Below are 214,475 nucleotides of genomic sequence, written 5' to 3' on the forward strand. Positions count from 1 at the left end.
TGGGCTAAGCACTGGAGTACATACAATACAATCAAATCAGACACTGTCACCGTTCCTCATGGAGCCAACAGTCTAAAGGGAAAAGAAAATAAGTAATTTCCATTTTTAAAGATGAGGAAACCGAGGTACAGAAAGCTATGCAACTTGCCCAAGGACACAAAATAGACAAGAGGAGGGAGCTGGGATTGAAACCCAAGACTCTCAATTCCTGCCAATTCCACTGCTCTTTCCAAGAGGCCATGCTGTTTCTCTTCTTATTACAATTTTTGTTTGGTACTTGTTAAGCACTTACTATGTGCCAGGCACTGGGGTAGGTACCTCAGATAATCATGTTGAACACACTCCCTGTCCCACAAAGTGCTCACAGTCTTAATCCCCATTTTACAGATGAGATAACTGAGGCACAGAGAAGTGAAGTGACTTGCTCCAGGTCACACAGCAGACAAGTGGTGGAGCCAGGATTAGAAGAGACTTCCCTCTGGTCAAGTGGGATTGCAATAGCGCCTCTGGGTGTGAGCTCAGAATAGTTTCTGACTTCTCTTGGGGTCGATTCCCTCGCAGATTCCAGATTTCCCAATCCTGCAGCTACACTCAAGTGGGCCAGGCAGAGGCTGGGAACAGGGAGAGTCGGGTTGGGTTAGGCTGGAAAACTGTAGCCTGAGTAGAATACTAATCCCTCCAGAAACTGGAATCTTCATGGTATTGGTTGAAATCCCTGGATTTGGGGCAGAGTAAACATTTGGTTATCATTCTCTGCCCTTACTTGAAGGTTAACTATGGAAACAACTGGGCATTGTTCTTTCTCTGGAATAAATTATCTTCTCGGAGGTGACATCGTTCATCTCCTGCCGTGTTGGGTAATAGAGAGAAGTAGGTAGATTTTCAGTATAATAAAACTGTAAACAAACCGTCTCTTGCTGTAACTTGCTTCCCCTCTTACTATTCCATCTCCCTCTCCAGATGTAGCATTATCAATTAGACTTTTTTTTCTCTCAATTGAGTCTGATTTTTGTGCCCTACTATCCAGGCTTCATCTGTAATGCATTTCCAAATGTCTCGAAGAGTAAATTTATTTCACAAGTGGTCACGCCAACTTCGAATGGCTCGTGATCTTAATGAACTTCTCCACATAGCCGAAGCTACTCAATAGCTGTCAGTTTCCAAATCTAATGATGGTGTGAAGTGTTTAGTAAGACTGACTTTGCCACCGGCCTCCTCACTGCCCCTGCTGCCTCTTGTTTCTCCCCACCCCAGCCCTTTCTTCACTCTGTAGCCTGGATCGTTTTTCTGAAAGAGATTCAGTCCATGTCTCCCTGCTCCTCAAGAGACCCCAGTGGTTGCCCATCCACCTCTGTGTCAAACAAACTCCTTATCCCTTTACTCCTTAAAGCACCCCATCGGCTTGCCCACTCCTATCTTGCCTTGCTGATTTTCTACTACAACCCAATCCCCGTGCTTCACTCCTCTAATGCCAACCGACTCTCATCTATCTCACCGCTGACTCCATGCCCACATCCTACCCTGAAACTCCCTCTCCCTTCATGTATGACGGATCACCGTTCTCCCCACCTTCAAAGCCTTATTAAAAGCACATCTCTTTCAAGGGCCATTCCCAAATAAAACCCTCATTTGCCCTACCTCCTCTCCTTTTTGAGTCGACCATGCACCTGGATCTGTACCCTTTAAGCACTGGATATTTGCCCCACCCTCAACCCCACAGCACTTACATATACAACTTTAATTTATTTTTAATGTCTGTCTCCCCTCTAGACTGCAAACTCCTTGTGGGCAGGGAATTTGCCTAACAATTGTTATACTGTACTTTCCCAAGCACTTAGTACAGTGCTCTGCACATAGTAAGCACTCATTAAATACCACTGATTGACTGATAAATATAAGGTCCCAGCCTTGATATTCAGATTCTGTTTCAGTGCTCTGCACACCGTAAGCACTCAGTAAATACCACTGATTGATTGATGAATATAAGTTCCCAGCCTTGATATTCAGATTCTGTTTCGACCACACCACAGAGATCAGATCTGCTGTCCCATCTCGTGACCTACAGCGAATCGATATTCTAAGCATCCACAATATAGTTCAGAATTGAGTCTATTGAGCACAGTCTTTTCAGAAAGACTTCAGTCGGGCTGTTGCCAGAAGTGAGAACGATGAGAAGCTCGTTGTGGGCTAGGGACGTGTCTACTAACTCTGTTATATTGTACTCTCACAAGTGTTTAGTACAGTGCCCTGCACACAATAAGCACTCAATAAATACCATTGATCGATGGCACCGAGCTGCTGCAGCTATCGTTCTTTACTAGCTAGTAATAGTGGCTGTGAGTTTGAAACAATAGTATTTTGTCAGCGTGTCTCCTGTCAAGCAAAAACTCGTGCAGAGGACTAACCGGTTCCTCTTTTCCTTGTATGAAAACGTCAGGCTTAGAGCCTTTACCATTCTTTATGGCTCCTTTAAGAGCTATGGTAAAGTCCAAACTTTTACTTCCTGAGAGTTTTTCTATGTGTACCTGATGCAAGATAGTGTTGTGAGTGAGGAGGAAATTGCTAAAATTTTGTTGTTCCTATCCCAAGATTTCTTCTCTGAATCTAAGAAGTGTGGAACCATTTTCATCCTTCAAAAGTACCATGGAAAGTTGCTAGGTCTGTCTAGATTATTAAATGCTTCCCAAATCAGTAAGAATCACACCCTTGTTATGCTACTATATGAAAGACATTTTATCGATTGCCCTGCTTGCAACTGCTGACAGAAGATCAAAAATTTCTTCCTCAAAAAACCACTTTCCTCTCTCTCTAAGCTATTCCATCTTAAGCCTTCCCTTCCCCCCAACACACACGCACTTTAAAATGACCACCTTTAATCCTTTTTACAAATAAAAAAATGTAGCTTCAGTCAGCACAAAGGTCACTCCTTGAAACTCTACCAACAATTCTGACAACTCTGAACTCACATCTCATAAAAATCACTGACACTGCATGCTAGTTCCCAAGGTAACCAAGACATAGTTTCAGAAATGGACTGAAGAGAGTCAAAAGGAAGGAAAACAATAAGTAGAATCAATTTTACTTCATTTTTGCTTAAAATGGTTGCAACGAAATATTTTTTTCCATTTCCAGATGGCCGTTGAGTAATGCTTCCATTTCTGTTGGGGCGTGATGAGGCAGGTAAAGGAGACAGAGGAGCTGTAGAGAAGTCTGTTCAGTGCAAGTAAAATAGAGTGACAGTCAGGGGGATTCGTTCATAGGGGTTTCCAGGATGGGAAATTCGTGTTCAACCTGATCATATTGTCTGCTTAATTAACGTACTCTCCCCCGGTCCCCTCAAGGAAGTGTGGTCTCCTGGAGCCTTTGTTAAAATTTCCCCCGCCTCCAATACAAGCTTCCCTTAAGTCAGATGTTGATTTTCTTCGAAACGTCCTTCATATTACTGCCATTGTGCTTTCTGAATGCAAATCAGCCACTTGGGGAATTGTGCTCACAAAAGCACCACCCCAGGGAGATTGAGAACAATCCACCGATTTTAGTATTTCAAGCGGACTCTCCCCTCATACGTCTTGTTCAGAGAGAGAGGAATTTGCCATAGCCTAGAGAGACTTCTCCTCATCAGCTCTCTGTAGCTTTCCTCAGGGAAGTCAGGGAAGGGGACAGGCCAACAAGCACAAATCACAAGCACCACCTTGGCCTTGAAATAGGGAGAGGCATCCGTGAAGACACCTTCCCAGCACACTTGCAAGATATAGACAATCTAACATGTGCCTTTCTCAGCACTCCCTTTTGTCTTTCCCTGACAGTGGAGAGGAGATACGTACTGCTGATTGCTACTTTAAGCCCTCGAGGAGCTTACGTTCTAGCAGGAGAGACAAGGTTCTTTAGAATAAATATTTAACCACTATTCCTCACGTCAACCTGGTGAGAAAGGTTAGAAGCACTTTTTTTCTCATGTGTGGAAGAACATATTGAGATTTAAATTACTTAAGTAATTTTCCTAAGGTTGCACAGGACATTAGTGGCAGTCCTCAAATTATCACCTAAACAATGCATTTCCACAGCTTTGATCTATACCGCGCCTTATGTCAAGAAGAATAAAAAAAGACAAGGCATAGGATTGTTTAAAGTTCTGTTTTCCAGCATGGCAAATTGATAGGTTCATTTTTATTCCACCCCACTGAACTTTTAATTGTCTTCTGTCAATTGAGATAACATACATGAAAAAAATATTAATTTGGAGACCAACTGGATTCCTCTTGTTCCTTGTCTTTCCTAAACAATGAAGAGTTTTAAGATCATATTTGTCAAATTCGCTGAATATTTGAGAAGGAGAGGCTCAACCTTGTCATGAGGAGAGACAGAACGAAATAGAGAGAAACAAATGGATAGAAAAAGTAGTGACATGTTTGTTTCACATGTTTTCTAACAATACTTCATAGCATTTAATTTATAAAAGCTTTCCTGCTGGAGTTTAGTATGTGAGTATTGAAAACCCAGTTTATTTTTGGAGATTCTTGTATTTTCACATAGGAAAATCTATGACAATATTTCAAGGAGAAGCAAGGTAAAAAGTGTAATGTTATTTACTTTTTATTAAGCTAAAGGTATTGACTGATTGTATCATTTTGTACATTACACAGTCTTTTATGGAAGATGGAGATACACATCAATCCTGATATTTCAGGGACTGTCTCTATCTGTTACCGATTTGTACATTCTAAGTGCTTAGTACAGTGCTCTGCACATAGTAAGCGCTCAATAAATACTATTGAATGAATGTTTAAAATATGAAACACAGTGGTGTTCGTTGAAATGGACAAATATTTTATCATTGGTAATAAACAGGATTTAAAAAGAACCGTTCATGTCGAATGCTGTACTTCTTCACTCACTGGAATTATAAAGCTCGAAAGGTCAGCTATATATATCTTTTCCTAATACCTTAGTGGCTGGGGAAATAGAATGGCTTCCTAACGAGCCGAATACTTGCCAACCCTATTTTCCCTTCTGCAGACATAAGTGATTGAGCGAGTGGAACCAAAATTTCCCAGGAATTTCTTAGTAGCAAGAATCCAATCCTAACCTACCTGATAGCATAGAAGGCAGAGTTGGGCATAGGAAGTGGCAGAAAAAGGAGTTTCCCAGTGATGTAACTAAAGCGTAAGAAATCTTTCAGTGACAGGGAAGCCACAAGAGGCAGGTTCCAGATTTGAGAACTGAGGATCCATTTTCTCCCTCTTCCGTTTGCACAGACACACATCTTCGCTTCCACACCATTCCTCATTTGGGCTCTAAGTTGCATCAGAGCATGGGGAGGGATAGGTGCTGGTGATGTCATCAACTTTTGCTTCTCTCTCTTTTCCTTCATTTCCTCTCCCACCTCCCATTGTCTCTTTCTGCTTCCTTCTGTCCACACCCACTACTCTGAGTCTTATTTGAGGGGCAGGAGGACAGTGGAAAGGGATGGGAGAAGGGAAGCAGGAAGAACTTCTTGATGCTGGGTGGAGGCCTTGATTTGGAAGTTAACCTACTAAAGCTCTTTAAGGCTGCTCCAAATGATCAGCAAATGGAATTGACCCTTAGATTATCCATTCATTCATTCAATTGTATTTATTGAGCGCTTACTGGGTGCAGACCACTGTACTCAGCACTTGGGGGAGTACAGAGAAGCAGCGTGGCTCATTGGAAAGAGCACGGGCTTTGGAGTCAGGGCTCATGAGTTCGAATCCCAGCTCTGCCACTTGTCGGCTGTGTGACTGTGGGCAAGTCACTTAACTTCTCTGTGCCTCAGTTCCCTCATCTGTAAAATGGGGATTAAGACTGTGAGCCCCATGTAGGACAACCTGATTCCCCTGTGTCTACCCCAGCGCTTAGAACAGTGCTCGGCACATAGTAAGCGCTTAACAAATACCAACATTATTACAGTGCAGACTATCTACCGCAACTCCTTCCACAGTCACTGTACTACCTAGGCCACATACCTTGGTCACTTTCCAAGTTCGGAAAACAGAAATTTTGCTATCAAAGCTAAATCCCCAAACAGATAAAGTGATAATATTAAGTTCATGGCTTTCCCAGTGGAAACCAAGCCCAAAACGGTTGTATAAAGACTGCAGAATAGGAAACTGAGGCAATAATCCAGATAATTTGGGCAGAAACAAGTTAACCCAGCTGCTAATTCTGTTTTTAGGATGTAAAATGCCTCCTCTGTCCACTTTTTTTGTCTGTAGATACCTGGGCTCAATGTGCCTAGCAATATACAGAGCCTCTTCGTCTAAGGGTGAGTAAAACAGTAAGATGCCTCTCAACTTCACAGAGATGCATTGTCAGTTTCCCAGAAAAAAGAAACTAGATTTTCCAGAGTATATGAGGGAGAAGTAAATACTTGAAATATATCAATGAGGCAGTTATTTTGTAAAAAAAAGAATTAATCTACCTTAGCTGGCTTCACTGTTAAAGTAACATTATCAGTGGAATAAGGTGGAGCAGAAAGAAGCAGAGATGAGGGGAAAGGGGATAGATAGAGAAGGAGAAAGAGATAACTGGCAAAAATAAGGGAGAGAAGTAGAGGGCTATAGAAGAGAGAATAAGAGAAGGGAGAACATGACAAGAAGTAAACCTGGAATTTGAAAAAAACCTAGAAGAGGTAGGTAGAGACATGGAAAATTTCATTAATCAATTGGGAATTTGAGCACAGGAAGAGGTAAAATGGAAGAGCAGAATGGGAAAAAAGGTTAGGAGGATGAATAAATTTCTGAATGCAAATAGACCAAAATGATTAGCCCACAACACTAGGACGGGGGGCATCTATTGAAGCTTGAAAGTGGTAGGGTCATAGCAATTAAAAAGAAACATTTCTTCACACCTTGGGTAGTAAACATATGGCACTCGTTACCAGAGGAAGTTGTGCTGGCAGAAAATAGATTATTCAAGAGGGGTTTGGATAAATTCATGGATGAGAGCTCCATAATGTGGATTACTACAGGGAATATTAGGGGCGTTAGATGGTCCATCCATAACCATTTAAATGGAAGTCAAGGAGCGTAACTTCCAAGCTGCCATTAGAGATGGAGTTCTCCACCACTGAGATAGAGGATCCTCTGGTTTCGCCAGTAATGGCCTAATTTACATACAAAAAAAAAGTTGAAGGAGCCTGGCAGGGAGAAATAGAGAGCCTGGTTAGGAGAACCGGTTAACATGAAGGAGCCATTTGCAAAGTCTCAGAACAGATCAGCAGAAGAGGAATGAATCACACAGGGAAAAACAAGAGATATGGAGAAGCAGAGCGAGAGACATATACGCAACACATCCAACCTGAAAATTAGTACCGACTAGTTTTTCAGTATTTACAATAACAATGCAAAGGTTGGAGTGGGTGAAACTTTTCTGGGTAATGTAAAATTCATGAAGTACCAGTCGTTCTCTTACCTCAGGAACATGAAATGGAGAGCAGAGGAAGGAAGGAAACTCCCTTTCAGAGTAGATGACTTGGGTAGAGCTCTGACCCCTGTTGGCCCAGAAAGTGACAATCATGGAGTTGACTCTGGTTGATAAAGGATCCAGGAAGATGGGGGATCTTGCCTGGAAACACAAATCCTTTGTTTCAGTGGTGTTGAGGTATTTTGGCTCCCTCCTTCTAGGACTGAAATACCCTAGTAACATACAGGACTTCCCCCCTTATAATGTCCTTCATTTATCACTCCAGTACAAAGGCACTATTAAATTTAATGTCGGTGTTTATTTCTTGAAACTTTTCTGATTTTGTAACAGCGCACTGGTTTGCAGCACGTAATAAGTAAACCTGGGTTCAGACACCATTTTTTATGGCATTTGTTAAGAGCTTACTATGTGCCAGGCCTTTTTTTTTAATGCCATTTGTTAAGTGTGTACTGTGTGCCAGATACTATACTAAGCACTGGGGTACACAAGCTAATCAGGTTGGATATAGTCCAATGGCCCTTAGTCTTAATCCTCATTTTACAGATGAGGTGACCGAGGCCCAGAGAAGTGAAGTGACTTGCCCTCACACAACAGACAAGTGGCGGAGACAGGATTTGAACTCAGGTTTTTTGGACTCCCAGGCTCATGTTCTATCCTCTAGGCCACACTACTCTCTCTTTTCACACTCTGTAATCAACCAATCAATAGTTTCTGAGTGTCTATTGTGTGTAGTGCATTATACTAAGCACTTCCGGGAGTCTGGTAAAATTAGTAGACAACCCTGACCTCAGGGAGTTGACGGTCTGAGAGAGGAGACAGACACTAAAATAAATTACAGATTAGAGGGCGTAACAGTGTATGCAAGTATAGTACTAAGGGAGCTTTTGAGTACTTAAGTGCCTATGTGGTAATTCAGTTGCATTTATTGAGTCCTTACTGTGTGCAGAGCGCTGTAGTAAGCGCTTGGGAGAGTACAATAACGAAGTGTTAGTTGGGGACTATAAACTGCAGAGATTAAAAGTGAACTGAGGAAGGCCTCCTGGAAGAGATGTTATTTCAGCAGGAATTTGAAGATGGAGGAGAGCTGTGACAATGCCAAGGTGGGAGATTTGAGAGACTCTTCATAGCGTCAACCACGATGGGGAAGTTAGGTGGAGGAAGAGCTTCCTTCTGAACACATTGAGTTTAAGGTGCCAGGGGGACAACTCTGTAGAGATTTCCTTGATGAGGGATAAAATATTATCGTTAACAAGTTAGAATTGAGAGCCATCACAAAGAAGTGGTAGCCAAAGACACGTGAGTGACTGTAAAATGAGAAAAGGACCAAAAACAGGACTCTGAGGGACTCCCACAGGTGTGTGGGTGTGTTTGTGTTTGGCCGGGGTGGGGGAGGAGGCAGAAAATGGCTGTGGCAAAGAAGACCGAAATGGATCAGTCAGAGGAGTAAGAGGTAACCAGAATTATGACAGAAAAACCAAGGTCCGTTAGGGCGTAAAGGAAAAGGGGATACTGTCAAAGGGGACCAACAGGGCAAGGAGGATTAGTGGGGATTAGCCTCCCTTAGATTTAGCAAGAAGATCTGTAACCTTTCCTGCCTTCTCAACCTTTGAAGTACTTTAACTGACTTGAATAGAGAGATTAAAAGCCCATTTCAGCAGCTGTTTTGTTCTCTCTTGGCCTTAGATTAATGATAAGTCTGTAGTTTGTTAGCACAAGGTGCTCTTTCCTAATAGGTTGTGAAAGATAGCACTTTGAAAACTAAATATTTGCAAACGACACATAAAAATCCAACTTAAACTGTTTTATTGTTGTACTCCTACTACTATCTGACCGCATAGCTATTGTTTCTCACACCATTTTTTATCATATTTATATTATCTTTGCCAATTTTTTTTGGATCTTGGGAATGCATCAGTGGACTCTACAGTGTTTCCTGGGGAAACCACATTTCATTTAGTATCTCTTTACTTAACACTATTTCATGGAACCAATTAAGATTGTCCATCTGGGTCGCTCTGGGAGCATCAGACTCCAAACCGCTCCTTACTTGCCACTGAGAGCCAGTTAGGAAAATGGCAGGTGGAAACGAAACTGAGGAGCTTCCCCTCTTCAAGCCCCTCTCAAACTCTAACCCCTCTCTCTTACCACTTCCCCTCCCCCGGCAGGGTGTTCCTGCTGGGATTTCCCAGTAAAGATTTCTGAACCAGTCCAGCCCTGCTTTCCTCTGCCCTCAGATAGGGGCATGGCCACGCGATTGAATCCCACAATTGCCGCACAGAAGAAGGCAGGAGTATCTGAGCATCCCAGGTTTGAAAGACTCCCAGTTACATGCTGGCTCTAACCCCGGCTCCGCCACTTGTCTGCTGTATGACCTTGGACAAGTCACTTCACTTCTCTGGGCCTCAGTTCCCTCATCTGTAAAATGGGGATTAAGACTGTGAGCCCCAGGTGGAACATGGACGGTGTCCAACCCGATTAGCTTGAATCTACCCCAGCGCTTAATACAGTGCCTGGCATACAGGAGTGCTTAATAAATACCTTAATTATTATTATTATTAATATGCCTTCAGAAAACAGCTAGGCAGTGGGCACCCAGGCAGCTAAATCAGCAGTCGGTCAGGCAGTCGGTCGATCGTATCTATCGAGTGTTTACTGTTTGCTTGGGAGAGTTCAGTATCTTATACTTATATCTCAATTCCTTGAAAAGCAGCGTGGCTCAGTGGAAAGAGCCCAGGCTGGGGAGTCAGAGATCTTGGGTTCAAATCCCAACTCCGCCGCTTGTCAGCTGTGTGACTTTGGGCAAATCACTTAACTTCTCTGTGCCTCAGTTACCTCATCTGTAAAATGGGGATTAAGACTGTGAGCCCCACCTGGGACAACCTGATCACCTTGTAGACTCTCCAGCACTTGGAACAGTGCTTTGCTAATAGCAAGCGCTTAACAAATGCCATTATCATTGTTATTATTACTACAATATAACAGACACATTCCCTGCCCACAGCGAACTTCCAGTCTAGAGAGGCAGGCAGATGTTAATATAGATAAATGAATTACAGATATGCACATTAGCATTTGGGACAGGGGGGCAAGAGAGGGATGACTAAAGAGAATAAGTCGGGGCAACGCAGAAGGGAATTGAAGAAGGAGCCCTCCCGTTTCTGCTCTCCCATGACCCTGCTCGACAGCATGAGAAGGCAGAGCCACAGTAAGCGCTCAACAAATACGACTGAACGAATGAACGGCATGCATCTTTCCACCGCCCCGCTCCTGCCAAAATCTGCAGAGAGAAGACACTGCGAGTTTAAGCGACCCTACTCTTCCACCCACACAGGGGACCAGAGGGCTCATTGAGCTCTCAAACATCAACCATTTTAAAACTCATCGCTCGTCCCACTTCTCCGCCCCCTCGCTTTATGGCCGACTACAGCCTTCCCACTGGCGCTAATGCCGCATATGCTCAGTGCTCAGTTTCCTACTTGAGGGATTAAGAAAATCCTATTTATTACTGGTCTGCAGCATTACATATTTTCACATTATTAATCCATTTGGATGGGGAAAAGTACATTCTAGGAAATCATTAAACTGCATCGAGTTTAAGATGGTAAGAACAGATCAATTAAAGCTGCCAACAGAAGATATAATTAACTCAAATCATTGTGTATAGGTATTGCAGCACATATGGTACGAAATGTAAAACCAAACAATGTTTTTACAGCCTGTGAACACAGATATTTTAAAACGAAAAATCAAACGACAGCTTTCCCGGAAAAATATTCCTTCAATTTTAGTTTTGAGGCTGACCCCATTTGTAGTCAATGTCAATTTCATATAAGATATTAATTATATATTGAAATCTAAGGTTATCATCTGTATTTTCTCCTTTATATGTCAGGCTTTTAATAGTTTCCTAAATAACAAGGAACACTCTTAGTCAGTTGGCATTTTCCAGTGTTTTAATTGCCTGCTGTGATATAATTATTGTGACATTTTGGGATGTTTTTAACATCCTGAATTAAATATTCTGACATCCCACAGAGCACTTCATGAAAACAGTCAAACTGTATTCAAGTCATTAGCAGTCTACAGCTGTCCTTTAATATTAAAATTATTTTCTGACACAAAACACAGATGAAAATTAAAGTATTTAACAACTTTGAACTTAGGTCAGATCTGATCATTAAATTATCCTCAACAGCCAGGTAGGAAAACATCATGTTTACTTGAAGATTCTTTGCTTGAACTGACCCAGACAAACCAAGTAAATGAAGACGACCTCACCGCCATAGGTCCATTTCGGGGCCCATTTTTGAGGACGTTTGCTCCATCCTCCAATGCCTGACATTCCTCCCATTTTATTTCTCCTCCGGCTGATCCGAATCAAGGATATCTTGAATGTTTCACTTCACTGAATATGTCTGGAGTTAGAGATTGAGTCGGCACAGACGAATAAGATCCTCCATGAGTTCGTAACCCTCTGCAGGAGGCTATGGGATTCTCGGTGGTCAATAATCGGTGGTCAATAATCGGCTTGTAGGAAGTGGTGTTGATGGCTGAGTGTGGATCATTCTTTACTGTGAGCTCGTTGTGGGTAGGGATTCATTCATTCAGTAGTATTTATTGAGCACTTACTATGTGCAGAGCACTGTACTAAGCGCTTGGAATGTACAAATCGGTAACAGATAGAGACAGTCCTTGACCTGTGACGGGCTTACAGTCTAATCGGGGGAGACGGACAGACAAGAACAATAGCAGTAAATAGAATCAAGGGGATGAACATCTCATTAAAACAATAACAAATAAATAGAATCAAGGCGATGTATATTTCATTAACAAAATAAATAGGGTAATAAGTAGGGATTGTCACTCTTGTTGTATTGCACTCTCCCAAGCGCTTAGTACAGTGCTCTGCACACAGAGAGCGCTTAATGAATATGATTGAATGATTTCCTCATCTACAGTCAGTACTGAATTAAAGATCCCACAGAGTTTTAAGAGATGTGAAACTGCAGAGATTCTAACCACCGATGGTCACTAAAGACCCCAATGGTTAAAAAGCACACATCTCCCTTCTCCTTCTCTCAGTTCTGACTTGGGAAAGTATACTGCTTCCCTGCATTTCTGGGCAGTGAACTCAATTCGTAATTCTTCCCCAGTTCTCTCTCAACTGCTATGATACTCCATTTTGGTGTCTGATTTTAGAGATTTACTTTTTAAAGAAGTTATAAAGTACCTCTAATATGGCTGCATTTAAGAGGCTGTTGATATTGTTCTGTGTTGCTGTGTTAAAAGTGCTTTGGAATCCCAGAACAGTTGAAGAAAACATCCTGAAGTTTATCACCAGACTAGTCAAATATAAGGAGATGGATTGGGATAAAATATGCTTTCACATAAAAAATAGAATTTACTATTACCACATTACGTGTTTTTTCATTCTATCTTTCATTCATTCAGTCGTATTTATTGAGTGCTCACTGTGTGCAGACCATTGCACTAAGCGCTTGGAAAGTACAGTTCAGCAACAAAGAGAGAGAATCCACAGCAAGAAGCCTCAAATGGCTTTGCAAACCTAAGAATTAGGTTGGCGAACCCATTTTCTGATTTGTACCGTTTCCACCTCTCACCCCTACTGAGTCAGTGCCTTCCTCAGAGGAAGATTTCTGTTTTTTTGACCAGTTTTCTGGTGCATAAAGCAGCTGGTCAGAAAATAGAAACCTTGCTCAGGAGAGTTATTGTAAACTGTAAGCCCCTCATGGGCAGGGAACATGTCTACCAACTCTGCTGTACTCTACTCTCCTAAGTGTTTAGTATAGTGCTCTGCCCACAGTAAACAAGATAAATACCATGGATAGACTTATCGATAGAAGGAATTTGTCCAAAGGAACTACACCCTCCACAAAATGAAGCCCTCTGAGGAGAATCACCGGGGTAACTTGGATTAGGTAAGTGGCTCTCCTGTTTGTCATGACCGCTTTCAACCACCTCATCAACTCTGTCCCCCCGTTAGATTTAAAACTCAGTACTTTTCTAGGAAAAAATCCAAATCGTGTTATATGTGTTATTTATATTTGCTCTATCAAGAATACAAATGATTACTGGAATTACAGTATTGGTATAAAGTTTAGTAGTATAGTTTTTCTGTTTCCACATGTTGCTGAGTACTATCTAGTATATAGTCTTGACATCTCATTAAATAATTTAGCTTCAGAGTTTTCTAATGGACATAGAAGAACTGCCCATCTTTAGGTTCTTTAACTACAAATCATGTCTTTATTTAGTATCTGAGTGACTACGGTATCCTAGGTGCTATGCATTTTTGCATGACCCTCACTCTATGCCTCCTGTTTATTTAGTTCATGTTGTTCTTTTTTGTATTTGGTTTAATTTAATGAATTCAAATAATATTAATAATATGTGTCAAAACCTCGGTATCAACAAGGAATCTTTAGGCTGATACTTTATCTTCTATTTGAGCTGGGGAGGGTTGCTGGGGAAGTATGAAAGTTATTTAAGGCAAGGGAGAGATTATAAAAATTGAATTTACCACTGTGAGTAGTTTTTCTCGGACTCTAGAGGCGAAAGGAAAACCCTTTCTAAAATTCACTCATTTTTGGTGCTTATCACCTACCATCTCGGTACTGGCATTTGGAAACTTGAACCTTTCAATTCTCACAGCAGTGCTATGGGGCAGGGCAGTTAATGAGCTATTATCCCCACTTTACAGAACAAATATACCGAGTCCGAGAAGATGGAATGGGATTTCCAACAAGTCTTGAGGGAGCCATGGAAATAATTCAAAATAGCAACTCTAAATTGCAGGCTCCAACTCACCAGCCACTGGAATTTCGAGAGCCTCTAAATAACATTTCCCACATCGGCCCCTTTGCTCTCCCCAAAGTGCTACCATCCTGGTACCAGTCTCTTATCATGACACAGTTGGATTCCTGAATCACCTTCCTCACTAGACTTTCTGCCTCCAGGTTCACCCCACTTCAGGGAGATTCTTTTGGAAATGTCAGTAGACTATTTTTTGGTCTTGACACGAATCTTGCAGAAGTGAGTACTCAAAACGGTTGCTCTGGCTGTACACAATGTGACTACTAGAAGCAGTGTGACGTAGTGGATAGAGCACAGGCCTGGGAGTCAGAGGAACTGGGCTCTAGTTTCGGCTCTGCCGCTTGTCTGCTGTGTGACCTTGGACAAGTCACTTAACTTCTCTGTGCCTTGGTTACCTCATCTGTAAAATGAGGATTGTGACTGTGAGTCCCATGTGGGACATGGACTATGTCCAACCTGATTAGCTTGTAACTACCTCAGTGCTCAGAACAGTGCCTGGCACATAGTAAGCACGTAATAAATACCGTAAAAAGCAAAACAAAACAGGGTGGCTGTGCCCCTGAATGGGGTAAGATAAAGGCTCCAAACTGTCACCTAAATCTAGGAATCTCCATTACCAATACCACTTGTTCAAATAATACTCTGTCTGAACCAAAGGAGTGAAATTATTTTCCCAGTAGCAAAGGCAACTAAATTGACCTTGGTCTCATTAACCACGAGGAGGACATTGGCTTACTCAGAGACAGAGGTTTATCGCTTCATAGATACTCAAGACACCAGAGTCATCAATTGCATACAAATCTCTAAACAATCCAAAAGACTCTAAAGAATAGTCTCAATTTCCCTCCAGTTCCTGCTCAAATAGCCAAGTTTTAATCCAATTTTCTTGGAAGGCTCTTGGAAACATTTTAGCTTTGTGTTGGGATCCACCCTTCAATCTCAGGCATAAAGTTTTGCAGCTGGTGAGAAGTGATGACTAGGGGGATTGTTGCAGCAAATGGGAATTTTGCAACAAATGTTTTCGTAGTGGGTGGATGTATAGCGGAGAGCCATCAGTGCTTATAAGAAGCACGGTTTTGGGAAAGGATAAGCCGGTGTTCTCCTTCTGAAAATTCCCGAGTCAATTTTTTGCCATAAATCAAGAAAGAATCCCTCCGCCCACCTCCCTCTTGTGCCTGTATCTCCAGATAGGTCATTTTCAGGAATAAATTGTCAGGAATAAAAGTCCAGGAGAAATCTAAAGGATCCATCTTCAAGTTCAAAAGTCACCAAATGGATTTTTTTTCCTTCTCTTTTACATTATAAAAATGTCCAAATCTCCAAACCACATTTTGGTGCCCAGACAGTCCCAGAGAAAATGAGTTGAAGCAGACACTTGTGTGGAATAAGGAAAAAGTTTTTGCATGGCATATTTAATTTTCAAAAGTGGCAGACTAAACATCAAAGTTAAACTGCAAGTAAAGAATTAAATGGTTATATATGACCTAATAAATTTTCATCTTTAAATTTCCACATGAAAACTAAGCACAAATCATAAAATCACATCAGAGCAGAGCTGCTGCTGACGCTATTGGATGAAAGAAGCCAAAACTGCATCCTCAGCAAGATTCTCCTTCCCACTAAAATCTTGTATAAGAACCTCTGGCTTTTCTAACAGAGATACATCGTAGAGATTTCTGTAATACAGATAGAAGCACTGCTGATCTGACAAAAATATTTAGGAGAGATTTTTACATTTCCTGAAATCTTTACAGATTCTGAAGTTAAATAAAAACATTAGTGATACGATTCAGATCTGCCCATCCTTTCAAACCTGAACTGTTCATTCATTCATTCAATAGTATTTATTGAGCGCTTACTATGTGCACAGCACTGTACTAAGCGCTTGGAATGAACAAGTCGGCAACAGATAGAGACAGTCCCTGCCGTTTGACGGGCTTACGGTCTAATCGGGGGAGACGGACAGACAAGAACAATGGCAATAACTGTGTATCCAGCAGTGGTCCCAAAAGGATGCTTTAAAGTAAAAATGTGACATTGCTATTCTGGCAGCCAATCTCATCTATCATCTATTGTTTCCCTCTTGTAACCCATTACAGATCAACTCTTTGGGAATTTTTCTTGGCCTTTTTTTTAATGGTATTTATTAAGCGCTTACTCTGTATCAAACACTGTTCTAAGCACTGGGGAAGGTTCAAGTTAATTAGGTCAGACACAGTCCCCGTCCTACATGGGGCTCACGTCTAAGTCCTGTGTATATCGGGCTTCCTACCGTTGGCATTACTGCTATAACACAGATCTTCTCAGAAGTCCAGAGCATCGGCCCTGTGGCTCTCAATCAGTTCTCTCCCTCTTACTCATTCACTCTCATTTCCCAGGCTTCGTTCCTCTCGAGCTAAGACATTCACTGCGCTTTGCTCTTGTCTCTTCTGTCACCGTTCTCTTGCTCACGCCCTTACCCCAACCTGAAACTCCCTCCCTTTTACATCTGACAGACCACTGCTCTCCACATCTCTGAAAACGCATCTCCTAGACGAGGCTTCCCCGATTCATTTCTAATCTCACCACTTTACACTCCCCCAAACTGACCCCAAATATAGCCGCATCATAGTGGGATCGGGGCCAGGGTCATAATAATAATTGTGACACTTGTTAATTTTTCTTGTGTGCCAAGCATTGTTTTAAGTGCTGGGGTAGCCCACATGGGAATCAGTTCTTGAACTTGTGTGTTCTGCTCGCATAATCTCCTGTAATCAAAAATAGCAAAGGCCATCATATGCTTTGTGATGAGTTTTCTATAGTTTGTCTTGATTCTAACATTTCCAAACTAAATGGATGTCTCTGTTCCTTGTGGTGTGGGATTTGGTGAGTGACAATTCTGAGTTTTCCCACCGTTGGTGATTTGGGAGCTTCCCCTTCCAGAATGAACAGCCCTACAATTTTATTCCATCCTAGTATGAAAGTGCTTCTTCTGCTGATTTAGTTGATATAAAAACCGTGTCATGTTTTACTTAATGCTGCTGCAGTGACTGAGGCGAAATGAGAAATAAGAATGGTTCCTATTTTCACAAGAATCATATAAATAAAATTTGGCCATGCTTTTGCCATCGAGTGATTTAAAATGAGTAATCTCCATTCAATCAATAGAATATTTGGAACACACTGTAGTGAACACTGTCGGGAGGCAGAAAGACCAAAACCCATTCCTTTCAGGCACTTACAACCTAATGGAAGAGGCAGGACCAACAGAAGAGTAGATTTGAAATCCAGTGACACAGGCATTCAAATATAAAAAAATACAAAAGAGTAAAAAGGAAACATATAAAAGAGTTTTCCAGCAATTGGAGTGAGTTAGAGTCAAGCATTAATCTAGGACGGAAGAGGATCATCGTTTCCTTGCCACCAAGGAGGCTGTGAAAGGATGCCCAAACATCCTTCAATGCTTTGCCAACTCTCAGAACCATGTAATGCGTGACATCTTGGCCTGACTCCAGAATGGCATTGCTTATGTTCGTCACTGTGAACTCTCCATTAGCTCACTCCCTCTTACTTATCCGACCTCTTCTGTTACACCCTACTTCACGTTCTTCCCTTCTCCCAAGTAAACCTTGGAACTGCGTCTCATAAATTTCCCATCTCTAATTTATCGATCACATCTTTATCTCTCCTGCTTAGACTGTGAGTCTCATGTGTGACCTGATTATCTCTATCTACCCCAGCACTTTAGTACAGTATTTGGCACACGATAATCACTTAACAAATATTATTATTAATTATTATTATTAATCCTACTGTTTCTCCCTTCCTGAACCACTCTACCTCTCAGTTTCTCCAGTGCCCCTCCCCTTCTTCAAAATCCCACTGACAAATCACTTCTTCTAGGAGATATGCACTGATGAAACCCTCTATCTTCTTGACTTGCCATCCCATCAGTCATCCTCGTATTTCATGAAGAGATTTGTCCATTTGCTATTTATTTGTTGGAGTTAATCATTGGTATCAGTTATCTTGCTCTTTTCCCCATTCTATTTTCAGCAATTTGTGCCTACTTTTCTTTTCCATCAGACTTAAGATTGTGAGGACAGGGATTGCATGTTTTTTTCTCTTTCTGCACATTTCCAAAGTAACTAGAGGTATCAAAAGAAGCAACGTGGCCTAGTGGATAGAGCACAGACCTGGGAGGCCGAAGGGCCCGGATTCTCATTCTGGCTCCATCACTTCTCTTCTGTGTGACCTTGGGCAAATCCGTGTCTGATCTGTAAAATGAGGATTAAGGCTGTGAGCCCTATACGCGACACTGACTGTGTCGAACCTGATTAGGTTGTATCTATTCCAGAATTTAATACAACACTCGGCACATCGTAAGTGCCAAACAAATACTAGAAAAAAAAGGACTAGAAATTTTAGCTAATCTGCATTGAGCCATAAAATGGTTATATGACTGAAGCCAATCTTTTGACTTCAGTGTTGTTGGTTTTTTCAGTCCATCTTCACTTGGGATCTCTGTAGAACATCTCTGAGATCAAATGTCCCCTCGAAACAAAGATTCCCTGGATCCATTTCTCAGGGAGGCCAGCCCCGCAGATTACTCTGAAAGGAGCTATAATTAGATGCAAATGGCAGTGCTCAGACTTAACTCACTTATTAGATGTCCTGATAATAATTAAAATCAGATGGTAGATCATCTAATGGGTGGCTCTGGACAGCACACACTTCTAAATATGCTATGCGGTAAAGGCCACTTTATTGCAAGTTATTCTTATTGTTGTAGTCATTTTTTTAATATCTCATTCCAGCATTTAGATAGTTTGACTACACACTATATAGGAGAAAAAGTCCTCGGTAACCTAGGAAAATGATATCTAGAAGTCTGCACTTTTGTACTGGATTAGAAGCTAGGTTTCTGCCCTTCCCACCGAGCCCAGGGTCAGCAACAGGTTCCAAGTAAGTAAGGTTGGGGGTCAACAATAAGGAAAGACTAAGATCTCTGGCTAGAGACTCAATTATATCCCCCTCTAGAAGTAAGGCCCGCCCACACAGCAGCTCGGACCTCCATTCCCTTCCATGTCCAAGCTCACCCATGCTGGAGGCGTCTGATGTTATATAATAAATATTGAGCTCCTACAACATTCTCCCCCTCTGAGGGTCGCACCTGGAGAGTTTCCAGTACTCTACCAGTCTTGACTATGGGAGGGAGAGTCAAGCAGAGACATACGCTTGGCACATAGTTAGAGCTTAACAAATACCATCATTATTATATCCGTTCCATTCCTAGTTTGGGCACTGGCTAGCAAGTGGATGGCAGTCGGCTACAAACTCACCTGTGCTGGGCAGTAGCGGCATGGGAGAGAGTCAAGGGCAGAGACTCTAGTTTATCGGGCGGAAGAAGGCAGTGGTAAACCACTTCTGTATTTTCACCAAGAAAACTCCATGGATCCACTACTAGAATGATTGCAGATGGAGAGCTGGGCGTTCTGGGAAAGATGTGTTCATGGTGTCACTATGGGTTGGAGATGACTCGACGGCATAAGACAAGACAAGATCCTAGGTCCTGGTCAGTTCATTCAAAAAACTTTGTGCCTGTCTTTTAGAAGTTGCTTTGCTTGAAGAAAAGCAGGCTTTTATGTTTTGGTTCCTAGAGATGAGTTAAAACTTGTTTCTATTGAGAGAAAGCAGCAGCTATAATGATAGTTTTGAAGAAGTGACACTGGAGTAAACCAGTCTAGTAAGTGCAAAGAGGAAAGAGGGAGCAGCATGTTGGTTTAGAAATAAAGGGACAGTGAAGGAATAAGTGAGTCTGGATGCCAGGAAACCGACAGTAGTTTGAAATCCCTACCACTGTCAAGGACAGGATTCCAGTTCTGCTTCTGGCCACGAGACAGAGACACGTTAAACTGATACAAGCGGTATTTATATTGACTTGTCTTCTAGCCAGCCAAAGCAAATGCATGCTTCCCTGAGGAAACAGTCCCTGCCAGAAGTTTCAGTAATCTGTGCAAAGTAGAGAAATGGAGATTACCCGTACCATATACAAGCGAACCATAGCACCAAACTGAAGCCTTCGCTGTTGAGCGTCAGTAACAGAAGAATTTGGAAGAAGCTTCCTCATCCTAATTTGAAGGAAACGCTACACTTAAGTGTCTACATTACTACTGTCAGGAGAGCCAGGAAGACTACCTCATTTTGGCAGCCACGGGAAAGGTAGAAAAAACACAAAACAAAATAAAAGCTATGGATCTGCAAAACATAAAACCAGGTTTATCCACACCTGGAATCCTATTTGGCTCATTTTAAGGAAGGGCGTAACAGAGCTGAAGAAAGAGTACAGTAGGATGACTAAAATGGTAATGCAGTGGAGTAGTGTCCAAAGTCAGTAAGGCCTCCTCCTTCAATCTGGAAAAACTGAGGCTGAGAATAAACCTAATTGAAATTGACAACCATGAAGACTGAGAGCAAAATGAACTTGGAAATTCTGTTCATTAAAGATCACGGCACCAGAGCACAACAGGATAGGTACCTTATTTCCTTTAAAATCTTCCTTAAAGTTACCATCTCCAGGAAAATTCCCTGATTAATCCAACCAAAATGTCTCCCTCTTTAGACTGTAAATCTCTACTATAAGACTGTAGAAACTCTTTAGACGGAATCTTGACTGAAAGCTTGGAATTTTGTTGAATTGTACTCCCCCGAGAGCTTAGTACATTGTTCCGCACATAGTAAGTGCTCAATAAATACCTCAACTGATTTGTCTTTAAGTGCGCCCTATCTTGTTTGGTAGTCTGTAAACGTGGAGAACAGCATTTCAATATTCTCCCACAAAAACTTTTCATATGTATTTTTTTCTGCCATAATGTTTGTTTTTATTACACATTTTGGCTAGAATGCTGATAGAGAGTTAGGGGACTGAAGACGTAAGACTGTCTGGATTGCCTGTGCAACCGAAGAGTTGGAAGAAACATTTTATGCACTCTGTGTATGGTTAGGTGTGTGACATGGGACATGGTGAGTTTTCTCTAGGAAGGGGCTTTGTAGGAACACAATACCTGAATTATAGGAGAACTGGATGTACTTAGATAGCTATTAAATCATCCCTATTTTAATGAGGGTATTTATTAAGGGCCTACCATGTACTAAGCACTAGGATAGATACAAGGTAACCAGACTGGATGAGTCTAAGAAGGAAGGAGAACAGGTATTTATCCCCATTTTACAGATGAAGAAACTGAGGCCCAAAGAAGTTGAGCGATTTGCCCAGGGCCCCACAGCACTTAGGTATGTATCTATAATTTATCCATCATTTATTTATTTATTCAGTTAATGTCTGTCTCCCTCTTTAGTCTGAAAGCTTGTTGAGGGCAGGCAATGTGTCTGCTTTATTGTTATGTGGAACTCTCCCAAGTGCAAAACACAGTGCTTTGCCCACAGTAAGTGCTCAATAAATATGATTGATTGAATGTCTGAATGAATGAATGGAGCCCAGATCGCCTCACTCACGGTCCCATGTTTTTTTCCACTAGATTCATTCATTCAATCGTATTTATTGAGCGCTTACTGTGTGCAGAACACTGTACTAAGCACTTACTAGATCACTCTGCCTATCTTCTCTTCTCTAGCTTAACAACATCATAGGACCTACTTTCCATCTTATGAAACATGTTTGTCACTCTTCTTCAACCCTCTAGTTTTTCGGCATCCTTTTTAAAGAGCAGCAACTAAAAACCAGTCATAGAGCTATCAGACGTGCCGGCCTAGTGGAGAATATAGGAACATAGCTGAAGGATGACTTTTCAATTCCTATATGCCACACTCCTGTTGATACTAAAGTCTTATTTATTTTTAATTTTTAATAAAATTTACATCATTAATTTATTTCAGATTCTGGTTAACTATGCTCTTTGGATCTTCTTCGGCTATACGTGCGCCTAATCAGTATTTGCATTCGATTTCCTCCTCAGCTCCACTACCATGGCACCCGCCTCACTCTCCTGCATTTTGTAAGATAAAATATTTGTTGGCCTGGATTGAAAACAAAAAAGAGTCCTCTGGTTTAAGCACAAACAAATAGATGCATATTTTTTCACCATCATTCAGTGGTATTTACTGAGGGCTTGCGGAGTGCAGAGCACAGAATTAAGCACTTTGGAGAGTACAATACACGGGAGTTGGTAGACAGTTTCTGTCCTCAAAGAGCTTACGATCTCGTCAGGGAGGCAGATATTAAAATATGTTACAGATGAGGCAAGAGGCAGAATATAAGGCTATGTGGGGAATATAAGTATTGTGGGGCTGGAGATGGGGTTAATTTCAAAGTGCTTAAGAGACACAGATCCAAGGGCTTAAGCTACAAAGAGGGATGGGAGACTAGAATGGGGAAATGAGGGGTTAATCATAATAATAATAATAATAATGTGGGTATTTGCTAAGCACTTACTATGTGCCAAGCACTATTCTAAGTGCTGAGGTAGGTACAAGGTAATCAGGTGTCCCACGTAGGGCTCACAGTCTTCATCCCCATTTTACAGATGAGGTAACTGAGGCACAGAGAAGTGAAGCGACTTGCCCAAGGTCATACAGCTGACAAGCGGCGGAGCCGGGTTTAGAACCCATGACCTCCGACCCAGAGAAGGTCTGTTGGAGGAGATATGATTTTAGTATGGCCTTGAAGATGGGAAGAGTGGTAGCCTAACGGATACAAATCTACAATCTATTGGATTTTGATGCCTGTCTCCCCTCTTCTGGACTGTGAGGCCATTATGGGCAGGGATTTTCTCTATTGTTGCTGAATTGCACTTTCCAAATTCGCAGTACAGTGCTCTGCACACAGTAAGCACTCAGTAAATACGATTGAATGAATGAATACAAAAAAGGATAGAATTACAGGCCAGAGGGAGGAAGTAGACAAGGGGTTGGCAGTGAGACAGACAAGATCATGGTAGAGTGAGAAATTCAACATTAGAGAAGGAAGTTAAATCAGTCATTCTAGAAGTTCATAAAAATTCTGCTGCTTTGAATAGTCCCGTATAGCAACTGAAAATTTTCCTTTCAACGAAACCATCAGATTTCCCTCTCATTTTAACTCATGCGGATTTTCTGGGCAAGCTTCGCCTTACCTCGCCCCCTTAATAGAGCCGGCAGCAGTTGCCGTCCTAAATCAGCCATTTTGCAAGAGTACAGTGAGGGTTGTTATTGTAGCTACTGTGATTTTTCTATGAGAGTTTATGTTGAAAAGTCTCCCTGCCAATCCCCTCCCGGGCGCCTTCTATCTCATTCCTCTTTCATTTACTTAAAGAGTCATCGTATACTTTTTTTTCTAGCAGGGTTTAAGGTTTTAATCGCAGATTTAACATCACACCATTTTTATAACATAAAACTTCCCTTTTCAAATATTTATCGAAGCCAGTTACTCTGTGTTGACGGTTACTATGTTTACAATTGCCGAATAAACGAGTTATCCATTTTAGCTAGTACGGAGAGGACACCCCACTAAGCTCTGTGCCCTGTAACTTAAACAGTGGAAAAAGGATTTCAGATCGAGGGATTGTTGGCTTGAGAGAGAAAATTTGAAATAACGACTTTGCCTTCGTACGTACTCTCGCGTGACAGTCTCTGGTAATCCAATGTCATTCTCTATTTCTTCGGCTGATATTGCACGTTCATTCAGTTATCCTCCATTGTGGGGATCACATTCTTTATAGACACATTAGAGTAAATTGGGTTATAGTAACCACTGACTCGATGAGAATGCATGGGTTAGAGGGCCAATGGTTCGAAGAAACCATCAGGTCTAACTTAACGTGGCCTAGTGGAAAGAGTAGGAGCCTGGCCGTCAGAGGACCTGGGTTCTAAACCCAGATGCGCTACTTGCCTTCTGTGTGACCCTGGGAAAGGCACTTCACTTCTCTATTCCTCTGTTTCTTCATCTGCAAAATGGGGATTCAATATCTCTTCTCTTTCCTAGCCTGGAAGCCCCAGGTGGGACCTGATCCCCCAGCGCTTAGAACAGTGCCTGACACAGGGTAAGCACTTAACACAAACCACAATTATTATTATCATAGTACACAAGTTCTTTTACTATTGTTATGTCCACCAATAGCATAATGCTTTACACCTTTGCTGTTCACTGTTATTTTGCTGCATTAAATACTTTAAAGCTGCAGAAACATGAAAAATCATGATGTACCATATGGTATAGTGGAATCGGGCTGATCCAGAAGCTAGATATCATGGCAGCATTACACCTCGATCGACGTTTCGCACTTAACCACAATCATTTCCTCCTATTCCCAATCTACTCGTCGGTCAGTCCATCACATTTAGTGAGCAGTTACTATGTGCAGAGCACTGTATTAAGAGCCTGGGAGAACACAACATAACAAAGTTGGTAGGCACGTTCCCTACCGTCAGTGACTGAGCGCTTGGGAGAGTACAGTACAACAGAGTTGGAAGACACATTCCCTGCCCCCAAGGAGCTTATGGTCTAGATGCAACATGGCCTACTGGCCAGAGCACGGGCTTAGGAGTCCGAGGACGTGAGTTCTGATCCCGACTCCACCATTTTTTGCTGTGTGATCTTGGGCAAATACTTCACTTCTCTGTGCCGGTTACCTCATGTGTAAAATAGGGATTGACTGTGAGCCTCACGTGGAACAATCTGATTACTCTGTATCCACCCCAGCTTTTAGAACAGTGCTTGGCACATAGTAAGCACTTAACAAATGTCATAATTATTATTATTAGAGGGGGAGACAGAGGTTAATATGAATTAACAAATAAATAAATAAATAAATAATGGGTATACTCGTACCAGCTTGTGGATCATGTCATGTCAGAACAGGCATCTTGTCTAGAATTTAAGCTCCTGTGAGAAGAAAAAATGTCTACCAACTCCATTTTATTGTACTTTTCTTTTCCCAAGCACTTACTACGGTGAACTGCATTCAGTAAGCACTCAGTAAGTATCATGGATTGTTCGGTTTTGATTGAAACATTCCTTAATCCCTCCATTGTGTAATAGCCAAATCATGCAGTTGGAAACACTGCTATTTAGCAGAAGTGACTATTCTTGCTTTTAATGAAAAAAAGATTGAAATTATTTCTCTTGGGTTTGTATCCTCCACGTGGTGTGTTTCTGTCAATACCGATGCAAACGAAAGAAGTGAACTAAAGGACTTATTGAAGTTACCCTCCTAATCGTTTTGACAAGTTTTTTACATTTTGAGTCCTTTCATCATCACTTTTTTACAAACTCCTAGAAATTCATCTGGCCTTCATTTATGTGAGAAAAAAAGAAACCAAAGTATGAAATCAAGTGAACAATGCTATTCAAAAAGTTTCAAAAGGGAAAAGAAGCTGTTTTCTAATGGTGTAGACAAGTGAGTCTTAATTAGCTAAACTGTGAGAGTGAAGAGAAAATTGTACTGATATTTCCAGTCCACCTCTCTGGATACTCTACCTCATTTAGCAAGCCCCCTTTGTGTCGTGGAGGAAAATTTCCCTCTGGTCTAAAATGTTTTCCTGGCAGAATTCAAGAGCAGCTTGTTTTAACCCCACTTTAAAGGTCACATCCTTCCTTCAAAAGGTTCCCTGAAATTTCTCCATTCTTTTCAGTAACAATGGCAGAGCAATATTTCTGTAAAGAGTTGCTGGACAATAAAACATGTTTTTCGGTATCGTCTTTCACCCAGAAAACAGTGCTTGAAAGATTTAGTAGTAAGAGGTTGAATAAATATAGAAAAATAAATTATAGAACAGTTCTTCTCCAAGAAAATTCAGTTGTAACCACATATGGGGCCATCACCACATTTTGTTAGCTGGGCCTTCTTCAAACTAGGCTAATAATGAAAAATGAACAGAAAGTGGTGCAATTTCACAGGATTTGGATACCCTTGCTTTCTGCTCTTTTTGCCTCTCAGACTTTCGTAGTCTCATTCTATCTCTCTGTCTCTTCCCCTCTTTATTTCTGCCTGCCTCCATTTGACCAGATGCTATCATTTTCTATAACACAGAAAATTCATCACTTTCCGCCGTTGGAAATGACTAAACTCTAAGGACTCCAAACATAATGATTGTCTATTTTTAAAAGTGTTCATTCAAGTGTAAGAATTCAATTATATATGACTAACATTTTGTCGGGGCATCGGCCAAGAGCACGATACTACGAAGTGGTGGATTCTGAACTTGAATCAACAACAGAAGGACTAGAACAATGTTGTGGAATATGAAAACATTGGTGATGCCAGTGGTGAGGTATTCTACACAAATGCACTATGCACTAGAATGAACTTTCTATAGGCCTGTTGACGGAGGGGCCGTCCTTCATTGAAAACAGCAATAGTCAACAGCAAGAGGTTGTTTCGTAGGCTAGGAAGAGATAAATGAGAAAAGGAGGGTTTGAAAAATCCAGCCTGGCCCTGCCCCCGTGAAACTGCTGTTCAAAGACTGCGGGACCGGTCCTCAAGGCTACCGTCCTCTCCCCACCTTTTTGTTTGTCAGCGGTGTAACCCAATAAGGAAAAGTGGAACTTTGCTCCGAATGCTTTTAACTTGGGAGTGGTAGATACGCCATGGGTCTAGACATAGGAACATTCTACAGAAATCCATTTCTAGACTATTAATAGGCTGTAATAAATTGTCTAGACTATAAACTTCTGTCTAGATTGGAATCCAATACAGAATCTAAAGGAGAGGAGGGATTTTTTTCTAAATGCTTTTAATTTAAGGGTGGAAGATATATCTTAGGTCTAGGTATAGGAATATCCCACGGAAATCCATTTCTAGACTATGAATAGACTGTCAGGGGCTGTCTAGACTGTAAGGTTTTGTCTAAATCATAAAATCCTTGTGGGCAGGGAATGTGCCTACCAACTCAGTGTATTATACTCTCTCCAAGTGCTTAGTACAGTGCTCTGTATGTAGTAGGGCTTGATAAATACCACGGATTGATTGATTAATAAAGCTGGGACATACCTTATGAAAGAAAATGATGGAATGATTGAGAATATGTACGTAGAGCTTTCTGAAATATAGTGCTAAGTTGTTGTCAACCCAGTCATAGGCTACCTCTGCTGACCTCATAATTCATTCACGATTGTAAACTCCTGAAGGGCAGGGTCAGGTCTGCCAACTCTAATAATAATAATAATTGTGGTATTTGTTAAGCGCTTACTCTGCACCAGGCACTGTACTAAATGCTGGTATAGATGTAAGATAATCGGATTGGACACAATCTCTGTTTCACATGGGGCTCACAGTCTTAATTCCCATTTTACAGATAAGGAAACTGAGGCACAGAAAAGTGAAGTGACTCACCCAAGGCCACACAGTAGACGAGTGGCCGAGCCAAGATTAGAACCCAAGTTCTCTGACTCCCAGGCCTGTGCTTTTTCCACTAAGTCAGGTTGCTTCTTGCTCTATTGAATTCCACTCTCCCAAGAGCTTACTACAGTGCTGTCCACATTGTACACTCTCAATAAATACCATTGATTCAGTTACTGTTGTTATGAATTAGTCATCGCATATCAGAAAGTGAATTTCCTCTGTTTGTCTATATCTAGGCACTGGTTAAAATAGTTACCGAAAATATTTGACGTAAAACTTTCTTTAAGAGCCAAGTTTATATAAAGAATAGCATTTTGGAGCAGAGAACAGAGACTCCATCTAAAAACTGAAAACTAACCAGAGAAAATCAACTTAAAATTCCATTCAGTCTAAAACCGGAGAAAGTCGCTAATAAAAGTTGGGTCTCGAGCTGCTTCGGGAACCACGATTCCTCTCAGTTCACTTCAATTTGATGGTATTTATTGAGTGCTTACTATATGCGCAGCACTGTACTAAGCTCTTGGGAGAGTACAATATAACAACAGATGCATTCTTGCCCACAGTGAGTTCACAGTCTAGAGGGAACCAAGTTTTTATTTTTTCACCAGCTCAGTGGAGAACAGCAACAAGAAAGGATACCACTCTCAGGAAAAACAAAATTACTGGACTACAAACCTGCATATGTCATAGCTACCGTAGATGGAAGGCAACTGATATAACCTATCCAGGGCTTATTTTCAAAATTCCTTAAAACATAGGGCACTGGTTGGCCTTGCCCCTCCTCCTGTCAGAAGCTTCTGGATATTGGGATACAGTATATTGGGAACTTCTGATTCAGTCATTCAAACATATTTATTGGGCACTTACTGTGTGCAGAGCACTGTACTAAGTACTTGGAGAGTACCGTATAACAATAAACAAGCACATTCCCTGTCCACAATGAGCTTTCAGTCTAGAGGGGAATGTGGGATGGTTTGAAAGTGTCCAGGACCGACAGAGAGATTGGATTTGGGCTAGGTCAGTCTTAGAGGAGCTTCTCCAGCTCTTTCAGGAGGAGCAAAGTGAGCAGCGTGGTCACATACGTGTGTGAGTGTTTTTGCGTAGGCATGCAATTGTCCCTGGCCTTTAGATTCCAAGGTTATATGACTTGATGGGGAGATGGTATCTGTGTGTGCCTGTGTTATTGATAAGGCTCATGAATGACCAACATCCTTGTCTATATTGTATTAAGATAACGACCTTCCCCTAGTGCATTTATGACATTGATTGCCGAAAGCATCCGGCCCCATTTTTGTTTCTCTCTCTTCAGACTACTTGAAGGCCAGGGTCCTATCACATGGAAATGATTTAAAAAAAAAAAACATTAAGAAGACCCAAGCGAAAGGGGAAAAAAAATCTCTTGTGCTCCATCATGTAGCACTGTATCTGTGAAAAACAGTTGTAATAGTGGGCCCTAATAGATGGGCCTCAGCAAACAATGAATAAAGAAGAGTCTGACAGAATTACAGCACATTAAGAATACTGAGTACTGGTGAAATACTCCATGACAAAGAAAAAGCACTTCCCCAGTTAAAGGAGGATTTTCTAGTCCCTTGGATTTGTACCTTTTACTCACTCCACCCTCAGCCCCTCTGCAAAAAAGGACATATTCATAATTTATTTTAATGTCTGTCTCTCCTTCTAGACTGTAAGATCCTTGTGGGCAGGGATGACGTCTAACAACTCCGTTACATCATACTCTCCAAAGCACTTAGTACAGTGCTTGGCGCACAGTAAGCGCTCAGTAAATATCTTGATGCATAGATCGGTCCTAACTCTGTGTCGAATGTTGCTGCCAAAAATAGTCTCTTTGGAATTCAGTTGGTTGAGGAGATGATTTATAATGTGGTAATAAAGTTAATCCCCCTCTGAGGATTGCACCTGGAGAGTTTCCAGTACTCTACCAGTCTCGGCCATGGGAGGGAGAGTCAAGCAGAGGCATATCCATTCCATTCCTAGCTACGGCAGTGGCTGGCGAGTGGAAGACAATCTGCTATAAGTCAAAACACACTCAGCAGTGGTACGGGAGAGAGTCGAGGGAAGAGACTCAAGTTTCCTGCAAGAAAGAAAGCAGTGGAAAACCTCTTCCATATTATTACCAAGAAAACTCCGTGGATCCACTGCCAGAATGATTGCAGAGGAAGGTGGGGCGTTCTGGGACGGATATGTCCGTGGAGTCGCTGACTCACCAGCATAAGACAAGACATGACAATAAAGTTAATGGATATCTTATCAGTCTTCTGCCTAAAACTGAAGTGAGATCCAGGTGTTTTATATAAAGTAAGCACTGAGATGGAGCCAGGCTGTTGATTATAGCATAAACTTAACATTCCATTCGCTGCTTTCCACTTCTGCCATTATGCCAAATTCATCAGTGTAGAATAAGAAACCTTTTTCGGAGTCAAAGCTATAAAAGCAGCCTTTCCTCCATCCCCATCAAAAGCCTGCTCCTCTAAGCTCCTCTAGACTGTGAACTTGTTGTGGGCAGGGATCGTCACTCTTTATTGTTGTATTGTACTTCCCCAAGCGCTTAGTACAGTGCTGTGCACACAGTAAGCACTTAATAAATACGATTGAATGAACGAATGAACTGTTAGTTCGTTGTGGGCAGGGATCGTGTCTACCAACTCGAACGTATTGTACTCTCCCAAGGGCTCAGCACGGTGCTCTACACACAGTAAGTGCTCAAAAAGTACCACTGATGATGACGATGGCTAGAATTCATTCTATTGATCAAAGTGAGACTTTTTTGGTTGTTCAAAGTTTAAGCAAATAATAACTTAAAATCAACATGTTACTGTTGTTTGTAGTTTTAGGAACTCTCCCACCTATTTTTGAGAAATTGAAAAAAAAATTACCTTAACTCCAGAGCCTGCAAAATTGATGTTAAGTCTGCAAAATTCACCTTCGGCGCTAAAATTTTCAATTTTTCAGAAGTATATGTGAGCAACAAGATTCAAGTACTCCATTCATTCATCCGTTCATTCAATCGTATTTATTGAGTGCTTACTGTGTGCAGAGCACTGTACTAAGCGCTTGGAAATTACAATTCAGCAACAGATAGACACAGTCCCTACCCAAAAATGGGCTCAAGGTCTAGAAAGGGGAGACAGATAACAAAAGAAAACCAGTAGACAGGCATCAGTAGCATCAAAATAGATAAATAGAATTATAGCTATATACAGAGCATTAATAAAATAATAAATATGTACAAATATACACAAGTGCTGTGGGGCGGGGAAGGGGGTAGAGCAGAGGGAAGGAGTAGGGGCACTGGGGAGGGGAGGAGGAGCAGAGGAAAAGAAGGGTTCAGTCTGGGAAGGCCTCCTGGAGGAGGTGAGCTCTCAGTAGAGCTTTGAAGGGGGGAAGAGATCTAGTTTGGCCGATGTGAGGAGGGAGGGCATTCCAGGCCAGAAGTAGGACTTGGCCAGAGGTCGACGGCAGGACAGGCGAGAACTAGGCACAGCGAGGAGGTTAGCGGCAGAGGAGCGGAGTCCATCAATCAGTCAATCAATCAATTTATTGAGCACTTACTATATGCAGGGCACCACACTAAGTGCTTGGGAGAGAACAATATAACAGAGTCAGTAAGACATGCTTCCTGCCCACGATGAGCTTACAGTCTAGAGGGGAAGAATCATCCATGCGGAGATGGTAGTTGAAGTCATGGGAGTGAATGAGTTCTCTAAGGGAGTGAGTGTAGATGGAGAATAAGAAAGGGACCCAGAACTGAACCTTGAAGGACTCCCACAGTTAGAGGGTGGGAGGCAGAGGAGGAGCCCACAAAAGAGACTGAGAATGGGTGGCCAGAGAGATAGGAGGAGAACCAGGAGACGACAGTGTCAGTGAAGCCAAGATTAATGTTTCCAGGAGAAGGGAGGGGCCCACGGAATCAAAGGCAACTTTTAACAAAGAACCTTCCAAAATTTGCTCTGTCTTGTCTTATGCTGTCGGTCGCTTCCGACCCATAGCGACGCCATGGACACATCTCTCCAGAACACCCCACCTCCATCTGCAATCTTTCTGGCAGTGGATCCATAGAGTTTTCTTGGTCGAAACATGGAAGCGGTTTACCACTGACTCCTTCTGGGCAGTAAACTCGAATATCCACCCTTGACTCTCCCCCATGATGCCGCTGCCCAGTACAGGTGGGTTTTGACTTGTAGCAGATCGTCTTCCACTCGCTAGCCACTGCCCAAGCTAGGAACGGAATGGGTAGGTCTCTGCGTGACTCTCCTTCCCATAGTCGAGACTGGTCGAGTACTGGAAACTCTCCAGGTGCCAGCCTGAGTGGGGAAATACGTTCTACACTATGTTATATCAAAAGAGAGGCAGAAGTTGTTAGATTTTCCCAACATCATCATCAAACTGAATTATGAGACTCTAAATGTGCTATTCAAGTTTTACCTAGTAAAGGTTATGTTTAAGAGCAAAAGAAATAATGAACAATTAGTAAAGTATATCTGAAAATTGAACACTGGACATATGCATTAGAGAATAAAATTGACTTGTAGCTTAGTACACTGCACAGTTATCCAGTAGAGTACTAAACCCCTCAATTACCCTATCCAGCCTCCCCTCTGTGTCAACTATGAACGCAGAGCACTTTGACATTCATCCCGGCCCACAGCACTTAACGTAAATATTCTTACTATTTCCCTTATCCCTAAATTAAGCACTAAGCGCTAAGCACTAATGCCTGTCTCCCCCTGTAGTCTGAAGGCTCCTTCTAGATATTGCAGTTTCCCATACGCTCAGTAAAGTGCTCTGTATACAGTCAGCGCTCAAAAAATACCACTGATTGATTGATTCTAAAACTTAAGCTGTCAGCTCTTTCCAACCGCTTCCTCTTTCCTGTTGTTTTACCTGCTCAAGTTGAATTTTCTGATCGTGGGCTCTTTATCAAAGCTATTTTTCACATTTTTCCCACTCAGACATTCTCTCCGGCAAAATTTCCTTAAGTTGCCATGGGCCGAAAAACTCAAGCTGGTGGCAAGCTCTGGAGTGTGTCTTTTGCCCACTGCCAAGTCTAGCTAGTCCCCTCCCTTGGAGAGAGTCCCATACTTGGCTCTGAGGCTCCCTCGATCCTCAGAATCTGCCGAGGCTGCCAAGAAGGATTCCAATTAGCCCCAGTCCTTATGGTAGATACCGACTTACACACAAAAACCAGAGGAAAATTGTTTTTCCTTCGTTTGAATATGTGCCGATTGGTAGCCAATTTGAGTAGATTTTGTATTCTGCGTAACTAGAGGCCCTTGGCACAACTGTGACTGGCCACGGCCTATCTGTACTCAACTCTCCCTTGAGGCTCTGTTTTATGCATTCCTACCCAATGGTCTGGTGACGGTCAAATCCTGAACAACGGCGAAGCCCCGTACGTGCTCAGAATGAATTTCAGCTCCCCAAACCACTCTAGACTTGAAGGTGCATTCAAATGATACAATCTGATTTAACATTTATCTCCAACTCTTTATCAAATACCTCCTTTGTCCTCACGACAGCCCTGAGGGGTAGGGAGGAATGGGTAGTAATATTTTGAGTTCTGCTGTTGGTCCAGGGCAAGGAACACTATTCTGGGAATCAGGAGACAGGGGTTCTGATCCCGTTTTCCCTGTCCCTGATTAACGTGGGTGAAATCCACATCTCCCCCTGTCTACTCCCCCCAACCCTACTGTTCAACTCCACAACCCAGTGGGATTTTGACTGGATGGGATGAAAGAGTGCAGTCGATGCTGCACAAACCAATACCGCTAAAATCTACTCCTTCCTATAGGTTCTTGTTCTTGACTGAAGCGAACAACTCTGTTATATCGTACTCTTCCAAGAGCTCAGTAGAGTCGCTCTGCACACAGTAAGTACTCAATAAATACCCCCGATTGACCGAGGCTCATCTGTCATCATTCTCAGGAAATTCTATCTTTATTCTCTCCCTTTGGCAGGGGGGAAACTGAGGCAGAGAGCGTTTAAGTGATTGCATTAGGTCACCATTAGTGGCAGAAGGCATAACAGAGTTGAATAGCGCTGGTTTCCAAATGAGTGCTTTCTCTATTAAACTAAATCGCCTCTGTTTGCCATTTTGAGTGTTCAGTACTGTATTAGTACTGCAGCCTAAAGGGCACTTTAGATGACAAGGAATATAAGATGCTAAATGTTGGCATTTTAAATGTAAATGAACCAGGCTAGGCAAGAGCACGACACATAAAATTCTGCCGTGTAAGTTACCTTTTTAAACGTCCTAAACACTTCATTGTCAAATGAAATTCTGTCACATTTCATACACTTCAAAATCATCTCTGATCAGAGAAAATGCATGAAAAATTCAGCCCAAAGGTGTTGATCATTTTTTTTCGGGCCTCAGAGCTTGAAAACAAGCACTTTAAATGAAAATGCTGCTTGAGCCCTAAGATACTCTGCCTGTGGTATCAAAATAAACTCCTGAAAATTGAGACTTTTAATACAAAAAACAGAACTCTCTGCCTGCTTTTCTTCCTTAAAGAAGAACATTTGAAGATTCGCCAATGAAAATGAGCAGAAGCAAAGTGAATCTCTTTGAAGGTACAGGTGCACCAGCAAGCATCTGGTTTTAGCAAATTAAATCGCACAACAACATGATGCAACTGTTTCATTAGCCGTATTTTAAAGGTAACCTGATTCTTATCACTTCCCTACTCCTTTGAGTGGTTATCGTGAATACCATAAGTAAATAATATTAGGCCACGCACTTTTTCTTCATTTCCCTCTGCCAAGCAGTAATTGCAATAAAGATTTCAGTCTGTTTCATTTTGCTTTCTTTAACTCTTGGTGTATCAAAGCTGCAGCGGGCTGTGGTTTACCACTTAATCTCAGCCCTTGTTCTTGGATTTAGTGCTGTACAAGTAAAATATTCTTAACTGTAAATTGGCTGCTACTTTACTCTCTCTTTCTAATTCCTTTTTTTATTCTGAGGCTTGTATTTTACCCTGCCAGAGAGAATTGTGCTCCCAGTAATATTCTGTTTAAGAGCCCTTACAAATGATACCAAATAGTGCTGTAAGTATAATTTTTTTTTGTCAAATGGTTTATAAATTTTATATATATCTACGTGTACGTGTATTAGTGGAAAGAGCACAGGCTTGGGAGTCGGAGGTCGTGGGTTCTAATCCCGGCCCCGCCACTTATCAGCTGTGTGACTTTGGGCAAGTCGCTTCACTTCTCTGGGCTTCAGCTACCTCATCTGTAAAATGGGGATGAAGACTGTGAGCCCCACGTGGGACAACCTGTTACCTTGTATCTACCCCAGTGCTTAGAACAGTGCTTGGCACATAGCGCTTAACAAATGCCATCATTATTATATGTATACAAACATTATATATATTGTTTTCAATTCAGGGTCTATTTGGGTCAGGAAGGGTCTTTGCAAGTAGAACAGGGGAGCTGTCTAGGACAGCTCTAGCCCAGAAGATACCTGAGATCCTGTATTGGACCTGAATCCTCTGATGTTGAATCAACCTGGCTTCCAGGGCTCTTCTGGACCACCATCAACCATGGACCAGACTAAGATCTTTCAGGGGCCTGCCTTGAACCGGAACCTCTGAAGGTTCTCCTGATCACCATCTGCTCCTGAATCAACCCATTCTCCAGTTCTGCCTGGAGAAGCCACCTCTAATCCATTTTGTCTGAATGATGGGGGCAGATTATTAATAATAATAATAATAATAATGGCACTTACTTTGTGCCAAGTGCAGCTGTAAGCACTGGGGTAGATACAGGTAAGCAGGTTGGACTCAGTCCCTGTCCCATGTGGGGCTCGGTCTCAATCCCCATTTACAGATGAGGTAACTGAAGCACAGAGAAGTGAAGTGGCTTGCCCAAGGTAATAATAATGTTGGTATTTGTTAAGCCCTTACTATGTGCAGAGCACTGTTCTAAGCGCTGGGGTAGATACATCGGAATCAGGTTGTCCCACATGAGGCGCACAGTCTTAATCCCCATTTTACAGGTGAGGTCACTGAGGCACAGAGAAGTTACGTGACTTGCCCACAGTCACACAGCTGACAAGTGGCAGAGCCAGGAGTCAAACCCACAGCAGAAAAGTGGCAGAGGCAGGACTAGAACCCATGACTTTCTGACTTTCAGGCCTGTGCTCTATCCACTGCACCATGCTGCTGCTAGATTAGTACATCACCTTGTTCTGGTGTCTTTTTGACAATTCCCTGGTTGCTTCCCACCTTGACAGTGGATTACAGGAAGCCAGATTTCAACACTGGCCTGGCTGTTTTCACTAATTCAACGAGTTGATCGACTCCTGGGCTCTTCCAAGATTTCCTTTTGGGTTGTGAACTTCTCCATCCTTTCATCCTTGTGGGCTTTGAAATACTAAGCTTGTGATTTTCGATTGCTAGTCTTTCTCCCTGTATTTTTAAATTATGAATGCTGTCTCTATAGGGTTTGGCTTTTTAGAGTTTAACTTGATTTAATCTGTTAAGTAATACCCTCCCTAGTATCTTTGTTTCCTTTCACCTTACTGTTTTGCATTATCTCCTTCGTATTTTAGGTTCAAGCTGGGAGGAACCTTGTGATTTTGAAAGGAGTCAGACTCTGAAATTTCCCAAAGAGTTTGTGGAATTCCCTTCTCTGGAAGCTTTTAAAAAAAGAAGAGGCAGCTACCTTCTTCTAGTCTGCCCTTCTAGGGGAGGCCTGTTGGAAAGCAGGGAGGGATGAGCTCCTGAGGCCAGACCACCCCTGCTAATGTTTGATTGCTGCTTTGATTGCTCTAGAACTCCTCTATCCTCTCTCATCTACCCCTTGAAGTTCTTGGCTTTTTCATCAAAGCTCACATTCTTGTCATTCCTTCAGCTCTGTTTACTTTTTCACTCCACTTATGATATTTGCCTGTAGGTTTCCTGCTGTTCTGCAGTAAGATAAAGCTGTCTGGTAGCCACTCTTTATTTTCCTTTGCCCGACGATGGTCCTTTATTCATTCGATCGTATTTATTGAACACTTACCGTGTGCAGAGCACTGTACTGAGTGCTTGGGAAAGTATAATCAGCAATAAAGACAGAAAATCCCTGCCTACAACAAGCTCACAGTCTGGAGGGGGAGAGGCAGACATCAATACAAAGAAACAGGCATCAGGACGTCGATACAAGTAAACAGGCATCAATATAAATAAATAAAATTACAGACATATACATAAGTGCTGTGGGGCGGGGAGCGGGGGAAGAGCAAAGGGAGAGAGTCAAGGTGATGCGGAAGGGAGTGGGAGATGAGGAAAAGTGGGGCTTTATTCATCAACTAATTCACCTCTCCAAACCGTGACCACCTTAATCGAATGCTATTCCTTCTCCATTTGAAAATTACAGAGAAGGCACAGTTTTAAATCTTTCTGTGACACTAGACTGGACAGAATAAAATCCTCAGGCTGGATCCAGGGTGCCGATTCATTTTTTCTGCCCCGAAGAATGTCTCCCATCTTACGATTGGGTTGTTCCGGCGCAGAGGATGGGTCTGGCCTGCCAGCTGACTGGCAGATGTAGCTGACCTTTCCCTTGTAGAGGCCTGTATGTGGCTCTGAGCTTCTCTCGGATAAGCTCGGTCATCCTCACTCGCTGTTGCTTGCGGCGTGGGTTACGTTGTCCAAGATTGTCCCCGGCGGGTGCTAGCTGGGACCTACTGAAGCCTTAAATCAACCTACATCCAGCCTTGAACCCTCTTCCGGCTCGTTCCTCTCCCGCTCGATCGCCTGGGAACCAAAAGAATTGTCCCTCTTGTTTTTTATGGTATTTGTTAAGCACTTATTATGTACCAAGACCTGAACCAAGCACTGGGGTAAATACAAGCTAATTAATTTGGAAACAGTCTACATCCCTCATGGGGCTCACAGTCTTAATCCCCATTTGACAGATGAGGTAAATGAAGTCCAGAGAAATTAAGCAACTCGCCTAGGGTCACATAGCAGACAAGTGGCTGTGCGGGGATTTGAACCCAGATCCTTCTGATTCCCAGTCCCATACTTTATCCACTAGGCCAAACTCCCCTGATGAAGACCCTAATGGGAGACACTGATGAACAGCAGTCTGAGAAACAGGTTGATTTTTCCAGTAACTGGATGGGTTCTAATAGGATGTGATGTCCAGGACCTCTCCTACTATGTTTCTTTTTTTTATGTTATTTGTGAAGTGCTTACTGTGCCAGGCACCGCACTGAACACTGGTGAAGAGACAAGCTAATCAGTGGACAGAGTCCCTGTCCTACATGGAGCTCCCAATCTTAATCCCACTTGACAGATGAGGTAACTGAGGCCCAGAGAAGTTAAGTGCCTTGCCCAAGGTCACAGAGCAGACAAGTGACGGAGCCACTTGCAGGGGTGGGACGAGGCAGTTGGAAGTCTGCTGATCTGCAGCTGTGGGTCTGGGAGGAGACCTGGTATTTTGGTTTAGCTTGTTTTGAACCATTACCTCCGTGAAAGGGCTGGCCAGGAGATTGGTTCTGAAAGAGCTATAATGAAAAAAATACTTACCCTACTTCTGGTCCCCTTTGTGAGCTCTCTTTTCTTTTTTTCCATTGGACATTTCTCTCTTAATTCTTAGGATTTCTAAAATCCTGGAAAAATAAAAACAAAAACAAGGTTAAAAAAAGGCATTATTACTTTGCATTAATGCATGTCTTTGCACGTTTTAATCCTAGGAACTCCAAGGAAGAGCGAGAGTCGAGGTAGGTTTGAGAGAAACGAAGAGTGCGTGAGTAATAATTCTGGTATTTTTGAAGTGCTTTCTATGTGCCAGGCACTGTACTAAGCGCTGGGGTGGATACAAGCAAATAGGATTGGACATAGTCCCCGTCCCATGTGGGGCTCGGTCTCAATCCCCATTTTACAGATGAGATAACTGAGGCACAGAGAATTTAAGTGATTTGCCCGAGATCACACAGCAGACAAGTGGCGGTCAGAGATTAGAACCCGTGACCTCCTGACTCCCAGGCCCATGCTCTATCTACTGCACCATGCTGGTTCGACGAATGGGTCTATTCGGGTGATTGAATGGTTTGCATCACCTGAATCTTCCTCAGATTTCAAATCTCGAGTGAAAGCAAGTCTAAAGTGACAGAAAAATGGCCGACTCCATCAAACCTACATCCATATGTCCACCATCTGTCCTGCCAGGACAAATTACTGATTACTGTGTATTTTTTGTCAGAGCCCATTGAAAGCATCTCAGTGATGTCGGTAATAATGATTGTATCTGTTAAGTACTTACTATTAGCCAAGCACTAGGGTAGATAGAAGATAATCAGGCCAGACGCGGTGAACACGGGGTTCACAGTCTAAGGGGGTGGGAGAACGGGTATTTCATCCCCATTTAACTGAAGAGGAAACTGAGGCACGGAGTTAAGTAACTTGCCCAGAGTCATACAGCAGGCAAGAGGTGGAGGCGGGATTAGAACCCAGGTCCCCTACACCCAGGCCTGTGGTCTTTCCACTGGGCCACAAGGCTCTTTCCACCAGACCAGATATCCCACCTAGCTATAAGCAACAGCTCTAATTTTCCTCCTCATTTTGTTATGCGCATTTCTTGCGGCAAGATGAAAGAATAGGCTTTGCAAAAGTTTTTCCACCCCTGGGGTCCCTTCTGCGGTTTTTATAACCAGATACCGTTCTTACTTGGGTTTTTCGAACAGATGCTGCTTTTATGTTTACTTCAACACTTGGAGGCAGGCAACAATACAGCCAGAATGTGAAGGCGGGAGGGTGGGAGAGAAGGAGGGAGAACTCCTGCTTCCCTTCCTCTTGCCCACCCAGGTTAAAAAAAGGGGGAGGGGGAATCCCTACACCAGGGGTAACCTTAGGTTCACAAAGTTTTAGACCTCTAGAAACTTCTGCTGATTAAATAACAGAAAAAAAGTCTGTAAAATGAAGGTGACGGTAGTATTATAGGATAGAGTAAGGGGAGCAGACAGAAAAACTAGGTAACCTTAGTTTGATAAAATCAGCTAAAAACATGTTGTTTCAGACAACTCGTTAACGGAAAATTAAAAGCAAAATGTGATTAAACTGCCACAGTTAAAAATGTGATAAATGGAAAAGGGACTAAACGATTAAAAAAAACACCTCTGGGAAGAGAAGCAGCACGGCCAAGTGAAAAGGACACCCAACTGGGAGTCAGAAAACCTGGGTTCTAATCCCACCTCTGCTACTTACCTGCTGTGTGAACATGGGCAAATCACTTAATTTCTCTGTGCCTCAGTTTTCTCATCTATCAGATGAAAATTAAATACCTTTTCTCCCTCCCTTTTAGACTGTGAGCACCATATGCGACAGAGATTGTTTCCTATCTGATGATTTCACATCTATCCCAGTGCTTGGCACAGAGTAAGCACTTAACACATACCACAGTCATTATGTTCAGGATATGATTTTGGTGATGGAAACTTGAGGACTCACAGAAAGTACCAGCAAGTAACATTCTATTTCAACTTTTCTCTCAGTGCTCTACAAGAGGAAATAAAAGGAACGGTGATGAAATTTGCAAATGTTACTAGGCTGGTGTGAGTTCAAATAAATGTGTTTTGGCTTTTTTTGAGCAATTCAGTTCTAGAAAATGTTCTTGTCTGGAATGGGGAGGTAATGGACTGTTTTTTGTTACATAACACAGAAAGGTGTGTTTCTTTTTTCCTTTGGAACCATTCTTATTAAGCAGTTTGAAATTGTAAAGGGTCATTTTGGTGATTGAGGACCAATGGTGATTTTAAAAAGAGGTTTCAGGGTTTTAAATGATATGTGTGTCTCGTGCTCTGAAGGCAGAAGAAAAAATATATTCCACTACCGGCAGCTGACAAATTCGGACTAATCTGAAAGGTGTATTTCGGGCAATATAGAACACTGAGAAGTAGTCCTACGGTACATGGGGGAACTTAACCATAAGCAAAAGCCAGCCCCCCAGATTCCATATCTTCTTGTTGCTCAGCTGTATTTTGGAGGCATAAATACGTCAGGCTCTGTGGCTGATGTGATAGAGTCCTTGGAGTCTTAAACTCTGTGGAGAAAATGCTGAGAAACCTTTGGCTTTTGAATTTGTACCGATCGAATATAGCTGTGCAGGGAATTTCTATAATATGATTATGAGGCTGATTAGAAATTTTCTGGAAAGAGGCTGTGTTCCGCAGCCAAACAATTGGTTAATCACATTTGCCTCTCTTATTTTAGATTTCTCTGATTAGTGAAGAACAATTAGAGTTCAGCCTAAAGGAAATAGAGTAAAGTGTGATGAAAAAGGTAATTATGTTTATAGGAGAAAAGATATTTTTAGCATTACACAGCCTTTTATGATAAATTGAGGCTTCTCATCCTAACACTTTTATAGTTACAATTCTCTACTGCGAACAAAGACGAGCTTTTATTTTATTAAAATAGAAAATGTGTATCAATGGCAGGAGACATTCTGATAATTTACACTCTGACTCCTACGGTAATTATTACACATTCTAGTGAAACGTTGGACCGTGCGCTTTCACAGAAAGTCAAAGTGATGGCTCTCATTTTAGAAATACTGGAAAGTCTTTGGCAAGTCAAAGCGTATTATTTTTTTGCCATCAGAACCATCATCAGCATTTATTAAGTGCCGTCTATGAAAATACAACAAAGCCAAACCTCAAACGATGTGCATAGCTGTGGACATGGGGAAATACAGCAGACCAACCTGGTGTTCGGCAATTAGAAACGGATGCTTAATTAAGACGAAAGTCTTCGGGAAGCTCATGGCATAGAGAGAGGGAGAGAGAGAGAGAGAGAGAAATGAAACCAGCCTCAGGCACTGAACATAGCAGGTGCAACCATGCAGATGGGGCAATCTTTATGTGCACACAGTGTGAAACAGATTGTTGATCCTACCTTGGATTTACCAGTCACAATATACACACTCACCATTAGTAGCATCCTTTTTGAACCCAAAGGGCTGATACTAATGTTTTGATGGTGTCACTGTACTAGTAAGATCCTGAGGGAAATTACAAAGTTATTAACAATAATAATAATAATGTTGGTATTTGTTAAGCACTTACTATGTGCCAGCGCTGGGGTAGACACAAGGTAATCAGGTTGTCCCACGTAGGGCTCACAGTCTTCATCCCCATTTTACAGATGAGGTCACTGAGGCCCAGAGAAGTGAAGTGACTTGCCCAAGCTCACACAGCTGACGAGCGGCAGAGCCGGGATTAGAACCCATAAGCTCTGACTCCCAAGCCCAGGCTCTTTCCACTGAGCCACGCTGTTTCTCTTAAGAAAAGACAAGGCCCCCGACCCCACAGAGCTTATATACTAAGGAGCTCCCCCTCTAGATTGTAAGCTCACTGTGGGCAGGGAATGTGTCTGTTTATTGTTGTGTTGTACTCTCCCAAGCGCTTAGTACAGTGCTCTGCTCCCAGTAAGCGCTCAATAAATATGACTAACTGACTGTCCATTATAGAACCCTAAATGTAACAAACTTTAGGAGTTCCTTTTAATGCTTTCCATTCCTCTTGCCTACATATTCCACTTACCTTCCCATCTCCCAATTGGAATAATAATAATAATAATAATAATAATGGAATTTGTTAACAGTTTGTCCCTGACCCACATAAGGCTCACAGTCTTAATCCCCATTTTACAGATGAGGGAAGTGAGACAAAGAGAAGTGAAGTGACTTGCCCCAGGTCACACAGCAGACAAGAAGCGGAACGGGGATTAGAACCCATGACCTTCTTACTCCCAGGCCCGCGGTCTATCCTCTAGGCTATGCTGCTTCTCAGTTTATCCCTGGAAACTCAGGGAGAGGTGTTCAAATATGAATTTTAGACTATCAATTAGGTTCTAATTTCTGAGTTAAACTGGAAAGTAGAGTTCGCTTTTCTGAGTTCTTCACTTGTACGCCCGACAAACTTTTGGATGGTGGGGATCGTGTCTACCAACTCTACTGTATTCCCCCCCATCCCTATCCCTATCTCTAGCCCTAAGTGTTATTTAGCAATTGATTGATTATCAATCTGAGAGTGGCAACCCTTCCTAGGTCATCTTTTGGGAACCACATACTCGGTACCTGACATGGGGGAGAGGAGCCCCAGAGCTGCAACTTCTTCCATGTGGGAGTTTTTGTTTTTTAAAGTGAATGCCGCCTCCTCCCCCGCCCTCCAAACTTACCTTCTCCTCAGTCACCTCGCCGTACTTATCTACTTAGATATTTATTTACTCCTTATATTATTTAAATAAATTCTCACACCTTCTTAAGTATTATTTGCTCACGCAGGTCATCCCCATTAGGCAGCGAGCTTCTCCAGGGTAGGGATGGCACAGTGCTCTGCACACAGTAAGTGCTCAATAAAAACGATTGAACGAGTGAATCGCATGCTCCCAAGCACATAAGTGCAAAAAAATACACACTCAACCACACAATCTCCCTTCCCCCAACCGTGCCGTTCCCCGATCCTACAGAGTTTGCTACAGCTTGTTTGTGGAAGACAAACTAGGGCAGCTCCTTTAACTCTCTGAAGCAGAACTGTATTCCAGAGTGCAAATCTGGGTTTGTAATCTATCCAGTTGGCCCTCAGATTTCACCTTCCCTCAGCCTTTCTGGAAAGGACTCAAAAGGCTTAGCCTCTGCCTTCGGGCCACTGCTACCTCTCAATTACTCCATCCGTAATCTCTCGTAGAACCGCCAAACCTTCATTTTACTGAGTAGTTTCAACCTCCTTCCACTTTTCCTCCAATTATGAGCAAATGAGAATATCATCTAATTTGCCTTTCAGTTTTGATTTCCTTTTCCCCTTTTTGGAGCTTATGAGGGCAATTGACAAACTGAAATAGCGTGTGTTCAAGCGCTGCGAGTTTCAGAAATCAAATACTACCCTTAATCCTCGAGTCCAAAATGGTAGAGAAGGAAAAAAAATCTGTATTTCTCTCTAACCCCAACTCCAGTGTGGTAGGACTGCCGTTATCCTGTTCACGCAGTCAGTGGTATTTATTGAGTGCTTACGGTGTGCAGAGCACTGTACTAAACACTTGGGAATCTCACCCCGAGTAACTGCAAGAGAGCTCATTCAATAGAATTTATTGAGCGCTTACTATGTGCAGAGCACTGTACTAAGCGCTTGTACTAGGAGCTGATATGAGAGGAGCAGCCTGAGGGGAAAGGGTCCTACCCCTTTTTCTATCCCTATTCCTCCTTACCTTTGCCAAACGGTGTTGATTTTCTGCTGATGGATTTTTGACTGTCTGGTTTTTGGTTGGTCGTGCATCTGACTTGCGGGGTTTTGTCTCTGAAGTGGCAGACTGCAGGAGGGAGAAGAAGAATCCATCAGCCATAATACGGAGCACTGTACTAAGCGATGGGGAGAGTACAGTACAGCAGAGATGGTAGATACTCTCCCTGCTCGCAACAAATTTACAGCCCAGAGGAGCAGAGCAAACTGGATCATCAGTATTTGCAAGCTAACGATATTACAATTTCCCGGGATTTTAGAAGGAATGAAAAGAATGTCCCATTTCAGAAGGCTGAGGTGTTTTTTCTACACTGGTTGCACACTCTGGTGCAATCCTGAAATTTGGGGGTCACAAAAATCCCTAGCAACAAAAATGAAATGAGTTTTAGTTTCAGCATAAATGTATCCTGCTAATTAGCATTTTACCTTCTGTTTCCATACACCTTCTCATTATTTTTTTCAAATTTCTTCCTTTAAGAAGCTAAGAACACAGGCAGTGGTCATTATTGGGTCAGAACAGTGATCTGTTCTGATCATTTCAATAAAAATGAAATGAGTTTTAATTTAAGCATAAATGTATCTTGCCAATTAATATTTTACCTTATGTTTCAATACACCACCTCATTTTTTTTTTCAAATTTCTTCCTTTAAGAACCTAAGAACACAGGCAATGGTCATTATTGGGTCAGGATAGAGATCTGTTCTGATCTGATCTGTTCTGATCATTTCAACAAAAATGAAATTAGTTTTAATTTAAGCATAAATGTAGCCTGCTAAGTAGTATTTTACCTTATGTTTCAATACACCTTCTCATTCTTTTTTCAAATTTCTTCCTTTAAGAACCTAAGAACACAGACAATGGTCATTATTGGGTCAGAATAGAGATCTGTTCTGATCTGATCTGCTCTGATCATTTCAACAAAAATGAAATTAGTTTCAATTTAAGCATAAAGGTATCCTGCTAATTAGTATTTTACCTTATGTTTCAATACACCACCTCATTTTTTTTTTCAAATTTCTTCCTTTAAGAACCTAAGAACACAGGCAATGGTCATTATTGCATCAGAACAGTGATCTGTTCTAATCTGATCTGTTCTGATCATTGCAATAAAAATGAAATGAGTTTTAATTTAAGCATAAATGTAGCCTGCTAATTAGTATTTTACCTTATGCTTCAGTACACCTTCTCATTTTTTTTCTCAAATTTCTTCCTTAAAAAACCTAAGAACACAGGCAATGGTCATTATTGCGTCAGAATAGTGATCTGTTCTGATCATTTCAACAAAAATGAAATTAGTTTTTAATTTAAGCATAAATGTATGCTGCTAATTAATATTTACCTTATGCTTCAATACACCTTCTCATTCTTTTTTCAAATGTCTTTCTTTAAGAACCTAAGAGCATAGGCAGTGGTTATTACTGGGTGAGAACAGTGATAATAATAATAATAATTATGGTATTTGTTAAGCACTTACTATGTGCCAAGCACTGTTTAGTGCTGGGTGCTCCCTCCAGCCCATTGTTCTTTCTCTAAACTGGCAGCAAGATGTGTGAAAGATCATTCATTGGTTATCCTCTTTGACAAACATTCTGCTCTCTAGTTCTGGTACTGTGGGATTTGGTGAACAAAAATTCTATGCTTGTCCTTGATGCATCTTGACTGTATAGACTTCATTTGTGACCATTGGGTTTTAAATTTTCCCACCTTTTACGAAAGGATTTTCATAATGTTCTAGTGCTCTCCGAGAAACTTCCAATGGTCTGCCGATCTGAATCCTGGCTACAATAAATCCCAGCGGTTCTGAAACCTCTTATGGGGCAGCAGAATTTAAAAGTGATCTGTCAGGGGAAAGTTAAAGTGACATGATACCAAAATAATCCCTAGTAAGTAGCCCTCATTAAGACACAGAGAATGAAAAAAAAACCAAAACAAACCAAAAAAAAACCAAACCCCAAGCTCTTGGAAGCAACGTGGGCTCATGGAGAGAGCATGGGAGGGAGGGAGACAGAAAGACCTGGATTCTAATGCTGGCTCCTCCACTTGTCTGCTTATGACCTTGGGCAAATCGCTTAACTTCTCTGTGCCTCAGTTATCACAACTGTAAAATGGGGGTTAAGACTGTGAACCCCACGTGGGAAATGGACTGTGTCCAAACTAACTAGCTCATATCTACCTCAACGCTTTGAACAGTGTCTGGCACATATTAACGGCTTAACATTTACCATTAAAAAAAAAATTTCCAAAACCCTGCTAAGAGGCATCTCATACCTGAATCTGTGAGACAAAAAAAAAGTGGTATAATAATGATAAAAATTGTGGTACTTGTTAAGTTCTTACTGTGCTCCAGACACTGTACTAAGCGCAGGGATGGATTCAAGTAGATGGGGTCTGACACGGTTCCTGTCCCACATGGGGCTCCTAGTATCCCATTCTAGCCCTGAAGTGAGGAAGTAAGGTTGAAACAACCACCGGCTCTGAGAAAACTCTGAATTTAATAAGTAGCCAGGGAGGAGGAGGAGGAGGAAGAAGAGAAGGAAAAAGAAGAGGAGGAGGAGGAGGAAGAAGAGGAGGAGGAAGAGGAGGAGAAAGAAGAAGAGGAGGAGGAAGAGGAAGAGGAGGAAGAGGAGAACAAGGAGGAAGAAAAGGAGGAGGAGAATGAGGAGGAAGAAAAGGAGGAGAAGGAGGAGAAAGAAGAGAAGGAAGAGGAGGAGGAGGAAGAAGAGGAAGAGAAGGAGGAGGAAGAAGAGGAGGAGGAGGAAGGGAAAGAGGAAGAAGAGAGGAGAAGGAGGAGGAAGAGGAAGAGAAGGAAGAGGAGAATGAGGAGGAAGAAAAGGAGGAGGATGCGGAGAAAGAAAAGGAGAAGGAGGAGGAGGAAGAAGAGAAGGAAGAGGAGGAGGAGGAGGAAGAAGAGGAGGAGGAGGAGGAGGAAGAAGAGAAGGAAGAGGAGGAGGAAGAAGAGGAAGAGAAGGAGGAGGAATAAGAGGAAGAGAGGGAGGAGGAAGGGAAGGAGGAAGAAGAGAAGGAGGAGGAGGAAGAGGAAGAAGAGGAGGAGAAGAAGGAGGAGGAAGAAAAGGAGGAGGATGAGGAGAAAGAAAAGGGCGAGAAGGAGGAGGAAGAAGAGAAAGAAGAGGAGGAGAAGGAAGAGGAGGAGGAGGAAGAAGAGGAAGAGAAGGAGGAGGAAGAAGAGGAGGAGGAAGAAGAAGAGGAGGAGGAGGAGGAAGAGGAAGAAGAGAAGGAGGAGGAGAACGAGGAGGAAGAAAAGAAGGAAGAGGAGGAAGAATAGGAGGAGAAGGAGGAAGAGGAAGAAGAGAAGGAGGAGGAGGAGGAGGAGGATGGGAACTCTGCATGGCACAATAGATAGAGCATGGGCCTGGGAGTCAGAAGGTCGTGAGTTCTAATCACCCCTCTTTCACTTGTTTTCTGTGTGATCTTGGGCAAGTCACTTGGGGAAGCATCGTGGTTTAGTGGAAAGAGCCCGGGCTTGGGAGTCAGAGGACGTGGGTCCTGATCCCGGCTCCTCCACTTGTCTGCTATGTGACCTTGGGCAACCCCCTTAACTTCTTTGTGCCTCAGTTCCCTCATCTCTAAAATGGGGATGAAGACTGAGCCCCACGTGGGACAACCTCATTACCTCGTATAGACCCCAGCGCTCTGAACGGGGCTCGGCACGTAGTAAGCGCTTAACAAACGGCGTCATTATTATGAGAAGCAGCGAGGTTCAGTGGAAAGAGCCCGGGCTCGGGGGTCAGAGGTCATGGGTTCTAATCCCGACGCTGCCACTTGTCAGCTGTGTGACCTTGGGCAAGTCATTTCACTTTTCTGTGTCTCAGTGACCTCATCTGTAAAATGGGGATGAAGTCTGTGAGCCCCACGTGGGTACCTTGCATCTACCCCAGCACATAGAACAGTCACTTCACTCCTCTGTGACTCTGTTAGCTCATCTGTAAAATGGGGATGAAGACTGTGAGCCCCATGTGGGTCCCTTGCATCTACCCCAGCGCTTAGAACAGTGCTCGGCACATAGGAAGCGCTTAACAAAAACCAACATTATGATCATTACTACTAGTTTACTGTGCCTCAGTGGCCTCATCTGTAAAATGGGGATTGAGACCGTGTGGGCCCCATATGGGATGGGGATTATGTGCAACCCGCTTGGCTTCTGTCCCCCTCCCCCCCCCCAGCGCTTAGTAGAGTGCTTGGCAAGTAGTAAGTGCGGAACACACAGTGAGTTTTATTATGATTATGATTATGGTTATGATCAGACTACTAGTATTATTGTGCTTTGTTCTGTGGTCTCTCTCCCCCGTTTAGACTGTGAGCCCGTTGTCGGGCAGGGATGGTCTCTATCTGTTGCCAAATTGTCCATTCCAAGCGCTGAGTCCAGTGCCGTGCACATAGTAAGCGCTCAGTCAATACGATTGACTGACTGACTGAAATGAGACGTCCATCCCCTTGATTCTCTTTATTGCTATTGTTTTTGTCTGTCTGTCTCCCCCGATTAAACTGTAAACCCGTCAATGGGCAGGGATTGTCTCTATCTGTTGCCGAATTGTCCATTCCAAGCGCTTAGTACGGTGCTCTGCACGGAGTAAGAGCTCTATAAATACTATTTAGAGAAGCAGGGTGGCTCAGTGGAAAGAGCCCGGGCTTGGGAGTCAGAGGTCATGGGTTCGAATCCCGGCTCTGCCACTTGTCAGCTGTGTGACTGTGGGCAAGTCACTTCACTTCTCTGGGCCTCAGTTCCCTCATCTGGAAAACGGGGATGAAGCCTGGGAGCCTCCCGTGGGACAACCTGATGACCCTGTATCTCCCCCAGCGCTTAGAACAGTGCTCTGCACGTAGTAAGCGCTTAACAAATACCACCATTATGATTTATTTGCGATTGTTTTAATGAGATGTTCTTCCCCTCGATTCTATTTATTTGCGATTGTTTTAATGAGATGTTCTTCCCCTCGATTCCATTTCTTTGCTATTGTTTTAATGAGATGTGCATCCCCTCGGTTCAATGGATTGCCATTGTTTTTGTCTGTCCGTCTCCCCCGATTAGACCGTAAGCCCGGCAAAGGGCAGGGACTGTATCTGTTACCGATTTGTACTCTCCAAGCGCTTAGTCCAGTGCTCTGCACAGAGTAAGCGCTCAATAAATACTATTGAATGAATGAATGAATATTACTATTGAATAAGTGAATGAGTGAATGACTGAGTGAGTGAATGAATTGAGTGAATGAGTAAATGACTGAGTGAGTGAGTGAATGAGTGAATGAGTAAATGACTGAGTGAGTGAATGAATGAGTGAATGAGTAAATGACTGAGTGAATGAATGACTGAGTGAGTGAATGAATGAATGAGTGAATGAGTAAATGACTGAGTGAGTGAGTGAATGAATGAGTGAATGAGTAAATGACTGAGTGAGTGAATGAATGAGTGAATGAGTAAATGACTGAGTGAGTGAATGACTGAGTGAGTGAATGACTGAATGACTGAATGAATGAGTGAATGAATGCATGAATGAATGAATGTGACCAGGGCGCGCCCCCCCCCCCGGGGCGGACTACAAGACCCAGCATGCCACGGGCCAGCGGGCCGCGCGCCGCTTGGCGCCTCCGGCCCGTGGCATGCTGGGAGTTGTAGTCTTTCCGGGCGGCGGGGCCGAGGGGGGCGCCCTCCCCGGCCCGTCAGCGGGGGCAGTTTGGACCGGCCGACCGGGCCCCGCGCTCCCTTCCTCCCGGCCGGAGGTCGGGGTCGGCGTGGGGCCGGGCCTTCCTCCCTCCCTCCCCGGCGGTCAGGAGGGGATGGTCCGCCCTCCCCGTCCGCTCCGGTCCCGCGGGGACGGCGCCGGGGGGAGGGAGGGAGGGAGGGAGGGAGCGGGGGGGGGGGGGGCCGTGACACGTGTCAATCAACGCCCCCGCGCGCGCCCCTCCTCTCCGGGGGGCCCGGCGCGCGCCCGAGCGGCCCGCGCGCCTCCCGTATGTAAATGAGGGCGCGTGACGCGGGACGCAGATGGACAAGGGGAGAGGGAGAATGGCCGCCGCCGCCGCCGCCACAGTCACAGCCGCCACAGCCACAGCCCCGGCCCCGGCCGCCGCCGCCGCCGCTCAGTGCCGCAGCCCGCGCTGCGCCGCCGAGAGGAGGGGATTCCGGCGGGAACTGGACTCCTGGCGGCACCGCCTCATGCACTGTGTAGGTAAGCGAAGGGAGCGAGCCGGCGAGCCGGCGCGGGGGGCGGGGGCCCCCCTCCTTCCCTCCTCCCCTCCTCCCTCCCGTCCGTCCATCCGTCCGTCCGTCCTCCCCGAGGGCTTCGCCGTCCGGGGCCCCCGCCGGGGCTGGCGCCTCCCCGCCTTTTGTGTGGGCCCCGGCCCGCCGACCGGCCGAGAGGGACGAGGCGGCGGCGGTGGCGGGGGGGTGGGTGTGTGTGGGGGGGGGGGGGTGGGTGTGTGTGTGTACCGCTTTAAGAAGGAGCCGCTCGAGCGCCGACGGTTGGGATTTGAAGTTGTGCCTCCCTCTTTGGAAGTCTGGACGGATGGGGGGGGGGTTGCCATGGCAACGGCGCCCCCTGCTCCCTGCGGACGCCCCTACCGCTCTGCCCCCCCCTTCACTCCCATCCCAGACCCACCACAAACCTCCCATTAGAGCTCCCCCCCCCCCAACCCTACTCCCATCCCAGCCTTCTCCCTCCCCCCAAAACCCCCTTCTCATCCCAGCCCTCCCCCCCCAAACGCACTCCCATTAGAGCCCCCCCAACCCATTTCCATCTCAGCCTCCCCCCCCCCCAAAAGCCCACTCCCGTCGCAGCCTCCCCCCATAAACTCCAGTCCCATCCCAACCCCCTGCAAAATACTCCTTCCCATTCTAGTCCCCCCAAACCCCTTCCCCTCACAGCCTCCCTCCCCCCAAAACTCACTCCCGTTACAGCCTCCCCCCCCATTAACTCCACTCCCATCCCAGCCCTCTCTAAAAAACTCGCCCCCGTCACAGCCTTCCCCCCATTAACTCCACTCCCATCCCAATCCCCTGGAAAAAACTCATTCCCATTAAAGCCCCCCCAAACCCCCTCCCATCACAGCCTCCCTCCCCATAAACTTCACTCCCATCCGGATCCCCTGCAAAAAAAAACTCACTCCTGTTCTGGCTTCCCCAAACCTCCTCCCATCACAGCCTCCCTCCCCAGAAAACTCGCTCCCGTCACAGCCTCCCCCCCCATTAACTCCACTCCCATCCCGACCCGCTTCAATAAAACTCATTCCCATTATAGCCCCCCAAAACCCCCTCCCGTCACAGCCTCCCCCCCCCATAAACTTCACTCCCATCCCGGCCCCCTGCAAAAAAAACTCACTCCTGTTCTGGCTTCCCAAAACCTCCTCCCATCACAGCCTCCCTCCCCAAAAGACTCACTCCCGTCACAGCCTCCCCCCCATAAACTCCACTTCCGTCCCGGCCCCCTGCAAAAAAGCTCACTCCCATTATAGCCCCCCAAAACCCCCTCCTATCACAGCTTCCCCCCATAAAGTCCACTCCCATCCCAGTCCCCTGCAAAAGAACTCAGTCCCATTATAGTCGCCCAAACCCCCCCTCCCAGCCCAGTCTCCCTCCCCCAAAAAACCACTCCGGTCACAGCCTCCCTCCCATAAACTCCACTCCCATCTCAACCCCCTTCAAAAAAACTCAGTCCCAGTATAACCCCCCCAAAACTCATTCCCATCACATCCTGCCCCCAAAAAAGTACACTCCCGTCCCAGCCTCCCCGCAAAAAACCCACTCCCGTCCCAGCCTCCCCCTCCTTAAGCTCCACTCTCATCCCAGCCCCCTTCAAAAAAAACTCACTCTCATTATAACCCCCCCAAACCCATTCCCATCACAGCTTCCCCCCCCCAAAAAAACCCCACTCCTATCACAGCTCCCCCCTCCAAAAAAAACACCCACCCACAGAGCCGGGGAGGCTTCGCCTAGGTTCCTTCCAAACCCTCGCCAGCATCTGGGCGGGCGGTGGTGCCCGGTCAAGGGGCCGCGCTGGCACCTTGCTCCCCAAGCCGGACACCGGCCGGGCGTTTGATTGGGCAGGTAGTCTGGTCTGGATGCGGGGAGAAGCCCCAGATATCGGGCCGGGGGAAGGGAGGGGGCATTGTCCGGGGAGCGGAGCCCAACAGCTTGCTTTACTCCCGTGGAAGTTCCTTGGCACGGAGTTAGGTAAACATAACCTTAAAGTGTGGCGGAAAACAAGTCTCTCCGTCTTCTCTCCATCTGTTCTTCTTGCCCCCCAACTCCCTCCCTCCCTCCCTCCCCGTTATGTCTTTAGATGCTCGCTCGCTCGCCGAAGTTGCCGCCGAGGAGGATGCGCCGAATTTTGTTTCCTTGAGGGAGCCGCAGTAAGCGGTTCACGTTTTACAACCGCCTGCTTGGGGACCGTGTCCCGCGGGAACTTAGCGAGGTCAGAAGAGCTCCCCAAGAAATAGTTCGGTTAAAGGCCCGCGTGCCGGGGCCACCGTGGAGAAAGTCCGTACCGGACTCACTTGCACGGAGGTCTGCCGGTCGGCCGGACGTGCCCGGAGGAGGACCGGTCTCCGCTGATGAAGCGAGCTGTCAGACGTGTAAATATCTGGACCTTTGCAGGGGGCTTTTTAGTATCGGCGGGTTAATTATCAAAGAAAGGCCCGAGTAAAAGTTACACCTGACGTTGCGTCCGCTTTGGAAAGGGGTCTTTCTGAGTAAGTTTGGCGGCATATCATGAGAAAATGATACTTGTAAGAACCCCAGCCCGCCTCTGGCACTTCTGGTCGCAGTTATTCTGACTCTCAATAGTCGTGGAACCGAGTTCAGCCAGAACTCAGCTTGATGACAGCCTCGCAACATGGCTGTTGCCAGAATCCGCGGAGTTCCGTTGTGCGGGAGCATATTGAATTAGGTAGGGCGAAAAAGGGTGGGGGGAGGTGGTTATGGTTTTTCCTGAGTGTTTTTTATTATGTTTTAGTGCTGGAATGTACTTTGTCTTCCCTTTCCTAACTTCATTACACCCATAAACGTGGAGATGTATGTCTTGAGAAATCTAACTTCGTGGGGTGGCTTTTTCAGACGTTGAGAAGATGTCGAAGGATCGATTAGGCCGGGAGACAGAGGTTTGGAAAATCAGCCGTGTTGTCATCCTTACAGAATATTCAGATTGTTTTGGCTCATTCTTGTCATCGGTGACTTTTTTTTCCCCAAATAACTGATTTTTATCAGACTGTAGATAGGCCCCGTGTGTGAGTGTAAACTTTTTTTAGTCCTTAACCGTACATGGAAAAACTCTATTTTTTTTCAAACACACACTCTGAAGGAGGACTCAGTCTGGGTGCAGATCTTTTTTTAAGCTTTTAAAGAATCACCTGTTTAGCATGGTTCCGTGTTTGACACAGGTACTGGATGTAGTGGGGGGGGGGGGGGCAGTGGTTAACTCAATATGTATATATCCCTTTTCCATCTGAGTATTTATATTCTAAAATCAGTTAGCAGATATAAATAGATCAACATGTACTCAAGCTTTGATCTTTTTCACTCCATAATGTCTTTCATTTTCACTCTGGTCATTTATTAGCCTCTTCACCCATAGAAAAGATCTCTACTTCTCGTGTAGAGATGCCGAGAAGCCTAACAACTTGTCCGTGTAACACAGTGGAGTTAGAACTAGATTACTGGCCTTTTGAATCCGTCTTAAAATTAGCTCACTGATTCATTTTTGCTTCAGAGGTGTTGTAATGTTCTCTCTTAAATTTCAAGAAAAGAGAAAGTTGGGGATTGGGGGGCGGGCGGGTTACCATCACACATCTGGTTCAACTAAGGATTCAAAAATCTGCCCGGAGGAACATTAGATTTGGCAAAGAGGCTTGAAGCTGTGGTGGTTTTGACTTCTCCTGTCCATTTGTGATGTCTTTTGTAGATGCCTTTTTTTTTTAAACCCCCCCCCCCTTGGACTTGAGTCACTGGGGATTGTACCTTTATGCCCTTGTGCACTTGAATCTGGGGGCTTATTTGATGTTGACTCAGCTGCTTTTATAGCCATCTTTTGGGGGAAGTATTTTGGATAAGGAGTCTGGAGTCCTTATCTAATCAGTTGATTTTTATAGCACTTTTATCTTGCCTTAGAAAGTCACGTGTAAATTACGCAGAGGTCCCTAAAATATTGGCAGGCCTTTAAGAATCAGTGGGCAGATGAAAATGCTAATCTTGATTTCCCTGATCAGGCTGTTGGCTCTCAAATACATAGTAAAAGCAGAACAGAAAAGTGTGCATAGAATGCGTTTTGTTGTTTTTGAATAAAAAAGAAAGAGGGCCAGTAAAAATGAAATTCCTAAGGCTGAATTCTAGCCATATGAAAATTTGTGTATAGCGTACTCTGGAGGGGAAGATAAAGATAAAAGAGAAATGGGCAAAGCAGGATATTTAAATTGGGAGTGAAGCTGTAAGGGTTTTGAAGTAATCTGTCCCCGCGTGGGAACAAAACCATCATTCCCCTTCCCCTCGGCCCCTACCGCCCGGAGCCCACCGTACCATCTCAGTCCCTTGCCCAGGTGTAATTTTCAGGCTTTCTAACCCTGCGGACATTTGCATTCTTGGCCGGCGTGTATAGCCGAGTTGAAAATTATTTGCAGAAGTTCTGGTTCATATTTAAGATCCCTCTTCTGAGGACTGATTCGAAGATGTTTTCTCCTGTCCTGGATAGTCTCCCTTATTGTTTTGCTTGTATTCCGCTGAATTGTTTTTATATGTTTTCTCCTCAATTTTGTAACTCTGTTTACTCTCTCTAATGGCTCTTCTTGGTTCAAAACAGTTCCACAAATGGTCTTTCTGATTAAGCCATATGAAACCGAAAACAGGGGAAAGGTCTAGGAAAAGTGGCATCTAAGTCAGGGTAGTTAACTTAAATAGTTTAAGTCTCTTGAGCATCCATAGAGAACAAAATAATTAAAATACTCCGTTAATCCCCAAACCTCATTTTACCTAACGGTCACAACCTCCTTTCCAAAGAGACCCTTTTCCAGAACAGCAGACATAAAGGAAAATGGGTTAGAGGGTCATCTCTGTATTTCCTTTTGAGCAGAGCCTGTGGAGGTTCTAACGAACAATGCCACGTCTAAAACCAGGAGAATCAAAAGAGGCGGTCTGCTTAGCATGGCTCTGAAAAAAATCCCTGTTTTCCTGTCATTTGAAAGTTGCCTGCCCTATTCCTCCCCAATTGCCTTCCTCCCCCCACCACCCCAAATCTGGATTTTGCCGTAAAAAAAGATCAGCAGGCACTATTTTTAAGGCAGTTCCAGGGATTCCGTAGAGCAGAATTGAACCCCAGTAACCACTAGCCCACTGCCCCTACCTCTCTGGGGTCACTGCTAGTCATCTCTTATCCTCTTCTCAAACCAGGCCTTAATTTAATCGTATCATATCATCGAGGTAGAGGCACGAGGGCAGACACGCAGATCTCTGTTGATGACATCTGGCCACGAGTAGCTGTTTTTATACCTTTTTTGCAAACCTGGGCCTCTCGGCTTCCTTCACCTATCAATTAAGCCATATGGAAAATTAGTGATAGCGTTAGAATAATCTTCTCATGGTTTGGGCATGAGCAGCTTCCTCTGTCACTCTCGGCTCCTTTTCCTATGCAATTTGTAGAATTGGTCTGGAAGTTCCTTGGAAGACAGGTATTGTGAGCGGATGTGGAGAAGACCTCCTCTCTGCTTTCCTTCTCGACACCTCTCTTGCATTTGCAATGGTGAACAATCGGTCGTATTTATGAGCACTTACTATGTGCAGCGCCCTGTACTAAGCACTTGGGAGAGTACATTATAGAAGTGTCGTGGCCCAGTGGAATGAGCCCAGGCCTGGGAGTCAGAGGACCTGAGTTCTAATCCTGGCTCCACCACCTGTCTGCTCTGTGACCCTGGGCAAGTCACTTCACTGTGCCTCCGTTACCTCACCTGTAAAATAGGGATTAAGACCACGAGCCGTGTCATAACCGTGGTATTGTGAAGCGCTTACTAGGTGTCAGATGCTGGAGGAGATGCAGGATGATTAGGTCCCACCTGGGGCTCACATTCTAAGTAGGAGGGAGTACGGGTATTGAATCCCTGTTTTGCCGACGAGGGAACTGAGGCACAGAGAAGTTAATCGAATTGCCCAAGGTCACACGAGAGGTAAGTGGCGATGCCGGGATCAGAACCCAAGTATTCTCACTCCCCGGCCCACTCTATTTCCACTAGGCCACGCTGCTTCTACTTAATATCTAATATTTTAGAAGTATTAGGCGGCTAGCTGGGTGATTCGGGACAAATGGTGGCTAAGTAAGAGACGATACCTCCACTCTCATCAGAGGATTGGCAGTCCGGCGATCGTGCCAGGCAGTAGCCTGGCCAGGCTGTCTTGCTTGGCTCTTCAGTCTCTGGTTTTGTTTTAGCCACCGCTCCAGATCCTGCACTGCTTTCCTCCCCGTGCTCGTTGCTTACGTTTGCGGCGGTAGGTCTGGAGAGTATGTGATTCCAGAGGAGCGATTCAGATATCAGGGTAAGTGGCACGAGACCCTGAGGAGCCGGGGGTACCCCCGGGAGCTCCAGAACTGCAGCCTGGGCAGCAGGAGACAAGGGGACGGGCGGCCCTGGGCACCGATGTGCGATGACAGCTCAGCGGCCCCATCAATGGAGAACGGTGCACACCTCTAGAGCAGTAGCCTAGATTGCCGCTCCACCCACCCTCCATTCGGTCAGAATAGTGTGGCACCCGAAACACTTCGGCCTGTGCCCGTTCACCGTTTTGACACCGCTCGTTCGGAAGAATCACTAACAGACGAGCAAGCGTCGAGGTAGAGCTATAGGCCACTGGATTGTGCTGTTGTGCAAGCAGAGTGGTAAGTGCACGGAGTGGGTGGAGAGACTAATTTGGTGGTGGAATTTGCCACCACCTTTTTACTTGTTGGATGAGGTTTTGGTTTTGTGTGGATGGTATTGGTTAAACGCTTACTGTGTGCCAGGCACGGTACTTAGCTCTAGGGAAGATACAGGCTAATCAGGTTGGACACAGTCCCGGCGTAGCGGATAGAACACGGTCCTGAGAGTCAGAAGACCATGGGTTCTAGTCCCGGCTCCGCCACTCGTCTGCTGTATGACCTTGGGCAAGTCGCTTCACTTCTCTGGGCCTCGTTTTACCTCATCTGTCAAATGGGGATCGAGACTGCGAGCCCCACGAGGGGCAGGGACCGTGTCCAACCCGATTTGCTTGTATCCACCCCAGCGCTTGGTACAGTGCCTGGCACGTCGTAAGTGCTTAACAAACACCACAGTTATTATTATTTCCCACATGGGGTTCACAGTCCACCCCTAGGTTACAGATGAGGTAACTGAGGCACAGAGCAGTGAAGTCACAGAGCAGACTAGTGGCGGAGCTGGAATTAGAACCCAGGACCTTCTGATTGCCAGGCCTGTGCTCTCTCCACTGGACCGTGCCGCTTCTCAGCATAAGTTGGAAATTCAGAAGCTGTTAGAATGGGAAAGGGGGCACTGGGAGAGAAGGGAGGCTGTTTCAAGTTCAGTGGGATGGGTGGATTAAAAGGCTGACTCTTGTCTGAGAAAGAACAAAGTTGGCAGAGAATAGGGGGAAACTTGAAATAGTGGAGATGTTAGTTCTCATGTAATCTAGGAGGGAATTCACTGAAAAGACCCTGAGGAGAGAGGTAGGAATAGCATGATCTGGGGAAGATGAGTGTGACAGTATCATGCAGAATTGACGAGAGCGGAACTTGAGACTTGGGTCTAATGAAGAGAGGTTACACTAATCTAGGGGAATATAACTAGCCTGGCAAAGGCTGAAAAGGAAACGGTGTGTTTTCACTCTCCGAATCGGATGCGGCACTCTCCAACGGTTAAGGAACATTCTTTCCACAGTGGATATCTAGATAGAGCGTACCTCCATGTGACGATCAAGTCCAGTGTCAGTAGCTTCCAACCTGGAAGAATAGATCTCTCCCTAAACTGACATGATCACTACCGATCCTAATTCTGACATTAACTTGTGTTTAGTATTATGGACCGGGAGGGCTGTGTGAGAGTTAGAAGTTCCCCCTGTTCTGACCTGGGTTGGGATCTCGTGATGAAATGAGAAATGATACGGTGGACCACTCCCTTCTCCTGGAAACATCTAACTTAGCTGCTTTTTAACAAAAGAAACTAGTACTTGTGAAGTTCTTACTATGTGCCAGGCACTGTGACAAGAATAATAATAATGTTGGTATTTAAGTGCTTACTATGTGCCGGGCACTGTTCTACATGCTGGAGTAGATACAAGATATTCAGGTTGGACACAGTCTCAATTCCCAATTTACAGATGAGAAAGTTGAGGCACAGAGAAGTTAAGTGACTGGCTCAAGGTCACACAACAGACAAGTGGTGGGGCCGCGATTAGAACCCATGACCTTCCGACTCCCAGGCCCTTGCTCCAAAAACACTGGGGTAGATACAAGATAATCAGGTTAGCTTCAGTGACACTGTCCTCTCCTGATTCTCTATCTCTCTGCACGCTTTCTCTCTCTCACACATGATATTTGTTTAGCACTTACTGTGTGTCAAACACCGTTCTAAGCGCAGGGGTAGATGCAAGTGAATTAGGTTGGACCCAATCCCTGTCCTACATGGGACTCACAGTCTAAGTAGGAGGGAGAACTGAGGCACAGAGAGGTGAAATGACTCGCCCGAGGCCACACAGCAGGCATTTGGCAGAGCTGGGATTAGAACCCAGGTCCTCTGAATCTCAACCCCTTTTTCTCTCTCTAGGCCAAGCTGCTTCTCAGTCCCCGTCCCCGGTTCCTCCTCTCACCCCCGCCCACCCAGCCCATACTAACCTCTCTCCTCTGCAGTCTCGTATTTCCTCCCGCCTTCAGGACATAGCTACTTGGCCAGCTTGCTGACACCTCAAACTTAATATGGACTAAACGGAACTCCTCATCTTCCATCCCCTGTCTTTCCCATCACTGTAGACGACACCATTCTCCCGCCTTTCTCTCAAGCCCGTAACTTTGGCATTATCCTCGGCTCATCTCTCTCATTCATCCCTCGTAATCAGTCTGTTACCGAATCATACTGGTTCTGCCTTCACATCATCGCTTAAAATTCGCCCGTTCCTCTCCGTCCAAACTGCTGCTACCCTGATCCAAGCACTTCTCCTCTTCCACCTTGACTGTTGCATCGGTAATTTATGTTAATGCCTGCCTCCCCCTCTGTACTGTAAACTCGTCGTGGGCAGGAAATGTGTCTGTTATATTGTTATAGTGTATTCTCCCAAGAGCTTAGTACAGTGCTGAGCACACAGTAAGTATTCGGTCAATACGGCCGTCTGACTGACTTTCCCGCCTCCTGTCTCTCCCCACTCCGGTCCATACTTCACTCTAATGCCCGGATCGTTTTTCTAAAAAAATAAGTTTAGTACTAGCCTCAAAAACCTCCAGTGGTTGCCCATCCACCTCCACGTCAAACCTAATCCCCATACCATCTGCTTTGAAGCACTCAATCCTCTCGCCCCCTCCTATCTCTCCTTGCTGTTTTCCTACTATAACCCGGCCCACACGCTCTACTCTTCCAACACCAACCTACTCTCTGGACCTGGATCTCGTCTATCTCTCCGCCAACCCCTTGCCCATATTCCTTCCTCTGGCCCGGAACTCTCTCTCCCTTCGTATCCAACTCTCCTCACCTTCAAAGCTTTATTAAAATCCCATCTCCTTCAAGAGACCTTGGCGGACTAAGCCTTCATATTCCCTACTCCCGTCTGCATTGCCTAGCCGCTTGGATCTTCACCCTCTAAGCACTTGATATTCCCCACGACCCTAATGTACTATCCATAATTCTTTTTAATGCGCATCTTCCCCTCTAGATTGTAAACTCCTGGTGGACCGGGACTGTACCTACTAATTCTGTTGTGTTGTAGTCTCCCAGGTGCTTAGTACACTACTCTGAACACAGTGAGCTCTAAATATCACTAATTGATTTGATTCAAAAGAGTCCCTTTTCCCCCCCATTTTGCCTCTGATTCTTGTGGTTATTTTTAACCCTCTCCCTGGAATAGCATCTCATCTCAAATCAGAGATATGCTAAATGATCTTGGAGAGAGACCAGGTATAGACTAAATGATCTTGGCTGAAAATCTTTGGAGATACCTGACAGATTGGCAGCCGAATAGTCGATCATGTAATAGTACACTGTAGATGTAACGTATATATATACACCCCATTTTTGTCATCTGAAGGTTATTCCTTTTCCTCCCCTTTCCTATATTTTTTTCCTTTCCTCTCAGTCTATCATTCCTAACTCCTCTGTCTCCCAATTATATTACTATATCTATGTGCCTTCCCCTCTTTCCATTCCAGGCATCTGTTGGATTCACTCACAGTTTTTCTATTCCTTGACCCTCTTATCTCCTCTTAATGCCTCTCTTTCTCATTCCCAATTTTCTTCACTCCTGTATGTCCCTCTCCCTCCCCATGGTATTCTCTTGCCTATTTTTTTTTTTTGCCCCCTTCTCTGTTTTTAACTTTTTTCCTGTTTCCACCCTCTGCTTGTCATTGTTCTCTCTTCCCCAGCCACCTTTCCGCTCTCTCGCTCCCCCCCCCGGCCCCGTCCGAGATCTCATATGTTCGGAGGTGGTCTGGTTGGAGAGAAGGATGTGGGTTCTGATCCCGGCGCTGCCACTTGTCTGCTCTGTGACCTTGGGCAAGTCACTTCACTCCTCTGTGCCTCAGTTCCCTCATCTGTAAAGTGGGGATTGAGACTGTGACCCCCACGTGGGACAAAGACTGTGTCCAACCCGATTTGTTTGTATCTACCCCAGCACTTAGTACAGCGCCTGGCACTTAGAAAGCACTTAACAGATACCATAATTATTATCATTATTATGATTAGGAAGTGTTGCCCCCACATGGAGCCGGAAGCCCCAGTGGAGAGGGGTTCCCTGACTTGTGCATGCAGAGTTTCAGCTTGCCTTCCTGCTCCCTTGAGGGGTGGAGTTTCCTCATTGGGAGACAGCCCAACTGGGGCTGGGGCAGAGGCCACAACCAAGGCAACACTAACAGGTATCTTAGGGTGTCATGTTGTATCCCTGAGAAGTAGCGTGGCTCAGTGGAAAGAGCCTGGGCTTGGGAGTCCGAGGTCATGAGTTCGAATCCCAGCTCTGCCACTTGTCAGCTGTGTGACTGTGGGCAAGTCACTTAACTTCTCTGTGCCTCAGTTCCCTCATCTGTAAAATGGGGGTGAAGACTGTGAGCCCCACGTGGGACAACCCGCTTACCCTGTATCTACCCCAGCGCTTAGAACAGTGCGCTGCACCTAGTAAGCGCTTAACAAATGACAACATTATTATCCCTCAGAGAGAAACTGCTCATCCGCCACTCGCCGTAGAAAAAGGCAGAAAGAAAAGATGGCACACTTTGGGACCTGGAGGTTAGCCCCAAGTTCCCAAAGATGCTTCTCTGAAACTATTCCGCCTTGAGTTTCTTGAGCCTTGACTGGGGGGGTGGCAATTTTGAAGGGTATTGAGGCTCCTCTGAGAAAGGTAGGGTGAAGAGTAGAGAGGGCAGTAAGAGGATGAGGTAAGGGGGTGGCGGCTGTCCAAAACGAATCGATCAATCAGAGGTGTTTATGGAGCGCTTCCTGTGTGCGGAGGAATATGCTTAAGGAGTGCTAAATGTGGGAGGGGAATGCTGACCTTTGGAGATCCTGTCCATGTCCTCTCCCCAGGTAGCAGTGAGTACAGAGTGGGGCCACCTAGCTTTTAGAGCAACAGAGAGAAGCAAAATTATATTAATGGCTGCCCGTAGCACGGGACTGTGATTCTACCTCAATGTAGCACCTCTGAATTTCTACAGAATAGCGCCCGTTTTAGAATTTAGGCATATGGGAGTGGAACAGAAGCGCCAAACCACTGCTCCGGACCTGGAGGGCTTTTTCTTCAGCTCTGTAACAGTAGCTAGGTTCCCTCTGGGTCTCTCATCCACTGGGGGAATCCCCAAGAGCCATCGGTTTTGTCGAAGGCTGGGGTGAAGGCACACATTGGTCGGGGGGTGGGGAGTGTGTGTCTGTGTGTGTTTGGGGGGTGGGGGGATGAGACAATCAATGGTATTTATTGAGTGGTTACTGTGTGCGGACTACTGTACTAAGCGCTTGGGAGAAGACAGTACATCAGAGTTGGTAGACACATTTCCTTCCCACATAGTGGAAGTTAATTCATATTAGCCATCGCCCATACCATCAATGTTTTGGGACGTTTCTCTGCAAATTTTGCGAGGAGGGCAACGATATTTAACGAGTACGAAAAAGGAAAGTTAAAGATATCCATGGAAAGGGTCTTTAAAGGTGAGAATTTACATAATCTCACGTTACCTGCTGTTGCCCCAGTGACAGACTCTCGCTTTAAGAGACTGTGAGGAGACTGGTTTCACTTCCCTCCTTCCCCACTGCTCTTTTCTGAGAGTAACTTGGGAGTTTGAGTTTGGTAACAGTAGCAAAATTAGGGACACATCTCAAGTCCTGCCATCTACTGACTTGGAATGAGACGAAAGTGATTATTTGAATAAAGTACTCTACTGTAAACTACGGAAAGACCAATTAAGACCTCTGCGGCAGCAGGTGTCATCAAGGAAAATTCCACAGTAATATCTCATTCATTCATTTCTGTAAGATTTTGGCTGACGTTTCCAGAATGGCGGGTGTAGTTGTCCTTCGTGCTCCCAGAAGATATCACTGATGTTGAAATTCCTCTGTGAGTGCATGTGTGACAGAAAAGGTTCATTTCAAGACCAGCTGTCTCGGCCAAACTGTGCACACCCACAAAGATTGTCCCTTTTCCCTTTATGTTTGTTGTTAGCAACCCCTGAGCCTGGGTTTCCTTTAACCTCCTCGTCTGTCCGATGGCTACACCCGAAGATTACACCTCTGTCTTAACCTCTGTTTACGTAAAGTATAAATGACACGCTTTGTGATGTTTGTTTCTCTTGCGGTCCCATCTTTGAGCAGTAATTTGACGGTAAGAGACGGTACTTGTAAATGGACGTCGGATATTACTCTCATCCGGTAAAGAAGATGCCGATCAGGAATTGGCTCAGGGCATTTACCAAACGGTGTTAATCCACAGCTACTCCATCTATAGTCCTGTATTTTGAGCATCCCTGCTGCTCGAGTGGAAAGAGGTCAGCTCTGGGAATCAGAAGCCCGAATCCTCGGTCCGGCTGTACAAGTTGCGGAATGCCTGTTGGGATTCGGCCATTAGTAGTGAAGGTTTCTAGCCGAAGAACTGATTAGGACATTCTGCAAGGTGGACAGTCCTGAAAAATAGCAGGGTTACAGGGGCAGCGAAAATCTCAATGGCTATTTGAGCTACCACACGTTTGCTTTGCGTGTTCATCACAGTATACAGCTCCTCAGCCCACGTACCCAGTTCTTGCACTCTGTACTCTAATGGGAACGTGACTGACAGGGACTGTTCTAAGCCCTGCGGTAGATACATGTCAGTGCACCATAATAACAATAATTATAACGGTATTGGGTGCTTCCTATCTGCCAGGTCCTGTACTGAACGCCAGGGAAGATACAAGTAAATCGAGTTGGACGCAGTCCCTGTCCCACATGGGGCTCACAGTCTCAGACCCCATTTTACAGATGAGGTAACTGAGGCACAGAGAAGAAGTGACTTGCTCAAGGCCACACAGCAGACAAGTGGCGGAGCCGAGATGAGATTAGAACCCTTAACCTTGTGACTCACAAGCTTGTGCTCTAACTGCTATCCCAAGCTGCTTCCCTGTTCCCTAATCAATTCTTTGCACGGGTTTTTGGAGACTCCACCGTCATATTTATCATCACAGAAGCTGTTTTGCTTTGAAATTCCCCAGATAAAGGAGATTATTTGGTGTGTTCTTTTTTTAAAAAAAGATTTTGGTGTCAAATATTTTCATCAGTGTTTGTCGTGATACTTTTTTTCCTCTCTGTTGGTGGCCCTTCTTCTTTCAGAGGTGAATTGCAGGATCCAAACCAAAAGGGGAGGGTCTGACACTTCATTCAAGAAAATATTTCCGTGATGTTATGCTGGGAATCCATTTTGATTAGGCCGAGCGTATAATTTATTTGATGTGAAAGTCGGACACCATCCAAGAATGTGTCTTCCTCCGGCAGGCATGAGGCTAGTGGACTGGAATGAGTAGGACAAGGAGCAGGACATCAAATCCCATGGTGTTCTGGGCTGACTTTTAATCATTCCCTCACACGCTGTTGGCCTTTGCTCAATTAATGAGCATGCACCATTTTCCAATCAGCTCCATTCTGAACGAAGAATCTGCCCGGAAAAGTGTGTTGGATGCTTCCCTAGCCCAGACTGGGGAGTGGCCCCCAGGTGAGGTGTGGGAGGACGATTAGCTGGCAGGACGGAAAGCAGCAGAGAAGGCTGCCAAATGATTTGGGCCTGTCCCAGCTGTGTTTTTAGGTGGTCAGAATCCCGGTTGAAAGTCCCAAACTCTCCTCGCAAAACTAAGACTTTATTGAGAAATCCAATCACAATCAGTCAGTCGTATTTACTGAGTGCTCACTGTGTGCAGAGCACTGTATTAGCGCCTGGGAGAGTACAGTAGAACGGAGTTGGTAGACACATTCTCTGCTCGCGACGAGCTTCCGGTCTAGGGGGATAAAGATCTTTACATAGTGTGGTATACTCAAGAAACGAAAACCGGCTTCTGTTTTCATTTTGCAGCGCCGGAGAGTGCAGCCAGGACAAGGAATCTGTCCTCATTCCCCTGGGTACCTCCCTTCTTCCACCCCCCCACTCCTCCAGAATTGCAGACTAGTGAAGCCATCTTCATTCTTTTCATGTTTTCTTCTCCTTTACATAATTAGAGTCTTAAAGTGACCACTGATCACTTGGAATGCACGCTTACCTTTTTTTAAATGGTATTTAAGCGCTTACTATGTGCCAGGCACTCTACTTAGCTCCACGATAGGTACGAGGTAATCTGGTTGGACACAGTCTCTGCCCCACAGAGGGCTCACAGGCTTGATCCCCGTTTTACAGATGAAGTAACTGAGGCAGTTGAGAAGTGAAGTGACTTGTCCCAGGTCCCACGGCAGACAAGTGGCAGTGCCAGGATTAGAACCCAGGTCCTCCAACTCCCAGGACCGTGCTCTTTCCTCGAGGCCACATTGCTTCTCAGCCGTTCCCTCGGGTGTTTACAAAAGCACCATAATAGAATAGGGATGCGGTTGGAAGAAAACGTTTTCATCCTGGATTTAGGACAACCTGTTCTGCACTCCCTTCCTCCCCCACCCTCCCCCCACCCTCCGGGAAGAAAAAAACAAAGCCTCGAACTCTTTGGTGTAATGTAATGAAAAGCATAATCATTTTTATTATGGTACTTGTTAAGCGCTGATTATGTGCCCGACACTGTACTAAGCACTGATCATTTGGGGACCCTAGAGTGCTATTCTTTTGGTTCATTTGTATTGCGACTTTTTTAATGTATTTAAACCTTGAGAGGCCCACAATTAGCGGAGAAACTAAGCTGGCCCCCAGCTGGCTTGTTGCTGTACTCACTCCCCCCCCGTCCAGCCTTTCATTTGTCATTCATCGAATACCTACGGAGTGTGTGGTACTCTTTCTGTCTGGTTGTTAGCCAGCTTTCGTTTGCAGGACGCCCAGAGTGTGGGGATGTTAGATTTCATCTCTTCAAATGTTACAGCCTATAGGATGAGGCATGATATCCATTTCCCTCCTTTGAGTTCCACTGTAGTCGCATTCAGTGCGTTTCAGTAAGGCTACTGAAACTGCACCCAGACATTTGGTTTTGAGATGATTAAAGTCCAGCTGAAATTTTCCATTTCTTTTGCAGGGCTAAGTTGCCTTCTCTGTAGTTGGGGGCTTGAAAAACTATGGTTCTATGGTCTGAATATCTTCAGCCGGTGTTTTAAAACTGCATATTTTAACTCCTGGGTAAATTCCGCGGGCCTGGCCATGGAGCGGGGCATTGATAACTTCAAAAATGGAAAGCCACCAGATCCAGCGATGGGAAGGGCCCTGGTCCCTAATCATTTTCAGCCTCATCGCTGACTGGAGCCAGTGAGCTGTAATTTGCCTCTTTGGTCGTGTGGCCCTTCTCCTTCAATTGGTTTTGTTTTCACCTGCCAGACCCTACGTCACCCCGTCCACCGCAGAATGATCTCCAGCTCTCTCGGCCGATCGTTCAGTCGTATTCATCGAGCGCCTTCGTGGGCAGAGCGCTGCACGAGCCCCTTGGGAGAATACAGCAGAGGTGGGAGGCATCGTCCCTGCCCACGGGGGGCTTTCGGACCAGAGCGGGACGCAGGCAGTAGATGGAATTTCAGATCAGGGAAATGGCAGAGTGTAAGGCTCTGTATAAGTGCTGTTGGGCCGGGGATGGACCCTAAGTCCGGATCCAGAGGTACATCTTGCACTTCCATCCGTGACCTTTGGATACTTATATTTGCCCCACCCCCAATTCCACGGCACTTATGTACATATCTTTAAATTATATATCATAAATTACTCATTCATATCAATGCCCATCTTCCTCTCCAGACTAGAAGCTCGTTATATAACGTTTCTGCTAATTCTGTTGTTCTGTACTCTCCCAAGCGCTTGGTAATAATAATGCTGGTATTTGGTAAGCGCTTACTATTTGCCAAGCACTGTTCTGAGCGCCGGGGTAGATGCGGGATAATCAGGTTGTCCCATGTGGGGCTCACAGTCTCAATTCCCTTTTGACAGATGAGGTAACTGAAGCACGGAGAAGTCAAGTGACTTGCCCAAAGTCAAACAGCTGATAGGTGGCAGAGCCGGGATTAGAACCCATGACCCCTGACTCCTAAATCCGTGATCTTTCCACTGAGTCACGCTGCTTCAGCTTGGCACGGTGCTCTGCACATAGTAAGTGCTCAGTAAATAGGACTGACTGATTTGAAGTGCATAGGCAATGCAGGAGAGAGAGACGGTAAGGGAAATGAGGGGGATTTTTTTTAACGATATTTATTAAGTGCTTACTACATGCCAGGCGCTCTACCAAGCTTCTATCTAATCAGGTGAGGCACAATCCATGTCTGTCTTAGGGCTTGCAGTATTAATCTCCATTTTACAGATGAGGTATCTGAGACACAGAGAAGGGGAAGCGACTTGCCCAAGGGGACACAGAAATCAAGTGGCAGAATCCAGGCTTTTCTGACTCCCAGGCCTGTGCTCTGTCTACCTTCTATCCTGCTTCTCTAGGAAGGGCCTTTTTTAAGGAGATCTGTTTTTTTTTTTTTTATTATTATTATTATTATTATTATTATTATTTTAACCCTCCCCCCACTTGAGACCTCTTTTCCAGGGAGGGAAGGGACAGCGCGAACTTCTCCACCCATCTTCCACATGAGGCTGAAATAAACTATGAGAAAAGGGAGGTGAGGGGATGCCCTTGGGTGAGGAGATGCTATGGAGATTCAAATTCTGTGAAAAGAGTAAAATTTCTTGCTTTCTTTGATTGTGGTGTAGTCTCATGCAGGTTTACTGTGTTTATTGTGCTCAGAAGAGATTTCTGTATTTAGTCCTGCCTTTGTTTTTTTTTGATTTGAGGAAGTACGGTTAAATGTATCTTGTTGGCCTTTAATATGATTATCATGGAAAATGATGGAGCCCGGTAAATATATGTGTATTTCTCTAAGAAACTCCAAATGTTTTAGTTTGCTTTTCTGTAAGAAAGGTAAAGCATTTTGTTAAGCTCACAGAAATTAGTGAGCGTGGAACAGTGCTATTGTTTATTTTTTTTCTCAGACCAGGAATTCAGGTAATGGGCAGTTTTATAGACTGAAAAGTATAATTCATTTTTCTTGATTCAAACACACAAAAGAACTTGGGGGACTTGGGGACGATGAGACTAGCAACCTAAATGGTTCTATATTTTGAACCTGTGTCTGCAGAAGAATATCTGCTTACCTTCCCCCAACTCGCAACTTTAATATGGGTCCCCGGGAATTGGGGAAGTTGCGGAGAAGCAAGGCTCTAAATGGGATCATGGCGTAGTGGATAGAGCACGGGCCTGGGAGTCAGAAGGTCATGGGTTCTAATCCTGGCTCCACCCCTTGTCTGCTCTGTGACTTTGGGCAAGTCACTTCACTTCTCTGTGCCTCAGTTACCTCATCGGTAAAATGGGGATCGAGACTGCGAGCCCCACGTGGGACAGGGACTGTGTCCAACCCGATTTGTTTGTGTCCACCCCAGCGCTTAATACCGTGCCGCTTAACACATACCATAATTATTATATGGTTTCACTAAGCAGAAGTCCCTTGCTCTGTCGATTTTGCATTTTTAGAGATTCAGAAAATTGTTCCCCTTTCCCCCGCTCCTGTCCTCTTTTTTTATTATTTAAGACTGGGTTTATTTTACTTGGGTTGTGTCATCCTCAGAAAGCATTTCCATTATGAAACAAGGAATCTTGTAATCTTCTTTTTGAGAAGACTCAGGTGCTGTTGAGCCCATGAGCCTTCTCAAAAAAGATATGGAGACATATTTAAGAGCCATGGACTTCTCTTCAGGTCCCTGTTCTAAGGATGAAGTCAAACCGTAAGAGGAGAAGGAAAGTAGGAGAGGAGTAAGAGAAAGATAAATGAATAGTTGAAACGGGTCATATTTCTCCTGGTGTCTCCTGAGTGCTGCATGCAGTAGGCACTCAGTCCCTTCTCCTCTTTCTTAAGCTTTGAAGACAATCAGGTGAGTAAATATAGTAGGTAGTATTCAAATTAGTGAATGATTTTAATGATTTTCCCTGTGCTGAATTTCTTGTCCAGCGAATCTTTTGTGGTACCAAATCCATACAGCTGTTTTAGCGAATCGCTTCCCCAAAGTGTAAATTAAAAGGATATTTGCCTCCCTAAACCGGTTCCCTTTTCTCAGCGTAACCACACCCATACAATTTTGACTTTGGTAGTAATCGGCAGGAGACGGCAACAGACTGCCAGAGCCGTGTTCTTCAGTTAATCAATGGAATTTATTGAGCACTTGCTGTATGCAGAGCACTGTACTAAGCACTTGGGAGAGTACAATGCAATAGAGGTGGTAATTAGTCGTATTTGTTGAGCGCTTACTGTGTGCGGAGCACTGTACTGAGTGCTTGGGTGAGTACAATATAGCCATAAACAGACCTATTCCTTGCCTACAATGAGCTTACAGTCTAGAGGGGGCAGACATTTAGGAAAATAGGAATAAATATAAATATTCTAAATAAATATTAATGTAAGCAGACAGGGAGACCTGATGTTAAAACTAACTACAGATGGGTCTGTACATCTGTGTTTGGGAAGGATTGAATATCCAAGTGCTTATGCGGCGCGATGCAGAGGGAAAGCTTAGGCAGGGAAGTGAGAGCCTAATCAGGAAAGGTCTCTTGGAGGAGATGTGATTTTAGTAGGGCTGAAAGGTGGGGAGAATGGTGGTTTGTCCGAAGGTAATTGGGAGGGAGTTCCAGGCCAGAGGGAGGATATGGGCAAAGGGTCAGAGGCAAGAAAGATGAGTTGGTATACATTGAGTGGGTTGGTTTTTAGAGGAGCAGAGTGAGTGGATCAGTAAGGTAAGTGGGGAGAGCTGAATGAGTGCCTTAAAACCGACGGAGACCGTAAACTCGCTGTGGGCAGGGAATGCGTCTGTTATATTGTACTATCCCAAGACCGTAGTACAGTACTCTGTCCAGAGTAAGCACTCAATAAATACGAATGACTGACTGACTGACTGACTGAAGCAGAGACGGATGGAAACCGTTGGAGATTTTTGAGGAGAGAGAAGTGGACTGAGCGGTTCTTTAGAAAACGATCTGGGCAACAGAGTGAAAACTGGATGAAAGAGGGGAGAGACAGGAGGCAAGAGTCAGTGAGGAGACTGATGCAGTAGTCAAGGCGGGATAAGGTAAAGGCTTGGATCAGCATGGTAGCATTTTGAGTGGAGAGGAAGGAGAAGATTATTTAATATGATCTCTGAATAGGATATGTTCTTGAATAGGTTCTTAATAGGCTATCCTTTTTTGCTCTTGAAAAAATGTAAATTGGAATTGTAACTGTGGAAGAAAATGTCATCAATATATACATAAATTTAATTTTCTTCAGAGTTCATCCACAGCGAATTAGTAGATTCGTTTTTGCCCGGGCCCGTCGGCCAGATAATGGATTATACCAAGTGGGTTTGTTTGTTAAACTCTTGTTTTGACAAAACTCTTGATTGAGTAGTAGGGGGGTAAAAAACATGCTGGACTTGTCGTGAATGCTTATAGGGCACCACTGTGGGCAAAATCCCAGCCTTTGAGCATCTTACAATTAAAATGAAAGGAAAGGACAAACATATAAACAGGTAAAGCGAACAGAAAGTTCAGGTGAGAAGCTGGGAATATAGTGAATGACTTAAGAAACATCTAGAGATTTTTAGTAAAGTATTAGAAGTTGGAATGATCCAAGTGCTTGGAGTTAATCGAGGCTAATCTGGGAGATAGCTTTTAGTTAATTTAGTTAATAGACTGGGAAATATAATTCCAGACTGGAGAAGGTACATCACCGTGTGTTGGAGGAGGAGTCGTGTGTATGGAAATAGGGTACGGGGGTTTCTAGACCCAAGGATTAGAAATGGATCTAAGCATCCCCTTTCCCTTTGTCGCCTGTAGCCCTTAAGCTCGTAGCTGACTCAGTCATTCGCATTTATTGAGTGCCTTCTGCACTAAGCTCTTGGGAGAGTGCCAGTTGCTTGCCGTGTTACCTCGGACAAGTCACTTCACTTCTCTGTGCCTCAGTTACCTTTATCTGTAAAATGGGGATGAAGACTGTGAACCCCACGTGGGACAAGGACTGTGTCCAACCCGATTTGCTTGTATCCACCTTAGCGCTTAATACAGTGCCTGGCACACAGTAAGTGCTTAACAAATACCAAAATTATTATTATTATTACAGTATAACAATAACCAATCACATCGCCTACCCACAGCGAGTCCAGGTCTAGGACAGATAAGTAGGAGTGCTTGGGTCTGTCTCCTGGTCAGAAAGCAGCCGGCATTTATTGCAGGTATTAAGACACAGAAGCACTATTAACCCAGCCCACTAGAGAGAGAAGTGACGCGGGCTGCACTTTTGTCCAGCGTGAGCTCCGATGAACTCTCTGGGACAGGTTCTAGATGTGTAGTGGACTTTCCTTCACAGAAATCTCCACCGTCTCAAGGCATTTGGTACTGCTGATGATTACTGCCGTGCCTCATTTACAGCCGACAGCCATACTCTGAAGCCTACGCTAGGGCATCAAACCTGCTCTGGAGTGGAGCTGTCAGTTTTAAATTAGTCCCAACAATTGACAGCAGGGTTAACAGTCTGAGGCCACGCTAGTTCCCTGCCACAGAGGGGAGGTCTGTGTCGCTGCCGCTGTTCACCGATATCGGAAGGAAATGCCGCTTTGATTTTGGGCGAACACGGTGTTGGCGGCAGCAGAGCCGAAACTGGTAGTATGGTGGTTAGAGTGGAAGAATTTGGTGAATTCCCTTTGGAAATTTTTCCCCCCTTTGCTTTTATTTTCTATATCACAGAATCCCCCGTTGGATTGTAAAGCTCTTTGCCTTCACCTGCTACAGCGGGTCCTTAGTAAATACTTCTGCGGTGGATCAAAAGCTCTCACACTGCTGTGAGTTGTATTGAAGCAGACCGTTTTCCTTATTCCAAACTCCCTTATTCCCCAACCGTCATGGAAACAAAGCCCTAAACCACCACGCAAAACTTCCTGATGAAGAGAAATTGCCGAAGGAGCAACCTGCTCTCTATACCTCGATCTCGCTTATCCCCTACTGACTCCTAGCCCGGGTCCTCCCTCCAGCCTAGAACTCCCTTCTCCTCCTTATGGGACAGCCCACCACGCTTTCACCTTCAAAGCCCACCTAAAATCACATCTCCTCCAAGAAACCTTACCGGATAAAGTCGTCCCGCCTCCCTACTGAGCTTGGTTGGACACAGTCCCTGTGCCTCATGGGGCTCACATTGTGAAGGAGAGGGAGAACGGGTATTTAATTCCCACTTTACAGATGAGGAAACTGAGGTGCAGAGAGATTAAATGGCTTGCCCAAGGTCACACATCAGGCAATAGACATTTTTAACATAGTTGGTAACGGGCACCACTGTGCCATCACGACAAAAAACAAACCAAAAAAAGCTTGTAAGGCTACTGGAAGTTGTAGTCCCCTTAGCCCGCAGGTACTAAAACAATATTTGTGTGGAAACATCACACGTGCACTTCAGTAAGGTCTGGGCACATCTCTCTAGTAGTCACTAAACGCTCATTCCCCTACCCAAAACGAGGTAGCGGAAAACAGAAAAATCCAAACCCGTCTGCATTTGGCTCTGTGCTAGCCCAAGTTGGCTTCGATGGCTTGGTACCCTTGGATCAGCCAGTTTGTTGGGGTCTATCTTCCTTCTTACTTAGTTGAGGAGCACGAGTTACATATAGCTAGGTAGAGTTCATCCATATATATTTTTTTTTCCGTAAAAACGGTGTGCTCCGGTAGCTCAGGGAAATGGGTAAGGGCCAGCATGATTGAAAGCAGATTAGCTACTCATCAAGCTAGTGATCACCTTGTTTCTAAAACATTACAACCCCAGAAATTCTCTGTTTGTAAATTCATCCTTCCCATTTGCCCATTCCTGTTTGCTTTAATTTGGTTGGGTTGTTTTTTTTCCACGGCTGGACATGTAATTCAATATGGTACCGATTCGTCATTTGAGAAATCGAATCATTCCAAACCACCAGTATTAATTTTAATTAATAATTTCTGATTTTAGTAGGATTAGACTGACTGCAGGAGAAGGCTGAGAAGCCTGGTGGCCTAGTGGATCGAGCACGGGCCTGGGAGTCAGAAGGACCCGGGTTCTAATAACAATAATAATAATAATAATAAAGATGGTGTTCGTTAAGCGCTTACTGTGTCCAGGCTCCCCCTCACGTCTGCTCCGCGACCGTGGGCAAGTCAGTTAATTTCAATGAGGATTACTACTGTGAGCCCCATATGGCACATGGACTGTGTCCAACCTGATTAGTTTGTATCTATGGCAGCGCTTAGTGCAGTGCCTAGCACTTAATAAACACTTAACAAGTGCCATAAAAAAGTATGTGGTGGTGCTTTCATTTAACAAGTTTCTGTGTATGATGTGGAAAAATAGTAAGTACACACCTTAATTTTGTTGTTGTACATCAAAGCTTTCTCAAATTCCCAAGAATAGTTTTTATTTCAGTTCAAATTATTACATTTTTAGTAAGTTCTACTTTCTAATGGTAGCATTCCTTGACTTGACTTTGAAAAAAATCTTCTATATCCTTTAGGCTTCTCCCCCCTTTTCTCTTGACTTCTCACTTGCTTCTCATTTCTTTCAGTCCTTGCCTACATCTTGAAGGCAGCTGCTTTATGGTTCATTTGTTCTTAAAATACTGAGTTTGGGTAATTTGCAAAGTACAGTGATTGGAATACATTCAGTAATATTCTAGGGTTTTTAATATTCTAATATTTAATATTTTAATATTCAGTTTTCACTGTCTAATTTACTTTTGGGCCATCTGCTTTAGAAATATTTCATAACCCAGCTATTTAGGGACCTTTAACATTTTCAAAAATTGTATTGCTAAAGGCACCTTTGAAGTAGTTATTCATTCATTCAATAGTATTTATTGAGCGCTTACTATGTGCAGAGCACTGTACTAAGCGCTTGGGATGAACAAGTCGGCAAACAGATAGAGACAGTCCCTGCCGTTTGACGGGCTTACAGTCTAATCGTATAAAGTTATAAAGTATGTATAGAAGGAACTTATGGTATTTAAATTAATACAAGCTCACAAACTTATGGCCCTTAAAGACATTTAACTTTCAGTACATTGCTGATTTTCCTTGCTATCTTCTGGTGTTGATTTTTATGTAAAACACCGTTACCCTGTAACGTGAGGATTGTATTCTTCCAGGACCCCGTGTAAAGGAAAATTTTCACTGTAGTACTCACCCTGGGACTGATGCTCTGCTCCTGTGCACAACCATTCTGTCGTCACCTTATGCCGTGCCAGTGGATGTGCCTTGTTCTAGCCAAAGCGGGTAACGAAAAGCTTACTTTATGGTACAGCTGGGTATATACGTTTTCTGGACGTTCTTAGAGTATGAAGACTTTTAAATTTTTTTCTAGTTAGACTTGAGCTACATTTTATATGTTTGTTTAGCTACTAATAGACCCTCGATATCTGTAAATATCCCTGAGTTTTGTCGGATTCTTTCAGCTACTTCAAATAGAACATTGTGTTCTGCATTTATGGATATGTAGGTCATCGTACAGAATGTAGGTAATACGCAGCACACTTTGCAAAAAAGCAGGAGCCCTCACCCTCTTTTTTTATTAATGACTCTACTTAAAAATCAGCACATCTCAAATTTCTGTGAATGGTGCACCGGGGAGGAAAGAGAAGGGAGGATGGGATTTTCCATTCCCATCTTCCTGGAGAGACCGATACGAGTTTTTGGCACCTTATTCACTCTCATCAGTGGGCGTAGAACAGAAATTTTACAGAGCGGAGAAGGGAGTAGAGACTTTTTTTTTTTTTTAAATCAGTGACGCTGTTCAGTAGTCTTACGGCCATTTAAATAAGTGGCAAAGGGTCGGGACACCCAAAGCAGCGCTGGTTTTATTGAGCAGCTAGCTGTCCCGATTCTCCGATCCCTTAAAGACTCTTCCTCCTCCCCACTTTTCCCCCATTTCCACTCCAGCCAACGGATGGTATTTATTGAGTGCGAATTGTATGCTGAGCACTGTACTGAGCGCTTGAGAGTACAACACAACAGGGTTGGTACACACATTCCCTGCCCACAGGGATCTCACATTCTACAGGGGGGTGCAGACATTAAAATAAATTACAGCTATGTGAATAAATCCTGTGGAGCTGACGGTGGGGTGAATAGCAAGTGCTCCAAGGGTAAAATGAATCTAAACTAAGACGTGTGAATAATTCCGTGAATATTTGGACACTTGGTTTTCTAACATTTTCATTTTCCTTTGTGGTCTCTGTTCTCTTGGGCCGTAAACTTCACAGCAAGATTTGAGGTCCATCCAACTGAGGTGCTAGGGCTTGTTCTCCATCTTGGTGGTATGTTGATCCACTTACAGTTACCTCCGCTATAAGATCCTTGTGGGTCAGGGAGCTCGTCCTTTCGATCGGCGATTGTTATTGAGTAGAGCACTTCTCCTTTTTCCGTGTGGAGCCCTTCTGCCTTTTTCTGTTCCCTAAAGGCCCGATGATTAAGTGTTCTGCACAGAGCAGGTGCTCACCGATGCTGACGATCACTTTATGGCTTCTCCCTCCCAAATGTTTCTCCACTTGTGCGGGCAGAAAATAGTTGCCGAATCAAGAAGGGTGGGGATAAATTAATGAGTTAAAGGTACATAATTGAGTCTGGGAGGAAAAGTTAGGGGTGTTAGGGAGTGTATGCAGAACGCATCCAGGATGAGCATCCAGGAGGATACGCCGGATACCTGGAGGAATCGGTCATTCGTATATACCGAGTGCTTACCTTGTGCGGAGCACTGTACTTTTTATTCATTCAGTCGTATTTCATGGGAGAGTACGATACAACAGACATCCCCGGCCCACAGGGAGCTTACAGTCTAAAGGGCGGGACAGACATTAATGCATTACAGATATGAACGTAAGTGCTGTGGGGCTGGGATCGGGGATGAATAAAGGGAGCGAATCAGGGCGACGCAGAAAAGAGTCGAAGAAAAGGAAAAAGGGGACTTAATTGCTACTGTTGGAAGCGACTACTCCTGGGTTAAAATTACTCTGTGCCGGTTCTTAGAGTAAGTTCACACCTACCCTGGATATGTGCAGAAAAGTTCCAGGTCTTTATTCTCTTTGCCAATACTTGTGTCTGCCCTCTCTGTTAGATTGTTAGTTCCCTGTGTGGAGAGAACATGTCACTTCTCTGTTTCATGCAGTGCATTGCGTCCAATTAAGTACTAATTGCTCCACCAAGTTAGGTGATGTTTCTCTGCATATATGTCAGAGATGAGGAAAACATCTGCAGATGCAGGTAACAGGTAATCCCTGCAGATAGTGGGTTTTATTGGGCATTTAGTGCATGCAGAGCACTGCGTTGGGAGAGCACCATACAACAAAGTTGGGAGACAATATTGATAGTAGGGGCATATAACTTCTCACTATGTGCCAGGCACTGTGTAAAATCAGATCAGGTGCGGCCTCCATTTTACAGTTGAGAGACCTGAGGCGTGGAGAGGTGTGACTTTTTTTATGGTGTTTAAGGGCCTGACACACGGTAAGCGCTCGACAAATACCACGTACCTGGCACTGTACTAAGCACTGAGGTAGGTACAAGCTAATCAGATTGGACGCAGCCCAGGTTCCCTATGGGGCTCACGGTCTTAATCCCCATTTTAGAGCTGAGGCCCAGAGAAGTGGAGGGACTTGCCCAAGGTCACACAGCAGACAAGGGGCAGAGCCAGGATTAGCAGCCAGGCCGTCCTGACTCCCAGGCCCCGTGTTCTAGGCCGCTAGGCCATGCTGCTCGTCTGTCAGACTTGATTACTGCTTTCGTTCACCCTGGATGATCCTTTAGACCTGCCCGCACTCCGATTATCTGCAATATGATTGTTGGGAGGGTCGGGACTTCCCACTGAACTTCTGAGAGGGTGCTGATGTGCTTCCGGGCTGGGTCTCTAGCAGGGAAGGTCCCCGTCCGCCTGTGGATTTCTGGGTGTCGTCGCCCGACGGTTCACGGATTCAAGGCAGGTAAATCGACCTTCTTTGTAGATACGGGTCAGGGATGGATAAACCGTCAGTGAGTACAGTGTGATTGGAAAGCGGAGAACCTCTAGACTGTGAGCTCGTTGTGGGCGGCAATGTGTCTGTTGTTATATACTCTCCCAAGCGCCAAGTACGGTGTAAACAGTAAGCACTCGGTATCATTGGATGCATGAGTTCCGTGCCTGGCTCTCTAAACGTCCAGCGGAGGCGTTCAGAATTTCTTCCAGGTGAATTATCATGCCTGTGGGCTAAACGGTGGAATACGTTAATACTTCTCCCTGCCGGTGATCTCGGGATTGTTTTCTTCCCCCTTACCCCGATGGCTAGCCCCAGTGCACCCTTCTGGAGGCCTTCCCGTTCGGTTTCCACGCGGCGGGTTGGAGACATTTCTTCCCGTCCGTATCTTCTCCGGCTCCTTGATCTCTTCCCGTCTGATCCGAACCCCTCGTGGCCCCTCTCCTCGTCACGCTTCTCCGGAGTTCCGCTTGCAGCCGGGTCTCCAATGCCACCGAGCCCCTCGTTCGGCCCTTGGACGTGCTGATTTATTTTTTTTTCCTCCGCCCATTCCCGACAGCTCCCCTCTCCAGTGAGTTCTGGGTGCCTGTTGCCATTTATTCATGATGATGATAGTAGTAGTAATGATAATTGTGGAATTAGTAAACGCTTTACAATGTGCCAGACACTGAACTAGGCGCTGGGGTAGATACAAGATAAATTGGACGACCACGGGAGGACGGACCCATCACTTTCAGTCAGGGTATTGAGTACTTCTTCCAGCTTCTAGACTGTGAACCCGTTGTTGGGTGGGGATTGTCTCTATCTGTTGCCGAATGGTACTTTCCCAGCGCTTAGTACAGTTCTTTGCACACAGTAAGCACTCAATAAGCACGATTGAATGAATTTTATATTGCTTGTTAAAAATAGTGCCATTAGTAATGACTCTAATGCCACCGAAATTATTTAGCAAAGAGAATTGAAAATAGAATGACTCAAAGGAATTTCTTTCCCTATTGACGTATGTGGGTTTACATCCAGCTCCTAATTTAAACTACAACTTGGTAAAATAATGATTTAAGCAAAATCTGGCTTTTAGAGTAGCGATGAGTGCCACAGAGCTTAAATATTGAACTTGCTCTTTTGCAGATTTTGCAGAAGTTACGTGGGAAGAAGTGCATGGTTTTATTGTAAACGACTGGAGTTACATTCTTGGAAAATGTCATGTTTTGAGAAACCTTGCTTATGAGTCACTGAATCGATGGGAATTAAGGGGTTAGGTTCTCAGCCTTTTTTTTTTTTTTTTTTGCCTATGATGTTCAGTGTTTTACAAGGCACCCTTAAAATGGATAATACTTATCAATCCAACTATCTTGTAACACAAGCGTTGCTTTCCCGAAAGTTATTTTTTAAAAAAACACAAACAAACCTCAAACTGTAGTACTCACCTATTCCAGTGCCACACAGAGCTGGAACTGGCTTGTGTTGTCAGAAGAATGTTCCCTGATTCCCTAATAATAATTATGGTATTTGTTAAGCGCTTACTATTTGCCAAGCACCGTACTAGTCGCTGGGGTAGATACAAGGTAATGAGGTTGTCCCACTTGGGGCTCACAGTCTTCATCCCCATTTTTACAGATGAGGTAACTGAGGCACAGTCATTCATTCATTCAGTAGTATTTATTGAGAGCTTAATGTGTACAGAGCACCGTACTAAGTGCTTGGAATGTACAGATCGGCAACAGATAGACAATCCCTGCCCAATGACCGGCTTACGGTCTCAGCTGACGAGTGGCAGAGCTGGGATTCGAACCCACGACCTCTGGCTCCCAGGCCCGGGCTCTTTCCACTAAGCCACGCCGCTTCTCAGCCAAAACACAGCCTGAAAGCATGTGTTTTGGCAGAATTGAGGGTGTTCATTAGGGTGCCTCGATAGTTTTCTTGTTGTTTGGTTTTTAGTCTTTTGGTTTTGTGGGGGTTTTTCCTGTGGATTTGTTTCCTGAATGAAAGTGAACGTGGATCTCAGCGGGTGCCTGGCCCTCCTTGTGGAACAGGGACCACGTCTTAATCGTATCATACATTTATTCCAGTGCACAGAAAAGGCAATTGTTACTTACGGTATTAATAATAGTGTGTGCAGATATTTAGTTTATCCTGACTTGTTTTTGTTGTTTTTTGTTTTTCTTTTCTGTCTTTAACCCCACCTCTAAACTGAACCAAATTACACTGAAACAGGAGGTGCTCTTTCCCCCTTACCTGCCAGTATAAAGGATTAAGTCTTCCTCTGAGCCAGTGCTTCCTCCAGACCCAATTTCCTTTGACAGAAAGGGGGAAGTTTGGAAGCAGGGCTCTACCTCTGTAGCCTGTCTAATGCTTTTAATCGTGATAACGTGAAAATAATCTTAAGCAGAAGAGTCTAAATTTCCGATAGTAATGTAGACTGCATGGTATTTCCAAGCTTCCGGAAGTTGATTAAAATGGTTTTAAACACGTTTTATGCAGTGACGACATTAAACGGTTCCGTAATTAAGAAGCAGTGTATTTACCAATAACGAAATATTTTAGATTATTTTATATGCATGCATTGAAGTGTAATTGTTCACATCCTCTTTAACAGAAAGCACTTTTTTCTAACATATTGGGTATCTGTCATTATGCTAAGCAGATCTGCCTTTAGCAGTCACCTCATCTGTAAAGTGGGGATTGAGACTGTTAGCCCCATATGGGACAGGGACCGTGTCCAACACGATTTGCTTGTTTCCACCCCGGCGCTCAGTATAGTGCTTGGCCCCCAGAAAATGCTTAACTGCCATTATTATTATTATTATTATTATGAAAGCTCAAGTGAAATGGATTTTAATCACTGTGTTCAAATCAGTCAAAATACTTCAGTGGTTGAGGAGATGAAGGGAGTTTTTTCAAACCAAATTAAGTTTTCCAGGTTTTCCCAAAGAAAGCTGGTGAGAAATACCCAGCATTAACCTTAAACGGTGCTGATTTCTCTAATCAGGGTGACCCTTTAGATGAGCAGGAATCTGCTTTTCCAAGGGAGTGTTGTTTTTAATAACCTTGGTATTTGTTAAGCGCTTACTATGTGCCGAGCACTGTTCTAAGCGCTGGGGTAGACACGGGAATCAGGTTGTCCCGTGTGGGGCTCACAGTCTTAATCCCCATTTTACAGATGAGGTAACTGAGGCACCGAGAAGTTAAGTGACTTGCCCAAAGTCACACGGCTATGTGGCCGAGCGGGGATTCGAACCCATGACCTCTGACTCCAAAGCCCGTGCTCTTTCCACTGAGCCACGCTGCTTCTCTGAGCCACGCTGCTTGGAGTTACGACATACGTATATTCCCTTGCTTAAGATTTCATAAAATGTTCATTTTGTACTAAATTTTATCGGTGATCAGTGGTATTTATTGAGCACTTTCTATTTGCCAAGCACTGTACTGAGTGCTTGGGAGAGTACAGTTCAACAGAATTAGCAGACACTGCCCTGCCCACAGTGACCTTACACCATTTATTGCCCTTTGAGAGCTCACCTGCATGCCGAGCACTGTACCCTACTGAGCACTGTCCATTTCCCTCATGGGGCTCACAGTCTCAATCCCCATTTTACAAATGAAAGCAACCGATGCGCATAGTCACATAACAAGCACATAAGAGGCGGGGCCGGGAGCAGAACCCAGGTCCCTCTGAATCCGAGGTCCCCGCTCCACCCACCAGGCCACGCCGCTTCGGAAGCCGTCGGAAGCGCCGTCGCACTCACTCCCCTAGGAACTGAACGCGCAAGAGGACCGGTAGCCGAGGAGACATCTTTCGGTGCAACTTAGCTATTGTGGGGGGAGGGAGGAAATGCTGTCAGTAATGGAGAGGTGTTCCCCCATTTTCACCACTTTCTCGAAGGATAATATGAAACATTGGGCTTAAGTTAAAATAAGTAAAAATGAAATAAATGGTGGTATTTAAGCGCTCACTATGTGCAAAGCACTGTTCGGATACGAGGTGATCAGGTTGTCCCACGTGGGGCTCACAGTTTGAATCCCCATTTTACAGATGAGGTAACTGAGGCTCAGAGAATTGAAGTGACTTGCCCAAAGTCACACAGCTGGCAAGCGGCGGGGCCGGGATTCGAACCCCCGACCTCCGACTCCCAAGCCCGGGCTCTTTCCACTGAGCCATGCTGATTAAGAAGTGAGACCTGAGGTTGACCATCTAGGCCGCCTACGGTCTAGACTCTATGCTCTTTGTGGACAGGGGACATAGTAATAATAATAATAATAATAATAATAACTATGGTCTTTAAGTGCTTAACTATGTGCCAATCATTGTACTAAGCGCTGGGGTGGATCTAAGCAGATGGGGTTGGTCACAGTCCCTGTCCCACAAGGGGCTCACGGTCTTTAATCCCTCTTTTACAGATGAGGGAACTGAGGCCCAGATAAGTGAAGTGACTCACCCAAGGTCACACAGCAGACAAGCGGCAGAGCCGGGATAAGAACCCACGACCTTCTGACTCCCAGGCGCGTGCTCTACCCGCTGCTCCGTGCTGCTTCTCAACGTGTCGGTAGACATGTCTACCGACTCTGTTACGACTGTACTCTCCCGAGCGCTCCGCGCACAGTAAGCGCTCGAGTCCGGTCGGTCCGTCGTATTTCAGACGGCAGGGACTGTCTCTATCTGTTGCCGACCTGTCCATTCCAAGCGCTTAGTACAGTGCTCTGCACGTAGTAAGCGCTCAATAAATACTATTGAATGAGTATTTATTGTGTGCGCAGAGGACGAGCCCAGCAGCGACCGGTCGCAGCTACGTCAGCTCGCTGGCTTTTGGCTGTTCCTGCTGGGGGGGGGGGGAGGGCCATTGCCTAATTCGAGCTCAGAGGCAGAAGAGGGTGAGGGGCGTAGGGCGCCGCAGCCCCGGCCCCATTTCTCCTCCCTGCTGCTTTTTTTTTGCCCTCCCTCACTTACGCTGCAGCGGTCAGAGCCCTGCGAAGGATCCAGGATGTCAGCCCGCATCTCCTTGCTCTGCGCTCCTGCAGCCGTGGCTCCGAAAGCAGGAGCGGCTCATAACGAGAGCCGCGTAGACGCTCTTCTCACTTCCGTCGGGCTCCCCCGCGGACGTGGCAGGCTCAGGACTTTCAGCGGCCGATGGCTCGGTTAAAAATTAAAGGCTGACCAGTAAAGCGGGGTAAATATCCTATGATGTATGATAAAATAACGTGATCATGTCATTCATTCAATAGCATTCATTGAGCGCTTACTATGTGCGGAGCACTGTACTAATAATAATAATGTTGGTATTTGTTAAGCGCTTACTATGTGCAGAGCACCGTTCTAAGCGCTGGGGTAGATACAGGGTGATCAGGTTGTCCCACGTGAGGCTTACGGTTAATCCCCATTTTACAGATGAGGGAACTGAGGCACAGAGAAGTGAAGTGACTCGCCCACAGTCGCACAGCCGACAAGCGACGGAGCCGGGAGTGGAACCCGTGACCTCGAACTCCGAAGCTCAGGCTCTTTCCACTGAGCCGCGCTGCTTCCCCTACTAAGCGCTTGGAATGTACGCATCGGTAACAGGTAGAGACCGTCCCTGCCCTCTGACGGGCTTACGGTCTAATCGGGGGAGACGGACGGACGAGAACAATAGAATCAGTGTCAGTGTAATCGTAGGATATTTTTCCACGTGAACTTGTAGACGTTCTTAATGCTGGGAGAGTTTGAGGCGGAAGAGGGATTTAGGCCTGAATGCCACTTTAAGATTTCCCCTAACCGTACCGGTCTAGTCGGAGATGGGCCTCTCGGAAAAATCGTTGACGGGAAACTGATAGAAACCTGGCCGTTTGCCGAGTGGGGTATTTGAAAACTTTACAAAGAAGCACCCCTTCCTCTCCGTCTGATCCGTCTACAACTCGGTATCGTTACGTGCGGTACGATGGCGGTTTGTTTCCACGTTACAGCTGGGTGGCTGCAGAATCGCATCCTCGAAGCGGGTGGGGTTAATCTAGCCGGGATGGTTCCGAGCCAGTTTCCTCCATCCCTCTTCCGACGCCGACGCGGAGTACGCTGATTCCGGCCCTGGCACGTGAACTGTGCATCCGAATGGCCCAGTGTGAAATGGGGCAACCGTGTGTATTAATGCACAGTGGCTGTGCAGCGTATCCACGTGTGCCCAAGGTAAAACCAAGATAAAGCACTGTTGCAAAGTAAGGTGGCACGATTTGAACTAGCAGCATTAAATTCAACTGGAAAAGCATTACGGTAAGAGTGTTGTGACCGGAGATCGTCGTTTTGTCAACTCACGCTCAGCTCATTGACCGTTTTGACCTCCTCCCCCATAAGGATCCTTTACCGCTGTACTTGTACTTCAACAGTCTTTTCTCAATTCCTATATCCTAGTAGTTTGTTTTGTCGTCTTCGGTTATCTGAGTGTCTGCTCTGTGTAAATCACCGAACTAGGCGCTTGGAAGCATCCAGTAAAAATGCAGAGGAAACTCTTCCTTCTCTTCCGCTGAAGGAGTGTTTACCTTGGGCTTGTTTTTTGCGAGAATATTTCAACTTACCAGATAAGTCCCACCCAGCGAAGTGCTCAACAGGTAGCATCATTATTATTATTATTGGGCTTTTTTTAATGGTATTTGTTAAGCGCTCTGTGTCCAGCACTGTATCCTACATGGGACAGGGACTGTGTCCAACCCAATTTGCTTTTATCTACCCCAGCGCTTAGTACAGTGCCTATAGTAAGCACTTAACAGATACCGTAATTATTATTAGTTAGCATTGGGGTAGATACAAGACCATCAGGTTTTAGCTCACATTCTAGCGTTGCTTCTGAACAATGCAGATGAATATGCTTTTCCAGGATTGGGGTGGCTTTAAGGGAAAGAAGGCTTAGAGAAGCAGCGTGGCCTAGTTGGAAAGAGCATAGGCCTGCGAGTCAGAGGGCCTGTGTTCTAATTCTGGTTCTGCCCCTTGTCTGCTGTGTGACCGTAATAATAATAGTAATAATAACAATGTTGGTATTTGTTAAGGTGTACTATGTGCACAGCACCGTTCTAAGCACGGGGGTAGATTCAGGGTCATCAGGTTGTCCCTCGTGAGGCTCACAGTCTTAATCCCCATTTTACAGATGAGGGCACTGAGGCACTGAAGTCAAGTGACTTGCCCACTCACCCAGCTGACAAGTGGCAGATCTGGGATTCGAACCCATGACCTCTGGCTCCCAAGCCCGGGCTCTTTCCACTGAGCCACGCTGCTTCCGTGGGCAAGCCACTTCACTTTTCTGTGCCTCAGTTCCCTCGACTGTAAAATGAGAATTAAGACCGTGAGCCCCATGTGGGACACGGACTGCAACTGGCCCGATTAGCTCATATCTGCCCCAGCGTTTAGTAGTGACTGTGGTATTCGTCAAGCACTCACTGTGTGCCAAGCACCGTACTGAGCTCTGTTGGGAGAGATACAAGATAATCAGGTTCCACTCGGGGGTCGCAGTCTAAGTAGGAAGGAGAACAGAGATAGAATCCCCATTTTGCAGATGAGGGAACTGAGGCACAGTGAAGTGAAGTGACTTACCCAAGAGCACACAACGGGAAGAGGCAGAGCTGGGATTAGAACTGACTCCCAGACCCGTGCTCTTTCTGTTAGGCCACGAGTAATAATAATAATAATGGTGGCATTAGTTAAGCGCTTACTATGTGCAGAGCACTGTTCTGAGCGCTGGGGGAGATACAGGCTCATCAGGTTGGCCCACATGAGGCTCACAGTTAATCCCCATTTTACAGATGAGGTCTCTGAGGCACAGAGAAGTGAAGTGACTTGCCTACAGTCACGCAGCTGACTACACTGCCTGGCACATAATAAGCGCTTAACAAATGCCCAATAATAATTCTCTTTTTTTAATAAAGAGTCTGCCTGGAGGAATTGTGTATATCGACAGCGGTTCGTACAGCACCCCCTGTTCCCTCTCGGTCTCAGCCAGTTGCGTTCCTCTCAGAGTCCAGAGGACAGTTAGGTACTCACTACACCTAAGTGTATGCACTTATTTTTTTCTAGGTACAGCACCGATTTCCATTTGACATGACTTCAGCAGGGTTCTCGCCATACCATAGCACCCCAAACCAGCAGGCAGCGGCTCTGGCTGACACTGATCAATTAAACGATTGTATTTATTCAGCGCTTCCCGTGTGCCTCCCACTGCACTAAGTGCTCGGGTGAGCCCAGTATAACAGAGTTGGTAGACGCATTCCCTGCCCACAATGGGCTTACAGTCCGGGGGGGGGGGGGGGGGGGCGGGTACAGACGTGCATATAAATAAAGAGATTACAGACCTGGACGTAAGCGCTGAATAAAAGGCGCTAATCCAAGTGCAGAGACGATCCAGAAGGGAGAGGGAGAAAAGGGAATCCTCGGGACTTCGTCGGGGAGGGCCTGTTGGAGGAGATGTGCTCTGCAAAAGTCTTTGAAGCTGAGGAGATCTTCAACGCCCACCTTAGCCAGCTGTTTCGGAGGCTTCCCTCTGGGCCCGTCCACCTTCCCAGAACCTCTTGGTTATCAACCTTTACCACCGACGACGGGCTCAGGCTCAAGGACCGGGCCCCGTGACTCCCGATTTCCAGAGCCGTGCTCTTTCCACCGGACCGACGATTCCACCCGGAATTCTCCACCGTAGCACCCGTGGATGACCCGTGTCCTTCAGCGTCGAGAAGTTTCCACCCTTCGCGGCACGAGCCGTGCGGTGGGGATTGTCAGCCTCGCTCGGTGCCAAGACCTGTTCCGCAGAAGCGGGCACTTTTGAGTCCAGATGGCTGGCGGATGGCACATGCCTGCCCAATCTGAAAATCCGTCAGTTGAAGACACAAGAGATCTCTTCTGCACTTTATCATTTCTTTTTTTGGTGGGGTGGGGGTGAGTTTGCTGGAATTTTGACTCCAGAACACTGACAGTGTACTAAAGAATGTGGAAACCGACGCTTATTTCAGTGCCTGATACATAGCAAGGGCGTGACGTGCTTCTTGAGAAGCAGCGTGGCGTAGCGGATCGAGCACGGGCCTGGGAGTCAGAAGGTCATGGATTCTGATTTTGGCTCTGCCGTTTGACCTCGGGCAAGTCACTTCACATCTCTGGGCCTCGGTTACCTCATCTGTAAAACGGGGACCGAGAGTGTAGGCCCAACGTGGGACAGGGAATGTGCCCAACCCCATTTGCCTCTATCCACCCCAGCACTTAGTACAGGGCCTAGCATATAGCGAATGCTTAACAAATGCCATTATTATTATCATTATTATCATCATTAGCAAATACCATTAAACAGCCTCCGTCGGACACCGTTAAGATTATCCCGTGTGATTGATTGTAGAGCCATTATATATTCCTTGCCTCCAGCTCATCGTGTAACTTCCCAGCAGTAGAACAGTCCCGACCCCATCTCTCTCACTGGTTAGTAAAATTGCCATTCGAGACGGAATCGAAAGCTTTAGTAAAATTGAGGTAAATTGAATTTTCCGTTTCCCTCATGTGCTTTTCCACCCCCACTGCCCCTCTCCCCCCCCGACTGATCCTTGCCCCTCTTGAAATTGGGTGGATTACTCTTGTGCCCGTGTTCTTCGGAACCTTTGCGGTTTCCAGAATCAACCTTTCCCTTTCTTTGAAAAGATGGATCTAATTTTGCGCCTTTTCGATCTTTGGGGATTTACTGTGAATTCTCAAAAACAGTAGCTAGCCAATACAAAAACATCTGCCAGTTCTTGAGAATGGACACCGTAAGATCCGATTATTTTAAATGCATTTTAAATCATTCCTTTCCCCGTTCTAGTTTGAGGATATAACCCGGTTTCGAAGGTGGAAAGCTCGGTTGACGTTTACATGGAACATTAGGTTAAAAATGAAAAGCCTCTGTCTTTTGGTTTGATTCTTACCGGCTTTCCTTCCTATTATAAAAGGACGGCCGTTTCCTTGGTTTAAACTCCTATCTGCTGTGTTAAAAAAGATACTGCTAAATTTTCAGAATATTTTTAACTAGCCGTAAAGTAAACTCTGTTATCTGGTTAAGTCAAACCAGGTGATCCCAAAACACAGCTGCGGGACTGTATTTCAGAAAATATTCGTTTTGCCATCCACCAAGTTTCCAGACCTTCTCATTCCACGAAAAGAAGTAATCCTCGAAAGAGAAAGCAACCACGATCATCACATTCCAGAAAATTTAAATCAGAAGTAAACACTGCTCGTCCGTAGTTGTTGAGCAAGTCTTGGGATGTCCAGTTCGTGTTTGCACGTGACTCGTGGTGACGGTTGGAAATTTTTCAGGTCGGCAGATGAAATGCTACCCCGAAGCCAAACAATGTCCAACTATCACATGTGAAAACCAATTGGAAAATTGTGTCCAGCTGGATGTCCACTATCGTACAAGGAGCAGGGTTCTGAAAATCCAGCCAGTTCCCGCTTGTCTCATCTCTTAACGTCCCCCACTCTTCAGCCCAGGCATTCCTTCGTGTCCTGTTGTGCAACCAGGCACTCTGAGCACCACCTTCCCGACCATAGCAGCGGAAAGGGCTCCGACCATCACTGTGGCCAGGCGACTGCGGAAGAGATATCCCAACAGCTGCGTTTCCGCATCCCTCTCATTCTCCCCAAATCGATGACTTGGAATCGTCATCCGGCCTTGAAAATTCTTTCATCCTGCAGTAGCTAGTCATCCAAAAACTCAGAAACCACTGAACAAATCTTAGGGAAATTGGTACTGGGAATCAGCCACGTGCAATGGTCATAGGCTTCTTTTCTTTGCCTTTTTAACAACAATAATAATAATGGCATCTGAATGCTTATTGTGGTGCCAGACACTCTCCTAAGCACTGGGGTAGATAAAATACAATCAGATCAGTTACAGTACCTGCCCTCACAGGGCTTAGTCTTAAGGGGAAGGAAGAGCAGGTATTAAATCCCCATTTTACAGATGAGGAAACTGAGACCCTGGAAATTAGCAATTTGCCCAAGGGCAGAGAGCAGGCAAGTGGTGGAACTGGGATTAAATTTCAGGTCTCCTGAGTCCCAGTCTTGTGCTCCCTAATTTCATTTTCTCTTCAAGATTGTGTTTCTTTATTCTCCTCCAAATTACCTTTTTATAGCCCACTAAAGTCTAGGTTGAGTTCTGAATTTGTCCAATTGACCACTCTACCTACTTTCCCGGAGGATCATCTCTTTCTTTGAATTATAGCCCTGAATTGTATTTTAATATTTCTTAGCTCGTCATTTTGTTTCTTTTTTGTTTGAAATCCTCGATTCTGTGACCTCATGGTCACATCAAGATTTTCATCCCTTTAAAATCACCACCTAATTCCATCTTTCTTGTACAAGTAGAACTCTATTAGAGCCTTCTCTTTAAATACTGAAAAATAGTCTCTAATTATCTCCTAAAACCCATTTGGGCCTCATTATATTTATTCTAGAAATGAACTAGACAAAGTTCAGTTCTGTTAATGAGGGAGCTGCGTTTTTGAAGCACCTCAGATTAAGAAGACATTATATTGTAGTACTGTCGTCTCAACTTAGGGCAACGTGGATAAAACGATTTATTGTGACACTACATCACATTCTCTTCAGACACACAGTGGGTCACTGTCAGAACATTCCCTAATTCCTCAGCGTTCGATCCACAAACACGTAATGAAAATACGCCTTGTGACAGGATAGACTGTCTTCCGGATCCAACATAAAATTACAGTTGCCTTACTCTGAAGAGTCCGAAGGTCATGGTTAATTAAATGTTTTCATTTGTCAGGAATCTAAATCCCAGAATCTGGGTAGATGAAAGTTTTATAGAAAAGTGGAGCAGTTAGGGACCGTGAAAGATATTCCGGGTCTGTTCCCCACCCTTCTCCACAAATGCCTAATAGTAATGATGGTGGCATTTGTTAAGCGCTTACTATGTGCCGAGCATTGTAAATCATCTAGAAGTTGGCTACCCCTCTTGTTTTCTTAAAGATCTCTGGGAGTGGAGACTCCGCTCCTCCCTTGAAAACCTAATCCAATTATGTTGGAAGTTAAGAAGCTCTTTATGTTCACAAAAATCCTTCCTGCTTTAATTTAAGAACACTTCTCATCGTTTCCTCTGGACATCAACTGGTCGGCATTTTTGTGAAATATCTTAAAAAGCTGTAGTCGCCCTTCCCCTTTCCTCCCCCACCCTGCATCCTCAAGTCCTAAAACTTTTCTCCAAGTACCTGTTTTTCATACTGGAATAATTTTTGTTGCTTCTTTGAATTGCTGCAGTTTCACCATAACTCATTTTTTCTTTTAAGTGCGTCACTTTATCTCCAGCTCTCCCTGTATTTATGTCAATGCCTGTCTCCATCTAGACTATCAGCTTCTTGTGGGCAGGGATCGTGTCTACCGATTCTGCTGCATTGTACTCTCCCAAGCGCTTAGCGTAGTGCTTTGCATACAGTAAGCACTCAAATACCATCTACTGATGATGATGATAATTATGGTATCTTTTAAGCGCTTACTACGTGCCGAGCACTGTTCTAAGCGAGGGGGTAGATACAAGGTAATGGGTTTGTCCCACGTGGGGCTCACAGTCTTAATCCTCATTTTACAGATGAGGTCACTGAGGCCCAGAGAAGTCAAGTGACTGTCCCAAGGTCACACAGAGCAGACAGGTGGATTAGAACCTGGGTCCTCTGACTCCTGGGGCCCTGGGCTTTCCCCTAGACCACGCTTGCTTCCCAACTGATTGATTGTAGCCATTAAAACTGGGTGCGATATTCTTAATGCAGAATGGAAGTAGACGTAGAATTTGTTCAGTGCCCACTTGGTCTGATGTACGGTACTAAGCACTTGGGGAGTACAAAAGAAAGAATTAATACATTCCCTTCCCACAGGGAGCTTATATTATTATGGTGTTTGTTAAGCGCTTACTGTGTGCCAAGCACTGTTGTAAGCGCTGGGGTAAATACAAGGTAATTAGGTTGTCCCACGTGGGGCTCACAGTTTCGATCCCCATTTTACAGATAAGGTAACTGAGGCACAGAGAAGTTAAGTGACTTGCCCGAGGTCACACAGCAGACAAGTGGCAGAGACGGGATTAGAACCTACGCCCTCTGACTTCCAAGACCGAGCTCTTTCCACTGAGCCACTCTAATAGGGGAAACAGATAAAAATATATGCAAATAGAATAAACAATTATGTATGTACAGGGAATTATAGGGAATACGTCGTTATGTATCTCTGAAGTACAGGATCATGTCTATCAACTCTGCTTTATTGTGCTCTCTCAAGCGTTTAGTACAGTGCTCTGTACACAGTGAGTGCTCAATAAATTTGATGGATTGATACAGCTGTGCTGTGAGGGAAAATTCACGTGTGCTAAAGATCTCTTTCTGGTCATTGCAGTCATTTCTGGTATAAGCGGTGGTTATATTCTTGAACCTCATTGCGGGGAATTCATGTGTATATATCTATAATTCTATTTATCTATTTTGTTGCTATTGATGCTGTCTACTCATTTTGTCTTGTTGTCTGTCTCCCCTTTCTAGACTGCGAGCCCATTGTTGGGTAGCGATTGTCTCTATCTGATGCCGAATTGTACTTTCCGAGCGCTTAGCACGGTGTTCCGCACACAGTAAGCACCCAGTAAATACGATCGAATGAATGAATGGGGAAATGGCTTAATAGTATCCATCGACTCAGTCACCGTGACTGTCATTCTCCGAATCAGATTTTTGATATGTCCACCAGTAGCAGATTGCTTTACATCCCTGCCACCCTTTACTGTTTTACGGTAGTGAATACTGTAAAGTTGCAAAAAACACACTGCATTTTATGATACAGTAAGGTAGAGGCTGGGAAGCATCATGCCGTGACCGACACCACACACGATGCACAACTCTTTCTTCCTGAACGCAATCCACAAGCTGAGGCAGAGAGATTTTGGTCAGCCCCCAGTAGCCTCAGGTTTTTGGAAGACAATTCCATAGTAACACAGTGGATGTGTTATTATTTTGTGTTTAATGAAGCCATGTGGAAATAACTGAATTTATGCTAATATGTCTCAGTTCCATTGATGAATTTCTAATGGCCCGACCAATGAGTCAAAGCAACACGGGCTTGACTCTGGCTCACGGATTTTGTGGTTACACTTGTTAATCTTGCTAAGTTTTCCCTCTCTTTATTTGTGGTGTGGTTGGGAGTTTTTTTTGAGTCACGGGCCCAAGATGTACTCCTTAAAATCAACTTTGTTTAATTCTTAGTACGGGGCTCGGCACAGAGTAAGTGCTTAACAAATTCGACGATTATTATTATTTTTATTATTATTCTATCGACTTAATTGGGGAGAACAATTTAAATTTTATTCCTGCCTTCCAAAGTGTTTGCAAGCCTTGCCCAATTTAGTCACATCTCTAAATCTGCCGAGCATATTTTCAGTTTCTTTCGTCCACGTCGTCAATTACCTGGAGCTGTGAAAGGTGTCACGGACCCAATCCCCGTGCGAACACCATGCGATACCACTCTTAGGTTGAGGCCGAGTCTTTGATCATTCCACTTCGGATGCGACCCTCGAGTCAGTCTTTCATCCACTGAGCACGTCGTCTTTTTCCAGACTTATTCAGAATATTAGATGAGATGGAATCAAAAGCGTTCTGAAGTCTCAGTAGATTTCATCACATCTCTATGCTTTCTTAGCTCTATCAGAGAAGGAAATGGCACTGGTCCGATAGGATGTACCTTTCAAAAGGCCAAATTAATGGCTTCCTGGTATATTCCGGGTGATTGCAAATTGATTTATTTGGTTTGTTTTGCCGTTCTTGCTCTAGTGTTTTCCCAAATAGATATACGTTAAGCTTACTAGCTTGTAATTTCCAGACTCATCCTTTTACCCCTTCTTGCAGATGGCCACAGCAATTGCCATTTTTAAGTGCTCAGGGACTTCTCTTGTCCTCCATAAATTCTCAAAAATAATGGCTCGTGGCTCTGCAACTAATCCACCAGTTGCTAAAGAAGCCGAGGATGAATATCCTTGGGCCCTGCTGCTGAATTAAATCAGCCGTGTCAAACAGGAGCACTGCATTTATACATACCCGGTTGTTCCCGTGGGTTGCTAGAAATGCAAGTCCCGGTGATCCATGAGACGTATTGCACCTGCATAAATTCTCTTTTCTCTGATGTGTGTATGTATATATATACACACGTATATATACATATTATAAATATATGTTATATTTTAGAGCAAAAGCTCTCTCTTAACCCTGATCAATTGATATTTTCATACAACAGTGACATGATAAAATTAATAAAAGATAATACGAAATGGGAGAGGGGGCTTGGGCCTAATCTCATTGATTCAGGGCCGACATTGCACCAAGGAAATTGGAGAGCATCATTGTCGTGGATTCTAGGTCCTGCAGGTTAAGAGAATCGGAGGTGGCAGATTTATTGCCAGGAGGAATGTAGAAATGTGCCATGCTGGATCCTCAGAGCGGATAATCTCCACTCTAAAAATTGCAAGTTGTTTGCCATCAAAAAATAAAAGCAAGGAAAGACCGTGAGGGAAATCACGAATGATATTCATCAGAAAGCCAATCGCTCTTGATATCCATCTCTGTAGATGGCACGATGGAAGAAATTCCCATTTAAGCCACATAAATCTCTTACCCCTTTTCCTCACACCAAGTTTCAGCCGACAGGGCATGCAGCAAGGGTGCAGAATGGCTCTGAGGTGGGATTTGCAAACTGACACTCGGAAATTTCCAGAATTGGGTATAGTGACTGTTAAAATCAGTAATTATGATCGTTGAGGAAATGCTTTGGGAATGTGGAGAAGCCGATCTGCTCGGGCTCCTGCTCTTGAGTGTGTCCCGTCCTGAGTGACTTGGTATGATTTCAAATGTCTGACTTCAGTTTCCACTTGAGGGATAGAGGCGAGCAATTAAAATTCTCAGAGGATATTTTTTCACCAACTCTTGATGGCCAGTGGAGTTAAAAATTGAGAAGGCAGTATTTTATACAATACTTGGGAAATAGACTACAATGCAGAAAGTAAGTTTTAGTCAATACTCTAACAGAAGTCAGCCAAAGCTCATTAACCTTAATCCTATTTTATGGATTTCCTTAATTATGTTTTAAAGACTACATATTAAACCTGGCAATTTTCTAGGAATTAGCCTGAGAATTACAGTTTTATCTTGATTCACTGCAGTAATTTTGGAGAGTAGTCTTAGGTAAGTCTTGAGGATTTTTATCATGTTTTTGCTCTTACTCAAACTTTATTTGATCATTTGGTTTCTAAGTAGCGTAAGGAAAAACCTGAACAAGCGTAAAAATCGATATAAATATCTTAACCAGGCCTCCAAAAAAAAAAAAATCACACTTCCCAGACAAATTTCTTATTAAGTAGTCATTTGAATAGTGTTCCTATTTTGTCAAGTAGCCTTTCCAGAGAGGAGGTTGGTGGAGGTTTTTGGTTTGGATTTCTATAAAACCATTCTTTTGACTACAAGCTAAAGAGGCTTATGGATGTTACAGATCCAAGGGAGCAACTTTACCAGTGGATGCAATTCTGATACAATAAACGGTCCTGTGGAAAAAGGCCACTCGGGCTGGAGGAAGAGCAGGTGAGGAGGGTAGAGAAGCAGCGTGGCTCAGTGGAAAGAGCCCGGGCTTGAGAGTCAGAGGTCACGGGTTCTAATCCCGACTCTGCCGCTTGTCAGCTGTGTGACTGAAGGCAAGTCACTTCACTTCTCTGTGCCTCAGTTACCTCATCTGTAAAATGGGGATTAAGACTGTGAGCCTCACGTGGGACAACCTGATGACCCTGTCTCTACCCCAGCGCTTGGAACAATGCTCTGCACACAGTAAGCGCTTAACAAATACCGACATCATTATTATTATTATTATTATTATTATTAAACTTGTAAGTGTAGATTTTTAGAATTATACCTCTCCCTCCACATCCACCCCTGCTGCACCCTGAATACATAGGTATTCTACTGCTTCTCCTTGCTTTAAGGTCCCTCTCCCCCACCGGGTCGTAGGTTCTTTCGATGTCAGGGATGATGTCTGCTTCCTTGATCGTACTTTCCCGAGTGCTTCGTACAGGGCCGGGCACACAGAAAGTACTCAGTAAATGAACTATTGACTGATAGTGGTTACAGGAGAAAGACCACGAAAGGAAAGCGCTCATAGTGGCTTTTTGTTGCCTCAGATCCCGTATCTTCTGAAGCCTTACCGGTTCGATCATGTCTGCTTGTCTTAGTACTAGTGAACATCCCTGAAGACAACACTGAGAGCTCACCTCCTCCGAGAGGCCTTCCCAGACTGAGCTTTCCCTCTGCCCCCTCTCTGCTCCCCCTCGGCCCTCTGCTCCCTCCCCTCTCCCCCCTTCGTCTCCCCTCGGCTAAGCCCCCTTTCCCCCTGCTCCTCCCCCTCTCCCTTCCCCTCCCCTCAGCACTGTGCTCATTTGGATAGATTTTTATTCCCCTATTTATTTTGTTAATGAGGTGGCCATCCCCTTGATTCTATTTATCGTGCTTATGTTGTCTTGTTTTTGTCCGTCCGTCTCCCCCGATTAGACCGTGAGCCCGTCACTGGGCAGGCATTGTCTCTGTCTGTTGCCGAATTGGACATTCGAAGCGCTGAGTACAGTGCTCTGCACATAGTAAGCGCTCAATAAATACTATTGAATGAATGACCACTGTTTTTTCTTGTTTGACTTTCTTATCCTTTCTATGTTATGTCATTTGTCTATTTGCATTTCTCTCGTCTCCCCCTTATAAATGGTCAGTTTCCTGTTAGCAGAAACCCTGCCCCGTACTTCCTCTCGTCTCCTCGCCGTGCCACGGGCAGAGCGAGCTCTCAGATTCTTCACTGATTTTGGTTCGGGTTATAGGTTTTCAGCAGCTTCTTTTGTTTTTCTCTTTTAGGTTTCGAAAGTATTTTAGAAGGGCTTTATGGACCAAGGCTACGAAGAGACCTCAGTTTATTTGAAGGTAACCTTCTTTCCCGCATTTGATTCGAGTCACAAAATGTTGGGCAAATCCTATGAGAGAAGCTTCTTAGTTGAAGAGTGAATGGATTAACTAGACATCCGTTAAGCAACTGGCTTAAGGGAGGTTTTTCTGGGCCCAATATTTCCCTGTTAGTAAGGTGTGCTTTTTTGTTTTGTTTGTTTTTTTTTTTGTGAAGAATTCTTGGCAGGCAAGGAAAACATGTATGTTTTTAAATTTCCATGGATATAATTATCAGAATTTTTAAAACATACATGTTTTCCTTGCCTGCCAAGAAATGTTCACAAGGAAACAAAACAAACCCTTTTTAGGTAACCTAAAATTAATTTAAGGATCAGTAGTTCTGAAGTTCAAGCCGTGGGTATTGGGTCCTCTTTTTTTTTTTTTTAAACAAGATGCTGTTTTCCAACATCTGAAAATCCAAAAATCTCTCATAAACCTTCCTAAAGGGAGAGAGTGTCATCTAGTGGAAAGAGCATTGGAGTAGAAGTTGAGATGAGGTTTCTAGTGTTGGCTCTCCTCGCCGTCTGACCTTATACAGATCACTTACTTTGGATGTTTCTGTTTTCCCATCTATAAAGTGCTGCCTACTTCACAAGCGTATTTTGAGACAGACCTAGAACACTGAGTTCCTTTGGAGAAAGGTGATATAACTGAATTTCCAAAAATAACTCAGGACCTGCCCTATCATATTGTAACAACCAGATAACTGATTAAGACATAAAAATTGATCATTAGAAGTACATTCTCGCTTTTCTAAGATGAGATGGAATCATTTTACTCAATGAGGAGAATACACTTTACAAGAGATAAGCTACAAAGGGACGGGTACAGAGAAGCAGCGTGGCACAATGGAAAGAGCCCAGGCTTGGGAGTCAGAGGTCATGGGTCATGGGTTCGAATTCCGGCTCTGCCACTTGTCAGCTGTGTGACTGTGGGCGTCACTTCACTTCTCTTCTCTGTGCCTCAGTTACCTCATCTGTAAAATGGGGATTAACTTTGAGCCTCACGTGGGTCAACCTGATTGCCCTGTATCTACCCCAGCGCTTAGAACAGTGCTCTGCACATAGTGCTTAACAAATACCAACATTATTATTAAAGCTGATCGTGATTGTTATTGGCTCTTCAAAGAGTTTTTTTCCAATGAAATAATCCCTTTTAATTCCAATTCCTTGGATTTTAAATGATTTGTGATCTTTGATGGAAAATTATTACTTTCCCATATACTGAGTGAGAATCTCTTATAGCCAAAGCTAGTGCCTAATTCTGCCTCTTCCACTTGTCTGCTCTATGACTCTGGGCAAGTCACTTGGCTTCTCTGTGCCTCAGTTACCTCATAGGAAATGGGGATTAAGATAGTGAGCCCCTTGTGGGACGTGACCTGTGTCCAACCCGATTAACTTCTATCTACCCCAGAGGTTAGTACCAAGCTTGGCACATAGTAAGCGCTTGACAAACACGAATTGGGGGGCGCGGGGGAGACCGTGCTGGATATTCCAGCTAACCTGGCCTTGATTCAGGCCCGGTCCGCGGTGGACTGCAGCGAGTAAGCCTAGTCCGGGCCCAGCCGAAACACCTTGTCTAGGGTCGGCCTGTTCGATGAGCCCCGCTTGCGTGGAGCTCGGAATCACACAGAGGGAACAGAGTATGCACTGGGGGAAGCTTCGTTAATCTCTAAGGCTAGTAGTTTGTCCTGTAGGTCGAACCATCAATAATTTCACAGGAATAATTTGCTAACTGAACCCTAGAGGCCAGAAAGTGCTATGCCAATAATTAGTCGATTGTTACTCGAGGAGTTTAATTGAATGCAACTCTAGTGGCTTGAAAGAATAAATGCATCTAGCGCATTATGTATTGAAATCTGGACCAGGTAGTGCCTAGATTGCTCTTTCTTAACACTCTGTCTCGGAGATGTCTGAGCCAGCATAATTGGTTAGAAGAAACGAGAAGGAGTATGACCTACCCAGGTCGGAGAACATGGGCCTGGGAGTCAGAGGTCCTGGGTTCTAATCCTAGCTCTCCCGCTTGCCTGCTTGAGACCTTGGGCAAGTCATTCAACCTGCCCTTGCCTCCATCTGCTCATCTGTATAATGAGAACAAAATACCTGTATTTCCTCCTCACTAAGCCACATAGAGGACAGGGGCTGGGTCTGATCTGATTATCCTGCATCTACCCCAGGGCTTAGTATAGTGTTTGGCATATAGTAAGCTCTTAAATAAAGACCACACAATTACTCCAATTATTATTATTAATTAAGAGTGATTCCAAACCATCCCAGTCTTCTCACATGCCATAGCCCTGCCTTCTACGGCAATCGGATTGTAGCCAGAGGTGGAGAGGAAGGCCATCCCTGGGAACTTCTTAAGTCAACTTCCTTAGGAGCAAGGACTCGCCTCCTTTAGGAGAAGGGCCATTCACGGGCCTTCCCCTTCATGCCGTCCACTAAAAGCTGTTAGTCACCAGGGACACTAGGCAGCCAAAGGGAGTGATGGTTGGGAGCCCAGTGGTGGGACAGAGTAGTAAGAGAAACTGAGGTAGAGTGCAGCGCTAGCTAGCGCCTTTATGCTCCGAGTTAGACGCGTAGAGCGGGAACTGTAAACAGCTGCTGGCATCTACACTAGATCATAGTTTTACTTTTTATTTTCTCCCGTTTCTTATGTTGCACATCGAGGATATCTGTTTCTGAGTGTCCATGTGTTCGGAGGAGGTAGAATTTCCTTCTCACTCGGTGGCTTGAGGGAAGAAAATTGTGCTTGTGTACGGCCCTACCCTCCTTCGTCCTTTCTCCTGCCACACAAGAAGCACATGCAAAAAGCCCTGAGCTGTTCCCACTCCAGAATCCACAAACATACTCATAACTCCTTTCTCCCGCCCCCAAACATATCAGTACTCGGTTCTTCTATAATGCAGGAGTTGCATTTTGCAGAAATCTGCATTAAGCCAGATTTACCCTATATCCAACTATGCTCACGACTATTTCTCCCAACACTCCATTGCGCCATCTCCATAAAGATGTAAATTTTTGGAAGAACGATCCCTGATTATGCCACCATGTAGTGAAAGCTCGTGTTATGGTGTTCTTGTAGATGTGAGTACCCATTAATTTGCAAATTTCTCCTTGCTCCCTCCCCACAAAACACTCTCCCCTTCTCCCTCCCCACCCTCCCTCCTCCACCGCCCCGGCCCACAGTAGGCACACACCGCCGTGCTTACATAGAGACTGAAGCCTCCTTCCTGACCTCCCTGTCTGTCCTCACTCTAGTCCTTACTTCTCTCTGTTGTCCAGATCGGTTTTCTTAAAAAAAGCTTTCATATCTTCCCCCCTCCACAAGAACCACCAGTGGTTGCCCACCCATCAGTGCATCAGACAGAAACTTACTAGCATCTGTCTCCCCCTCTAGACTGGAAGTTCGCTGTGGGCAGGGAACGCTTTATCGTTGAATTGTACTCTCCCAAGTGGGTAGCACAGTGCTCTGTACACAGTAAAGTTCAACAGATACGATTGACTGACTTGTTAACTTTGAAGCACTCAATCCACTCATTCCTTCCTACCTTACCCGGCTGTTTTCCTACTCCAACCTAGCCCGCACACTTTGCGCCTCTATCTCTAGCACCGCTTAGCACCACTGAGCCAGCCCTCGGCTTTCCTACTTCCTCTCCCTTCTGCATCACCTATGCCCTTGGATCTGTTCTCTTTAAGCATTTGGTATTCACCCCACCGTCAACCCCGCAGCACTCCCGTACATGTCCATGATTTATTTTAACGTCTGTCTCTTCCTCTAGACCGTTCCGACCCCAGACTAGACCGATAGCTCCCGGTGGGCAGGGAATGTGCCTGCCAATCCTGTTCCTTTGATTGCTCCCGAGCATTTAGTACAGTGTTCTGCACACAGTAAGCACTTGTTAAATTCCGTTGATTGATTACCAGTTAGATCTTTCTAGGAGATCTCCTCTTGGAAGGGCATGCACTAAAACCAAAATCGTCTCAGGCTTTAGAATTTTAGAACTACTGAGAACTGTATTGAATGAAGGCGACTTTGCCAAAGGTCATTTGTGTTTAGAGGTGCTGTGCTTGCACTTGCAGGATTGACAGGATGATACTTGCATAAAGTAGTGAATTCTTGAAAGATCATTTTTATAATTTTCTACTGCTCTTGTCATTTCAAGCATTTTTTCTACTTAGCTGTGTTCTCATAACCACTCTTGTTTTACAGTAGACAGAATTTGGGGTGAGTTTTGCTATCATTAACCTAAAGTGTAATTATGATCCAATTAACCAGCTCATCAAAAAAGAAAGAACTCTGCTAGCTGAAGTAATTGCTGCTTAGTACGCCACTCTTCTCCACCCCAGACCCCAAAGCCTTTCTTATTAAGGTCACATCTCCTCCAAGAAGCCATCCCCCCATTAAGCTGTCCTTTTCTGGACTCCTTCTCCCTTCTGGGTCATCTAAGCACTTAGATCCTGTCTTGAGGATATTTACCCCGCAATCAAACTACATATCTGTAGTTTATGTTGTCTGTCTCCCCCTGTAGACCGTCGGCTTCTTGTGGTCAGGAAGTATGTCTGTCAACTCCGTTGTAACTCTTCCAAGCAGTTAGTACAGTGCTCTGCACGCAGTAAGCACTCAGTGCCATTGATTGATTGATTGATGTCTTTACGTTCGCTCTCAGACCCCCAGACGGCCGTTTCTTCCCCTCCAGAGAGGAGCAAAATCATCACACTGTGGCTCCAAACAAACGTTTCTCCTCACCCCATTCCAAATTCCCTTCACTCCAATTTCTAGAGTGAAAGAATCCAATCGAGCAAGTTAGAAAGGTTGATAATTTGTTCTTTGGGGAGGGGAGTTTGAGGTGGGGTTTGGTTTGCGAGGGGTTCTTTTGAAGGGGAGGGTTTTATAAAGCTGTCTGCTAATTATACAAAGGCTACACTGCTCTAGATAGTGTTTTCAAACATCTTACCATTGTGAGTTTAACAAATTTTTCCACCTTTTAAAGACTGTGAACCAGAAGAGCTGACTGATTGGTCTATGGATGAAAAATGTTCGTTTTGTAACCTACAAAAAGAAACAGGCAGTGTAAGTTTGAATATCATTTATAAATATATGCATGTAATAGTAATATAGTGACCCGTGTATACGTATTATAGTCTTATCTTAATAGAAATGTTGGTTTGGCAAGTATCTGCATTTGTTTTACCGGAGAAAAATGTTCTTTTCTCCAATTTTAAGTCTGATGTTGGGCCTTTATGGCACCATCCCTTCATCCTCAGAAGCCGGTCGTTTAGAACTCATTCTCAGGGTTGACAGTTCAGCTCAAGAACTGACCCAAAGTTCTGAGGTGGTCTTTGAATTGGCCTAGTCTCTGCCAGGACCTGATTAGCCTTGCTGCTGTGTCAAGGAAACAGTCCCGTTTACTCCAGATTTGACCCAACGTCCAAATTTTGATCTTAGAGGTCAAAATGCCTCTCTTCCCCTGACCATTTAGGGAAGATATTTCCTTTTTAAAGTTTTCAGTTTTCCCCTCGCTATGTAAACGTAGGGAATTGACCACATGAAATTGGGGGCTTTGTTAAAACGGGACTGGTAGAAGACAGATCTTCCAGAACACGGGGAGATTCTCCCCACCCCTGCCGTTTCCCAAGAGAGGGCTTGTGGTCCTTTGGTGGAGAGTAAACGAGACCAGTGAACTCCAATCTGGTGTGGGTAGCGCATCAGGGTACCGGCTCTGCCTTGCCCGCTTTTCCCATGCAGGAGCGTCCCTGCCTCCTCCTGAAGAAAAGGCAGTAATGGCCTGTAGACCGTAAGCTCCCTGTGGGCAGGGATTGCGTTTACCAACTCTCGTGTGTTGTACTCGCCTAAGCGCTTAGTACGGTGCTGCGCGCACAGTAAGCGATCAGTAAATACCATCGATGGGCCCAGTTGGCCAGATGTGGAATCCAGGCAGCAGGCTAGATGAAATACGCCTCCTCCTTCAGGTGATCTGCCCCCCATCTCTTCTCATGTCTTCCATTTTCCAGTCTTGCTAAAGGTTAGGCTTATTTGACCATCTCCAACCTAATCCTTCCATCCTAATGTGATGCCCCTCAGTTCCCTTTATTAATTAGAACGTTTAACCACCAAAGAGCAGAATTCCCTTTCCCATCCTCACAAACTGTTGTTTATCACTACTCTTCAGAGTTGAAAAAATTTTAAGCAATAGTTTTTACCGTGTTGTGTTACTCTTATGTTTTCTAGGATCATTCAACAACCGTTGGTTCTTCACAGTCAACACCTACAGACGAACTGTCATCTCAGGGCCAGTCCAACACTGATAAGATTGAATGCCAAGCAGAAAATTACCTAAATGCACTCTTTCGAAAGAAAGGTAATAGAAGCGTGTTTTTCACTCTTAAAATACAGCATAGAGCTCTAGCACAGTCTTTTTTTGATTTCATAGTATGGTTTCGTGTGTATCCACATTTAATTTTGGATTTCCATTTTCATGGCCGCGTTCCTCCTTCTGGCTTATATTTTCGGGATGACAAACAACCCGGAATCAACTCTGTCCTCTGGTGGCAAGATCCTTCCTCATTGCGTGATCACACCCGCAAACCGCACCTTGACTTTTCTTTAACATACAGCCTCCTTCCCCGCTGCAGTCATCTTCCTTTCCGTTCTTGATGCTTCTTGCCGGGTTATGTTCATGCTTCAGAGACATACTGTTTGTATGTGCTTTGGGGATCGGCCTCTCGGACACCCATCAGGCAGGTTCGAACGTAAATTTACTGGCTCTCTCATTGCTAATGAAATTGACAATAAGGTGATTTCGACCAACCTTAAGTTTCAGTACGGTCAGTTCTCCTAGAACGCATATTATTTCGCTCTGTATTTTGCATAGAACGCAATGGGAGAATTAGGGAATGTTCTTCCAGTAACTTGCCAGTAGCTGGATGATATGCGGTCTGGTGTTTAAGGAAACGTGTGTGAAACATTGGACAGTCAAGGCACAAGTACTATAATGCAAGAAAGTCTGGCTTATAACATCGGTCTCTCCGAGATTGCAGTCACCACATTCTAAGAGAACCCTTGGTACTTTTTCCCCAGTTCAGTCTGAAACGTATAAGCAGAATAGGTTTGTCCCCATCTGACACTTAATACAGATCCGTCTGAGCCAAAAAAAAAAAAAAATGATCAGCAGTTTTGCTTCAGGTAAAAATATTGTAGAATCTCCTTTTCGGTCTTTCCCATTCGACCACTTAGTGGAGAGAGGGATTTTAGATTTTACTAGGTGGGACCTCATACTTCTCCATTCTACTTCCCACCTTGCAGAAGCTGGAAAGGGGGGCTAACAGAAGATTTACCCCAATTGACTCCTCTTTGATATTAACCGACGTATAATAAGTTATCCTTTGGCTCCTAAGCTATGAAACTTTCAAATCCTTGATCATGACTATTGCGGTGTTGGTCTGCTTTACTTCCTTCTCTCGTCAACCCGGCGATTCAGAGGTGGAACACGTCGCCCTGGAAGACGAGTCTCTTTTGTATCCCGCAGTTATTATTGCCGTTTGAATTGTTTGTCACGATACGAGTCCTGCCTGTGATTTCCCCATAGGAGACTCGACAAGCTAGCGATTAGGATGAGGAGGAGGAAAATCCTCTCACCTACATTCTGGGAACTGAAAGCAAATAATGTCACTGAAATTCTCGGCCTAGAAATCCTGCAGTACCACTAAAGTCAGATTCCTTTGGTTTTAAAATACAGCTGCCAGACACAACCACTGTTAAGAAAAATACCGGGTACCCTTCACCTGAGTATTTTTAAATGCTTACTTTCACCCATCAGTGCTCATCTGATTAATATCAGAGGGGTATGTAACTACTTCAGTTCAAAAAAAGTTCTCAGGGTGATTGACAGAGGCCCGTTATAGCGTCTCTGCCGACTTGAGCCCAAGATAGAGCACTGAGGCTAAAAACAGGCCACCTCAGGAAACTTTGTGAGCTTTGCAGATTTTAGGGTAGGCATCGTACTCCTCCCTTCTCCCCTCTCCCCTCCGCAACCATCTGTAAGAGTATTAATAGCGGTACGTAAGATAATCAACCGCAGCCACTGCCATTCATTTTATATTAGAGTAGGGAGTTATCCTAGATGCCAGTGCCTTTTAAAAAGTAATGGATAAATACTTGCTGCTGTTTCAGCTGCTTCAAGCATCTGGCTCTTCAGGAGATCTCCTACCACTGGTTGGGTGAGTCTTCACAGCTATTTAGCAACCTCTCCGTTTGGACACTTCCTGGTTTTCTTAAGAACCTTTAACGCGCAAGAAAGTTTTCGGAACAGATGCTACGTGTTGTCCTCGATATTGTTTCTACCGGAATTTATACGAGAATTCCAGGTTTCGCCAAATACTGATATTGCTTTCTGGAGGCCGGGACACACCGACCAGATTTCCTCAGTCTCGTCCTTCTGACTTCTGTAGGACGTATCTTCAGTCGATCTCGGCTTCCCCTGTTAGCTTGTAATTTAATGGAGTCAGAGAAAATGAGGGGGGTTTCCTATAATCAGATGGACGGATCAGGCTGTTTAATTGGGGAAGCACTGATGTGTCGGGAAGGGTCCTCAAAATAAAATCAATTGTACTGCACCTTCAGGACGTGGGAATCGTTGAAGCTTCAGGCTTCCCTGGTTATTCCGTAGCAGAAGTTCTCCCCCATCAGAATTTAGGAAGTTGTGCTACACAGAGCCCTTTCCCTCTTGTTTTCCCAGCCCCACCCCTCCTCCCAAGACATGTTGCATTACTCATCTATCTTGCCACCAACCCATTTCCCACGTCCTCTCTCTGGCCTGGAACTCCCTCTCTTTCCAATGTCTCCAGACCACCACTCTCGTGCCCACCTTTAAAGCCTCGTTAAGGTCACTTTTTTTTTTTAAAGTGTTTACTCTGTGCCAGGCATTGTACTAAGAACTGGGTAGATACATGCTACTCAGGTAGGACCAAGTCCCTGTCCCACACGGGGCTCACAGTCTTGTAGTAGATCAGTCAGGTGAATTAGAAGGAGGCGAGCTTCCCCCCTTCTAGACTCTAAGCTCGTGTGGGCAGGGAATGGATCTGTTCTTTGTTGTACTCTCCCAAGCGCTTAGTACAGTGCTCTGCACACTGTAAGCGCTCAGTAAATACGCTCGAATGAATGAAGTTGTAATCCTCCTGCCCAGACATCTTGGTCTCTCCTTTGTTCCTTGTGGTGCCTCATATTCATTAACTAAATGTATCTGTGACTAGTTTTCGTAATTTAGGCCTGGTAATGGATCCTACTGTAGGAAGCTGGATAGACTTCTAATTCCTGAAGGATGAAGGACCGTTGGCATCTCCGGAGATAACGCCACAAGAGATGAAAAGATTATGCATTGAGGATCGCTTGTAGATGAGCGATTTCTGGCGCTGTTTAGCCTACGCGGATTTTTTTTGCCGAGACTAAACAAAAATACTCCATTTGTTTCACATTTGTCAAGTCTCAGACTGGGGCTTTTGATTTTGTGTTGGATAACTTCAGGCTTACAAACCCTAAGAGCCTTAAAAATCGTCTGAAGAAGTTCTGAAGGTGCAAGAAGTTGGCTTGTATGAGAGCTCTGTCTTGTATTGTTCCCTTTTTCCCAGAAAAGACGTGGAACTTTAGGCTAAGTGTCGGCAGCCGGAAAGAAGCAGACTGGGGTGGGGGGTTGCTTTAATTTGACGGGGAGGGGTTCTTTTTAAGGCTGACTCACTTTGCATTTGAGAGACCCAGCAAATTGTAGAATTGGGGGAAGATTGTGAATCAGATTGGAAAGGCTGCTTGTGGACCAGAAGGGTGCAGAGCGGCTACCTGTCAGCCGTAACTAAGTGGAGACCTGCAAAATATACGTTATCTGAGAGCTGTACGGTCACTCGAAGGGCTACAGATATCTCTCAAGGCACCTTTTAGTCATCCCACAGAAAAGAGATTACCTTTGAGAAGCATTCTGGGTGTCGTTTATTTCTAGAAGAAGCCCCGATGACTAGGATTAAGAGGGACGCAGATGGTTCCTGTATAGATTTTCTACGAAAGAATGCCCCTGGCTTCCTTTCCTCTCCCAGAAGGAGGGAACTTGAATGATTATATGGAAGACACATCCACTCTAATCAAAAACTAGTTCAAATACACCTGATCATCTTTAAGTGAAACGACTCTACTTGTCTGTCTTTATAAGAAGGAAAGGGACCTCTTAATTTCCATTGTAAAATGGGAGAAAGATCGCTGGTCTTCATTACCTGTTGACTTGTAGTTAATTTTGTTGCGAGTAGGTGTTGGTTCTGAAGTATCATCCTGAGACCATTTCAGAGAAAATGTTAATTCGGTTTTTTCCTGGTGCCTTGATAGGTAAGAGGACTCATGTTCCTAAGGGCTTCCCATATCTTTCGTGAGAGTATAATTCTTTTTCATTTATAACTAACTCATCCAGGTGTCTGGCAGTCCATTTTATTACCTGTTCACCTGTATCAGTTTGGTTCAGAAAATTTAGATCAGTGTTGTCATTTTAAAATAAAACTGCAACTGAGAACCACAAACGATGCATTGCTGACTAAACTTAATTCAGCTCTACATTTGTCAAATTTGTCCATTTGTCTATGATTTGAGGCAAAATAGTTTTAGTGGATTAATTTTTTAATGCTTTTGCTAACGGAAGGTGACTTGGTAAATTGATATTGGTAAAATTATAACTTAGATGCTTACTTGAAAATTGATATTATCCAGGACCCGAAATGAGTATAAGCATTTAGCAGTATACCTTAAAGATGGAGTAATAATTTCTACTTGTCAGGTTTTGGGGGGGGGGGGTTTTAGATGGCATTTAAGTGCTTACTATTTGCCAGGTACTGTACTAAGCACTGGGGTAGATACAAGATAATCAGGTTGGACACAGTCCCTGCCCCACGTAGGGCTCACGGCCTTAATCTCCACTTAACAGATGAGGTAACTGAGGCACAGAGAAGTTAAGTGAGTTGCCCAAGATCACACAGCAGGCGAATTGCAGAGTCAGGATTAGAACCCAGGTCCATGTTCTTTCCAACAGGCCTTGCTGCTTCTCAGTGATTTCATGTATCCTATAAACATATATGCGTATCTTTTTTTTATCCTCTCCGATGTGGGCATTTTAGTGCCCTCGGACACTCTTTCATTAGTTTTCAGTGTCTTTGGTTCATTTCTAAATTTTTTGAAGGGGGCGATGCAATTGAATCCTTCTGTTTAAAATAGCAATCTTCCAAGATTCGTTGGTATTCGTTTGCATCTATGTGTCCCCCCGCACCAGACTGTAAACCGGTTTATCCAAGTGCTCAGTAGAGAGCTCTGCAATAGTAAGCGCTCAGTAAATACCACTGATTGAGACATCTGAGGGAAATGGGTGGAGGGCAAGCTAGGCTCCAAGGGACTGTGCGCAGGAAGCGCTCACTAATTAGGATTGAATTGATGAACCACTTAGCAGCCGCCCCCATTTCCGGGTCAGAGCAAGCTTTGAAATTGTTGCTGCTTCATTCTCCCCCATAATGAAACTACTGCTTCGGCTGAGGTAATAGGCCAGCAGGAGAGAGATCTGGGAGGGGGGTGGAGGCTGTGGGCCATCGCTCAAGTGGGGATGTTCATTCATTCAATCGTATTAGTTGAGCGTTCAACGTTTGCGGAGCACTGTACTCGTTGCAATATGTGGAAATCAGACACAGTCCCTAGCCCGCTTTTCCGGCTCACGGTCGAAGAAGTTTGAAGTGGACGTCAGTGCTTTAACTGGGGCTAAATGCCAAGATCGTGAGCCCCGTGCAGGCAGCTCTCGCATCTAATCCCTACCTGTGCCCTCTTCTTCCAGTGCTTAACACGATGCTCTGCTCGGTCGTAGTAACGGAATTTACAAAGCGCTTACCGTGTGCAGGGAGTTTGGCTCGCCTTGTCGCTGTCAGACCTGCTTACTTGTGTGGTCGAGTAGACGAGCCTCCCTTTCAGTTGATTTTATAGTTCTAAACAGGGGCCCCACCTCCGTAGATCAGAGAGTCGATCGGAGGGATTGGCAGTGACTCCCCCGTGGATTTTCCGGAGCCACCGATTCCCGGTTCCATCAGAGTCTGTCTCTGGAAGGGCGAGGCCCAAACCTGCCCCCGACGGGAACCTCATCGATCCCAAGCCCCGTTCCTTTCCCCGTCGCCGCTTGCCCTAATGAAGCCCTGGAGAATCAGTGACCCCTCTGAAATGCCCAAAATAATAAGTGGGATTACAGAAAAATGATCTGTTTACATCGTAATCAGAAGGAAAGCATCTGGAGGAAAGGGGAGCCAAATCACTCTTCGGGGAGAGTGATAAAGTAGCAGATAAAGAACTTCAGAGAAGATGCAATTAGCGTGTTTGCATATTAGAAATAAGAGCTGAGAAGGAGCCAGAGGGAACAACTTGGCAAATTTTCACCTCCGAGGAGACAATCAAGAACTAAAAGCTGCTTTAGTCTTTTCACAGAGAGTTCAGTTTATAGCTAGAAGTATGACAAAAGAACCAGTTGCAGATCCCCCTCATTTGGTCCATCAATAGTCTTTATTGACCGCTTCCTCTTTGCAGAGCACTGTGCTAAGTATTTAATAATTGTGGCATTTAAGTGCTTATTGTGTGCCCGGCACTGTTGTAAGCACTGGGGTGGTTACAAGCAAATCAGGTTAGACATAGTCCCCGACCCACATGGGATAAACAGTCTTAATCCCCATTTTTCAGATGAGGTAACAGGCCCAGAGAAGTTAAGTAATTTGCCCAAAGTCACACAGCTGACGAGTGGCAGAGCCAGGATTAGATCCCGGGTTCTTCTGACTCCCAGGCCTACGCTCTATCCATTAAACCGCGCTGCTTCCATGGAAGTACTTGGGAGCGTCCAGTAGAGTTAACGTACATGATCCCTGCCCTCAGGGAGCTTACAGTGTAGCCGGGGAGACGGACAAATAAATTGCCTGTAAAGAGAAGCCCGGAGTTTGTGCCGCAGGGTCGGGAGTGAGTTCCCCAACTGCTCAAATGATGTCGAGGTACTCGAGTGGCAGTGGAAAGTACAGATCGGGTGAGGAGGTGAGAGAGAAACTGGAGAAAGTCTCTTGGAGGAAATAAGCTTTTTAGAAGGGCTTTGAAAATCTGGTCTTTGGGGTCCAAGGGGGAAGGCCGAAGTTATGACTGCCCCACCTACAATTTAGATTTCCAGCATTCTTCCTAAAAACAGCCTATTATTCATTCATTCAATAGTATTTATTGAGCGCTTACTATGTGCAGAGCACTGTACTACGTGCTTGGAATAAACAATTCAGCAACAGATAGAGACAATACCTGCCCAGTGACGGGCTCACGGTCTAATCGGGGGAGACGGACGCACAAAAGCAAGACAACGTAAGCACGATAAATAGAATCAAGGGGATGGACACCTCAGGAACAAATTAAATAGGGGAATAAAAATCTATCCAAATGAGCACAGTGCTGAGGGGAGGGGAAGGGAGAGGGGGAGGAGCAGAGGGAAAGGGGGTTTAGCGGAGGGGAGACGGAGGGGGAAGGGGGAGGGAGCAGAGGGCGGAGGGGGAGCAGAGAGGGAGCAGAGGGAGAAGGGGAAGCTCAGTCTGGGAAGGCCTCTTGGAGGAGGTGAGCTCTCAGTAGGGCTTTGAAGTGGGGAAGAGAGTTTGGCGGAGGTGAGGAGGGAGGGTAAATAATACTGATAGCATTTGTTAAGCACTTGCTACGTGCAAAGCGCTCTCCTAAGCGCTGGGGAGGATACAGGGCGATTAGGTTGTCCCACGTGGGGCTCACAGTCTTAATGCCCATTTTCAGATGAGGGAACTGAGGTGCAGAGGAATTGTGTCTCACCCAAAGTCACGCACCTGACGAGCGGCAGGGCCGGGATTTGAACCCACGATCTCTGACTCCCCAGCCCGTGCTCTCGCCGCTGAGCCACGCTGCTTCTCTATTACTCGTTGAACTATCCTACCGTTATTTCTCTTTGAGCAAGATACCCATTCCAGCAGGCCCTTATTTTAAAAATTAAGTCAAAATGCTTCTCTGAGTTTTCCGGCTGCATTCCAGCCTTTTCTCATCCCACTGTCAGTTGAGAAAAGAATATTCTAGTCTGTGGAAGAGTTTACAGAGCACTGATGTGCAACTCAAAAGTGGGATAATAAATCGGCCTCGGATTTTACTATCCACTGTTGTCTACATTATTCTTCCAGCCTCATTTTCCCCCATCTCTAGGATGGAGACAAATTTTCTTACACCTTGTGGGAACGGGGAGGGGAGGATTTTTTATACTGACATCAAGTTCGTGACAGGGTTGAATAAGAAAACCCCGTATTGCTAAAGCCATTATAACTCCACTCCGCTCTGCGAATTTTGGCTAGAGTCCCACGGCAGAATTAGGGAACGTTCTTCCGGCTACCTGAGCCCATCTGAAGTGCAACGGGGAAGACACAGTGGCTGCAGTGTTGGACAAGGTGAGGACTGTGATGCTTGTTCTCTGTAACGTGGAGTTTGGCGAGAAAATCACCTCCTCTGTTATGGGAGAGCCTTTCGAGGAAGATTGCTTATTTCCTGATTAAGCTCACGATAGCTGAGACTTCCGTCTGAAGCCTCGCAGTTGGTTTGCGTCGTCTTTCCCTGTCCAAGAGAGATTCACCGCAGCCATAAGATTTTTCTCTTTACCCATCTAACACCACATTACTACGAAGCTCTCTTCTCAGCCCCGGCCAGTAAGGTTTTGCCTCTCGGTATTAGAAAAACCCGGTCCTGGGCTGGGTAGCTACAACTCCAACCTGTCCAAAATCTTATTCCACATTTAACGACAAAGACGTCTTCTGTTTCCTTCTTTTGTTGGCTACTTCCGATCTCGTCTTGTCGTGCCTCAGGAATGCGAAGGCATGTGAGGCCCACTTTGTGAATCCAGGTTAAATATCAGTCGGAGTATTTAATATCAGTCGGTAATTTTATTGTGTACCGGCTGTGTGCTTAATACTGTGCTGGGTGCTTGGCTTAGTATAAAACAGACGGTAAACATGATCCCAGTAATAATAACTGTGATGTTTAAGTGCTTACTCTGTGCCACGCACTGTACTAAGCGCTGGGGTGGATACAAGCGTGGCTCAGTGGAAAGAGCACGGGCTGTGGAGTCAGGGCTCATGAGTTCGAATCCCAGCTCTGCCACTTGTCAGCTGTGTGACTGTGGGCGAGTCACTTCACTTCTCTGCGCCTCAGTTCCCTCATCTGTAAAATGGGGATTAAGACTGTGAGCCCCACGTGGGACAACCTGACTCCCCTATGTCTACCCCAGCGCTTAGAACAGTGCTCGGCACATAGTAAGCGCTTAACAAATACCGACATTATTACAAGCAAATCAGATTGGACATAGTCTCTGACCCACATGGAGCTCACAGTCTTCATTCCCATTTTACTGATGTAGGAACTGAGGCACAGAAAATTTAAGTGACTTGCCCAGGGTCACCCAGCAGACAAGTGGCAGAGCTGGGATTAGAACCCATGACCTTCTGACTCCCAGGCCTGTGCGCGCTCCACTCTGCCATGCTGCCTAGCCCTCAAGGACTTTGCAGTCTAGCCCGGGGAATGAGCCACTGGTCCCCCATTCGAAAGGTTTTATCAAGGAACTCTTAATCATTCTCAGTATATTTGTACTGAGAAAGAGATAACTTAGAGAATAAGAAGCAGTGTGGCCTAATGAAAGAACCCGGGAGTTAGAAGACCGGGGTTCTAATCCTGGCTCCGCCACTTGCCTACTGTGTATCCTTGGACAAGTCACTCCGCTTCTCTGAGCCTCAAGTTTCTCATCGCTAAAATGGGGATAAAATGCCTATTCTCTCTCCCGGTTGGACTGTAGCCCCCTGTGTGACAGGGATTCCATCTGACTTGAAGAACTTGTCTACCGCAGTGCTTAGATCAGTGCTTGACACATAATAAGCGCTTAACAAACATAATTAACTGTGTAAAAAATGCTCCCCACCATCGGTAGCAAGTGCATACAAAATTCAAAATAGACTAAATCTTTGAAATGAAGTGTCTTTTTAAAGCCGGCTTTGATGCGACCTGAACATTGAAGAGGGTCTGAAGGGGAGGATTAAAGCAAATACCCCAGAAAAATAGGAGCTTCAGACAAGAGAAGGGTAAAGGGCACCGGGTCCTAATTTATTTTTTCCCTCCAGCTACCAAAATCTCTTAGCTACGGAAGATTTTAGAGGAGTTCCTGAAGTCGCAAGTTTGGCTCCGTGGCCTCTCAGTTCATTCTTTCCTGTGGTTAATCTCAGAAGGCTCCTGTGCCGCTCATCTCCTAAGTGTTTCTTAAACCTTTGGTTTAATAGATTATCAGATGTAGCCGGAGCTGCAAATATGCCCACCTAGCCTTTATTCCAGAAGTTGATCTGTTGGGTTTATTTTTTTTTCTTTTGTCAGGTTACTGCCCACCACCATCTTTTGCATTTTGCCTTTTAATAATAGCAGGTGGCCTAGTGGATGGAGAACAGGCCTGGTAGTCAGAAGGAGCTGGGTTCCAATCCCGGCTTGGCCATCTGTCTGCTTTTGGGCAAGTCACTTACCTTCTCTGTGCATCAGTTCCCTCATCTGTAAGCGAAGATTAATACTGTGAGCCCCACTTGCTTGGCACATAGCAAGCAAGTGCTTAACAAATACCATATATTAAAAAAAAAAAGGCTTGCAAAGGGCAGGGATTGTGTCCCCAATTCTTTTGGACTCTCTCAAGCATTTGATACAGTCTTCCGCACACAGTAAAAACCTAGTGAATACAGTTGATAGTTCTTCTAATATTAGGTGAGTTACATCTTCCTGTGTTTTTTCTTCTGTCCTTTGAAAATCAGTGTCATAGTTGCCTGGTACTGATGGAAGCTTTCGATTTATTTCTCCTCAGTTATCCTTCAAGAATAAGAACTTTAAATGGATCTTTTGAGGTGACATTCCTCGTGTGGGATATCTGAAATTTCTCAGAGCATAAGTCCTGAGGTAGTGTTTTGTTTCTAAGGAGCATCAAGCTCCGTGTCTAGGTTTCCTCTCAGAAAGATACGTTTGCATACTAGAAAGATGCAAAAGGACTACAACTCATCTTTTCATGTAAAATGCAGGACATAAGGATTGAAGTTTGGCTTTTATGGTTATCCTAGTGGAAGAGAATAGGCCTGGAAGTCAGAAGGCCTGGGTTTCTAATCCCGGCTCTGCCACGGGCCTGCTGCGTGATCTTGGGCACTTAACCACTTCGTAACTCACGATCTTTTCTGTAAATTGGGGAGACGGTGAGCCTAATGTGGAGCAGGGTCTCTATCTGATCCAGTTATCTGTATCCAACTCGGCGCTTGGCCCAGAAGTGCTTAATACTGTGATTATGGAGGCTTCTGTCTTTAGCTGCCTGGCTCGCACAACTCAGAGTGCTGGCTTTTATCTTTTGTAGTTTCAATTTTTTTTATAGCCTACTCCTTCACAATCTACAAGTTCCCCTCCTCTACCGTTCCCCTTATTACTTGTGTTCCTTAGCGACATGAAAATTCATTGCTCATAAAGGATGTCATTATTTACAGCCCATTATTTGACGCTCACTCTGCGTCAAACACTGTTACTAAGCACTGAGGAAGATACAAGATAATCGGGTCCCACATGGGGCTCACAGTCTAAGTAGGAAGGAGCGCAGGTGTTGAACCCCCATTTTGCAGGTGACGGAACTGAGGCACAAAGAGGTGAAGTGACTTGACCAGGCAAGCAACGGGCGGAGCCAGAATTAGAACCCAGGTTCTCTGACGTCCAGGCCTGGACAGCTAGGACAGCTACTGGGACAGAAAGTGGGTACAGCTTTTTCAAAGAGGTCTTTCCTCATCGGTGTCGTAGCAGCTGTTGGGGGGTTGGGGTTGAGAGGGAAGAAAGTGGGTGATTTCACAGGCAGTTGCTGTCCAGAGATAGAAGTGAGTGACTCCTTGCCTGCCTGGTAACTTTCTGCTTTTCTCTGTTTTCAAAAGAAAGCGGACAAGGTTTCCCTAGACCCTTACTAAATTACTCTGATTGTATTGAACGATGGCTTGCAAATGGATTCATTCATTCAATCATATTTATTGAGCGCTTACTGTGTGCAGAGCACCGTACTAAGCCCTTATGGATGAGTGCACCACTGTGCTTGCTGCCGTTTAGGTCTCAGAGAAACTCTGATTCATGACCACAGATTGCACGTGTTCATCTTGCCTTCTTTTACGATAAGCCATGGAGTAGAGCGGGATTGGGTGAGAGAGTGTCTGGCTCAGTATAAACCGTAGCTACTGCAAAAAACAATTTTAAGCACTTGTGCCATCGTTTTTCCCTTTTAATCATTGTGACTGAGCACATGGCCAGGAGCCAGAAGGATACACTACTGCATTTTCATTGGCACAGTGTGGAAGCGGATTCTCAGTGTGACGCTCGCACCACTGGATGCAATATTACTCTTGGCAGAAGAGTCTTTTGAGCCGAAGGACTGCTTACTCCACCAGAGCAATTTCGTCAAACCGTCCACAGGGACTGCGGTTCTGCAGTCTTCTCTTTTAGGTCCCTTGGATCCGTTTTCTCGATTAGGTCTTCGTGGCCAGGACTCTGACTTTGCAATCCCACCCACTGGTCTTCCTGTCGAGATAAATCTGTATTACATCTGTGGCAGTGGGTATGTTGCATCTTCGCATACACTGTACTTACATTGGTTTACTTTGCGTGTAGCAAATTCAGGCCTAGGTGCCTCGGAATACCTGCTTTCTTACCTTTTACAAGATGAAAAACCGAAGCCCAGAAACAATGAGTGATTTCTCTAGGGTCACCCGACAAATAGATGATAAAGCTAGGATTAGAGATCCCGGTCCAGAGCGGACACCTTTTCACCGTCGGACATTTAAATGTTGTTGACGGACCGTAAACGATGAAGCTTGAAAAAAATTCAATGTCATTTTAGGTCTAGTGGATGAAAGAAACTTCCAAGACAGTTCCCTACGGATTGATCTGCACTTGGAATGTGTAAGAGTAAACACTGATCAGTTAGTCAGTGGGAGGTATAGAGCACTTCCTCTGTGCAGAGTACTGTAGTAAGTTCATGGGATATCACAGTACCACCAAGTTGGGAGACGTGATCCCTGCCTACAAGAAGTTTACAATCTACAGGAGGAAACGGGCATTAAAGTAGATTAGCGCTAGGAGGAACTGTAGGGCATAAGAATACGTGCCGAAGTATTTCTCAGAAATATCATTGAAGACTGACTTGAAAGAAAACGTTCTTTTCCAGAAACAGGAAATCATTTAGGGCTGTTCATCCCTAAATGAGACTCTCCCCGATGCGACTGAGATTTGGTAGAACCCGGAAAGTACTTTCTTGAAAACTCGCAACACCTCCACTCAGCCATTTTCATTGTTCACAATTCACCGAATCCGATAGGAAGTAAAAAAACTGTGAATCGACGGCAAGTTAGAGTCCGGCTGTGAAAACGATCATTGACCCGGCTACCCGAATCCTAACTAGGAACTTGCTAAACTCTTCTTGTCACCCAGTCAGGTTTTCATGGACTCTGTAGTGGGGGGAGAGACTCCCAGGGTATATTTGCTACAGGAAAGTGTTTGTGGCATAAATATTGATATTTATTGAGTGCTTACTGTGTGCAGAGCAATATATGCTGGTATTTGTTAAGCACTTACTATGTGCAAAGCACTGTTCTAAGCACTGGGGGATACAAGGTGATCAGGTTGTCCCACGTGGGGCTCACAGTTTTAATCCTCATTTTACAGATGAAGTAACTGAGGCACAGAGAAGTTAAGTGACTGGCCCAAAGTCACGCAGCTGGCAAGCGGCAGAGCTGGGATTAGAACCCACAACCTCTGCCTCCCAAGCCCCTGCTCTTTATACTGAGCCACGCATGTATTAAGCACTTGGGAAAGTACAATGCAGTAGATGTGGAGGACTCTAAAGGGAGGAAGCTGGATAATAATAATATTAATTGTGGTTTTTGTTAAGCACTCACTTTGTACCAAGCACTGTACTAAGCGCTGGGCTGGATACAAGCAAATCAAGTTGGACACAGTCCCTGTCCCACTTGCAGCTCACACCCGTGACCCCATTTTACAGATGAGGTACCCGAAGCCCAGAGAAGGTAAGTGACTTACCCGAGGTCACACGGTAGACAGGTGGCTGGGTCGGGATTAGAACCCAGATCCTTCGGACTCCCAGGCCTGTGCTCTGCCCACTAGATGGTTGGGCACATATACGTGCGTGGGGCCAATGCCAAAACTCAGCAAGGCAAATAACACTTCGCTGGGTCAGACAGTTTTGGAAGTTTTGCAAGACTACCGAATCAATTGGTTTAAAGATAATTTGGAGAGGGATGATGGTGCAAATCATTCTTCCTCTGTGGCTTAAGCAAAAACACGAATAACTGCAGGCAGGAAAACCCTGTACCTTCCGTCGGTTAACCCATTAGTGAGAGAGAGCAAGTAGGGGAGGTCTGGGAACCTTCGGAAGCCCAGCCGGTTCTTCCCAAGACCAAAGACCTTCCTGAAGTGTACTTGTATCTGGTCCATCTTGCAGGTCCTTCGCCTTCCCGCCCTGTCAGAGCTGTTTTGGGTAGAGGCAGTGGACCCTGGCCGGTTATCCGGTTTGCTCCGTGAGAAACAGCATGGCCTAGTGGATAGAGCACGGCCCCGGAAGTCTGTCCCCTGTCTGCTCTGTGACCCTGGGCAAGTCACTTAACTCGAGCGCTCACTGTGCCTCAGTTACCGCATCTTTAGAATGGGGACTGATACCGCGACCCCACGTGGAACAGGGACAGTGTCCAACCTGTTTCGCTTGCAGTACAGTACCTGGCACGTAGTAAGCGCTTAACAGAAACCATATTAAAAAATAATTAAGTTGCCTGGAGTGAAAAACCAAGAGAACCGAATTCATTTCAAGGAAGTCACGCACTTGATCCCTGACAACTTATAACTTCTGCGCCTCGGTTTTCTTGTCCGAAAAATGGGCATAGGACTAGCCCTACGTCTCTCGGGATCACTACAGATACTGGGACGGTATCGGCTGTGTGCGTCATCGTGCGTTTGGAACCGAACCCTTCGGGCATTTGGGATTCACCCCCCTCTCGGCCCCACGGCACTTGCGTACGTACCTATGAGTCGTTCATTTATATTATCGTCCGTCTCCCTCTCCAGACCGTAAGCTCACTGTGGGCACGGAGAGTGTCTGCCGACTCTCTTGTATTGTGCTCTCCCATGTGCTGAGTGTAGTGCTCTGCGTCACAGTAAGTGCTCGGTGAATACCGTTGATCGACTGTCTCGAGTGACGGTGGCCGAGTGGGGATGGTGGATTTTGATTTGGGTTATTAGAAGCGGCTGTTGTTTGGTGGTGGCTCCCAACTAGATCCGTGGATACAGTCGACAGTGGCCAGAGTTGCCGGATGTTGCCGGGGGCGGGAGGCGGGGATGGGTAGCTGCTTGGAGCTTGACGGGAGCTGCTCTCCGCCACTTCATTCAGTCAGCCGGTAGTATCTGAGTAGCTGATGTAAGCAGAACGCTGTTAAAAAAATAATAATAATAATATTTGCGGAAGTGCAGTAGAAGCAAAAAAATTTGATCTCTGCCTACAAGGAGTCTGTAATCCCATCTGATCTCGTAAACCCTTTATGCCTAGCTTCCTCTCCTCTTCACTGATATAGTTGGAGATGTTTATGGGTGGTCTGAACGCAGTTTATATATTGATGGTGATGATAATTACGGTATTTAAGTGCGTAATATGTGTCAAACGCTGTACCCCAAGCCCTGGGGTGCATACGGTATAAACAGATTGGACACGGTCCCTGACCCACATGGGGCTCACCGTCTAAGGGAGAGGAGGAAGGGCTATTTAATCCCCATTTTGCCGACGAGGTAACCGAGGTAAACGGTCACGCGGTAGGCAAGTGGCGGAAACAGGATTAGAACATAGGTCCTCGGGCTCCCGGGCCCGTGCCCCTTCAACTAGCCCACGCTGCTTTTCCGAGTTTGGAAAAACTCAGCGAGTGGCCCACCAGCCCAAAGAACTGGCCACCGTACTCTAACGGACGATGTAATAACGGTGATGCCTTTGGGCCTGGGCCAGGTGGACTAAGGCCTCTTGCTCCATTCTATAATTTTATGATCAGCCCAGGGGGAGCATGACAAAGGCTACCGTGGGTGGTCGGGAGCCCCACGCGGGACAGAGATTGTGTCTCATCTCCTTAGCTTAGTAGTAAGCGCTTAGCGAATTATTAGTTATTATTAGTCCGGTTGCAGAATGAGCTGAAGAGTCTTGACGCCCTCTGGTAGTCAGTCCAAGATGTCTAAGTCTGAACCGGTGTAGAAAGAAAAGGGAAGTGATATGTCTGTTACCGTCGTATCGCGCTCTTCCAAGCGCTTAGCACGGTGTCCTGCCCACTGTAAGTGTTCGGTAGATACAACTGACCGATGAGATTTTAGGCTCTATCTACTTTTGTGCAGAATGGAAAGAACGGTGCAGGTTGGTTTCTCTCTCTCACTCTCACCTTAGCCACCCGTCACGTCACTTTACGTAACTGTCGGTGAGCTTTTGAGGCTCGGGAGGTCGGGGCCAGAAACCCGAGTCCCGTGGGAGTGACCCCGGCCAGAGTTTCTCGGTCCCGAAGAGATCGTGTCCCGTGCCCTCTCGGGTTCTGGTCGGAGCTTCCCGTCCATAGGAATATCTGCTTTGCAACATTGTTGCTTTCTTTTGCAGGCTGCTCCCACGAATGTCCCAGCGGCAGCAGCAGCAACAGCAGCAGCAGCAGCAGGTCTAAGAGTCTGTCCGGGGATGCTGGCAACCCTCAGCACACCACCACGGCCAGACCGGGTGTACCCCAAAAGGCGGACTCCCGTGCCGTCTCAACCACTCCCTCTCTTACCGTGGTCCCCACACAGCAGCTCCTAGCCCCCGCTAACGGGGGCTGGCACAGTGGAAGGGCATTACCCAGACAGCCACCTCCCCGACGGGCCAGGCCCAGGCACCGCTCGGTAGCAGGTACCATCGCCGCCGAGGGGGCGGAGACCCGTAAGCTGGCACGGGAACTGGCCGAGCGTTCAGAGCGACACCTAGACAGACTGATCGCCGCCAGAGAAAAGGCCTTGGCCCAGCGGAAGGTGGCCAATGAGCTCCGCAGGGATGCCTTGGCTGCGGTCGATTGGCTGTCCGCGGCGTTTGAAGGGGCCGCCGGGGTCCTGCAGCAGTTCAGTACCCTCTTAGACCATTCCTTTCACCCAGAGAGGTACGGGGAGGCTGCCGAGAGACCCGCCGGCCCACCGGGGTTCCCCCGTGCCACGTCCGATCTGCGGGACGGGGCCGCCCGTCGGGAGCGGGAGGGAGAGGCTCCCGTGCAGACAGGCCGCAGAGAGGGACCCTGGGTGCACTCCGCCCCGGAGTAGGGACGCCGGCGTTAAATCCACGGGCGTGGCGGTGGGCAGGACGTGTGAGCTCAGCGTGGGCGAATAAAAAGTTTTGCTGACATCCAGTTGTGGTCTGTCATCTACTTCCTGAAGACAGTCTTCGTCCCGTGTTGGTTTTCCTTCTCGGTCCCACTTCCGTGACATCTCATTCCGGGGCATCCTCCCCCTTTGTCCCGCGCAGCAAGATGAATGGCGAGACCGCTACCGTTTAATACTGCGAGGGTGCGGCTCCTGAGCCCTTCCGCCCTCTCCCTGTACGTGTTGACGCAGTACGTCGCCGTAGAAGTACGTACGGCAGACGGATTCTCCAACTTCAGCACCGGCTGAAGACCCTCCCCAGACTTTTGCCAGCTGACTTCTTTCTCCAGCAAAAGGCTTCCTGAGCCCGAGGGGGTTTTTTGTTTGGGTGTTTGTTTTTTAATGAATCTCTCCCAGACTGTCAGGCATAATTTCTGCACCACAGATCAGGTGCTTGGGTTTGTGGGGTGCAGGGAAGTTGTGTCCGCTAGATCTGAGGTAGCTCAGGGAGATATTGTGGAACTGGAGAGGGTGACGGCCAGTCGTGCCTTGCGTTGAAGTGGGAGCCGGTTGAGTTCTAGAAGCCCGTGGATTTCGGAGAAAGCAAGGTGTCTGTTCCATGGATGGATGTCAGTAGTGCCGTTCACCCTGACCACAGACCTGTGGGTAAGCGGGGATCATCTCTCGACATGGCCCCACAGAGACCTCCCCTCCCCTCGCCCTCCCCGCCCCAGCCTTTCTTACGGTGGGAGCGGAGAAGCTTTGTTTCACTCCAGCCACACAATCGCAGGGATTGGCATGGACCTGGAGATCAGTTAGTCCATTCTGAATCCAGTAGACCGGCACCCACCGGCGGTTCTCTTGCTTTTGGAAACATCCAAGTGACCCCTGTTCCAGTGACCTTCTTTAAACCCAGTCTCCCCTTCTGCCTGTTTTCATTTCCTTCAAGGAGCTCATCACCTTCCTCCTTCCTAATAATCCATTTTAGAACCAGAAGCAGTTCTTCCTCAATTTTCAGAGCACTGAAGAGTAATCCTTGAGAGGTCGACTGTGCGGTTTTTGGATCACTTCTACCCATCGCTACCCACCAGAACTACCTCGCTCATTCAGTTTATGGAATTCTATTACTCGTTCAGTTTTTAAGCCCTTTGCCCCCAACTTTTCTGCTGTTCTGGTACAACAGCCTTGCCACGTGTGTGTCTTTTTCTCCCCTCCCTCGGACTCTTCCGTCCTAAGCTTTCACTTCAGCGATTAGCTACGTTCTGAGGTTACTCTTTATTCTAAGGTTTTAGCCATCCTTCCCACTTTATATCCCCCCACCATAAACTATGTGAAATTCTTTTCGTACTCTGACAGCAGAATTGGCGATGAAGTTAAAGAGTAAAAGACTCAGGACAAAACCTTCGAGGAACCCTCAAAATGTCTCCTGCCTCGAAAGAATGCTGGCTCATTTATAGCTAGTGATTACTACCCTCCTCTCATGTCTGTAGTCATCTAAGAGTATTCTGTTCTGCCCTATTTTTCTTAGCTTGATGAGTAGCGCGTAAAAACACGAGAAAGTGATGTATCTGTTGATTCCTGGTTGCCTCATTATCCTGTAATGCAAATAAAATAGTTTAGTCTGTAAAAAGAAAATAGCTACTTGGGAACATTAGTGTTTACTCGTTAAAATGATGCAGCCGTTCTCCCTGTTGCCATTCTTTCTTAGAATACTCTGAAGCCGATGATAAGTCATTTCCTTTTCTTTTTCCCTCTCTCTGCCATCTAACGATTAAGAGGAGTACTTGTTAGTATCTGCATCAGGAAAGGTGCGGAGACAAGAGAAGGACCACTTCAAGTCATTCATTTTAGCTAAAAAGTCTGGTCATGGGTGCGAGTGTGAAGATTGGGGGTGGAAGTAAAGAGTTTCAGTTGCCCCCGCCCACCATTACCCCCATTAAAATGAGAGTGGGCTGTTTGGTCTTCAGCGAAGAAGCTACCTAATGTAGGTGGCCAGTAAATTTGTACAGCAGAGCAACGGAAGAAACCTTGCAGATCCTCCCGCTGCACTGTTCTCACAAAGAACAAGAAGAGCGTTGATGCTAAGGTGTTGGCCAACAGGTCCTTGGCCCCAGCACCTCATCAAGTCGTAATTCTCTGCTCTCAAATCTCCCGTTAGTTGAGAATTGTCACTAGCCGTACTATTTGCCGAAGCCACGGTAACATCTGCCCAACACTACGGAAGCTGGGCACCCTGTTTTTGCCACATGACTCGATTTGTGAGCTTGGGAATGTTTGGCGCCATGTCTCTGTGGCACGACTCAATTTGCGAGCTTGGGAGTGTTTGCAGAACTGCTGAGAGAGGTGTTTCCGGGGCCCGGCCAGGTAGATCGTCAACTGGGAGCGATGCCCTGCATTAATTCTTCCCTGGGTGGCCCGGAGGGATGGGGATGATAAATCCGTGGATTTATTGAGCACTACTAAGCTCTTGGGAAAGCCCAGTACAACTGTTGGCCGACGTGATTCCCGCCCATCAGGAGTTTACGGTCTAGAGGATTAGTGGGCAGAGAACCTACAGCTTACTGCAGTTTGTTTCTGAATTTTAACTTGATCCAAGGTATGTTAGTAGAGAGAAAAACAACCATTAGCTGAATTTAGAACAAGCTGTAGGAAGCTGTGGTTCCTCTACCCTCTCACCTCCTAACTGTGGCATTATCTGGGGGTGACAGAGTTCTTAGTTGGCTACACGCTGGCTACCAATTTGCCAAGGATGTGTGCCCTTCTGAAATGTTTTGAGAAATAAAGACATTTATTACTCGAGACAGACCAGATGTTCAAAGAAGTGATAGTTGCCCTAGGATTGTCTTGTGAATTCTATTTATTTATAATAATGATGTGTATATATATATATATATATCTGCAATTCTATTTATATTGATGCTATTGATGCCTCATTACTTGTTTTGATGTCTGTCTCCTCCCTTCCAGACTGTGAGCCCGTTGTGGGCAGGGATTGTCTCTCTTGCTGAATTGTACTTTCCAAACGCTTAGTAAAATGATCCGCACACAGTAAGTGCTCAATAAATGCGAGTGAATGAATGCATGATGAAAGGAGTCTCTTCACCCACTTATGGTACTGTGGGAAAACATCTTTCAGGCCGGCAGAGTTGTCTGATAGCAAATGAACAGAGTATTCATAGAGCACTTAGATCATCACGCAAATGAATGACTTTTAAAGAGAGAGGGAAAGCCAGATAAGCATACAGTTAAATGAAAAAAAAAAATCGAGTTGTAGATGAGAGGATGAGATTCGGGAGCTGCTAAGGGGGAAGTCTTCCTGGTGGAAGAGAGCCTTTAAACGGCAGATAGAGGGGAAAATGGCACGTTACGGTGGACCACAGGAGAGAGGCGAGGTTTTGGATGGGATGAGGAGATGAAGGACTTCAAGAAGGCAGATTGGACTGGACTAGAAAGTGATCCGTAATGAATGCCCTCCCCACCCCGTGTGGGTAGACGTCGAAGAGCTGGGTGCCAGGAAACTGAAATGATGATTTAGCTGTCTCGACCTTTAGATTGTCCTAGGTCAGTCATGTAAGTGAACACTTATTGGATGCCAGAGTGCTTGTCATCAAGTGAACTGTTTGGTCTTGTCTGCTTGGATGTCATTCTCCTTGGAGGTGATTGAGTCTAGTTTCCATGTCCCAGTGCCTGGCCCACACTGAGAAATGGCTTTGGAAGGAGAGAACGTGATTATACATTTTTAAGAGTACTTTACCACTAAGTGTCTTTTTGAGTGTACTTGAGGGTATAGAGTAGGAAGGTGGATTATATGACTTTTCCCCAAGGTTACTTCCAGCCTTGGGATTCGATGATTGAATTGGATATCGACCCCGGATGCTAGTTTTAGGATCTTGAAATCTAAGACAGAGTCTGGTATCTTCAGCATTAATAGGGCAGACGACTGGACCTGTGTCAACCCCGTTAAATAGTTACGTTCAGGTAATGCGGTAAGTGGTTTATATGTGGGGGAGCGGGTTGTAGGCCCAGACCTCTTACTGTCGGAAGTCGTAGGAACGCCCAGTCAGGGTGCTGCTGCGGGTCACTAACATCTCCTTTGTATTTGCAGTAGGTGTGGGAAGCACTACACTTCAGTAATAAGATGGTAGGTCTTTTATGTCCATTTGAAAGCCTCTTTCTACACCCCACCATGCCTCACTCATCTGTCCATAATGTGATTTAATAATAATAATAATAATGTTGGTATTTGTTAAGCGCTTACTATGTGCCGAGCACCGTCCTAAGCGCTGGGGTAGACACAGGGGAATCAGGTGGTCCCACGTGGGGCTCACAGTCCTAATCCCCATTTTACAGATGAGGTAACTGAGGCACCGAGAAGTTAAGTGACTTGCCCGAAGTCACACAGCTGACAAGTGGCCGATTTGGTGGCCTGGGAGGGGTGGGGGCCGGTCGGGGGTTTTGCAGTTAACAGGAGTTATTTTAATCGATCGATGGTATCTATTGAGTACTTACTGTATGCAGAGCACTCTATTAAGCATCTGGGAGAGTACAGTACAACAGAGCTAGCGGGCACGTTCTCTGCCCACAGTGAGCTTCCAGTCTAGAGGGGGAATGTGGAAAATATCTGATCTGAATATCTGATACCTTATGGGGTTATTCATCCAGTCAGTCATGTTTATTGAGCGCATACTGTGTGCGGAGCACTGTACTAAGTGCTTGGAGAGTGCAATTCGGCAACAGACAGACAATCCCTACGCAACAAAAGGGCTTGCAGTCTAGAAGGTACGCATTTCAGTTTAAAAAAGTTTTCCCAGCTATCCCCCATATCTGAAAATAGCACTATTGACTATTTCAGTTCCTCATATAGCAGTTTCTTGGGAATCCCGCTGTCTTCCACTCTCATTTCCCTCCTTTGAGCCTAGGTCGCTAAGAGCATCGTGACTCAGTGCTGGTCCGCGGATTATGTTGCAGGACCTCACTGAAAATGATCCTGACTTTGCACGTGTTTTTGAATCTAATCCAGAGGGGAGTTGACAGTTGCCAAATTAGAGATTTATACTGTCACTACAAGGTGAGTTAAAACTCGCTTCCAAGTGACTGCGTAAAATACCCTTTATTGGTCCATTTGTCATATTATTTCTGCATTTGCCTAGTCCATTAACCTTTGGCATTTCTTCCTATCAGCTGTGTATTCCTAGGATTTTAGAATCACGTATCTAGACTGCCGCCTAGTCCGATGTTTACGGTAGCTCGCGTTGTGAAACGGAAAGAAGTGTGGGAATTTGCACGGTCTACCGAACACTCCCAAGTCACCACCGGGTCATCCTTTTGTTCTTTGATAATATCCCTTCCTTGTAAAATAAGTGCTCCAAATTTGATTCCGTGTCAAAGAATCTCTGGTGCCACCTATGGAAAAGTGTTTGTAAAGAGGAAAACGCTTTAGACGTTCCACAGGTTTTCATGTAATTGGAACCAGGTTTTGGCAGTACATTTTTTTTCAAAAAAAGGGTACATTTGCCACTTTTGTGCAAGAAATCAAGTATAAAAGAGTAATGGATTATTTGTCTAATGCCTGAATGTTCTCTTTGAAAATATGGGATCTTTCTGGTTTCTTCCCCTTAAAAAACTACATAAACCCCCACCTTTTATCCTTCCAGCTCGTCTTTCTCCCCATTTTACCGCATGTGGGTTGGGGGTGAGCCATGAAGTCCCCGGGAGCCAGTGAGAATCAGCAAAGACTAGCACTGGCCTAGAGCTGGGAAACCTAAGGCATTTGTGATAATATTGAGAGGGTGCTGTTCTCCCGGGACCCTTTTCCCTCAAGGTCACTGATAGCATCCCTGGACATTCTAGGAGTAGGTCAAGCTATGAGATGAGAAGAGCGTGGCTCAGTGGAAAGAGCCCGGGCTTGGGAGTCCCGAGGTCATGAGTTTGAATCCCGGCTCTGCCACTTGTCAGCTGTGTGACTGTGGGCGAGTCACTTAACTTCTCTGTGCCTCAGTTACCTCATCTGTAAAGTGGGGATTAACTCTGAGCCTCACTGGGAAAACCTGATTGCCCTGTATCTATCCCAGAGCTTAGAACAGTGCTCGGCACATAGTAAGCGCTTACCAAATACCAACATTATTATTATTATTATTTGGTCGAGCCCCACAGAACTCCAGTTTGTCTCCCAGAATCTTTAGCTTCATCAAAATACAGTGGCATGCCACAGAGCCACTAAAAGATTTACATTCGTTTGCTGTCTTAAATGGCAGAAGAATTTCTTAACCCACGCTGTTGAGTCGAAATACTTATTTTCAGTTTTCATACGGAGTGTGGCTAGCGGGAAGTTAAGCGGTCTGTTTGGGAAAGTTGGCGCCACTGCAGAGATTTCTTGGTAGCCATCTTTGCGACTTGTATCCTTAGATATAAGAGAAATAGAGTCATTATTATTTCAAGTGAAAGCAGAAGCAAATTACTAAATTTGTTAACCAGTAAACTGGAAGATTGTCAAGAAGTAATAGATAAGGTCCTGTGATCCCTTTTTCCATTTAAACCTAATTGTCTCAGCCTGAATAGATTGATCTTGCAGGGCCTTGGAAATTTTCCCTGGGATTGCTTTGTCTCTCTCCCCTCTCTCACTCTTCCCCTCCCCTATAGTTTTCCTCAATCAGTAGTATTTATTGATCACTTACTGTGTACAGAGCACCGTACTAAGAGTTTGGGAAAGTACAGTACCTTAGAATTTGTAGATGAAATCCTTGCCCACACCGGGCTTACAGTCTATGCAGGGAGACTGTCAGTAAGTATAAAAGTGCTGTGGTCTGGGGTCAGTTTCAAAGTACGTAATAGTCTATTCTCATTGGAGAATTCCTTCTCCTGTTACTTAGCTCTGGATCCGATATAAATCTTACCCACTCGCTTCTTGAGGGCATTGCTGTTTATAGGCTGTTGTCCTCCAGAAGCAGATGCATCCAATTTTCTAAAAAGGTTTATTTAGTGTTAACGCAAATTTAGCTTCATGCACTTTGGTGGTTGGCCCAAAGAAGGTTTTTTCCCTTAATGAGAGATATCGTCAAACAATTCCACTGAAAGATCCTTGAGGGCAGGGATTCCTGCCTTCCAAATCTATTGTATTCTCCCAACCACTTAGAACCACACTCCGCGCAAAGTCAGTGCTCACTAAATACCACCGATTGATTGGTTGATCGACTTGCCGATGCGTATTTTCACCCCCTTAATCCGATTGCCCAGCTGTCTTGGTTAACTGGTGTTAACAGAAGAAATAGGAACATTTGGATGGGTGACAACTTGGTCAGATTACCAAGTCATTTGGCCAAACTCGCCACGAAGGCACCGACATTTCGGTCCTTAAACCCTGAGAGACAGAAGAGTCAAGTGTTGCCCCACTTCCCGGAAGGGACGGGACCTTTCCCGTCTCTTCAGGCTCAGGGGACATCTTTGCCAGTAACCTCTACCACTTTCATCCTACCGTTTGGATCCTCCACCGTGTTTCCCCCTGCTCCCACGCTTCCGCCGGTGGGGAATGTGACTCTAGAACAATGAGACAAGATATCGTGCGGGCAGAATGGCAGAAACAGCAAAACCCTCTGCACGTACCCCCTCCCCTGTGGTCTTTTCTGAAATAGCACAGCGAGGAAGGGAATCTGTCGATGCCCGTCCTAAGATGATTCACGAAAGCCACCACAGACATCAGTAGGTCACATGTGACCAGGAGAGATTAGTGCCATTCTGCTTCTGCCAGAACTGTACTAGGGGAGCTGGGGTTATGCTTCTCCTCCTGGCCTTTCAAGGCTACTTAAAGCCGGAGAAGATCAGCAACTCAGCTGGGCGCTGCTGGAGCTGAAGGGGAATCACAGGGTTGTTCCCCCAAAGGGTATGGAGACATCCCAGATCCACCCACCAAACTTCCAGGGAGACTGATCGCAGAGTATGGAGAGGGCAAGATGAGGTGGGTCAGAGACTTCTACTTCCCTTTGCCCCATGGCTATTTTTTATGTTCCTATTTTTTTTTTTTTGGTATGGTCAGTCAGTTGTATTTATTGAGTGCTTACTGTGTGCAGAACACTGTACTAAGCGCTTGGCAGAGTACAGTATAACAGTAACAGACACATTCCCTGCCCACAACGAGTTTACAGTCTAGAGGGGGAGACGGACATTATTCGTGAAGCGCTTACTACGTGACAGGCCATGTACTAAGTACTGGTAGATACAAGCTAATCAGGTTGGGCGCGGTCCATGCCCCCCGGGGGGGCTCACATGTTATAGATGAGGCAACGGAGGCACCGGGAAGTGACTTGCCCAAGATCGCCCAGCAGACATGTGGCGGAGCCGGGATTAGAACCCGGGTCCTTGCGACTCCCAAGCCTGTGCCGTCTCCACTAGGCCGGGCCGCTTCCATCACGCTGCCTTTCAGTCGGGTACCTGGATTGGTTATTCGGGTCTACCAACTTACTCCATCGTACTCGCCCAAGTGCTTAGAACCAGTGCTCTGCACACGGTAAGCACCCGCTGAATACCGTGATTGAGTTGATTGTTAATTTGCTTCTTGTCAGGCTGACAGTTTGAAAGGAATGCTTCCCCATTTGAAGTCTGGGAAGCTTCTCTGATTCCTCATTGTAGTTCGGCTCCCCAGCTGCCCCGCTTGTACTGAAACTCCGGGGCAAAAGGGGAGCCGGGGAGGAAAACGGTAGGCACCCCAGAACTCATAACTGGTGCTCCTCCAGGTGGAGGCCAAGGCCATGACTGCCAACTTCAGCTAAGAAAGTTGAGTTGCTCCTTGACCGCATCTGATCGGTCCAGCTGCTGCTTCCTTCAGCGTAAAGCAGATCAGGTACGGTTCCTGTTTCCCACCTGGTCACAGTCTAGAAGCGAGGAGAGACGTCTCATCCCCATTTCACAGATGAGGAAACTGAGGCCCACAGACGTTAAATGGCCTACCCAAGGTGGCGGAGGCAGGATTAGACCGTAAGTTGTTTGCGTGCAGGGAGTGTGTTTATTGTTCTTTGGTACGGTGCTTTGCACACAGTAAGCGCTCAAAAAATACGATCGAATGAACGAACGACTGACTAGAACCCGATTCCCATCCTGAGCTCTTTTCACACTCCCCCTCCTGATCCTCTGTAGCTATTTTCTTCCTCGGAGGGACATTTAGGACAAGAGAAGCATCAAGCGCCGGGCAGCCACAGTAAGAAACGGTTGCCCTGGGAGAGGAGAGGTCGTGTCAGCCTTTCCTAATCGATCCATGGCGTTTATTGAGCACTTACTGTGTGCGGAGCACCGAAGGACTTGGAAGGGTACGATATAACCAGGGGTCTTCTCTGACAGCCGCCGTGGGTTTTGTGGAACCTGAGGCAGGGCAAAGAAAGGGGGAATCCCATCTGACGGCGAGGTTAGAGAGATTTAGCGGCGTGTGAATGAGCAAGCGGTGTGTTTGGGCAATCTTTTGGAGTAGGACATTCACTTAGCAGTTCATTCGAAGCTTCCGCGCTACCGCCCGTACGCTACATAAGCGCTACTCGGTCAGTTCCAACAGTCTTCTGGCCTTTTGACAGTAAAACCGTATCCGTGTTTTTGCTGTCCAATTTTAGATTCTAGAGAGCAGGGGCCGTCCTGATTAACTTGCCTTGAACGGTGCCAGTTTAGGTTCCATTTTACGGGTAGTTTTCCGTGCGAAAGACGACGGAAGCGGGGGTGAGGAAAATGAGAAATTTGGAAATACTGCTACGTCTTCAGGCCGGTTCAGTTTTCATGACCTTTTGCTAAAGGTCATGGACTGGGGCAAGTGACAAGTCTGTACTGATTTTAGGTAGCGATTATGGTCGAGTAGATTGGATGACAGAATAACGGTATAAAAGCCTTTTATTAAGTGGCATTCAGGGTGAAATGAGTTGCAGAATCGGGTTTGAATGAGAATCCTTCACACGTTTCCTCATTCAGTACTGGTTAAATAATATTTGTAATTTTAAATATGTTCAGGTGTTTTTTCTGGATATAGTGCTCATTTTTAAACACCATTACTTTCAGTTTCTTATAACATTAATAAATGATGCCACCCGGTATATTTTCGATGTATTATTTTGAAGGGCCTTCTAGAAGTAGAGATGGAGGAACTGGAAAAGAGAAAATTTTCTGAGAAACCGGTAGTTGAATTTTAGGGAGAGCTAGACTGTGAGCCCTACGAGGGACAACCTGATTACCTTCTATCTACCCCAGCGCCTAGAACAGTGCTTGGCACATAGTAAGCGCTTAATAAATACCAACATTATTATTAAGCTCATTGTGGGCAGGGAACATGTCTACCAGTTCTGTTGTACTCTCCCAAGCGCTTAGTACAAGCTCTTCTAGACTGTGAGCCCGTTGTTGGGTAGGGATTGTCTCTATCTGTTGCCCGAATTGTTCTTTCCAAGCGCATAGTACAATGCTCTGCACACAGTAAGCGCTCAATGAATACCATTGATTGATTGAATTCTTAAACCCTGAAGCCTAATTTGCACAATTACAGTTTCAGTCTACTTTTCAAATGAGGTTTGCCCTTTTCAGATCTTCTTCAGAGAATTTGGAATAGAATGAGAATAGAAATTGCTTTTAAGGCTGTGTTTGTACAGTGGTGTTGAGCAGTTGAAAAGATGAGTTTCTTAGTGGTGACTGGGTAAAGTAAAAGAGAGCAAACATCATCTTTTCAGTGAGATTATTAATACCAGGAAAGGAAATTTTTCACTCTTTGCATGGAAAATTTGAATGAAAGCAAATAGGTAGATTTGCAAAGTGGAAATTGCTTATTTTTCTAATCACAGCCTTGTAACTCTCTGTTTCTTGGTTGATGAACTAACAGTTAGTCTCCCTGCAATGAATAGGTTTCATTTTAGCTTTGTAAGATGGAGTGGGGCGAACATTTCCACTGACACTGTACCAATTCTTGACTTGGCGGTACGGAATCAAAATCGTGATGTATGACATACAAAAACTATAATCACAGAGTTTTCAAAATCTTATTTCTTCAAAATAGCAAAATGTGAGTCCATGCAGTAAACAGACTGCTCGTAAAAGCATCTATATGGTCACAGAAGAAGCTGTTCCTATAAAGTGGATAATAACCAGCAGATAAGTTTCTACCGACTATCTGAAAATTCTTTAACTAGTCTCTTTCTATGGTCTATTCCATTCCTATATCTTGCCTTTTTATATTCGAGAGAAATAAAGTGTTCCTTCCCTAGTGATAATCTTCGTATTCCAAGTCGGGGCTTGACTCATTATCCTCCAAACTACATGACAGTGCAGGTGACCTTTATATTCATTGGGGACTCGGATTGTTCAGTGGAGTAAATTGGTGCCAGAAAAATATTCTGATTACTTAAAATGAATAGGTGTTTGTTATCCCGGTCTCTTATCTAATGCATTTACATGTATGTTTTTTTCTAGATCTTCCTCAGAACTGTGATCCTAACATTCCCCTAGTTGCTCAGGAATTAATGAAAAAGATGATACGTCAGTTTGCAATTGAGTACATTTCCAAAAGTGGTAAAATTCAAGAGAATAGAAACGGTTCACTTGAACCAAGCCTAATATGTAAAGGTATCCAAATGAATCCACCGGAAAACTCCCTTCAGGAAGAACAGGATGGCCCCCTAGACCTCACTGTGAATCGAATGCAAGAACAAAATACTCAGCAAGGTAAGCCTTTCGGAATATGAACTGATGCGATTGTCTCGGTAGCGTGAACCCCAAGTAATTTTCAGTCCTCTACTTATGTGGGGCAGTCAAAAGGACAGGTCTGTCTTGCTTCTCATGAGCAAGTTTTGGTTTTTCCCCTCGTGAACACTAGCCAGAATCACAACCTGCCCACTGGCTAACCCCCAAACCAGGTCAGGGGCCGTAGGGATCTCTGGGCACATTTCAGGGAGCTGGGAATTGCCTTGAGGTTTGGGGTTGGACCCCTAATGGCCTTGGAGACAAGCATTGGCAGCCTGCTGAGGTATTTGTATTTTAGTGGTATTTGCTAAATGCCTACTATGCTTAGAGCAACGCTCTAAGCGTTGGGGTAAGTACCTATTAATCAGCTAATATAGCCCACGTGGGACTCAGTCTTAAGTAAGAGAGAGAACAGATATTGAATCTCCATTTTGAGTTGAGAAAGCTGAGGCACAGAGAAGGGCACACAGCAGGCAAGTGGTGGAAACAGGATTAGAACCCAGGTCCTCTGGCGCAAACGCTTTATCCACTTGGCCACACTGCTTGTCCAGGGGGGCTTGGAGAGAGCGGGGTGCTCCAAGTCGGACAGGTTCTGTTTGAAGGAACCTCTGTGAAGATTGGGAAGGTCTGAAGGCCCCTTGGATTTTCAAAGTACAAGGGGTTGGAGGGTGAGGTCAAGGTAGTTCGGGGTTGTCATCATCATCCGGGCTCTTGTGACCTCCCTGAGGGACAGAGACTGTGTCTAATTTCTAGTACGGTCCTCGGCACACAGGAAGCGCTTAGTTAATACTATACTCCTATTACTATCACACAGTGAGCTGACTTCCAACTACTGCGGAACGTCGAGTATTCTGGGCCCACGTGGCTAGATCTCGAGGTCCGTGCAATCCACCTGCAGAACCAATGATCTGTGACCCATTTTGTCTTAATAACCCCGAAGTCCATTATAGTTATGCAGCTAACAAAATTTGGAGAAACATACCCGATTCCAGTCATCTCTACTTAAATGAGGAGCTTTTTCTCTGCCCTCCTATGGTTTTGATTCACTTTAGGTAGTGAGAGACAAATTCCCCATCACGGTAGAAAGCAGGTAAATAGGGAATGTAATCCTTTTTTCCTAGCTGTGTGTTTCCTCTCTCTCCAAAATCAGGAAGGCTAAGGTTTTGAATGGTCCAACTTCTTTCAACGGTCTCCTAACAGTGAGCCCTGCCCTGCCCAGCTTCCCCAGCGATGCCTGAGGGTCTCTGAGCTCACCTGAGGGCTGAATCCCAGCCTCTGCAGTACAAGTGCCAGGAGACTGTACGCTCCTCCTCTAGACTATAAACTCCTTTTTGGCAAGGAATGTGTCCACCAACTCTAGCGTCTTGTACTCTCCCAAGCGCTTAGTATAGTGCTCTGCACACAGTAAGTGCTCAATGAAGACCACTGATTGACAGAATGCCAGTGAGAAGATTTCTTCATGATTCCCTGCCCGTTCGAGGCCCCAGATGTAAAGGGGATATGAAGAACGTGGAATCAAATGCCAAGACAGTGAAAGAATTGGAGGAAAAGACCTTTAAGGATTAGCAAAGGAGCGATTTGCCTCTCGGTAGAAACTGCTGAGGTGACTTGGTGTGGTTCGATATATGGCAGGTGCCCCAGAAATAGATGTAAGGCTATTCTGGGACTAGCCATTCTCTCTCCACTGACAGAACCCGCAGGTATGGGCTTTATCTGAAGCCTGCGGGACTATCAGAAGAGCGTTTCTTGTTGCCCCGTTGTTTGATAGAGCCTCTAGGGATCTTTCTGGGTTGAGAGACGGCCGAGGGCCCCAGAGTGGTTCAGTTTCACACGTCCACTCCGTCTTGCTCCACCAGAGTCCCTCCGCTGCCAGGAAATGGAAGGCCTGTGTCGCTGGAGAACCTAGAACGGTCCAGCCTCCAGAAGGTCTCCCACCCAGGAGCCAAGTTCAGTTTCCCCCGTCCCCTCCCACCAGCCTGAAGGCCTTCTGCCTCTGTCCCTGTCTGGCTGAGGAGTGTGTGCGAGGGAAGCAGGAGGTAGCTTCCCGTCTTAGCGGAGGAGGGGAGGCTCCGATATTAGCGGTCCCTCGTGGCCCTGACTTTGGCGCATGGGGATCCAAACCCACGTTTTTTCACAGTGAGATATGCAGAGCGGGGTTCGGAGTCTCATACTCTTCCTGGCTGCGGCAGCGAGACCGCACTCTGGCCGTAGGTCCCGGGAGGAAGAGCGAGAGAGACCCAGTGGCAATCTCGATGTCTGCCCCATCCCCCAGCAGCGGGTTGGATAACCTTTGCGCTTAGAACATGATACTGATTATATTAAATTGGTGGTATCTGTTAGGTGCTTACTGGGTGGCAGACGCTGGACTGAGCATTGGGGGTAGATAAAAAATAATCAGGTTGGACACAGTCCCTGTCCCACAAGGGATTCCTAATCTAAGGGGGAGAGAGGACAGGTATCGAACCCCCGTTTTTCAGATGAGTTAAGTGAGGCAGGGAAGGTGTCTGCTAATTCCATTTTATTGTATTCTCCCGAGCGCTTAGTACAGTGCTCTGCACAAGATAAGCGCTTAATAAATACCATTGGTGGTGATGATAAATCCAACCCTTCTTTATCTCTGTGAAAGCAAAGCAAATGGTCAGTAGGTAAATATCCAAAAGAGAATCCATGTTGTTAATTCACTGATGTGCAGTGTCAAGCCATTTTTTGATGCATTTTATTGACTGTTGAAGACTTTGGTGTTATTGAAGATCTTCAAAATTATAGTCTAATAACTTCCCTCACAGTTTTCCTACACTGTTAGGTATTGTCCTTACCATTTTTCATGAAGCCTAAGCGTGTTGGTTCAGGATAGTAGGTGTTGAACTACTGCTATCGCCTTGATTAGATGTTGCCACTTGATAATGACGTGTTCTTGCATTTTAGATTTTGAATGATATATTTCGCTTCTCCTTAATTAATTTGCAGAACTGGTAATAGGGTTTGCTCCCAACTAGTGCAACTTTTATAATCGACTAGATATTATTAGGGAATTTTTGTACATATTTTGTGCATTTTGTTTCCACATTGTTGGTCTCTCCATCTCAAAGTGCCCCTGGGCTAATCTAGTAAAACTCTTAATTGGTTTCAATTCACCCTTCAAATCTCTTGCAACTCTCAGCGTTCCTAAACTCTTTTTAGTCTCTTTTTTTTAACATCTTCTCAAACTTCTGAAAGCCTTCGCTTTCCCTGTCATTTTGTCTTTGGTTTTTATGCGTGCCTTTATCTTTATTATTTTCCTCACCACTGTTTTCACTATTTGTTTAATCCTAATTGTGGCCTTGCTTCCCTAGCCGACTCGTAGTCGAGGCTCAGAGCCCAGATTTCCCCCTTGTATAATACGTCACCATACTGACACTTCTAGTTTGGCTTCTGAGTTATTTTAATTCAATCCTCGTGGCCAGTGGTCATTTTTCATTTTGATCGCCACAGCTGGTGATCCAAGCCGGCACAGAAGATGCTTTTGCCTGTTCAGATACTGGGGAAGATTCTTTTCTTGCTTGTTTACACTTCCTCGGTCTGTTTCTGACTCATATTTATTGAGCGATACCTGTGTGCAGATGAGTCTACTAAGTACAGTAGAACAGACACATTCCCTGCCCACAAGAAGCTTACAGTTTAGAGGATCCTCCAGGGTTAAGGGAGGGACAGAGGATAAGAGCCCTGGCTCCCGGGAAGCCCTATTTCCTCCAGGAGCCACTCCTGCTACTTAAAAGGCTATAACACTTGCTCCGTCACCCCTGGCGTGGGGTGCCAGGGCAAGAAGTGGTGTGAGCACACTGACTCCCCCCGACCACCACAGAGCTCACACCACCTCAGGGGTTCCAGAGCTGACCTTTGGAGTGTGTGCCCTGCGGCCCCAACAGAAAAACTTTCCCCTGAACCATAACCTTCAGGCAGAGAGCAAAAGATGGAGCCACCCATTTTCAGTTCCGTGGAGCAGGTAGCAAGTACAGCTGTCCTCCCTCTCAGGGGGATTTGCACCTATAGGGTTGGCGTTTGTTAAGCGCTTACTATGTGCAGAGCACTATTTTAAGCGCTGGGGTAGATACAGGTTAATCAGCTTGTCCCACGTGAGGCTCACAGTTAATCCCCATTTTACAGATCCCTCATCTGAAGCATAAAACTGAGGCACAGAGAAGTGAAGTGACTTGCCCGAAGGTCTGAGTGAACTGTGGGCATCTCCTTTTGAAAGGGAGTGATGATGATGGTATCTGTTAAGTACTTACTGTGTGCCAAGCACTGTTCTGAGCACCGAGGAAAGGACAGATTCAGGGTATGCATATGTTGCCCCCCTGTTACAGCCCTTTTTTGATGTTCTTCCTCTATCACTGTCAGCTCATGGGCAGGGAACGTGTCCGTTATATTGTTGTATTGTTTCTCCCAGGCACTTGATAGAGTGGTCTGCACGGTAAGTGCTCAATGAATACGACCGACTGGCTCACGTGCAGAAATCATTCAAAATAGTCACTGCAGGAAGGTGATGAATTGGCATAGTTTGGGGACTTTGCTCTATTCTAAGCCCTTCTTTCCTCTTCTCCCATTCCCTTCTGTGTCGCCCTGACTTGCTTCCTTTTATTCATCCCCCCTCCCGCCCCACTGCACGGATGTACATATCCGTAATTTATTTATTTCTATTAATGTCTGTCTCCCCCTCTAGACCGTAAGCTCGTCGTGGGCAGGGAATCTGTCTAGTTATTGTTATAGTGTACACAGTAAACGCTCAGTAAATAGAAGTGAATGAGTGAATAAGTGGAAGTTGTTTGTATCCAATTAAATTCTGTTGCTCAGAAAAATAATCCAGCAAGGACTAAATCCTTGAGCATTCTGGATTTTGGAGGTTGCCCTAACCAAGGGTTATGGATAGATTAAGTAGATAAAACCTTGAGAACCAGAACAGGGATTAGAAAGCCCTATTATTGGCTTTGAGAAAATCTAGGAGGAAGAGAAGCAAACGTCCAGCCCCCTGCCTGTACCTTATACAGTCGTCTGCTTTAAAGACTAGCGTGATGTTTTGTCATGAGTAAGGGATTCGGTTTGGGGATTCGCACAACTTAAAAATATTCCGATGAGTATTTGCCAACAATATATGCTAGAGTGCATTAATGATATGTGCCTCTCGCTAGCTCTCTATGTGTAGAAGCAAGTTTTTGGAGGAGGTGGTATTAATAAAAAAAACTCTGAATGCTGATACAGATCTCCCAAAAACAGGAAGTACCCTTCTCTGCCTCTCCCCAGATGGCTGCTTTATCCAGATTCTAAATAACCATTCATTCAGTCGTATTTTTTGTGCGCTAACTGTGTACAGAGCAGTGTACTAAGTGCTTGAGAGAGTACAGTACAGTGTTAGTAGAGAGTACAGAGTACAGAGGTAGTAGAGTCTTTGGAGATTGGGTTATGTAACTTCACTTCTCATCCCGCTCCCGCTCTAAACGTTTCCTGTCAGCAGCACAGTTTCAGTCCTCGCTAAGTGTGGAAACTAAGTAAGGACCGATGTAAACCTACTATTTAAATGTGTTGTAAAATACTTTTCTTTTTAAAAATGATAGGAGATGGAGTGCTAGATCTCTCTACCAAGAAAACCAGCACAAGATCTGAAGAGTCATCACGTGACCCATCTTCTGAGAATTCAATGACTGGGTAAGCTGCCTCTAGGAAACAATTATTAGTTAATCTGTGAAACATCGCTAAAGACAAAGATTTTTCTGTGGTTCCTATGCTCGTGTGATGTTGTATCTTTCTAGCGTTTTTGCCACTCATAAATGTGTCTGCATATTATCACACCTTTCATTTGTCCTTTTCTTTCTTTCTTTTTTTACTCTTTCTGTTAAAGAAAAGTTGAAAAGTTTTCAGAACAATCACCAAACTTTAGTTCATGTTGTTAAAAATGAACTACCAACGTAAAATACCACTTTCAAACAGAGGAGACTGGAAAATTTCCATTAATTCTTCCATACTTAATTTAGGGAACATCTCGAACAGAAACATTTAGCCTCCAGCTTTCAAGTCGTAAAATAGCACGACCGAGTTCGAAACGTACTGTTCCGTATCGAGTAGTCCTTAACGGAAGACAGCTCGCAGTGGTTATATACGGTTCTGTCTGGGGTGTGCGGTGGTGACAGCAAGCTGCTCAATGTGGACTCCATACAGCAGTTAACCATAAACTGTCCATCCATGTCCCGAAAGCTGCCGTGACATTAATTTAAATAACTGAAAACGCAGTGCCGTTCTGTCGGATTTTGGTGTTTATTCTCGCATCTTCCCATTCAGTAGCCGTAGCGGCGGGTCCCGTCTCTGTCCCCCGGACGTCATAAAATAACGGACTGGGTCGATTAGGAGTATGCAGGAATCGGAGCAGGAGCATCCGTTGGGCTAATGAGTTTTAAACTTGGTACGGGAAACCCGGAGAGTGCCGATGCATTCTAATCAGAGAGAGCTAACTAGCTGAGACCCTGCCTCCGATCGAGTCATTTGGCCAAGTACGATCGATTTTTCTCCGGCAGAGCCGAGAACCGTCACTTTTCGATTCAGAGGAGTTAGACCGTGCAAGTGTGGGCTGGTTGTGTTGGCTACCGATTTTCTGTGAAAGGGTTGACTCTTTTATTACTTGTTTAGCGGTAACGTCACGTTTCTACTAACAAAGACTCCTTTAGGGTTTGGGTAGTCTCGATCACGGAACGCTAATCGTACGAAACCAATTTTACCCGGGTTGCTCTGCAAGCATCTCTCAGAGGGACTAGCCGCCACATGAGACCGTTATCGAAATATCCCGAGCTAGGATTTAAAGTTCTTGGAAGGTCTGCCGTAGAGGGCCCCCCTCCCACCCCCCGCCCCCCGTACGATTGACGCATTGCCCTACCAGAACTAGAGCTTTTGCATCTCAAAGACTTAAACGGGTCAGAAGCAGTGATGTTACCTAAGCAAGGAGTCTAATAAAGGAGTGGACCCTCCCCTTCCATAGCTGTGTGAGAGTCTCTCATGCATCAGTTTACCATCGTTTCATTCCATCCATCCAGGAGACAACACAGAGACAGAGAGGACTATGTGGAAAGAAGTGCTGAGTTTGCAGATGGTTTGCTCTCAAAAGCTTTGAAAGACATTCAGTCTGGAGCACTGGACATACATAAAGCAGGCATACTCTATGGCATACCTCAAAAAACTTTACTTCTCCACTTAGAAGCCTTACCAGCAGGAAAGCCTGCGTCTTTTAAAAACAAAACTCGAGAGTTCAATGATAGCTATTCCTATAAAGACAGTAAAGAAACTTGTGCAGTGCTGCAAAAAGTTGCCTTGTGGGCAAGAGCTCAAGCAGAGCGCACAGAAAAAAGTAAACTCAATCTACTTGAAACCTCAGAATTAAAATTCCCAACAGCTTCCAGTTACCTCCACCAGTTAACGCTACAGAGAATGGTCACTCAATTTAAAGAAAAAAATGAGAGTCTGCAGTACGAAACACCGAGTCCCACCGTTCAGTTAAAAATTCCTCAGCTCCGAGTGAGTTCTCTGTCCAAACCTCAGCCCGATGGTTCTGGCCTTCTGGATGTCATGTATCAAGTTTCCAAAACCTCTTCAGTCTTAGAAGGATCAGCTCTGCAAAAACTGAAAAATATCCTCCCCAAGCAGAACAAACTAGAATGTTCTGGGCCCGTAACTCGCTCGAACGTTGACGCCGGGTACTTTCTACCCGGGGACCTCTCTCCTCTGTGTCTTAATGCTAAAAACGGGACGGTTGACGGAACCTCCGAAAACGCGGACGATGCGCTGGATCGCAAAGATAATAAGCAGCCTAGGAAAAAACGAGGCCGCTATCGGCAGTATGATCACGAGATCATGGAAGAGGCGATCGCGATGGTGATGAGTGGGAAAATGAGTGTTTCCAAAGCACAAGGAATTTATGGGGTACCTCACAGCACTTTAGAATACAAGGTGAAAGAGCGATCTGGAACACTGAAGACGCCACCGAAGAAGAAACTCCGATTACCAGACACTGGGTTATTTCATCTGACAGATTCAGGGACTGCTGGCGGCTGCAAGAACGGCAGCAAGCCTGCGTAGATTAACTGTTAGCAAAATGTTTTGGGGGGGGGGAGGGGGAGGGGCGGGGGGGCGCGGGGGCGGCGCGCGTGTCGGTGTGTGTGAGTGTGTGCGTCGGTATGTCTGTGCGCGCCTGCGCACCCCCCTCCCCCCCACGCCCCCCCACACTAAAAATACAGATGCTCACTCTGACAGGAGACGGGAAATTTTACAGTTCAAAAACCACATACATGCCTTTTTGAAAAAAAGAGTTTTATTCAGGGTTTTCACTGTGGACAGAATTATAGAGTCGCTCACTTAATTCTGGTAGTTTGTATTTAATATCCTTGTATAAATAGGTGAAAAAGATTCAGGTTTTCTTTAGTAGTCAATAGCGTAAGACTCTGTGGGAAAACGAGTAATTGTCATGTGAAGCATTATTTTTTAGCGGTGAAGGATCACCCCCGGCCACCCAGTAAACCATCTTCTTGTCGTTAGGGAAATAAAAGGCGACCGGCGGTCCGTAGACCTCTCGGTAACGTCACGCCTACGGCCGGCGTAAGTAGCTCCGAAGCGGCAGATCGAAAGAACTTTATAATACCGCCCGATCCTCGCCGGAGAACGGAGGAATGCAGTATTAGTACGTTCGGTGGAGCGCCGGCTACACCCAGAGCGTCCACCACGGCTTCGAGAGAAAACTTTAAATGAGATAGAAGCATACGTTTTAACAGACGAAAACTGAACGTTTATTATTTCGTGGTTGGGTTTAGCAAGCGGAGTGGGGTTGACAAAATATACACTTACAGAAACTGACGAGAGTTAACCCTAAGCGGCTATAGAATCTTTTCACAGAAGATGGAATACTAAAGGACGTAAAGTAATTTAAACTTAATTATTCAAAAAAAAAGTATCTGATTTCCCTTTCTGTTTGAAAATAAGCTAACGTACGGTTTGAGAAGAAAGTTGGAATGCGACTTAGAGCATGTTCGTACTGTGCACCGAAAAGACTTGAGAATGGTGATTTTGGTTTTAAACGTGTGCTGGTTAGTTGATGTGATGACTACTTTAAATTTAAGGATTGTGTCACACTCCTGCTATCGAAAAACCTCACTGTAACTTTGATGTATTTGCTGCTGTGACATTTCGAGACATTTTCAGTTTATCGAAATGAAAGGCATCTTCATTTTGATGGGCGATGATACATTATCATTTTGCTAATAACCAAATTCGCAGTCTGTTCAGGGTCTTGATAGAATTACAGATATTTAACACTGAAGCTGTTTAGAACTCTCAGTAATGTAGATCCTTTATAAATTGGGGAGTTAGAAGCTGGGCAGTGCATTTTAACTTTAATTTATTAGCGTCCGAGACCGGATACCTTCATCGAGCAGTTTTTTTATTTTTATTATTTTTTTTTTTTTGGAAATATGGTTCGGAGTATCCACGTTGGATTTCATGGAATACGTAATACCGATGATACGGTGCTTTAAAGCGTTCGCCTAAGTACGCGGAGCGAGGGTCGGCCGCTTCTGTACCGTCAGACCCCGACGCCCGCCCCTTTATCTCTTAAGATCCCGGCCCTCCCCAAGCCGGTCTGTAAGTAGTCCAAGGAGCCGTTGTTCTTCAGTGACTTTGAGAAACACGCACCCTTGGTCAGATGGTTGTGCTGTCCACTCAGACGTCTGGGAACCCGGGCCGGGGGAGGGGAGGGACAGCGTTGACCGTTAACGGTCACCTGTCTCTGCTATTCGGGCAGCGCCCTAAATCGGCTTCTCTTCTGGCGAGAAACCAGTGAGCGAGGAAGACAGACTCTCTGAAGTCAGTTACACCGAACCCTCTTCAGCTTCCGCCACTACTTGCGTTTCAGGGTACGAATCCTCCGACTCGAACGCTTTTAAAAAAGGAATGCCGTAATTAATCAGATCATAGGATACGGAACGGCAGGCGGCGGGATCACCTTGATTCTTAAAGACTTTAAGCCATATTCTGTGAAGGCCGGAACGTCGGTTGGTTAACGTGTCCCTCCCCGCGTCGGAAACGCAGTTGAGAGTTTAAAAAAAAAAAGGGGGGGGGTTTCAGAAATCGTCTTGGACCTGTTTATACTGAATTTTAGTCACGGACCTTCGGAGGCCCGAATGCATTGCCTGATATTTATATTGTACTGAGCTTTTTTTATTCTCATACCATATTTACGGAAGGAAAATACACCGACAGATGTTTATAGTAAAGGGAGAGTTTCAGTACACTTTTTATATCATTTAAAAGATGACCTGACCAAAAAAAAAAAAAAATTGACAGGATTCATAAAATCAGGGATCATTTTACTATCGACTTCACAGCGATCGGTAATTTTATAGGTGATATTACAGTTAATTTGCAGCATTTTAGTACTTGTATTATTTATTTTGTTCAGAAATAGTATATTAAATATTTTTTGATAGTTTCTAGATAATGCTCAACCCATAACCGTTTTAAAGGAAACAGACGTGTTTCTAATTATCGGGCTAGTCTACGATTACTTAACCAAGGAAAGGCAGGGAAATTTATGGGTGCCCCTTCTCCCCATGGTATTCCATTAAAATAATCTTTGTTATATTTTGAACTACTTTATAAACTCAGTTACCAGTCACTACTACTTAATTGACGATTTTCATGAAAAAGTCCAGTTTTAGCAGACTTTTAAATGAAGGCGAAAGCGAGCCCTAATGCTTTCTACTTATTTGAATGTTTCTCAAGTATTTTATATTAAAAAAAAAAACAAAAAACAGTGCCTCTGTTTTTAGAACTACTGCTCAGTAAAGTTGTTTAAACCATTTCTGGTAGCTAATGACAATTTTATATTAAATTGTATATTAACTTTAGTGAGACTGATTTTTTTAGTTGTTTACAGTACAAATACTTGTATTTGTTTTTTAATTGCAGTATTTCCATTGTCGCAGTAATTTAGTAAAACTCTGTGGCTGCCTTGATTTTGACAGATTTTTGTTAATATAAACTGATTTTTAGGCAATTAGTTATATTTATGCATAAATCAATTGCACTATAATTCATGAATTATTTATTACAATATTTTCTAATGAATTCCATGTATCTGTCTTGTGTTGTAAATGTACTGTAATTCTGTTTCTTCTTTGTGTTGTTATATACCTAAATCTAATTGTATGGGTTTTAATTGTTCAGTTAATGTGTTTCTAGGTTGTAATTTGTAGTAAAGCACTTCAATGCTTTTGCACATTAATTTACAACACTGGTGTGTGATTGATTTGCTCATTCAGTAAAAAAGAAGAGAAAAGACTACTCTGGCGTATTTGACTCACTTCGGGGAGACAGTTGTTTTTTTTTTTTCTAACAGTAGCCTAGAAACCGCTTGGTTTATACTGATCATTTGGAAGAAAGTGTTTGGAAAATAGCGACCGGATAGGAAGAAATCTTTAATCGGGCTGATCTGTGAGCAAAATTCGGAAAACTCGAATATCCTACTCCCCTTCCCTGCTGCCTCCACCGCCCCCAGAATACTAGAGTGTTTCTGGGAAAACTTAATTCAAGAGCTTGCGTGATCATACTTTTATGACTAAAATTTTACCTTTAAGGCTTTCCTATTCCTGTAACTGTTGTCCGCCAGGGGTTGCAGATCTCATCATCCTCTTTGGGGCTGGCTCCAAATCTAGAAGGAACTTTAAAAAAAAAAAAACTCCCAAAACCCATATACGTTATGTATATAAATTGGCCAAATGCATTTGGGGCCGTTCTCTGTGTTCTATCACTCTGTTAGGAAAGTTGTACTGGAATAGGATTCCCAATTTTAATCTCGGAGTAAGAGACTTTGTTTCTGTGGAAAGCGTTATACAGCTGGTGTTTTTGACAGCATTTCAGGATCTAGTGGAATCACAACAACTAAAATGAAGCATTTGTTGTTAACTAGAAGGTTTAGGAAACCAGAAGAGGCTGAATTTACTTAAATTGGAGTATGACTGTTTCAATTACATTAGCTCCGATTCTTAGGAGGTTTCTCAAGTTACAGTTTCGAAGTCCTTCAAGAGTGCCACATTCAACACAAGTCAGCATGTGGCATAGTAACAGATCTGCCTTTGGCTTGGGCATCTCAGAAAGGAATATTAAAAATAATATCGCTGATTTTTTTTTTAAGAAGTCCACAGCAAAAATCACTTCCCCCAGAAGCATGATGGCAGTTAATTTTATACATACATCAGGAGCTACATTTTACCATTTTTAATAGGCTCTTTATACCCGTAGAATTGCTTTTTAATTGATCTTATAAGGACCCCTTGCTATTTTCAGATATAACCGATGGCAACTCAAGTTTTCAATCATTTAAAAACATGTAAAGAAGATCCCGAGACCATCCTGTCTTAAAAGAATGACGATGTTGCTTCTCCTTTTTTCCTTCCCACCTTATCTTTAGGTAGCTCCTGGGTAGTACGGTGGCACTTATAGCGAAATGCAGGTGACAGTAAACTTTTTCACAAGCTTTTCACCAAACCACCTAATGCGGTTTCACAGGTAGCTTTTTGAAACACAAATTAGGTCGCTAAGAGCCACTCGCTTTCCATTTTAGGATCGGACAGTGCCAGACATTTTTTTCTTACCATTCCATACCTGAGTTTGTCCCTTCTTTGAAGTAGTAACGCTCTCTTCCCAGTTTGAGATTTACTCCAGTGAATCTTGTATACTAATACCCTTCAGAAAGTCTTCAGTTCAGTGGTATGGTTCCCAATAGCCAAAAAACACAAAATTAATTTTAGTTTCTGAAGTCATTAAACATTCGAATCGCCATGAGTTTCCCATGAGTTAGCTGAAGTCGAGCTTGTGGGTAAGTTAGAAGCAAAGCCCTCGTTTACTTTTTTTCATCCTTTTTGCTTTTGAATACTTTGAGTGTGTATAAATGGTCCCAGGAAGTTTATGAATAGAATATGGCACATGTCTACATGTAAACATTCACTTACACGTACACACACCATCAATTGGATTTTAAACATCTGAATCGTGTCAGCGAGGCTACAACCTGAGTCTAATAAAGGTTCCGCAAATTGGGAGTTAAAACTGTTGACAACCTACCCAAAGTCAGTCATCAGAGAAAGGCTAGCGTCATGTTCAGAGTTTGGTGATATGTTTAAAATCATAAACATACTTTTCTGAAACAGAATTCTTTTAACATGTGTTCTTCTTGCTACTGATACTGGACAAAAGATTTGATTTTTAGGCATCTATTTTAGTTTCTATACCACACTGGAGCGTGTTTTTAGTTGAAGACAGGTATGTTAGTTTCTGGAATGGAACATTTTCAGCTTTTCAAATTAACTAATTAGGTAAGTAGTAACTAGTTCTAATGTGAATTTTCTTTGAGAGTTCTAGAAAGTGGTTAAGCTATTTAAAAGCTGGTTATTTTAGTTCAATATTTTCCACATTTTTGAAGCTTTAGCTCTGTGAATGGAGAAAGAGCTCATTTTAGATTTGCAAGACCATGGATTTTATAAGATCCAAAATTTCTTTATAATTGCCATTATGGAGATGAAGAACTCTTCTCCAGCTCGTCGATTGAGACTGTGATTTCAGAAATATTTGGCTAAGACTTTTTTCCCTCCTGATTTTGCCCAAATGGAGAGGGCCTGATGGTTAATCAGAGTCGTTTTTTTAACCCTTGGAGCTTGCGAGAAATTCCATAAAATGCTTTAATGCCCGTTCTTCAAATAGCACCTATCTCGGAGAGTAGCTGCAAAATGTTTAGTTCCAGGTCTACACTTCAAACGTCAGTGGAGTTCAGCCTTTTTCTTCATTGAATATTCTGTACTTTAACATATTAACCGATGATAACATTACATTTGAGTGAGACGAGATATTTCTCTGAAGAAATATCAAGATGAACCGCTCCCCCTTCATCTCTAGGTGAACCGGTTAAGAATAATGCATAGATACGAAAATATTCTACAGTTTGACCCCTAATATTGTAACTCCCATATACCTTTGGAATTTTTGCTGTCATTTATTTTTTTGTTTGATTTTTATTTGTAGTTCAACTATTGATGCAAAATCAGAGGAAGCTCCTAAAATGGAAAAAAGAAAATCCGCCTTAAACACAGTTTTGGAATCTTTGTGCAAACATCACCGACATCAAATCTTGGCGATGTTGAAATTTTTAATCCAAGAGCTAAACGCTTCTTCCATTTGCATTTGCAATCCCTCCCGCGCTCTGGCTGCAACTACTCCGGGATCCCTCCCCGAAGACGAAGGGCACGGGCTGTCTTGTGGTCGCGAATACAGGCTGACCAAAAGAGGTGAAAGAAATAGAAGCGGTTTAGCCTCGCTGTCGGTCTTGGTCAAAGATTTGCAGTGCTTACCTTGCCAGGCCGCAGCTTTGGAGCACATGAAGGCAGAGGTGAGTAGAGGAGGAGCCAGCTCTCACCATCCTCACCGATGCTTCCCTGGACAATTCCCGAGCCGTCGCCGCGATCCCCCACGATCGGCGCGGTGCCCTCGCCCTCCGACCAAAGCGTGCGACTCGTCCGGCGGTGTAAAAGACTCGGGCAGATCGCGTAGCCCCTCGCCCCCGCCACTGTCACCCGTACGGACGGAAGATTTTGAAAAGCTGAAAGAGTCGAGCTCAGGCTTTCCGGCTCTAGAGAACAACAGACCGGAAGCCACCGGCAACCAGCCTCCGGCCCTCTTGCCGGCCGAAGGCAGAAGTGGCAGGGGGGACGAGAGAGGTAGAATCCGGGGGGCACCACTCCCTGCTCACCCCAACGAGTCTTTGCCCTCCCGGGAAACCGTCAGCGACTGCACCCGAAACTGGGAAAAGTCTGAGCGGGTCGGCGAAGGCACGGCAATCTTTCAGGATTTGATGGATCGGATTAATGAGAAGTTAAAATCCATCGAACCCACCGACGTCACCAGTCTGGTCAAATTGGCCAACAGTGACAGCAGCCCGGAAAACAATAACCTAAAATTAGGAGACTTAATAACTTCCCTTTTGCATAACGGGAAAGCCAGTGATTACAGTTTTATGGAACTACTGAATCAACACGATAAAAAGGTGGAAAATAAAATCATTCAGACTAGATTCCGCAAGCGTCAGGAAACGCTGTTGGCGATGCATAACTCTCCCGATTCACCCTTGTTTAGACGGCAGTCTTTGCAGATAAAGAGGGAACTGGCCAGCCTCGACGAACATTTCGTCAGGAAAAAATCAACCTCGGAAAAAAATTCCAAGAGGTCGACGGCCGGCGAGGATAAAATCCCAGAACGATACGATGTCTCGGAAGACTACGCCTTGCAAGATCCCCAGAGCATCCCCGGCGTGACCCTCGAAGAAGCGTCACTCTTTTTGCCCATACACCAATTGCAATCAGCACAACTACCTCCGCGTAACTTTGAAAACGATCCCAGAGTTGACCCGTTCTCAGCCAGCTTTACCGCGACTGCCCCGGAGCAAACCAGCCTACCCGCAGCCCGAGAGGACCCGGCAGTTGACAGAGACCACGTGCCGGGTGAAGCAGAGGCTGCGAGACTGGACAACGATCCCGTCCCTTCGAGAGGAGATCTCGACGGACTCTTGAGCCGAACCAAGCGAAACATTGTGCCTCCGGGATGGTACTCTGTGTACGTGACAAACGACTTTCTGTTTAAAAAATCCCCCAAGGCCCAGAGAGCTCCTGAAACTCCGGAAAAGGATGTAGCGAGAGACCTTCGAGGTGAAAGAGCAAACGATTCGGACGTAAACACGGTTGCGAGAAACGCAGATCTGCAGATCGTCATGGAGCGCTTGGAAGATACGGTCGATAGAGCCGACGCTACTCTGGATAAGCAGCCGCCATCCGCAGGGCAGAAAACACCCAGGCGACCGAAAGACGGCGCTCGTCTCAGAATTCAAAGCGCTCGGGGGGACTCGCGTTTCAAACCGTCGGAAACGATCTCCGGAGAGCAGAGCTTTACCCCCCGGTCTCTAGTGCCTTCCAGCGATGATGACAGAAGGGACTGTGTTTCCATGGGAGACTGTGCCAAAGTTGTGGGTCGGGGACCCGGTGGCAGCCCGACCCAATCCTCCGCATTAGATTTGCAGTCCAGGCCCGAAGTCGGGGAGAACGCTTCTCTTTCCGCTTACTCGAGTCCTATCAAGTTGATGTTTGTCTCGGAGGTGAGCAGCAGCGAAGGGGTCAAATATACCTTAACGTCCGTCGGTGCCCCTAAGGCAAACGTTGCTCTTTGTTCTTTCGAGAAGTGCCCGACACACAGCCCGGTAGAAACCAAGGGGGGAGAAGCCGGCAAGAGTGCCCCCGACACTCACTTGGGAGATTTTAGTTACGATTACAATGGAAATGAAAGCAGCCCAGAGGAAGCCAACGACCCCGGGGGTGCCTGGGGCCCTGCTGCAGAGGCCTGCCTGGCTTTGGCCGGTGATGCAGGTGACCGTAAGCAACGGGAAGAATCTCCGGAGAAATCAAGCGCCGTCTGTGAGTCCTCTTCCAAAAGAAAACCGGGCAGGCCTAAAAAAATAGGCCCTCAAGTTGTCAAGCAGATTAAGCGGCCCATCGGGAGACCCCCGAAACCGAAAACCGACGCCACCGAGGGCACGAACCGCAGGAGGGAGCCCTCCGGCGTCGAGAAGCGGAGCCCGGAACCTTCGATTTCGGCCATCGGCGGCGGGGCCGGTAGAAGCATCACGGTGACCGTCGTCTACGGAAGGTCCAGAAGAACAAAAAGGCACGTCTCGGAAGGCAACGTGAATATAAGCAGCGCCGCATCTTTAAGTAACCGTGACGTCGATTTTCCGCATAGATGTAACGGGCTGGGACGTTCCAGGGCGGCAGAGCCTGGCTCGGATGAGAGAAGAAACGACGCGCAAACTCCGGCTACTGAAACCGAGACCTTGGGGTCTGGCTATGAGCATATCAGACCCGCCAAGAACAAGTCCGCGATACCTCACCCTTGCAGGAATATCATACGTCCAAATCAGAAGCCGTTGGCAGTAATCAGGAAGCCGGGAAGGCCGGCCAAAGTGAAAATCTCCGGCATATCCGTGACCGTTAACAGGCTTTCACCTCAGGAAAGAAAAGTAAGTATTAGCAGCTGTCTGCCTCCTCTCCAACAAGAGACCGCGTCGTCAGAGAAGACCCAGGCCGAAGAGAAGCCGGACGATCAACGGAATGAAACGGATCCAGCGGGGTCCCCTCCGGGTGACTTGTTCGAGGGGGAGTCAGAGCGGCAGGTTACCGCTGCGCCCGCGAGGCACTCCGTTCGAGACAGAAAACCATCGCTGCATTTCTTACACTCGCTGGCCTCGTCGAGTTCTTTGACTTACCGAAACGCCCTGCTGCGTAAATCGTACAAACTCCACCTGCAGAAAGCTAAAGAGCAGAAGGAGAAACGGAAGCGGCCAAAGCCGAACGTGGCACCCGGAGACGCCCAGGTTGCCAGGAATTCAGGGAAGGCGACCCGGGCCCCGTCCCGGGACGGCTCCGGGCCCGGAAGCGACGCCGTGTCCTTGGACCCGATCTTCGCCTCAAACCCTACCCTCAGGTGGTGGGCTAGTTCCACCTCCAACGATTCTCTGTTGGAAGAACTCAACCAGAGATTCGAACGGATCACCAACGCCTGGTTGCAAGTGAGCGGGGACGAGTCGGAAAACTACCCCCGTGAGAAACAGAACCTCCTCGAACGGGACGACGACGGCCTCAAAATGCCGAGCCCCTTGGAGACCTGCCTCGTAGAACTCGACGTCTCGCCCGTCAAAATGCTCTTTCAGAAAAAATGTGACATGAATGAGCTCTGCACCTGGTTTATGCAGACTACCGAAACGCAGTCCCTTTCACTGGTCAGAAAAGCGAACGCTCGCAATCCTCTGGAAGTCATCAGCACAAGGGGCGTGAAGCCGGGGGCCAAGCCATCCGATCTTAACACTAGTCCTTTCAGAAAGCACTTAAAAAAATTTGCACTATCCTCTCCTTCCAAGTCAGCGGGGAAACTGCAGATACTGCATCAGATGGTGAGATCTCCCGTCCTAAATGTGAGAAGTAATTTCACGCTGACTCGGTTAAGGAGGGCGGACTTTAAGAGGCTTCAGCACGAAAGGTGGAGGCAGGTGAAAAAACTGCACAACTGCGGGCCCGTGGAGTGGAGTTCTAAGAGGAGAAACTTGAGATTCTTTTGCCAGAACCAGTTTTTGAATAACAGTGATCTAGCCCCGCTCCCCGGCCACCAGCCAGCAGAGGCTCAGGCAGCCCTGCAGCCCAGGGGGGAGCTGTCTGACTGCAACACTCGCGCTACTTTGGGAAACGTGTCCGAGGCCCCGGCAAAGGCCAACGGGGCAAACTGTTGCCCCAAAGATGTTGAAAAGAGACCAAAGCAAGGAAGAATCTGTCCCAGTTCGTGGCGATCAAAATCTTTTAGAGACTGTAGGATATTTTTGAGAAAGCTCAACCCTGTTGATCAAAGAAATGCATTTCAGCTCAATACAATCCTTTACTCCCCCGAATCTGCTGAGAGCGGAAGTGGTCCTCAGCCCCGCGGTGAAAAATCGAAGCGCTGTGCCTTAAGGTCCCAGTCGGCCAAGCGGGATTCGCTAAGGGGACAGTCGAGAGCCGTAGACGTAGCTCAAGCAGATGATGCTTCAGATGGCAGGTTTGTCGGCCGGCTGGACGGCAGTCAGTTAAACAGATCCGTTAGTTGTGACAGGAGCCGTTCTGAGAGTGCTGAAGCTCTCAGCAAACGGAAAAGACCGCCATGGGAGACCACTGACATGATCGCCACAAAAAGACATAAGAGACGATCTTGCAACAGTGGACAAATGACAAATTATTATTCCAAATATCAGCTAGGTAAGTTTTTCTCTCCTTAATCTTAAAGCGTTCTTGCAGCCACCGTGGCAGGGAGAGCAGCTCATTATTGGTACCTTTTCTTAAAAGTGAAAGTTACCGAGAAAGAGCGGGGAACGCTGACGTTTCAAGTAGGGCACCGATAGCTTCGGGCCGCTTTAAGTTTCCAGAGCATCTAAGTTGCGTCAGAGAAGCACAGTTTAAAAACCCAAATGCTATATCGTTATTTGGAAGTAGTTTTGTGCCTGCCCGTTAATGGGGTTCAGTTTAAGAATGCAATGCAGAAAATCAAGTCTGACAAGAAAATAACTCCAAGTAGTGAATTTGTCAAGTAGCTTGAGACCTACTTAATGCCTTCATTACCCCGTCAGACCCCCTAGGCCAGAAGTCTGGACCACGATGTCATCTCCGCCAGACCGTAAATGATTTCCGGGTCCCAGGATGTGCTTCCCCAGGCCGGACCGGTCCTGGGCCCCTCCCTACTTGCCGGCCTCTGTGGGTTCTCTGCTTGCCGGCGGCTTCTGGTACTCCTGGAACTATTGCTCGAAAGATAGCTGAATTGCCGGGAGGCGACGTGGAGAAGCAGCGGGGCACACAGGCCTGGGAGTCAGAGGACCTGAGTTCTGATCTCGGCTCCGCCCCTTGTCTGGCGTGTGAGCTTGAGCGAGTTACTTCACCTTTCCGGGCCTCAGTTCCTTCATCCGCAAAATGGGGATTCAGTATCTGTTCTCCTTCTTACTTAGACCTGTGAGCCCCCTCTGGGAGCTGATATCTACCCCAGCGCTTAGTGCCAATACCATAACTATTATGATGATGATGATGATGATGATGATGATTACTACTTCTGCTGCCAAGGGTCAGCCTTTGTTTTAGGATAGCACCACGGTGGTAGGGCCACTGATGCTTAGAGGAGACCTTGGGTCCTTGGATTCCACATACCATTGTGTCCGATAGCCCGGTGGCTGCCGTTTCCCTCTTGACTGATAGCAAACTACTGAGGATGTATATATGCGTTGGTGGGTGAATCCCAGAGGTCACCCCTTTGAACCTAGGGCAAGTAGAATCAATCACAGAAGGCCAGAAGACAATTACCAAGCTGCTGCTCCGCGCGCGCGCTGTCGGCTTGCGGTTTAGGGAAGCGAAACGAAACGTCCAGTAAAGAATCGGGATCAAAGACCTAGATAAAATAAGACGGAGATGCTTTGAAATGTTTAGATTATCAAGTGCCTGGGTGATAAAACTTTTAAATTAAGCATTAAAGGAACGCAACGTAGTTGAACTACCTACCATTCAGCTCACCGAATTCCTAGAGTAGGTTCACTTCTAGATGACTCTGGACGCTCTAGACTGTAAGCTCATTGTGGGGCAGGGAATGTGTCTGTCTGTTGTATTGTAGTCTCCCAGGCGCTCAGTACAGTGCTCCACCCACAGTAGGCACTCAATAAATACGATTGGATGAAAGATAAGTTCCGTGGTTTGGGTCACCATCAGGTTGGCCCAGGTTTTTCTCAGAACCAACCTCGTCTCCCTCTGTGGCCCTGTGGCTCCTCTGGGAGCTCCAGTTGGGCTGGTCCTAAATTTTGAACCAGTGCTTTGGCCAGAAAGGGACAGACTTGAGATATGTACGGAGTGAACTGTGGGTTCGATACATCGAGTTTATGTTGGGGCAGTAGTGTTGATTAACACCATCTCCCCTTCCAAAGGAAAAAAAGAACCAAAAATTATAAATGACGTTGACAAATTAAAGATGGTAACAGCTACTCCCAATAAATATCAAGTCCCTTTAAGAAACCAATGAAAATCTCATTTTGATCACCAGCCAGTTTAGTCACTGAGGTTAAAATGGAAACAAAGAAATAGGTTTCTAAATCTTTAGAGGAGAAAATGTGGAACTCCTCTTTTTTAAAAAAAGCTTTTACACTCATTTCATAAAGTTACAGTTCTCCAAAGAGAAATGTGCCATGAGTTCCTCTTTCTCAAACAAGAATGTTTCCTGAACCATCTTCTCTAGCGAAGAGCAAGCAGTTGGCACTCACTCGACATTCCCATCGTCATGATAAAGTGGGTTATTTTTCTTTCCCGTGGATGTTGTTCATTCATTTTTATTTTCATTATTTTTGTGCTCATGTTACATTTGTTTCTCCTTCTCGAAGTGCAAATAGTAATTTCTCCTGAGTTTTCAGTTTTGCTTAATATTAATCTATAACCGTTAACTTTCCTTCTCCATTTTTAAGTATTTTAAAATGTATTTGAAAGTAACATTTGGGTTTCTAGTGTTTCTTTTCACTTGTTTATTTCAGATCCTTTTTTCCTTCTCATCTTTGCTGTTCCAGATTTGTTTTGTAGGAGGAACCACTCCCATGAGCGACATGTTTGGGTTTTACTCTGGGGTTTAGTAAAACCCTCAACTAGCGTGGCCTCAGATGGCAGAAATTCATCAGATATTGTAGACCTCCCAAATCTCAAAGACAGTGCATTTCACCACACAGAACGATTTGATGGGCTCATTTTACACTGAGTTTAAACGGAAGTTAATTTGGGAAGAGGAAAGGGAACCAGCCACCTTCACCACATTTGCCAAGTTTAATGGGGAGGAGTTCGGACAGTAGTCCAGTTGTCTCTAACTGAAAAGCCTCAGTCAGTTTCATTTAAGGGGAGGGAAAAGCCATCTGAATTCCGAATGGCCTTGACGCCTGCTCTGTTCCAATCAATCAGTGGTATTTATTGAGTGCTCACGATGCGCTGAGTCCTACCTTTAAGATCATTTCTCCAACTCCAGACCCCTGGGGGGTTCCCCTCAGCAAGCAGACCAGCAGGCGTTGCGCGAGGAGACTTGGATGGGAGCGAAGAATCAAGGGGAAAAGACTGAGGTGACGGAATCGGGTTTAAAAGATACGGAGGGAAGGGGCTTTCCCCTGCCCAGTACCATTTTATACGCTCGTCAGAAATGATCGAGGAGCCCTACGTGGAATTCCCGAGGATTCAGCAGTTCACACGAAGCTCTGTGACATTTGACATAAAGTCTTCCAAAAATACAACATTACGGTTAGGGGAAGTTACTGACCGACTAACCATACTGGAGGTTTTAAAGATGTCCAAGTGGTAGGTATTTTGAAAAATAAAATGGAGTAGTAAAATACAAAGGGTAAGGAAACTGATGTACCTGGTATCCAGCGTGATCCCGAAGAAAGCTTAAGGAAACAAAGGCCTGTCCCAGTTTGTATCACTGCCCCTGTCTTCATCTCAATCTTCTTTAACTTTCCATCCAGAAAAAAAAAAGAAACAAGACAATGTTCTATGAAACTGCCTACGTCGCCGCCGCCGCACTTGTCTTGATAATTTGTATTTTCAACTTTTCCTCTAACAGCCTTTCATCTCATAGTCCCTTATGTTTTCATTCATTTTTCTCCTAGACACTCCTAAGTTTTCAAATAATTCATTGTTTTCAAAATTGCTGTTGAAGAGCCTGTTGTCAAAAAGTAATGTCATTATTAAATGGAAAACTGAGCCACTTGATTTCAGTCCACCTAAGTTCCTTTATATAGAAGATCTTCCTACTTGGGAGCATTTGTTGATCAGTTCACATCAGTGATTAGTAGATAACCGGATGTTTTCAAGTTTGGATTTAACTCTGTTGCCTTAATTCAGTGCCTATGTTGGTGGTTGCTTGGTACCTTCTGCCTTTTTCCTGGACTGGAGGGATACTTGGTCTCTTTGAAAAACCAACTGGGCAAGAACAAATTGGTGGAATTTCCTCACAGATGCTGGTTAGTCATTTAGACTCCAAAAAGTTGTCCTTAAAGCACATGAATTTATAAGGCAATCCTCAGAGCACAGCAGCAGAACAAATCATTCAATCTTATTTTTTGAGCCCTTACTATGTGCAAAGCACTGTACTAAGCGCTTGGGAGAGTACAATAAAACAACAAACGGACACATTCCTGCTCACAGTCTAGAGGACGAGCTCATAGTATTAAATATGTGCTCTCTGTGGGCTTAAAAAAGTATAAAATCCATGTGTCTTGACTATCTGACATGCCTAGCAATATGGGGAATTCTTACCGAATCTAAGTCCAGCAAAAAGGGTTCTTTTTTCTGGGAGGTTGTATTTCCCAGACAGGGAATTCAGCGATTTTCTGACCAGGTGCTGATGGTTACCCCCGGTTCTTGCCCAGCTTCCAGTCTGCCAGGACTTTGGGTTGGAGGAGGGTGTGTGGGGAGAAGGGAGGAGGGAAGACATTCATTCAGAGGTATTTACTGAGCGCTTACTATGTGCAGAGCACTGTATTAAGCACTTGGAATGTACAATTCGGCAACAGATAGTTGGCGGGAGCAGGGGCAGAGGGAAGGAGATGGAAAAATCCAAAGTGCCATATCCGTCAGGATACCATTCAAGCCTGGGGCAAGTCTGGTAAAATACGGTTCTCCCTGCGAGGCCCAGTGTCCACCGGTCTGGCTTCACTTTAAGGGTGCTCTACAGAGATTAAAGGCAAAACCGAAGTTTTCTGTTGAAAGATTACCTTTCCAAATTCGTGTGCAGAGACACAGGTAGTAACGTTCTTCAAGTTCAGTTGGTAACAACATCAGGAGAGTTCAGTCATCTCAAAAAAACCAAAAAAAACAAAACATGCACATTGGAAACCCTGTAAAAGCAGATTTTATACAAACTCATCTTTTACGTCTGCTACGTTCAAAGATTCTGCCCTGAGTAAAGCCCCTTGTATGTTCACTAATTCAGGTGTCTTCAGAGAAACAGCGTGGCTGAGTGGAAAGAGCCCGGGCTTGGGAGTCAGAGGTCGTGGGTTCTAATCCCCGCTCCGCCACTTGTCTGCTGTGTGACCTTGGGCAAGTCACTTAACTTCTCTGTGCCTCAGTTACCTCATCTGTAAAAATGGGGATTCAAAAATGTGAGCCCCACGTGGGACGATCTGATTACCCAGTGTCTACCCCGGCACTTAGAACAGTGCTCTGCACATAGTAAGCGCTTAACAAGCACCATAATTATTATCTCAAAAGAATATTTCAAGACTCCTGAGGCAGATAGCTTCCAGGGAAGCATCTTAGGTGATACTGATCCAACACCGTATATTTGGATCTGAAAGTAATAGTCACATTGTCAGCTACACTTGAGGATCTCTTGGGCATAGAATTATATACACTTATATAATTTTTTGTGTGTCTGTTTTTGTGTCTTATTTAGCGTGCTGGATAGAGCCCGGGCCCGGGAGTCAGAAGGTCATAGGTTCTAAGCCCAGCTCTGCCACTTGTCTGCTGTGTGACCTTGGGCGAGTCACTTCACTTCTCTGTGCCTCAGTTACCTCACCTGTAAAATAGGGATCGAGTCTGTGAAGTCCTTTGGGACAGGGACTGTGTCCAACCCGATTTGCTTGTATCCACCTCGGAGCGTAGTACAGTGCCTGGCACATAGTAAGTGCTTAACAAATACAATTATTATTATCATTTCTATAGGTTTTATATCATTGTAAAATCATCTGTAGGTTTTACACCAGTCTATTATTCTTTTAGGATACTTATATTTTGGCTTTTCATTCCTATGCAAATTCTAATTTGCAAGGAAATATTGTAAATAGCTGCATATTCAAGCTCAGAATCCTAACAACTTGATATTTAAAAGTTTTACAAATTACCAAGAATATGCTATTGCACCAGGGCTGAGAATAGTGATAGGATTATTTCCCGACGCCAGTAACTATACCCCATTATTAGGTTGAGCTAATTTAAATCCTACTAATGATCCACTCTCCCCGGGTTATTTTCAGTTATGCTTGAGCCTAGCCTCTCTACCCCAGCCTGGAGCTAGTGAATTTGACTGCTTTTATAGAACCGGAAACATTTTTTCCTTTCATCCGAATCATTGTGAAGTTTCCTCCTGCCTTAAAAATCAGAGGCAACCTCAACCAATCTAGTATACATAACAAATGGTTCTCGATTCTTCTGTCTTGGCCAGTAGTGCCGCTTTTTGCTTTTAGCCTGGGGGGAAGTTGCGGGCAAGAAGAGAAGTGAGGAAGGAAAAAAATTACCCACCTGGGCCGTTGCTCCTTCTTCGTGGCCACCGATTTTCCGATCCCGTCCAGGCACCGGCCCCGCTAACCAAAATCCCTTGAGGAAGAGCCGCCCAGGCAACCGGCCCTCCCTCTCCCTGACCGCGGCCGCTGCCGCCCGAGAAACCACCCAGGTCCATTGCTGTGGCTGCAAGGTCTCGGGTCCAGAAGCGGGACAGCTCTTACGAGGCCCCTTGGGGAGCCAGCCACCGCCCGGGCTCCGAAACTCCAGCCCCTCCGGGCGGCAGGGAGAAACGTTTCTCATGTCCAGTGTCGACCGTGAACCAGAAAATCAGCAACAACCGCTACAAGACTTGCCTGCCCTCCTGAGCTGGAGGTTGAGCCAGAAAGTTCATATTTGCTGGAACGAGAGGGAAGTTCACTTGACCCCCATGGGCAGGGGAAGAAGCAGGCCATTTTCAGGCACAGGCACGGGGCTCCCTCAGGCCTGAAAATATCCACGGAGAGAGAGATAGCGGTGGAGGCGGTGACAGTGGCAAACTCCAGCAGGTTGTGGAAAATGATGCCAAGTGACAACAAGTCTCAAATCAATCAGTGGTCTTGTGCTCTTAGCTTATGTGCAGAACGCGATACAACAGAAATAGCAGGCAAGCTCCTTACCCGTAACGAGCTTACAGTCTAGAGAGAGAGAGACATTAATATAAATAATTTAGAACCTATAATTTCAAAATATGCACATAAGTTGGAGTCGGGGCAAATAACAAACGACCCTAGGTCACGGATCCAAGTGCATAGACGCAGAAGGGAGAGGGAGCCGGGGAAAAGAGGGCTTAATCGGGGAAGGCCTCTTGGAGGAGACGTGACCTTAATAATGCTTTGAATAATAATAATTGCAGTTTTTGTCAAGTGCTTACTTGTATCTCCCCCACTGCTTAGCGCAATGCTTGGCACACAGTAAACGCTTAAATACCATAATTATTATTATTTTTACTATTCATCCGATTGTATTTATTGAATACTTACCGTGTGCAGGGCACTGTACTAAGTGCTTGGGAGAACACTCAATAAACAGACACATTCCTTGCCCAAAATGAGCTTACAGTCTAGAAGGGGGAAGACAGGCATTAATATAAATAAATAAATGACAGATATGCACATAAGTGCTGTGCGGCTGGGAGCGGGGGAAGAACAAAGGGAGCAAGTCAGGGTGATGCAGAAGGGAGTGGGGGAAGGGGAAAGGGGGGGCTTAGTCGGGGAAGACCTCTCGGAGGAGATGGGCCTTCGATAAGGCTTTGAAGTGGGGAGAGTATTGCCGGATTTGAGGAGGAAGGGGGTTCCAGGCCAGAGGTAGGATGAGGGGCAAGGGGTCGGTGGTGAGGTAGATGAGATGGAGGCACAGTGAGAAGGTTGGCATTAGAGGAGCGAAATGTGCCGGCTGGGTTCCGGTAGGAGTAGTGAGGTGAGGCGACAGTGCTTTAAAGCCAATGGTGAGGAGTTTTTGTTTGTTGCGGAGGTGGATGGGCAACCACTGGAGTTTCTTGAGGAGTGGGGTGATGTGTCCTGGGCATTTGGGTAGAAAAATGATCCAGGCAGCAGAGTGAAGAATAGATTGGAGCGAGGAGAGGCAGGAGGCTGGGCGGTCACAACGAGGCTGATAGAGTAATCCAGGCAGGATAGCATGAGTGACTGTATTGACGGGGTAGTTTGGATGGAGAGGAAAGGGTGGATTTTAGCATTGTGAAGGTGAGGCCCACAGGATTTAGTGATGGATTCGATATGTGGATTGAATGAGAGAGGAGTCAAAGAGTACATCCAGGTTACGGGCTTGTGAGACAGGAAGGAGGGTGGTCCAGTCTACAGGGATGGGAAAGTCAGGGGAGGGGAGGGTTTGGGTGGCACTTAAGGAGTTCTCATTGTTTCTGCCCCCAGGGTCGAAGAATCTAGAACCCAAATGGTGGGTCTAACCACAGATTAAAGTGATCCATGGCCCCAAGGGTGATGAGAGGGACTCAGAGGAGGACGAAAGGGGAAATATACGAAGTGGCTGGGGAGGTTGGACAGCTATTTTAAATTATGATACTCGTTAAGCTCTTATTTTGTGCCAAGCACTGTTCTAAACACTGGGGTAGATACAAGGTGATCAGGTTGGACACAGCCCCTGTCCCACAGGGGCCTCACAGTCTTCGTCCCCAATTGTACAGATGAGGTAACTGAGGTGCAGAAAAGGGAAGTGACTTGCCCAAGGTCACACACCAGGCGTCTGGCGGAGCCGGGATTAGAACCCAGGACCTCTGTTTCCCAGGCCCGTGTTCTTTCTACTAGGCCATGTTGCTTTTTTTTTCCTCTTTAAAGACCTAATGAATCTTTCCTAGCTATTCTTGTAAACTGTGAAGAGGTATTCTTTACCATTTACATTCCAGGTTTTAGATTAGCAAAGATAAAATGCCCAACTCCTCATCACACTGCAAAATCCGTAGCTTTCTCGCTGACACTGAGGTTCTGGATCTGATGGCAAATTATCCCTCCCTCACCAGCAGCCCCCTGCACCACGCCAGCCCAAGTGGGAGAAGAGAAGGTGGGGACCCACAGCTTCCCCCGGTCATGGGTTCTAATCCGGCTCCGCCACTTGTCTGCCGTGTGACCTTGGGCAAGTCACTTCTCTTTGCCTCAATTCCCTTTTCTGTAAAATGGGGGATAAGAGTGGGAGCCCGGGACAGGGACCGTGTCCAACCCGATCATCTTCTATCCATTCCGGCGCCTAGAACAGTGCCCGGCACATAGTAAGAGCTCAACAAATACGATAAGTATTATTACTTTGGGAAGACAGCAGGGTGATGGTCTTGTACCTACCGCAGGGCTCAGTACCCGTGCTTGATAGATACCTAGTAAGCACTTAAATACCACAGAGGTGTTAGTAGCCCCACTGTTTCTCCCTGTCCGCCGTCCCTTTCAACTAACTGCCTCGCACGCTGGCCTTAACAATCCTCAGCAAGCCAGTGTCCCTGACCCATTTTGTCCCGTGGGTCTCCAGGGTGGGGTGGCAAGATGTGGAGGGGGAGGAGAAGGGAGAGGAGAAATGAGAGGAAACAGAGGCCTGCAAAGGCACGAGGTAAGAAGTTCCATCACGCTGGCCCTCTAAAACGCTTTCACGGCAAAGGTTTCGTGTGGCGGTTTCTGATGACCGGCCTGTGAAATCATCACTGGGAGGTACTGACGTTTGACACTAAAGGCAGGACGACTGTATAGCGATCCCCGTTAAAACCGTCTCTCACGCTAACGCTCGTGGATCTTAATGCTGGCATTTCTTCCCGCCCGCTCTATTTCGTGCTATCTCGACTTCCGGGGTACGACCAGAACAGCGGGATCAGAGCCCATTTCAGTTTGGCCGTAGAGGATGGCAGGTCGCGAACGTGTTAGCACACGGTGCCCCTTTGCTGAATAGGTCATGAAAGATAATACTTGGAAAAGTAAGCGTTTGCATACGTTCACTTCAAAAATCGAATTCTAACTAAATTGCTGGTACATACGTACATTTTGATTTTTGATTAGGCGACTGTGGCTTTTTTTAACAATTTGGGGGACGCGTTATTAACACGCAAAACAATTCGTTCTTTAGCGCTCTATCGCTTCCTACCATCGAATGACGCCAGTCAAGAGCACTAACCGGTGTACGGTAGTAATCGGCAGCCACTTAAGATTTCTCTTTCAGCTGTCCTGCTGTGGGAATACATTAAGTTCTTTGGATTTGTCCATTTCCATTTCAATGCATTTGGGCTTTTCTTTGGGAAACCACAATATAAATAGTAAGAGATATTGCTATAATTAACCAGCACCCCTTCAACTCACTCTCTCCCCTTCTGATTTTAGATGGGGACTCCCTCGAGGATCAGGGACCGTACCCAATTCTCATCCCTGTGTTCTTGGCTAGTGCTGAGAACCGTGCTCTGTCCACATCAAGTACTTAACACTATCACTGCTATTCGTTCAATTGTACTTATTGAGCACTTACTGTGTGCAGAGCAGAGCACCGGTCTGGGCGTCAGAAGGTCATGGGTTCTAATCCCGGCGCCGCCATTCGTCTGCCGTGTGACCTTGGGCAAATCACTTCTCCGGGCCTCGGTTACCTCGTCTGTAAAATGGGGATTACGCCTGAGCCCCACGTGGGATAGGCTTGTACCTTGTATCTACCCCAGCGCTTAGAACAGTGCCTGGCACATAGTAAGCTCTTAACAAATACCATCATCATTATTATTATTACTAAGCACTTGGGAGAGTAGAACAACAAACACACTCTCTGCCCACAACAAACTTACAGTCTAGAGGTTGGCGGGGGCGGAGGGAGGAAAGAACAGACATTAATATAGATAAATGACAGATATGTACGTAAGTACCGTGGGGCTGGGAGGGGGAAGAACTTCTGGGTGACACAGAAGTGGGAGGGAGAAGAGGAGAGGGGGGACTTCGGGAAGCCCGGTGTCTTATTGGCCTCTCCCAAGTGCTTAGCACATAGGAAGTGCTCAATAAATACAATCGAATGAATGAACGGATGACACAGCGGGTGCTGCCAGCTCCCCTCCATCCCAGGACTCTCCGGGTTGCCCGACTGTAGCTCCAGGAAGCCACTCTAAGCTCCGCCAGCTGTCCCTTCCCCGTGGAACTGGCTTAGCTGAACGGGATGGAGCACTTAAATTTGAAGGAGCAGGTGGAGGCAGGTCAACGCCACTGTCGATCAATCCGCCGTACTTACTGTGCGCTTACTGTGTGCGGACCACTGTGGTAAGCGCCTGGGAGAGTACGCTGGAACAGAGTTGACCACCTACGTGACTCAGCTACAGACTGGTCCGGGTGTTGGGCAAAGAAAGGGGGTCGCTTCCTTACCTGCTACGACATTCCTCGTGTTCAGTTGTTTTGCAAAGGAGACTAGCACTAGAGCGGTCCCGACCCTCTTGCAGAATGTCACTGCTCTATTATCAGATCCGACTCGGACCCGATCTGATTATCCTCTAACTAACGGACAAACTCTGTCGGTCTTCAACGTGACTGGGCGTGCCCCGAAAACAGAGGAGACAAATAACCAGTCTTCTTGTCCAGAGTTCTTTTCCTGTTTTAAGGTGGGAGACTAAATGCCTGTAAACTATTTTTTTTTTCCAGCATGCTACAAATGAGAAGCGATGAGAAGCAGAGCTTGTCTGACCAGGACACAGCAAGTAGCCCCTTGAACCCCATTAAGATGTGCCTTAATCAGCCCATTGAATGGAATCTGAGTTTCACAGCAGCATCCCTTGCCAACTGTACAGTTCATAACCAAAATCTCAAAATGGAAGAGAACAAATAGATCGCAGCTATCCTTGCACTATCTTTATTTTGTACATCACCATTATTTCCGAATAGCATATAATTGATCTCAATATTCCAGTCTGTGTGATTTGTCTTTATATTAAATCACTAGCATATTCAATTTAGAGGGTTTTTTTGGTATATTTTTACATGTCTTTTGCACCTGATCATCGTGGAACTTTGCAGTACAAATGGTATATTTGAAATCCGATGTTCTCTTTTAATAGTATTTTGTGACTTTTGTATGTCCTTTTAAGTTTATATAATTTTGTTCCAGTTTTATTTTTGTGCACAAAGTTTTAATATATTATGTATTACGTGACTTGGAGAGCTAATATTTTGAAGATCTGTGATGACATGATCGATAAACAGTTTTGTAGCAGGTGGATACCAACTACCTCGAAACTAATCAGCAAAACAAAAGACAGTGATGTCGCTAAGCGGAAAAATCTTTCACGGTTATTTTACATGTACAGAAAACAGTTACAATTTATCATCCAATAGATAAATAGAGCCTGTTTCCTCTTACAAGTGGGTTTGATTTTTATTTTATTTTTATCCTGATCATTTTTCTTTCTACTCTAAGTCATAGAGTCTAAAAATCCCTCAACTCTGGATATTCTGGCAAGTTTACCATTCAGCAGACCTGTGCCTGCACTGCTCATGGACAGGTTTAGTGGTCTATTTTTTGGTTTCTTTGAAGATCTCTCTGTCTGTTTTAAATTAAAATTGATGTAAACTGGTTTCTATTTGCTGGTTTTATTGAGCAGTTTGTTTGCCTGTTTAGAAAGTGGTAAGTGTTTCCTTCAGGAGGGAGGATTTGTTAGTTTCAAAGCCTCCACGGTGGCTATGAGTTAGGATCTAGTTATCATCGATGGTATTTAACTAACGCTTACTATGTGTAAGTTTACAGGGAGCGCTGTACATAGCACTTGGGAGAGTACAATACAACAGAGTTGGCAGACATGGTCCCTGCCCCCGATAAGTTTACAGTGCAGTGGGGGAAGCTGTTATGGATCCTAAAGATCTTTCTCTGTGAGTTAATCGATTGTATTTATCGAGAACTTATCGTGAGCAGAACACTGTACTAAGTGCTTGGGAGAGTAGACTTATAACAATAAGAGAGCAAGGACTTTTTTTTTTTTTACAATATGCATATTTAAATGTACAAACCTAGATTCCATTTCTGCGATGTGATCTTTTTATAATAATAACTCCATGACAAATGACATTTTGCATTAAAATACTCTGCTAGAAATGCATCGAGCGGCCCGCTCTGGCAGTGTGACGCTAGGAGGAAAGAAAAATACTTCTGTCCTCTACAGACCCTGTCGGTCTTGGTATTTAATCCTGTATCTCCACTTTAACAGAACCTCGGGTTTTACCTTGGCGTCCTGGGTCAGCAACCGTGCAAATGCTCCGCATCCAGGTATAACAGCCCCCAGAGGTGTGGTTCATTTGTGAACGATTGGAAAGAGGGGTGTTATTTGCAGCGAGGGTCTATCGCAGTGACAGCCGAGCGCCACGGGAACAGCTGCTGCTAGGGGTATCGCGCACCACACCCTGTCTCCCTGCTCTGGGCCAAACCTCGGGGATGGGCTAGAGAACCAGCCCTGCCGTAATAGCCCCCGCCTGTCCCCGTGACGTGAGGCTTGGTCGGGGATGATGCTGACGATGGTATTTGTTAAGCACTTACTATGTGCCAAGCACCGTTCTAAGCGCTGAGAAGGAGCGTCAAGCCCACAGCAGTAGCTGTGGCTCCGATTAAGGTACCGACAGAGTAAAAACATCCTGGTCGTTGGGAGATGTGGGAAAGAGGAGCAGGGCAAGAAAGTGACTGGGAACAGGAGCGGCTGGGAAGGATTGATGATTGGGTGAAACGTCCGGGCCGGATACACATCTGCTGAGGGAAGTCAGAGCCCGGATTTGGGAGTCAGAGGATGTGCGTTCTAATCCCAGCTCCGCCACTTGTCTGCTGTGTGATCTTGGACAAGCCACTCAACTTCTCTGAGCCTTCCCTCATCTGTAAAATGGGGATTAAGATTGTGAGCCCCACGTGGGATAACCTGATTACCTTGTACCTACCTTAGCGTTTAGAACAGTGCTTGGCACATAGTAAGCACTTAACAAACACCATTATTATTACTATTATATGAGCACTAAAGGACTTAACTCTAGGGTGCAGAGAACCTCGGGTCCGCATGTAGCGTTGGGGACTCCAAACCTACCAAATGTATCGAAATCAGCCATTTCTAGTTGAGAAGAACTTCAGAGAATGAGGATCCCCTCACCAGGAGCAAATACAAATGACTTGAAAATGACAAGTGCTTTCAAACAGTGGCAAACTGTTTCCAACCTCAAATGGGATTCTTCTAGATTTGTTTGAAAAGTCATGTTTTCCCTTCTCCCATATGCCAAGGGAGACAAATGCCAGGCTCCGGGCAGGAGACAGGTAAAAATAAAAGTTCCCGTTCAAATGGGGGATTCACAACGCTCATCCCCCATTTTAAATCCCAGGCAGCCTGCAGGCTTCCTGCGAGAGGCAGAAAAAGAGTGAGTGAGTGAGTGAGTGAGTGAGTGAGTGAGTGAGTGAGTGAGTGAGTGTTGTGGGGGAGGAGAGGGGTCTGTCTGCCCAGCCTCCACTATCCTCAAATCAAGGATGGTGGACAGTGAGACTTTCCTTTCCTCTACTACATTTTGATCCTGTTTCTGTGATGGTTCAGGTGTCCTGATACTCTCAGTAATAACGTTGCTATTTGTTAAGCGCTTACTATGTGCCATGCACTGTTCTAAGCGCTGGGATACACGGTCATCAGGTTGTCCCACGTAGGGCTCACAGTCTCTATCCCCAGTTTACAGATGAGGTAACAGGCACAGAGAAGTTAAGTGACTTGCCCAAGGTCACAAAGCTGACCAGCGGCGGAGCCGGGATTAGAACCCATGACCTCTGACTCCCAGGCCCAGGCTTCTTCCGCTGAACCACGCCGCTTCTAGCCGACTGTTCAGCAAAGCTCCCCTTTCCTTCATACTAGGGGGTTTCAGAGTACACCAATGGCGCAGAGGTGGGGCACTTTTAGGTAACTCCCCCTGAGTGACACCTATCAGAGGGATATTTACTTTCCCTGAGGCTCCTTCTCCCCATTGTGCTCTTTCCGTCGGCTTCTCTTAGGTTTTACCGTTAGGGGTTGAGTGCCGTGACGCCAGTCCCTCCCTCTCCATGCTGTCTCTCAGAAAGTCCGGCAGTCCTGGGACTCAAAACAAGCGGCGCTCGAATACTGGGTCGAGTCAGAATGTTAAATTGGAACTAATTTTCTCTTATGGACAGTGTTATAAATGGGGGATTGGCTGAATAATAATAATAATAATAATGTTGGTATTTGTTAAGCGCTTACTATGTGCAGAGCACTGTTCTGAGCGCTGGGGGAGACACGGGGGAATCAGGTTGTCCCACGTGGGGCTCACAGTCTTAATCCCCATTTTACAGATGGGGTAACTGAGGCCCAGAGAAGTTAAGTGACTTGCCCACAGTCACACAGCTGACAAGTGGCAGAGCTGGGATTCGAACTCATGACCTCTGACTCCAATCCCTGACTTTTACCCAAATCTCCCAAAATCAGATCATTACTGAGGAGTAATAGAGTTACGTCAACGCACCTATATCCTCAGAAGTTCCGCGCTTACGGAACGTCCGTGGTGACTCCACCTGGCGATCGGGTAACGCCGACTCTCATCGACTTTCCCCTCCCGTCGTCGTGGCTTTCAAAATGCTTTTCCCTTTGACTCCTATGTCCCCCACAGCCTCTGACCCCAGAGCTAGTTCCCCGAAGGAGATCAGGGTCGTAGAGCCGTTACAGAGCATAAACCGAGAAACGTGAAGGGCTGTTTACCTCGTCTCCAACCGCTGAGGGCCACCTGGGTCACTGTGAACGTGCGGGCCCTTCCTTACCCGTGATTCTCTAGGAAACTCCTCTTCCTGGGCTCTCCAGGGCCCCCGGAGGTGGAGATCCCGGGCTCGGTAACGCCGTACGGTCAGCAACAGAGCCCCGGAGTGAAAGCGCTACTTCACGGTTGCCAAGGCAGCTCTCTGGGCCTCGGCTGCTAACCGATCTCCAGCAGCCCGAGAGCCGCCACCCGATTGAAGGATTCCAGCCTCTCTTCCTGGTTTACGGACCTAGGTCCCGTCGTGTGGATACGGTCCTGCTAAATTGGATCATTGCGTTAACCTCTTCCTCCTTCAGATGAGGAATTTCTAAGGGAGGCTCTCTAAAATCCTAACGCTCCTGAAGAACCATCTGAAAGAAAGCCCGGTGAGCTCATGACCGCCTTCTCTGAAGCCCACAGGGCTTCCAGTTGGTTCCCCTGCGACGCTACCGTCCCATCCGTTTCTCACCCCGATCCGGCCCGATTCGCCGTCTCCCATTCTCCCCGCCTCCGGGTCGCTTCCCATTACTCTTCCCACCCTCTTCACCTGTTGCCTCTCCCTTCCCCACCACATTTCCTTCCCAACTCCCCTCATCTCACCTCTTCCATGAAGCTTAGTGCTCATTCCTTTTCATTCCACTGGGAACCCCTTTCTGCTTCCCTCTCGCTTGTTTTTTAAGTCTCGTCTTTCTCAGCCGCTATCCGTCTCTCCCCTACGCCGGCTTGTCCCGAACTCTGAGTGGGAGCGTGCAGAGGCGCGGTAGCAGGCCAGAGGCAGTGAGGGAGAAATCAAGCCCTTGCCCAGTTCTGCCTTGCTGTCTACGCCCCAGACAGCGAGTCTTTTCTCAGACCTGGAACAGGCACGATGACTTCACGGTGGTGGTAAATCCGACGAGTGCCAAAGAAAAGGATAAGAGCAGTTCTAGCCCCCCACCTGTTAAGTCTGGCATCAGCTGAGTGCGGGGGGGAAACCTGGGAGGGCAATCATTCCATTTCTCTTCTTACCTTCAGCTGCTCCAACCTACACCCAAGCTGGGCTCTTTCTGTGAGTGCCTCTGAGGTCCAGATATAGGCAGGGAATTGCCGAGGTCACGGGAATTTCTCCACATCGATGACTTAAATTTAGCTCCTGACTGTGCAGGGTCGCCTCTACCACCGAACAAAAATCTCTCAAGGAAACGTCCGAATACGGACGAACGCTAGTTAGATCGCATACACACACACGATTGCCGCTACTTTATTGTAATATGACAAAACTATAACCACCGCTTGTTATTTAACAAAGAACTACAGAATTGAAATAAAAAAGGGGGTTATGTGAAATCTAAAGGAGAGAAAAGCTCCCTTTAAATCTAAAACAAGAAGGCACTGCGATTAGAGCTAAAGCCCGACTTTACCCTTCATCCCATCTGCTAATCTGATTCTTCACTGAGCATCAGAGCTAGATTCATTTGGGTTTTTGCTAGCGCTGCTGTTTTGGCTCTCCGCGGCAGTCTCTTCCTCACCTCTGGAGTTGCTTCTGGAATTTCTGGGTCACTAAAGTTGGAGTAGACAATTGAAAACAATTTCAATTAGAGATACGGTTTATTTTTCCCCTTACTGAAAATATAAAGGGCCGTTAGTTATCTGACCTCCCGACTCCATTCAAGTCAATTTAACAGAAGAGCTAAAGCCCTCTGGAATCAGGTCACAGATAACTAAATGGGAATAATATTCTGATATTCAGGAAACCTGTGGCTAGGGAAAATAATGTAAAATGGAGTCCATGGTCATTAAAGTGTCTCCTCTTAATACTATTATGATGATGATGACGATGATTACTTTGAGAAGAGTGGAAGGAAATGAGGTAGGCTTCCCCTAAGCCAGCTAGGCTTGGGATCTGGCAGACCTGAGCCCAAGAAACATGCTACTCTGCTAATTAGAAGTACAGCTGCCCTCTGTAGATCACGGGGTCTGATGAAAAATGGAATCTGGGGCAAGGTTTCCACAGGAGCAGACCTGGCCACTGCCCGGGATTCTTTTCATCAGGTCGGAGGCTGTCGGAGTTTCCCCGGACACGCCCGATATAGGAAGGGAGACTCCGAGAAATACATCGATTTGCAAGGTCCGCAAAGATCCTCCCGTACCTTTCAGAATCCAACTTGACAGTCCCGCGAGTTCTTCTGCTTTCAGTGGTCCCTTTTCTCCGCCCTAGACAGAAGACAAGAGTCGCTCCTCGTGAGCGGGTTGGTCACCGAAAGAACAAATGCGTCGGCCACTGATTGGCCTTTCTCTTCCCTCCCGCCTGCTGACCTTTTCCCCCATTCTACATCCTTTAACAAAGTCAGCCCAATCAATCGTTTTTATCGAGAGTTTGCTGTGGGCAGAACACTCTGCTAAGCACCTGGGAAAGTAGAACATAACAGAGTTGGTAGACACATTCCCTGTCTCCAACAAGCTTACAGTCCACCAGTAACTAATACCGCTAGACCACAGAGGAGAAAATTTGGGGATAATAATAATGTTGGTATTTGTTAAGCGCTTACTATGTGCCGAGCACTGTTCTAAGCGCTGGGGTAGACATAGGGGGATCAGGTTGTCCCACGTGGGGCTCACAGTCTTAATCCCCATTTTACAGATGAGGGAACTGAGGCACAGAGAAGTTAAGTGACTTGCCCACAGTCACACAGCCGACAAGTGACAGAGCTGGGATTCGAACTCATGAGCCCTGACTCCAAAGCCCATGCTCTTTCCACTGAGCGGGGGAAAGCTGCACGCTCCAGCTCCGGGCAGAAATCCCAGCAAGAAGTTCACCTCACACACAAAGCCTGGGAGTTAGATTTCAAATGAGAGCTTCTCACTTAAGAGGGAATTTAGGGAGAAAGTACATCTTCTGGGAAGACATCTTTGTGAAAGTAATAATCATAATTGTGGTATTTGTTAAGCGCTATGTGCCAGGGAATTAAACATGGGGTTGGATACGGGCAAATTGGGTTAGACACAGTCCCTGTCCCGCTTGGGGCTCACAGTCTCAATCCCCATTTTACAGATGAGGTCGTTGAGGCACAGTGAGGTGAAACGACTTGGCCAAGGTCACACAGCAAACGGAGGGCCTTCTGACTTCCAGGCCCCAACTCTATCCACTAGACCACGCTGCTTCTCTTGGCGACACTCCCAGCCCTGACTGACAGCTTGATTCCCAAGATGGAGGGAGGGGGACGCAATTTTACAGGAACAGTTCATATTCCGGTCGTGGGTCACCAGATGCAGAGTCTCCACCTGGCCACCCCACTGTCACATCTTCTCAAGTCGTTCCGCGTAGGCAAGTGCCAAGGGTAGCTTACAGAGTTGGAATGCCTCTGACGAAAATAACGTAGCGGTACAAAGAGAGACCCGAACGGCGAAACGCAGACGGGGAGGTCAGGGACGGAGCCGCCAAAAAGACCTCGCTTCTGAGGAGGAAGGGGGCAGTCTACATGACCGGGCAGATGATCGGACACCAATTATCGGGGTGAGCGGTGCCCAGCACAAGACGGGGTGGCGGGGTGCGGAGGCGACGGCCACAAGTCGGCAACACCGTGTCAAATCTGAGGAGGGACCAAGGAAGCCTCGCTCCGCGGAAGCAGATCGAGAGTGTCTAGGGGGAGCCATCTGATTGCCCAAGTTGGGAAAGGCCTTCTTTTAGTAGGCTAAAGCCCTCTGTCAAGGCGCTAGGCGGGAAGGCTAAGCCCATTCAGGATGCCGGCCTAGAGTCATCCGGGATGGGACCAGGGCTGTCTAAGCCCAAAAGCCGGTAGACGGTTCCAAGAGATACGGCTTTGGTCGGCCCTTAACTCACTACTTCCTAGGGCTGGTTCGGGCTGAAAGAGCGCCGAACCAGTTGAGATGGATGGGGGCCGGAAATCCACCCACGTGAAGGGGTTTCGGGGACCTAGCCGGGGAGAAACTGGGTCTGCGAGATTATTCTAGTGGATTCCTGAAACTACAAATCCCAGCAAAACACCAAGACAACGGTGGTAACACCACTGCTTCCGGGCTGGCCCGGGAGAGACCCTCTACCCTGTCATCCCAAGCGACACCGGGGCGATCTGGGTCAGACAGGGTCCCAGACCTCTGGCCCACCCAGGGCCTCGCTCTCGGTGGTTACTGCATCTGTTAAGCGCTTACTCTGCGTCAAGCACGCTTCTAAGCGCTCTGGGAGACACCGGTTAATCGCGATGATCACGGCCCCTTGTCCCTCATGGGGCTTATAGTTGAAGTAGGAAGGGGAAAAGGTATTTAAGTCCCGTTTTACAGTTGAGGAAACCGAGGCCCAGAGAAGTTACAAGGTCACGCAGCAAGCAACTGGCCGAGCCGGGATTAGAAGCCAAGTCCTCGGGCTCCCGGGGCCGGGCCGTTTCCACTAGAGCACGCTGCTTCTCTCTGGAAATGCTTGGGAAGGGACCAGTAAATCTTGGGCGGAGGAATCACTCTCTAACCAGGGTCGAGCCCCAGACCAGAGCAAATATCCAAAACTCAAATCAAGCGGGTTGAAAGTGGGACTAGTGCAAGGTCCGGGACCTAGCATGGGCCACTGCGACCAGTAGAGTTCTCCCACGCAGGATTTGAGCCAAGCACGTAAGGGCGTTGTAATAATCACGACAGGTTAGCGTTTCACAGAACTTTCTAAAGCCAACTGTTAAACTGCAGCTGCTAAACAGAGGTAATACATATTCTGAAGGTTAAAGAAACTGAGGTTTTACTTCAAAGCCAAAAAAGCAAACCACGAGTCGGCCCGTTCGGTACCTCTGGCCGTTGTGTTCTGGGTGGATCTGGGCTTCACAGTTCTGCCAAGTTCTTTGTCGTCTTCGTTTTCGAGAAGCGTGCGCTCGGCTTCCTCAATCTTTTCTGTTTAATGAAATAACACCCCGTGTGAATAAGAGATCAAAGCACTCCATTCTTCTCCCACAGTTAAAATACAACCTACTTTTCAATTCTCTCTTCCCTAAGAGAGGCCTCCCAGTCTACCGCATGCCCATGAGAAGTTTTTGTTTTGTTTTGTTTTGTTTATGGCATTTGTTAAGCATTTTCTATGTGCCAGGCACTGAACTAAGCACTGGGGTAGGTACAGCGTGGCTCAGTGGAAGGAGCACGGGCTGGGGAGTCAGAGATCATGGGTTCAAATCCCGGCTCCGCCGCTTGTCAGCTGTGTGACTTTGGGCAAGTGACTTAACTTCTCTGTGCCTCAGTTACCTCATCTTTAAAATGGGCATTAAGACTGTGCGCCCCACGTGGGACAACCTGATGACCTGTAACCTCCCCAACGCTTAGAACAGTGCTTTGCAAATAGTAAACGCTTAACAAATGCCAACATTATTATTATTATTATTATTATTATACAAGCTAGTCAGGCAACTCTGTCCCTTAGCCGTGTGACCGTGGGCAAGTCACTTCACTTCTCTGTGCCTCAGTTCCCTAATCTGTAAAATGGGGGTGAAGACTGTGAACCTCTCGTGGGACAACCTCATTCCCCTGTATCTACCCCAGTGCTTAGAACAGTGCTCTGCACGCAGTAAGCGCTTAACAAATACCAACATTATTACAGTCCCTGTCCCACATAGGGTTCGCAGACTCAATTCCCATCTTACAGATGAGGTAACTGAGGCACAGAGGAAGGGAAGTGACTGGCCCAAGGTCACACAGCAGACAAGTGGCAGAGCCAGATAAGAAGCCTGGCACATAGTAAGGCACTTAACAAATAAGCCCGTCATTGGGCAGCGACTGTCTCTATTTGTTGCCGAACTGTCCATTCCAAGCGCTTAGCACAGTGCTCTGCACATAGTAAGCGCTCAATAAATACAATTGAATGAATGAATCCATGACCTTCTGACCCCCAAGGCCCATATTCTATTCACTAAGCCATGCTGCAGTAAGTTGCAATTTGAAAATAGATGAAATGATTACTCAGGTTTAGTTAACCTTATAAACAGAACATTTCATTTATGCAGGTTTTTCTCGTTACGTATGACTGTGAACACGCCACCGAGGACAGCCGACATAGTTCAAACCACACACCGACCACGAACGCTAGCAGCTTGCTCCTTTCCAAATCGACAGCCAGAACTTCCAGGTGGTTTCTACAGCCAACGTGAGCTTCTGCCCTTACTCAGAGCTATATTTGGGGGGGGTCCATTACTGTGCAGTGTTTTCACCTGGAGTCTAGCAGTTTTTTATAGCTCAAAGAGAGAACTAAAATCATCTAGATAAAATTTACTGAAGTTTAGAACACCAAAGTTGTCCCGCCAGAGGAAGACAGGTTGGGTGTTTGGGAATGTAGGTGGGAAATGAAATGTTAGCAAAAATTAGATTCCAGAGACTTAAAATATGCAAAGGATTTAGATAAATTCTGCATTAATATATTCTGGGAAGCAGCGTGGCTCAGTGGAAAGAGCCCGGGCTTGGGAGTCAGAGGTCATGGGTTCGACTCCCGGCTCTACCACTTGCCAGCTGTGTGACTGTGGGCAAGTCACTTCACTTCTCAGTGCCTCAGTTACCTGATCTGTAAAATGGGGATTAACTGTGAGCCTCACGTGGGACAACCTGATTACCCTGTATCTACCCCAGCGCTTAGAACAGTGCTCTGCACATAGTAATCACTTAACAAATACCAACAAACACCAACATTAAAGCTGATATTTTACATCTGTTGTGAGACACTGTTTACCGCAAAATCAGGCAAACTTAATAGTATACTGGAATACGTGTCCTTCGACAGGAAGAAAATTCGGAGACTGAAAAATTCTAATACTTAGAAGCGTTACCTAAAAGTGGCCCGATCTTTATCTTAAAAGTTTTGAAAGTTTTTAAAATAAAGATGGGGCCACTCTTAGGTAATGCTAAAAGCATATTTCCTTGAGAGAAATTTGGGTGCCCTGCTAAAAATTCAAGACCAAGTAATGCATAAACCGTCTTCACTTCACTTCAGTCGTATTTACCGAGAACTTACTGTGTGCAGAGCACTGTACTAAGTACTTGAGAGACTACATATAACAATATACCAGACACATACCCTGCCCACAGCGAGTTTACAGTCTACAGGGGGAGAAAGACATTAATATAAAACAAATTTCAGATATGTATATAAATGCTGTGGGGCAGGGGGTGCGGGCTGAATAAAGGGAGCAAGTCAGGGTGACGCAGAAGGGAGTGGAAGAAGAGGAAAAGAGGCCTTAGTCAGGGAAGGCCTTTTGGATGTGATATGCCTTCAATAAAGCTTTGAAGCGGGGGAGTCACTGTCTGTCGAATACGAGGAGGGAGGGTGTTCCAGGCCAGAGGTAGGCCATGGGCGAGAAGTCGGCGGTGAGACAGACGAGATGGAGGTACAGTGAGTAGGTTGGCATTAAAAGAGCAAAGTGAGCGACTGGGTTGTAGTAGGAGAGTAGTTAGGTGAGGTAGGAGGGGGCGAGATGATCGAATGTCTTAAAGTAGCATTACCTTCCTTATCAGGAGCGAACCTGGCCGTAGTAGTGTCAAGGTCCTGGGCTTTGGCAGGTCGGACGCCACCTTTGCTTAACTGCAACTTGATTTTTTCCAGCACTCTCAGACATGTCCTATCTTTTATTTGCTGTAATTGAGATGACTAGTGTTAACACCAGGGCTTAGTAAGGTGCATGGCACATGTCAAGCTCTTACCAAATACCACAGTGATAATTATTATTATAATGCTACTTGGATGTTACATGACTCAGTTTTACTGCAAATGATATTTCAAATCAGCCTCAGGTTATTTGATCACATTCCAAAGGACAGTAAATTTAACCAACCCCTTACACCTAGAGGAAACAAGCAACTCAGCTCAAAAGCAAAATCTACAGAAATCAGGGAGCCTTAAAAGTACGCTTCGGTTCTTCCCATCAGAGGATTTACAATTCCAAAGCAATACATTCATTTCCCTCTTTAGAGTAAATGATTCGATAGAATCAGCCTCACAAATTCCAAAACTTTTCCAACCAAAAAACACGGTTCAATAGCGCACACACCCCCCCCTTTTGCTATTTCCCCCATCATTTGAACGTCACGATACAGTGCTTATTAGTTCACATACCCCAAGGATCTTATCCAGTAGAACCAGAAGATCTTCTGTGGCGGAGCCACTGAGTTCTAAAGAATCCAAGGCTTTTACATAGATCCGAACCTCTGGTGCACTTGGATACGTTAGTATCTCATTACAAATTTTTATAGCCAAACTGTCATGCACTGTTGTGTCCTAAAAATCCACAAGAGGAGAATTTAGAGAAATGGGGGATGAAATTCGTTCACCATTTAATCGACAGCCAACAATCGCTTCTCTCTGCGATAGTTAACGTACCGTTCTGCCTGGAAGCAGCAGGATGGACAAGATAACTTCTTCAGTCCATCAATTACATTTACTGAGCGCTTACTGTGTGCAGAGCACAGAGTACTAAGCACCTGGGGGAGTGCAATATAACGATCAACAGACATATTCCCTGCCCACGACAAGCTTACAGTCTAGAGGGGGAGACAGACATTAATAGAAATAAATGAATTACGGATATGGACGTAAGTGCTGTGGGGCCGGGAACGGGGGGTGAATAAAGGGAGCGAGTCAGGGTGACACAGACAGGAGTGGGAGAAGAGGAAAGGAGGGCTCAGTCAGGGAAGGCCTCTTGGAGGAGATGGGCCTTCAGTAAGACTCAGGGACCTCTTGATGTCCCTTCCAGTTCTACGGTTCTGTAGGGGCACCTGTTTAAGCTAGTCGGCCAGGCCGGGCCTGCAGCCAGTTAGCTGGCTGTGCCTCCACACCCTCTCTCCCCTCCCCCATCTTCCCCTTTCTCCCACCCCTTGACACCGAGGTACCTGACAGACCTGAGAATTTGGGGCCCGAGGATCCAGTCCGCTTGACCTCGTCAAGTCTACGAGCAGTTCAGAGACATTGGCAACGTCGACTTCGGAGAGCGGGGAGGAGGCGGGCGCATTAACCAGAGTCTGCAGAGTCGGAAGAAAGGCTTCCTCAAAGTATTCTTGATTAGTCCTGTTTAAACAATTTTTTTTAAATGTCATCTTTAAAGGTTATCCATAAATCAGTTAGAGACAGCACTAAAGGCCATTATCTGAAGATGAGAGAAGCAGCATGGCATAGTGGATAGTGCTGGGGTAGATACACGATAATCAGGTCAGACGCAGATCCGGTCCCACGTGGGGCTTACAGTTACGTATCGGGAAGAACAATAATGTTGGTATTTGTTAAGCGCTTACTATGTGCCGAGCACTGTTCTAAGCGCCGGGGTAGACACAGGGGAATCAGGTTGTCCCACGTGGGGCTCACAGTCTTAATCCTCATTTTACAGATGAGGTAACTGAGGCACAGAGAAGTTAAGTGACTTGCCCACAGTCACACAGCTGACAAGTGGCGGAGCCGGTATTCGAACCCCTGACCTCTGACTCCAAAGCCCAGGCTCTTTCCACTGAGCCACGCTGCATTTAATCCCCATTTTACAGAAAACTGAGGAACCTAGGAGTTAAGTGACTTGCCCGAAGTCACACAGCCGGCAAGTGATGGAGGCGGGCTTGAGAGCAACCTCTCGATTCCCAGGACTATACTCTTTCTACCAGGCCACGCTGTTTCTCACTACTTTTTCAAATTATGAACCGTGGTTCTACGGTGAGGGGCATTGCGCCGTGCTGAGAAGATCAGTTGGGAGGAGAAAAATTAAATGGGGGAGGTCTTCTGTTGGGGGTGGGATCTCAGAAGGGCTTTGAAGATAAGGTGAGATGCGGTCTGGCATATATGAAGGGAAGGAGGAGTTCCAGGCAGCAAGAGGAAGAGTGTGAGCAAAGGGATGGATGAAGGAGTTGAGAACAAGGCACAGTGAGAAGGTGAGAATGAAGAATGGGATTCATTCATTCATTCAACAGTATTTATTGAGTGCTTACTATGTGCACAGCACTGTCCGAGGCGCTTGAAATGTACAATTCGGCAACAGATAGAGACAATCCCTGCCCAATATCGGGCTCACAGACTAAGGTGTAGTGGAAGAAAAGAGTGGATATAAAGGAGAGGATAGATGGAGTGCCTTAAAAACCAGTGATCAGGAGTGTCTCCTTGATGCAGGAGAAATGATGATTTTAAGGAGTTGAGACACATAGGCAGAATGTCATTTTAGAAAAATGATGAGGCAGCAGAGTGGAATTTGAATGGAGGGGCGAGGCTGGGTTCAGCAATCTAACGGATATGATGAGCGCCTGGACTACGTTAATGGCTATTTGGATGAACAACAGGAGCTATTTGGATGAACAACAGGATTTTAGTGACAGTGTGAAAGTTAAAAGTGAGTGAGGGGTCAATAATAATAATAATAATGATATTTGTTAAGCGCCATGTGCCAGGCACTGTACTAAGCGCTGAGGTGGAACAAGCAAATCGGGTTGAACACAGTCCCTATCTCATATGGAGCTCACAGTATCAATCCCCATTTTACAGGTGAGGAAACTGAGGCCCAGAGAAGTGAAGTGACTTTCCCAAGGCCACAGAGCAGACAAGTGGCAGAGCCGGGATTAGAACCCATGACCTTCTGACTCCCAGGCCCGAGCTTTATCCACTATGTCATGCTGCTGCCACAATACCAAGGTTGGATGTTATGGAGACAAGGAAGATGGCGGCGTCCTCTGTGATGGGAAAGTTAGGTGGAGGACAGGATTTGGGAGGAATGAGCCTCATGTGGAACAGGGACTTGGCCCGGCCGGATTAATTCGTATCCTCCCAGCCTTTAGAAAAGTACTTGCAACACAGTACATTCTTATTATTATAACAATAATGATAATCAAGAGTCCAGCTTAGGCATAAAAGTAATAATAATATTTGTTCAGCATTTACTACGTGCCAAGTACTGTTCTAAGTACTGGGGCGCATACAAGGTAATCAGGCTGGACACAGTTCCTGTCCTACATGGGGCTCTCACAGTCTTAATCCCCATTTGACAGATGAGGTAACGGAGGCACAGAGAAATTAAGTGACTTACCAAAGATCACACAGCAGACAAGTGGTGGAGCAGGGATTAGAACCCACGACCTCTGACTCCCAAGCCCATGCTCTTGCCGATCGGCCACGCTGCTTCTCGTGGGCGTATTGGGCTTAAAGTGCCAGGGGGACATTTATGTGTAGGGGGAGTATCTTGGGCTAGCAAAGTAGAGTCTGAAGTCTTCTGCAGAGAGGCGGTAGTCAAGCTGTGGGAGTGGAAGAGCTCCCCAGCGGGATGAGAGTAAAGTGAAAGGGACACTGGAGACCCAGAACGGAGCCTTGAGGGGCACCCTCAGGTAGGGGATGAAAGACGGAGAGGAGACAGTAAAAGAGACTTGAGGAAGAGTGGTCAGAAAAGTAGAAGAATGACAGAGGGTTGGTTCCTAAAATGAAGGTTAGATAGCGTTTCCAGGAGGAAGAGACCGACAGTGTCAAAGGTGGTCAAGGGGTCGAGTAGGATCAGGATAGACCAAGAGATATGGCAAGGAGGTGCCGTGGTGACCTCAGAATGTACAGTCTCAGTGGAGTGAAGGGGATGGAAACCAGATTGTAGTGGGTCAAGAGCCAGAGGAGAACTAGAGGAGGCAGGCAGAACCTGTTCAAGGAGCTCACACAGGAATGGGGGGGGGGGGGGAGTTGGATCCAGAGAAGGATTTTTTTGGGATAGGGGAGGTGTGTGCATTTGACGGCAGAGGAGAACAGCAGAAAGTGAGCGGTTGAAGACGGCAGTCAGAGGGAGAAGGATGGAACTAAGGGTTTTTAAAGGGTGAAATGGGATGGGGTCAGAGGCACAAGTAGAGGGGATAGATTTCCAAATCTCAGGGACAAAAGCGGAATGCCACGGCACATCTCTGATTCCCGCTGGCCTCTAAGCTCCCAAATGGCAGGTGCCGGGGCAGTTGGGGAAGGAGGAAGGGAAGGAGAATGAGGATTTATAGGTGCACACCCCAAAATTTCTCCACGGTTGAATTAAATCACACTTAAAAAATGATTTTAATAAACTTGATGTACATACCTGCTGGCATAAGCAAAGAGCGGGAAGAAGACTCCCAGGCAGTGCCGAAGCTTAACGTCGTCTTCGGTCAAAGGATTGTACCACAACAAGATTAGACGAGAGAGAATTTTGGTACTAACTAATCGTCCAGAGAATAACAATTTGGCCAGTCCTTCTGCAGCTTCGGTCCTGAGTTCGGACACCTAATTAAAATGGAGTCAATTTTAAGGAGAGTAAATATCTGATTAGCAAATATCTCTTCTACAGGTATAAAAACGGAAAACGATGCAACGGGGTTGTCTTCTCTCAGAAGCTGCCCAGTGAGATAGGAAAAGCGAGAGAGGAAAAGTTAGTTAAGATTAGGTATTAAAATTGTAGTTGTACTAGTAATAGCATTTAAGTGCTTACTGTGGACAGAGCACGGTACTAAGCACTGGAAGAAAATACAGAGATGGGAATTAAACACAGTCCCTGACCCTCATGGAGCTCGCAATCTAAAAAGGTTCAAGGTTTCTTCTGGGGAAGAAGCTAAAGTAATTCGCTACACCTCTGAATTATCCTGAGGTAATAGGAATGGGAACCAAAAAAAAAACCTCTCTCTTCAGGAGGTAGCAAACTCATCTTTAATTTGGTTTAATCAGCCATGTCCACCACTACTAGACAACCTAAGCAACCTGTGGATTTCCCACCATTTCTCTCCCCATCCAGGGAACTACCAACAGATTTCTGGAGAATCTTTAAGAATAAGGGCCCAGTTTGGGATTAAGTAAATATTGATGAATAATTTCCTTCAAAAGTCACATCTGAAAAAAATATGTTCTTTACAAAGCAGTATTTACCATCTGAGCAACTCAAAACCTCTTAAAACCAAAGAGGAAGAACAGCACTACAAATTTCCAAGTTACAGAGACTAGGGACATGATAAAAAAGTTAACTGAAAAAATACCTTCACACCCACCAAATTTGAAGTTTTTTTCATTATTATTAGTAAATGCTGAATAAATACTTTTAATATGCACCAAATCCTTGAGTAGCAACAGATAATCAAACTGGACACAGGGACTCCCAATTTCAGAGGCAGGAAGAAGGCGGGTATCTTATCTCCCACTTGTAGATGAGGAAACTGTGGCCCAGAGAAGTTAAATTAATTTGCCCACGGTCACCCAGCAGGCCAGTGGCAAAGCCGGAATTAGAATCCAAGTCCCCTGAGCCCCAGGCCAATGCTCTAACAGGACACATTTCTTAATATAGGAAAACACCTGAAGAAAGTTAAAAAATAATCATTGACAAACTATTCATAAATTTGCAATTTGCAAAACTTATTCATAAATGAAGAATGACCCAATGGGAATGCGAGATTGTGGATAATTATTTAAAAGCCTCTAAACATATGCACAGAGGTTCAGTTACATCATGAGAAGTCAGATAAACAGTAGTGGGGATACAGGTGTTGATGACCTATCTTTAAACTCTGCTGCTTGTCCCTACCTGTAACTTCTTTTAAGGGTCTCTCTCCCCTACTAAACTGTAAACTTCTTGAGGACAGAGACTGTTCCCCCTAAGCACTTAGTACAGTGCTCTGCAAAGAGTAAGTGCTCAGTATACCTAAGAACAAGCAAGCGATCATTTCATAATGTATCTTACCTCACTATCTAAGAAACTTGAAAGGAGTTTTAGAAGATTTTTAACTGTTGCAGTCTCTTCTTCCACCTCTTTCATTTTTGTCTCCTCTTCCTCAGGATTACCATTTCTTTCAGAATCTCCAGTTTCAGGGCGCTTGGCTTTTATGGCTTTAAATGGTTCAATCCCAAATAACATCAGTTGGTCAAAGGTTGCCTTTAGGGCGCTGACTTTTATTGTGAAATCATCAATTTGCAAAACCTGGGTGACAACCCCCCAAAAAAATTAAATTTAAAAATATACACACACACACACACATATGCCTACACACACACAGTACATTTTGATATTTGTCCCCCGCAATGAAAAGTTGTAAACAAAATAAATGAATCTCATATTCAACAACCATTAAAATACGGGTATTTTCCCTACTCCCACAGATATAAACTGGCCAGGAACTGCTCCAAGCATCAGAGATGTTCTAACAAATTCTCATAAAACCAAAATCCAACTCCCTACCCCCATCTCAACGTAGCAGGGCTGAACATATATATGTATATTTGCATGCTGGTATGTGTGTGAAATAATCAATTGCGACTACTTTTAAACAAAAAACGTTCCGATAGATGTGTCTCAATAATAATAATAATAATAATAATGTTGGTATTTGTTAAGCGCTTACTATGTGCAGAGCACTGTTCTAAGTGCTGGGGTAGATACAGGGTGATCAGGTTGTCCCACGTGGGGCTCACAGTTTTAATCCCCATTTTACAGATGAAGGAACTGAGGCTCAGGAAGTTAAGTGACTTGCCCACAGTCACACAGCTGACAAGGGGTGGAGCCAGGATTCGAACCTATGACCTGACTTCCAAGCCCGGGCTCTTTCCACTGAGCCATGCTGCTTATCTTGTCTCCATAATGAGAGACCACTCAAATTAATAAAAGCCCGGAAAATACTAGCAGAGTTCCACGGGAGCACAAAATGAGTATGCAAGTTAAATAGTTAATGCTATTACTGCCAGTATACATTGGTACATGAAGCTGAGCCCTATTTAGGATTACACTTCTCACCCTAAGGGGGAAAAGAGACCTAAAAATTGCTGGCCTCAACAGACTCATCAAAAGACCACACCTGGTATATTTTAATTCTGCAGTGTAAGAGAAAATAGAAAACTAACAAATGGGAAGAAAATGACCATCACATCGAAGAACATCAGAACACTACCTGTCAGACCCTTTTCCGGACAAGCACGTTAGCTCACATTATGTGCAAACAATGCAGGAGGGAGTGTGGGTCACAAAATCAGTCTTTTCAACCCCACTTACTAGTACGGAGAGGATTTTACTAGCGGTTGTGTCACATTGAAGAATGAAGGGTGTGTATGTGTCCCCCGCCTCCATACACATACCCCTTCCCTGCCACCCACCCCCTCTCCCTCGCAACCCCATCCCTACCTGCAACAACAGTGCAAGGTGCTGACTGGAAAATTCTTGGTTCTGCAGACCACAGCAACCCAAGCATAATACAGCCATATTCCTTACAGAGGGATAAACATTTGTTATCCCCGGAAGAATCTATGAGAAAAATGAATAATTAGTAAAACACTGGGACGGAAGTCACTAATACAAAGTATTACTGTTCCTTGAATGGTTGCAATCATCGCTGCAATTTCGCTCGGAGAACATACTGAAGCGGTAACTGGGCCATGTTTTCATAGGAGAAATATATATTTCCTACAGAAAATTCCACTTTTAACCCAAATCTTCCCAGGGCACATCTAGCATTAAGCACAGGGATGGACTGTGGCTTCTTGGAGGCATGAATCATTAGTTCTGGATCTAATCTTATTATTTTCAAATGCCTTCGAGTCATTTCTGATTCACAGCGACTCTGTGGATATATTTTCTCCAGACGTCCTCTCGTCCGCCATAATCCATAACCTTGCTAATGGTTCTTCCGTTATCGTTGTAATGGTTTCTATCCCTCCCCCAAAACCTGATGTCAGCCCATCTCCTGACTGACTGCATTTCTGTCCCCAGAACTGTGTCCACACGTGGGGGGAGAGGGAAGACCACTTCCAGGAGTGTCCAGAGCCCAGGTGGGCTGGTGGCAAGGATCAGAGGGATGCCCAACTGCCAACATCCTTAGGAAGCAGCTATCACCTGGGCAAACTCCCCGGATCCATGAGGAGACCAGTGAAATGGTACCATCTCGGGGGATGAACTCTCTGCTGCCCAACCTCAACGTGACCGTACTAAAGTAATCATGTAAATCTATCACCAGCTCATGAATGATTCAGATACCGTTAGCCTGCTAAAACCGGGGAATCGATGATTTGCTCCAACCTCTGCCATCTATAACTGAGGTCTTATTGGAGTGCCACAGTGGGATAGGGAAGAGCTAGAATGGGGCAGAGTACCTTTCGCTCTCCTTTAAACCAAGAGCCTGCAATGGAAAATTTGAGAAAATACAACTTCTTAAAATGCAAGCTGGTCTTCTTAAAGGATCTCATTTTTCAAAGAGAAAAAATAAGATTTAAAAGTCCACTGAAAATAGAGTGGATTTTTAGATGTATTGTTTGATCGGTGCTGTTTACTGAGTGCTTACCATGTGCAGAGCACTCTACTAAGCACTTCGGAGAGTATAATACCTGCCTACTAGGAGCTTACGGTCTAGAGGGGGAGACAGACATTAAAATTAATTGTGGTTATGTACATAAGTGCTGAGGGTGGGGTATCAAGTGCTTCAGGACTACTACAGAGATTCCTTTGTAAATGTCGGATTAACTATGATTAGAGAGAATAGAATTAGAGTGGTAATAGCTCTAAGCAAATTCCAATTTTCATCAAAAGGTAAGAATGAATATTGCTACGTTAATCAGCTAAATAGGTCTCAAAAAACTTTGACTTAGTTTACCAGTTTAACAAGACAAACCTTCTCAGCCCTTTTGCACTGTCTTTGGCTTGACTGTTTCAATAAATGCCTTATCTCATTTATTGAGATAAATGTCTTATCTCAATATCTCTCTGCCTCCTACTTAGTCTAACTACCTATCAATCTTGGTGTGTTTTTTTCCTCATCATTGATCAGTATATGTTTCTCTGTTTGAGCCCTGAGGATAATGATGGACACAGAGTTTATTTCCTGTCAATGAAAAGAGGAGGAGAATGCTTATCACCACAAATCCAATTACAGCAGTGGCTCCCTTGTCTAACATACCGAAAAGCTTTTAGGGAGGAAACCCTATTAAATACCTGGGGGCAAATCTAGATCCTCTTAGGAAAGAGCAGCAGACCGAAAAAAAAAATAAGCGTAGTCCCACCTTAGCTTCTCTGCTTTGAATGAACAGGGTGAAGATTTTCTTCATTCAGTTGAGTTTAAAACACCCTCAAAACTGTGAACATTATAAGACTGGCGTTTACCCAAGACACCAAGGGCTAATATTTTCAGAGAACTGCTTTCAGTCTTATCAATTCCAAAGAAGGTGTGTATAATAGGGAAAAAAATGAAAGTTTCCTAAGGATGTGCCAACTTACCAGAGATTCGATGATTCCAATCATCGTTGGACACAGCCTTTTCAAAAGAGGCAACTGTTTCAGGAGTTCATAACAAACAGTGAGACATTTCAGTAGGGTCTCCGGATCGCTCTTTAAAAATGAAAGACAAAAACAGGAAGATTAGGAGGAAGGAATGGTTTCTCTGAAAGCAGTTGCATAGGGTTCGAATCCCGGCTCCACCGCTTGGCTGCTGTGTGATCTTGGGCTAGTGACTTAACTTCTCTGTGCTCCAGTTACGTCATCTGTAAAATGGGGATTAATCAATCAATAGTTCTAACTGAGCATACTGTGGGAGGCGCACTGTACTAAGCGCTTGGGAGAGTTCATTTAATGTCAAAAAAAAATGGTACATTATTGTTTCCTTGCATGTCTCAAATCCAGAATTTAAGATGCAAATTGAGAACTGGAAATAAGACTTATTGAACACAGTTCCTTTTTCATTTAACTATAGTCTTCATTTCACCACTCTCCTCACAGCTTAGGCTCCTCTTATCAATTAATGCTTTTGAATTTTAATGCCAGCATTTCTTAGTGTTTTCTCCCTCTAAGATAAGACGACGGTAAAACAGCAAAGCAAAATTTACCTTGGCTCATCGCCTCACTCTCTATCTCTTCTATTCCCCCACCCTCAAACTTTGAAGTACACTCAGTTGTGCCGGAATGCACATTTTCACTATTCGTTTTGGATACAACAACCGAATTCAGGAAGGTTGTCACGGGAACACTTGTCTGTTGACCCAGCACTTGTTCACAGGAACATGACATTAACCACGGCTTGAGTACTACACGAGTCTTCCTTAAAGCAGGTTCATACAAGAATGCAAATCCCACATTACAGGAGCACTGGGTGAAGTCTAATGCAAAGGGACAGATTAGAAGTCTATTTCGATAGCTTTGTTCTCCAAAAGAAATGAGCACTCCAGAATGCTAGGATAAATTTTTGCTGAATAGAATGTGAAAGAGCATTCTGAAAAATAGTTATGTGCATATATATATATATATATACACACACATACACAGAAAGGCCTTTTAAACTAATTCTTAATCTATTAGTGCACGTGTACATTATTTGATCACGTAATTATGTTTATTGTGTTTTATCATGATAGATTTTTTCTTTATAGATTTATAAATATAGATTTATACGGTTTTGATCAATTTTTTGGATCTTGGTCATGCATTAATAAACTTTACATCATTTTTTTCTGGGGAACTACATCTTATTTAGTGCTGTTTTGCTTAATGCTGTATTTTCAGGGAACCAATTAAAAGTGCTAACGGAAGCTTTCAAATAGTCAGAGTTACTGTCTACCTTGTTTTCTTTTTCAGTTGAGCCAAAATACGAAAAAATGAAATCAAGTCTCCATTTGAGAAAGACGGCAAAGCCAGCAGTTAGGAGAATTTTTAAAGGCTCATGCAGAAGAGGGAGTAGAGCATGGTCAGATCCTGACTATTCTCCAACTTCTGCCCATGACTCATCTTTTTGCTTAAACTGCCTGCCTCCGTTTTCCTGTCTGCAAAATGGGGATAATTCCACCGTACCTCTCTCACAAGGATCTAGAAAGATGACTGGGTGTCAGGGAAAGTCAGGGAAAATGGTGTACTGAGCTAAGCTCTCCGATGCCAATAACTGGAGGGGTGATGGCATGAATGACATCTGCCCTGAACATAAATATTAAGTGGGTTATGAAAAATACAAGCACAGCGTGCAAGAGTTATCATCACGTGAAATACAATTCGTATTCCCGGATCGCTTTCCAACCCTTTCCACGAAAGAGATGATCATGCCTGCGGGAAAGACAAGGAGAATTAGAACACATCGAGAGACGGGTTCCGGAGTGAAAGAAAAGACGACGCTGTCCACAACATGCCAACTGTTCTGATAAGCAATCTGTCTTTGTTCTGATAAGCAATCAGCTGCCCGATGACAGCATTTCAAAACGTTTCAGTGATTCCCAGCAGCATCCAAAAGAGGAAGCTCTAGCTAGGCAAGAACATCAGTGGCAAAAAGAAATCTCATCGCTGTCCCTCACTAGAGGCAATGGAGGGTGACACCTAATTGTCAGCCAGAGCAACCCAAATCATCTGGGGCCACCGGGATAAATCGGGCCTCAGGGCAAGGAAGTCTAACAGTCAGCAAGACCATCTGGACTCAGAGGCCAACAGAGCTGCAAGGCGAGGCGGCCGAGGGACAAACTTGGGTGAGCTGGAGAAAGGACAGGTGGTTCTTCAACTGTGAGCCCCAGCCGGGACAGGGGTTGGGTCGGACCTGATTATCTTGTATCTCCCTCAGCGTTTAGTACAGTGCCTGATACACAGTCAGCACTTAAATACCACCATCATCACCAGCTTAACAAAAAAGCCAAGCAGTCTCTCAGAGGACCTTTTCCACGCATGTTTCTTTAATCTCGGGGGTCTCGACTTCTTTGATCAGGTCCTTTTTGGCTTTTTCCAGCGATGTTATTCTCTCTTTTAATACCGACGCTTGATTGAAGTGCTGCAAGGCAATGTATTCCTCCAAAGCATCCTTTGCTTCCATCAGCTTCACTTTCACTTCAGCCAGCTAAAGAGAAAACACCAAAGTGTTGAAAGAGATGACATCTGAAATGGGATTCATTTATTAATAGTCTTGAAAACTTAAAATGTAAAATATCTCACTGAACATAGTAGAATCGAGAGCTGGGGAATCAGACTGACACATAAATACTGATACATATTATGGTCTTTCTCCCCCTCTAGACTGTAAGCTCATTGTGGGCAGGGAATGTGTCTGTTTATTTTTATATTTGCACATCCTGATGAGGTCTGTAATGCCACTGTAGTTCAATATCTTATTTATTTGATGAATTGATTTTTTAAATGACAAAGTGATAAATATTGAGGCCAAATGGAGCAGGATTTGGACCCTCGCCTGGTCTGAGTAAAAATGGAATGTCTTTACTCCAGCATTTTACTTCGTTTCGAAGAGACTTGCCATGAGTTGTTTCTTTCCTTTCTCGACAGGATCTATGGGCACCTCAATGGCGACTATGGGTTCACGAATCTCCGAGATAATTTCTGCAACCTGAGACGAATAAAAGGAGAGTTAGTGGCTTCCTTTCTACCAACATCCTTCCTAAATGTGCCCTACCGGCAAGGATGGCCATACTTTGTTTTTTCAATCCAGATTCCATTAGCAAGAACACTCTAATTAGTGCCGCAGCAAGACAGCACACTGCTTTATGTCATTAACAAGCATTAGAAATTTTTGTTCTCAAAGGGGGGGGCGGCAGGGGAGGAGGAGAGAATCACAAAAAAATAAGGACCTGACAGAGGCTCTCAAGTATCCTTTGAAGAGAGGAGGTGGGAGCGGGGGTTGGGGGAGAGGAATTAGACGCACAAAGGGTCGGAAAATATTTTGAGAGGCAGAATGATGAGATGGCCTCAGCACCCTTGGATTAGGGGCCTGTGCTTTTTTTAAAACAATGGAAAAGGTCATCACTATCACTAGATGTTGGGCCTGGGAAATTCAGTTTCTTCCTCCTCCACTGTGCTTTCCCTAAGAGTCCCGGTTGGGCCTGGCCTTGAGGTATCCGTGAACAGGGTGTCGTCTCCCCCAACCCGCACGTTCGGCCCTTTCAGCCTCCTGACGAGAGGCTGTGAACTGGGGCCCGTGGCCCCAGAAAGAGCAGAAGCTGTTGGCCCGTCCAGAGCAACTGCCGAGACTGGAGCCCCCACCAGCCAACTTAGGTTAGCTTTCGCCATGAGGAAAACACAAGTTGGGCTGCACCGGGGCTTTGGACTCCCTCCCCACTCCAGTCCATACTTTGCTCTGCTGACCGAGTCGTTTTTCTACAAAAACACTTGGACACGTTTCCCCACTTTTCAAGAAACTCCAGTGGTTGCCCATCCATCTCCACATCAAACAAAAACGCCTCACCATTGGCTTTAAAGCACTCCATCCCTTTGCCCCCTCCTCACTCACCTCAATACTCTCCTACTGCAACGCAGCCAACACACTTCGCTCCTCTAATGCTTTCGCACTGTGCCTCCATCTCATCTATCTCACGGCCGAACCCTTGCCCACATCCTGCCTCTGACCTGGAACGTCTCCCGCCTCAAATCCGATTTTTCTCCCCCACTTCAAAGGCTTATTGAGGACACATCTCCTCCAAGAGGCCTTCCCTGACTAAGCCCCGCATTCTTCTTCTCCCGCTCCCTTCTGCGTTGCCCTGACTTGCTCCCTTTATTCACCCCTGCAGCACTTCCGTACATATCTGTAATTTATTTCTTTACATTAATGTCTTTCTCCCCCTCTAGACTGTAAGCTCATTGTGGGCAGGGAATGTGTCTGTTTATTGTTATATTGTACTCTCCCAAGCATTTAGTACAGTGCTGGGCACACAGTAAGTGCTCAATAAATACGACTGAATGAATGAATGAATGAATTTCTCCTCAGGCTCTGCCTCCTGCAGAATCCTAACTCCCTGCGTACCCTTGGTCCTCAGTATAGGACATGGAACTTGAATAGAAAAGTCAAAATTACTGCAAACATGGGACTCAACAGTCTTTCATTCTCCAAGTCCTAGATAAGGATGATATTTGACACTTCTTCCTAATTCTGCCTGATTTCCTACCCTTCCTCGTGTGACAGACTAAAAACCCACTGGTCTGTAAGTGTTCCAAGGAGGCAGAAAAACTGCTTACGATTTGTGTTTTCTTGTTGTCATCTTTGAGAATCCGGAGCAGTTTCTCAACCAGGGAGGACATCAGAGAAGTTGAAATTTTAGGAAGAACGAGGAGCTCTTGTAAAACTGCCAGCAGCCGCTTTCTGTAGTTAAAAAGAAGTGGTTTAATTTAGATTCATTGTGACAGTAACAACACTTGACCTCTCGTTTTTCATCTACTCTAAACTGAATTAAATCTGGCTGCGTTCTTTGCTCAAGGATCTGCAGGCATTAATCAACACCTCCTTCACCCAATCATTTTTGAAGGAACTATGCTTTCCTTCACGAGTCATTAAATGGAATCAGATAAAAGAGCTGAGGTGAATCAAACCACTAGATGTCATTATAAAAAAAGAATGAAATTCTACAGGTACCTAAAAAAGCATTTTAAAAATAAATAATTAATTTTTCACTCAGAAAAAAACAGGGGCATAAAAGATGTTGGGTGAAGAGAAGATCAAACCCTCCTGTTGAATTACTGTGGACTTCAACCACCTGCTTCGTGCTTTTTATGTCTTTAAAAAAAACAAATGGATTTAGAATCAAGAAGAAGAAAGCAGGTTTTCAGGGAAAAGGACAAGACAGTAAAAAGGATTTCAGCTCTTCCTCCCTTCACCCACTCTCCTGTCACTATATCGAACACGTAAAGGACATATTTGTAAACATACCTTCCTCCTTCTTCACTGGTATCCAGGCACCCAATCATTAAAATCAGCTGCTGACCTATAAACTCCTTTGTCATCAAATTTTCGATACAGGCAAAGTCTCCCCTTTGTTCTTCTGTAATTACTGGCATGCTCTGAAAATAACTAAACAAAGGAGTGTTGATTAGAGGCAGAATCTCTGCTGATAAATTCCAGGGGAGAGTTTCTCCCCCGACCTCTAGGTGAGGAAAAGGGTCTTTTTTATGTTATCCAGTTGAGCACACAAATAGAAATGTGAATAATTTAATCGCTTAGTTCCACTCAATAGTTCTACTATATTTTCCTGAACTTCAAAAAAAAAAATATCTTGAAGGCTGGAGCACCAGTATTTTCATCAAATAGGGCAGACTGTCTAAAAACTCAATTTTAAAAGCAAATTTTCAAATTGAGACACGTCTGTGGCCACCTTTAAACTATTTAAGTATGTTTTAAAGATTTCATGCCGATTTTTTAGATCTCAATTCAAATCTCTGCTCAAAGGAGGCGTTTACCTGAAATAATGGAGATAAAGATATAGCTCAGAGGGATGGAAAGCGACATTAAAAACATATGGCGGGAGTGTGTAGATGCCAAGTGGATTAAGAATTTAAATCCCAAACTGGGTAACCTGACTTGGCCAACACCACCTAGTACGTCCTTAGCTTTGGTGCCTGGGTTTTCCAATGTGAGGAAAAAATATTTCCCACATGGGCACAGGTGAATCTGAAAGATGCTGCAATACACTATTTCAAAAAGGCACACTGGAAAAAAAAACTAGTTGAAAAACATGATCAGTATTTGAAAGTGCCACGGTCTAAGGTAACATAAGCTTCACAATAGAGGGCCGAAGGCTGTGAATTTGGCTGATAATAGCTGCAGCGGTAAGCCTGTATCTGGAAAACGATCCTAAGTGACTAAGCATTTTCCAAGCTGATAATGATAATAATGATAACTGTGGTATTTGTTATGTGCTTTCACTGTGCCAAGCACTGTTTTACATGCTGTGCTAGATACAAGGTACTCAGGTTGGACACAGTCTCTGCCTGCGGGGAGCTCACGGTCTTAATCCCCATTTTACGGATGAGGTAACTGAGCCACAGAAGTGAAGTGACTTTCCTAAGGGCACACAGCAGACACATGGCAGAGCCGGAATTAGAACCTAGATCCTCTCACTCCCAGGCCCGGGCTCTTGCTGCTGCTCTCCCGATCTTACAGATCACAAGCCATTTTAGAACATGAATCAGTGACCTACATCACAAGTCAAGAATTATATAACTCAAACTTGAATGATTACGATAGGTGAATTTTAATCGATCGGTTGTATTTATTGAGCACTTACGATGTGCACAGTATTGTACTAAGCACTTGGGAGAATATAATATAACAGAGTTGGTCAACATGTTCCCTTCACACAAGGAGTTTACAGTCTAGAGGGGGAGAAAGACATTAAAATAAATAATGTATATATGCTGTGGGGCTGAAGGTGGATGAACAAAAGGAGCAAATCCAAATGCGAGGGTGACACAGAACGGGGAGGGAGTAGGGAAAAAAAATGAGGACTTGGGAAGCCCTCTTTGAGGCAATGTGATTTTAGTAAGGATTTGAAGGTAGGAGAGTGATGGTCCGTCAGATATGAAGTGGGAGAGTTCCAGGCCAAAGGCAGGACACGCGTGAGGCGCTGGCGGCGAGACAGACGAGACCGAGGTACAGTGGGTACGTCGGCACTAGAGGAGCGAAGTGAGGGTGCTGGGTTGTGTAGTGGGAAATCGGCAAGGTAAGATAGGAGGTAGAAAGTAGAAATACTGACTGATTGATTTGAAGCCAATGGTAAAGAGATGTGGAGGTGGATGGGTAACCACTGGAGGTCCTTGAAGAGGGGGGAAACATGGACTGAACATTTTTTTTAGAGAAATGATCCGGGCAGCAGAGTGAAGTAGGGACCGGAGTGGGGAGAGACGGGAGGCAGGCAAGTCAGCAAGGAGGCTGATGCAGTAGTCAAGGTGGGATGGGATAAGTGCCTGGATCAACCTGATAGTTGTTTGGATGGAGAGGGAAGGGCGGATTGAATAGTTACAGTCTCCCATCACCTCCTACCGAGGCAACAGTCCCTCCCCTCGACCATGCCAAAAGAGTCCTGGCCCTAAAACTTGTGCCTCAGGACAGAGGGAATATAGAAACAAACCAGCTCCCCCATTCCCATCCAACCTTCACTATCTGGGGCAACTCTTCCGGCATATCGTTCCCAAACCCAATGGCATCTGTGGGTTCAATTGTTTATTCCCGTATGTGTAGATTTGGAATTCCGGGGCCTTCTTCGGCTACTTCAATTTCATTCATTCATTCAATCGTATTTATTGAGCACTTACTGTGTGCAGAGCACTGTACTAAGCGCTTGGAAAGGACAATTCGGCAACAGATAGAGACAATCCCTACCCACCAACAGGCTCACAGTCTAAAAGGGGGAGACACACAACAAAACAAAACAAGTAGACAGATATCAGTAGCATTCAATTTGAGGAATCTTACTCTGACACTCGGTCCGGACTATCCCAACCACCCTTGGTAATTTAGAAAATGAAGAATTCTTTTTTTTTTCTTTTTTACAAATCACAGACTTTTTCTTGGTGGTGCCTGCAAAATCTGTCCCCAAGAAAATGAACTCTCCAATTTGGGTCCAGAATCCACCAAGTCAGTAACTACTGTCCACCTGGCCCTTGGGTTGCAGCTGAACAAACACATTCATCACTCAGTGTATGAGTTTCTCTTTAGCTGGGTGTTTGTTTTGGAGGTTGGGGGACTGAAAGAGGGCATTTTCTTTTTTTGCGGATGCGGAAAATACGGCAATATGCTCATTTCAATAACCGTGCCCTAGTTGGAAACTTGTGGCCCTGAGAATTTCCAGTCTGTTTGGGCCCACTGAACCAAGCTGTCTCAATTTACATTTATTATTTCGAAGGGCCACAGATTCCTGCAGCTGATCTCCTGGGTTACCTGCCTTTTTTTTTTTTTTTAGACCATTAAACAATTCAGTACTATGTTGACTTTTGCCTTCTGAGTCATTTCAATCAGATGTCAAGCAGCCCTTTGATATTTAGATTTTGCAATCCATCAGTTTATCTTTTAAAGGCTGAGATCTTGGGAGCTGATCAAAAAAAAAAAAAACAAGCCCAAAAAACATTGAACCAAGCTAGGACTCTTTTTATGCTCTGCCCCGGACCCCGAGTTATAACCCTAGCTGACATTTTCTCGGTGGTCCATGGATTTAGGATCCTTTGGGGTGATTTTTCCAGACGGCCAAGCTAAAGCAGACGGTAAAACCAATATTCTGTGATGTAGTTTTACTTGTAAGATAATGGACTCAAAGGATACAAGGAAATCACACTGCTAGACTATTAAATCAATGGAAAGAACCAACCTCAAAATACAATGCATTTTCTCCAATCCGATGAAAAAAATGTTTTATGACAGCAATAGGGTCTTGAAGTTATGCCCCTGAGGCACAAAAGTCCAGCTTGCCCCAGACTTGGAACATGGTTTAAATTCCGTATTTACGTAGATTGGGTACACCCTATTTCGATTCACTTAAACGCTCATTTTCTCACAATGAATACAGAAAAGATTTTTACCTGAACAGATACTCTGCATACACAGCAGGTTCTGGCAAAATCTGTTCCAGAAAATCTTCGCCTTCATCTCCTTTTGATTTCAGGTACTCACAAAGGGTCCTCCAATACACAGAGTTCTCAGGATTTAAGGTTTCCACTGGAATCATTTTGCTTTAGGAAAAGAAAGGCCTGCTGTCAATTTACAATTACTTATAACTGATAGGAGAAAGCAACGTATAAGGTTTATATGGTAAAGCAGTTTTACTTCAAGTTCATTCTTCCTCCTATATAAAAGCAACAAAGATTTTCTTCATACATGTCCCACAGGAACAGACTCATTAGCCTTTTCAAAAATTGGTTAAGTGTGTGGACAGCTAAAAGAAAGTTAAAATAGAGAGCGGACAGGACATGATCAATTTTAAGCAGGAAAAAAAAAGACATCCACATATAATTTAAAAAAAAACCCAAAGGTTGGCAAAAATAACTCAAAGCCCCGAAGCTCTCTCGAGTTAAAAGATGAAGTGTAACCACAATAATTTGACCATCACACACATGAAGAAAAACAATGTCCTGTGCTTAAGTTTCTGAAATAACAAAACCCTGTACTGACAGAGCAAAACTAAGTGTTTGCTGTCCTAATGATGGCTGAAGTTCACTTATGGGTATGTGACAAAAAAAAAAACAACCCACGGAAAAAGAAAAGCCGCTCCTCAGTCTTACAAAGGGTAGTATGTTGCAGTTCTCCTTCATCCACCTACTAGCTCTGACCCGTCACCTTGAAGAAATAATAATAATAAAAATAAATGATAATAGTGGTATTTGTTAAGCACTTATTATGTGCCCGGCACTGTTCTAGGCTCTTGGGTGGATACAAGCAAATTGGGTTGGATGCAGTCCCTGCCCTACCTGGGGCTCAAAGTCTCAACCCCCATTTTAGAGAGGAAGTAACTGAGGCCCAGAAGTGAAGTGACTTGCCCAAGGCCATACAGCAAAGAAGTGGCGGAGCTGGGATTAAAACCCATGATCTTTTCTGACTCCCAGGCCCGTGCTCTCTACCTGCTACGCCCTGCTGCTTCCCCATACAAGGCACTTCTTCCCAAAACCCTTAATGGCGAAATGGATTCACCCTTTAAATACCTGCCAGCGATGTCTTTGAAGTTTTGCACCAATTCGCTCAGAGAAAGAGATGAAAATAAGGCAGTGAGCACTAAAACTGCCACTTCAGGGCAGTTTTCTACATCCAAACGGTGAAGCAATTCCAAGATGTCTCCATCAGTGAAGGACAACCAGGCTTGAAGAACTTTTTTCTGCATCACTTCTTTCACAGCATCTGTTCAGACATTTATTTGAAAATTAGCAGACACGTGCACACACACACACACACACACACACAAATCTCTGTGTTATCACTATGTTGGGCTTTGAAAAATTTGGTTAATTTATTTTCCTGAACTCAATTAAAAAAAACAAGTGCTTGAAAGAACCGCAACTGACCACAGGAAGTGGATGAGGAAGAAGGGAGTACAGTGTGAAATGGAAGAGGATTTGGAGCCGGCATAGATAGAGAGGAGAAGGAGCACGGCCTGGAGGAAAAAGCAAAGGCCTGGGAGTTAGACAACCTGGATTCTAATCCCAGCTCTGCCAATAAGGGCTTTTTGGTTTTTTTTTTTATTTGCTAAGCACTTACGACGTGCACGGCACTGTACTCAACACTGGGGCATATTCAAGGTAATCAGATTGGACCCCGTCCATGTCCCGCCTGGGGGTCACAGTCTTAATCTTCATTTTACAGATGAGGTAACTGCGGCCCAGAGAAGTTAAGTGACTTGTCCAAAGTCATATAACAGACAAGTAAGCGCACGACGGGTCTGGGAGTCAGAGGACCCGAGTTCCAATCCTGATTCCGCCACCGGTCTGCTGTATGACCTTGGGCAAGTCACTTAAATTATCTGGGCCTCAGTTATCTCATCTGTAAAATGGGGATTCGATCCTACTCCCTCCTTAGTAGATTGTGAGCCCCATGTGGGACAGGGACTGTGTCCAAGCTGATTCAGTGCTTGACACAGAGTAAGAGCTTAACAAGTACCGTAATTAAGTGGCAGAGCCAGGATTAGAACTCCGGTCCTCTGACTCCCGGGCCCACGCTCTTTCCGTTAGGCCACGCGGCTTTCCTGCTGTGTGACCCTGGGCAAGTCACTTAATCTCTCTCTGCCTCAGTTTCCTAATTTGTAAAACGGGAATTAAACATCTGTTCTCCCTCCTATTTAGACTGTCCCTCGTGGGACAGGGACTGTGTCTGACTTGATAATCTGTACCTAACCCGGCACTTAGAACACTGCTTGACACATAGTGAGCCCTTTATAAATCGCATAAAAAAAGGTGGTGCAGAGAAACCAAGATGGGTGCCTGGTTTCCAGTTTCCTCTTCCAGGCACAGTTTCTCCGCTCTACTTATTGAGGTCTAAGTAGGACAGGGACTTGCTCTGATTTGATTATCTTGTATCTACGCTAATACTTAACTTAGTGCTCTGCACACGGAGGTGCTCAATACAGCCACTGACAGATTTTGGAACCAGTACAGGAAGCCAGTAGAGGATATGAATTCTCTTTCCCATTCAAAATCTCCCTCAAGTACAGGAAAATGCCAGCAAGCCATGGGAGACTGCAGAGTAGTTGTGCGAAAATGTCAGCCAGGGAAAAACCGTGGAGTAGACCAAACGAAGAGGCCGCAATCCACAGAAACTGGTGAGAGGAATGACATTAAAGTGGGATCTAATCCCGGCTCCGCCACCTGTCTGCTGTGTGACCTTGGGCAAGTCACTTAACTTCTCTGGGCCTCAGTTCCCTTATTTGTAAAATGAGGATTAAAACTGTGAAGCCTATGTGGTACAGGGACAGTGTCCAACCTATCCTGTATCTACCCCGGAGCTTAGAACAGCGCCTGGCACATAGTCAGCGCTTAGCAAATACCATAATTATTATCTTTCCCTCGGCATTTGGAACTTTCAGCAGAAAAGAGAAATTTGAACGCTACATGTGAGAAGTCCATACACTCCCAGTTTATGTAATATATCTATGTAGTTGAAACCGGGAAAAGTTAAACCAAAAGTCTAGATTCTACCTGAGCTCCTCCTTCCAGGTGGGCCCAGAAACCTCCCTCATTAACAGTTGGACCACGGTTTCTGCGTACCAAAAGGAACTCAAGGGCAGGGCTGGCAGAACAAAAATGCCTCTGGCAGGAAAATCAAAGAGAAAGGGGAGAGATCTCTTCCCAAGAGCAAGCTTCCTTCCTGGTCAACTAATTCCTTTTTCACCAACTCTATCTCCCCAGTGACCCTTTGACATAATCCGGTCTCAAGCCTTGGATGGACTAAGGAAGCTTCAGTAACAGAAGAGAGGGATAGAGAGAGACAAAGGAAGTGGGAGTGACAAAAGAGGAAGGGAGGGAGGAAATAAAGAGTTCATTCTAACAGCAAAGACTGTGAGCTCCTTGTGGGCAGGAAACATGTCCACGAACTCTATTCTTTTGAATTGTCCTCTCCCAACCTCTTGGTACACTGCTCTGCGCACAATTAGCACTCAAATACCAGATTGACCCAGACCACCAATCAATACTATTTTTACCCAATTTCACTAAAGCCTGATTTGTTAGGTTCTGGCTCCATTTGAAAGGTGCAATCCCGCGATGGGCCTTCTGATGACCTCACAGATCTACTAAGGGAATTGTACTGTCAGAATTCATCGAAAGGAGGAGGGCAGAGCCGTCACACAGCCCGGAACTTTTGGGGGAATATGGATTGATTGGGTGGGGACCCTCCAAAACCAACCCCATTGGCTTTTTGTTTATGACGATCTGGCTCAAAAGGCAGTAAAGACGCTATTTTTAGAGTCTGCTTTCTCCGGGGCCCAGAGCCACCAACCTGTCAGACAAACCATACCTGATCGGTCACTAAATCCTTGTTGAAGAAGCTTTACCCTCTGGGCTATCGACAAAACTCTCATATGAACTTTTTCAGCTAAAATCTGAGGAAAAACAAGTCATAAAATTAATTTTCTCATTTAAAACACGAAATCGTCGCTAGTCGGTGGACATTCCACAACTAGAGGAGTCTTCTCCCCAAGGAAACCAAGGCAATTTCATCCTCCCTGTCTAAACCGGCGCTCTTAATACGTACACTAAATGTAATTCGTGATTCGCTTTTATTGAAGACATTTCTCTTCTAGGCAAATGATGACTACTACTAATTTTGTTTTTGTAGCTGAAATGTCATTTTCAGTTTTTTAAATAAGTATATATCTTGGAAACATGCCCACCCGAGAGGATTCCCATTTACCTGGTAAGCCAGCTTCCTGACAGCTTCTTTCACATCCCTGGTACGTTCTATGATTTTTGACAAAGTCTTTGCTGATAGTGCGATACATGACAACACTGCCCGTCTTACTTCTGGATTTGAATCATTCTCAAGCAAGGTAATAAATGCTGAAAAAGGAATCAAACAAAATACATTTAAGCACAGTAAAAGGGAGCCTTTGCTATCTCTCTGGCATAAGTGGAAGATCCATTTGACACAACGTAGCTTTTATTTGGGCCCACGTTTTAATTTAAATGGACTATACTGGATACAGAAATGGACTCCTTTCTGTACTTTATTACTTCACTTATGTTCATTTTCACTACTACTTCACAACTTAAAGAAGCTAAAATACATCCCAATTGGATTAAAACATTAAAAGCATTTTGGAAAAAAAAAACTGAGTCATCTTCTACTCCACATTTAGTGTGTAAAAAATTCAACTGCTAACAAGAAAATCTGTACACCCCAAACAGGAATCTGCACTCACCGTTTACCACGGGGCAGTCACTGTCCTTGGGATCCTGAAGTCTCGAGAGGGCGAGGACCGCCTGGATTCGCACATTCGGTGTCTTATCTTTCAGCCTAACAAGCATGGCTTGATTGATTTTATCAAACAGATCATCATCGATCAGGGCATTTTCCGGCATATTTCCCAATATCTTATTTATGAGCTGGCACACTCTAAATCTAACGGCGTAGCTATTGACTTCATGAGACTGAAACAAAAACGAACGTGAAAGATTATTCCCGGGCATCTCATACGATATCCACATCCCATTTTATTTTCCTCGATCGACAGTTAGACTCTCGCTTACATTTTTAATATTGAACGGCCCCCAAAAATTCTAATGCATTTGGCAAGTTATAAAAGGTTACTTAAATTCATATCGACGTACCCACACCTTACCTGCCCTATATTTTATACAGTAAATGAAAATGCTCATTAAACAGATCTAATCAGTGGAGTGGACAAATTGCAAAGTATTCCTCTCCATTAAGATAATAATAATAATAATAATAATGTTGGTATTTGTTAAGCGCTTACTATGTGCCGAGCACTGTTCTAAGCGCTGGGGTAGACATAGGGGAATCAGGTTGTCCCACGTGGGGCTCACAGTCTTAATCCCCATTTTACAGATGAGGGAACTGAGGCACAGAGAAGTTAAGTGACTTGCCCACAGTCACACAGCCGACAAGTGGCAGAGCTGGGATTCGAACTCATGAGCCCTGACTCCAAAGCCCGTGCTCTTTCCACTGCGCCAAGAAGATATATGCTCTCCCCGATCACCTTTCCCTCCCTGAGAGAATTCTACAAGGTCCGACAATATCTATATAAAAACTACATTATGCTAAAACACCAAGTGCTTGAAAAATCGGTCTCAACCGATTTTAGATCCACGTTACTGCATGAAATTTTAAATTTTAGGTTCTAAGGAAGGGGGTGATAATTTTGCACCACTGGAAATTTTCTTGAATTGTGCCAATTTACATATCCAAAATCAGAGGCTGTAACGTAATTCGGAATGCCTAAGGGACGACAAACCCATTCTCACCTTTAATTATGTCTCTGCTCTGGAAAATACACCTACGCTTTGTTTTTTAAAAAATATCTGCCTTATGACTTTTCCCACTAGCCTTTTTTTAATGGTATGGGTTAGGTTCTTACTATATGCCAGGCACTGTACAAAAAGCTGGGGTAGATGCAAGCTAATCAGGTCCCTGTCCCGCATGGGGGTCACAGTCTTAATCCCCGTTTCACAGATAAGGAAACTGAGGCACAGAGAAGTGACGTGACTTGCCCGAGGTCACAGAGCAGACAAGTGGCGGGGTCAGGATTGGAACCCAGGTCCTTCGGTCGCCTAGGCTCGTGCTCGATCCTGCCCCTGGCTCCGGACCCTCCCACGGCCCCCGCTCCCCGTCGAACCACACCGCAAAGCGCTTGGAGATGGTGACCCAGGCAGGACCACTTGCCCAAACCGGTGGTCCCGGCTCCCTCTCCCCGTCAGCGTCAGACCTCATCCTGCTTTGTTTCAGAAGAGCAGGGGGAGGCCAAGCAGCATCAGGCCCTCCGGACTGGCAGCAATGGTGGAACGGGACCACCCTCGGCCAGAGGGGAGCAGGAAACTCCCCCTGGACCCATGCGATTCGACAGTTCTTGCCATATGCCATGTGCACCTACGTCCTTATCTTCTGTAGTATTTATTGTTTTCATTGTTTCAATCTCTCTCCTTAAATGGCCATTCCCAACTCTTCCCCTTCCTTATCCTTAGATCCTGAGCCCTTTGGGGCCAGAGACCCAATCAAAAATCATCCAAGTATTTTTGCTCAGTGCTTAGGGCAGTGCTTTGCACACAATGGGCACTTAATAAAAATATTATCAATATTACTGATCTGGATAACCTTCTCAGGAGTCTCACACATCTGATGTTTAAATAACAGAATTTTCTGCAATCTTAGCGCGGTGCTTTGCACACTAATCTGGATAACCTTCTCAGAGGAGTCTCACACACCTGATGTTTAAATAACAGAATTTTCCCCAGTGCTCAGGGCGGTGCTTTGCACACAGCGGGCACTTACTAAAAATACTATCAATACTGCTAAGCTCCTCCCCAGAAGAGCTTCAAACTATCTGCTGCTAAAATAGCAGCTCTCTGGCCAGCTCGAATTCTGGAACAGGCCACGACAATCAACACCCCCCCCCCTTCACAATACCTCCAGGAGAAAGCTGAACAAATAATTCACAAAGGAATTTTCGTCTCCGTCGTCGTCGTCGTCTTCCTTCTCTGACTTGTGGAAGGAATTGGCAAAACTAGCCACGAAGTCTATTACTCGCTCCACGGCTGGTTCCCGCTTGTAGATGATCATGGCGTACTTGAGGTGACGGATGAACTCCTCGTGAAAAACCGCCCTGTCCACCTGAAAGACGAAACACCTTTCTGGAAAACCACGCTATGGCCGCCCCCGTGTCCCTTTAATGTTGGAGCACATCTATGACCCCAAAGCTCAGAGTTGGAACCCCTTGCACCGTTGCGGGGTCTGGAAGCACGATGGAAGGTCCAACTCGCGGCAGATGAATGAACGAGCTAGAAGGCAGCTAGGCAGACCTACTCAGAGAGTCTGGGAAGCTGCTTGAAACCAAGTACCTTCCGTCAGTGATTGGGAAGGAGACAGGGAGGGGAGGAAAGGAGAAGGGAAAAGGACGTTTAACTTTCCTTTTCCCTTCGCCTCTGACTTTTGGGCTCTTACAAGAGAGACAGGCTCACACCCCTCTACCACTTCTGTAGCCCGCAGCGTGGCTCAGTGGAAAGAGCCCGGGCTTTGGAGTCAGAGATCATGGGTTCGAATCCCGACTCTGCCACTTGTCAGCTGTGTGACTTTGGGCAAGTCACTTCACTTCTCTGTGCCTCAGTTCCCTCATCTGTAAAATGGGGATTCAAACCTGTGAGCCCCACGTGGGACAACCTGATTCCCTTGCGTCTACCCCAGCGCTTAGAACAGTGCTCTGCACAGAGTAAGCGCTTAACAAATACCAAATACCATTACCCTGGAGGCAAATCTTGAAAATGCGGCTCTAATAAAAATAATACTGATGTGGGTATTTAAGCGCTGACTACGTGCCAAGCACTGTTCTAAGCACTGGGGTGGATACAAGGTCATCAGGTGGTCCCACGTAGGGCTCACGGTCTTCATCCCCATTTTACAGATAGGTAACCGAGGTACAGAGAAGTGACTTGCCCAAGGTCACCCAGCTGACGAGCGGCGGAGCTGGGATTCGAACCCATGACCTCCGACTCCCAAGCCCGGGCTCTTTCCACTGAGCCCCGCTGGCGATACTTTCGGGGTAGTGGGACACCTCTCCCCTCTCTTTGTGTGGCTCCAAGGACCCCCCCCCCACCCAGGTCAATCTCAAAACAAAGTTTTGGGCCTCTTTCTTTCAAGTAGGTTATAAAAAAATTTAGAGCTCAAGCCAGAAGATCACGCAAATTGATCGAAGGGAATCTCTTTCAAGATTTTTGCTGGCGATTTGGTGCGCTGGCCTAGAGAATGTAACCGGATCAAAAAGATGTAAATGGTGGGAAAATTCAATTCTCATTCATGGTTTAGGAGCAGGAAATGTGTTTGATCTTATAGTAGACTCTCCTAAGCGCTTAGTACAGTGATCTGCACATAGTAAGCGCTCAATAAATACTATTGAATGAACGTGGAGGAGCCGGGATTAGAACCCAGGTCCTTGGGAGTCTCAGGTCCTTGCTCTGTTGCACTAGCTCTTTTCATCCTCTCTTTCCCTCCTCATTCATATCGTCTTTCCGAAAACAAGCAATTTCGTTTTCCTATGAGCTGTGGTCGGGTTATCGAAGAACGTCCCGTTATCGGGGGAAAGGGGTAAGTAAGACCGTCGACTGCGCTCTCTTCAGACGCCCATTGCGGAAAGAACGTTTTCTAAATCTTCATCGGAGTCCGGCCCGCGTCTCATAGTGAAAACAAACATTATGGGAACATGGCCTGGATACGGATCAATCTGACGCACTGATAGAAGTGGTTTGGAAGCTCCAAACGGAAACTGCCACGCCTTGCCATCCTGCCTCCATGAAATGGTGGGTTTTTTCAGAAGTAATGCCAAAATAACGGAACGCTTCCTGCGGCTCTTCTTTAAACTGCACATCCTTTCTGATGTGCTCATTTCCTGAATTCTAACACCTCAAGCCATTGATTACTTTGAAGAGATGGGCAGAGGAGACCCGACCCTTCGAAGGTTGATCTCAAGGCCTTGAGGGGGGGAAAGGAATCATATCCACTAATTCCACGTACTCCCCTAAGCGTTTAATATAATGCTCTGCGTTCCCGAAGTGCTCGCAACAGAATACTGCCGACTGATGATCAACCCGAAGAAACGAAGACGGGCAACTTAAATACTAATTCAGGGGATGAGATCGATCGGGATCCCCCCTCCAGTGGGATGAGGAATCTGCAACTCTCAAAATAGTCCCTGAACGTGAATTCCCTTGTGAGTCACCGAATAATAAAAAAGGAGACCATCTACATTTGACGGTCTTTGTTTTTTTTTTCGGTTGGTTGGGTATGCAAACTGGAACTTCTCAATTCCCTTTCAGAGAAAATTCTCTACTTTCTGAATGACTACCGGGAGCCCTCTAATTCTCAGGCAAAGATCAGAGGAGGCCTTTTAGAGCTCCAGAAGATGGCTCATTCGCCAGTGTTCAGCCGGGTCCCTCCGGAAGAAGAGAATGAAGTCAGCTCATTTACCGTGTTATAAGTTTGGCTTAAAGCCGCCATCAGTTTCGCGTGGTTCTGGTGAGGTTGCTGAGCCAGTTGGAAGGTTTCTTTAATCTTCGACAGTTGCTTCTCTGCCTCCATGGCTGCCACACAGGAAGGGCCCGCAATCAAACCGTCAAAGAGCACCTTTCCCCGACCCTGTGGAGCGAGGCGGGCTGATCTGAGTTAAAGCAGACCGAAGAGGAGTTTATAGAAATAATGTAGGCCTGGGCCCTGAAAGAGTGACCGCTTCTAGGGGCTACGCTAGGTCTTGGGAGGAGGGAAAGAGAGGATGAAAAGAGCTAGTGCATCAGAGCAAGGACCGGGGACTCCCAAGGACCTGGGTTCTAATCCCGGCTCCTCCACGTTCATTCATTCAATAGTATTTATTGAGCGCTTACTATGCGCAGAGCACTGTACTAAGCGCTTAGGAGAGTCTACTATAAGATCAAACACATTTCCTGCTCCCAAGGAGCTCACAGAACCACTCGGTGGCGGCAGGGAACCCTCCCCAGCGCTTAGCCCGGTGCTCTGCACCCAATAAGCACTCAATAAATACCCCTGAACGAAGCAGGCTGCCCTTCCCCCATTTTCTTGGGCTAACCAGGCCTATGCACTGTCAGCTCATTATTATCGTCATCATCGATCCTACTTACTGAACGTTTACTGTGTGCAAAGCACTGCCCCAAGCGCTTGCGAGAGTCCACTATAAATTAAGAACAATAATCGTACTTACTGAGCGTTTACTGTGTACGAAGCGCTGACCTAAGCGCTTGGGAGCGTCCACTATAAATTAATAATAATAATCCTACTCATTGAGGGCTTGTTGTGCGCAAAGCGCTGCCCCAAGCGCTCGGGAGCGTCCGCTATAAATTAATAATAATAATAATCGTACGTATTGGGCACTTACTGTGTGCAAAGTACTGTCCTAAGCGCTTGGGAGAGTCCACTATACATTAATAATAAACTTACTTATTGAGCGCTTACTGCGGGTGAAGCACTGTCCTAAGTGCTTGGGAGCGTCCACTACGAATTAATAATAATTGTACTTATTGAACATTTCCTGCACGCAAAGCACTGTCCTAAGCCCTTGGGAGAGTCCACTATACATTAATAATAATAATAACCCTACTTATTGAGCGCTTACTGTGCACAAAGCACTGTCCTAAGCGCTTGGGAGCGTCCGCTATACATTAATAACGATAATAATCGTACTTATTGAGCGCTTACTGCGCGCAAAGCCCTGTCCTAAGCGCTTGGGAGCGTCCGCTAGACATTAATAACGATAATAATCGTACTTATTGAGCGCTTACTGCGCGCAAAGCCCTGTCCTAAGCGCTTGGGAGAGTCCACTAGACATTAACAACGGTAATAATCGTACTTATTGAGCGCTTACTGGGTGCGAAGCACCGTCCTAAGCGCTGGGGAGCGTCCACTACGAATTAATGATGATACTATTCCTACTTATTGAGCGCTTACTGCGCGCAAAGCCCTGTCCTAAGCGCTTGGGGGCGTCCACCACGAGGTCTCAGGGCTTCCCCTTCCGTGAAGAGGCGGCGGGTCCGCTGGGTGGGGGCGGGGGACCCCGTCGACCCTCCCCAGCGCTTAGCCCAGTGCTGTGCCCCCCTTCCCCCCCCCCCGGGGGGGGGGGCGCTCAGTAGATAGCCCGGGCGCGGGGATGCGCAGAAGGTAGTGAGCGCCCCCGGCCCCGTTTCCCGCCCCGCCCCCCGCCCCGCCACCTCACGCGGCCTTGGCGCCTCGGCGTTCAAAACGGACCGGAAGTGAGCGGTGCACCGGAAGCGGAAGTCGACAGGGGCGGGAAGCCGTGGCCGGACGAACTTCCGGCCTCTGCCCGACCGTTGGAAGGGCGGGCGGCTGCGCCTGCGCGAGGCGGAGCGCGCGCCGGTCGCCAGGGGCGCCGGTTGCCAGGGGCGCCGGTCGCCAGGGGCGACGGTCGCCACGGACGCCGCCAGGCGCGGTTGGAGCGGCGGCGACGGGCCCCACCCCGGGCCAAGAGGCCGGGGTCCTGGGTTCCAATCCCGCCCGCTGGCAGCTGGGGGACTCTGGGCAAGACGCTTCCGTGGCTCCGTGGAAAGAGCCCGGGCTTTGGAGTCCGAGGTCATGAGTTCGAATCCCGACTCTGCCACTTGGCAGCTGTGGGGCTGTGGGCAGGTCACCTCACTTCTCTGGGCCTCAGTGACCTCATCTGTAAAATGGGGATGAAGACTGGGAGCCCCCCGTGGGACCACCTGATTCCCCTGGGTCTACCCCAGCGCTTAGAACAGTGCTCGGCACCTAGTAAGCGCTTCGGCTCAGTGGAAAGAGCACGGGCTTTGGGGTCAGAGATCATGAGTTCGAGTCCCGGCTCTGCCACTTGTCAGCTGTGTGACTGTGGGCAAGTCACTTCACTTGTCTGTGCCTCAGTTACCTCATCTGTAAAATGGGGATTAACTGTGAGCCTCACGTGGGACAACCTGCTTACCCTGTATCTACTCCAGCGCTTAGAACAGTGCTCTGCATATAGTAAGCGCTTAACAAATACCAACATTATTATTATTATTATTATTAAGAGGCCTTCCCAGACTGAGCTCCCCCCTTTGTTTCCCTCTGCTCCCTCTACCTGCCCCTTCACCTCTCCTCCCCCCTTTCCCTCTGCTCCTCCCCCTCTCCCATCCCACCCCCTCAGCACCGCACTCGTCCACTCGACTGTCTATATCTTCATCACCCTATTTATTTTGTTTAATGACATGTACATCACCGTCATCACCCTACTTATTTTGTTTAATGAGAGGTACATCACCCTGATTCTATTTATTTGCCATTGTTTTCATGAGATGTTCTTCCCCTCGACTCTATTTATTGCCATCGTTCTTGTCTGTCCGTCTCCCCCGATTAGACCGTAAGCCCATCAAATGGCAGGGACTGTCTCTATCTGTTGCCCATTTGGCCATTCCAAGCGCTTAGTACAGTGCTCTGCACGTAGTAAGCGCTCAATACCATTGAATGAATGGAAAATGGGGATGAAGACTGGGAGCCCCACATGGGACCACCTGATCGCCTGGTATCCCCCCCCTCCCCAGGGCACATATTAAGCGGGCTTAACCAATAATAATAATGTTGGTATTTGTTAAGCACTTACTATGTGCTTACTATGTACACTGTTCCGGGGGAGATGCAGGCTCATCAGGTGGTCCCACGTGAGGCTCCCAGTCTTCATCCCCATTTTACAGATGAGGTCACTGAGGCCCAGAGAAGTGAAGTGACTTGCCCACAGTCGCCCGGCTGACAATTGGCAGAGTGGGGATTTGCACCCATGACCTCTGACTCCCAAGCCCGGGTTCTTTCCACTGAGCCACGCCGCTTCTATAATAATAATGGTGGAATTTGTTAAGCACTTACTCTGTGCAGAGCACTGTTCTAAGCGCTGGGGGAGATACAGGATCATCAGGTTGCCCCACGTGAGGTTCCCAGGCTTCATCCCCATTTTCCAGATGAGGTCACTGGACTGGGAGCCCCACGTGGGACCACCTGATCACCTGGTATCCCCCCAGGGCTTAGAACAGTGCTCGGCACATAGTAAAGCGCTTAAATAATAATGTTGGTATTTGCCAAGCGCTTACTATGGGCAGAGCACTGTTCCGGGGGAGATGCAGGCTCATCAGGTGGTCCCCCGTGAGGCTCCCAGTCTTCATCCCCATTTTACAGATGAGGGAACTGAGGCCCAGAGAAGTGAAGTGACTTACCCACCGTCACACAGCTGACACGTGGCAGAGCCGGGAGTCGAACCCATGACCTCTGCCTCCCCAGCCCGGCCTCTTTCCACCGAGCCACGCTGCTTCTATAATAAGAACAATGTTGGTATTTGTTAAGCGCTTACTCTGTGCAGAGCACTGTTCTGGGGGAGATGCAGGGGCATCGGGTGGTCCCACGTGAGGCTCCCAGTCTTCATCCCCATTTTAATAATAATAATGTTGGTATTTAAGCGCTTACTACGTGCAGAGCACTGTTCTAAGCGCCGCGGTGGATACAGGGTCATCAGTTTGAGTTTATCCCCCTTTTACCGGTGAGGTCACTGAGGCCCAGAGAAGTGAAGCGACAGGCCCACCGTCACCCAGCTGACAAATGGCGGAGCCGGGATTGGAACCCATGACCTCTGACTCCCAAGCCCGGGCTCCTTCCACTGAGCCACGCTGCCTCTGAGAAAACACGGCCTCAAACTTGAAGCAGAAGCCTCGTAGGGGACAGGGATTGAATCCAGTTGGATAATCCTCTCATGCGGCTTTTCTCCTACTGGACCAGGCCCTCGGGCTTCAAGACGAAGTTGCCGAGGGTGGAATTTATGGAATTTCCCTCCCTAGATGTTTGCACCGATAAGGGGACCCAAGGCTTCCTTATCCTACTGAATTTATTAACTTGAACGCTAACACATGAAGCATCTACCCACGAGGTGTCAGCCTCGTCGCAGGTTGGGAAGAAACCTCTCGCCTTATTTCTGTCTCTATCGATTTGAAAATGGTTTCCATCGCGGTCAAGCCTTCTGCTTTGCTAAGAAAGGGACCCAGAAATGGGATCTGCTAAAAGAGGGACCCAAGAGGAGTGGGAAGCCGTGGGGACTTGGTGGAAAAAAACCAGGGTTGGGAGTCAGAGGACCTGGGTTCTAATTCCTGCCCCGCCACGAATCTGTTGGGTGACCTTGAGTCCGTCGCTTTCCATCTCTGTGCCTCAGCTCACTATTTTCCCTCTGCAAACTAGTTTTCCCTCCTACTTAGACTGTGAACCCCAGGTGGGCCTGATGATCTTGCATCTACCCCGGCGCTTAGCACAGCGCTTGCCACAGACGATTACTCTTATTATTATTACCGTGGCATCATTTTGAGACTATTACGGTACCTGAGATTAGAGAAGCAGCGTGGCTCGGTGGAAAGAGCCCGGGCTGGGGAGTCAGAGATCATGGGTTCAAATCCCTGCTCCGCCCCTTGTCAGCTGTGTGACTTTGGGCAAGTCTCAACTTCTCTGCGCCTCAGTGACCTCATCTGTAAAATGGGCATTAGGACTTTGAGCCCCACGTGGGACAATCTGATTGCTTTGCATCCTCCCCAGCGCTTAGAACGGTGCTTTGCATATAGAAAGCACTTAAATGCCATTATTATTATCTGGTTAATCAGTCCCTCTCTAAATTCTCTGACTTCCACATCTTTTCATAAGCGGAGGCCTAGCCAGAGCGGCTCTGACAGAAGTCTCTCACAAGCCACGCTTCCCGCTTCTGTTCACTTGCCGGCTTCGGCTTCATCTCCTGAAGGGAACCCGGCTGAAAAACCCAGAGAGAGAGAAGGGAAAATTCCTCAGTCTTAGATTTTGAGCCCCCACTAGGTACCCATTGTTTGCTGCGTGACCTTGGGCAAGTCACTTAACTTCTCTGTGCCTCAGTTACCTCATCTGTAAAAATGGGGATTCAAAACTGTGAGCCCCCCGTGGGACAATCTGATTACCCAGTGTCTACCCCGGCGCTTAGAACAGTGCTCTGCACATAGTAAGTGCTTAACAAATACCATAATTATTATTATTATTACAGGGACCCTGTCTGATTCTCTCCCAGCACCTAGTACATAGCTCTACACGCTCCGAGCGCTTAATAAAGATTATTACTGCCACGATCCTTCTTTTGCCCACCTGCCTGGCCTCCATTGCTGATGGCCACCTGGAACAGAACCCAAGGAAGCAGGTGGACCCGAGGATTTTAAACTATGGGCAAGTGACGAACTAGTGGATTTGGGAGTCGAAAGGACTTGGGTTGTAATCCCAAAGCTAAATGGCAGGCAAGCGGAGGAGCCGGGAAGACTTTGATATACCTGTTCCCCCTACCACGTGGACTTTGATTAACTTAATCCACCCCAGGGCTTAGTACAGTGCCTGGCACATAATATGATTATTATTATTATTATTATTATTCTATGTACCTCAGTACTTGGCACACAGTAAGCACTTAACAAATGCCCCAATTATTATTATTTACTCTCTTGTACTCTTCACAAATGCCACAATAATATTAATTATATTTATTATTTACTCTCTCGTACTCTTCCAACTGCTCTGCACTAAATGCTCAGTGAATAGAATTGACTGATTCTGCAGTGGCTGTGGAGATTCCTCCTGGCCTTGCTCTTTCTTTACCCCCCCCCCTTTTCTTTCATCTCCCACCTTCCAAACATTAAAACAGGGTACGCCGAGGTAAGGGACCCCCAGTACGGTCTTTCTTGTGGAATTATGGAATTATTTGTGGAATTGCGGTGCCATATTAATTGGATATGCTCTCCTAATGAGCGTACGGGGACAGGGGGAAATCTGCATTGGATGTTTACACAGTTAAAAGCAATTCTTTTGGGGGCTGTTTCAGTTCATTCTGAGTTATGCAAAAATTAAGGCGAGAGACCATCTGGTTTTTAATGCTTTCATTTCTGCAGCAGCTCAAAATAAAGTTTTGCTTTCTTTAAAGGGAATAAAAATTTGCTTTTTATCCAGAATAAAATATTTATAGATTTCTGTAGCTTTCCAGATTAAAATGAGTGTGTGTGTGTGTGTGTGAGAGAGAGAGAGAGAGAGAGAGAGAGAGAGAGAGCTCTTCTCAATTTTTCTTCCAAGTTTAGATTTTTGGCATTTGTCATTCACAAGCTGCAGCTGAGGTGTTTCTAATTCTGTGGACTTTCCCATTTGATGTCTCAAAATACGAACATTTGAGACTTGGGTTTTTTCTATTGTTTTTTTCTCTCCAGAGTACCTGGTGACACTCCCGGTTGGAGAAGCAGCAAGGTTTAGTGGATAGAGCACAGGCCTGGGAGTCAGAAGGACCTGGGTTCTAATCCCAGCTCTGCTACTGGTCTGCTGTGTGATTTGGGCAACTCACTTCACTTCTCTGTGCCTCAGTTATCTCATCTGTAAAATGGGGATTAAGACTGTGAGCCCCATGTGGGACAGGGACTGTGTCCAACCCGATGATCTCGTGTCTACCCCAATGTTCGGTAGGGTTCCTGGCACAGAGTCATAGCTTAACAAATGCCGTTAAAAAAGAGAGAAAGTTAGACTCTCTTGCTATGCTCTAGCTCACCACGTGTCCAGGATTTAAAGTGAAGAGGGTACTACAGCTCACAGTTGAGATTTTACTGAGATTTATGCAAACAGACGGGGCCCTAGGAATTCCCCCAAATTGGGACTTTCCCAACCAACTCATAGCAAAAAGTTAGAGTCACAGCGTGGCTCAATGGAATGAGCCCGGGCTTGGGAGTCAGAGGTCACGGGTTCGAATCCCAGCTCTGCCACTTGTCCGCTGTGGGACTGTGGGCAAGTCACTTAACTTCTCTGTGCCTCAGGATTAAGACTGTGAGCCTCACGTGGGGCAACCTGATGACCCTGTATCTACCCCAGCACTTAGAACAGTGCTCTGCACATAGTAAGCGTTTAACAAATACCAACATTATCATTAGTATTATTATTACCTGCAGTGTGCACTTTTCCAGTCTTTCTCTCTAACCCAGCTATTGACTTTCTCTGTATGTGGATCTTGGCGTTTTGCATAGAGCGGGGGCCTGGAAGTCAGAAGGTCTTGGGCTCTAATCTCAGCTTCACCACTTCTCTGCTGTGTGACCTTGGGCTAATCTATTCACTTTTAGGTGCCTCAGTTCCCTCATCTGTAAAACGGGGATTGGGACTGTGAGCTCCACATGAGACAGGGACTGTCTCCAGCTTGATTTGCTTGTATCCACCCCAGCTCTTAGTACAGTGACTGGCACATAGCGCTTAACAAATACTATTATTATTATAATACCCCTTTTCCATTGATAACATTCTACTTCTCCATTCTTCCAGGTCACCCTAACATACCCTCTGCCTTCTTTGAAATTGCAAGAGAATAGATTTGTTCTTGTAATTTGGAGTCATGCGGGTCTTAACTGGTACGGTAAACAATCCCAACTCTTTAGATCCTTTGATGACCTTGGATTCTCTTCTTGGAACCAGCCAGGCAAATTTTCAAAATGCCAGGACCAAAGCAAGGTACTGTGATAAGCGGATTTAATTTTGAGCAGGGAACGGGACCTCGTGCAGGAGGTAGGTGTATGAAGGAGACAAACATATTGCAATAATGGTCTTCATTCAGATAACCCTTCCCAACTACCTGAAGCACAAAGCCTGAGCCCTTAACCCACAATCCCCGGCATGCTGACACCCAAACCGTGCACAGAGAATTAAAACGATAATCACTTGCCCGCAGTGATTTTTCCTGGCCACTGCTTTTCTTTCTGTAAAATGGGAGGAATAAGATATTCCGGAGATTCACTGAGGTGCCATCGCTACCATCTTCCCCATTTCTGAAATTCTTCCAAAGTGTCGGGTCTTCACTGCTCCTCTTCTGGAGTTTCCGAAGAGGTGCCACAGGCAAAGTCTATGAATGTGCTGGAAGGACTTGCAGGAACTTCTCTCGGCCCAACTTCAGTAATAATGACGACGGTATTTGCTAAGCGCTTACTATGCGGCAAGCACTTGGGTAGATACAGGCTAATCAGGTTGGACCTAGTCCCTGTCCCACGTGGGGCTCACAGCCTTGATCCCCATTTTACAGATGAGGTAACCGAGGCACAGCGAAGTGAAGCGACTTGCCTAAAGTCACTCAGCAGACAAGTAGACTAGCAGGTATTAGAACCCAGGTCCTTCTGATTCCCAGGCCAGGGCTCCGTCCACTAGGCCATCCTGCTTCCGAGTTTCCAGGCAGGCTGCTATTCCTCCAACTCAGGGAGTCCCTGGGGGAAACAGGGTACCAGAAGCAGACCCGGGCCTCAGTCCTTTGTCAGAATTCAGGTGCGGGTCTTGCGCTCAAATTAGGTCGAGAAACTGGGAGAGATTCCAGACGAAAGCAACAGAAGTGATTAAAGGTTTGGGAAACGGGTCCTATGAGGAAAAGCTGAAAGGATTTTACTTCCTCATTCTACAGAACAAAAGGCCAGTGAGGGACTTGAGAACAGTCTTCAAGAATATGAAGGAATATTGTATAAGTAATGGTGTTTCCCCTGAGGTCAGATAGGAAAAAACAAACAAGCTGAAGCAGGAAGGATTGAAGTTACAAACTAGGGATATCCTCCTTTCTATAAGTCCCCTAGAGCAAGAAACCCCTGCAACCCTCATCAAAAGACCCCCTCAAATGGGGCTGGGGGGATTACTCCCCCTCCTCAAGCAAGAACCCCCCCCCCCAACACACACACACCTGCAGTTGTGGCCTGTCACCTGGGACAGTGTGAAGAAGGTGAATAATAATAATAATAATGTGGTATTTGTTAAGCACTTACTATGTGCAAAGCACTGTTCTAAGCCCTGGGGGGATACAAGGTGATCAGGTTGTCCCCCGTGGGGCTCACAGTTTTTAATCCCCATTTTACAGATAAGGTCACTGAGGCACAGAGAAATTAAGTGACTTGCCCACAGTCACACAGCTACTGAGTGGCAGAACCCATGACCTCTGACTCCCAAACCCGGGCTCTTTCCACTGAGCCATGCTGCTTCTCTATTATCAATAATAGTATTAGCAGTATTAGTAATAATACTAATGTTGGTATTTGTTAAGCGCTTACTATGTGCAGAGCCCTGTTCTAAGCGCTGGGGGAGAGCAGGCTCATCAGGTTGTCCCACGTGAGGCTCACAGTCTTCATCCCCATTTTACAGATGAGGGAAATGAGGCACAGAGAAGTAAAGTGACTTGCCCAAAGTCACACAGCTGACAAGTGGCAGAACTGGGATTCGAACCCATGACCTCTGACTCCCAAGACCGTGCTCTTTCCACTAAGCCACGCTGACAGTGCCTGGCACATAGTAAGTGCTTAACAAATACCATTAAAAACAAAAAAGCAAACACAGCATCCTTCCTTGTATGACCCTGATGGTCTGCACTCTGCCAGGCGCTTAGTACAGTGCTCTGCGCATAGTGAGCGCTCAATAAATATGATTGATGGATGATGGGTGAAGTGAACTCACCCCAGAAACAGTGCAGTCATGTACCAGATTTTTTTTTTTCAGTGACTATCGGTAGGAAATGTTTGAGAGGAACTCAGTAGGAAAAAAAAGAGCTAATGTAAAAAACGGTAGAAAATGATGTGTTGTTCAGGAATCATTGTTATTGATCTCTCATGATATCAATGCCTTTGTTGAAAGAAGGAAAAGGTGTGGATGCTGGGTAAATTTCAAAGTTCATTATGTATCAGTGGGTGGAATGTTTTGAGCACTTACTCTGTGCTGAGCACTGTACTAAGATTTTAAGAGAGTACGGCACGATCCCGTGTCCTAAAGGAATTTATAATCCACCGAGGGAAAGCTGGGATTCCAGCCTCGGCTAACAGGAGAAACTGCAGCCTGAATGCAGTGCCCTAGACCGCTCGGCCATCCTAGTTTCATAATTGCTGAACTTTCCTCTGGAAGTGTTCTAATTAAAAAGCTAAGAGCTGGCAAAGGGGCTTCTCAGTGTTTCGGCAGAACAATAAATCTCACCCCGGAAGGATTACGTCGAGGCCTCCCAAACCAGGGGTAAGGTTGGAGCAGGGGCAGGATCGGGACTTGAGCACGGTTATCGCTCAGGCAGGTCGACCCGCAGACTAGAATCCCTTTAAGGACGTGGAGGCGTGATTCTTAACGCCCGCCCCGAGAGGCATTTGTTACAAAGCTACGCGCCTCCCTTAATATAAGCCTCAATCAGGTCTGTGCTTCCTGGGTGGTATCTTGGCTACAGTGGAATGTTTTCCTGAAAATTTAATTTGAAAAGCTGGGGTGCCCGACTGTAGACTTTTTCACAAATACTGTAATAACTTCTTGAGGCTCCGTGGGGCAAATCAGATGCTTCCGATCAATACCAAAAGAGTTACTCTCCAACCACATAACTCTCGACTTGCCAGAATCGGAAGCGGCAAGTATTGACTCAGAGTCAAGAAAACTGGTAGGGGATGATTTGCGGGCTCATAATCCAGGTCCTCTGTTATTGCAGCCTCTTGATTTGGTGCCCTAGCATGACATCGTGATGATTCTGGTATTTGTTAAGCGCGTACTGCGTGTCAAACACTGTTCTAAGTGCCGGAGAACAATCAGAGCTAATTAAGTTGGACGCGGTCCCTGTCCCACGTGGGTATTACGGGAGGGAGTAGAAGAAATAAAGACATAAATAAATAAAGATATTTGCTAAGCACTTACTATGCACCAGGCACTGTATTTAGCACTGGGGAGGACACAAGCCAATCAAGATAGACACAGTCCCAATCCCATGTGGGGTTCGCTGTCTCAATCTCCATTTTATACAGGAGGTAACTGAGGCCCAGAGAAGTGAAATGAGTAGGATTCGATCGCCATTTTACAATTGAGGAAACCGAGGCACGGAGAATATAAGTGACTTTGCCCAGGGTCACACGGCAAGAAATCGGCAGAGTCGGGATTAGAACCCAGACCGTGCTCTTTCCGCAAGGCCATGAGGAACACCTCTATTTCAGAGGGGTTCGCGTGCCTGATAGCGTCAGCAGTTGAAATAAAAGTGCCTAGATCTCACACGGGTCACCCTCTTTCTCTTGTGGATTTAGGTTATGAAATTCCTTTCTAAGGGCTCACGGGAGAGTCGAATCGAGAAATTTTTATTATTAACTTTAGGAGCGGCATTTACACAGGACAGGACGTAAAATTAAATATTAAGCAGGTACCTCATTCATTATTGACGGCAAGATGAGTATCAATGCTATATTAAAAATTGATTAGGAAGCCGCCTCTTCTCCGCCAAGCTTCAGGCACTCGGTGTCATTCCGGACAAGGGCCGCGAGGATAATCCTGTACTTTCTAGTTTGTTGTGGGCAGGGAACATGTCCACCCACTCTGTTATATCGCACCCTCCCAAGCGCTAAGTACTCTGCATGGGGTAAGCGCTCGATAAATACAAGTGATTGATTGATTGACTGCAAAAACGAAAGACCGAATGGGCAACTTGGAGTCTCCATGGCCTTTTTTCCTCTGGCCTCAGTGTCCTTTCCTCCACCCGCCGGACATTCCTGCCTCTCTGGCCTCCACGCGGCCGCCCCCTCAATCACGAGACGTGAACGCGGCATCCGTTAATAACAAAATCATCGTCGCCGTATCTGTTAAGCGCTTACTCTGTGCCAGGCACCGGACCGAGCGCTGGGGTGGATACCAGGAAATCGAGCTGGACACGGTCCCCGTCCCACTCGGGTCGAACGGTCTCGATTCCCATTTTCCAGACGAGGGAACCGAGGCCCAGAGGAGTGATGTGACTTGCCCAAGGTCACGCAGCAGTCAAGTGGCGGAGCCGGGATTAGGACTCATGACCCTTTGACCCCCAGGCCCGTGGCCGGTCCATGACACCATGGTGTTTCTCAAGCAGTTCAACTCAGTTGTATTTATTGAGCGCTTACTGTGTGCTGAGCACCGGACTGAGCGCTTGGAGGAGTACAAGCTGAGGGTACACAGCTTACCGAGCATCGAGACCCGCATCAGGCTCAACACTGGGGGAGATTCGACCCGGTCGGAACAGATCAACCCCCATCCCAAATGCGGCCCACGGTCCGAGAAGACGGATGATCAACCCCCATTTTAGGGACGGTCAAAGTAAGGCCCAGGGAGGTTGCCCTGCGGGCGGGGAATTCATTCATTCAGTGGGATTTACGGAGCGCTTACTCTGTGCACAGCACTGGACTAAGCGCTTGGAATAGACAATTCGACAACAGAGAGAGACCATCCCTGCCCGACAAGGGGCTCACATGCTTATTGTAATAATACTGATGATGATGATGATACTAATGGTATTTATTAAGCCTTCGCTCTGTGCCAGGCGCTGTACTAAGCGCTGGGGTGGCTGCCGGGAGATGGGGTTGTCCCCCATGGGTCTGACCGTCTCGATCCCCATTTTCCAGATGAGATGAGTGAGGGCCAGGGAGAGCCTCCCGAGCGCTTAGGACGGGGGCTCTGCTCCCTCTGCCCCTGGCTCTGCCCCTGGTCCCGGTCCTGCCCCTGCCCACCGGGATGCCCCGGTGCCCCTCCTCTCCTCTCCTCTCCCCTCCAGGGTCTCCGCTTCTTCTTCTTCTCCCGACCCTTCTCTCTGTCCCTCTCTGTGTCTCTCTGTGTGTATCTTTCTGTCTCTTTCTCTCTCTGTGCCTCTCTTTCTCTGTCTCTTTCTGCCTCTTTCTCTCTCTGTCTCTGTCTCTCTCTCTCTCTCTCTCTCTCTTTCTGTCTCTTTCTCTCTCTGTGCCTCTCTTTCTCTGTCTCTTTCTCTCTCTGTCTCTGTCTCTCTCTGTCTCTCTCTCTTTCTGTCTCTTTCTCTCTCTGTGCCTCTCTGTCTTTCTCTCCCTCTTTCTGTTTCTTTCTCTCTCTGTGCCTCTCTTTCTCTGTGTGTGTGTCTCTTTCTCTCTCTGTGCCTCTCTTTCTCTGTCTCTTTCTGCCTCTTTCTCTCTCTGTCTCTGTCTCTCTCTGTCTCTGTCTCTCTTTCTGTCTCTTTCTCTCTCTGTGCCTCTCTTTCTCTGTCTCTTTCTCTCTCTGTCTCTGTCTCTCTCTGTCTCTCTTTCTGTCTCTTTCTCTCTCTGTGCCTCTCTGTCTTTCTCTCCCTCTTTCTGTTTCTTTCTCTCTCTGTGCCTCTCTTTCTCTGTGTGTGTGTCTCTTTCTCTCTTTGTCTCTCTCTGTCTCTCTGTGTGTCTCTTTTTCTCTCTGTCTGTCTTTCTCTGTGTGTCTCTTTCTGTCTCTCTCTTTCTCCCTCTGCGCCTCTTTGTCTCTCTCTCTCTTTCTGTCTCTTTCTCTCTCTCTGTCTCTCTCTGTCTCTCTTTCTGTCTCTGTCTCTCTGTGTCTCTCTCCGTGTGTCTCTTTCTGTCTCTCACTTTCTCTGTGCCTCTCTCTCTCTTTTTCTCTCTCTTTCTCTCCTTCTGTCTCTCCGTCTCTTTCTGTCTCTGTTTCTCTCTTTGTCTCTTTCTGTCTCTGTCTCTCCTTCCATCTCTATCTCTGTTTCTGTTTCTCTGTGCGTCTCTGTCTCTCTTTCTCTCTCTCTCTGCCTGTCTCTGTCTCTCTCCGGGTCTCTCCGCCTGTCTCTGCCTGTCTCTGGGCCTCCGTCCGGGGGGGGGGGGGGGGGACCCCCCCCTTTCCCCCGCCCCTCCCCCGCCTACACACACACACACACACGGACACGCACAGACACAGACACACAGAGACACAGACACACACACAGACACACGCACACAGACACGGACACGCACAGACACACACAAAGACATAGACTCACACACGCAAAGACACACACGCACGCACTGACACCCACGGACACTCACAGACACACACACACACACACACACAGAGACGGAGCCGGGTCCCCTCCCCGTCCCGCCCCCCCCGCCCCCCCCCGTGGAGGAGCAGGTGGTGGCCGCCCCTGCCAGTCCTTCCCTCCCCCCCGCATCTCCTCCCCCACGCGCACACACACACACACACACACAGACCCACACACACACAGAGACACAGACGCCCCCACCGTCCAGGTGCGCACCCCCCAGGTGCTGCCCGCCCCCCCCCTCCGGGGGTGGGGGAGGGGATCGGGGGCTGCAGCGCGGGGTGGGGTGTCCTCCCCTTCTCTCCCCTCCCCCCTCACCCCCCGTGCATCATCCCCCCCCCCCGTGCATCATCCCCCCCCGTGCATCATTCCCCCCCCCC

At 45.7% G+C, this 214,475-nt stretch overlaps 2 protein-coding genes, 1 long non-coding RNA gene and 1 other non-coding gene across 19 annotated transcripts; 2 read left to right on the forward strand and 2 right to left on the reverse strand.

Moving 5' to 3' along the window:
- Nucleotides 1–29,495: 29,495 nt before the first annotated feature.
- On the forward strand, nucleotides 29,496–29,633 carry LOC114805580. Its single transcript, XR_003753552.1, has one exon. It is a non-coding gene; the product is annotated as a small nucleolar RNA SNORA7 (small nucleolar RNA).
- Nucleotides 29,634–36,878: 7,245 nt separating this feature from the next.
- On the reverse strand, nucleotides 36,879–45,061 carry LOC103171473. Of its 6 annotated transcripts, none has more exons than XR_005661054.1 (7): nucleotides 45,006–45,061; nucleotides 44,817–44,871; nucleotides 44,629–44,682; nucleotides 43,808–43,909; nucleotides 41,258–41,361; nucleotides 38,132–38,214; nucleotides 36,879–37,354 (listed from the first exon to the last, which is right to left on the reverse strand). It is a non-coding gene; the product is annotated as an uncharacterized LOC103171473 (long non-coding RNA). The 6 variants fall into 6 exon arrangements; XR_005661056.1 differs by having other exon boundaries at nucleotides 41,307–41,351; nucleotides 45,006–45,057; XR_003766090.2 differs by having other exon boundaries at nucleotides 41,307–41,361; nucleotides 45,006–45,056.
- A 4,696-nt stretch (nucleotides 45,062–49,757) lies between these two features.
- On the forward strand, nucleotides 49,758–170,219 carry LCORL (ligand dependent nuclear receptor corepressor like). Of its 11 annotated transcripts, XM_029083249.2 has the most exons (8): nucleotides 49,758–50,024; nucleotides 94,574–94,639; nucleotides 99,654–99,733; nucleotides 100,892–101,021; nucleotides 129,551–129,802; nucleotides 135,409–135,499; nucleotides 143,903–148,701; nucleotides 159,873–159,962. In XM_029083249.2, the coding sequence occupies exons 1-8, from the start codon at nucleotides 49,841–49,843 to the stop codon at nucleotides 159,884–159,886; spliced, it is 5,616 nt and encodes a 1,871-aa protein (XP_028939082.1). In that variant the 5' UTR covers nucleotides 49,758–49,840; the 3' UTR covers nucleotides 159,887–159,962. The 11 variants fall into 11 exon arrangements, with proteins under 11 accessions (XP_028939082.1, XP_028939091.1, XP_039770568.1 ...); XM_029083258.2 differs by lacking the exons at nucleotides 143,903–148,701; nucleotides 159,873–159,962 and adding an exon at nucleotides 136,876–137,933 and having other exon boundaries at nucleotides 49,766–50,024; XM_039914634.1 differs by lacking the exons at nucleotides 143,903–148,701; nucleotides 159,873–159,962 and adding an exon at nucleotides 169,946–170,219 and having other exon boundaries at nucleotides 49,771–50,024.
- On the reverse strand, nucleotides 165,201–201,530 carry NCAPG (non-SMC condensin I complex subunit G). Its single transcript, XM_029083272.2, has 22 exons — nucleotides 201,506–201,530; nucleotides 199,758–199,925; nucleotides 197,208–197,411; nucleotides 194,983–195,211; nucleotides 194,475–194,620; nucleotides 194,079–194,163; nucleotides 191,279–191,471; nucleotides 190,163–190,312; nucleotides 186,522–186,662; nucleotides 185,834–185,957; nucleotides 184,122–184,211; nucleotides 183,531–183,710; nucleotides 181,127–181,237; nucleotides 179,045–179,164; nucleotides 177,614–177,850; nucleotides 175,991–176,172; nucleotides 172,824–172,989; nucleotides 172,042–172,203; nucleotides 171,432–171,561; nucleotides 168,744–168,845; nucleotides 166,106–166,169; nucleotides 165,201–165,515 (listed from the first exon to the last, which is right to left on the reverse strand). Exons 2-22 carry the CDS (start codon nucleotides 199,866–199,868, stop codon nucleotides 165,392–165,394), a joined length of 3,051 nt encoding a protein of 1,016 aa, XP_028939105.1. The 5' UTR covers nucleotides 199,869–199,925; nucleotides 201,506–201,530; the 3' UTR covers nucleotides 165,201–165,391.
- Nucleotides 201,531–214,475: the final 12,945 nt, after the last annotated feature.

Source organism: Ornithorhynchus anatinus, chromosome 18 (genome assembly GCF_004115215.2).
Source record: "Ornithorhynchus anatinus isolate Pmale09 chromosome 18, mOrnAna1.pri.v4, whole genome shotgun sequence".
Classification (NCBI taxonomy): Eukaryota; Metazoa; Chordata; class Mammalia; order Monotremata; family Ornithorhynchidae; genus Ornithorhynchus; species Ornithorhynchus anatinus.

Excerpts from the sequence above, each read along its gene's own strand:
- NCAPG (XM_029083272.2), bottom strand. The coding sequence starts at position 199,868 with ATGGAGGCAGAGAAGCAACTGTCGAAGATTAAAGAAACCTTCCAACTG. Across the intron at positions 191,472-194,078 it reads AGGATTTAGTGACCGATCAG|ATGCTGTGAAAGAAGTGATG; the intron begins GTATGGTTTGTC and ends ATGTCTGAACAG. Across the intron at positions 165,516-166,105 it reads GTCAAGTTGGATTCTGAAAG|TGACCCAGAAATTCCAGAAG; the intron begins GTACGGGAGGAT and ends CTCCAACTTTAG.
- LCORL (XM_029083249.2), top strand. The coding sequence starts at position 49,841 with ATGGACAAGGGGAGAGGGAGAATGGCCGCCGCCGCCGCCGCCACAGTC. Across the intron at positions 101,022-129,550 it reads TGCACTCTTTCGAAAGAAAG|ATCTTCCTCAGAACTGTGAT; the intron begins GTAATAGAAGCG and ends GTTTTTTTCTAG. Across the intron at positions 129,803-135,408 it reads AGAACAAAATACTCAGCAAG|GAGATGGAGTGCTAGATCTC; the intron begins GTAAGCCTTTCG and ends TAAAAATGATAG.